The sequence below is a fragment of the Odocoileus virginianus genome, chromosome 28 (genome assembly GCF_023699985.2).
Source record: "Odocoileus virginianus isolate 20LAN1187 ecotype Illinois chromosome 28, Ovbor_1.2, whole genome shotgun sequence".
NCBI lineage: Eukaryota > Metazoa > Chordata > Mammalia > Artiodactyla > Cervidae > Odocoileus > Odocoileus virginianus.
The window spans coordinates 33,819,345-34,051,514 of NC_069701.1; the positions used below are offsets into that span (position 1 = coordinate 33,819,345).

The 232,170-nt window shown below is 48.6% G+C and overlaps 11 protein-coding genes, 2 long non-coding RNA genes and 1 pseudogene across 35 annotated transcripts in view; 9 read left to right on the plus strand and 5 right to left on the minus strand.

Annotated features, from left to right (window-relative positions):
- The window catches only part of LOC110153003 (pregnancy-associated glycoprotein 2-like), a 9,430-nt gene extending 7,739 nt beyond the window's left edge, over nt 1–1,691 (plus strand). Inside the window, exon 9 of the mRNA XM_020916862.2 lies at nt 1,385–1,691. Within this exon, the coding sequence (XP_020772521.2) occupies nt 1,385–1,546 (162 nt within the window). The 3' untranslated portion in view covers nt 1,547–1,691. The remainder of the gene's footprint in view (nt 1–1,384) is intronic.
- A 24,166-nt stretch (nt 1,692–25,857) lies between these two features.
- On the plus strand, nt 25,858–36,316 carry PGA5 (pepsinogen A5). The gene is made up of 9 exons (XM_020916863.2): nt 25,858–25,913; nt 26,323–26,479; nt 28,932–29,049; nt 30,129–30,247; nt 30,986–31,185; nt 33,152–33,268; nt 34,621–34,765; nt 34,859–34,957; nt 36,044–36,316. Exons 1-9 carry the CDS (start codon nt 25,858–25,860, stop codon nt 36,191–36,193), a joined length of 1,161 nt encoding a protein of 386 aa, XP_020772522.1. The 3' UTR covers nt 36,194–36,316.
- A 6,831-nt stretch (nt 36,317–43,147) lies between these two features.
- VWCE (von Willebrand factor C and EGF domains) lies at nt 43,148–73,753 on the minus strand. 6 transcript variants are annotated; one of them, XM_070457436.1, is made up of 20 exons: nt 73,629–73,753; nt 70,799–70,893; nt 70,587–70,676; nt 70,119–70,247; nt 67,715–67,831; nt 65,625–65,741; nt 64,603–64,731; nt 62,917–63,359; nt 62,741–62,834; nt 61,205–61,287; nt 59,338–59,425; nt 57,522–57,607; nt 56,118–56,235; nt 55,168–55,233; nt 53,326–53,418; nt 51,811–51,893; nt 50,339–50,588; nt 50,173–50,255; nt 49,728–49,818; nt 43,148–44,158 (listed from the first exon to the last, which is right to left on the minus strand). In XM_070457436.1, exons 1-20 carry the CDS (start codon nt 73,736–73,738, stop codon nt 43,539–43,541), a joined length of 2,985 nt encoding a protein of 994 aa, XP_070313537.1. In that variant the 5' UTR covers nt 73,739–73,753; the 3' UTR covers nt 43,148–43,538. The 6 variants fall into 6 exon arrangements, with proteins under 6 accessions (XP_070313537.1, XP_070313538.1, XP_070313536.1 ...); XM_070457437.1 differs by having other exon boundaries at nt 50,339–50,429; nt 53,326–53,422; nt 55,148–55,233; XM_070457435.1 differs by having other exon boundaries at nt 53,326–53,422; nt 55,148–55,233.
- A 393-nt stretch (nt 73,754–74,146) lies between these two features.
- On the plus strand, nt 74,147–77,930 carry LOC139031853 (uncharacterized). The gene is made up of 2 exons (XR_011484365.1): nt 74,147–74,236; nt 76,411–77,930. It is a non-coding gene; the product is annotated as an uncharacterized lncRNA (long non-coding RNA).
- Nucleotides 77,832–104,223, minus strand: DDB1 (damage specific DNA binding protein 1). Its single transcript, XM_020916896.2, has 27 exons — nt 104,014–104,223; nt 102,661–102,809; nt 101,480–101,596; nt 100,907–101,128; nt 98,743–98,857; nt 97,736–97,833; nt 96,887–97,045; nt 96,208–96,291; nt 95,524–95,640; nt 94,832–94,934; nt 92,134–92,209; nt 91,937–92,045; nt 89,167–89,345; nt 88,908–89,071; nt 88,691–88,798; nt 88,328–88,535; nt 87,488–87,583; nt 87,272–87,383; nt 86,199–86,322; nt 85,718–85,882; nt 84,915–85,009; nt 81,589–81,759; nt 81,176–81,285; nt 80,751–80,920; nt 80,468–80,570; nt 79,198–79,321; nt 77,832–78,617 (listed from the first exon to the last, which is right to left on the minus strand). Exons 1-27 carry the CDS (start codon nt 104,072–104,074, stop codon nt 78,534–78,536), a joined length of 3,423 nt encoding a protein of 1,140 aa, XP_020772555.1. The 5' UTR covers nt 104,075–104,223; the 3' UTR covers nt 77,832–78,533.
- A 99-nt stretch (nt 104,224–104,322) lies between these two features.
- TKFC (triokinase and FMN cyclase) lies at nt 104,323–116,261 on the plus strand. 4 transcript variants are annotated; one of them, XM_020916897.2, is made up of 18 exons: nt 104,323–104,646; nt 105,790–105,905; nt 107,957–108,146; nt 109,099–109,209; nt 109,284–109,465; nt 110,741–110,819; nt 111,100–111,189; nt 111,802–111,836; nt 111,913–111,997; nt 112,089–112,178; nt 112,819–112,935; nt 113,259–113,378; nt 113,552–113,689; nt 114,641–114,747; nt 114,854–114,957; nt 115,075–115,108; nt 115,215–115,304; nt 115,673–116,261. In XM_020916897.2, the coding sequence occupies exons 2-18, from the start codon at nt 105,903–105,905 to the stop codon at nt 115,832–115,834; spliced, it is 1,737 nt and encodes a 578-aa protein (XP_020772556.1). In that variant the 5' UTR covers nt 104,323–104,646; nt 105,790–105,902; the 3' UTR covers nt 115,835–116,261. The 4 variants fall into 4 exon arrangements, with proteins under 4 accessions (XP_020772556.1, XP_020772559.1, XP_020772557.1 ...); XM_020916898.2 differs by having other exon boundaries at nt 104,327–104,433; XM_070457441.1 differs by lacking the exon at nt 104,323–104,646 and adding an exon at nt 105,138–105,260.
- Nucleotides 116,262–117,699: 1,438 nt separating this feature from the next.
- On the minus strand, nt 117,700–128,746 carry CYB561A3 (cytochrome b561 family member A3). 4 transcript variants are annotated; one of them, XM_070457444.1, is made up of 8 exons: nt 128,291–128,437; nt 125,902–126,007; nt 124,962–125,045; nt 124,687–124,885; nt 121,281–121,489; nt 120,526–120,680; nt 119,641–119,797; nt 117,700–119,045 (listed from the first exon to the last, which is right to left on the minus strand). In XM_070457444.1, exons 4-8 carry the CDS (start codon nt 124,868–124,870, stop codon nt 119,022–119,024), a joined length of 729 nt encoding a protein of 242 aa, XP_070313545.1. In that variant the 5' UTR covers nt 124,871–124,885; nt 124,962–125,045; nt 125,902–126,007; nt 128,291–128,437; the 3' UTR covers nt 117,700–119,021. The 4 variants fall into 4 exon arrangements, with proteins under 4 accessions (XP_070313545.1, XP_070313544.1, XP_070313546.1 ...); XM_070457443.1 differs by lacking the exon at nt 124,962–125,045 and adding an exon at nt 127,941–128,141 and having other exon boundaries at nt 128,291–128,436; XM_070457445.1 differs by lacking the exons at nt 124,962–125,045; nt 128,291–128,437 and adding an exon at nt 128,657–128,746.
- TMEM138 (transmembrane protein 138) lies at nt 128,687–134,717 on the plus strand. Of its 6 annotated transcripts, none has more exons than XM_020916852.2 (5): nt 128,921–129,009; nt 130,800–131,053; nt 132,302–132,473; nt 133,769–133,844; nt 134,117–134,717. In XM_020916852.2, exons 2-5 carry the CDS (start codon nt 130,926–130,928, stop codon nt 134,227–134,229), a joined length of 489 nt encoding a protein of 162 aa, XP_020772511.1. In that variant the 5' UTR covers nt 128,921–129,009; nt 130,800–130,925; the 3' UTR covers nt 134,230–134,717. The 6 variants fall into 6 exon arrangements, with proteins under 6 accessions (XP_020772505.2, XP_020772511.1, XP_070313547.1 ...); XM_070457446.1 differs by having other exon boundaries at nt 128,946–129,291; XM_070457447.1 differs by having other exon boundaries at nt 128,946–129,261.
- Nucleotides 131,826–147,439, minus strand: LOC139031854 (uncharacterized). 2 transcript variants are annotated; one of them, XR_011484366.1, is made up of 3 exons: nt 146,848–147,439; nt 138,898–138,942; nt 131,826–132,719 (listed from the first exon to the last, which is right to left on the minus strand). It is a non-coding gene; the product is annotated as an uncharacterized lncRNA (long non-coding RNA). The 2 variants fall into 2 exon arrangements; XR_011484367.1 differs by lacking the exons at nt 131,826–132,719; nt 138,898–138,942 and adding an exon at nt 146,034–146,729.
- On the plus strand, nt 145,058–145,526 carry LOC110153025 (protein Mdm4 pseudogene; annotated as a pseudogene).
- On the plus strand, nt 147,410–151,783 carry TMEM216 (transmembrane protein 216). 2 transcript variants are annotated; one of them, XM_020916893.2, is made up of 5 exons: nt 147,410–147,485; nt 148,099–148,200; nt 148,755–148,847; nt 150,717–150,918; nt 151,201–151,783. In XM_020916893.2, exons 1-5 carry the CDS (start codon nt 147,473–147,475, stop codon nt 151,214–151,216), a joined length of 426 nt encoding a protein of 141 aa, XP_020772552.1. In that variant the 5' UTR covers nt 147,410–147,472; the 3' UTR covers nt 151,217–151,783. The 2 variants fall into 2 exon arrangements, with proteins under 2 accessions (XP_020772552.1, XP_020772553.1); XM_020916894.2 differs by having other exon boundaries at nt 147,411–147,499.
- Nucleotides 151,784–155,034: 3,251 nt separating this feature from the next.
- Nucleotides 155,035–177,443, minus strand: CPSF7 (cleavage and polyadenylation specific factor 7). Of its 3 annotated transcripts, none has more exons than XM_020916888.2 (10): nt 177,355–177,443; nt 176,625–176,733; nt 169,944–170,162; nt 169,011–169,114; nt 168,469–168,641; nt 165,223–165,637; nt 164,587–164,705; nt 162,434–162,602; nt 161,625–161,792; nt 155,035–156,986 (listed from the first exon to the last, which is right to left on the minus strand). In XM_020916888.2, exons 2-9 carry the CDS (start codon nt 176,676–176,678, stop codon nt 161,630–161,632), a joined length of 1,416 nt encoding a protein of 471 aa, XP_020772547.1. In that variant the 5' UTR covers nt 176,679–176,733; nt 177,355–177,443; the 3' UTR covers nt 155,035–156,986; nt 161,625–161,629. The 3 variants fall into 3 exon arrangements, with proteins under 3 accessions (XP_020772547.1, XP_020772548.1, XP_070313543.1); XM_020916889.2 differs by having other exon boundaries at nt 168,496–168,641; nt 177,355–177,437; XM_070457442.1 differs by lacking the exon at nt 177,355–177,443 and adding an exon at nt 177,282–177,339.
- A 15-nt stretch (nt 177,444–177,458) lies between these two features.
- Nucleotides 177,459–186,798, plus strand: SDHAF2 (succinate dehydrogenase complex assembly factor 2). The gene is made up of 4 exons (XM_020916891.2): nt 177,459–177,620; nt 182,401–182,624; nt 182,705–182,814; nt 186,058–186,798. Exons 1-4 carry the CDS (start codon nt 177,585–177,587, stop codon nt 186,186–186,188), a joined length of 501 nt encoding a protein of 166 aa, XP_020772550.1. The 5' UTR covers nt 177,459–177,584; the 3' UTR covers nt 186,189–186,798.
- A 22,270-nt stretch (nt 186,799–209,068) lies between these two features.
- SAXO4 (stabilizer of axonemal microtubules 4) lies at nt 209,069–217,928 on the plus strand. 3 transcript variants are annotated; one of them, XM_020916902.2, is made up of 14 exons: nt 209,098–209,181; nt 209,725–209,862; nt 210,035–210,152; nt 210,409–210,562; nt 211,898–212,026; nt 212,767–212,830; nt 213,265–213,377; nt 213,781–213,840; nt 213,957–214,043; nt 214,371–214,484; nt 214,569–214,663; nt 216,884–217,048; nt 217,547–217,638; nt 217,824–217,928. In XM_020916902.2, the coding sequence occupies exons 2-13, from the start codon at nt 209,754–209,756 to the stop codon at nt 217,623–217,625; spliced, it is 1,287 nt and encodes a 428-aa protein (XP_020772561.2). In that variant the 5' UTR covers nt 209,098–209,181; nt 209,725–209,753; the 3' UTR covers nt 217,626–217,638; nt 217,824–217,928. The 3 variants fall into 3 exon arrangements, with proteins under 3 accessions (XP_070313551.1, XP_070313552.1, XP_020772561.2); XM_070457450.1 differs by lacking the exon at nt 210,035–210,152 and having other exon boundaries at nt 209,069–209,181; XM_070457451.1 differs by lacking the exons at nt 210,035–210,152; nt 213,957–214,043 and having other exon boundaries at nt 209,069–209,181.
- Nucleotides 217,929–232,170: the final 14,242 nt, after the last annotated feature.

Below are 232,170 nucleotides of genomic sequence, written 5' to 3' on the forward strand. Positions count from 1 at the left end.
GACCGTAGCCCAGCAGGCTCCTCTGTCCATGGGGATTCTCCAGGCAAGAATACTGGAGTGGGTTGCCATGGTCTCCTCCGGGGGATCTTCGCGACCCAGAGAGCGAACCAACGTCTCCTAAGTCTCCGGCCTTGCAAGCTGATTCTTTTCCGCTGAGCCAGCAGGGAGGCCCAGAAGGCCTTAGCGCAGAATAATAACTTGTTGTGGGCACTGCTGTATTTAAATGGGTAACCAAAACCAACGTACTATGTAGCACAGAGGACTCTGCTTGGTGTTACGTGGCAGCCTGGAAGGGAGGGGAGTTTGGAGGAGAATGGATACATGTATGTGTATGGCTGAGTCCCTTTGCTGTCCATCTGAAACTATCACATAATGTTAATTAGCTATACTCCAATTCAAAATTTTAAACTTTTTATAAAAAGAATTGGTTGTGGGGAATGGGGAGAAGAATAGCCATTCTCTGCAGAGAAAACAGCAATTGGGGTCATAATGAAAGAAACTTAGAGTGTGAGGGGAACTTCAGGCCATTCTTGTACTTTTTAACCAAAATTTATTGAAGTGTTGGGCTTCCCTGGTGCCTCAGATAGTAAAGAACCTGCCTGCAATGCAGGAGACCCAGGTTCGATCCCTGGGTCAGGAAGATCCCCTGGAGAAGGGAATGGCTACCCACTCCAGTATTCTTGCCTGGAGAATCACAAGGACAGAGGAGCCTGGAGGGCTAAAGTCTGTGGAGTCGCAGAGTCAGACGCAACCAAGCAACTAACACACACACACTGAAATACAGCTGATTTACAATGTTGTGTTCATTTCTGTCATACATCAAAGTCGCTCAGTTTTATATATATCCATACTCTTCTTCATATTCTTTTCTGTCACAGTTTATCATGCATGACTGAATACAGTTTCCTGTGCTATACAGTAGGACTTTGTTGTTTAACTGTGGGCTTCCCTCGTAGTTCAATCAATAGAGTCTACCTGCAATGCAGGAGACCTGGATTTGATTCCTGGGTCAGGAAAATCCCTGCAGAAGGAAAGAGCAACCCACTCCAGTGTTCTTGCCTGGAGAATCCCATGGACAGAGGAGCCTGGCAGGCTACAATCTATGGGGTCACAAGAGTTGGACACAACTGAGCGACTAAGCACATGTATATTAGTTTGCATCTGATAATCCCAAACTCCCAATCCTCCCCTCCCCACACCCCTGTCCTGACAACCACATGTTTTGGCCCTTCTTGTTCTTGTACCCCCACTTCTGCAGTTGCTGAGAGAACCACTTGATTCTTCCCTAAGGAGGGGGAAAATGGAAAAGCTATCTGCTCTGGATATTGAGGGGGGTGATAGATAAGGGCTCAGGCTAACTGGTGTGTATTTCTGTCTCCCCCAGATTTCTCAGGAGATCTGCTTTAGCAGCTTTCTGGGGGGCACAGAGCTCTTGAACCCTTTGGAAACCTCGGAGACCTGGATCCTGGGTGATGTCTTCCTGAGGCTGTATTTCTCGGTTTATGACCGAGGAAATAACAGGATTGGCCTGGCTCCTGCAGCGTAAATTTGGGCTGCTACCGGAATCAATCAGGGCTGAACAAATACACACTCACTCACATGCAGGGCCGTTCCACCCAGGGATGCTTGTGAACTATGCTTGAGGCTCTGCAAAGCCCTATTCTCAGTAAAGAATAAAAGATTCATCTCAATGGTGCTGATATGAATGCGTGCCTCTCTTTGGGTCTGGGAGATGCATCATAACTGGGCAGGATCTAGAATCAAGTCTCAACCGCAAGTGAGAGGAGCCCAACTCCAACTGGCTTCAAGAAAAGGGGAGACTTATTGGAAGGACATTGAGGGTCTGGGACACAGGAACCAGAGATCTAAAGATCTCAGAGATTGGACCCAAGAAATGGGAAATCATCAGCTCACTCTTTCTCTCCCTGGCTGTTTCTCTTCTCTCATCATTGATTCTCTTACCTGACAGCTTTCTTCCCTCAGGCCTTTATACCTAGTGAGGGAGTCTGAAGCTGCCTGCCCCAGGGTTTTGTCTCTAGATGACTAACCAGTAAGGAAAGAAGCTCAGAAGACATCAGGGTTCCAGGGAGGGCTCTGAATGGGCCACTTCAGAGCATGTGTCCAGCCCCGGACCAACCATCCTGGCAGGCGCATGGGGTCCTATGCTTGGCTCAGTTGATCATCTGGCCCTGCCCCTACAGCAAGCATGATTGACAGATTTCTGCAGAAGCACATGGTTGAAACTGGGGAAAGGCAGCCCACAGAATTGACAGTGGGATGTTCTAGACTATCTCACAGATGGAGAAAACAACAGAGGTGTGGGTGGGAGACCACAGGAGGAAAGAGCTTCCCCTTCAGGGAGATGGGGAATGGCTGGCATAGGACAAGTGGAGGGACATTGCCTTCTGGCTTGTCCCCCCAACCCTGAAACACACCCATAAACCCTGCAGTTACCATCTGTGAGCAGATCAGCCATATGGCCACGGGCACCTGTGCCTGGCTCCTTTGAGATGATGCTGGATTATGACTGGCTTGAGGGAAGTGGAAGCAGACTGGGTGCAAAGCTGATAAATGGGGAAGAGGTGAGCATAGAACTGGCGGTTCTTTTTTTAATAGTAAATATCATGAAGTGAGCTAAATGAAGAGTCGAGTGGACAGTCTCTCCACCTCGTTTTCCAGGTGGCCTTCATGGAACCGTAAGCAATGCTTCTGTCAATGAGAAATCACCAACAAGAGTAAGAATAATAACTCCGGTTAATTACAGACGCTAAATCTCACTGACCCCCAAGGAGTCCTGGCAAGGCATAACCCCCATTGTACAGATGAAAAGAAGACTTCTCCAATATTCTGGCTTCAGCACCGGTGAGAGGCACACAGCAGGCCCTCAAGTAATGCATGTTGAGTAAATGAATGGGTGAGTTAGTAGATACTTCTCAGGGACACATTGCTTCAGCCATGTTGGAACACATGCATGGTCCCAGCATGGCTATGGATAGTATCAGCTGGAGAAGGTCAGGCTTTGCTCCCTCAGATCAGCCCAAGGCCAGGGCTGGAGCTGGAGTCTGTTAATGAGCCCCCTGGTCTTGAGGCTCTGTATTTGCAGCCTGCACCACCAACTTGAGGATGAATTCTGATCTTCAAAGCAACCATCTTCCCCCAACCTCCACTTTTATCCTTTACAAATTGTAGACCATAGATTATTAGACTTTGGTGAGAGAAAAGATAAAAAAAAAAAAAAAAAAAAAAAAAACAAGAAAAAGATAGGACATGAACACTTCTACTAAGAGTGTAAATTTGTTCAATCTTTTTGGAGATGATTTGTCCTAAATATACCTAGGGCCTTTTGTCCAAGAAATTTTGCTTCTAACATTAATGTAAAGCTATTGGGCTTCCCTTGTAGCTCAACTGGTAAAGAATCCACCTTCTGTGTGAGAGACATGGGTTCGATCCCTGGGTTGGGAAGCTCCCCTGGAGAAGAGAAAAGCCACTCCAGTATTCTGGCCTAGAGAATTCCCTGGACTGTATAGTCCATGGGATCACAAGAGTCGGAGACGACTGAGTGACTTTCACTTCTATGATCAGAAGCACCCACAAACATAAAGAAGCAAGAAAGAATTCCTCAGAGTCTCTTACAAAAAGGAAACACTGGGACCTCCCAAGGCCATTCAACATAAGAGTGTCCACAGCATAGACAGGCCATCATGCAACCAACTGCCTGGAAATAGTATTCAATGTCAAGAGAAATTCCTCCAATTTTTCTCTCAGGACACTGAGAGAAAAGAACAGAATACAAAACAGCATGATCCCAGGCTTGCAGAGCACGTGGAAGACAGTGAAGCATCCTCGCCAGGCATGCATATCCTGGAGCTTTTCTGCCTGGGCTCAAATCCCACCTCTGAGACCTACCAGTCATGACCTTAATAAGTTCATCCCTGGAAATCAGTTTCCTATCCTGTATATTTGGGGGTAGGGATTATTCTTTCCTCACTAATCATCAGGAAAACCCAAGTCAAATGACCATGAGGTACTATTTCATATCTATGAGGATGGTCATTATCAAAAATCAAAAGGTAACAAGTACTAATGAGGATGTGGAACTCTGGACACCAATGGTGGGTGTCTGAAATGGTGCAGCTGCTCCAAAACAGAATTGAAGCTTTAAAAAAAAATTTTTTTGAATCACTATTTGATCCAGCAATGCCACACCTTAGTATTTATTCCAAAAAAAAATTATAATCATGATCTCAAAGGGACATTTGTCTTGCTGTGTACACTGCAGTGTTTTCCACAATAGCCGAGATGCAGAAACAGCTTGGGTCCATCAACAGTTGGATGAATTAAAAAAAAAGTGGTAGAGACTAACAATGGATATTATTCAGCCTTTATAAAAAGAGGAAATCCCACCATTTTCAACAATCTAAACAAACCTGGAGGATGGTATGTGAAGTGAGAGAAGTCAGTCACAGAAGGATGAACACAGTATGATTCCACCCATACAAGTTTTCTGAAATAGTCAAATTCATAGCAGCAGAGAGTAAAATGGTGGTTGTCGGGGGTCAAGGAAAGGAGAAAATGAGGAGCTGCTATTCAAATGGCATGAAGTTTCAGCTATGCAAGATGAATAAGCTCTAGAGACCTGATGTACAGCCTACTGCCTGTCATTCACAATACTGTATTGTGCACTTAACTTTCTGTTAAGGCAATGATCTCATGCTACACGTCTGTTATTGTTATTCAGTCATTAAGTCGTGTCCGCCTCTGTGACCCCATGCACTGCAGCATGCCACACTTCCCTGTCCTTCAAAATCTCCCAGAGTTTACTCAGACTCATGTCCATTGATTCGGTGATGCCATCCAACCATTTCATTCTCTGTTGCCCCCTTCCTCTCCTATTACTACAATATACAAAGAAACAAAATACCTTTTTAAATTGAAAAATCTTATGTATACACACAGCTGATTCACGTTGTTCTACAGCAGAAACTAACATAACATTGTAAACTAATGACACTACAATTTAAAAAATTAAAAATGAATAGTTCTTTCTAATTGGAGGGAAGTGAGCAGAGGTTAACTGCTAAATTTGTACATTGCTTCTTTCTGGGGTGTTGAAAATATTCTAAATTTAAACCATGATGATGGCTGCATAACTCCATGAATATATGAAAAATCACTAAGCTATACACTGTAAATGGTAGAAATTATGACATTTGAAATACATCTCAATCAGATAGTTATATACATACATATATATATATACTCACATATATATATAAACAGGAAAGAATAACCCCCTAACTTCTAGAGCTATAGAGAGGATGAAATTAATTAATCTACAGAAAGCCTTTAGGACAGTGCCTAAAGTAGCATGAGCTGTTATTATATTTCACTTTACACCAGAGAAAGACCAAATGTGTGTAACAATGGTTTATATCAAGGTGGTAGCAATTCAGAAAATGTTTCCCCTTATGCTTTTCTTAGGTCTTTCAGGAATAGCATTTATGATCAGAGGAAAGTTAAGCGTTATTCTATAAAATACAGAGCCTTCCGACAAAGAGAAATGGCAATCCACTCCAGTATTCTTGCCTGGAGAATCCCATGTATGGAGGAGCTTGGTAGGCTACAGTCCACGGGGTCGCAAAGAGTCGGACACAACTGAGCGACTTCACTCACTTCACTTTCCGACAAAGAGGGCACCGTTTGCTGGAGCTGGCAGCTGGAGCAGATTGATTCCCACAGAAAAAGCCATCCTGCAACAGATGGTGAAGGGCTGACATCTAGTGGCCATAGTGGATATTGCAGGCACATTTCACACGCTCTGACCTCTCTGCTCCAGTACTTTGGCCACCTCATGCGAAGAGTTGACTCATTGGAAAAGACCCTGATGCTGGAAGGGATTGGGGACAGGAGGAAAAGGGGACGACAGAGGATGAGATGACTGGATGGCATCACCGACTCGATGGGCATGGGTTTGGGTAGACTCCGGGAGTTGGTGATGGACAGGGAGGCCTGGTGTGCTGTGATTCATGGGGTCGCAAAGAGTCAGACACGTCTGAGCGACTGATCTGAACTGAACTGAACTGAACTGACCTCTCTGCTGGGGAACCTGCCCATTGACTTCATCTATTTGGAAGGGCTATTTAGCAACATGAAGTCATTCCCATCAGCTCTCCCACTTTTAGACCTGATAATCACACTTTGACAAATGGATTCCAAGTATATGTATTTATCTATAAATGATTTATTAACTATAAATACTGTCCCAAGGATTTGATTTATACTATTAAAAAGTTAGAAACCACCCTAGATTCTAACATCAAGGAAATTATCACCAGGAAGGAATCAGCTCCTGGCTCTCTAGGTGGTGAGTGTGGACTATGCCTGAATAAAGAAATGTACAGCCTGAATCTCAGGTCACAAATACACTCACTCTCCCTTCTTCACCTCCTTCAAATCAATAGAGAAATGACCCTTCCTCTATTTAAAATGCTAACCCTCCCTGCTCCTTCCTTGCTTTCACTTTCCTCCAGCATCACCATTTCACACACTATATCATTTCTCTATCTTTAATTATCTGTCTCCTTCCCTGGAGACACAAGGGCAGTGATTTGGGTTTGTCTTGATGCTTGATGAATCTCCAGTGCTTCCACTAGAACCTAGGACCTCACAGATGCTCAATAAACATTTTGGTTATGAGTATTAGTGAAACCAAGGCTAAGTGAACACCGCGTCACAATTCATGCTGAGTCCAACTCTGTGAAAGTAAGAGGTACAAGTATTGCTGCTTCCCTGGTGCCTCAGACAGTGAAGAATCCGCATGCAATGCCAGAGACCTGGGTTCGATCCCTGGGTCGGGAAGATCCCCTGGAGGAGGGAATGGCTACCCACTTCAGTATTCTTGCCTGGAGAATCCCACGACAGAGGAGGTGGGCTACAGTCCATTCAGTCACAAGAGTCAGACACGCTGAGCCACCAAGCACATACATGCACATTGCCAACTGTATCAGTGTGTTCAGGCCAATAGCAGATGCCACAGACGGGGCGCCTCATACAACAGGCATTTACTCTCATGATTCTGGAGGCTGGCAGCCTGAGGTCAGGGTTCTGCAAGGCTGTTTCTTCTAAGGCGTCTCTCCTTGGTGTATAGGTGGCTGTCTTCTCTCTGTGTTTTCACAGGGTGTTTCCTCTGAGCAAGTCTGTGTCCTAATCTCCTCTTCTCAAGACACCAGTCAGATTAGATTAGGGCCCACCCTGGTGACCTCATTTAATCTTAATCATCTCTACTTAAACATCTCTACAGTCATTCGGAAGCACTGGGGGTAGGACTTCAACATATGGATTTTCCGGGAGTCGGCGGGGAGGGTAGGGACACACAATTCAGCCCATAACATCATAAACACAAAAGTAACCCTGAGACATGTCAAAAGAATACAGGAGCCAGCATAAAGAACACCAATGGGCCAGACGTGGGACTATTCAGCATGAAAATTATGATAATAATGGATTATCACTGACTGACTCAGAACCTATGAGTTCACACTAATCAGTAAATACAAATATAAACAAACAAGATGAAAGGAAGTCTCTTCCTTACCAAAGAACAACGATCTATTTTTTCAGCATTTATTTATTTATGGCTGCACTGGGTCTTTGTGGCTGATCAAGGGCTCTTCTCTGGTGGTGGCAAGCGGGTTACTTTTCCTTGCGGTGCACAGGCTTCTAATTGTGGCAGCTTCTCTTGTTTTGGGGCACAGGCTCTGGGAGCCCAGGCTTCAGGAGTTGTGGCTCATGGGCTCTAGAGCATGGGCTCAGCAGTGATGGCGCACTGGCCTAGTTAGTCTGCGGCATGTGAAATCTTCCCGGACCAGGGATCGAACCGTGTTCCCTGCATTGGCAAGCAGATTCTTATCCACTGTGCCACCAGGAAGTCCAATAATTTTTAAAATGTAAGGAAAACAACAGAGTTAGAAAATTACAACTCGATAACCATCATTTCAGTCACTGATTCAGGCAGAAACCCTCAATGGTTGCTTGAACTTTGGGTGAAGAGTGGATGGACCACAGGTTACTTATACAGTCGCTAAGTATCTCCCTGCCAAATACCTCCATGATCACATCTCAATAACTACAGTGGAGAAGCTTGGTGGGAGACACCACCTTCACTAAATAATCAAGGTTAATGTCACCAATAAAGGGATGAATCAACATTATGTACCTCCCGATATGATGCCCTGAGAAGGACACAGCATTGCTTCTATAATATTCCTGCTGAAAAAACAAGTAACCTGGGACTTCCCTGATGGTCCAGGGGTGAAGACTCCACTTTCCAATGCAGAGGACACAGTTTCCATCCCTGGCCAGGGAACTGAGATCTCTCCCACATGCCATGCAGTGTGGACAAAAAAATAGAAACATCATCTGAATTGAATCATAAGAAAACATCAAACAAACCCAAACTGAACAACATTCTGCAAAAATGACCTGCACTTTTCGAAACTTTTCATCAGGAACAACAAAGGCAGGCTGAAGAGCCATTCCAGACTGAAGGGGAGCGAAGTGACCAGACAACCCAAAACAATATATGACGCCGGGTGAAATCCTGCCGCAGAAAAACCACTAAAAGGGACAGCTTTAGGACAACTGATGAAAACTGAATACGTGCCACGTACTGGACAATAGGGCTTCCCTGGTGGCTCAGTGGTAAAGAATTTGCCTACAATACAGGAGATGCAGGCTCCATCCCTGGGTCGAGAAGGGTGGAAAAAGGAATGGAAACCCATTTGAGTATTCTTGCCTGGAGAATCCCATTGACAGAGGAGACTGGCGGGTTACAGTCCCTGGGGTTGCAAAGAGTTGGACAAAACTTAGTGACTAAACAACAACAATTTGATAATAGTATTGCATCAATGTTACATTTCCTGAATCTGTTCATTTTTGTGCTACGGTTCTGTAAGCAAATATCTTTGTTCTTTGGAGAATAACAATAAAGATTTAGAAGTAAAGATCACAGTGCTTGCAACTGATTCAAATTATCAGACCAAAATGATAATAAATAACAGTGTGTGTGTGTGTGTGTGTGTGTGTGTGTAGAAACAGTAAATATGGTAAAATATCAATAGTAGGTGAATCTTAGTAAAGTATATATGGGAGTTTGTGGCCCTGTAGTTGTAATTTTTCTGTAGATTTGAAAATTTTCAAAAGTAAAGTTTTTTAGGGTCTTCCCTGGTGGTCCAGTGGTTAAGACCCCGAGCTCACACTGCAGGGGAGCATAGGTTCCATTATTGGTCAGGGAATCAGGGCCCTGCATGCCACATGGCATAGTCAACAAACTAAAAAAAAATTAAAAGTAGTCTTTTAAAATTTTAAATGTTTCCTACCAATAAAAAAGGGAGGGGGAATATTTTTCAAAAGAAAAGATTTACCTTAGCAGAAATAGAAAGACAAATAACATATGATATCACTTATATGTGGAATCTAAAATACGACAGAAACAAACCCTATCTAGCAAACAGAAACAAAATCACAAACATAGAGAACAGATCTGTGGTTGCTAAGGGGGAGGGAAGTGGGGGGAGTAGACGGATTGGGAGTTTGGGATTAGCAGATTCAAGCTATTATAAAGAGGATGGATAAACAAGATCTTACTGTACAGCCTGGGGCTTCCCAGGTATCTCAGTGGTGAAGAGTCTGCCTGCCAATGCAGGAGACACAGGTTCAATCCCTGGGTCAGGAAGACCCCCTGGTTATAGTCCAGGGGTTCGCAAAGAGTCAGACACGACTGAGTGACTTGAGCATGCATGCACTGCATAGCACAGAAACTATATTCAATATCCTATGATAAACCATTATGAAAAAAGAATATATATGTGCATAACTAAATCACTTTACTGTAATTACAGCAGAAAGTAATGCAATTAGTTGCATTGTAAACCAACTAAAGGAAATCAGTCCTGAATATTCATTGGAAGTACTGATGCTGAAGATGAAGCTCCAATACTTTGGCCACCTGATGTGGAGAACTGACTCACTGGAAAAGACCCTGATGTGGGGAAAGATTGAAGGCAGGAGGAGAAGCGGATGACAGAGGATGAGATGGTTGGATGGCATCACCGACTCAGTGGACATGAGTCTGAGCAAGCTCCGGGAGTTGGTGATGGACAGGGAAACCTGGCATGCTGCAATCCATGGAGTCACAGAGAGTTGTACACGACTGAGCGACTGAACTGAAGCCAACTATTGTTCAATAAAAAATTTTTTAAAAAAGAAAAGAATTATCTTTTTTAGGAAAGGGAAGTTATGAGTGATTTCATCTCTCATACTGTTGTTCCAGAACTTCCCTGGTGGTCGAAAAAGACTTGGACGTGACTTGGTGACTAAAAACAACATTGTTCCAGAACTTTGGCCACAAACAAGGTCACATTTCTCTCCTTCCCACAACAGAAGTGAGAAGAGAAGAGCCCTCCATTTTTCTGCTGCCAACTGTGGACCTATTTCACTCTATCAGTGACCCAACAGATTAGATGTTAATGCCCCTTTTTATAGGGCAGGGAGGCTCACAGAAAGGTCACTCAAGGTCACTAACATGGAGGCAGGGGCAGAAGCAGAGTCTAACGTGTGTTCATAGGCTCCGTCTTTGCATACTGTCTTCTCCAGGCTCTGGGCCAGGCAGAGCCAGGTGCTGCGGTGAAAGCCTGCCCCAGTCCTAGGCTCAGTGTCCACTGCTGGGGGTCAGGCCCCATGAGCTTGATGCGGGGGGACGAGACAGTCACAGGACAACAGAGGGGATGGTGCTAAAACCTAAGGGAGATGGGAGCTCCCAGGGGCCCTTTTTTCCCTCCATCTCCAGATTCCTTCTCGGGGATCTGCCCTGCTCAGAGCCCAGGAGGCTGTCCACAGGCCCCTAGGGTGGACCTAGAAGCCCTAGCGGAGGTCGGAAGGTGGGGAGGGGGCCGACACTCTCCGTGCTCCTGGCCGCTGCATCCCTCTGCCTTCAGGGCCCCAGGTTCTGGTGTGCTGCCCCCTCCCTGCCCCCGCCACGGCCGCTGGCTCCTGTGCCCCTCCACATCCCTCTTTGGGGTCACCCTGCCCACCCCTCTGTACACAGCCCCTTTCCCTGAGTCTCTTTGGTGAAACCTCTGGGTGGTCACCTGTTTTCTGCAAGGACTCTGACCCCTACGCCCAGTGAGGAGAGAGGAGCGCATTCAAAGGGAACAGCATGTGCCAAAGCCCAGAGGCAGAGAAGGCTGGCCCGCTGGGAGAACTCAGACAGCCCAGGCTGACCTGCTGGAAGATTGTTTCAAGCTGTTTCAAAGCAAGCTGTTTCAGCCCAAGTCCCAGCTCTCAGCCTTGGACTGGGAACTGTGACACCTCCTTCCCTCCATCCACTGTGCCCACCCATCGCTAGGGATCCACCTGCAGCCTTCCCTGGACCATCGATGGGGTCTGCAGCCTGGGGCAGAGAGCCCAGAGGAGGCAGGCCTAAGGCTCCACTCCCCATAACACAGGCCCGCCTCCCACTGAGAATGATGCCGTGAGAGGCTGACGTTGCCTGTACACCAACCAGCAGCGTGATTTCAGAGCCTCCAGCCGGCCCTAGAACCCTCCTCTCCCTAAGCCAGCCATCCAAAGCTCATTCCACAGGGTCAGCTCAGGTGTCTACTGCTCAACCCTTAGTCCACGGGTGCCAAGTGCAGATCCCTGTGAAAACGTGATTTCCCCCTGGGGGGTTTTAACTTCCAATCCGAATATTATTAAGACAGCTTAAATGCCTCCTCATCCATGGCAACCTCCTAGAGGCACTCTGGAAGTGAGCTCCTTTTTCTAAATGACCGCTGGCATCTCTTCAGTATCCTGCTCTAGTTAACGAGCTCTGTCATTTTCTGTCTTATGCATGTGTGTGTTAGTTGCTCAGTTGTGTCTGACTCTTTGCGACCCCAGGGCCTGTAGTCCACCAGGCTCCTCTGTCCATAGGGATTCTCCAGGCAAGAATACTGGAGTGGGTTGCTATTTCCTTCTCCAGGGCATCTCCCTGACCCAGGAATCGAACCCAGGTCTCCTGCATTGCAGGCGGATTCTTTACCATCTGAGCCACCAGGGAAGCCCTTTCTGTCTAATAGGGATTTTAAATTGGGTCTCATCCCTCCCATTTGGATGTGAACCCGTTAAGAGCAAAATTCACAGCCAATTCATCTCTGTTGAGCTTACTACCTGGCACGTAGAATGAATGAACGAAGAGATGAATAATGCAAACGAAGTGTCTGGGTGCTTGAGAACGCAGCCACGGTGGGTGGTGTGAGGCAGGCAGCAGGGCATGAGAAGATGGTAAAGCCTTCCACTTAGATTGCAGCCTCATTCCTCACCTCCACCAAGGCACGAAGTTGCCTGAAGCTGCTGCTGCCGCAGACTCTTTGAGCCAGGAGGGCTGGGTGCCCCAGCTGCCTTAAGAATGGTTTTGTCCATCTGGAGCAGGAGGGTAATAAATACCCTCCAGTCACACCCCAGCTCCCTCCACTGTAACCAAACATGATAAAGATACCAGTCAGAAGCCAGGACCCAGGTCATCGAAACAAAGAACAGGACCTACATCGAATAAGATTGGATCAGAAAAGGCATAGAGGATTGGGTCCAGAGCTATGCTCACCAGGGAGAGACGTGGAGTTAGAGATAAGGAGAACAAAGGAGATGGGGGCCGCCGGAGTGGGACCCATTATCAGCAGAAGGAAACTTGACCTCAGTCCTCAAGTGGGGTTCACCCAGGCCACCATCTCCAGTAGGTTTGCTCTGAAGCGGGGGGAGGACCGGCTCAGAGCGGGGGCTGCAAGGGCAGTGGGGGCCTTCTGAGAGCCCCTTTGTCCCTGCTGTGGGATTTCAAGCCAATTCCTTGTTACGCTCCAGTTCTCAGGAATTTTCCATACCCTGGTTAATATCTCCATCCCCCGCCAGCCCCCTCCCAGGTTCCAAACATTTCCTTTTCTGCTTCCAGTTAACTCTTGCTTGGCCCAGTTTCGAATTTCTGCCTCCCCCAAGCCCTTCTCTTACATTTTACCCAAAAGCAAGTATCAGAACACTTTCCGAAAGCTGGCCAGACCGGTCGTGGGAGGTTAGGGTTGAGGTTCCTGGCTATGCCTGTGCTTCCCAGGACTCTACATGGCTACATTCCTGCCCCCAGGAACCACTGCCTACTCTGTGATTTCCAAGTGTCCTCAGGAGCTAGGACTACAGTACCCATGCCCTTCCTGTTCAAGAGATCATACAATGGGGGCTATCAGAGGCCAAGATGTTTCTCACTCCCCGTGGTCCTTGCCCCTATACTCAAGGGAAAAGTCATTCATTCATTCATTCATTCACTTAATCTGTGAAAGTGAAATTGTTCGTTGCTCAGTCTAATCCAGCTCTTTGCAACCCCATGGACTGTAGCCCACCAGGCTCCTCTGTCCATGGGATTCTCTAGGCAAGAATACTGGAGAGGGTAGCCATTCCCTTCTCCAGGGGATCTTCCTAACCACAGTTTCTTTACCATCTGAGCCATTAAGTAGGTAACTTAATCTTTATGGAATATCTATTCTGCACCAGCTGCAAGATGGCATCTCAGCTTCTTCTTACGTACTTCCCATGGAGCAGAGCTCATTACCTGTAGGTTACCTTATCCATGGTAAATAACTCAACTTGCTCAAGGCTGGACCCCAGGGAAGGGCCTTGGGAGCTCTGAAACTAGGGGTGTGTGTGTGTGTGTGTGTGTGTCTTTTCCTGGGAAGGGAGCCCTGAGTTTTCACCACATTCTAAAAGGCAGTGAATGCTTATAGGTGTGGACTCAGGAACCAGACAGCCTGGGTTTGAAACCCAGCTTTGCCTTCTGTAAACTGTGCAACCCTTCAACAACTTAGGAACATCTCGGCACCCCATAAGTAGAATAGGAGTACCTACTGGATAAGGTTGTCAAAATGAGACTTCTTCATTACATAACACATGTGCCTTTATACATGTTAGCCATTGCCACACTCATGGGTACCTGTGCCTTACTGCCACTGGCTCTCATCTGCCTCCTTGTCCTGATGACTTATCTAGGTGGAAGGGGTTTTGTACCACCTGCCCCAGGGATATGGACTGTACTGGGGAAAGCATTCTCTCTTCTACATGCCACTTTCTAGCCTTCAGAGGTCTGGAAACCAGACCCAACTTGACATTTACTTTCCTTAATGGACAGAGAGACACCAGAGCCAGAAAGAATGGACTTGCTGGTCTTCTATTTTCTTGATTGTGAAGCATAACAAACACATAAAAATATGTTTAAAGCATAAGTACACAATTTAACACATAAAATTAAATACACAAGTAACCCCACCTAGGCCAAGAAATAGAACAGGCCAGTCTCCCGAAGCCTCTCATGTGGCTCCATCCAAAAGAACTTTCACCCACATTTCTCCCAAGAATCTCTAAGGCCCGAAAGGGCAGGCACAGTCAGCATCATGATGCTCTGATCGGAGGAGTAGAACAGAGGAGTTAGGGATCTCAGCTCTGCCTCACTGCTTTGCACTCTAGGCCGACTGATGAACTTCTCTTAGCCTCAGCTCACCAGTGACAAATCTGTAAAATGGTGCCATTTAGTCCTGTATCTATCTCACCAAGAGAGATTGTGGGTACCTGACACATGTAGGTGATCGAAACCTAAACCAATTACTATTGTTAGCTTGGGTGGGGACAGTTAAAGAGTAGGTTTCTAGAAGGGTCTCATCTCTTTACCCCAAAACTCAAAAATTGCAGATGAGATAGATATATGGGCGGTAAGGATTTGAAGAACATCTATTTCAGGGGGGGTTTAAACTGTGTTCCTTTGATCCCCAAGGGTTCCATAGATCTGTCTTGTGGGACTGGGGGGTTTTCATCCCCTCTGCTGCCTGAACAGCCCAGCTGCCCTCATTTTTCTACAATGACATCACATACGTGTCATGTTTTATGCAAAGATATTTTGCGCCATCAAATTAAATTACTGATGTAAAACTCCTACAACCTCTAAGACAAACACCCTAACTTTTTTTTAATGAGCAAAAGACTTGAGCAGACATTTCCTAAAAGAAGATATACAAAGAGCCAATAAGCACATGAAAAGGTGCCCAACATTATTACTCATCAGGAAATACAAATCAAAACTATAGGAGGATACCTCCTTACAACCCCTAGAATGGCTACAATGAAAATGACCAACATAGCAAGTGTTAATGAAGATGTAGGGCAACTAGAACACTCATATGCTGCTGGATGAACACAAAATGATAGAACCACTTTGGAAAACTGTTTAGCAGTTTCTGCTGAAGCTAAAACATCTGCCTACCCTCTGCTCCAGCAGTTCCACTCCTGGGTCTATACTCAACAGAAATGCAAGCATATGTTCACCATAGGGTATGTACTAAAATGTTCACGGCAGCTCTGTTCCTAAGAACCCTACACTGAAAGCTACCCAGATGCCCACTGACCAGAGAAGAGATAAATAAACACAATGGAAAAATATGCACAGCAATGAAAATAACCTATTTGCAGCTATATACTATCCTGCTGTGAATCCCACAGACATAATTTTCAGCAAAGAAGCTAGATACAGAAGCATGCTTGCCACATGGCGCCCTTTATCTAAACTACAAAAATAAGCCAAAGTAATCTTTGCTGTTTGAAGTTAGAGCTTTGATTGCGCTTGGTTCTAGAGGCTGGGTGTGTAACTGGAAGGAAGTCTGGGAGAGCTTGGGGGGAGGGGCTACTTGTAATGTTCTGTTTCTTGAGCTGTATAGTGGTTATATGGATATATTTGCGAAAGCTTATCAAGCTATTCCCTATGACTTGAATTGTTTTGTGTACATATTATACTTTAAAAAGTGATGATGTAAACTTTTAAGAAATCACTTGAAAACATTTTTTCTTTTAAAATCAAGTTGCCCTAGCTGGTTGGAGACACAGCCCCACCCACCAGCAGGCCTGCTGCCTTGAGACCCCCTGAATCTATGGCCACCCAACGACACAGCCCTGCCCATCAGAGGGTCCAGAACCTGTCCCTGCTCACCAGTACGCTAGCACTAGTCCCAGGTGACCCCCAGGGCCCTATAGCCAGAGACCCCAGGACCCAGCTTTGCCTACCAGTGGGCCATCATTAGCCCCTAGACCCTGTGGGCCTCAGCTCCATATACCAGCAGGCTGACACCAACCCTGGAACCCCCTGACCCTATAGCCAAAAACTGCAGGACCCAGCTTCACCTACCACTGGCCTGGCCTTAACCCCAGGACCCAGCCTCACCTACCAGTGGGTGGGTGGGTACCAGCCATGGGATCTTTTCCCACCAGAAAGCCAACAATAGCTCTGAGACACCTTGGGTCCCTCAGCCAGCTGCCCCAAGATCCAGCACTACCGACCAGTGGGCTGATATCAGCTCTGGGACTCCCAGGTCCCTGCCACCAGAGACCCAGAAACCTGGCTCTGACTACTAGTAGGCTAGCACTAGTCACAGGATCCCAAGGGCCCTGCTGCTGCTCCACCTACCAGGGGCTGGCAGTCTATGCATAAGGCAAGGCCAGGCAACCAACCAGACTAGGGGCCATCCACGCATCCCAGACCACCCACAGTAATCAGCTCACCACAACAGAAGGCCCCATGCAGCCCAAACAGAGGGCACCCCTAGAGCATATGGCACAGTGGTTAAGAATCCTCCTGCCAATTCAGGAGACACAAGAGATGTGGGTTCAATCCTTGGGTGGGGAAGATTCCCTGGAGAAGGAAATGGCAACCCACTCCAGTACTCGTGCCTGGAAAATTCCATGGACAGAGGAGCTTGGGGGCCTACAGTCCATGGGGTCACAGAGTTGGACACAACTGCACAACTGAGAATGCATGCACTAGAGCACATAGCCCTGGTGACTATAGGGAAGTGCACAGGACAAAAGGCCACTTCTCCAGAGTCAGAAAATGCAACCAACCTACCAAATACATAGAAATAAAAGTAACAAATTAGGCAAAATGAAGAAACAGAGAAACATGTTCCAAAGGAAGGAACAAGATAAAGCCCCAGAAGAAGAACTAAGTGAAGAGGAGACAGGCAATCTACCCAATAAAGAGTTCAAAGTAACGATCAAAGAAAGTGAGCGAAGATTGGATGAACAGACTAAGTTAGACACTCGTAACAAAGAGTTAGAGAATATAAAGAAGAACCAAACATGAGGGAGGAGCTAAGATGGCAGAGGAATAGGACGGGGAGACCACTTTCTCCCCTACAAATTCATCAAAAGAACATTTGAACGCTGAGCAAACTCCACAAAAGAAGAACCAAACAGAGATGAAGAATACAATAACTGAGATGAAAAATTCACTATAAGGAATCAACAGTAGAGTAAATGGTGCAGAGGAACAGATCAGCGAGGTAGAAGACAGAGTAGTAGAAATCACTGAAGCTGAACAGAAAAAAGAATGAAAAGAAATGAGGACGGTTCAAGGGACAACATCAAGCACATGAATATTCCCATTATAAGGGTCCCAGAAGAAGAGAGAGAGAAAGGGGCAGAAAACATATTTGAAGATATAATAGCTGAAAATTTCCCCGCCTGGCAAAGGAAACAGTCATCCAAGTCCAGGAAGCACAGAGAGTCCCAAACAGAATCAACCCAAAGAGGACCACACCGAATCACACTGTAATTAAAATGGCAATGATGGAAGATAAAGAGTTAATATTAACAGCAGCAAAGGAAAAGCAACAACTTACACACAAGGGAACTCCCATAAGGTTATCAGCTAACATTTCAGCAGAAACTCTGCAGGCAGAAGGGAGTGGTATGGTATATTTAAATGGATGAAAGGGGAAGCCCTACCACCAAGAATACTCTACCTGGCAAGGCTTTCATTCAGATTTGATAGAGAGATCAAAAGTTTTACAGACAAGCTAAGAGAGTTCAGCATCAGCAAACCAGCTTTACGAGAAATGTTCAAAGGACTTTCTCTAAGTGAAAAAGAAAAGGTCACAACTAGAAACATGAAAATTACACAAGGAAAAATCTACTGGTAAGGGCGACTATACAGGAAAGGTAGTAAATCGATCATATCTAAAACTAGTATGAAGGTGGACTTCTCTGGTTGTCGAGTGGTTAAGAATCCACCTGCCAAGGCAGGGGGTGAGGGTTCAATCCTTGGTCCAGGAAGATCCCACTAGCCATGGAGCAACTAAGCCCATGTGCCATGACTACTAAGCCCACGTGCCTACAGCCTGTGCTCTGTGACAAGAGAAACTACTGCAGTGGGAAACCCTAACACTGCAACACAGAGTAGCTCCACTCGATGCAACTAGAGAAAGCCTGCACACAGCAACAAAGACCAGCATAGCTAAGAAAAATGGAGGAAAAAAAAGACTAGAAGGAAGATGAAAAGACAAAAGTAATAAAATAATCTGTATCGGCAATAATTAAGGGATACACAAAACAAAAAGATGCAAGATATGATGTCAAAAACTGTAGACATGTGGTGGGAAATAAAATGCAGAGTTGTTAAAATGCGTTTGAACTTAAGAAATTAGCATATATGCACCCCTACATTCACATCAGCATTATTTACAATAACCAAGATATGCAGACAACCTAAGTGTCCATCAAGAAATGAATGGATAAATATCTATATAGTGTGTGTATATATATATGTATACACATAAATATGTGTGTGTATATATATACACATACATATACATATATATACACACACAATGGAATATTACTCCATTATAAAAATGAGTAAAATCTTGCCGTTTGCAACAACAGGGGTGAAACTAGAGGGTATTATGCTTAGTGAAATAAAATGAAACAAAGAAAAATACTGTATGATTTCATTTATATGGTGAATCTAAAAAAATGAAACAAATGAACAAACATAACAAAGCAGAAATAGAGTCATAGGTACAGAGAACAAACAAGTAGTTGCCAGACAGGAGCAGGAAGGGAGAAAGAAAGATATAGGTAAGAGAGATTAAAAGGTACAAACTTCCAGTTACAAAATAGATGAGTCATAGGTGTGACACATACAGTGTGGGAACACAGTCAAATATTATATATCTTTGTATGGTGACCTATTGTAAGTAAATTTATTGTGCTGATCATTTTGAAATGTATAGAAATACCAAAGCACCGTGTTGTGTGAGAGAAACTAATATAGTGCTCTTGGTCAATTATACTTCAAAAACAAACTCATAGAAAAAGAGATCAGATTTGTGGTTATCAGAGGTAGGATTAGGGGAAGGGAAAATTGAATGAAGGCTGTCAAAAGATACAAACTTTCAGATATAAGATAAAGAAGTACTAAGGATGTAATGTACAACATCATAAGTTAACTATCATTGCTGTTACATAAAAATCTGTGAAACCTGTTAGAGGAAATCCAGGGATTCTCCTGGTGGTCCAGCGGTTAAGAATCCACCTTCCAATGCAGGGGACACAGGTTCAATCCCTGGTCAGGGAACTAAGATCCCACATGCCGAGGGGCAACTAAGCCCATCCACTGCAACTACTGAGTTCGCAGAGCCCATGCTCCACAAGAGAGAAGTCCGTGCACCGCACCTAGAGAAAGCCGGCACACCACAATGAAGACCCAGCACAGCCAAAATTTAACAGAGAGAGAGTAAATCCAAAGAGTTCTCATCACGAGAAAAAAAAATTTTTTCTATTTCTTCAATTTTTGAATCTGTGTGAATAGATGGATGTTCACTAAACTTATCGTGGTCATCATTTTATGATGTATGTGAGTCAAATCATTATGCTGTACACCTTAAACACTGCTGTAGGTCAATTATGTCTCAATAAAACTTGAATATCAAATAAATATCATTCATACTGTATTGAATGGCCTCATTTTTGGAAGTAAATACATTCATTTATAACATTAAGGTGGATAGTTCTGGGTAGTAGAGTTGAGTTATTTAAAAATGTTTATAAATCTATAAATATCGACAATGAACATGTGCGTGTGCATGCTCAGTCACTTCAGTCGTGTTCAACTCTTTATGACTCTATGGACCATAGCCTGCGAGGCTCCTCTGTCTATGGGATTCTCCAGGCAAGAATACTGGAGTGGGTTGCCGTGCCCTCCTCCAGGGCATCTTCTAGACCCAGGAATCAAACCCATGTCTCCTGCATTGCAGGCAGATTCTTTACTACTGAGCCACTGGGGAAGACCACAATGAACTTAAATTATTTGCAATAATTGGGTCCCAAAAATGTTCTTATAAATTTAATTTTTAAAACCTATGTCTGTCTCTGGAGAAACTCCACAGATTCAGGACTGAGAAGTGGAGACATGTTCTCTGTGTTGTTGGATGACCACATGCCTGGGTGAGACCCTGACTGAAAGCTCCCAGGGGACCAGCCATCCCAAGGCCTATCAGACCAGTTCAATGACACTAATCGTGCTTAACGTGCTCCATCCCAGTCTTGCCATGATTTAGTTCTTTAGATTTCCTTCCATTGCCTAATTTGATATGTTCGCAGAACATTTCCAAACACCTGTGCCCTTGGCAGGAGATGCCATGCATTAGCAAAGCAGTTCTGAAAGCCTCCAGAAGCCAAGTGCCAGGTAAGCCTAATGGCAAGGTAAACATTGTTGTCTAATCTTTCTGCCACGCCAGTCTGGCACAATGAGATTACACAGCTTACCTGCAGGCAGTCACGGATCAGTCCTGGCTGACATCAGACTTCAGGGAATGTCCACTGTACACTCTAACCAATGGACGGAAACCAGGTGGATGTATGTGGGCACAGAGCCCGGCCCAGGACAAAAGCCTCCCAAGACCAGAGCCTTCTAAGACTCGGGGGTCTACACCTGCCCACATCACTACTTAGTTATGTGAACCTGCGCTGATCACTTAACTCTTCTGAATTGTGTCAATGGGGATGATGCAGGAATAATACTTTTTCAAAAGGTCATGTATCTCAAAGCACTCAGAAAAGCATGAAGAGCCACAGAAACGCAGTCCCTGTTATATTGACAGGAATTTACAGATAAGCCTACCAATGATGTCAGCCCCCTCCTTCCCAGATCATTCATATTGCCTGAGCAGAGAACCACCTTGCAGAACCCTGAAATGGCCCCCAAACATCGAAAAGCAGGAGGCAGCCAGGTGGATCTTTGTGGAGTTTTCTAGGAGGTGTCTAACCCTGTATTAGTTTTCTATCACCGCGACAAATTAACACAAATTTAACAACTTAAAACAACTCGCATTTATGATCTCAGTGTTTCTATGAGTCAGGAATCCAGGCCTAGTTTGGCTGGGTTCTCTGTTTCAGGGCCTCTGACAACGTGTCAGCCAGGGATGTGATCTTATCTGATGCTCCAGTGGAGGTCATCTTCCAAGCTCACAGGGTTGTTGGAAGGATGCAGTTTCTTTCTTTTTCTTGTTTTAATTTGGCTGTGCTGGGTCTTGGTTGTGGCATGGGGGATCTTTAGTTGTAGCATGTGAAATCTTAGTTGCAGCATGTGGGATCTGGTTTCCTGCCCAGGGATCAAACTCAGGCCCCCTGCATCGGGAGCATGGAGTCTTAGTCACAGACTACCAGGGAAATCCCTGGATTCAGTTTCTTGTGGGTTATCAGACAAGGGGCCTCAGTTCCTTGGTGGCTGGAGGCCACCCTCCATTCCTCGCCATGTGGGCCTCCTCATGGGGCATCTTGCCTCTTCAGAGCCAGCCAAGGAGAAAAATCTATACAAAAAGCCTGCTGGCAAGACCAAAGTGACAATCTCACATAATATAATCACAAAAGTGACACCCCATCTGCTTGGCCATATGCTACTGGTTAGAAGCAAGTCCTAGGTCCTGCATACATTCAAGGGGAGGGGATTGCAAGAGGCATGAACACCAGGAGGTGAGGATAATTGGAGGCCATCATAGAATCTGCCATATATTGGGAATTGATGCCAACAAGCATGTCAGCACCAGCCTCCGTGAAGGTTTCCCCAGACTTCAGATTCTCACCAATCCAAGGGCTTCCCATGAGTGTGATCCAAAGGCATCTCCAGGTGGGAAGGAAAGGGACCTCCCCTGCCGTCTCCCGACCTGACCACGAGCTCCTCAAGTTACACCCTAGCTCCATCTTCTTCAGGGATTTACCCCTAACAACTAGGACAGCCTACCCAGCACAGAGTAGGTACAAAATAAAAACGTGTTGAATGATTGTGTACATCGATCCTGAAGGTTACTGCCTGAGGAGTCTCCCTCCTGCTTCCCAAACAGATTTCTCTTCTGCCCAAAATTCCCATGTGGGTCCCACAGACAAGCTGTTCCCCCAGACCGATGTGTAATCTTGGGCTCCAAGCACTGCATGCCAGCTCCAGGATGCTCAGAGGAGCGTCCCTCCTAAATAAACTCGGGCCATCTCACACTTACCCCCAGGGTGACACGAAGGAGCCCATCCGGACAGCCCAGCGCCCAAGAGCCTGAGAAATGTTCCCAGTCCCCACCCAGCTCCTGGGGATTTCACTGCCACCTGCCAAATTTGTCACCCCTGCCACAGACATGGAGTTGGACATATTTTACTCATGGTCCAGAGGACCAAAACAGAAGCAGAGATGACCGGTTGTTCTTTTCTTTTTTGTTTTCTTTTGTGGCATTGCATCATTTTGTGTGAAATGAACCCAGTGAATCCCATCCAAGGCCTCCATGGCCCTGGGCAGTGCCTGACGCCCAGTTCTGCCTTCACCCCTACTGAGTGGCCATCTCTGGCTTAGCACTTCACCTGCTGTAAAGTCAGGTGTGTTTGGTCTATTGTCACCGAGTGAAACCCACCTTTTCAGGTGTTGAATCTAGACTATTTTCATCACCCCACATAATTCCACCATGGCCCCTTGTAGTCAATCTTCTACGCTGACCCCAGCCCCTAGAAACCATGGACCCATTTTCTGTTCCCATTATTTAGCCTTTTCCAGAATGTCATGTAAATAGAATCCTTTGCATCTGGACTCTTTCACTCTGCATAACGCTCATGAGATTCAGTTCTTCTATTTCTATCACTAATGGTCACTAATAGTTGGCTGTACACTCTTCACTTATCCAAGGATCTGCTAAAGAAAATTGAGTTATTTCCAGTTCAGGGCTATTATGAAAATAGCTGTTATAAACATTTGGGTGGTCTTTGTGGGGACATATTTTTTTTCATTTCTTTTCAGTAAATACCCAGGAGGGTGGTTTCTGGGCTATATGGTAGGTACATGTTGACTTGATAAGAAACTGCTAAACTGTTCTCAAAAGTTGCCATAACATCTCAGGTTCCCCGCCTGCAACAGAGGAACATTCTGCTTGCTCAGCACCCTGATCAGAACTTTTAATTTCAGCCACTGTATATGTCTGGCTGGTGAGGACTCTGTACTTAATCTTCACAACAATCCCATGGAATTGGTGGTACTATTATCCCCCTTTTACAGATGAAAAAACTGAGTCTCAGAAACTGGTTCAGTAGCCCCAGGTCTGGAAGTTATTCAGAGGTAGGGTGGGGATTCAAACCCATATCTTGAAGCCAGGGCTCCTCCTGAGATTCTTCCACAGCCTCCAGTAAACCCCAGTCAGTGGGTACACAAGGGAAAAGCGTGGGGAGAGACAGGGGCCCAGATTTCAAGCCCCTGCTCAGTCACTTCTTACCTGTGTCACCTCAGGCAAGTGGCACAGCCTCTCTGGACCTCAGTTTCTTCATCTGTAAAATGGGAATAATAATATCACTTACCACAGCAAGCTAAGAGTAGTGAATCTAAACTCTCTCATCTCCCTTCACTGTCAAGGAAGAGAAACACGTGAATGAAGCCCTTCTTGAGTCAGTTACTGCAATGACTGGCAAACGGCACAAACCGCTAACTGTGAAATCATGATCCTGCTCTGAGTACACTCCCAAACTGCTCTTAACTAAGCCGAGCTTACATGGGATTAATTAAAGCACTGTGTTGAACACTTGATGCACCATATAATTCACAGAGGGAGATGAAAGATGAATAAAACACACGTAATGTTCTTCATGGTTCATTGCCCACATCTCAACCCTGAGGGTTCCCTGACTCACCCTGCTCCACCCAACCTCAGTTGCCTCCGTTTCTAAGTTGAAAAGTATGCAGATCCTCCTTTTATTTTTTTAAAGTATTGTAAACAGTTTCATATATGCATAACCTACACATAAAGTGTAAAGAACCGTGATGAGCATCCATGTACCCCCTCCCCAGCGTGAGACACCAAGTACCTCTGAAGACCCTGGCCAGCCCCCAGAACATGCCCTTCCCCCCACCCGCCCCAGGGGGAGTCTTGAGCCAGGGTTTCCATCTGCTGTTCCCAGGACCTAGGCAGGCATCTTCAGGACCATCAGCTCCTCCTAGAAGCACTGAGACGTGCCCAAAGGTGACAGCATAGCTCAAAGAAGAAATGCTCAAAGGGGAGGAAAAGAGAGCTGAGAGGAAGCAGGCACTAAAAGATGAGAAAATGCAAAATACAGGTCAAGGACCATGATTGGGGCACAGAGGTGTCTTAATGGGTACGTTTTTAATGCAAACGTGCTTTGTAGTGAGGCTCACACCAGAACTTGATCCACACTGCCCACCCCTCCATGCTCATCCAGAGGCTGTAGGGAAATTGGAGTTTTATAGAATCTGTGTCTCCCACTGTTGGAAGAACCAGGCATGGCCCAGGGAATCTGATATCAGAACAAGACCTGCAGACAGGTCTTGCTACCTATTTGTGACCTCCCTCCTGTGTATTCCCCACCTCCCATCCCCTCACCAAAATTCCTACATCAAGTTTCTCACTCCACTAGATCCACTGAATAAACCCCACAAATTGAGCTAGAAAGCATCTTAATTAAGAAGAGAGCTTTTCACTCCATGCTTCCACTGCAGGGGCATGGGTTTGATCCCTGGTGAGTGAATGAAGATCCAGCATGTCATGAACCAAGAAGAGAAAGAGAGGAAGAAAGAGAACTTTTCTCAGTTATTCACACCCTAGCATGAATTTGCCTGGATTGCTTTGGCCCACTGCAGCTGATTCAGTCAAGTTGTAAGCACGGAGCACTTGGGAGTCAGACCCAGATGGGGTCTCAAAGGCTCTGAGTAACCAAGAAGGTGGGAGAGGAGCAGTAGGAAGAAAAGGGAGTCCGAAAATGAGCGGCAGAGATTCCAAAGACAAACCCAGACTGTTTCAAGTTTGCTTCCTCCAGGGTCGGAAGCATTCTTCCACCCACCCCATCCCCTTGCTCTGTACTACATGCACCACTTTCCCAAGATGGGGCCCAAGAGCCACAAGCAGCAAGAGCCAGATAAGGCCCATATGCTAGCTAGACACCCAGCAACTGCATATAATGATCTTTTCATGGGGAAATGTGTCCTGAGTCCCACACCACCCACCTAAGGATGTGCTTGAGGACAGCAGCTCTGGGGACACGGCCCATCACTGCAAGGACAGCCGCTCTGTCCCACCGTCTGTCCCTCCAGGACCATTCGGGTACCTGGAGCTCCTCTGACATCTGTCCAACATTCAGTGCACTTTGGATCAATTTTGTCGAAATATTCCGCTTATCAAGTTTAGATGCCTTCTATTATTTAAGAAATAAGCCGCCACTTGGCCACTTGCTCTCTGTGGAGTCATTCCAACCCGAGGTCTGGGTAACAAATGGAAAGGTACTCAACTGGAAATTCCCCTGAACATGGCATAGGGCAGGGACAATCTTATCAGGAAACTTTCTGCTTGGGGTGCGAGTAAAGGGTGACGTTGGTGGCTGATAAGGCCATACCTGAGGACTTGGGCTGTATATAAGGACTGGCTCCTGCCTGCTACTGTACATTTTCCCGTCTTCCCTTCTCCAGAGACTTGGGAGCTAGGAAGAACCATGAAGTGGCTGCTCCTGCTTACTTTGGTGGCGCTCTCTGAGTGCAGCACCTTCAAGTGAGTCTGGGGGATGCTCTACACCAAGAGCTGTTTTCCTGGGGTTATTTCCTTTTGCTGTCCTTCCCTCTTCCTTCCCACAACTCCTCTCTCTGCATCTGTCCGGAGCCTCTTTTCTCTGCTCATTGGGGGACACAGCACAGCAGACATAGTTAATAGCACAGATCCTCCAGGCCAGGCTGGGTAGGGTTCTCAGCACCAGCACTGGGCCGGATGACTTCCAGCAATCACTTCTCCTGTCTGCATTACTCTGCCCAAAGACGGGAGCAACTCCCCTCTCGACTTCCTTCTTGCACTCTCAGGCAAGCTTCCTTTTCCTTCCGGGTCTTCCACAGCACCCCATGAGCAGGTCCTTTGTCTAATCACCCTTCTTCCTCCAAACCAACTGTGTACAAATGCTTCGCCACAGGATCCCACTCGTCAAAAAGAAGTCCTTGAGACGGAACCTGTTGGAGAATGGCAAGCTGAAGGAATTCATGCAGACGCACAAATACAACCTGGGCAGCAAGTACTTCCGGGAGGCCGCCACCTTGGTGTCTGACCAGCCCCTTCAGAACTACATGGATGTGAGTATGTGGGCAGGCAGCGGGCCAGCTCCAAGGACTCAGCCTAGAGGAGAGAGGGGGGATCCCAGGGTCTGGGAAGACGGGCCAGCGCTCTAAACCCCTAGGCAAGTGTAACCCAAGGATCTGCTCCCTGGATCTCAGAGACACAGGGAGAGTAGAAAAAAAGAGTCAGAGGTGTTGCTCTCAATTCACTTATTCATTCATTCATCAGTGCTTATCTAGATGGAGCACCTCCTATGTTTCAGGCATAGTGCTGGGCCCAGAGAAGCAGCAGTGAACGAACCTCAGGGTCCCACAATTTAGTAGGAGAGACAGATGATAATCAGGGAGCCTCACCAAGCATGACAAGCACAACCAGGCCAGGGCCACCCAGTGAAAGTGACACGCTGACTGCATGACAGGTGACAGGCAGGGACATCTCCTTGGGGCACTGAAGAGAGGGGGGTTCCGAGAGGACAGGAGTGTCCCTGAGAGTGGGAAGACGTGCACCAGGCCCTGTGACAGCAGGCATCAGAGTGCATTTGAGGAACGGAAGCCAGAGTCCTTTTTCAAAGCTAGGTCCGTGTCCATGGGGGTTGGTGGGTGGAGCCAGACCAGAGTGGGTGGGGGGATAAGGATTGGCATCTTAATTGCCACCAGATCACCTTAACTCAGGGGTGGGGGGGTGGGATTGACAAGATCAGATTGGAGTTTCAGGAAGATCATTCTGATTCTTCCATTTCGGACCCAGTGGGCTTGCCCTTCGGTGGATACTCTACATCCCCTGGGTGAAAGCCAAGGTCGTGAAGCAATCTTGCCTCTCATTAAGAGCTTGGCCTCTGACATTTGCCAGGCCTGGAGCAAGTCTAGGCTCTCATGCTTCCAAGTCATGGGACATTGGACAATTCTGAGTGAGACTCAGCTTCCTAGTCTGTAAGACAGAACTATTACTATCCACCACCAGAGGATTCTTTCAAGTAACTCAAGAAGTAATGTAGTGGGGGAGGGTTGATTTGAGGGAAGTTTCTTCATTTTGGGTTTTGTCGGGTTTTCTTGAGCGCTTAGAACAGGGCCTGGCCTTTGGTTAGAGCTTGGTAAAGCCTTGGTAAATTTAGCCCATTTGTTCGCTTTACAAATATTTATAAAACACCTACTCTCTATCAGAGACTATGCCAGGAGCTAGGGAAACAACGGTGACTAAGCAAAGATCCTAGAGCTTATATTCTAGATGGAAAGACAAATAGGAGACAAATAAATAGGAATGTAAGATAATTCTAGGTAATCACAAGTGCCACAGAGAAAAAAGTCAATTAGAGTAAGGAGAAAAAGAATGGGGCAGGGGCAAATTTAGACAAAGTAGTCAGGGAGGGCCTCTTGATGGAGGTGATATTTGACTAGAGCACTGAAGACTGGATGAGAAGGAGTCAGCCAAGGAAAGATCTAGAATAAACATTTTCCTAGCAGAGGGAATACCAAGTGCAAAGGCCCTGGGATGGGAAGAACTGGTCATCAAAGAACCATGGCAGCGTGGCTGGAGCAGAGCTAGCCAGGGAAAAATTGCTGCCACTAAAGAATAAAATTCCTGAAGACACTCTTTCTTTTTTTATTTATTTGGCTGCACCTGGTCTTAGTGGCAGCATGCAAACTCCTAGTTGTGGCATGAAGGCATCTAATTCCCTGACCAGGGATGGAACCCATACCCTCTGCATTGGGAGCACGCAGTCTTAGCCACTAGACTGCCAGGAAAGTCCCATGGATACCCTTTCTTAAACCCACTGCAGTCATCTAGACTTAGGAATAAGATATCTCAAGGGGTCTTCACCTCTAGGTGACTTGTTTATCTCCCCATCAACAATTTAAAGAAAAAATTCTTACGCATTTACTCTGCTGGGGCTTCCCAGGTGGCGCTAGTGGTAAAAAAATCTGCCTGCCAATGCAGGAAACACAAGAGAAGGGTTCGATCCCTGGGTTGGGAAGATTCCCTGGAGTAGGAAATGGCAAGCCACTCCAGTATTCTTGCCTGGGAAATCCCATGGACAGAGGAGCCTGGTGGGCTACAGTCCATCAGGCTGCAGGTGGTTAGACACGATGGAGCAACCAAGAACAGATTTACTCTGCTGGGTAAGTTTCCACCCTATCCAAGAGTGTGCATTCTCTAGCATAGCAAGACTAAGACATTCAAGGCAACAGGGGACAGAAGGCTGTTTGGTGGGTGTTCATGAGGCTTAGAAGAGAATAGGCAGAGGTTGACAGGAGAGCAGTCGGGGAAGACTTCAAGGAGGAAGGGAGATCTGGCTGGGATTTGAAGGATGGATGGATGCCCTGGATCAAGAGACAAAGGCAAGGAGGCCAGTGAAGGGGGAGGCAGGATGTGGCCGAGAGGACCCAGAGACAGTCCCTGGGGAGGCCAGGCTGGGGAGTCCCCAGTCGGTGAGCTGTGTGTCCTGCGCACCACCCCCCCACCCCCCGGCAGACGGAGTACTTCGGCACCATCGGCATCGGCACCCCCGCTCAGGACTTCACTGTCATCTTTGACACCGGCTCCTCCAACCTGTGGGTGCCCTCCATCTACTGCTCCAGCGAGGCCTGCAGTGAGTGTGCCCCGCCCTCTCCAGGCCCCCAGCACTGAGTCACCTGGGAACCCTGAATGCTCAGGGGCCTCACATAGGTCTGATTTCAATTCTGCTGAAGCCACTCAGTGATCTACTCCAAAGGCATTCACTGAGCACCTATTATGTGCCAGGCACTGGGCTTAGGTGACCTGGGGGTGAAGGGGTGAATCACATATGGTCCCAGCCCTCAGGAAGTTCAGTCCAGTGGCAGAGAGAGTGTGCAGGTACACATCACCACGGGCATCACCACTGGAGCCGTGGGCCTGCTCCAGTCAGCATGAGCCTGGCAGGACCTTCCATGAGCAATATTATTGTTCCGTCGCTCAGTCATGTCTGACCCCTTGCGACCCCATGAACTGCAGCACGCCAGGCTTCCCTGTCCTTCACCATCTCCCAGAGTTTGCTCAAACTCATGTCCATCATGTCGATGATGCCATCCAATCATCTCATCCTCTCTTTGCCCCCTTCTCCTCCTGCCTTCAATCTTTCCCAGCATCAGAGTCTTTTCCAGTGAGTCAGCTCTTCACACCAGGTAGTCAAAGTATTAGAGCTTCAGCTTCAGCGTCAGTCTCTCTAACGAATATTCCAGGTTGATTTCCTTTAGGATTGACTGGTTTGGTCTCCTTGCAGTCCAAGGGACTCTCAAGAGTATTCTCCAACACCACAGTTCAAAAACATCAAATCTTCAGTACTCAGCCTGCTAATGGTCCAACTTTCACATTTCTACATGACTACTGGAAAAACCATAGCTTTGACTATAGGGACCTTTGTCAGCAAAGGGATGTCTCTGCTTTTTAATATGCTGTCTAGGTTTGTCATGGCTTTCCTTCCAAGGAGCGAGTGTCTTTTCATTTCATAGCTGCAGTCTCCATCCACAGTGAGATGATCCCAATTGGTCCAACCAGACAGGAATGGAACCTGGGAACACTAGGGTGCCAAAGTCTAAAGAAAAAAGTTACCTTTCTCTTCCAAAACCACACTCAAAACCAAGGCACCCCCCAACCCATGACTCTGGCTCAACTTTTGGAGTTTGATAATGTCTCTTCTTGCCCTCATAGCCAACCACAACCGCTTCAACCCTCAAGATTCCTCCACCTATGAGGCCACCAGCGAGACACTGTCCATCACCTATGGCACCGGCAGCATGACAGGCATCCTTGGATACGACACCGTCCAGGTGAGCACACTCTGGCTGGCCGCCTCATCCTGCACAGCTTCCAACTTCAGGGACCTTGGAGGCCACAACACAGACCTCTCCCCACCCCCTCCTCACCCTCTGAGGCAGAGCCAGCTCATTCAATATGGGTCTTGGTATCACAAAAGCAACCTAACGGGGGCATGCAGAAAGTGGCTGAGATACCACAGATATTTTGGAGGGCCTGGAGGTGGAGTGGGGAGCAGAAATAGTTAAGGGAGAGGAATGCCAGAAGCCAGAAGCTAACGTCAGCACCACCCAAGTTGAATGCAATGAAGGGGTAGGAAGAAGGTAGGAAAAGGCTCAGTTCTCTTTTAGCACCTCCTCTTCTTCCTCTTCCCGAAGCCCACATCCCCCCTGAGTCACAAAAGCTCCACCACAGCCTTCCCAGGGCGCAGCAGGGGCCCAGGGTTCTGATTTGCCTGGCGTCCGCTTTGCATCTGATCTTCAGAAACACACACACATGGTGACCATCTGTTCTGCAGCACATTCTCACACCAAGTCACAGACGGTGCCCATCTGGGGATCAGCCTCAGTTGTTCTTTCCAGCAGACTAACAAGAAATTCCAGGGCTAATCCCTCTCCCCTCCTTCCAGCCTGATGCCCTGGAAGCCAAGTCCTACATGAAATGAACCAGGGGAGGCTCTGAGCCGAGGGTGGGCACCCTGCGGTGCTCAGTCAGCACAAGCTAATGAGAAATGTCTTGGTTCCCCCGCGCAGGTCGGAGGCATCACCGACACCAACCAGATCTTTGGACTGAGTGAGACAGAACCCGGCTCCTTCCTGTACTATGCTCCCTTCGACGGCATCCTGGGTCTCGCCTACCCTAGCATCTCCTCCTCCGGGGCCACCCCTGTCTTTGACAACATATGGGACCAGGGTCTGGTTTCCCAAGACCTCTTCTCCGTCTACCTCAGCAGGTAAGTGAAGAAAGAAGGTCATGGTCACCGGGTCTAGCAGGAGAATGTCGAAGGCTGGATGGGCTGGAATCTTGGCAAGCAGGGGGATTGACAGAGTCAGTATATTAGACTTGAGAGGTGTATCTTTGGAGAGAACAGTGCCAAATTCCTCTCTGACGAACAATCTTCATCATCTTATTTTACTAGTGAGATTCTCTGTCGCCTTGCCTTATGCAAGTCAAATATCATTAGCCATTTGCTCTCCAGAAGACCACCATTTAAAGTGAATCTACTTAAGGACTTCTCTCGTGGTCCAGTGGTTAGGATTCTGCACTCCCAGGGTAGGGGCCCGGGGTTCAATCCTTGGTCAGGGAGCTAGATCCCGCCAGCTGCAGCTAAGACTCGATGCAGCAAAGTTAAAAAAAAAAAAATTTTTTTAAGTGAATCTACTTAAAATTGGAGCCAAAAGTTCATAGCAATAAATGAAAAGAAAATTTGATTGGGATTTAGACCTTGAGCAGAGAAACTTTTAAATGATGAAAGCAAGTTTCTCTTATTAGTTAACAAAATTTAGCTTCCAGGTGTGGCTATGAGTTAATTCTAAGAATAAAGAATAACCAAGCCTTGGTTTTGGCTGAGTAGAGGTTTGTGCCAGAATATATGATGTTGTGTCATCAACTTTCTCAAGACATTCAACCTTCCTCTGACACTCACATCCTTTTCTTTTGAAGCGATTTGTCATCATTGATGTTTTTTTTTTTTTTTTAGATATTGACTGTTCTATAATCTCACTGGTACTGTCAGATGTTTACAAGGAAGGTGGAGTGGGGTTGGGTTAGGGGAGTGGAATCATCTCTCTGTGACTGGTCTGTCTGTGACCAGTTGCTTGCTGAATAATTTCTTAGTGTCATCTACATTTGCTTTCCTGTCTAAACTGAAACTGCAGAGATTTAGACAATGAAAATTCCAGTAATCAGGACTCCAGCAATGTATAATAGGAGGGTCATTTTAGCCTTTTTTTCTCTTGGCCACTTAATATTCACGTTTCAGCTCTCTTAAACATAATCTGTTTTTATAGGCAGTTAGGTAATTCACATAAGGCCAACTAGATTGAACTTTAGCAATCCCAGCACTATGGACATTTTTGGACCAGATGATTCCTTGCTGTTGGGGGCTGCTCTGGGATGTTTGGCAGCCTCCCTGGCCTCCATCTACTAGAGGCCAGTGGCTCCCCTGACCCCGACCTTGTCATGGCAATGAAAAACGCCTGCAGACATTGACAAACCATGAACTACATTATCAAGGCTTTAAGAGCAGACGCTGTCATTCATTTATTTCTCTTGAGGTCCCCACAGCAAAGGGAGTATGTGGTGGAAACCACACATACTTTGGAACCAAAAAGACCCAGGTTCTGTGACTCCCTGGCTGTGTGACCTTGGGCACATTGCACCACCTCTCTGAGCCTCAGTTACTTCAATGTAGAACAGAAATAATAGTGGTGACGGCATGGGTCTTGGTGTCAGGATTATAAGAAACCCTGTGGACCACACACACTGCTCAGCTCCTGACCCTGGCAAGATCCCAATCAAGAGTAGCTCTTAGTTTATGGTTGCTGGGGAAAGGCTGGGAGAAAGGGATAGTTAGGGAGTTTGGGATGGATATGTACACAGTGCTATATTAAAAATGGGTAACCAACAAGGACCTCCTGTAGAGCACATGGAACTCTGATCAGTGTTTTGTGGCAGCCTGGATGGGAGGGGAGTTTGGGGAAGAATGGATACATGCATATGTATAGCTGAGTCCCTTCCATTACATCTGGATACATCTGATACATTTGAAAGTATCACAACATTGCTAATCAGTTATACTCCAATACAAAATAAAAAGTTTTTTTTTTTAAGTAGCTCTTAGAAGGCACACACTTCATATGTTCAGTTGGAATTGTGAATGTATGAATGAATTCCCGATTTCCCTCCACTCTCCGTAGCAACGAAGAGAGCGGCAGCGTGGTGATATTTGGTGACATCGATTCTTCTTACTACTCGGGAAGTCTGAACTGGGTGCCTGTTTCTGTTGAGGGCTATTGGCAGATCACTGTGGACAGGTGAGGTCATCGTGGATGGGCTATATCCTGGCATGGGCCCCAGACCCCATTTCTTTACACACTCATAATTAACTAAGAATTCCAGGATCCTCCTGGAACAGCCAGCACAGGGAAATGTGCTCCAGAATAAGAAGGTAAAAGTTGGCCGAATCAGAGAGACCCGGAGAAGGGCACATCCCTAGAGGATAAGCAGTGTCTGGGACTCCCCACACCCACCAACCCAGAGACTCAGCAAGGATGAGACAGCCAATTCCCTTCTGAGCAAAGAGACAGGACAGTCTACTAGAATCTCTGGGGAGGGTAGGGGGTCCCCTGTCCATACATCTTGGCTCTTAGGGTGCTTGTCACTTTTGGTCTAAGGTCAGGGCAAGATGGTGGAGAAGTTGTTTCAAAACATTTCATCCCATGGGCTTTCCTGGTGGCTCAGACAGCAAAGAATCTACCTTCAGTGCGGGAGACACAGGTTCAGTCCTAGCATCAGGAAGATCCCCTGAGGAAGGGAATAGCAACCCACTCCAGTATTCTTGCCTAGAGAATCCCATGGACAGAGGAGTCTGGCAGGTTACAGTCCATGGGGTCGCAGAGAGTCAGACAGACTGAGCAACTAACACACACACACATTTCCTCCCACTTTCCCCTTCAAAGACTGTCTGCCCGCAGGCAGCCTAACCCCCAACTGTTCTGCCCTCAGTTGGCCTGCTTGGGTGACCCATAGCCCAGGTTTGCCCTAGAGTGAGCAGATTCCTGGGATGCCAGCCTTTCAGTAGTTAAACCAAGACAGTCCCAGGGAAGCTGGGGCACACTGATCTCTCTATGTCTGCCCCAGCCATGCCAAAACCCCATCAGTTCCTTGAACCCCTGCCCCTGCTCCCCTTAGGTGAATGGGGCAGTCAGGGCTGGACTTACCTGGCCATCTCTCCATCATCATTCCCCACCTCTGTCACCTCTTCCTCTAGCTCTTCCTCTCCCTAGCAACCTTTGGGTGTCCACTTCCCTGAGAAGCCTTCCCTGGCTCGGTCCTCACCAGCACTCTCACCCTGGCTTGGGTTCTGTTCCCCTACTCATCCTGCTCCTCCTGCTCCTTTATTTTTCCAGCTAGAGTAGGAGCTCCCTGCAGCCAGAAACTGTGCACCCATCTTGTCTGGCTTTGCACGTCCTGTGCCTAATGCAGAACAGGCACTCAGTAATTCCTGGTAGAATACATGAATTCAGAGAATGAGTGTGTGAACAAGAGAAGCTGAAATTTTATGCATTAGCCAATGGATGGGGAAGGAACCAGAGTCACCTGGTTCCTCCTTGAGAGATGTACCCCCTAGGGACTCAGGGGACCCTGACTTGCCTCTTATCCTCAGCATCACCATGAATGGAGAGTCCATCGCTTGCAGCGACGGCTGCCAGGCCATTGTTGACACCGGTACCTCTCTGTTGGCCGGCCCAACCACTGCCATTTCCAATATTCAGAGCTACATTGGAGCCAGCGAGGATTCCTCTGGTGAAGTAAGTCCAGCCCTGATTGCCCTGTTCTAGACCCAAGCGATGACTCTGCCATGCACAAGCAATGAAAGCCCTGCTAATCCTCGCTCCTTCCAGGTGGTGATCAGCTGCTCTTCCATCGACAGCCTGCCCGACATTGTCTTCACCATCAATGGTGTCCAGTACCCTGTGCCCCCCAGTGCCTACATCCTGCAGGTAAGGGGGCTCTAGGCCTTCCACTAGACGTGCCCACCCAGAATGTGGTCACAGACTGCCCCTCGGCACAAGGGCAAGGGCACTTCCACAAGCTGGAGCTGCCATCTGCTCTGGACAGCCTCTGGAGAAAAGGGATACATCACAGATAAATGTGCGAATGAGAATTGAGAGGCAGCGCCCCCAGGGAGAAAAAGCATGGAAAAGGTTGGTGGTGTGAAAGGAGGATTTCTAGTTGGGCCCCAGAGTCCAAGCTCTGGGTCTCAAGGATTAGCCCCAGGATCCTGAGCAAGTTACTAGCCCCTGGATCCTTCCTTCCTCTAAAACCGAGAGCTTTCCCCATAACCAGGATGCAGTTATAATCACGGGAGACTGCCCACATCAAAGCTACAAAGTATTGGGCAAATGGAAACCACACCGCCCATAGGGTCAGGGCTTATGATGCTCCTACGGTCTCTACCAACTAGTAAATCTTTAATCAGATGCACTCAGGAAAACCCTGCCTTTTGTACAGTGCTGGATGGGAAACTAGTTTTGCCCAGTGGGTAGATGTCATTCAGCAAGAACTAACTAGGCCCCTCCCCCAGCAATGCTGATTAATTAGGAGGGAGCGGAGCCTAAGCCATGGTGGGGGATAGGGTGCAGAGGGCTTGAAGTTCCAGAGGGGATTGTAATATGCAGCCAAAGTCACAAAGTCAGTGACTTAGTGAATGAAAAGGACTAGCAGCTGATCCAGTTTGCCACTGGTGGGGATCAGAATAATGAGAAAAGGCTGTGTCACCAGTGCTTCCAGAATCCTTCCCGGCAGCTGAGTTCTCCCTAAACCCCTTAGCTCCGATGCTGACGTCAGGGTGTGTACATCTGCCAGAAACACTGGATAATGTCTGGTAATCCCTAGAAACCCAGAGAGCAGTGAGTCGATTACAGAGGCAGACCCCAGGCCAGGAAGAGCCAAGTCCCCAGGCACGAGCCAGGAAGCTCCTCCTTGCACGTGGCTGGCAGCGCACCATGGTCCTGGATACTCAGGCCCCAGCGCCTGTCCCCAAAGGGTCTGCGTCCCAGCTCGGGTTTTATTCTCCTTTCCTCCAGAGCGACGGGGTCTGCTCCAGCGGGTTCGAGGGCATGGATGTCTCCACCTCCTCCGGGGACCTCTGGATCCTGGGTGATGTCTTCATCCGCCAGTACTACACCGTCTTCGATAGGGCCAACAACCAGATCGGCCTGGCTCCCGTGGCCTGAGCCCACGTGGTTCCAGCTACTTCCAGGAAGATCCCTCCCTGATTCTGCCCCTGGTCTTCGATGTAGATAATTCTGGTTGTTCCCCCTCAGGGATCCTGGAGGTGGAATCTTGGCCTGTCACATCAATAATGTAGAATAAATCATAACCTCCTGGAAAATGCCGTGTGTGGTTGCTTCTGTTTGTCAGAATTCCACTTTACATCACTGGGGTAGGAACACCGGGGCAGGGGGACAGAACTGACCACTTTCCTTTGGACAGCACCAAACACAGTGGCAGCACATGCTTTGTAACAGAGCGAGGAAGATGAACGGGCCTCTGCTGGACCAGCCAGGGACCAGACATGCCAGGGTTGTTGCAGTCTCACAGAATCGCACGTGCGTGCTCAGTCGCTTCAGTCACATCCAACTCTTTGCGACTCTATGGACTGTAGCCCACCAGGCTCCTCTGTCCATGGGGATTCTCCAGGCAAGAATACTGGAGTGGGTTGCCATGCGCTCCTCCAGGGGATCTTCCTGACCCAGGGATTGAAGTTATAGAATAGAGCACCTGAATTCTCACATATAGATAGATAGATAGATAGATAGATGATTGATTGATTGATTGATTGATTTGGTTGTGCTGGGTCTTAGTTTCAGCACTCAGGATCTTTAGCTGTGGATTGCAATTGAACTCTCAGTTGCAGCATGTGAAGTTAGTTGCAGCATGTGGGATCTAGTTCCCCAACCAGGGATGGAAGCCAGGCACCACAACTTCTGGTGCACCACAACTATTTAGCCTGTGCTCTAGAGCTCGGGAGCTGCAACTAAGAAGCTCAAGTGCCACAACTACTGAAGCCCGTGCACCCTAGAGCTCATGCTCCACAAGAGAAGCCACCTCAACGAGAAGCCCACACACCACAACTAGAGAGCAGCCCCTGCTTACCACAACTAGAGAAAAGCCTGTGCAGCAATGAAGACCCAGCACAGCCAACAATAAACAAATAAAATTATTTTTTCAAAGTGTCAAAATAAGTATGGGATGGGCTAGGTTCTAGGCCCTTCTTCTAGGCTCACGGGGAACAGACCCCAATCAAAGACTCTGAGAACTCCTACCGCAAAGTGATCTGTTTCACTTGGACTCACACCAGCTTGATCCCAGTTCCTCTCTTGCTGGTGAATCTAGCTCAGTCTCTCCTTGCACGCTCGAAAAATTCCCACGGCGCCTGCTTCTGCTATGCTGAAGGCTGTCTGCTGGAAACACCAGCCTGGGGGCTGGAGCCGGCCTCCCAGCTGAGGGGGGCTGACTTTGGGCTGCTCAGAACAAAATGGCTTTGGGCGCTCTTGTCATATCATTCCCCAATTTGTAATTTATCACATCAATGCAAGATATTGGAATCAACGAAGGGGTGGGGTGAACTCTCCCAGTCAATGCCCCAGTTCTCCCCAGTGTCACTTATACCCTTTCTAGCCTATTTTCCAGAGCTGCAAAATCTTTTCTCTTTTTTCTTTAAATTTTATGCAAGTCTTTCATGAAACCTAATCTGTTCCTTTTTTTTCCCCCTTTCACAGTGTCGGGTCTTAGTTACAGCACCAGGATCTTCGATCTTTGTTGCAGGGTCTTTCAGCTGAGGTATGTGGGATCTAGTTCCCTGACCAGGGATCAAACCCAGACTCCCTGCCTTGGAAGGGTAGAGTCTTAGCCACTGGACCACCAGGGATGTCCCAATCTTTTTAAAACATGAATTTGATCACATTCCTCCCTTGCTTCAACCCTTTCATCAATGCTCTGCAATTGCATTTGGAATAAGACAATAAATCTCTGGTGTGGTCGCTAAGCCCTGCAGGCTCTGGTACCCATGGACTTTCCCTGTCTCTCTTTGATCCCTCATACCCTTAGCTCCCACCGCCCTGGCCTTTGCCCACCGCCTACACAAGTTCTCCCCACTTCAGACCTTTATGCATATACACTGTGCCCTCCTAGCATCCTGCAGTTATCAGGCTTACACATCACTTCCCGGCAAAGCCCTCCCTGGTCACCCTCTCACGGGGTGGCCCTCCTTTACTTCATGGCACTGGGCACAGCTGGTGATGATGTCTTGGTAGGAGCACTTGTTTCAAATCCACCAAGGCAGAGACTGTGATCAAATATTTAACTGTTGAAGCACCAGCAGCAAGAGCAGGGCCGGGCACACAGGACGTGCTCAATAAATATTTGTTGACTGAGTGATGAATTTGAGATAATGTTTTAGAAGGAAATCACTCGGATAAGATGAGCGTGTGGATCCGATTTGAGAGAGGCTATGGTTGAGACCACAGATGGGTCCACTCCCACTCCCACTGACAGTCTGTCCTAATCATATTTGGTCCTGGGACAAACAGGTGTATTCTCAGGTTTCTGGGGGTGAATTTCACCGGGTTCTGGCTCTTCAGGACACGGTGTTTGTGTTTCTGCTATTTCCTGAGCTCCTCCCATGCCCCAGGCAGTATTCTAGGCTCCAGGGATACAGCCAGGTCTCCCCAGACTCTTCCTGTTCTCCTGTTCCTGGCCCCAACCTCCCTGCTTCTTCCGCCGTGTTATCCCTACTCAGCCCAGCAGCTGCAGTTCAGCCACTCCCTCCCAGCCCCTCTCCCGCTCCCTCACCTTGGGACTCCTGGATCCAGACAGAGTCTAAAAAGGCTCCCCATTAGATCATCCATACTAGAAAACCCTGAGCTAACTTGTCTGATCTGACACTTCCCTCCACGAGATAAGATGGATTCACATTCTGTTTCTATGGTCTCAGGCCCATTTGCCATCCATCTTTCCCCACTTCCTGAGGGCCTTGGGGGTCTAAGCTCAGCTCAATCCATCCTTTCCACTCATACTTGTCCAGGAGTGTTTTGATGGTTTTTTTTTTTTTTTTTTTTTTGGCCGCACCATGCATCTTGTGGGATCTTAGTTCCCAACATGGGTTCGATCAAACCCAGGCCCATGGCAGTGAGAGTGCCAAGTCCTAACCACTGGACCTCCAGAGAATTCCCCAGGAGTGTTATTTTCATCTCATAGGTCTCTGCTCTGATCTGGGGAACCTGGGCCCTCCCGGATACCTGTACACACTGGTGGGAGCATCATTGTTACAACCCCTAAGGACTGCCATTTGACACTATCCATCAAAATCAGACAGGCATATACCTTTTGGCCCAACAAGTTCACTTCTGGGAATTCATCTTAAAGATAGACTTGCACACGTGCAAAATGATGTAAGGCCAGGGTTATTCTCTGTAGCATCTTTTGTAAGAGCAAGATTTGAACGGACCCAAAGTCCACCCCCAGGAGATGGTTAAATGGCTTCTGCTGTGAGCTGTTGTGCAGCTGTCAAAAGCAAAGGAATGAAGGTGCGAGCTAGGGATGGGAAGGAGAGATCTCAAGAAGAGATTGTTAGGTGAGAAAGACACACACATGCTAAACAGCTGGTGATAACGGAGCCTAGACTATTCTATCTTTGGATTATAAAGAGAATTAGATTTGCTTGCACATATTTAAACAGAGAAATGGTGCCTAAGAACCAGAAACCACAAAAGGGGTGGCAAGGGAGGGGTGTCAAGGTGGATGTGGTGAGGGGATATGCCTCACTATTCTCCAGGCAAGAATATTGAATTGGGTTGCTATGCCCTCATCCAAGGGATCTTCCCGATCCAGGGATCCAACCCAGGTCTCCCACATTGCAGGCAGATTCCTTACCATCTGAGCAACCAAGGAAGCCCCGCATACAATTTTACAGATCTTTATTTCTAATGATGTGGTTTACTACACATTGAAAATAAGTTAATGAAAGGTACTTTTAGACCTCACAGAGTTTGTCCCAATTTGAAACCTACCGTGGCTTGTCCTCAAGCGTGTTTATCTAATAAACTCCAAAAGCAAGTCTCGTGAACCACGTTTGATCATTTGACCCTTCTGGAATTCCCTGGATCCAGTAAAACTGACTCGGGGGAACAGGCTCCAGCCCACCCTCCCTGTCCTCTACTGCTTCTCAGAACCAGACAGGTCGACTCCTAGGAGGGAGTGCAGGATGAACTCACCCAAGAACAAGCACTCCCCACCCCCGCTTGCTGGACTGCAGGCTGCTGAGAGCTCAAACAGTTCATCTGTTGGCGAAAAGCACTCTGTGCCAGGGACTTCTCTGGTGGTCAAATGGTTAGGACTCTGCACTTTGACTGTCATGGACCAGTTTAATCTTTGCTCAGGAGGCTAAGATCCCACAAGCCAAGTGGTGTGACAAAAAAAAAAAAAAAAAAAAAGCACCAATCCGCACTCAGTGCCTATCTGGGAACTTGAAGGTGGTTTTGCTGATGCCAGCTAGCCCTGGGCAAGGGGCATCATACTGGGCTAGTTGCTGGCAGAGCATGCTCTTACCACGTCCCCCCAGGGCCTCCCCACGTGTCTCAATTGGCACTGCCTGCCCACAAGGGGTGGGGAGAGCACAAGCCTCCCCACCCCAGGGGTCCTGAGAAGGGACTGCGGTGACCACAGCGTGGGCAGTAAGAGCCCTGGCCCAGCTGGGGGATGGGGGTGGAGTGCTCTGCCGAAAGCTCCTGCACTCCCTCCTTCCCTTCCCCCAGCAAGGCCGACAGGAGGCAGGCGTGGTCCTTGGGTGGGGAGAGCTGGGCTCAATGGGGAGCAGAGAGCCCACGAGCAAGAGAGGGACAAGAGTGACATCCTCAGGACTTTGGGGGACAATTCTGAAGCGTGTGCTACACAACCTCCCAGCGGGTCCACAGGACAGGATGCCACTGGTCTACAGAAGTGACCCACTCTTTAACAAAAGCTGACTGGCTGTCTCCCCCCTCTTTAACAAAAGCTGACTGGCTGTCTCCCCTTCTCTCTCCCTCCTCCTCATCCCCACCATGCTCCCTGCGATCACCTCCAGGGCGGTGACTTTCACCCAATCTCTCTCTCTGGTTCTGCTCTCACAGAGCTCAAACTAAGACAAGGGGGTCACAGCACCCTCGCACAAACTGCAGCCATCAACTGCCTCTGTGCAACTCCAATGGAAGAAGCCAGCGAAATGCCACACAAAGGAAACAAGCCCAGACTGGGAGTCAGAAGCCTGGGCCCTCCTCCCAGCTCAGCCTTCCTCATCTGTGCAACCTTAGGACATTCTCCTGACCTCTCTGGGCCTCTGTGGTCTCAGCTGTAAGTAGGGGATCGGGGAGTCTCAAATAAGTATGTTTTTATACTTAGAACAACTTGGAGGAAGTGTTCACAGCTGTCCTCCCACTCCCCCACCCCTCAGCCTTTTTTTTTTTTTTTTAATGTTCAAAATGAATACCATTTATTATACTTGAGAGTGCTCTGGACAGGGAAGACTAGTACTAAAACTTGAGTCGCATCCTTTGTTGAATACAGGGATAATGATGAGAAAATCAGCACTGACTTTGAGCCTCTACCATGTTGACAGCTGGCTTGTTTGAGGAGGGGCAGCCGGTGTTCTACACTCTCATCCTGAAATTAGATCCCAGGTAGCACTGTGAAGCTCCGCAGGCTGCACAGGGTCACCACCACAAAGCACAGAGACATATGGAGTCTGTGTCACATCCAACCATCTCAACTCCAGGAGGAAGGACTGTCATAATCCCATTATACAGATGAGAGAACTAAGACCTCAGGTCCCATGGCTAGTCAGAGTGTAGGGCTCAAACCTGGGTTTCATGGTACCCCAGAGCTCATTCTACCACACATTTTGGGTCTCACTGCACTTGATGGTCTCTAAGTCCTTTGCATCTCTAAAGTCTTTGGTCTTCAGGCTCCTAATTCCAAATTCACTATTCCTGCCACCCTGCTTGGATCAGGACCCCTCCTTACACTAACATGAGGGCTTCCCTGGCGGCTCAGACGGTAAAGAATCCACCTGCAATATAGGAGACACAGGTTCAATTCCTGGGTAGAGAAGACCCCCTGGAGAAGGAAATTACTACCTTCTCCAGTATTCTTGCCTGGGAAATCCCATAGACAGAGGAGCCTGGTAGGCTACAGTCCATGGGGGTCACAAAAGAGTTGGACACGACTAAACAACTCCACCGACATCTGGACTGGATGCCCCCAGATGGCCTTTGAAGTCAATAACCACTGGGGATCCTCCTCCCGGGATATATGGTGAACACCAGGGCAGAGAAGACCCAAGGGGAGGACGGCCTGGGCCAGTACAAGTGGGGTCCGTGCAATGGGGGCTGCAGGTGATTATGCAGCCTTCTTGAGTTTCAGGGGTAGCAAGTTGGTGACATGGTGACACCATAGTTCTCTGCCTTCCACCCCCATCTCACTTCTCCCCATCAATGACAGCACCGTCCTCTTTCTAACTGTCATGGAAACTGGGCTGCACCACCCAGATGCCCCCTTCAGGATGGACACATTTACTCCCCAAGTCGGAAAGAAGGTTGTGGGTGGCAGCTCTGGGCCACCAGCCCTCACAGGGAAATGCCCTGGCTAACGCCCCTTTCTGGAAGTGGCCCAGATAGAATTACTGGTCAACATGGAAGCACGAAGCCCTGTCCCCTTGCTCCAACTCAGGATGACTCTGAGGGCCATCTCAGCCTCAGAGCTCCACAGAGGGTTGGCTGAGACCTTGGCACTGCCCAGCCCCACCCCTTCGGCCTCCTGCTTCTCTCCCTCGCGCCCAGAGATGTTAAAGCTGAGCACAGGCCCTAAGACTCCACCTGCCTCCTACTCCATCTCAGAGGTTCCCTCCCAGGGAAGCCATCCTGCAAAGCCCTCTCCATCTGACTTTCCCCCTCCTCACTTTAGAAGTGCCCCAGAATCAAAGGCCACCAGGTGCTCACCTAAAACCCCTCCCAATCCAGCCCCAGGCCCACGCAGGCTTTCCTTCCAAGCTGGGGGTTGAGGTGGGCGCGAGTTCATCCCCCGTGGGCTTGGCAGTGATGAGGCAGTGACTTCTCACTTTCCAAAGGCGAGATGTGAATGAGCAGGGCAGCCTGTGGGAGACCAGACAGATTTTAATCAGGAAACCCCAGGTGAGGACACGTGGCGCCTGGTAGCACAGTCCCAGTGGAATCCCAGGCCCTTCGGACTCTCCTCCTCCTGCAGAGCAAGGACTCAGCTGCCCAGCCCTTCTCAAAAGATAGGCGGGCCGTGGCCCAGGCAGGAGGCTGACCATGGAGAGCACATTGCTGGATTCTCACAACACATCCCAAATGCTTCCTGGGAACAAGGCTACATCAGGCCCTGAGCATTTTCCAGCGCCACCAGGAGTCCTGCGGGATCAGCAGCCTCGTTGGTCCCCAGAGCGGCCCTGCAAGCTCCCAGGGCCGCCGGCAGAGTCTTCTCTGTCCCAAGTGTCCCAGGCATGACCCTGAAGCGGAGGCCTGCTTACACCGTGGACTCCTCCTCCTGTGAGGTCCCCAGGGTGGGCTGCCGGGGGCCGGGGCTGGCCGTGGCCGCGAGGGCTGCAGAGAGTCTGGAGGTGCCTGGAGAGGACCTGCGAGGCCTGAGGACAGTGACGGGGGTCTCTGAGGCGCCAGGGCCCGTCGTGGAAAGGGCTGAGGCTCCACGCGGGACGGCGGCAGGCAGAGAAGGCCGTCTGGACACTGAGTGGGCCCCGGAGGCGGAGGACGGGAGCGCTGGAGTCAAAGGAGAAGATCCGGGAGCCCTGGGAGAGGCTGGAGGTAGAGAGGAGGCTCCTGGGGGGATCGGAGGCCCCGATGAGGGCTGAGGAGGCTGGGAGGCCCCGGACACCCCTGGCCTCGAAGACGGTGAGGGTGAGGCCTGGGCTCCTGAGGGGCTCACGGGAAAAGTCTGGGTGTTAGACAGGTTCGTTCTCAGGAGCAGCTGGAGGAGCTGGAGCGCTGGCCTCTGAGGGGGCACCGCTGGGGGCCCTGGGCAGGAGCTGCAGTTGACGGGGGCCTCGGGGTCTCCACGGGGGCTCCGGGCTGCTTTGCTGAGCTCCACGTCTCCACGAGGGGAGAGTGCCCGGCTCTCCTCCAGGGACTCTAGAGAAAGAGGCGGGGGCGAGAAGATGCACAGTGGTTCTCCCTGAGGCAGGTCCGGCATGAGCTGCCCCGGGATGATGCCCCGGATGTGTCCTCTGAGGGTCCTCACACAGCTGGGGGCCCAGGGGGAGGGGGACTTGCCAGCTCCTGCCTCCAGGAAGGGAAGGCCCAAGAGGAACCATGAACAGACAGAGGCAGTGCACCAAAGGCACTGGCTGTGTGACCTTGTGTAAGGCTCTTAACTCTCTGAGCCTCCATTTCCTCATCTGTAAAATGGGCTTCATAATAACAGTGATGACCACAGAAGCCATGCAGTGAGGACTGAATGAAATGGAGCCCGAGAAGGCTCACCTAAACCCGGTTGTAATCTATGGGCTTCAGGTGACAAATGTGTGTCAGAGTGGGTTCATCAGTTGTAGCAAGGGCACCATCTGGTGGGGGATGTTGACCATGGTCTGGGGGAAGGGCGCGCTGTGCCTGGGGGATGGCAGGACGTAGGTACATGGGAAGCTCTCTGTAACCTTCTGCCTGATTTTGCTCTGAATCTAAAACTGCTCTTTAAAAAAAAAAAAAAAAAAGTCTACTGAAAAATAATCATTTTTAAGTAGCAACCTGGAGTCCAGAGCATCATAATGACTTAATCCATGGCAGAAGGAAAAAAAAACTACTGGAAAAAGGCATGATCAAGGGAGGAGACAGAGGCTGGCAAACACATAAAAAATTGGGATGATTAAATTTTAAAAATCATCAAGACAAAACTTTTAAAAATTGTGAATCACCATGTTATACACCTGAAATTTATATAATATTGTACATCAACTATGAATTGAAGTGTTGGTTGGTCACTCAGTCATGTCCAACTCTTTGCAACCTCATGGACTATAGCCACCAGGCTCCTCTGTCCATGGGATTCTCCAGGCAAGAATATGGTAGTGGGTAACCATTCCCTTGAGTATGTTACTTGTATGGTGTGTGTATTATATCTCAAGTAAGCTGTGTATTTCTTTTAAATTATCCAAAGGAAACAATTCACCTTGTATTTCAGTAAAAAGCAGAAATACATCTTAAAAATGCATCTCATCTGGAAGAGGTGACTGCAGCTGACGCAGGTGAAGGAGAAGGAGGCGGGTGAGCTCTGCATCTCGCCTCTTGGGGCCTGATTCCCCATCAGGGGGCAGCAGAGCAGAATGGGACCGAGCAGGGAGTGAGGAATCAGAGACCTGGCCCTGAGTCTGAGGACACCATCACCTACAGCATGGCCTTAAAGACAAAAACTTGGGAATTCCTGGCAATCCAGTGATTAGGACTTGGCAACTTTGCTGCTGGGGGCCCAGGTTTGATCCCTGGTTAGGGAACTATGATCCTACAAGCTGGGTAAAGAAAGAAAGTAAAGGAAGTGAAGTCACTCAGTCGTGTCCGGCTCTTTGCAACCCCATGAACTGTAGCCTGCCAGGCTCCTCCATCCATGGGATTTTCCAAGCAAGAATACTGGAGTGGGTTGCCATTTCCTTCTCCAGGGGATCTTTCCAACCCAGGGATGGAACCCAGGTCTCCAGCACTGCAGGCAGACTCCTAACTGTCTGAGTTACCAGGGAAGTCCTGGTGACATGGTTAAAAAAAATAAATAAATAATAAATAATTTTTTTAAAAAAAGACAGAAACTTAACTTCTCTGAGTCTCCACCTCCCTATCTACAAAATGGAGATAATAAGAGCACCCACGCATGAACTTTGCTGACAAAGGTCCGTATAGTCAAAGCTATGGTTTTGGATGGATGTCAGAGCTGGATCATAAACAAGGCTGAGCACCAAACAACTGAACTGTCGTGCTGGAGAAAACTCTTGAGAGTCCCTTGGACAGCAAGGCAATCAAACTGGTCAATCCTAAAGAAAATCAACCCTGAATATTCATTGGAAGGACTGATGCTGAATACTCCAATACTTTGGCCACCTGAAGCAAAGAGCAAACTCACAGGAAAAGACTCTGATGCTGGGAAAGATAGAAGGGAGGAGGAGGACAAGGGGATGACAGAGAATGAGATGGTTGGATGGCATCATTGACTCGATGGACATGAGTTTGAGCAAACTCTGGGAGATAGTGAAGGACAGGGAAGCCTGGTGTGCAAAGAGTCAGATACGAGAGTGACTGAACAACAAAATGCATGAACATTCTTGGGGCATTTAAATGAAACAATAAACATAAAATGCTCCATACACTGCCTGGCACTTTAGCTAATGATTAGTCTCTAGAAATTGGGGGAATAATAGCCATCAGCTTGCAGAGGGGTTTGTGCTGGTTAAAGTCGAATCTACAATCACGCAACAGTTCCCAACTTAATGACTGTACGGGATCAGAATGTTTCCAATCCCACCAGTCCTGACAGCAGCTGTTCATCCACAGATCTGAAGAGCTGCTCTAAATACAGAATGTCCTCTTCAAAAGGTCAAAGGAGTTAAAGAGTTCTTTTATACAGAGGAAATTCAGGCCACAAATCCGTGGAAAAATTCACTGTCCTCCTTGAAGTTTAAAAAAGTGCAAAACAGCCACATGTAAGGTACTCTACGGACATGCTAAACTGGAAAAATTAAATTCAAAACACACAGTGGAGAGTTGGTGGGTAAATAGGGAACCAGTTACATCCATCTCTGTAAGCTTCCTCTTTCTCCAGGACCCCATCTGGTAACATGCTGTCATGCCGTGGGAATCACCAAACCACTCCTGACACCCTGTGACACGCTTACTCCACCTATTAACCACGGGGTCTGAAGACAACTCATATTTGGGAAAAAATAGTGTCTGATCAAAGATGTTTCACAGTAGGTCCATTATGGATAGAAAAAGAAGAAGAAGAAGAAGACCACCTAAATGTCAGCCAAAACCGCAAGGGGTAAGCAAACCACAACATTTGGGAACTTTTTAAACGGCCAACTGCGGGCTACATGAATTCTTTGAAACTGTGGGGGGGCTCCTAGTGGTAAAGAACTCGTCTGTCAGTGCAGGAGACATAAGAGATGTGAGTTCAATCCCTGGATCAGGACAGTCCTCTGAAGGAAGGCATGGCAACCCACTTCAGTATTCTTGCCTGGAGAATCCCGTGGACAGAGGAGCCTGGCAGGCTACAGTTCATAGCATCAAAAAGAAGCAACTTAGCATGCACACAGGCATGTGTTACAGTAGGATGTCCATATCTCATTTATACCTCTGCAAAAAGATCTACATGGATGAACACTCGTGACATAGAGATCATAATAATGTCCAGGAGTTAATGCAGCAGAGTAGCTAAAAGCACTGACTCTGGGCTCAAATCCCAGCTCTACTGCCAATCAGCCGTGTGACCCTGAGCACCTCACTTCATCTCTCTGTGCCTCAGTTTCCTCATCTGGAAAATAGGGATGCTAAGAGTGCCCATGGGCCTTCCCAGGTGGCTAGTGGTAAAGACCCCATCTACCAATGTCGGAGATGAGACACGGATTCGATCTTTGGGTTGGGAAGAAGCCCTGGAGGAGGGCATGGCAACCCACCCAGTATTCTTACCTGGAGAATCCCATGGACAGAGGAGCCTGGCAGGCTACAATCCATAGGGTTGCAAAGAGTCAGACACAACTGAAGTGACTTAGCACACACAAGAGAACCTATCACAAAGACTTGCTGTGAACAGGGGATGGAATAACACATATGAAAACAGACAGATGGCCAGCAGGTACCTGAAAAGATGATCAACATAACTAATCATTGGGGAAATGCAAATCAAAACCACAATGAGATGCCACCTCACACCTGTTAGAATGGCTACTGTCACAAAGACAAGAGATAAGAAGCATTGGTGAGGATGTAGAGAAAAGGGAACCCTCATGCACTGCTGGTGGGAATGTAAACTGGTACAGAAACTGGTATAGCCATTGCGTTAAACAGTATGGAGGTTTCTCAAAAAACTAACACTAGAACTACCATATGATCCAGCAATTCCACACCTGGGTATGCGTGTGTGCTCAGTCGCTCAGTCGTGTCTGACTCTTTGCAACCCTGTGGACTGCAGCCCGCCAGGCTGCTCTGTCCATGGGGATTTTCCAGGCAAGAATACTAGAATGGGTTGCCATGCCCTCCTCCAGGGGATCTTCCCAACCGGGATCGAAGCCAGATCTCCTGCATTGCAAGTGCATTCTTTACCTGCTAAGCTACCAGTGAAGCCTATGCCCAGATATATATCCAAAGAAAATTAAAACACTAATTCAAAAAGATATATGCACCTCCAGATTCATTGCAGTATTATTTCAATAGCCAAGACATGGGAACAACCTCAGTATTCATCAATAGATAAAGATAAAGATGGATCAGTATGTGGTGTGTGCATATATATATCAGTTCAGTTCAGTCGCTCAGTTGTGTCCAACTCTGCAGCCCCATGGACTGCAACACACCAGGCTTCCCTGTCCTTAACCATCTCCAGAGTTTGCTGAAACTCATGTCCATCAAGTCAGTGATGCCATCCAACCATCTCATTCTCTGTCATCCCCTTCTCCTCCTGCCTTCAGTCTTTCCCAGCATCAGGGTCTATACATATATATACACACTTGTATATATTTATATATATATACTTGTATTAATATATATATAAAGTGGAATATTACTCAACAACAGAAAAGAATGAAATCTTACTATCTGCAACAATGTGGATGGATCTAGAAAGTATTATGCTAAATGAATATATCAGAGAAAGATAAATATCATATAATTTCCCTTATATATGGAATCATTTTTAAAAAGCTGAGCTCATCGATACAGAGAACAGACCTGTGGTTGACATAGATGGGAGGTGAGGGATGGGCACAAGGGTTGAAGGCAATCAGAAGGTGAAATTTTCAGTTATGAAGTAAGTCAGTCATGGTGATGTAATGTACAACATAACTACAGTTAATAATACTGTATTGAAATATTATATTTGCTAAGAGTTGCTAAAGAGATTAGATCTTAGAAGTTCTCATCACAAGAAAAAAATTGTAACTATGTGTAGGGAAATATTCACTAGACTTCCTCTGGTGATCTTTCCACAATACACAAAATATCAAATCATTATATCATACACCTGCAACAAATATCACGTGTTGTGTCAATTATACATCAATTAAAAAATAATGATATATGATGTTCCCTGATAAATAAAGGGTACTCAATACATATTAGCAATTATTCTTTTGCAAAACTGATTCAGTTCCTAAATTCTAATTTTTAGAGAAAGGATTTAGAAAACAGAGGAACAAAAAAAAAGCACAAAGAAACAAAATAGAAAGTAGGGGAAGAGACTCAGAAAGGAGGAAATGAAGAAAAAGGAACAGTAAACAGACCGTCTGACGGCATGGCGCAGTGCAGAATAAAAAGCCCAGGCACGGGTCAGCAGGCCCAGGCGTGGGCCCAGGCACGCCATGTGCCAGCTCTGTGACCTCAGGTGGGCCACATTCCGTCTCTGAGCCTGAGTTTGCCACATCCAGCCTGATACAAGTTCTGTGTTTCAGAGAAGAGCAGAGTGGGAAAAAGATGGTGGTGAGACTCCAGGTCACAGAACCCCACTTACCTGGACAGGAGGCACAGCAGTCCCTGCGGGGCATGGTGCGGTCCCAGCAGGCCTGCTGGCAGGACACCTTCTCGCAGGTAACCTCTCCCAGCTGGGGAAACAGAAGGAGACAGGTGAGAAGAGCATCTCACCTGCCCAGAGCAGCACCCTCGAGGAACTCTTACTCCGGCAGCTGGACCCACGGAAAGGTCTTGGGCAGAAGCTGCAGGGCCTGGTCCTCACCTGAACAACTGGTGAAGCCAGACCCAGCGGGGCTGCCTTAAGGAAACTATACAGGCAAAGGATACCATCAAACCCAAAGGTATCCCCACAGGTAATTAAAGCTGCAAAACGGCGGGCGGAAGATGGGTGTACACTGGCTAAGAGGCTCCAGGTTTGGCAAAGGGACTAAAGGCTAGAAGCAGCCCCCAGCTGGGCAGCTCCGGGGTCTCCAGGGCCAGCTCACCTGGCATACGCACTGGGTACAGGGCTCATCGTCCAAGGTGAACACCTGGCCGTTCCCCACCTTCCTCCCCTCGTAGTTGCAGTCTGCAGCGGGCAGAGGAGACAGGAGCTGTGAGAGCCAAGGCCCACCCGGGAGTCCTGGAGGGGGGGCGGCTGGTCCCACTCACCTTGGCACACGGGACAGCACTCGCCATCAGGGTGGAAAGGGTAGGAGCAGGCGATGGGGCAGTCCACGGGCGAGCAGGCCACGGAGCCCAGCTGCAGGACACAGAAAACTCGCAAGGCCCTTCGTTCTGGGGGCTGGAGGGACACTCGGGAATGACAGACCACACGGCCGTTGCATGCCCATTGGAGCCACCAAGGCCAGGCGGGGGGTCCATGGTGAGGGGACAGACCGAGTACAAGCCTGTCCTCCTGCTGGAAAGCAAGCCCCCCGGGGCTGAGGGCCCGGCCTTGCCCTGAGAGTTCATCTGTCAACAGGTACCTGTTGAACAAGCCATGAACCGGCCAGGGAACCTGTGCACCCAGAACTTAGGAAGGACTTCCCTGGTGGCTCAGGGGATAAGAATCTGCCTGCCAAGGCAGGGTGCACGGGCTCGATCCCTAATTCTGGAAGAATCCACACACCTTGGAGCAACTGAGCTCGTGTACCGCAACTACTGAAGCCTGTGTGCCTAGAGCCCATGCCCTGCAACAAGAGACGCCACGGCAATGAGAAGTCCATGCGCTGCAACAAGAGTAGCCCCTGCTCACCGCAACTAGAGAAAGCCCACGGGCAGCAGCAAAGACCCAGCGCAACCAAAGATAAATTATCAATTTTTTTTTTAAATTTAGGAGAAAGGACCCAGAAGTCAAAGCTCCCCAAAGTAAATGGCTATGAATGAACAGGGTCACCCAGAGGCCAGGGATGTTCACCCCAAGTGTCTCAATCTTTTTCAGCAGACCACCATCAACAAAGAAGCCCCATCAGCATGAAACATATCCAACATGACAAGCAATAAGGGCTTATTTTTTCCATTTTCCAAATACCAAATGATACTCCTGTCATTTAGACTAAGATATGGCCTAGGTGATATGGCTTAGGGTAAACGTGTGCTTTCTGAAAGAGATTCAGCTTGCTAGGATAGATTCCTGGCACCTCACTTGACTACTTATGGAGTCTTGAGCAAATGACTGTCTCTCTGTGCCTGGTCTTCTTACTCAGCAGCTGGGGACGGTGGTGGTGCCCACCTCATAGGATTCCCCGGGGATTAACTGAGATTGTGTTGAGCTCAGGGCCTGAAACATGGCAGAGGCTCAGAAACGTGAGTATGTTAAAGATTCCGGGCAGAGTCCTGGGTTTGCATTCCACACCTTCACTCTCAGGGAGAACCTTGGGCCACATTTTATACCTGAAGGCCTCCCCAGACCCTCCCTGGTCACCCAGAAGCAGAGGATGTTTGCTGGGCAGGGGTAAAAGTATTTCTCTGGCCTTAGGTGAAGATTCACCCCAGGCAGGGCTGGAGGGAGCCGCCTTTCGCCATGACCCAGAAGCAACCATTCTCTTGGAGGTCTCTGGATGTTTGCCTCCAGAGTTCCAAAGCTGGAGGAAGTTCCTGGGGAGTTTCTACAGACAGGGACCGGGTCAGTATGGTCGTACCAGGCAGATGCAGCTCAGACACGGGTCCAGCACGGAGGGGAAGGTCTGGTTGTTGTAGAAGATTCTGCCTGTGTAGGTGCAGCCTGCCAGAGAGAGCACGTGGTGAGGGCTGGCCGGGGGTGGGAGGAGGGGGGTGCAGGGGGAGGAGGTGTGGTGGCCGGCCTTCGCCAGGGCCGAAGCCCAAGGCCTAGCTTCGGGGTAGCAAAGGTCAGGCCAACAGGCTCTGTAGGCACTTGCCCAGGGGAGGGGGGAAGGGACAGAACACACGCCTGGATCAGGTGCTGACTTTTCTCACTGAATTCAGCAAAGGGATCACAGTGTCTTCACTTCAGGGTTCTCACCTGGGGAAGGGGGCCGTTCCTCCTACCCCTCACCAGGCAGGATCAGGATGAAGGACTCGGAGACTCAACCAACCTGGGTGCCACAGCCATCCTCTCTGCTCCTCTGTACTCAGCCAAACCCCAAACCCCACCCTCCAGGAGGGTCCCCCACAGCTTCCCTCTCTGTATTTATCCCATGTTAGTCACTCAGTCGTGTCCGACTCTTTGAGACCCTGTGGGCTATAGCCCACCAGGCTCCTCTGTCCATGGGATTCTCCAGGCAAGAATATTGGAGTGGGTTGCCATGCCCTTCCCCAGGGGATCTTCCCAACCGAGGAATTGAGCCTGGGTCTCCTGCATTGCAGACAGATTCTTTACCATCTGAACCACCAGGGAAGCCCATTTATCCCACACGAGTAAGTATAAAAAAGCAGGTGGTGGGACAGTGGAGAAACATTTTATAAGAAAAATTATATAGGAAATCCCCTGGCAGTTCAATGGCTAGGATGCCGTGCTTTCTCTATCAAGGGTACAGGTTCAATCCCTGGTTGAAGAACTAAGATTTCACAGTTAAAAAAAAAGAAAGGAAGAGAAAAAAAATATGTAATATATATCTATGATATGCTATATATCTATGACATGATAGATATATAGATGTATATTATAGATACATTATAGAGAGAGAGATATATAGATATTGATGTTATATCATGAAAAAAGACTGGAAAGACAAAACCATAAAGTTAAAAGTGGTAATGGCTGCCTTTTAACTTTTTCCTTTGCTGTCTGTATATTCTAAATGTTCTATAGCAAAATATTACTTGTGAAATAATGGAAAAGGTGAAAATTACTATTAAAATATAAAAGATCTCTTTAATTTCCTCTCCCTGTTCTAGAATTGTCTCATAGGGATGTTCGTTTATCATCCCACCTAGGCTGCGAGCTGTGCACATTTTCATATCTGCTTCCAGCACCCAGATGGAGCTTCCTTTGGGCAAACTGTTTTCCGTCCCTGAGCCCCAGTTTCCTCATCTCTAAAATGGGGTTGTCCCATGGATTTGTTGCAAGGACGAGCAGAGATGAAGCAGGGGTGGTGCTCTGCACGGAGAAGCCTGGTGCAGGGTGAGCCTGGATGCGGGGGCCGGGGTTCTTTGCCACCCCCACCCCCCACCCCCCCCCCCAGGCAGAACATTACCTGCCGAACAGTCTGGGCAGCACTGTCCGGGGATTCGAATAGGGTGAGGGCAGGAGTCCACACAGTCTGTCCTCTTACAGCTCACTGAGCCATCTGCCTGGAGGAAGGAATAACTTCACCAAGACCCCACTTGCCACGCCAGTCCCCACCTCCCCACCCCACTCCACCCTGCCAGCCCTCCAAAAGAAAGGGCAGTGCTGCGAATTGGCCAGGACCTGGCTTAAGGGGCATCATAATGCAGCTGGGAGGTGTCAGGGTTCCCCCAAAGAGAACCAGCTACTTGGGAGAGGGGGCTTGAGCCTTCCAGAAAGCCTTCCCATACCCCAGAGGGGAAAGGTCAGAGCTGGGGTTCTGGTCTCCTCAGCTTCCAGTCCCTTCCCCCAGTAGCCAAGGCTGTGCCACGACCCCATCCAAATTCTTCTCTCAGCGTTTCCCTGAAACCCTGGCTTACCCCAAACCTACAATAAAACCCTATTTTTATAGAAAGCTATTCCACCGGAAATGTCTTTCAGAAGATGAAAGCGCCATACAGTTTCTTTTCTTTCAAAAGAAGCTGAACTTTTGTGTGATTTTCTTGTAATTTGAGTGCCCTAGATCAGTCCTGAAGGAGAAAAAAGGCAGCGGAGGTACCTTTCCTGCCCGCTCTAATTCCAACTAAATGTTTCCAAGTTTTGTAAGAGTCTAACACCTTTTAACAAATGCTGCATCAAGAGGACGTGAAGGCCAAGGTTATCATGAACTGGTAGGCATGCAAGTCATCCAGGGATTAAAATGCAGATGCTGAGTCCAAGGCCTGGGCAGATGGAACCAATGTTCTACCAGGCCCCCCGGCAATGCCAATGACAGAGTCAGTGCATGCGTGCATGCTGAGTAGCTTCAGTCGTGTCCAACTCTTTGTAACCCTATAGACTGTAGCCCACCAGGCTCCTCTGTCCATGGGATTCTCCAGGCAAGAATACTGGAGTGGGTTGCCATTCCCTTCTCCAGGGGATCTTCCCAACCTAGGGACAGAACCAGCGTCTTTTATGTCTCCTGCATTGGCAGGCAGGTTCTTTACCACAAGCACCACCTGGGAAGCCCACAGCCAGTGCAGGGACCCCATTTTAAAAAATGAAGTTCAAAGGGACTAAAAATTCTTTCAAAGGAGACAGGAAAGCTGGGGACTTCCCTGGAGGTCCAGTGGTTAAGACTTCTCACTTCCACTGCAGGGGGCATGGGTTCAATCCCTGGTCAGGAACTAAGATCCCAGATGCCCATTGGTGCAGACAAAAAAAAAATTTTTTTAATATTTTTTAAAGTAGAAAGGAAAGCCAACTTGTACTCAAACAGGAGCTAAAATGATTGCCCTGGTAAACAGCTGTGTTTGCATTTCTGTTGATCTGACTCTCAAACTCACACACCCTCACCTTATCCAATTCTGAAGAGGTGAGGTCACAGGATTGATGTTAATGAAGGAGGCATCACAGTTGCACAGAAAAGGCCTGAGCTACTGGGCCTCAGGTTGCCTGGCTCCCTTTGTTACCCCTGTCCAGGAAAAACCTGGTCCCGGGAATCCTAGTTCTGACTCCTGAGACCAGTGGCTCCCCTCACACGCACCATGGGTCACATTCCACTCTTACGACAGACTGCCAAGCTCTGCCGTCCTGAAAATCTACGGAGGACAAAATAACCTGGATCCCAGATCTTGTACAAAAACAGGAGCTGACACCATGGAAGGGAGACTGGGACGGGGCCTGACGTGGCCCCCTTCTGCAGAGGCAGCAGTGCTGGCAGGGACTGGGAGGCAGGGAAAGCAGCTGAAGGCGCGCAGGTTGTCATTCACCTGGCAGATGCATAACTCACAGGGATCACCGGGAGACCAGATCTGTCCAACCGGAAACTCAACCCCGTTGTCATCGAGAGAGCAGCCTGGCGGGAGACAGCGAGGGAGAGAGCACGAGTGGGCAGAAGTGCCGAGGAGCGGCCTTGATGCCGGAGGGACCCACAGCACCGCCCGGGGAGGACAGACAGATGCCTCTGCTCACTCGCGCTGCGTCCACGCAGCCCTGCCCCAGCAGCTGCCACCTGGCTCCCCGTGTTAGTCAATTGCTTCCCTCCCAGCGTGCACCTGGTATACACGGGCACACACACACACAAATGTACACGTCCATACACATCCATGAACACCCCCATTCACACACAGAGACACGCTCATACGGGTGCAGCAGACACACAACAAAAACACACAGACGGAAAAATGGTACAGACGAACCTATTTCCAGGGCAGGAATAGGGAGTGGACATGTGGACAGGGTGCAAGGGGAGGGTGGGACAAGCTGGGAGAGTAGCGTTGACATATATATGTATGTCTACACCACCATGTGTAAAACAGATAACTAGGGGGAAGCTTCTGCACAGCACAGGGCGCTCACCTCGGCTCTGTGATGTCCTAGAGGGGTGGAGTGGGCAGTGGGGTGGGAGGGAGGTCCAAGAGGGAAGGGGTACATGTATGCAAAGAGCTGATTGACTTCATCATACAGCAGAAACTAACATGACATTGTAAAGCAATTATACTCAATAAAACACGCAGATACCCCTCACAGACACCATGGACACAAACTCACACACAATATATGCTATTCATATACAGACTTAAAACACACAAGCATACACACACAGACACACACACACACATGCTTCCAGCATACACATACACACACAAGAGTCTCAGTGGGTGAAGCTCAGCCTCACCCTTCTCCGCCTCCCGGCCTGGAGCTGGGTGCGGCCTGGGATGCAGGCTGTGTGGCCCTCACCTGTCATGGGCATGGGTTCCCTGCAGGCATAGCAGCACTGCCCGGGGCCCAGCCACCACTCCTCGCGGGGGCAGTCCAGTTCCGGACATGGCGTGAAGGAACATTCCACCTCCCCATTCTGGAAGAGAACCAAAAGGCACAAACCAGGGAGGCCCAAGAGAAAATGAGCAGGCTGCCATCTCCTCCCCTGAAAGTGACAGATCTCCAGGGAGCAAGAGGGGAAGAAAGGGTGAGTCTTTCCCTGGGGGTTGGGGGTCAGGCCGGGAGAGGGTCCCTGGAACATGTTGACTGTGTGACTGCAGGGTCCCAGGCTGCCATAGCTGCAGCCTCCAGCATCTCTTCCCCTAGCTTCCTCCAACAGCTTTCTGCTCCCACTCCAACCTACTCTCCCTGCAGCCACAGAACCTTCTCGCGCACCAATCTGATTGCATCCCTCCATCACTTAAAACCCTCCGCCTGGCTGGCAAAGCCCTCCTGACTGAGTCTGAAGCAGAGGCTGTCACTGACACACACAGACCCCATCAGTCCCCTAGGCACTGCCCTTGGCCGATGGGGACAGCGTCGTCCAGGTTCCTTCCCCCCATACTCGCTGGGAAGCAAGGGACTATATACAACCACCTGATGCCGGGGGTGTAAGAGCCCAGCTCCCTGGCCTCTGGACACACCCACTTCCTTGGTGTCCTCCCACTCCAGAGCTCCCCATGGGATCAGCCCGAGACCCCATCTCCACATGGCCCCTTCCCCCGCCTGACCTGCTTCCCTGGCCAGTTCCTCCTGAGAGCATCACCCCCAGAAAACCACTTATACAAGAGGCCCGCCCCAGGCCCTGCTTCTTGGAACCCAGCCCAAACAGGATCCCTGCCTCAGCTGCATCTCCAGTCCCTCTCGCCATCTGGCCTCCAGCCAGAATGGACACCACCAGGCCTCAGGCTATGCCATACTCTCTCCCGCCTCCTGCCTTCTGCTCACACAGTGCCCTCTGCCAGGCACACCTGTCTCAGCTCCTCACCTGGTTAGTCTTTGTCATCCTTCAGGTCTCAGCTTAGCACCTCACCCTCCAAGAAGGCTTCCCTGAAGCCCACAGTCTGGTTAAGGGCCCCAGTCTCCTGTCCACTGCTGCCTGGCTGTGGGCCTCCTGATGGAGGGATCCGAGGCTGCCCTGTCCTCGGCTGTGTCCCCAGGACTCAGCATTGTCCCAGGTGCACAGTAGGTGCTCTTTAATAACAACGCTGAAGGACAACCTTCAAGGAGGCTGCAGGAAGGCCGTGGGGGATGCTAAGGTCCCTTTAGTCTCTTTCCTGCCTCAGTTTCCCTTTTGCTGTCCAGTGTCTCCTCTTCTCCCAGTCAGGGGCTCCTGGAAAAGTCCTGTGCCCCTGCCCGTCACCCACCAACTCAGCCCCCTACCTGGCAGACACAGGTGGTACACTCATCACCACCCCCACTGAACACAGCCCCGTCTGCATACCACCGGCCGTGGAAATAGCATCTCACTGTGGAGGAAAAAGGAAGAGGCAGCTCAAGGTCTTTGGGCAGCTAAAGAAACAGGTAAGGGGGTCTCTGGGAAGAAAATGCACCCCCACAATACTCCACGGCTTGCCCAAACCCAAGAGCCCAACCACTGCTACCCTCTGAACCCTCAACTATTAATAAAATTAGATTGATGCCTAAAAACTGACGGAGAATGAATCACATACAAAATAAAGTCCTTAACCAAGAAGGCAGGGAAGCCCTGAATAACTGAAGAGTAAATAGGACTTCCCTGGCAGTCCAGTGGTTAAGACTTCATCTTCCAATGCAGGGGATGTGGGTTCAATCCCTGGTTGGGGAGCTAAGATTTCACATGCCTCATGCCAAGAAACCAAAACCATAAAACAGATACAATACTGTAACAAATGCAATAAAGACTTTAAAAATGATACACATTTTTTAAAAAATTTAAAAGAGTAAGAGAAAAGAAGAAAAAAGAGGGCCCCAGACACCTGCAGCCAGGTCTGGGAATGCCACCACTCCCTGGACGGGGTTGGGGAGGATTCGGTAAGAACCTCTTATCTGAACATCCCTCACCCCTGCTGGTAAAAAAAAAAAAACCTTAAAAATCTGCCCAGGCTCCACCTGGGCTCAGTCAGAGAGCACTGGATTCAAATTCTAGCTTCTCAACTCGCTAGGGGCAAGATACTTAGGCTCTCCTTAGCCTCAGTTTTCTCATCTGTAGAATGGGGTTAACAGTTCCTACCTCAAAGGGAGCATATTGCCTATTCAAAAAATGTTTTAACTAAAAATAACATAATATTCAAAACTTCAAAGGAAAAGCAGTATTTAATAAGAACACTAGCTCTGAAATCAGGTAAACTTGAGAGCAAGCTCTGCTCCTTTACTAACTGGCACACCCCTTTGGGCAGTGATGACCGCTCTGAGCCTCAGTTTCCTAATCCATAAAATGGAGCTATGACTAGTACTCCCTTGGGGCTGCACCACAGGGATTAATGAGATCAAGGGCTGGCGAGCACCCCACACAGCAGCGGCCCAGAGCCAGCAGTGACAGCCACGAAGTATCTCAGGAAAGAGAAGCACATTTTAACAAAGAACCGACTCATGGGTGGGGCACGGGAGACCCCCTCCTAGTGCTGGGACGGAGCCATGCCAAGGGTGGACCCAAACCCCTTCCTGTCAGTGCTGAACGCACCACCCTTGTCTGGGGGCAGGCCAGGCTCTGAGCCCAAGCTAGCATCCAAGCTGCTGTGTACACAGTAGGTGCTCAATTAAAACCGGCATCTTGGCACTTCCCTGGTGGTCCAATAGACCATACTTTCCCTGATTAAGACTTTGCCTTCCAATGCATGGGGCATGGGTTCAATCCCTGATCCCCTGGTTGGGAAATTAGGATCTTTCATGCCAGGTGGTGCAGCCAAAAAAAAACTCATCACCCTAAAACGCTTCATGTAATCTGAGTTGCTAAAGCAGAAATCAATGTCCTTGCTCTCTCCTGCGCTCAGTTCAGTCACTCAGTCGTGTCCGACTCTTTGCAACCCTATGGACTGCAGCACAACCAGGCTGTTATCCATCACCAACTCCCGGAAGCTTACTCAAACTCATGTTGATAGAGTCAGTGATGCCATCCAACCATCTCATCCTGTGTTCACTCCCCCTCAAAAAAACATACTCAAAGTACAGCCCTCCACCCCCACCTACACTGCTGTCCTCGTCCTGCAGAATCCCTTACCTGGGACACAAGTACAGCAGTCCGACTTCGGGGAGGCCTGGCAGGGGTCGGGGGGACACTCGGGGGAGATGCAGGACACGTTTCCAGCCTGGGGAGGTGAGAGATGGCGTGGGTCGGGGAGGATGGACCGCCAGGCCCGTCAGAACCAGCTCGGTCCCGATTTCACACCATCCACAGGACTCCTCTCCTACACGAAAGTCTCCTAAAGGAGGCCATCCGAGACCTTTAAGTGCAACCATGGACACACAAGGGACGCAAGCAGGGACCCAGTAGCAGGGTTTATTATGGTCTTGGTTTCCAATATCCCCCTTACCAAGACGAGGGGCAGAACAGAGAGCAGAGCATGCTGCCTTACTTACAAAAATGGACAAGCCTAGACCCCCATGGTACTGGTCCCCATGGCATCCCACCATGGCATTGCCCCCCATTGATTACCCCCATGGTATCCCCCCATGGCATCCTTCCCATGGTATTCTCCCCATGGCACTTCCCCTGTTATGCCACCCCCTCCCATGGCATTCCCTCCCATGGAACTGTCCCCCATGGCATCCCCTCATGGCACTTCCCCACTATGGCACTGCCCCCCATTGATTACCCCCGTGGTATCCCTCCCATGGCATTCCTCCAGTGGCACTGTCCCCCATAGTACTGTCCCCCATGGCACTTTCCCCTTCCATGGCACTTCCCCCTTCCATGGCACTTCCCCCTTCCATGGCACTTCCCCCTATGCCATTCCCTCCTATAGCATTCAGAAGCTCTCGGAAGGATGCTAGGCAGCGAGGAAGAGGTTACTCCACCTTCCTGTGCATCTGAGTTTTGAACCAAGTTACTGATAATGGCCAGAGAATTAAATTCAAAACTCAATTTTCAAAAACTGAAGCTAAGACCAAAAAAAGGTACCCAGTTTTGGAGTCAGCCAGGCCTGAGGCCCAGGGTCTGCTCCTCCTACTGTGGGCAGAGCATATCACCTCTCTGAGCCTCAGTCTCCCTACCTGTGAGAAGAGCCAGGGTTGTTGAGGATCGCGTAAGATGCGATCAGGCACAAAAGAGCTTGCCGCACAGGCGTGTGGCACATGGGAAGGGCTCAGTAAGGGAGGTGGTAGCTATGTGCCACCCCTCCCCCATTCTATATTGCGGCTCCATCATCCCTGCCAGGCTGGGGCCACTTTTAAACATGATCAGAGGCAGTGAGGACTGGTGGGCTGAGCCTGGGTTTGGACGCAGACAGACCTTGACTCAAATTCCAGTTCTGTCACCTCCCAGCCTCAGTCTTTGCATCTGTAGAATGGGGACAGTAAAGCCAACCCTGAAGAGCTGCCAGGAGCCTCAGGTGAGGAACTAGATGGAAAGTACCAAGCCCCCAGACTTGTGTGCACTGGGTGCTCATGAGCCAATCTTCAGGACAGCACCTGATTGCATCTGGCACATAGTAGGAGCTTAATAACTATTCTTGGAGGAGTGCACTTGCCTCTAGCAAAACACTAACAAGCTGAGTCCTGTAATGGGCCTTCTCCCTCCCCGTGTGGACACCTTTATTGTGCTGGCAAATATTTTGCCTGGAGAGAAAAACAGCTTCCCTGGTAGGAAGTTTCCGAAGGAGTACCCTCCCCTCCCCTTCCCAGACAGATGGACCCTGTTTGCCTGTTGGCTCTTTTCTGCTCAGCAGAAGCCTCCCTGACCCCACAGACTACCGCCTTCCCGTCCCTCATGCTTTTAAATGTGACAAGTTCCAACCCAAATCCACAGCCTGAGAGCACTCCCTCTGTTCAACGAGCTCACCTTTAACATCCCATCTTTCCCTCTTCCTCTAAAACCCCCAAAGGTTAAGAAAACACCCAGGAGGCTTCAGGAAGCTTGGGATGCTCACCAGACAGACACAGACGGTGCAGTTCTGGTTGGGAGGTGAAAAAACGTCCCCTTCAGCCCGGACGACGCCACTGTGAAAACAACCTTTGAAAGACAAATAGGAGTGGAGGCATCAAACCTCTTCAAAGGAGAGGAAGCTGGAGGTCTCGCTCCTTTTCCAGGCATAACGTACCTGGAACCTTCTCTTACTGGCTTGGATGCCTCAGCAGTGGCCAGATCTAGGTACTCAGAATTGTGGGGTCCTAAGACCCCTGGAAAACCACAGGAGACACCTACTTACGGTGCCCTGAGAGGGTACTATTCAAGTCTGATAAGCCCAGAACTGTATTGAAAGTGTGGCCCTTTATTCCCATAAAGCAAGAAAGGCAGCCATACAGCCCCAGGTTCCAAACCTGGCCTGTCACCTGAGTGGCCTTGGACTTGGATGTGTCACTTAACCTCTCTGGGACTCGACTGTCTTTTTTGTTAAATGGAAACACCACCACATGCCCTGCAGGGAACCTGGAAGGAGCCACAACTTCAGATGTAATGTAGACAGCAATTGACATTCAGGGCTTAGAACACAGTAGAGACACAGTAAAAGATAACAATCATCATTAATAAAATCATTGAGTTGCATTTTCATTGTCACCCTTAGAAAGCCTTTTTCACTGCTGCTCAAAGTGCAGCAGCATCAGTATCTTATCACCAGGAGCTTCATAGAAATGTAATAGCTCAGGCCCCTCTCTCTACATCTTCTGAATGAGAATCTGCATTTTAACAAGATCCCCAGCGATTCATGTGCATGCGTGTGTGCTCAGTTGCTCAGTCGTGTCTGACTCTTTGCAACCCCGTGGACTGTAGCCCGCCAGGCTCCTCTGTGCATGGAATTCTCCAGTCAAGAATACTGGAGTGGGTAGCCATTCCCCTCTCCAGGGGCTCTTCCTGACCCAGGGATAGAACCCAGGTCTCCCCCATCGCAGGGAGATTCTTTTACCACTCAAGCCACCTGGGAAGCCCGCAATTCCTGTGTAGGGTGAGTTTTAAAGCACTCTGCTGAAGGACTTGTTAAGATTTGAGGTCTTTATCCTAACAGCAATGAAAGCAAACTTAAAAAATGTCAGCAGATAGTGGGAGGGAATCAGGAAAGTGATACAATTTATGAACAATTACTCTTCCTGCAGTTAGGAGGGGGATTGGGGCAGGGGAGGGGACTGCAGACTGGGTCTGGAGAAACCTGCTGAATGAATGAATAAAGCTCAAAAGAGGATGCCCTTAAGATTGAAACGTTCCCCTTGGGAGCAGAGATACCAGTGGTTCTCAAAGTGTGGTCCCTGGCCCAACAGCGTCAGCTTCACCCAGAAACTTGTGAGACATGCAAATTCCCAGGACTTATCCTACACCTGCTAAATCAGAAGCTCTGGGGGCTAGGCCCAGGGATCAGCCTTCAGGTGATATATGAAAGTTAGATAACTGTCTTTCAGCTGCAGAAAGGCAGGTAAAGGGAAGAGGCAGGACCCTGCAGGAAACTCATAGCCTTCCCTGGACTAGCGCCCACCTGTACATGATGGGCAGCACCCTCCATCTCTGGAGGGAATCGGGTGGGAGCAAGCAGCTTCACACGTCACCTTTTCACAGGTCACCTCCCCATCCTAGAAGCAGAAATGGAAGTTCCAGCCACCACGAGGCCCCAGACACCAGACCAGGGAAACCCCACGGACCCCTCACACCCACCTCACACCAGCACTGGGAACAGCTAGGCTCTGTCCAGCGGCTCCCTGACTCATACGTGGCCCCCAGGTGCCAACAGGCAGAAGGTCCTGGTGCCAGCCGTGTGGTCTCAGGGCCCCTGGGCAAGGGAGGGGTCACCACCGTCTTCTCATGGAGTTGTGCGGGAGGTCTGAGGGTTCCCAGCAGAGAGGGATGCGGCACGGGGGTGGCCACCGGGGTGGACAGCAGCGGCGTCGGGGCAGAAGGGGAGGATGTGGGCAGTGCAGGCGTGGGAGGTGGTGGTCGTGTGCTCCTGACTCCAGTCGGGGGCCCCGGAGCCCCGGAAGGAGGGCTGTGCCCGGGGGAGAGGGCGGGCCGGCCTGCCTCTGGAAGCAGCAGCAGCATCTTAGGAGGGTGCTGCAGAGGCTGCAGGATGGCAGATGGGGCCAGCACGGCCTTGGGGAAAGCTGAAACGGAAACACAGAAGCATCTGGAAGGAGGCAGCAGGGGCAGGAGGCAAGATTCGCGGGGCGAGGACTCGGGTCCACCATCACAAGGCACTGAACGTCTCCAGGTCAGTTTCTTCATCAGCAGGATGGGTCTAACACCACCAGTTCAACCTCAGACTAATGGGGCTGCAGTGACGATCAGGAGAGAAGACTGATGAAAAACTACCAAAGCAGCCGACTGAAGTCACGAGTTGGTGATACTAGCCGTCAGAAGCTTCAGCCACTGCCAAATCAGTCTTCTCCTTTCCCCTCCTCGCTGGCCACAGAGGAGACTCGGGTTTTCCTGAGCCAGGAAGACCTTCTCTAAGCCCTCAGGGATCCATCCCAGGAATGACCCTTCGCTACTTCTGTGTCCCGACAAGTCAGCAGTGTGTCCACTGCTCCCTGACCCAGATGGGACTTCCCACGAGGAGATGCTGAGGCTCAGAAGGAAGAGCTCAGGGTCCTCTCCCGTCCCACCCCAGACAGGCCAGCTTACAAGCTGTTGCCTCCCCCAGCACACACTCACACACACACACACACACACACACACACACATTCACATACAGGCTTAGGAAAGCACACATTTTCCCTGCAGATGGACACTAACTGCCCAACAGTCTGAAAGAGAGACGGATCAACACGAGAGAGAAGGCAAATGTGGGGCGAAGGTACGCGGAGAAAGGGAGAGTCACGGATCAGAGTGCGCCCAGGAGAAAACAGGCTAGGCAGGGAAGGGGAACCTGGGTGGCCAAGCTCAGACCAACACAGGCAGTCACACCATGGAAAACTGGCCCCGGGACTAGAAAGAACGCCTCAGATATTGACACGATATTACACAGACGCTGACAGGCACACTGTTAAACCATGGCAGAGAACTGACCCCACACTGTCTCAAGTGTCCCGCGGAGCCCAGGTTACTGGGACTCCTACATCAAAGGCTTCTCTATCATGGGTTGTTTTTTGGTGGGGTTTTTTTCCCCCCTTTACTATTTGGGGGGAAACAGTAGGGCTGGGGAAACAGTGAAAGGAAAATAAAAGAAAGTTGGGTAAAGGGGAAAGAGACAAGAGAGGATGAAAGTTCGGCGGAGGAAATAACAAAGAAGATGCATTGAAAAAAACTTCCTGCGGAAGGAAGGGGCACCCTGCCTCCCCACGCTCCCGGAGAGAGCGGGGAGGCTGGGGGCGGGGCCCAGAGCCGGGGGCGGGGCCAGGTGCTCACCTTCGCAGGACACTCGGTCAGCACGGAGCCTGAAGCCAGGTCGGCAGGTGCACAGGAAGCTGCCCACGGTGTTGTGGCAGGAATGGTGACAGACTCTCCTCTCCAGGGGCCTCCGACACTCGTTTACATCTGCGGGAGAGCCTCGCTACCAACGGCTGTTGGGGCTACCAAGTCATCCTTCCTCCATCTCTTAGCCCAAAAGACCGGGAAGTCTCCCTGCCATGTTCTTACGGGGTCCTTCCCTGCCCCAGGGCGATGACGTGACTCAGATGTCTGGGAATGGGGCTGAAGTCTAGTGCTAGTCCCCTTGGAAGGTCAGTACATCCAGTAGGCATTTAATGGATGCACCAGTGACTCTCACTCCAGCACCGTGCAGCAGTGATTAAGTGCTGGCTGGTGGGGATGGGCCCCCACTGGGAATCTCGGCTCCAAACCCTCCACCATCCCAGTGTTGGGCATCGGGTGCTGTGGGCCCTTCTGAAAAAGAGTCTCAAAAAAATCACTGCACTGCTCAGGGCAGGCTTCAGGACAAACACCCAACTCTGCTAGAACAAGGTCTTTTTTCAGGCCCATGGGACCCCACCTTCAACCCATGAGCCAAGCTCAAGCCAAACATGCCAATCCCTTTCTGGAAATTTCTGCTAATGGGCTGAGAAAACAGGGGTCTCCTTCTAAACCAGAGGAACCAAGACATAACGTGCTTTATTTACCAAGGGGAGCAAAGGCAGCCAAGAAAATGGGTGAGCAGAGAGGAATCCTTGGGGTGTATCTGGGAGAGGGTGGAAGAGAAACATAACAGGATGAAAGTGGCATGTGGCCAGGAAAAGTCCAAGACAGGGTCTTCCATTAGGAGTCACGCCAACCCCAGGGAAAGGCAGGCTCTGAGCAAAGGCTCAGGCGCTTGCAGGCTCCAGGGAACTAAGGAGGTCCAGACTGTTGACCTTTCCCTGTCCCTGGGCTCACCCTGTCCGTCTTCCTGATTGGCAACCTAAGTATGAAGACAACAGGGTCCCTGGCCTTACCTACACAGGAGTGCCTGTTGCCATGGAGATGGAAGCCAGTTCTACAGGAGCACCTGTAGCTGCCAATGCTGTTTTTACATCTCTGCTGGCAGGGGCTCCCAAGGCATTCATCAGTGTCTGGAAGGGAATAGGACATGGCTAGAGTTCACTTCCCTGTGGGGTTTTGGAAACATACAGTCCTCTCTACCTACCTCTCTCATCGCCATCTTCTACCAGACTCTTAACCCCTCTCCTTCTCAAAACCCACATCCAGCCTATCAACTCCTAAGTTCTTCATGGACCAGCCCACTTCTCTCCACCATCACTGCCATATCCTAGCCCAGGACACCTTTGTCTCTGGTCTAGAGGATAACAACAGCATTGTGTGTCTCTCTGCCTCTCCCTGTGCTCCTCCCAAGCTACCCTCTACACAGCCTCCAGGAAGTTCTGACTGAAGGGTACCTCTGATCAGGCCACTTTCTGTTTAAAATCTCTCCAAGGCTCCCACAGGTATGAATGATCCACCATAGCTCATGAGCCCAAGGCTGCCTTCCAAGCTCCCTCTTTCCCCCTCACCTTGACTTTGGCCTAAATTCTGGCTGTCTTCCAAATGTACCATGCTCTTGTGGCCCTCCTCCTTTACACATGTTCTCCTATCTGCTTAGAATGTTTTCTCATCTTGTCTGGCTGGAAAACTCCTATTCATACCTCAAAACCCAGCATCTATACCACCTCCTCTGTCAAAGCCTCCCCAAGCCATTGCTTGAAATTGGGAAAAAACTTGAAAATAATCTGTGTGTTCATCAATAAGAGAAGAGTTAGTAAACTATGAGATATTTGCCCTGCAGAGTACTAGGCAGCAATTGACAAGAATAAAACAAATCTGTTGACCCTGATGTGGGAATATCTTCAAGATGGACTGTTAAGGGGTGAAAAGCAGGTGGAGCAATGACTGGGTTCAGATCTCAGCTCTAACATGATCTTGAGCAAATTAATTTCTTTAAACCTCACTACTCCTACCAGGAAAATGGAAATGAACAGTACCAACTTCATAGGACAATTCTGAAGATGAAATGAGAAAATGTGTGTGAAGTACTTAACGTGATGCCTGGAACACAGGAGCTGAATAACTATTAACACCCCCCCCCCCACTCCCTGCATCTGTTATCCTTCTATCTCTATAAGGGCACATGTGTGTCTGTTCACGTACTGGGGAGAGGCAGGCAGGTCACTCATCAGATTGATGACCAAGTGCTATTCAACTGCATTCTCTCCAAATTCATGTATGGAAGCCCTAACCCTCAATGTGATGGTATTAGGAGGTGGGGTCTCTGGGAGGTAGATGAGGTCTTGAGGGTGGAGCCCTCATGATGGGATTAGTGCCCTCAGCAGAAGAGCCATGAGGACCTCATTGAAAAACCGCGCTGTTCTTCCCCTTCCATCAGGCGGGGCACTGCAGGGCAGGATGCTTTCTTCCTGGCTGTGTCTCCAGAGCCTGGGCCAGCACAGGGGCAGGTGGTGACTATCACAGCACGGCCTCCCACACGACACACCCCCAGGGTGTCACAGCCCCTTCCCCTCAGCCCTCCCCCATCTCAGGGGCCTCGTCCCTCTGGTCAGTCTGCTCCGCCTGCCCCTGGCCCTTCCCTCTGCCTCTCCCTCCCCTTCCCCCAACCCTGCAACGATGGCAGCAGCAGTTTCTACCGAGTCGTGGTCCAGAGCAAAGGCCTTAGTGCCAGACACGCAACCTGATTCCCCCTCCTCCTACTGACAGAATGGCCTTGGGCAAGCCTCATCCATAAAGTGAGGATGAGAACACCATCTCCTGGGACTTCCCTGGCAGTCCAGTGGTTAAGACTCTGCCTTCCAATGCAGGGGGCATGGGTTAAATCCCTGTTCAGGGAACTAAAGTCCCACATGCCAAGAGGTACAGGCAAAAAAAAAAGAGAGAGAGAGTGAGCAGCATCTTGCTTAGAGGACCGTGGTGAAGGTGATGTGCAGTCATGCCTGGAGAGCACAGGCTGGGCCTGGCAGGGCCTTGAGGTCCACGTCAGAGCCTAAAAGCGGTGGCGACAGCACACAGCATCACTACCCCTCCCAGAGCCGCTCACCTTGGCAGCTGTGGCGGTCCGCAGACAGCTGCATGCCCGGCCCACACTCGCACACGAACCCGCCTTCCGTGTTCACGCAGTGGCCCTCACAAGAGGAGCTTAAACATTCATCGATGTCTGGGGAGAGAGGAAACACTTGCATAGCTCACTCTGAATGTGTTTTGGATGTGGGGAGGGCGTGCATCCCACGAGGACCCTAGCCCACATGGGGCGTGCCTCACTGCCATCCCAGGGAGAAAGAAGGCACTAGGTAAATCTTCTGGTTTTAGGGACCCCCAGTCCAAGAAAGAAGAGGTCACGAGGCCAGGCCTCTTTGACCCACACAGAACAGATGACGGGAGAGGCTGGTTGAAATAGAACCATTTCCAATGGTCCCACCTGCAAGGCAACCCCAAGAAGGCCAGGGGAGTGAGCAGGAAGGTTGATTAAATTCCCTTTAGTTCTTGTGGAGCACCGCTGGCATGCAGCGGACCTGGAAGGGCTCTGTCGAGGACACAAATGTGACTAAGACACAGTGCTGGCTCTCCAGACAGTCGCAGCCTGAGAACACAGGAGTCATGAGGCACATCCACGAGAGGCCAGTGTGGGGCAGGGTCTTGCATGTGCCCCAGCAGGGACCGCCCCCCACGGCAGGTGTGTGATGGAGGAGACATGGGCTGAGAGGACCAGGGGGCAGCCAGGAGGGGGCTGTCTAGTGGAGCTTCCAGGAAGAACAGGGGACACAGTGGAGGAGTGGGGGGTCAGTCTGGTGGGAGGTGGGGTTGGAGAGGTGGTGGGCTAAGGCTCAGCTGTGGGGCACAAAGGAGCCCGCCAGGCTTCTCTCCGGGGGGCCAGTAGTGCTTTAGAGAGGTTCAAGCCTGGGGGGTAGGGGAGGGTGCTGCGAGACAGAAGCCCCACCCCATGCTTCAAAGCATCCCTTCCTATCTCAGAACCATGAGGACCTAGGAGGTCAGCTCCTCCCACTCCAGTCTACTCTGCCCACCTGAGCCTCCCTTCCACCCCTGGCCCCCATGCCTGCTGGCGTCCCCCATCCTCCTTCCTTGCTCTTTCCACAGCGGGCACCTTTGGGACGATGCCCACTTCTTCTAAGACATCCACCCTGACTCACCCTATCCCACCCCTGTGACTCCCCTGCCCTGCACTTGCTTTGACATTGGTCTCTGGCTTTTCCTTAGTCCAGTTTGCCTCTGCAAGGAGAAATGTGTCTGGAAAGTACTTCAACCTTCTGAAAAAGGCCGAGAAGGGGGTGGGGGAGGAGCAAGCACAAAAACTCCTTCATGGGACCTTTGACTCAATCAATAGTCTTCCTTCTGGAAATAATCAGAAAGGCCGACTGGAAGCCACTTTACTGCAGCATTATTCATAGCAGCCAAACATTGCAGACAAGCTAAGGATGGATAGCACAGAAGTAGGTACTTAGATTACAGTAGCCACATCTGCAGCCATTAAAAGTGATGTTGTAAGGTCTACTAATATTTCCTGCTCACAGCACAAAGTTAAAAAACAACGAACAAAAGTGATAGATAAGGTATGATCCCAATTTTCTAAAACAGACAGAGAGGCATGCCTGACATACAGTCCCACACACACACACTCACAAATACACATACAAATACACATACAGACCAAGGGAACAAGGGCAGGGAAAAAAAATAACTTCATTTTAGTAACAAATATCTCTGGGTAGGAACTTCTGGGACATGTTTATTTTCACCTTTCTACTCTTCTTTTACTTTCCAAATGTTCCAAAGTAAGTTATTTTTTATTTTTATATTCAGGGGAAGAAATGTTTATTTTCACAAAATGTTAAAAAGGCACAAGGGTGGGGGGCGGGGATGGCTTTCAAGCTCTCTGGAAAGACAAGTAAGAAGCTGGTCACAGTAGCATCTATGGGGAAGGTAACAGACTTGGCCTGTAGGAAATTTTTAAAATCAGGAACAAATAATACTTTTACAAAATAACTATTGAGTTTCCCTTGCCTCATCGTTCAAATGTCACATTCTCGATGGAGCCTTTTGCGGTCCAGCAAAAGGCTGGACCCAGTTCCCTGTGCCCCTGTGGGCCCTGGCACTGTGCACTCCTCCGATGATGGTCCCATTAGGTGGGACTGTCACTGTCCTTCCTCATCTCCCTGCACCATATCCTGAAGCAACATACGAGCAGAGACGGCCCGCATAACCCCAATCCCAGGTCAGTTCCTGGTCCGTAGGATGTGTTCAATAGGTATTTGTGGAATAGCCAAAGGGGCAGATTCCTTGTGTTCACCTGCCCACCTGCCCACTTGCAGACTTCAGAGCCGCCCCGAGCTCGGCTTCACTCCAGCATATCCTGGGAGACTGGCCTCGGAGGCCGGGGAGGAGACCCCCTTCCCGCCTGCCCTCCCTGCTGCTCTCAGGCCTCTCACCGGTACACCTGATGCCGACCGCTGTCTCGGTCATGGAGAAGCCCACGGGGCACACTCGGGCCACCTCCTGACAGCCACCGTGGTTACAGGTGAGGTCACAGCCGTATTCCCCACAGGCTCCGTGGGCTTCTGAAACAATCACCGCACCTGTGAGCATGCGCCACGCAGCAGTCCCAGCCACCCCCTCCCCGCTGCCCCCCCGGCTCCTCCTAAATTCTGTGGGGAAGGGGGCCCTGGAGGCAAACAGGACTGAGTTTAAATGCAGCTCTGCCACTTACTGGCCACGTAACCCAGGGCGAGCCACTAGCTTCTGCGCCTCGGTTTTCTCATCTATAAAATGGGAATGAGAATGCCTACCTCATAGGGCTGTTTGAAAATGATGCGCTAGGGCGCGACTGCCCAGGGCCTGGCACAGTCTCAGTGTAAACAGAGCTCTTCCCATCAGCCAGGGCCCGCGCCCCCAGTTACCTGGGCAGGTGGGCCCTTGCTCTCCGTCCTGGCAGGAGCAGACATTGGGAGCGATGCAGATGCCACTCCCACAGCCAAAGGAGCAGAGGGCTGAGAGGAGAAACACAGGTGAGGGAGTCGGGGCTGGAGCCCCCCAGTCTGCCCCTCAGGCCAGCCCAGGGAACACGCACCCTGCTGAGGAGGATATTTGGGGCACACGGACAGTCACTTACGAAGGGTGCAGTGCCCACTGCCCATGGAGGGCGCCCAGCCAGGGCAGCAGCCACTCCCGAACCCCGAGAGGCAGACGTGGGGGCCCAGCCGGCGTCTGCAAGAGAGGAGAGAGTACCTTCCGAGTTATGTCCTGAGGGTCGGGGGAGGATTCATCTCCTGGGCCCTGAAAGCCTCCCAGCCAGTCAGTAAGTCAGTCAACCAACACTTCTGGAAACCCCCACCTCCACCCGCAACGGACAATGAGATGTTTCCAAAGAAAAATGACCTGATGGTCAGTCCCTCCTGGAGGCAGGACAAAGACAAAGTTGTAAGAGAACAGACACTAGCTACCTGTAGATGCCTGTCACATAGACAATGAGCAAGGAGGGCCCTCAGAGCTGAGAAGGGAAGACTGCAATGGATGAAGAACCCCAGGAACGGCTGCCTCAGGGCCTTTGCACTTGCAGTTTCCCCCATCAGGAAAGTTCTCCCCCAAACACACACACAGCACCCCCTTTCCTGTAAAAGGTCTCTCTGCTCAAGTCACCTTCTCAGAGAGGCCCTACTTGTGCAACCTTACCTCACTTTATTCTGCTTCATAACACTTCCTGGGACATTGAATTATTGGGTTGGACTAAAAGTTTGTTCTGGTTTTTCCATAACATCTTAAACTTTTTTGCCAACCCAATACTCACTAGTTTGTTGACGTACTCATTCCCTGGCTCCCCTACCATACCCTGAGGACAGGGGCTTCATCTTTTTGCTCAACTCCGCACCAAGGGCAGCATCTGGCACATAGTAGGTGCTTAATCAATGGCAGTTGAGGGCAACGCTGAGAAGGGATAACAACAGAAGAGTGGGGAGATGGTGAAATGTCAGTCCCCAGGTGACATCTCTGGGAAGAGGGAGAGGGTGCTGGTGAGCTGCCCAAGGGAGTGAAGGGGGACCCAGTACCCAAGGCTGGGTGAGGCGAGGCAGTCCAGCCATGAACAAGCCATTTCCTCTACCTTCAAGGGGCAGACAAGGAACCGTGAGTAACAACAAGTGCCACAATGTTACAGGCTGGGGAGGGAGCACAGGAGTGGTTTCCTCCCTTGAGGCTGGAGAGAGAATGGGGGCAGCCGGTGAGAGTGGAGGAATGTTCCAGGCAGGAGCGGCATGTGCACGGGCCTGGAAGGGGTCAGAGAGGATGACAAGAACTGGTTCTGGGCTGGGCAGAGGATGGTGAAGTCCAGCATAGTTTGAACTAGGAATCCTAGTCCAACAGAATAGGGACAAGAATTCTCCCCCAACAGTGTTCTACCCAAGACTGCAGACTGGTGGGAATATCCTGCCAGTCAGGCAGTCTCTGGGCTTTCCTGGTGGCTTGAGGGTAAAGAATCCGCCTGCCAGTGCAGGAGACGTGGGCTCGATCCCTGGGTCAGGAAGATGCCCTGGAGAAGGACATGGCACCCCACTCCAGTATTCTTGCCTGGAAAATCCCATGGACAGAGGAGCCTGGAGGGTTCCTCTGGGGCCTTTGGGACCCCAAAGAGTTGGACACGCCTTAGGGACTAAACAACAGCAATAGGCAGTCTACAGAGCATCCACGATGTGCAGCAGGCACGGGGGACATGGATGGAAAGACAGAGTCAGTCTGCTCTTCTGGAGAATAATCTGTGTCAAAAGTGACAAGTATTCTGGAAAGGGAAACTCAGGGCACAGGGCGAAACAGAAACGTCTGCAGAAAACTGTCCCTGGAGCCTCCAAAAGCTTTTTCCCTCTCTGAAGTCATCGCACAAGAAGGGGCCCTGGAAGGGGGTAGGGGGGTGCGGCAGGGATGTCTCACCCGCTGCCCTCGCGGGAGCGATTATGGCAGCAGCCTGAGAAGGAGGCTCTTCAGATGGGGCTCTCAAAGGGACAGGGGTGCACCAAAGCGGCAGAGGGAAGGATGCCCGGGAGGCCACTGGAGCCTCATCCTCAGGTGGGCAGGGGCCGAGCGCCCCAAGGGGCCGAGGGCGGGCGGTGACGGGGAGACAGGTGGCAGGCAGCACGGCTCTGACACGCCAGCGGAGCGGGCGGATCTGAGCAGGAACTGGCGGAGGCTGCCGAGCACACGTGCGAGTTGCGAGCCTGGCGGGGCCGCCCCCCCTGCGCGCCCCCCGCCCCCGAGGCCGTGGCCGCGGGCCAGGCCGCCCGCTGACACCGTGTTCCCTCGCTTTGAGCATCACGCACACACGCGCTCCGCCCGCGGCGACCCGGCCCTCCCAGGAGGAGACACGAGGGGAGGGAGACATCAATCGGGAAAGAGCAAAGGGACAAACACCCCACCCCCGCCCGCCCGCGTGCACACACTGGCAGAAACCGAAACATAACCTAGAGAGACCCCGGCGGTTCCAAGGTCCACGGCGGGCACAGAGCCTGGACAGAGGCAAAGCCCCCAGCCGCGGAGCAGCCAGCCCGCGCGGGGCAGGCCAGGCACTGCCTAGGCAGAGCCACGGGCACGTTTGGGAGCGAAAAGCCCGCCAGTCCGAAGACCAGCTGGCATGTCCCCGGGCCCCTGGCCGGGGACCCGCGCTTCACGGTACTCAGAGGTGCTCACCTAGCGTCGGGATCTCCGGTTCCCCCGCCAGATCCCAGTCAGGACAGCCCCGGCCAGGGGCGCAGGACGGCCACCCGCCCGGACCACAAGCTGTTGTCCCTTTGTCCCGACCTCCCGGGCTCGCCCGCGCCGACAGTGCCACGGGGAGGGGACGGGGCGGGGGTGGGGGGGTGCCCGGACCCGCGGCTCCGGGACGCCCCTCCGTGCCTCCCGGCTCCGCGCCGGTAGCGCTCCGGCGGAGGCGCAGGGGAGGGGTGCGGGGCGCTTACCTCTCGGCCCCGAAGTGCCCCAGCGTCTTCCTCCCGGTATAGCCGCGGGCCGGGATGCCCGGCAGCAGGAGCGCGACGCAGGCGGCCCGGAGGAGCAGTCCGGCCCACATGACCGGCGGCGGCGGGTCCCCCCGGCTCGGCTGGGCTCCGGCGCCGCGCGCGGGGGAGGGGGCTGCGGGCCCTCGCCCCTCCTCCTGGCGCCGCGGGGAGCGAACCAGCGAGCCCCGAGCTGGCACGCGGAGCCGAGCAGGGGGGCTGGGGACGCCGAGAGGAGGCGCCGGGGCCCGCGAGGGGACCCGGCGGACGGCTGGGGGGTACTCTTGCACCTCGAAACACACAAAAGGCAGCGGCACCCGCCGGCCCGCCGGTGGCCTCCTGGGGAGGCGTGGAGCCCGGGGCGGGGGCAAAGATCAGGGACCCCTGGGGGCGGGGTTTCGTCCTCGGCCCACACCCCCTGCCCGGGTTTGGGAGTCGGCTTCCTGCGAAGGGCTGTGGGCGTCAGACGGAGGCCGGGGGAGGAAAGAGACTCCGGGAACAAGACTGGAGGCTCCGCGCCCTGGGAACTGCTGGTCGCGATGGAGCCCGAGATACCTGTGTTGTACGAGAAGGTGGGACGCTGGGTCCTTTCGCTGCTGGGCACTTTTAGGCTAGCCCCCAGCCTACCAGCAGGTCTGCACCCTAACCCTCCCTGGGTGCGCCGGTCAGTGGGTTCCCCTGCTCCCTGGTTGGGGGCGCTAGCGACTCTTGAACCCACAGACTCCTCTTGTCCCCTTCAGCAGCTGCCCCAGGCCAGTCAGAGATGGTAAGGCAGGGAGGTGGTGAGCAGGTGGTGGACGTAAATCAGAATTATCCAGCTGGGAGAAAGCTGAAAGGCTGACTAAATTCTACCTTCTGCTTTGGGCAGGAACCTCCCCTCACCACCCAGACCCAATCAGTCCAGCTTTTACTTACACACTTGCAGGGATGAAGGTCTCAGTACCTATCAGAAGGCAGCCCAATCCGATTTTGAGTAATTCCATTTGTTGGCAAGTGTTTTTCCTTCCCAGCTAAATAACCCCCGTGCCTTTGGTTCTGCCTGTGCAGTAGCCCTTCCACTGGCGACCTCAGCCTGTCACTAAGGTCCTTAACATTGGTGGCCACAAATGAACACGGTGCCAACAGTGGTCTGGATTCTTGCCTCCTCCCTTCCAGATGCCATACTTCTATTAACACAGCCTGATATTACTTGGCCTTTTTGACAAGCCAATGATGCTGTCAGTTCCTTACATAAGATTTACAGTAAAGGGAAGCCTCCGGTGCTCTTTGTTGTCATGTCTTTTTGTTGTTATTGAACACAAACTGCTAAGCTGATCTCCTTACCTGAACCTGTGTGGCTGAGTTTTTGCAGATGTTCAATTTAGGGTGGTTACCTCACCTTGCTGGAGAAGGAAATGGCAACCCAGTCCAGTATTCCTGCCTGGGATATTCTGTGAACAGAGGAACCAGGATACAGTCCATGGAGTCACAGAAGAGTTGGACATGACTTAAGTGACTAAATAAGCTCGTCGTGTTAGTTTGACCCATCTGAGCAACACGTTTTCAGCTAATAGGTTGCCAAAGTACTCTATTGGAAGATGAATGCCACTTCCATATTTATGTCCTTTCTGAGTCCTGAGGACCCTCAGAATCTTAGGGCATCTTTCCTTTATGTTAAACATCCAAAGATGCACTTCCTCCTGTCATTCAGACTGCATTCCTCATCACCACTCACAGAGTGCTTCGATGCCCACTGTCAGTGGCCACATAGTCAGAAATCTAGCCCTGAAATCATTCTTTAAAAAATATTTATTTGGCTGCGCTGTGTCTTAGTTGTGGCGTGTGGGATCTAGTTCCCTGACCAGGGATGGAACCCGGGCTCCCTACTTTGGGGGTATGGAGTCTTAGCCACCGGACCACCAGGGGAATCCCATAGCCCTGAATTATTAAATAGGGATAAACAGAAAACTCTTCCCTCATTCGAGCCTGCAAAATCTATCACACCACCGTCCTTATCATTCCTATCTAGACCACCATCAGTGTCAAATAGGTGCTCTGTCTTCCTGGATCTAGAAGCTACCCACAAATTCTCAACACATTTGCACAGGACAGTTTTTATACACCTGTCACCCTTCATGCCATCTTCTCCCATGCTCCAGTACACCTCAGCTACCTCCTTTCTGAACTTGACCACTTTACGGAGTCCAGCCCCTCCATCTCACCCTGTAAGTCTGGCAGACTTGGGTCAGTGGGCAGCCACAGTGACTGAGATGTAACTTTGTGTGTAAAGAAAATCCTTACGTACCCTCAACAGGAGAAGCCCAGGATATTTAAATCTGTAAATTCCTACCGGTGAATTTTGTAAGAAACAACTTTCTAAATCGCCCCTGACATTTCTTTCATTTCCTGTTTCTTTGACCTTATGGCATTCACCTTGCTCGTCATACCAAGTTCACTTCTTCAGTTTGGTTTTCACTATTTTCTGTTTGTTTTGTGTTTTGGTTTGTGTGACCTCAAGGGTTCTCAAACTTTGGACCTGGAGAGCTGCTCACTTAAAATCATCCATCCTCAAGGACAAGTTCAGGCCCATCCGGTTCCTCAGTATTTCTTCCCCAGTTCTGTGGCTTGTGGCTGCTCAGTAACAAAAGGGACCCTCCACCGAGGGTGGAGGATTCAAGTTGTTGTTGGCTGTAGAAAGGAGGCCTCTGGCTTGTGACCCTTCCAAATGGTCATGTGATGAGTCAGTGTTTCTATTATTCTCCCAAAGGTCCGTTCGTGCAGAGGCCGGGAGTGAGGCGAGCTCATCAGCGCCTACATGGAGAGGAGCCATTCCAGCTGGCTGCAGCAAAGCTCCAAAGGCAACCTTTCACCCCGGGAGAGGTGATTAATGGTTTTAAGAGGGGATGTGGGAGTGTGGCAGCAGGATGTCAGTTTCCAAAGGACTGCTGAAATTCAATCCGGAGTGAATATACCCCAGATCATAGGAAACAAAAAGCTGCACGCACTCCGGTTTCCAAAGTCAAGACTGAAGCTACCGCTAAGTAATAACCTTCTCCTGAACGTGGCAGGTCTCCGCAGCTACAGGTCCAACCACTGAGAAGCACCAGAATAATAACCCCGCCACATTCTGTTTTTCTCCCATCTAGGATTAAATTCTTTAAATAATCACAATCTGGAGGCCTTTGCATGCCTGCCTTATTAAAGCTGGTCTCTGGCATGGGGGCAGGACTTTTCAATTCAAACCATGACTTGAAAAATTCAAATCACAGTGTTGAGTTTCAAGTTCAAACTGTGGGTTTTGAGAGATGATTATTTTTTCCCTTAAGACCCTTATCCTCCACCCTCAGAAACCCCAGGAGAGTAAGGGTAAAAGAACGGTAATGAAACTCAAGGAATGCCTTCAGGGAAGGAAACTTACTCCTGAAGACCCCCAAAGCAGAGATGCTTCCTTGCTCTTTTCCTTTTAAGCTAGAATCTCCCAAAACCACAGTTTGAACTTGAAACCACAATTTTCCTGACATCGTATCAAAGGCTGGTCTTAAAGGAGCCAGCCAATATGCCTGGGATCAACCCCGCTCCACTGTTGGGACAGAGCAGCCTTTATTCCCACTGGATCACTGGTGGAAACTGGGCCCGGACACTCTGACCCACTGGGCTGAAAGAAGACCGGCTGTTTGCTGAACAGAAGGGTGAACCCCAAATGTGCCCTACTCCTGTATTTTCAAACCTAAGACACCCATGGTTTACTCAATGAAACCAGAGGAAATAAAATCTGAATCTGAAGGGCATGTGGCAACAGGAAGCTGGGAGGAGTGTGAGGAGCAGTGCCTAGGGGGCTAGTTGGCTGAATGCTGCACGTACAGCTGGCTGTAAAATGACGTCAGGAGAGGCAGCCCAAGCAGCATTACTAACACAGGCCACTGGGAATAGAAGGATGACTGGAGTCAAAGGCAACCCAAGACAGCTGAATTTCAAAAACCTGACTCCCTTCATCCCTGGGATCCCACCACATGACAAAGGAGGGGTACAGAGGACACTTCTCTACCTGAAAGGAGTGTTCCAGCAGCCAGGACGAGGGGCCGCTGCAGTGGCTGTGAAGGAGAGAACGGCGCCTGCAGTACCCTGGGCACAGAGCGCCTGGGATGCTGGAGAGCCAGACGGGGAAAGAAGAGCAGAAACAAACGCATCTTTCTTCTTAGACTCTACTTTATTTGGTAAAACTCAAGAAACTAACCACCAGTTCACGTCCCCCCACCTCCTTCCCGCTGAAGAAGGCAGTTCCCCAGAGACAAAAAGGCTGTGGCTTGGAAATCATCCACCATCTGCAGGTCTTACTACCCTCAGGCAACCCATGGCCTGGTGGTCAGCCCTCCAGACACAAAGCTCTCAGAGGCAACAGAAGAAAGCGAAGGAAGCTCTCACCTCAAAGACAACGAACACTTCCCACCCCACCTCCCCCCTACCCACAACCCTCCCCGACCCCAAACCTAAATAAAAAGATAGTGAGGACGATGCATGAGTGTGGGACACACACACACACACACACACACGCACACACACACACACACAGAGCTTCCTTTCAGCCAAAGAGCTGCAAAACTGCTCCCTGGAGGACAACTGGCTGCACCAATCCAGGCTTGGTGGCCCAAGGTGATGGCTGGAATCATGTGAGACTGGTAAAAATCCAGGGAGAAAATATTTCACCTTCAGCCCTTGCCCAGGTCTCCAGTGAACTGGTTTTCGTTCTACGAAATCCCCATTTCCACTCAGGTAGGCTGTGGTTTCTGGGGCTTAGGGACAGGTTTCCCATGGCTGAGAGACAGTGGCAGGGAGGAGGAGAGCAGGAGGGCAAAGCCTTCAGAGAGGGTCTGGGAAGGGATCCCTGCTTGGCTAATGGATCCGAGTTAACTCCTCCACCACCTTGATCAGGTCATCCGCAGTGGCCTCTCGCTTCATCCCGCTGCCATCATCATACTGCAACGAGGAGAGGGGAGGAAGGGAGGCTGTGAGGGCTGAAAGCAGGCTCTCCCTCCCTGGGGAAGGGGACCACAACAACGGTACCCTGCACCACACTGCCGTGGCAGGAGCAAGGACTTATCAGAAGACCGTGCTTCTCCGTGGGGGTCCAGGTGAGCAGGGTCGGCTGGCAGCAAAGCTGCCCAGAGGCTGCCACCCAGTATATACATCCACCTCCACCTGGCTGTTCCCCAGAGGCACCACCTCCAGTGGGCAACACACCAAACTCCAGCACCATGGAAACTCCTCTTCCCTGCAGAATCCTGGCCCTGCCCCCTTTCCTAAGGATTTGCCAGGGATCCCAGACATGCCCAAAGGTGTCCTTGTTGCTAAAGTTATAGTGCTTGGTGCCTGGTGGGGGAACCCCCGAGCCTTAGCCTTATCTCCTTGCCCTCGGACACTACCTTCCCATGTGGGTAGAAGAAAACTTAAAAAGGGCTCTTGGCACATGGAGGGGAGGCCTCCTGGCGTGCCTGGCCCTGCAATGGATTTGAGTCAGTGGCCCCGGGGCTGCACCCTGCACAACGGCACAGCTCACCTGTAGGTTTGCCACAACTTCCTGCATCTTAGGCCGGCTGATATCCAGGAAACTCTCAATCAAGTCGCCATCGATGAAACCAGTGGCTGGTTCTGTCTTTCGTTCAGTATGAAAGGATCTCCAGGTGGACAGGTGAGTTAAGGAATGTGCCGATCATTTGGAAATAATAAATACCCTCTCCGAAGTCATCCCCACCTCTGTGCACAAGACCACAGTCTGAAGCAATCATCAGGAGGAGAACAGAAAACTAAAAATCACAGCTGTTTGGACAGTTTTGCAACTTTGTAATTTCAAAGACCTATAAACCATTACCTAATCCAATTATCCTCTCAACTGGAATAATCATCAAAATAAAATTTTAAAAATTACAGGGATTTTCTGCAGCCCAGTGGTTAGGAGTCTGGGCTTTCAATGCCTGATCAAGGAACTAAGATCCTGCAAGCCACACGGCAAGATCAGAACAATTAAAAAATTAAAAATAAAAATTTAAAAAACAGAATACAGATGACTCTTAGTTCAGAGCATGGACATGTATAGATGTTTTTTTTTTTAACAAGTGCTCCATGTGAACTGGATGCTTGCCTAGGAAGAACTGCTCTTTAAGCCTAGCCTTCACAGATTAATAAACTGAGGCTCAGTGAAACAAGAGATGTGCCTAAAGTCCTGCGGGTTAGCAAAACATCCAACATGTCAGCCTACCTCCTCCTTCCTTGGCGAGAGCTGGTTCATCCTGCCTTACAACAGACTCTCAGCAGAATCCCCTCCAGAGTCTCGAAAGCTCCTCGTCCCTCTCCCATAAGAAACAAACTTCCAGCAGTACTTGGATCCTCAGTGTCCAGGGGGCTGATCCTTGGGCATCTGGAATGTACAGCTTCTCTGCTCTTCCCCTCCTTTTCCATTTAGCCTCTCTAGCAAGGGTCCTCAAACACTGCTGCCCCCAACAAGATCTCTGAAAGGATGTTCTAAGTTGTGATCTACATTTATGTCTGACATGCAATGCCAGAAAGGTCAGAAGCAAACACGCTGCATGAATACTAACATACATTTTCAAGATGAACCAATAAAACTGGGCGATAAGTGCATGGGGGTTCATTATACTGATACGATTCTCTCCACTATTGTGTGCTTGAAATTTTCCATGAGAAGTTTTTATGTAGCCTGTTTCCCACCAGAGCCTAGTCAAGACATTTTCTAGAGGGACAAATTTCCAGTGCTCTCTGCCTGGGCCAGGCCATGTTTTTGAGCAAGGGGACAACTCTGAGAAGGATATAAGGAGTGCTCAATCTTGCCCACACTTTTGATGACTTTATTGAGTCGATTCTGCATGTCCAACAAGAGGTTGTACCAGCTCTCTGACAGTGAGGTCACCAGGCCTAAGGAAGCAAAGGGAGCCGAAAGCTACAGGGTGCTCCAAAGTCCACAGCGAGCACTGCCTGCCAAGGGGAGCCCAGGCAGGAGGACAGACGAGCCAGCCACAGACTCTTGAAACCCTGTTCTCCCTGTCCCTAGGAAGGAGGGCTGTGTGGGAGCACGCCCCACGGGGTCACCCTTACCAATCATGCCGTTGACCGTGCCAAAGAGCACCGAGCCCTGTGTGGGGGTGGAGGTCTCGCCCAGGTTCTGCATAACCAGAGAGCCGTGACAAAAGACGTTGACAAACTCGCCCAAGTGGAAGAGCCCAACCTCCTGGAGGTGTTGCCGCTCCTCGTCCGTGGTGGCAGCGCTGTAAGGGGTGCGAGACACTCACGACCCAGACCTCCTGTCCCCCCAGATGGGGCCCCAAGGACCACGTGCAGTGATGGACAGACTCCCTGGTGGGCCCACCTACTCCACAGCGGAGGAGAGGGCCGGAAGAGGCTCATCTCTGCAGCCTGATTCTCTCACGAATGCCCTCTACCCCTGTGAAGAGGCACACCCGAGCCTGTGAGGGCCCTGTGTCCTCACCTACCACAGGCCGCGCCCACAGCTGGCCACTCACCTATCCTTCTGACACACGAACAAGTTAAAGGCATTTTCAGCCCCCAGGAAATTGTCATCATCCAAGATTTCCACAGCACTCATCCAGTTGGGGTTAAAGTCTCGAGCAATCTTAAAAAAGACAAAAATACAAGAGGGGAAATACAATCAGCAGTTTGCATGCAAGCCAGTGCTGGGACTTGGCCAAGTGCCTGCCCTACCCTGTGTTTAACAACCGCCCCTCTAGAGAGAGCCTCCCCTTTGTCTGGCGAACACGGTCCTGAAACGGGGCCTACTCAGAGTTCAAGTTGGGGCTCTCTAAAATGACTGAACAGATGCACAATGTGTGCTCCAGGGATGACGTTTCTGCCCACACTGGGCTTCATCACCCCTCACCACCAGCTTAAGCAAGCCGACTGCCCACACCCCAGCTACCTCTTCGAAGTTGCCCTCCATGGGCTTGTAGGCCAGCAGGAGCACAGAGCGCATCAGGTCGCCCACCAGGATGAAGTCGCCCTTGGTCTTCAGGTAGAGCGCCATGATGTTGTTGTAGTGATTGCACTCGGTGCGGAGCTCCTTCTCCGTCGTCCACTCATAGAGCCGCACCTGGCGGGGGGGGGGGGGGGGGGAGTGCATTTCTCTCAGCCCCGGGCCTGCACCAACCTCAGTCCTCCATCTGCTACACCACTTACCCAAATGCAGTGTGGGGTGTGAAATGGTTTGCTGTAGAACTTGGGTGAGCATTTGTAATTATTATACATTCATGAAAGATGAAAACAGAGTGAGTACGTGAAACTTAATACTACAAAGTCTTCCTTTATATTAAAAAAAATAATAAGTCAGGATAAAGAAAAATACTAAGTAAACAGTAATGCAAGTAACACTATAGAAATGACAAGAGATGGTTTTATGACTGAAGTCTGGTTAACTGTCTACAGAAATATCTCTAGAAAGAGAAGATCCATTTCCAGTTTCCTGATCAGAAAGAAACAAGATCACCTCCCAACAAACTGCCCTTTCTGAACCCTTCTCAAAATACATACATCCCTGGCACCTTCTGATGTACATCCAGTGAGCAAAGAAAATAGAATAGAAAAGTCCAACAGAAACTTACTCTAAAGAACTAGAGTCTGTGGCCACCACTCTACCCAAAGGGGAAAAAAATACCCTTGTTTTCTTCACTGCAGTGTTTCTTCAGTTATGACCATATTTCCAAAATAACAAAGATGCTTTACAATCAACAGACAGATGAACAGATGCTCGGCACAGCCCAGTCCCAGCAGATCCTGCAGGGTCCAGGCAGCCCCACCCTCACCTCTGCACAGACAGACACTCCTGGGAAGAATATATTAAGCCATGATTTCTCAAGATGTGTCCAAAGAACCTTAGCTCCACAGGTGTACACTCCAAGGCTCACTTGTAATAATCACAATGGCTACCACACCTCCTGTTCTGGGTCAAGTGAGCCCAGAACACCACAGATTGGGATAAGCCCAGTTGGGCTGGGCTTCCAGACTTCCAAGAGTGGGGTAAAGAAGCGGCAAATGCAAGTAAACATTCTGAGTCCCGTGAGCCCTTCCAGCAAATTATGAAACCTAAGGGTGGTAGGAGACTGTGGGAACCCCTAACTTAGTAGCAAGTCAGACAGAAGTTTGAATAACACTACTTGGGCCGGGGGTTTAAATAAAGACAGTCTTGTGGGACCAAGCCCTTGAACCTGTGACATCTGACTCCAACTCTGGGTAGTTAAAAGTCAGAATTCAAGTAAATTATAGCACCCCCAGTTGGAAAACTGATTGTCATAGGGATAAAAACTCCTCATACATGCTGGCAGAAGTGTTGTGAGTAAAGATAGTTTTCCTTTACTCTCCAAACCTGCTCCACTCAGTCTTCCTCCATCAGTACAGAGCAACACTATCTGTCACTCAGGCCGAACTCTTGACCCTTATTCCCTTCTCAGGACTCATCTCCAATCCCTCATTAGAGTCCCTCGATACTAACATCTGTGGAATCTGACTATTCTTCACCTCCTCTATTAGCACACTGCTCCCAGCACCATCCATTGCTCTCTGGATCATCACCAGAGCCTCTGAGCTGATATCACTGCTTCTACCCCTGGTCTTCTCTACCACCTTCTCCAAGATGTGCAGTGAGCTTTTCAAAATATAACTACAGGGACTTCTCTGATGGTCCAGTGGTTAAGAATCCACTTTCCATATGGCAGAAACCAACACAACATTGTAGAGCAATTATCCTTCAATTAAAAATAAATAAATTTAAAAAGGAAAAGAATCCGCCCCCCAATGCTGGGGACATGAGCTCAATCCCTGGTGGGAAACTAAGATCCCACATGCCGTAGGGCAACTAAACCCCCCTATACCACAACTAGAAAGCCTGCACCTACAACAAAAGTCCTGTGTGCCACAACTAAGACTGGACACAGCCTAATAAGTAAACCAATACCTTTTATATATATATATATATATATAAGATATATATATATATAATTTATATATATATATAAAATTTATATAAGTTTATATATATATATATATAAAAAAAACTATAGTCATGTCATGCATTTGCTTGAACCCTCTAGAGGTTCCCATCCCCTCAGAGTAAAACCCAAAGTCCTTACAAACCTAAAGCACACAGCCTATCTGGTTCCACACGTGCTAGCTCCCAGCTGCCTCTCCAACTTATTTCCCAGCACCCAGCACTGCCTTCCCACCCTGGGCACCGGCCGGCCGTGGACTCCTGGCACTTGTCTTCTCCCAGATCAAGGCATGGCTGGCTTCCTCCTTTCCCTCAGAAATATGCCCAAAAGCCACCGTGTGAACCTTCCTGACCACATGACAAAACAGCGCCATCTCCATGCTCGCGCTGGTACTTTGTCAGCTTCTTATCCCATTTTTATTTTTCACAAGGTACTTCTCATCATACATACACGTATATATTCTATTTGCTCACAGGCCCCAGGAGGCTAGCTCTTTGTCCATTTCATCTACTGCTACATCCCAACTACCAAAACAGTGCCTGGTATACTTCAAATGCTCAGTGAGCACTTCCCGAATGAATATCAAGTTAAAGTATTTAAGGGGACTTCCCTGCTGCTCTAGTGGTTAAGGCTCTGTGCTTCCACTGCAGGCGAGATACCTGGTCTAGGAATTAAGATCCCACATGCCGCAAAGCACAGCCTAAAAATAAAGCTGCTTTTTCTTTGGAAAAAAAAAAGAAGTATTTAAGCAATGCTTCTCTACTCTTGATCTTCTCAGAATCTTTCATATGCTACAATGCACCGAGAAGCTTCTAAGTGGAAGATACAGGATACAGCAGGTCCCAAATCGGTGTGACTGTGTAACTTTTTTTCTTTTTGGCAAGGGAGGAGGTGGGATCACACCAGAAGAAAAGTGGAGAATATCACAGGCCTAGTATTTCAGGGATTTACTCATGATGAATGCAGTTTGGCTCATTCTGTCCCACACAGATGAAATATTCTCTTGCCATGACACATTCTGAGTGCAGGGACCACAGTTCTTACCCTCTTCTCAATTCCCACAACACTCAGAACAATACATACAGGGCTTCACAGAACCAAATCTGGTGTCTGGTCCAACCCCAGCTCTCCATATTCCCAGCTCCATCCTCCATCCTCGCTACACTGTTACCCTTAAAATTGCAACACACAGGCAGTTCAGAAAATACAAGGGGAACGCGCTCTGTGGACAGAGGTGAGGCCGGAGGCCAGAGGGAGCACTCACCGTGCTGTTGATGCTGGCTAACAGCTTCCCGTTAAACTCCACCATGGAGTACACGGCCCCCTTCACCTCCTTCTCAGCCACAGTCTGTAGTTTTCCTGGGGGAAAAAAGATACCCTTCAGTCTCCTTCATGAGCCCACACTTTAACAAGTCAGAAGAATCCTGTGCTTCCCCCCCCCGGGCTGTAATTCCTGCCCCCCCAAACCCCTCATTTCAAAGCAGAGAATATAGAATCCATATATACCGGGGCTAACCACCTCTAGAAGTGTGGGCCCCCACATAACATGCAGCGATCCCAGAGAGCGCTCAGGTTCTGCCTCCCACCTGGGACTCCGATCTTCCCCTCAAGATGGAGACCAGACTCCACCTCAGCCATCTAACCTGAGATTTTGGGGCTGACAGCTAGTCTTCAGAGCCATCATGGGTAGGGGAGATGAGAAAAGATAGAGAAACGAACACCAAGTGCTGATGCTGGGAAGAGGGCCTAAAAGGCTGAGCAGCCGAGTGGAAAACACCACGGAGTCCTACCAGAACTCCTAACTCTCACTCTGGTCGCCTCTCCCTTTCTCTTCCTTTCAAAGAGTAAAAAAGGAAGAAAAAAAGGGTAGATTTTATTTGTGCCGCTGCTCACATACTCCAAAACTCATTCAGACCATCAAGAGCTTAGAGAGAAATATCTTGAATCTCGTGTCACTGCAATTAATCCAAGTTCTTCTGCATAACTAAGGCTGAAAGCTAAAACTGTCTGTCTGCTTCCTTTCCCAGTTTTCAAAGTTCTCAAAAGCCAGCGATGGTGTCCACTTACCATCTGAGTACTGAAAGACCACAATACGGCCCTGCTTGGGCTCTGCCTCTTCCGGGTACACCATGGCCGTGCCCACGATGAAGTACGTGTTGGGGTCTTTGCCCAACTTGCAGGAGACCAGGCTGAGGGCATACTCATTCTGCAGAAACTGGTGGGCATGAAGCACTAGAGGAAGAATAGTAGAGAGGTGACTGACTGACGACCCCCACGCATGTGTGCTTCTGCGCTTCTGTGAGGTCCACAACTCAGCCTGGAGCACAGTACGGAAGGCGTCTGCCTCCTGCTAGTCCTATCTCCTGGCCAGCCTACTCTGAGGTGAGGAGGCCCAGTACTCCGAACTCACAGCCTACTCTGAGGCCCCAGCCCTTTCTCCTCCTAGGATAGTCCGCCAGTGTCTATCAAACCTGGAATACAGCAGAGCCAGAAGAGCCCGGCTTAAGGAGGACGCAGGTACAGCGTGATAGAAAGAGCTCATTTGCACCTTCAAAGGTGTGCTGGTCAATGATAAGGAGGTTATGCACCTCCACCTCTTCTCCAAAGGAGGTCTCGTGAGGGGCTGTGCTGCTGGAGAACAACTTGCTGGAGCTGACGCTGCTGGACAGGGCCTGGGAACAGAGAGAACACACATCACCCCTCTCAAAAGAACGGGTGCTGGGACAGCAGTGTGACCATCAGACAGGATCAGAGAACAGAGCAAGAGTTTGAACACGAAAAACCTGAGGCTGGCCGCCTGCACAGAGCCCAAGTGCAAAAGGCTTCAGAGAGGACACAGGGACTGAGGCTAAGGATCCAAACTCCATATGGAATTGACACAGCAGTCCAAAACACTGCCAGAATCTAAGGGCATTTAACAGCACTAAAACAGTGATGCTAAGTCAATCAAGAAAGCTAACAAGAAACCCAGGCGACCTAATAAAGTGACAGGCTTCTACCTCTCTCAATGGGAAGAGCAGGAAACCACTGCAAATAAAAAGAATACATAAAGACCTACTCTGGATTAAGGGAAGAAGTCAGACCATGGATGTCTGCAAGCAAGAAAGGCAGAAAATACATGGAATAAAACAACTGGCTAATATCTCCACTGGGTCTGTGATGTGCGGCTCTAGACGGTCCATTATCATTTTGCAGATGAGAAAACTGAAGCTGCCCAAGTTCACACAGCAAGCAATGAACCCTGGAGCCAGTTCTGTCAGACTCCAAGTCCCATGGTCTTACGTAAGGTATGACACTGTTCCCCATACCTGACACAAAGTACCCAAAATGATGCTAAGAGAAAAGGAATTATTCATCAGGCAAGGGTTACCAAGTAGCAAAATCACTGAGGCCACACTTATTCAAAGTTCTTCTCAAGTCTCTAAGGAGGTGGCCAATCCAGCTCACTGCTTATTTTTTTAAAGTTTTACTGGAGCCCAGCTACGCCCATCTGCTGTCTACAGACGCCTTTGTAATGGCTGAGGAGATCACGTGAGCTACAAAGCCAAAGCATCTACTGTCTGACCCCTTCTGAGCAGCCTGCCGCTGCTCACACTACTCTTCTTCGGCCCGTGCCCTCACCTGGGTGCTGGCACTGGGCCTCAGAGCAGTTGTGCCCCCACTCGTGTCCTGAACTTCGATGCGGCTGGAGAGGACCCCGAAGCACTGGGACACCTCCTGATAGCAGATCTTCCTGCAAAACAAGTATGGAACAACAGGTCCCTCAGGAAAAGGCTGAAGCGCTACTCGCCAACCCCCAGGGCCCCTCCCCCGAAGCTCCTCTACCCTGCCCCTCACCTGGGCGATTCATAGAGGGGGACCGTCCGAATGTGCAACTTCTGGATCTCGTCGATCGTGCCAATTGTGAGGGTGCTGTTGTTGGCCAGTGCCAGGCTGGAAAGAAGGTTCTGGGTTTAGATTGAACACACCCAAGGAAGGAAAGGATTCTATGAGGGAGCTCCATGAGCGGAAGAAAAACGAGGCAGAGTTACACTAGTTTACTCCAGGGCAGTGGTTCTCAACTACCACTCTCTGTTAAAATACACCTGGAGACCAGTCCCACCCCTCAAGTTCTATTTAATTGGTCTGGTTGGGCCTAGGCTGAGATTTTAACAGCTATCTGTTTAACACTGAAGTACAGCATTTGGATATAGAACAGTGATTCTCGAACTATCAAGCCACGCTGGCATCAAAACAACCTGGGAGGCTTGTGAGGCTAAGACGGCTGGGCGAGGCGTGAGAATGTACATTTCTAACAGAGAGTTCCCGAGCAGTGCCATGGCTGCAGTGAGGGAGCCACTTTGAGAATACCTGCTTCAAGGGAACACATAATGAATGATCTCTGCATCAGGGACTCTGAAACTTGACCAAGCACTTGAATTGCCTAAGAGGTTTTTCTAAAATACAGATTCAGACCTAGAGCCCAACCCTAGATCTACCAAAGCAAACTCTAAGAAAGATTCAAAAACAATTCAGTACACTTCAAAGGCTTCCCAGGTATTTCTACTGCAGGTCTGCAAATCTCTGTTCTACACGTCTCGGCCAGTCACTGGCTTTGTCACTGGAGAAAGGCTGGAGGGGAAGGGTCATGATGCCCTCTGTCCTGGCTCTCACTGAAGAAAGAAAAAAGAGGCTCACCTGTCAGGATAGCCATCTGAATTGAGGGGACACATGTAGTTCACTTCCTTGAGGTTGACATTGGAGAAGACCAATTTGTGGTTGCTGCTATAGATGACAGTGGGGCGGTCAGAGCAAGCAAAGACGTTGGTGGTTGAAAGAGAACGGAAAGTTCTCAATACTGTGGGCTGGGTGCCCAGAGTCACCTTCTTACGGTCGCTCAATAGGCCTACAGAAAGAAGAGCATCAGGAGAAAAACAGAAACAAAACAGGACAAAGAGTTGGACTGTGAAGGTTCGAAAGCTGCACCCTGAAGCTAAGAACCCTGCCAACTTCAATACCCCAGATTCTCCAAAGCACCCCTCACCTGACGTGCAGTCTCACCTGTCTCAATGTTGAGTCCAAAATAGAAGAGCGCTCCGTCTCCCAAGGCACAAAGGAGGTAGTGGCTGCTCTCAAAGGTGGTCATCAGGATGGAACGGGGAATGATCTCTGTGGAAAAGAGGTACTTTGAGCTCTTGTTCCAAATCCTGATTCTGATCCTAACTCAGGCTCTTAAAAGAAACACATACACCCCACCCCCAAAAAAAGAGAAACATACCTCCACCCAGCATCTCTTTGTGCAGTAGCTCAAAAGAGGGCAGCTTTGCAATTCGGGCTGAGATGTCTGTCCAGAGGCCAATGGCACAAAGAGGGGACATTCCATTGCTGTCCCCTAGAGGGGTGATGTCTAAGCAGGCCACTTCGTGTTCCATCTCTGTGTGGCTGAACAAAGAAGAATATGGCAGAGAAAGGACTCCAGGGATCAGGAAAGTCCCAGAGAAGAGGGGCGGGCAGCAAGAGCAGAGGCAGAAACACACCTGATCTGCCGGAGCTCCTGCGGGTGGATCTGCAGGTAGTAGAGGGCCCTCCCCACGGCGACCACCACCTGGCTGCTGTTGCAGGAGGCCACGCTGATGTTCTTGCCCTGAGGCTCCTTCCACTCACTCACCAGCGCCTTGGGCTCCTGGGAGACCAGCCTCACAGACGCCGAAGTGATCTAGAGAAAAGAAGAGCAACATCCCCAAGCCCCTGCAGGGGTCTACACAGAGGGAGAAGGCAGTAAATGCCGCCCTCACGGAACCCTAAGAATAAGCTATGGAAGTCCTCCTCTGCCATGTAGATAGATTTTTCCAAGTTCCGCAATGACTGATTACATGAAGATGTCATTTTTAACTGAATCCTTGAAGACTGACTTCAAGCAGCTTACAGCTCATATGCCTACAGCCCAAAAAAGAGAAGGCATGTCCTGTTTCACTCTGATTAAGGCTTGGGTATCACAAATGGCACCCTATGGAAAGCTATCAATGGAGGAAGACCCTGCAATGACCAGTCTAGTTGTTTTTCTCAACCCCAAAATCAGATCTCTAAAATGTCTTAAAAAAAAAAGTCCAATTTCTGGGAATTCCCTGGTGGTCCAGTGGTTAGGAGTCCGCATTTTCATTGCCGAGGGTGCAGGTTCAATCCCTGGTCAAGGAACTAAGATCCTGAGAGCTGTGTAGCACAGCCAAAAGAATTTAAAATATTCAAGTTCTTTACTATGCATGAACCATTAAAATCATATAAAATTCTTTAGTAAAGTCTACAAAACTGTATTAAAACGCATTTTTATATTTATTCCATTACTGAAGTAAAACAAAAAGCAGGTTGATAATAGTATTATGTATCAATATATTTTATTTATCAAAATTGAGTTTCTACTTAAAGAAAGACCTTTAGAACTATAAACACTATGGGAGATGCAGAAAAACACCACAAGCTATTACTGATACTAATGAACTACAATGCGATTACATAAGACTTCCTAGAGTTATTAGTCTTTCCATTTGGTAAAGAAGCCCATCATTAGTAATAACTGAGCTGGCATAAAATAGGAAATCAGTTTGTGAAGAGTCTGGTCCAATACAAACTACAAAACCAGTGAAGCAGCACAATTCTGAAAATTAAAAAAAGAGGAAGGCCCTTGAATAACAAGATATGTGAGCTGGGGCCAGAATTCAGGTCCCAGTTAGAAAACACTGACAAAGCATTGAGTCAGTATCTGGGCACTTCCCACACTTGTTCAACAAAGTGACAGACCTTCCCTCTGGTTTTTAACTAAACCCACCACTGCCTGTTGGCTAAAAGGAAGACCAAGAGAATAAAACTATGGAGACAGTTCAGTAACCCTTAGGCCCTCAAGTGCTATAGCCACGATAGGCAAATACTGACTCTGCTCAGTGTGGAGAACGGCTCCTGAGGTGAGGAAGGTGTGCAAAAAACCAAGAGCATCATGGCCACTCCAAACTTAAGCCTGCCAGGTCCTGAGAGGCGCAAAGAAATCAGGCTCTCGTGGCGAACAAGTACCAAAGGGCTATATGATCCCCATTATCACAGAAAAAGTTAAAATAAGTATCTGAACAGAGTTAGAGCTCTAGTTATAAGCAGTACACTAGAAGTGCTATCAAAAGTCATATATGGATGGTAGCGTATGACTAATCTTTTTCTTCTTTGTGCTTTTCAGTATTTTCCAAATAAGTATATATTACTATTACAATGAGTGGAAAAATGTGTCTCAGATGACAGGATATAATTAGTACAATTATAGTAAAACAATATCGCCCTGCTCCCCCAAATACACACACACACACACACACAATAATCCCATCCATAACAGAAAATGTAAATAAATACAATATACAGCCATCCCTCAGTACCCGAAGGGGACTGGTTCCAGAATTTCCAGTCAATACCATGCGCAGATGTTCAAGTCCCTCATATAAGATAGAACAGTATTTGCTTATAACCTACTCACATCCTTTAGTGCACTTTACGTCATCTCTAGATTGTCTGTAATACCTAATACAATGTAGCGTTTAGTTGCTCAGTCGTGCCCGACTCTGCGACCCCATGGACTGCAGCCCACCAGGCTCCTCTGTCCGAGAGATTTTCCAGGCAAGGATACTGGAGTGGGTTGCCATTTCCTTCTCCAGGGGATCTTCCCAATCTAGGGATTGAATCTGGCTAGTGCAGGCAGATTCTTTACCGACTGAGCCACAAAGGAAGTTACAATACAATATAATATACAATGTAAATACTATGTAAATAACTGTGAATACAATGTAAATGATATGTAAATAGTGGCTGAGGCAAACCAAATTCAAGTTTTGCTTTCTGAACTTTCTGATGGTTTTCCCCCCCAATTTTTTATTTTTTTGGCTACACTGAGTGGCTTTCAGGATCTTAGTCCGCTGACCAGGGATTGAAGTGCAAGTATTGCGTCCTAACCACTGAATCTCCAGGGAATTCCCACCCCAAATACTTCTCATTGTGGTTGGTCGAGTACATGTATGCAAAACCCACAGATACAAAGGACCAACTATACATACATTTGCAAAAGAAAATTAAAACTAAAAGGACTAACTCCAAAGTTAAAAAAAAAAGAGGTTCCTCTCAGTAATGGGTGATTAGGTAATTTCAATTTTTTTCCCAAGCCTTTTTACATTACTTTTAGAGCCATAAAAATTGACTTTTAAAATCCAGTGGTGCTCTGTACTGCATTCCAGGTCAAACTGATGCATAAATGGGGCCTGCCCTTTCCTCAGTTACTACCTGGATAAGTTGTTGATGAGCCACGTTGCCACAGAAGAAAGTCTGCTGATCGTCCACAAAACCCATCAGTTCGGTTTCTTCCACTTCCTCTCCATTTAACATGAGAACTCTGCAGCAGAAGGGAAGGCTGGGGTTAGCCGGACCAGCTGCCCCACCTTGCAACCTTTACATGGACGCTTGGAGCTGACTCGTCTTACCTTGTCTGGCCCACAAAAGAGAGCACCAACGTGTCATCAGTCTCCCGGTTGGGATCAGACCTCAGTGGCCACAGGCCTGGAACACAGATCAAAGATTAAGAGGCACAGCACGGACCAACACTCGGCTCCACACGGTCTAAGGAAGGAGCAGCCTAACTCCAAAAAAAGAGCAAGAAACTTGGGAGTCCAGTCCTAAGATGAAATACCCACTCTGTTCCTCCCTGGCTTCAAGACTTTGAAGAAGTTTGGTATTTTTTAAACTGTTTGAGCTTGATATTTCAAAGCTTTTCATTTGATTTTGGATGGGATAATTCATTTCCATGACTCAAAGTCAAAATTTATTTTTTAAATATTTAACATAGAAGTCTCACCCCTATACCTCTCCTTCCAACCTAGCCCCCAAGTAAGTAAACAATAATAATTTATCCCTTCAATTCTTTTCAATAGATAAATGCTGTATTGCAAGCCAATACAGTAGCCTCTCACAAACTGTCTACACATTGTTTTTTTCATCTAATATATGTCTGAGTCCTTATCAGAACAAAACAGTTCCTTGTTTTTGACCTTTGCACAGTATTTAATTTTATGGATGTACTAGTTTATTAGCAAGTTCCCAACGATGGATGGTTTTTCAGTATACTGCCATAATATACAATACCACAATGAATAATCTTGTATTTATGTCATCTGATGTACATGAAAGTCTATGGGTCAGATGCCCAGAACCGGGATTGCAGGGTAAATCAGCTATAATTTCAGTAGACACTGCCAATGAGCATGCCCATTCCTCATAGCCTCACCAACACAGACACTGTCACACTTGGATTTTGGCAACTGGTGAAGAATGCTATGACTATTTTGATTTGCACTTATTATAAGTTAGGCTTATTATCTGTCCATTCATGTACTCTGTCAATTTGGGGGCAGGAAATTTGGTTGTCTATCAGTTTTTATCAATTAGACAGACCAGACCTTTGTATATAAGATGAACTACAAATGTTTTCATCTTATTTACCATTTCTTCTAACTTAGCTTATAGTGTTTCGTTTCTGCCAAGCAGAGTATTTTATTTTTATATGGTTGAATTTATCAGTCTCCTTTTAGCTTCTGTACTTTTGACTCAAGAGTTTGAAAGACTTTCCCCACTCCAAAATTAGAAAGGAAATCACCAACTTTTTCTTTAAGCTTTTGCATGGCTTCAATTTTTTACATTAAATCTTTGATAGATTCTAGCAAGGTACACATTGTACAGTATGGACCCAAACTTATCTTTTCTCAAATGACTCTAGTTATCCCAACACTGTTTATTCAAAAGAATCATCCTTACCTGAGTTGAGATACCACCACTATCCTACATTAAAGCCCCATACACAACTGTGTCTATTTCTGGACATTTGAGTTTGCTCATGGGATTCCTGCCTATTTGGGCACCAAAACCACACTTTCAATTTCTAAGGTTTAACAGTATCTTTTATTATCTGGTAGGACTAGACCCACCTCATTGTTCTTTTTTAAGTTTTTCCTACCTTTCCTTGCATCTTCTGCTTCCCATTTGGACTTCAACTTGTCCGGGTCAAAGAAAAAAAAAAAAAAACCTACTGGTATTTTTTATTGAAATATATTTTAATATAAAGATCAAAGAGAGAGAAAGCTTTATAATATTAATTTATAAGACCTTAGCATGTCTTTTTTATTTGATAAATCTATCCTTTCAATCCTTTAGGAGTATTTTAAAGTTTTCCTTAAATAAATTTTGCACAATTCTTAAAAACATTTTTGCACAATTCTTGCTAAACTTATTCTGTGGTATTTTATCTTTTTATTGCTATTTTTCCTCTTTTCCTCTTTTTTCCTCTTTTCCTCTTTTTTCCTCTTTTCCTCTACTACACCTTCTAACTGACTGTGTTTTTACATGAAAGCTATTGATTTCAGTTATTTTATATCTACCTTAATGAGTTCTTATTGTCTATAGCTATTCAATTCATTCTCTTGGGTTTTGTAGTTTTATGATCTCTTCCTAATTCATAAACCTGTTTTTTTTTTAAGCTGTTCTCATCTTCTTACTTTTTTATATTCTAAATTACTTTTTTAAGTTGTGTTATATATACTACTTTGAATTAATTTTTGCCTTATGAGCCAATCTGATCATCTACTTCTTATAATAGGTCATTTTAGCCTATTCACATATACTGATAGCAGATATCTGATGTATCAGTCACTCATACAGATGTTTGACATTGAGTTATATCATATTATTTTAGGTTATGTCTCCTGTTTGTATATTAAAAAAGTCTTTCGCTATGTAGTCCTTCTCTGATCTTTTTGATCATTACAGTTCTCCTGGAATTTAGGAAGACTTGTACTTTTGTTCTAGAAGTTACCTTGGCTACATACCTCATTCTCTGACATTCTCAGTCTCCTCTTTCTTTAGGGATTCTATCAGTTCCCTTATGTAAACAACATTCAATTTTCCACTAAATTGCCCATTTCTCTACTCCATTATCCAGTTTTGGTCAATATCTTAAGTTTACTTTGGAACCTTTAAATACATTTAACCTTCCATCACTTATTTGGCATTAAAATTTTTTTTTCTCTTCATTTGATTTGCATTCCTCTACCTCCCAAGCGTCCTCATGACATGTAATGAGGCCAAAGTCACTCAAATAAGATTTGCATCCTATGTCCACCGAAAGACTACCTTTGATGCCTGGCAAGTCAATGCTGGCATGCTCGTGGATTCCAATTCCGTTCCGGATGATTCGCAAGGAACCTTCCTTGAATGCCCCAGAGCAAGTGACCAGCTGCAAGTAGAGAAAAGGTTTCTAAATAACCCCCTCCAGAGATGGGGGCAACTGGACTGATGCTCAGAAAGTAAACAAGGTGTACCTAAATCCAAGCACCTTCTGCTGGGGAGCAAGGTTTGAGGATGCAGAATTAGCAGAGGGTGACTGCCAAAGTCTCTAAAATTTATCAAGCAGATAGGGCGCTCTAGTCCAAGAAGCAAAAGGGTCCTACCACTACTCCCAGCAAACTTGTTTCCTTCCTGGGAAGGAAGTGCACAGGATCTGGGGCCAGACACACTTGCCCTTTAGTAGTTATGTGACACTGGACAAGTTGTTTAATCCTTCATGGCCTTAAGTTTCCTCACTTCTGAAATAGGCAAGAATCCCTATCTAAAAGGGTGCTGGGGTGATCAGAGATAATGTATGTAAAGTGCCTGGCAGACCAAGATAGGCACTCAATAAATGGCAGTAATCCTTGCATCTTTGGAATTAGTGAGTGAGGCTCTCAAAACTTATCTGCAGTGCACATTCCCCATTCAAGGTAAGCAGACACAGGACACAGGTTGAGTGGGCATACCAACTATCCCTTTCCAGGATGACCCCTTACCTGTCCCTGCCCCTGCCTCTCCAGGTCCACAACACACATGTCCACAATGGGTCCTAAATTGGTAAAGGTTTCCATGGCCACTACATAGGAGCCTTGTTCATTGCTGTCAACATTGAGCTAAAAAGGAAAGAACAATTTTAGTCTTAGAACGCTCCAGATGCTCCCTAGAGAGATAGTTATCATCCAAAAGAAACTCAACCCTACTAGGTCTGCCCTTCCTGTGTCTACTGGATGCTTCCAGATGGGAAATGCTGACTAAGGGACATGGGTATCCTACAGGTGATCCACTAACCAGTCAGGGATTTCTAACCTGGCATCCCATGGATGGATTTCAGAGGAACAGTTTGGAAATTAATGTAAAATGTTTGCATGCATTTTTCTGCAGAGAAGGCTCAAATTCTTATATTCTAGAGGGATAAAGTATATTAGACTATAATCTATTTGAGGGCAGAAGCTGGATCTTGCTCATCATTGTATCCACAGAACCTAACACACTGCTGAATGAACATTTAGGGCAAAGAGCTAATCAAGGTAGGATGCTACATCAACCAAGTAAAAAGGTGTTAGCAGGGATATGAATGAACTGAAGAAACTCTGAGTGGCACCAAACACAGGGGAAAAACTTGAAGAAGAAGCAGTGAAGACTGCAAAAGAGAAGCCAGAAAGAAGAAAATGTCTTCTCACCTTCACAAGCTGGGAATCACCAAGGCGAGAACCGACAAACACAACACCATTGTCAAGGTACGTCAAGCACTCGGCAATAGAGGTCTAAAAGAAAATCAGTAGCATGAAAGTCATCAGAATGTACTTCACAAGGGATCCAGACACCATCCTATCCATCTCTCAGACCTGTGCCTAGGAAAACAACAACTGCAGCCATGGTTCCCAAAAGAAGCCTTCACTTCAAATCCCCAGGTAACACTCAACAAACGTTCCTAAATCCCTGAAGTTTGTGACTCTTCCTTATCGCATCCCTATAGTCAGCTCTAAATATATATTCCTGCTCTAAATGACCATTTTAATCCCAACAGCTCCAAATAGCTAGAGACCTCTAAAATTCACTGAGTTGTTCTTAATAGTACTATTTTTTTTAAAGTACTATTTTAGAATGTCCTCCCATAAATCAGTATCAGTCCTAGATTAACCTTTAATTCTATAGTGTATCTTTCTGTTTCTCTTTCTTTTGATACTTGAGGTAGCACCCCACTGAGATTCTCTAGAATCTACTCATCCCAAAACTAACTCCCACAGCAGGACTGAGCATTTGTTGTCAACTCATGTAATTCCCAGTTGCAGTTTCAGACCACACATCTGGGGTCACCAGGCACCTAGTAGAATGTAAAAGAGCAGGGACAAGGCCTACCTCCCCAAGGAGCTCCACACGGAGATCCTTGAGGGTGACGGTGCCATCCATCTGCTCCTCCTTCTCCAAAAGCAGCATGAAGAGCCGTCCTTCCATGTCTCCCAGCAGATAGCGAGAGCCATTGGGGTCCACTCGGTTGTGACACACAATGGTGCTTTGCTGCCAAGAGGGAGACAGTCAGCGGACAGAAAGCGCCTTCCACACCGCGCAGTGGACCCGGGCGACCGCGCCCTTCACCAAACCCAGTCACGCCAGGAGCAAGGAACCCACTCAGCTCACACGGTGGCCAAAAACAGGGGCGCCTTATTTCTGGGGACAATGTTCCAAGGAGCTCAATATACTTTAACTGTTTACTCACATGTCATTCTACTGGAAAACAAATATCTAAGAGCAAACAGCTGTAAGTATTCCCTGGACTATGCTACCATAGACTTTGTTATTTAGCCTCAAAAGATAAAACTAAACATACAAGGCTTCATTTTTATGACTCAGTATCTTAAAGTGAATTTTTTTATGACTAATGTTTTAAGTCTGTATGTATTTTTCACTTTATTATTTTACATGTTTTGAACTCTGACGACATTAGTATTCAATAAAATTACCCAAATTTCTCCTTTCTTCAGATTGCAGAAGTGAATAGAAAAGATAATTTGAACTTTATTCTCTCTCCCTTAGTTAGCAAGCAAGCTCTTTGTTAACAAAACCAAGCCAATCTCTCTTTGTATTCCCAGTGACCAACAGTCTCATATACATAGTGAATAATGTGACAGTTGTGAATCCCCTGAGGGGGATTGGGGGTAAGGAGGGAGAGACAAACAGAAGGAAAGAAAGGAAAAGAATGCTGCTTACCTTAATGATGGGAGGGGCAATAGCCAGGTATTTGTCACCGTTGTGATATGTGATCGACTCCTGTCCAATGATGATGGCGCCTCCAAAGGGCTCAGGGACTGCAGAAGAGAGGGCAGCATTAGAATGCTCAGCATCTGGAACCTGCCAAACCCTGAGGCAACTCAGGCACTGAGCCAGTTATCTCTGAGGCGAACTGGAGGATAATCATTATTTTAGACATCAAAGTCCAGGGAACACGATAACCTTTTTCTGAGATTCCTGTCTTAGAAATTGTAAGCTGCTCACTCTGTACTCCTGATAAATATTTTCATTGCCACTCTTTTGAAGTTCACATGGTCTGAAGGATGGGAAGTCTTCCCAGTGTTCTTCCATACGCATTCTGCCCCTTTCTCTTCTAAATGTCTGATCCAAAAGTTTTTACTTTTTCCCCTTGTTCCTTAGCTTAACTTCCCCCATTATCAGGGTTACCATATAGAAGAACCAATTTGCACTTAAGAGTTTTAAAACTTCTCTACTGGGTAAAACACATAACAATGTTGAGGAAGGATATAGGATAAACAGCAGAGACCTGGACTTCAGCCCAGGCTTTGCCAGTGAGGTACAGGCACAGGCAAGTCCCTCAGCCCTGTTTCCTCATCTGGGAAATAAAGGAACCAGGTAAGATAAGCATTATTGCCTCTTTTGGTTTTTAAAAATGTTTGCCAACAATAAAATGAGACTATTTTCCATGGGCCACTCGGCAAATCAATCTCATTGTTTTAGTTAAACCCACCACCGCAAAGAAAGGAAAACTACACTTTGCGGGGGAAGAGTGAAAAACAAGACGATCTTGAAGATGGAAATGCAAAAAGCAAAGAGAAGCACATTTACAGAAAGGAGACATAAGGGAGGGGTGAACAATGCATGTGCTCAACAGCACTGGAGCACGGAGATAAAGGGGCAGAGAAGGTGGGGAAGGAACAACAGAGAACTGGGGCAGGGCCTATTTCCTACATCCCCCAACAAACCTGCAATCACCATGGAAGCTTCAGCTTCTACGTTTTCCTGTTTCCAAGGGCCCTTATTGAACTCCTTCTCTCGGAGAGACACCTCATAGGTTTTTACGTGCCGCCCCTGAGGGTCCTAAGTGGGGAAAGGTAGAATATTTAGTCCCTAGGAAGGGTGAACCCTGGGCTGGAGAAGGGTCCTGAAACGGACAGCAATGGACACTCCTGTCACACCAGCCTCCCCATCCTTATCCATGAGCATGCTGACAGCCACCATTTGGGCTTGTGATAGTCTGGGGAGACTGCAACTGAGGCCAACTGTTTCTAACAATGAAACCAACAAAGAGATTTAAAAAGTAGAAAAATGAACATATCACACTGTACTAACCACTACAGAAATATAATGTACATATATATACATTTGTGTGTGTGTGTATATATCTCCTCTATTCCTTACTTTCAAGGAACTTACAAAATAGCTAAAGAGGAAAGTCAAACACATTGAGAAGTGAAATACATTTAACACATTTTAAAAAGTTGTTTGATACACTCTCAGACGCATTCTGATGGGGTGACAGTAGAAAACAGAGCATGCAACTCCTCTAACGTTAGTCGAAACTTCCAACCCTGCCATCATCAACACCATCTTCCCCTCCTTTTTCTGAACCATGACTCACTTCAGACCTGGAACTATCAAAGTCACCTTTAAGAGACTAAAGGAGCCGGCCTGAGGCCAGTGGAGAGTGGCCTCATCAAAGGCCAGAGCAGGCTCTGAGAAGTTATGGAAGGAATCCGACTGTGTTTCAAGGCAGGGACCACATCTCAATCACTGTTATAGCTCCTGACGCACGGTGCATGACTACCTTTCACGTGGTATTTTCCTTTCTCTTTTATCTTTTTAATTTTGGCCACGCCGCGGGCCTTGAAGGATCTCAGTCCCCAGACCAGGCACTGAACCCAGGCCACGACAGTCAAAGTGCTAAATCCTAACCACTGGACCACCAGGAACTCCCTCATGTGATAGTTTTCAAACTAACTTTTGAGCACAAAACATGAGAAAAAAATAATTTATAGCTGATGAGAATTTTGCCATCAATGATTAGGAGTAAGACTCAACTTCACCATGTGTTCAAGATGGGGTTTGGATTTGGGCCTCCATTTCCCACATATGGAAATGAAGCTCATTCACAACTGGCAGCCCTGGGCCTGGCCAGAGTCAGTCCTGAATAACCAACATCAATGTCTTAATGACCTGATATTTACAAAACTGAAGAAGAGAAATCCTAAGTTTTTATTTCAGCTCTGATATTTAATGTATTATAAACAAGATTAAACAAAATCTCCAAAGCTGATTTCAACCTATTCAAATGAACTTTATACCAACCAGAATCAAAACCAGCACTCAGGTGACACTAAGAAATACACAAAAATACATCAGTATTTCCAATACTTAACACAGCTATCAAAGTGTTTACATGCCCACACACAGTACTTAAACTTGGACTAAGCTTCCTTCCAACATTTATTCAAGCACATGCTACTGAAATAACCTCATGCTGTATGGCCCTTTGTTAAAAGGCTGAGATTTTACCAAGATACAAGCATGTTAGTCTGGTGCTCTGCCACCCTGCCCCCACCCCCAACCCCTCAAGAGATCTGGCCCAGAGAACAGCTGCCCAGGATCAGCTCAACAAAAGTTTTAGGCACAGACTAAAATAGAAGTCAAGAGCCAGCAGTCACCAGAAAGTTGCGTGCTGATCAAAATGTACTTCTTCTTGGAAGACACATAAAGCATCCCCAAGACATTTTCTCACTGCGTGTAAAGGCAATTTCCAGATCATTTCTCTACAGCTAAATTTTAATAATCCCCTAGCATGCCAGTAAGTGACAAAGTATAAACTGGGTCACCCTACAAAATCTTCAAGGCGCACAACCAGAGTGTAATCTCAGGATTAAAGCCTGCTACAAGCTCCTGACTGCTTCCTGCCTCCACAATAAGTACTACTGTTCTCAAGGTGCAACCAAAACCACACACATACTAATTACATCATTCAAAACATTTCAGGACAAATACATTAAACACTTCTGCCCATCCTACCATGAAATCTAGACATTCTGATGAGCAAAAATGAACTCCCCACGGTGCCAAACCACACTGCTTCTCCCTCTCCTCCTGCTCCAGTACCTGGTAGACAAAGCAGATGGTAGGTGCTTGGCAACCATATAAGAACTTGACGTCAATAACATGCAACTCCTCCAGGCGGATGTTAAAGGCCTTGAGCTCTTTATTGTCCCGGTCTAGTGGAATAACCTTGAACAAGCCATCATAGAGTCGCAGGCCAATCATTCGGCACTCGGGGTCAATGATGCCAATAATGCCTGTCTCTGACGGGCGGCCAATTCGGTCCTGAGAAATAAAACTGGGGTTAGGGAGGAACCTCAACACCCAGGGTAACAGAGAACACTGGGCACCACCTTCCCAGGATGACTTCAGCAGGAGTGGCAGTAAAACGAGTGCCATCTTTTTGACAGGCCAAGTAGCCCAAATGTCAGGGTGGGCTTTTTTGCAATACACTGAATCTCAATGAAGTATTATTACCTACCTTATCCCTTGGATTCTGAGTAAACTACAGAAGTCCTTAGTGTTTTCTCCTTGTTTCTCTAACCACAGAGAGCTGCCCCGGCACTTCAATTTCCTTCACCAAATCAAGACAACCCTACCTGGAAAACTCTCATCAGCCTGCAGCAACCACCTCACCTGCACATTGCCATGAGCTCGAGTTATGATGTCAATGCTCTCGCCACTCTGCTTATACTCCAAGATGCAGGCATTGTACTTAGCTGTCAGGATAAACAGTAGGTCCTTGCTCTCCCCCTGGAAACCAACATCATACCATCAAAACAGATTTCTTTTGAAAACAGGAATATCTATCTAGGCTTTCATCATTCCTTAAGCATATGAAATTCTTCAAGAATTTTCTTTTCTCCCTGTGAAAAAAATCCATGGTGAGCATATACATTAATAAACAACATGAGTTACACACACCCTAAGGGTCAGAACTGAAGCTGGTAAACATTTAGTCCACTTTCATGATTCTCTATCTCTGCTCTACAAACAATGTATTCATCTAGTTCCAAGTCAGCTAATCTCAGTTATTCCATTCAAATTCTGAAAGATGAATGTAACGCCTCCTCTAATCCCTCCCAAATACTTGGAAAAAAGAAAAAAACTGTGAACAGAAGCTCAAATGCATCGACCAAGTCTTTCTTACTTATTAATAGACCCCAACAAAGTGAGTTTTTGTTTAAAGGGTTATAATTTAAATTCTGAACCCACTGCTTTCTTATCAGATTCAATAAAGACATAATGAAGCAACATGGTGGCTATTTTGATGAAAGCAGTTAGATTATAACAATGATAATAATTCGATGGTAAGTGATAACAGTGAATGTTCATTATGTGCTGGTGCTGCTCATCTTCACAATAACCCAGAAGATTGGATACTGTTATCCCCAGTTTGCAGATGCAGAAATAAGTCTTTGAAAGGTTAGGTGACACCCAAAATTAGATTTAGTAAGGAATAAAGTGTACTGCCCTAACTCCAGAGCCTACTCTCTGAATCAATATGATGGCCCACAGGATGGTGACCCACATTTCAAACTGCTTTAATGTTCTCTTCTAAAAAAGTCAACTTGATAAAATAAATTTTTTCCCCAGCGAATTTCTCCTTCTATCTCTTGGAAACTTATTAAGTAAGAATATAAACTGAACTCTGCCATTCAAAAAGAGAAAAGTTTCTCTCCTAGGCCTTATTTCTCTCCCAGGCCTTATTCTCTCCTAGGCCATCCTAAATGAGCAACGACATAAAACAACATAAACTCAACTACAACCAACAGTTCTCCCTTTGTTGCTGGGCCCAACCAACCCAGAACACTTACCTTGGGCCTGAAAAGCTCCATGACAGCAATCTTCCCATACATGCCCACCTCTTTGACAGGCCGAAGCCCCTCAGCAGTGACCACATAGATCTCTAATCTTGTATTTTTGGCAATCAACAGGTTCAAGTCTTCCGCTGAAGTAAAGTGTCCTGCAAGAACAGACCCTCTAATTTTTGAAGCCAAAGCACTAAGTAATCCTATCACTTCTACCTAAAACCTCTTGAATCCTCATTTATTTCACATATTTCTCTGGCTCCCTCCATTCTCTCCCTTCTCAACAAATCCTCAAAGAGTTTCACTCCATACGTTCAAGAAAGCTACTTTCCTCATCAGACTAAGAAAACTAGCCTGGGCCTAAGAGCAGCATGTCCTTCACCTGACAATGCCTTGTGAAAACCCTTCAGATGGCTCTGTGCCCTCGGATTTCACTTTTCCCTTTGCAGTGGCCGACTCATCCTCTAATTAAGAAGAGATGCTGAAGAAAGTGTTCCTCTCTAGTCAGTTCCTTAGCTGGATTTTCACAAAACCTTTACCAAACAGACCAGATCAAACAAAGAGAATTCTCAGAGCTTCACCTTAAAATATTGCTTTGTTTGCCCCGCCTGCCCTCCCAGCAGTCTACCAAAACCCCATCCACACTCCTTCACCGCCTCCAACTCTCCAAACAATAGTTTTCTTTTGGAATCGTGACTAGAATTTACATAAAAATACAAGTTTGAGAGCTTCCTATTCTGTTGAAAATTTGGCTCAAGATGATTATTCGAGGGTTCTGGACATCTGTGTCCTTAACAATTCTTGCACAAACAAACAACGCAAGCCCAGCACTGGGCTGGGCCATTCTAAACCCTCTTCCCCAGCAGCTCCTTCTTGTAAACAACAGCCTCAGGCAAACCGGACTCCTCTCTTTCGCCTGAGTGCGGACATTCTTCACATCCCTCCACCTCCCAGGATCTCCCACTTGAAAATTCGTGCCCCCAAATCGCCATCACCACCGCCCTTTCGCGAGGCCGATCTCGCGGCTCAAGCAACACCGCACAACCAACTCAGAGCCCACTCTCTGTCCCACCGGGCCCGCCCCTGTCCTCGAGGCCAAGTGACCTCCGAGAACGAAAGTGGACCCTCAAAAGCAGTTTTGACTCCCCTAAAGGCGCTTACTCCCCTAAAAGGCGTGTGTTTAGACAGCTTCTTTGAAGTCGGGGACTGTGGGAGGTCCTTACGCAGCCAGCGCCTTTCATACCCCGGGCCCGGTCCTGGCCGCGGGCTTGGTGGCCACCCGGGGGCCGCGAGCTTCCCTAGGCCTCAGTTGCCCCCAGCTCCCTCCCTCGCAGGGGTCTCCTGCCCTGGCAGCCTCACCGGTCACGCAGCCGTTCACGGCGGTGGGCTTCTGTGCCGTTACCACGTAGTTGTACGACATGTCGAGGCCTGGGGCAGCCCAGTGGGACTGAAGCGCAACGACAGAGGGATGGACACGAGCGAAAAGACTTGGATCCCCCACCCGCGCGCGGCGAACTCCACTGCCGCTGTCTCCGCCCCAGAGACACGTTGCAGGCCAGAGCGGCCGGGGCGCGGGGCATCACGGGACGGCCTCACCTGGCCTCTTGGAGGACTCAAGGAGACAGAGGCGGCCAACCAAGGGAGGCCCCGCCCCCCGGAGGCCCCGCCCATTTCCTACCGCTGGAGCTTGGAGTACCCGGATGAGAGCCCCGTCGCGAGTCTTTCGGTCCCGGTGGCAGTTACTGAAAAGGTTTACCCTGGCGAGAGCGGTTCGCAGAGGTTCGCCTACTCCTCCTTCTTCCCCGGAGCTGACCCGCCGACCTCATCCGTAGTCCGCTTCCCTCGCCCTTCCCCAGACCCCGTCCACACCCCCTTCTTAGCTCCAGGAGCCCTCGGGGCTATTCCCTATTTTGGAACCGGAAGATACTGCAGAGGCCCAGAGAGGGGGAGGAAGGGGACATCAATTTGTGCACCTCCCAGACTAGAACCGAGGTTCGTACCTCCCTCTCCCTAGCCTTCCCAGTATCTCTACACCCAGCCGTGCCTGATCCTAGAATGACCGATCACTCTATCTCACCTGACGGGCGTCTGGGGGAGGCGCTTAGACTGTCCCTTCTCTCCTTTGAACTTGTTTGTGTTTGAAACTGTGTTTCAAGGCCCCAGCAGGCCCCTTCTCCAGCTGAGTTAGTGCCCCCGTGGTTTGTGCAAACTCAGACCTCAAACACGAAACCACAATTTCCCTGGTGAGAACCTTAATGACCCAGGAAAGCAGTCAGTTAACCCTGCAGCTTGCAAGCCACTCCACATCAGACAGGCTCTGCAAGGAGTAGAAGGAGAACCACGTGGCTTGGAGCACCTGCCGCAAGGCTGCAGAGGAAGCTGCCCCCATTTTACAAATGAGGAAGCTGAGGCTCAGGCAAATTGGTTTACCCAGAATCCCCTAGGAAATCAGAGGCAGAGCTAGGTGCTGAGACTGGTGGGGAGTCTTTCCATTGCAGAAAGGTGCCTTGAGCCCAAGACACCTTTGAACCTGGCTGAACCGAAAGGTCTTTGTGATCTACATATGTGATTTCCCACATCCAGGACTTTCAATCTTGACTTTGGAGGTACTGAATTTATCAGTAGAAAGAACACAGGATTTGTAGAGCAACTAAACATAGGTTTGAATCCTGGCTGTTGTTGGAATGGCCTTGGGCACATCACAGAGTTTGCTGGGTCAGTTTCCCAGAAGGAAAATAGAGTCACAGACTCAGCCATCTCCTTCCTGGTGAGGTGCCAACACTGACAAGAGCAAGTCTGTGAAGATCTTTAGGAACGTGTTCACTGCATGTGTGCCCGTGTAATAGATGAAGTTATTCTGTGGGTAACTTTGCCCCCTGGTGATAAGGTGGGCACCACTCCTGAGCATAAGGCAGACGTGTGCCCAGCATGGATCTATCAGTGTTCTGGCAGCCAGGTGCAGAATGTGAACAATGGTCAGCCCCAAACTCTTCTCCATCCCCAGCTCACATTCTAGAGTTTGGACTTAGATCAAAGTCTGGGGAAGCTCACTAATTACCAGGACGCTGGAAGCATGACTGTGCCAGTAGGCTGCAAGTGTCTTCAGCAGCTCATGTTGTCACCCACCTCTTGCAGATTCTGCTTGCCATCTTCGCTGTGCTCAGACCTGATTGCTTCCACGGGATTGCCCATCTGCCAGAAGCTCAGTGAGACGGTGTGAGGCAAACTTCCTTCAGAGCCTCCCCATCATGGTGAGTCCCGTGAGGGCCAGGGCAGGGGAAGGGCACTATGGCTATGGCCTTGGGGCAGTAGGTGTGCCGGCCCTGGGCATGTTGCAGTTCCTCGCTCCCTGACCAAGAGATGCTGCTGCCTACTGAGCTTAAGAGAGAGAGTCATCCTCTGTCTCAGGGCCTGACTTCCCTTCATTTCCCAGCTAGGCCCAGCCCAGTCTGTGGCTGCAGCCTCTGAGTCCCTCCAAGGCCCACATGGCCCTGATCTGGGTCATGCATTTAGAACATTAACAGCTACCTACTCTGTAATAGACACTACCAGACACAGGAGTCCGAAAGAAGGACCTGTTGTGTCTTTCTGAGTCTTGGGCATGTGTGGGCTTGTGGGATCTACAGTGCAGGAGGCTCACCATGACCCTCGGCATGCTCCAGGCTCATTCTAGAAATGGTCTGAAGCAAAACAGCCCTGGGCAGATGTTGTGAAATCTCTTAGTCGTGTCCAACTCTGTGACCCCATGAACTGCAGCACACCAGGCTTCCCTGCTTTTCACTGTGTCACAGATTGTGCTCAAACTCATGCCTGGGCAGACCTGGGTTCAAGTTTCAGCCTACCACTAACCAGCTGTGTGACATTTTACCGAAACATGACCTCTCCGAGCCTCTTTCTTCGTCTACAGATTAGTCGATGGGGTATTGACCAGACCAGGATCTAGGGGCCTCTCACATTTGCCTGTGGGAGGCAACTTTCCTTTCTTCCATCCCCTCAGGCCACTGGGAGCCACGGATGGCACTGGCCCCTGACCTCTCCTCTGGCTCTTGTTTGGGAATGGTTGCAAATCCCAGGGAGGGCCGACTGTCAGGGATGGCAAGGGGACCCATTCTCAGAGGGTGGTGGAGTTGGAGGCTGAGCTTGGAATTGAGACCCACTCTCAACTTCATTGCATGTTCCAGGCTCTGGGAGCCACAAGCCCATGCCTTCACTCGGGCAGAACGTCTGCCACTCTCAGCCTCCCTTCAGCCCCTGGGGAAAGCAGCATGATAAAGCCCAAATGGAACTAGCTTTGGAGCCAGGCTGACCTGGACACTTGCTGGCTTTGTGACCTTGGGCAAAGTCATATAACTCTGCCTGTTTCCTCACTGGGCTAATTTTACTCCATAGGGTTGTTGGAAGGTTGAATGAGATGTGCTTGAACGTGCTTAGAATCAGGTCTGGATCTAGAATGAGGTCTGGCTCACTGCCCTGGCCCACCCCCGACCCAGAAAAGGCCAGAGTTTGCATGAAAGAACCAAGTTCCGGCCTACTTGGGGAAGGCTCAGCTGCAGGCTGCCTCAGGCCACCAGGGGGCGCTGGAAGCCCAGCCCTCTCTGATCCTAATTGGGCATCAGTTTCTCTGTTTGGGACAAAGGCAGGAGCCACATGCAACCCTTTCAGCCAGCTCCGGCTTTTCAGAGCTGGCGGTAGAAGGGACTGCTGCTGCTGCTGCTGCTGCTAAGTCGCTTCAGTCGTGTCCAACTCTGTGTGACCCCATGGACTGCAGCCCACCAGGCTCCTCCGTCCATGGGATTTTCCAGACGAGAGTACTGGAGTGGGGTGCCATTGCCTTCTCCGTAGAAGGGGCTAGCTCCCTTTTACTCAGTTTTTACTGTATAGTGGGCATATCCTGTAGTTCATTAAATCCCTGTTTCGCTGAGGAAGCAGATGGGTGTGGGACCTGTCTGGCCCCCTCCCCTGGGACAGGAGCCCCAACCTGGGGCTTCTTCTCCTTTGACAAAAGGCTGTTGGGTCCTAATTTTTTTTGTACTGAGGACTCCAGTTCCCCCATTTTCTTTGTATCAAAGCCATTCTTCAGGATAAATTTAAGGCACAGGTTAGGCACTGAATAAAAAGTCACAAATTACAAAGTCATAGAAGCATCCACCAGATAAAGTGATGCCTAATTCGAGGAACCGCTTTTTCCTGGAGTTCCTGGGCAGGTGTGGGCTAGGGGTCTTAGTCACAGCGGTGTGGCTGGGCAGGACTGGGGTGTCCCTGTCAGCTACACCCATGACCACCTCCTGCTTCTCTCCCACAGACCTCCAAGAAGCTAGTGAACTCAGTGGCAGGCTGTGCCGACGACGCCCTTGCCGGCCTGGTGGCCTGCAACCCCAGCCTGCAGCTCCTGCAGGGCCACCGCGTGGCCCTCCGTTCGGACCTGGACAGCCTCAAGGGCCGGGTGGCTCTGCTGTCGGGTGGGGGCTCTGGCCATGAGCCCGCCCATGCCGGTGAGCGCCCTGGGTAGAGGTGGGGGTGGGCTCTGGGGAGAGTGCACGGGGGCTCCTGGGAGATCTTTGGTGCTGTTAGGAGGTTCAGGACGGAGCCAGGCCGAGAGTCAGAAGCCTGGTGTCTGCTCTGGCTCTCTGCTCCCTTGAGCTGTGATCTGAAGCCAGGCCTGGCCTCTCTGTGCCTCAGTCTCTACGTCTGTAAAAGCACAAGTTTGGACCAAATGATCTCTCAGGCCTTTCCAGCTGAGTGTCAGTGATTTCACAAATCCTCCCTGCCTCCCAGGCCCAGCTGACCTGCCGTCTCCTCCTCCATGAAGCCTTCCTGACTTTTCCAGCCTAGAGCAGTATTCCTCTTCTGAATTCCCAGCCTGTATTTTCACATTCAAAGTGGACAGTCCTGAAATTTTTCCTATTTAGTGCCAGGCATGTGAACTTTCCCTGAGAGCTCGTGGATGGGGGTGGGGGTTGAGGAGGAGTAGGGACCAGGCTTTTGTATCCTCTGTATCTTTTCTGTCTCTCTGGCGAATTCATCCATCCATTCAGCAAACATTCCTGAGCACCTGTGCCTGGCACTGTCTGACCACTAGGGGCACAAAACTGACCCAGACAGACAAGGTACCTGCCCTCATGGAGCTTCTGTTCTCCTTTGGGGAGACAGAAACCAGGTAAACACACAAACGAAAGGGATCATTTCAGAGCATGTAAGTCAGGTAGGGAGGACAGGAGAGCAGGATAAAGGAGCAGCGAATAGCTGGGGATGGAATGAATGACTATTCAGTTGGGAGGTTGGGGAAGACCTCTCCAAGGAGATGAAAGATCTGTGGAATGTGACCCAGGTGCTCTTCCGCACCAGGCACACAGTAGGGCTCACCAGGGCATGAAGCCCTGAGCCTCAGGGCCTGCAGGCACAGGTCCCCACCCAGCATCTTCTCCCCTCCTCTCTCCATCACAGGTTTCATTGGGAAGGGGATGCTGACTGGGGTCATCGCGGGAGCTGTGTTCACCTCCCCAGCAGTGGGCAGCATCCTGGCGGCCATCAGGGCTGTGGCCCAGGCGGGCACAGGTAAGCCTGGCCTGCAGGAGGGGCTGCTGTGGGGAGGGCAGGCACTGACGGGGCCCTGCTGGCTGCTCCCACAGTGGGGACCCTCCTCATCGTGAAGAACTACACTGGGGACCGGCTCAACTTCGGCCTGGCCCGGGAGCAGGCCCGGGCGGAGGGCATTCCTGTGGAGATGGTGGTTGTCGGGGACGACAGTGCCTTCACCGTCCTGAAGAAGGCGGGCCGACGCGGGCTCTGTGGCACAGTGCTCATACACAAGGTGAGGGTCCCCTGCTGGGACCCCAGCCCTTGCTTTCCAGGCTGCACCCAGTGCCGGACTTTTCTAGCCATCTGTCCCAACCCCCAGGAAGCCACTGCTTCCCCAGCGCTCCCTGATCCAGGAGGGCATCCCCATCCCCGTAACTAGCTCAGCCCAGGTACAGGCTTTCATCCTCCCAGCCCCTTCCCTGCCCTCCCCCTACCCGACCACCCATCACCCCATCCTGTGGTCTTACTCCCCAGGGCCTCCAAAGACACCTCCTCTTCCAAGCCCCGCCCTTCCTGTCTTAGCCTTGTTTTGGTCTTGCCTGCTTGCACCCAGGTGGCTGCCGCTGCCTTCTCACCTGACTCCTCTGCCTGCTTCCTTCCCGCTCCTCCCGCAGTCTCTTCCCCATACCACCCCAGAGGTGTCTTTTAACAATGTGTCTCTGACCAGGCTGTTCAGCTACAGAAAGCTCCCCACCACGGTTCCTAGGGTCAGCACAGGCTTCGTGGTCAGGCGCCCACCACGCTCTTGCCCCCCCACCTGGCTTTCAGGTTCCTCCCCCACTGTCCCGTGGCCTCCTCATGCTCCATGAACAACTGCGCCCGGTACTGCTGGGCTGTGGCTCACCTCTGGGGCTTTACTGATGCTGAATCTTTGACCTTGAAAATCCTTCTGTCCAGCCCCACTTTGGCCTGGCTAACTCCTATTCTGTGGAGGCCCACGCCTGCTGTCTCTCCTTCCAGGAGGTTTGCCCTCTCACCACGCCAAGCAGGCTCGGACCCCCTGCCCTCAGTGTTCCCGTAACTCCTACCGTGAACTCCATCATCAGAGGCGTCACCTCACATGAAACCTTCAGTCTGTGCTGTTTCTCCAACCCCTCCCCAGACCGAGTTCCTCCAAAGCAGGGACTATGATTTAGACACCTTTTCCCCTTTTCAGCACATACTAGATGCTTGGCAAGAAGTGGGTGGGTGGCCAAAGTGAGCCACAATACATACACCATGGAGAGAGAACTCTAGGCCAAGAGTTGAGAAGCTAGCCACCAACTGGCTGTGTGACATTGGACAAGCCACCTCCCCTCTCTGGGTCCATTTCTCCATTTGTAAAGTTCCTCTGGCTCTGGGATTCTTAAAGAGCCAGGGCAGTTGCCCTAAATATGGCAGGCCAGGTTGATGCAGCAGGACGAAGAGATTCCCTGTTCCCAGCTAGAAGCTCAGCCCCAGCCTGTCTTCTGCCCGCAAGTGGTACAGTGACCCCTTCCCCGTTGGGGGCCTGTGTATCTGGGCGCAGGTGGCGGGTGCTCTGGCCGAGGCAGGTGTGGGACTGGAGGAGATCACAGATCGGGTGAGCATGGTCACCAAGGCCATGGGTGAGTGCCGGCTCAGGGCTCGGGAAGGGCAGGGGAGGTCGAGGCCCACCTTGGACCAGGAGCAGGTTCCCCGAAGCAGCACAGGAGGCCTCCCAGAGGCTGCGGGAGGGGTTCCCGGGAACGGCGGCTTTGGGTGCCCAAGCAGGGGTTCTCTTCCATCACTGAGATGAAGAGTCTGGCAGCCTGTATCAGTGAAGAGACTTCTGAGCCTGCTGCTGCCCAGCTGACGCCTGACGCCAAGAGCAGAACAGTCATCCCCTTCATACCTCATTTCTCGTAGGAACCCTGGGAGTGAGCTTGTCCTCCTGCAGCGTCCCTGGTTCCAAACCCACTTTTGAGCTCTCAGCTGATGAGATGGAGCTGGGCCTGGGTAAGCTTGTGACTCCTTGGGCCCCCTGGGTTTTTCCAGTATTTTCTACCCTGGGAGCCATCTACTGGGTCTGCTCACATGGAGCCGTCGCCTCAGGGCTCTGAGGTTTTTTAATTGGGCCCATGAGGCCGTTCTGGCCCAACCTGCCTGATTTCTACCAGCCATTGCCCTCCGCACCCAGGGCTCCATGTCCCGTGCACCTCCTTGCCTGTGTTTCCACCATTCTCCAGTACCCAGGACCCTGCCAAGATGCAGCACTTCTTTCAAGGGCAGGTCTGGGGCCACCCCAGCTACAGAACTTCCCTTCTTCCTCCCCTGTGCTTTCAGAGTGATGGGCAGAGGCCTCATATGGCCTCTCTGTGACTGCCTCTAGTTAGGCTACTTCACTAGTTGGAAGTTAAGTAAAGCTCTGGCTCTCTCCATCACCAAGCCTTAGCTCCCAGAGAGCAGAGACTGTATGTGTTTCACTAGACGATCTGTGTCCCCCAGCCCCACGCTCCCCAGATACACGTGCCTAGCCTAGTGCTCACCACTTAGAAAATCCTTGAGCAGAACATGCTGAGCGAATCCCCAGGCTCCAAGCGGGTCAGCAGTGCTTGTGTCTGTCCACAGGGATCCACGGGGAGGCTGGCGTGCGCCGGATAAAGGTAGGCGGCCTCCCTGGCGCAGGTGGGCCCGAGACTAGGGCCCCCGACACAGCTCACGCCCGGCTCCCCATGACAGATGGCGACCGCCGACGAGATTGTGGCGCTCATGCTGGACCACATGACGAGCTCCTCCAACGTGTCCCATGTGCCTGTGCAGTCCGGTGAGGGGCTGTCACGCTGTCTCCCCACCTTGCCTCCCCCTCTGGGAATGGAGCCCAGAGAGTCTCACCTGAGTGTCGTGTCCACCCACAGGCTCCTCAGTAGTGTTGATGGTCAACAACCTGGGTGGCCTGTCATTCCTGGAACTGGGCGTCATAGCCGACGCCGCCGTCCGCTCTCTGGGTGAGCCCCACGCTGGAATTGGACCTCCTGACCCCCGAGCTTCCTCCTGCCCACCCTTTGAGGCTGGATGTAAGAAAAGCACCCGAGACAGAGCCTTGTGATGATGGTCCGGAGCATGGACTGTGCAGTCAGTCGAGCCCAACTTAAATGGCCTTCTGCCACCTGCTTTCCAGGAGCCGTGAGCCTGTTGCCTTGTCTGTAAAAAGAAGGTGGTAATAGTAGCTGCCTTAAAGGGTTGTCATAAGGTTGTTGTTGTTTAGTCGCTCAGTGGTGTCCAACTTTTTTGCAACCCCATGGCCGCCGCTGTCCATGGGATTTCCCAGGCAAGAATACTGGAGTGGGTAGCCACATGAGATTTAACACACTTAGCACAGGACCTGGTAAGAAGAACCCAGTAACTGAGACCTGTTGTTACTCATCTGCCCCCACAGAAGGGACACCTCCAGGGAATGTGGTCATTCAAGGTATCTTTAAAGGATGCCCTGAAGAAATGTGACCAGCTCCCTACTGACCTCAGGGCTCCAGCTCCCAAAGTCCTGGTTTTTCTCTTATTCTGTTTCTTTCTCTGATGCGCTTTGGGGGAAACTGCCCAGAAGCACTTCCCTTCTTCCTCACACTCTTTCATGGTCTGGTACTGCAGAGGGCCGCGGGGTGAAGATTGCCCGTGCCCTCGTGGGCACCTTCATGTCAGCCCTGGAGATGCCTGGCATTTCTCTCACCCTCCTGCTGGTGGATGAGCCCCTCCTGAAACTGATAGGTGAGACCTGGAAGCTGGGGTCAGCCAAACCAGGGCTCCCTGGAGCTGGAAGGAGCCAACTCCATCAGGGCTGACCATGACAATTAGGACCCTGTGGAGGGGCCCTTTCTGGCTTCCCCAGCCTTTCCCAACTCTCACTTGACTGTGGAGCCGTTGGAATTAGGCTCCTCCCCCGGGGGGCCCTCATTTCCCATGTCACAGGTAGCACTCAGTACCCACTTACTGGGGTGGAGGGAACCAGGCCACCAGGTGGGGAGTCCAGGCCCTACTTGATCCCTGGCCAGCCAACCCGTCCCTAAGAAGAGTCATCCCGCTGTCCCTAGATGCTGAAACCACGGCTTCAGCCTGGCCTAACGTGGCCAAGGTCTGGGTGACTGGGCGGAAGCGGAGCCGGACCGCCCCCACGGAACCCCTGGCAGCCCCTGACTCCACTACTGCAGCAGGTAGGGGCCATGCTCTTGGGGAAGGTGGCCCAGGCCTTTGGCCTGAGGCCTAGAGGCTGCAGTGTGTGCAGAGGGGTGTGCAGGGGCCCTGGACCCACACCTCCACTCTGGTCACGTTCAGTTGTGAGAAGAGCCAGCCAGGGGGCCTCCCTCCTGCTGTCCTCCCTTTGCAGGTGCAGCCTCGAAGCAGATGGTACTTGTGCTGGAGCGGGTGTGCACCACCCTCCTGGGCCTGGAGGAATATCTGAACGCCCTGGACCGTGCTGCCGGTGACGGGGACTGTGGCACCACTCACAGCTGTGCAGCCAGAGGTTGGTGCCAGGACCCACCTGGGGCAGGAGACGGGGTGGCATGGCACACTCATGTGGAGATGGCGGCATTTCATGAATCAGAATGATTTCAAAAGCATTTGGAATACTCCCATGGGGCTGGCAACTGTTATTTTGCCAAACGAAGTCATCACAAACATAGCATGCTTTTCACCTGTTTTCATAAAGAGATACTTCTAGCACTGCAAATGTAGGAAGGTTATTATCACAGAATAAAATCTTTCAGTGAATAATAACTTTGAAAGTCGTTCAGTCCTGTCCAACTCTTTGCAACCCCATGGACTATATAGTCCATGGAATTCTCCAGTCCAGAATACTGCAGTGGGTAGCCTTTCCCTTTTCCAGGGGATCTTCCAGATCCAGGGATTGAACCGAGGTCTCCCACATTGCAGGTGGATTCTTTACCAGCTGAGCCAGCCACAAGGGAAGCCCAAATAGTAACTTCAGATTATCCTAAAGGGAAACTCAATCCTTACTCTTTCTCAGCTTACCCAGACAAGGGAAAAGTTCTGAATTATCCAGCGATTATCTCGTTCAATCAAGAAAAATATATTTAGTGGTGACCACAGTCAGGTGCTGCCCTCAACTCTATAGATACAATAGCTAGAAAAACATTAAAATCACTGCCCTTGTAGCTTATGTTCTGGTAGGAGAGAAAGACCATTAACAAGGGAAATCAGTAAAAGACAAAAAAGAGGGAAGCAAGGAAGCATCTTCACCTGCTCAGTGACCACCAAGGTCCCCATCGACCTGTCCCCGCTCCTCTCCAGAGGCAGCAGGACAGAGAGGGGGCCAGGGAGTCTCTTCATGTGGGTTCTCTCAGCCTCTCCCAGTGCCCATTCCTCTCGCCTGGCAGCGAGGTCTGGGTACTTGATTGGGGTCCAGGCAGACGGGACAGAGGGTCTCTGAATTCTTTGCCATCTCTGCCTGCAGCAATTCAGGGGTGGCTAAAGGAGGGCCCACCCCCAGGCAGCCCTGCCCAGCTACTCTCCAAACTGTCCTTCCTGCTACTGGAGAAGATGGGAGGCTCCTCAGGGGCGGTGAGTGCCAGCAGCCCCCCGGGGGTGGGGGGCTGACACAGAGGGGTCCTGGGTTGGCCAAGGCCTCAGGCCAGCCCTCTGTGCTCAGCATCCTGGTCCTCCCCAGCTCTATGGCCTGTTCCTGACTGCAGCAGCCCAGCCACTCAAGGCCAAGACTGACCTCCCAGCCTGGTCTGCTGCCATGGATGCTGGTCTGGAGGCCATGCAGAAGTGAGCCAGGGCCCAGGGCCCCAGACCAGGAGTGGGCTGGGGGGTGGTGGTTGATGTCACCCACTCCCAGAGTGGTGATCCCCTGTGGTGAGCCTCACTAGTTCTCTTCCCTGCCAGGTATGGAAAGGCTGCCCCAGGGGACAGGACTATGGTGTGTATCTGGCCCAGGCCTTCCCCCTTGTGAGTGTAGAAGCCCTGAAGACCAGTCTCAGTGGCAGGGCCTGTCCTCAGCCCCTCTCCCCCTTCACCCTGTCCAGCTGGATTCTCTGTGGGCAGCAGGACAGGAGCTCCAAGCCTGGAAGAGCCCAGGGGCCAATCTGCTCCAGATTCTGACCAAGGCTGTCAAGGTGAGTGAGGCTGGGCCCAGCCACCCAGGGAGACAGACTCAGAACCACCAGGCTCCCATCTCCGTGCGACCTTGAACAAGTTCATATCCTTTCTATACCTCACTTTCCTCCTCTGACAATGGAGAATACCTCAGAGGGTGGCTGGGGAGTAGAGAGATACATAGGGCCCCAGCACTAGGTCTGGGACACAGCAGGCCTCAGCAAATGCTGACCCCTTATCCCTACCACTGGTGGGTGGGCAGTGACCTCTCCACCCTAGTGACTGTGCAGAGGGTCCTGGCAAAGCTGGGACCCCAGGGTCCATGGCAGGAAGGAAGCCTGAGGGCTCTTCCTTGAACCTGCTCCCACACCCCCACCCCCGACCCCAGAGTGCAGAAGCTGCAGCCGAGGCCACCAAGAGCATGGAAGCTGGAGCTGGAAGAGCCAGTTACATCAGCTCCGCGCGCCTGGATCAGCCAGACCCTGGGGCAGTGGCAGCCGCGGCCATTCTGCGTGCCATCCTGGAGGTCTTGCAGAGTCAGGGTGCATGAAGGCCTCCCTGGCCCTCAGGGCCTCTCTCACTGCTCTCCCCAGCAGCCACTGTCACTTACCTCTGCCTTCTGCCGTCCCCCCATCGTCGTCCCCCCCCCCCCCCCCCCCCCCGCCTCTTGCTCTTGAGACCTGTCCTCTGCATTCAACAGGAACTCCTCAACCAGCCTACAGACCCTCCACTGTAGAAATTGCAGGCCCAGAGTGGGTGTCGAATGTGTTTTCCCTCTTCAGGGAGGGGGCAGTCCTAGGGTCACTGGGCTCTGCCTCCAGTCAGTTCTGAGCTTTAGTGATAAGGCTTTTCCCTGGGTGGCAACACAGGCTTTAACTGGTGATGCTAATTTGGTTTTGAGACTCCCCATGAAAGGTCTTCTGCACATGAACTGAGCCTGTGTGGAAAACCAGCCAATAAACCACACTGAAGCAAAAGAGCTGTGCTTCCTCTGAAGGACCTTCATCCAAGCGTGTGAACAGGTGGGCCCACTGATGCCCTGAGGCTCAGCGCTCAGCCCCCATCTCCTCCCATCTGAGGCCCGGAGGCAGGTCCTGTGCAGGTGGGCCAACTCCACTGGGACCCGCAGCCTGTCCTTCCGGTGCATACACCACCCCGGAAGGCTGTGCTTTTCTCAGCACTAGACTAAAAGAACTCAGATTCTTCAGGAGTCAAATGGGCAGGTGGGTCACCAAAAGGAAAACAAAGCATCATACTCTTAAGGATCAGAATAGAAACTGCGCTTAGGCCAGCCCCACGTCTCCAGAGCCATCATTGACAGCCCCGGGGGGAGCAGGAGGGGCTATGAGGTCAGCATGGATCCTGGTGGAGACAGTACAGTGCACCCTTGGCCCCTGCTTGGCACAGGGGTGCAGTTAAAGCCATTAGCGTGACTCAGTTTAGACACTGACATGACCTTGAATCCTGGTCCTGTTTCAAACTAGCTACACATAGACTCGGGCCTATTTAGCCTCTTAGAATCTAAAACCAGGAATGGTGCCCACCTCATAGGCACATGTGCTCAGTCGCTTCATGTCCAACCTCTTGCAACACCACGGACTGTAGCCCACCAGGCTCCTCCATCCATGGGATTTTTCAGGCAACAGTACTGGAGTGGGTTGCCATGCTCTCCTCCAGGGATATCTCCCCAACCCAGGGATTGAACCTGTGTCTCCTGCACTGCAAGCAGATTCTTTCTGCTGAACCACCAGGAAGCCCCAAAGGCACACAGAGAGGATTCCAATGAACCAGTAAAGATAAAGGGCCACAGACCATCCAGATGCTCACTCACTGGGATTTACTAGCATCACATGTCTGCATCCAGCCCCTTCCAAGTCCTCTGCCCCACCACTAGGTGGTCTCAGCTACTCACACTGGGACCACTTATCTTGCCCAAACTTGATTGCAGGCTTCCTCAACCCCTTGGCTTCCCCTTCTCTGCCCAGGGTCCTCCATCCATCAGCCACACCATGGGTTGCTGATCGTAGGCACAGTTAATCAGTGGGCACAGATGCACACACCCAGCAGCTGGGACGGAAACTCTGGCCTCAGACATCTGGCCTGTGTATCCCAACTCTGCCATTGTCTGGTTGGGTGACCTCAGGCAAATCACTTAAGCCTTTTTGAGTCTTGTGTTCCAGAAAATGAGAGAGGAAACAGCTCCTTCCTGGTAAGATAACCAAATCCTCAAAGGCCATTTACTTTTAAGGACAAGTTCAGGAACCAAGAGTCACATGCAATTCCAGGAAAACAGTCATGTGGACCTTTGGTGCCTTTGGGTTTGTTCCTCCCCAGGTCTGGGGGTCAGAAATAGCCCACGGCTTCTGCAAATGGCCCAAGCTCACTTCTCCAGAGTGTCATTTCAGCACAGAAGGCTTTGATTCTTAAAAACACATTTAATGAAACTCAAGCCTCATAAGTCAAATGCCTACCCGTGTGGAAAAGAGGGGGAGCTGGTCTCGTGACCAAGCTGCCTGGCGGTCATCCCAGTGTCTTTGGAGGGTCTCAGCTGCTTCAGAGGTTCAGTCGCAGCCCTCTGGCCAGCATCTGGCCACGTGGGGTGGGGTGGACAGTCAGCCTTGCCACTTGCCAGAAATCAGGACACCAGGTGTCCTGCTGCTTGTCACCTAAGCACAGCAGCATGGAGCCTGGGACCTGGCAGGGCCTGTGTGCAGGGGGCAGTGCCAACACTTAGGAGCAAGCCCTGCCACCCCAGTCTCTCGCTGGGAGAAAAGCAACCCCTCACACTGGCGTCACCCCAGAGACTTGATGCTAGGCAAGCAGCCACGGCGGGTGGGAGGGGCAAGTGAGGCAACTTGGGTGCTCAGCAAGGGATGCCCCTTGAGGTGCCATGGCTCCCAGGGCTCTGCTGGGCACAGTGCACCGCAACGCTGGCACGTTCCCTGGTAAGCGCGCGAGGTTGATCCCGCCTGGGGACAGGCAGGCGAGCCTGGGTCCACTGAGGGAAAGGGAAGGTCTACTCCTCCTCCGAGGGACAGCTGGACAGGCTCTTCTCAGAAGAGCAGTTACGTAGGGCTGTGCAGCAGTGACAGGCGTGTCAGTCACAGGGACGAGCCAGTATCCAGGCCCAGGCGTAGCAGCAGCTAGCAGGGCACGTAGACACGAGGACACAGAAGGCAGCGACGGGAAACGAGTAGCAAGCAGCCGGCCCTCAGCTTCTCTTCTGCAGAAGCGGCTCTGCCAGTCCCCGCCCTCCTTCCAGCATCACCTCTGGCGTTCCCACCCAGCCTCGTGTCCTGGTGGGCTGGATGGGAGGTTACAAGAGCAAATGCAGCCTGGCCCAGGGCGGCAGCCTAAACTTCAAGGGAAAGCCAAGGGAAGCCCTGGCTCCCCCACTCTTCACAATATGGATGGCACTCAATTCCCAGCTTATCTGAGTCCTCAGGATTCCCTACCACATCCTTAGGCATGTGGGGGGAAGCGAACCTGACTTCATACGAGCAGTGGCGGTGTGAGCAGCCAGGGCAAGGAGGCCGGGGGTCAACGGAGGACCTGAGCAGTCAATGCCAAGAAGGGGCAGAGAAGCCAAAGCCACCGAGGAAAGCACATGGGCAGCAGGCTGTGGGAAAGCAGGCCCACCCAGAGGCAAGGGGAGACGGGCCTGCAACCAGCGAGAGCAGAGCTTCAGGAAGGAGTCCAGACTGCACACCAACTGCTCCTGGGAGCCCCTTCCTGCGTCACTCCCCACCGTGCAACAGGGCCTGGAAAGACAAACAGGTGTCAAAATGGCCCCCGACCTGCAGGAGTCCTACCAGGCCTGAGCTGCTCAGACAGACCCCAACCTGCAGGATAAGCCCCAGGTCCACCCACCACACCGTTCAGGGAAGCCCCAGAGTCCCTCAACCGACACACCCCATCCCTGCATGGCCGAGAACAGGCAAAATGTGCTTCAAGTCCTCAACCTGTCACCACACACCCACGAGGAACACTCCCATCCCGCTAGATAAGCCGTGAAGCTGGAAAAGCAAAAGTCAGCACACCTCCTCATGCTCAAGCCCGCCCTTGGGAAAGGTAAGGCCACACTTCCTCCTGTGAGACCACAGCCACCTGGGGAGGGGAGGAACCCCCTGCTCCCCCAGCGGACAGGCCCCCAGGAGCAGCTGCACTTGCCACAACAGGAAGTGCTGGGTTCATTCTGGTGCTCCCCATCAGCCAGCCGAACCCCACTTTCAAGCTACTTGGTTTCCCACCACGTTACTGGGTTGGTCTTCCTGGCAAAGCCCAAGCCTTTACTGGGTGACCCCTCCCTAGACCTGGCCCCAGCCCAACCTGAAACAGGAGACCAAGACCTCATACCTCTCTCTCGGCCTGCATCCCTGGTTCTGGGCGTTTCCAAGATGATGCCAGTAGGATATAGAGCACCAGCAGCCCGAAGACCACCACCAGCATCCCAGCGCAGTTGGCAAAGACAGCCTCACTGGGCAAGTTGGAGTATGATTTGGTGCCATTTTTCCTGAGGAGGACAAAAACAACATGGGCCCTTGAGCAACTTTTCTACCTGTTTTTGCCCAATGCCACTAACAGAGGATGAGAAAGACTTCCCAGGGCCTGCTGCAACCTGGAATATTAACATACCTTCTAAGTCTCTGCCATGACTAGTGTCTGCAGAATGCTGTCTACCCTTGAGGAAGCTGAAGCTCCCAGACATGAAATGAACTTGTCCTGAGTTACCCAACTAGGAAATGGCACAGCCAAGATCTATACCCAGGTGTGACCTCCAATCTTGTTTGCGCTTCACTGCACCCCCACTGCCTCCCCAAAGGGAGAACAGTGGTGGTTAGACGTATGAGCTCTAGTCCTCTAACTCAAAGCTCTGCCACTTGCTGGCTGTGTGCCCTTGGGTGCACTGCTAAACCTCTCTGTGCCTCTGTTCCCTAATTTATACGTGGCAATGACAACATTACCAATGCTGTAGGGCACTTGGAGGATTAAATTTGAGACGTTTAGAATAGTTTCTGCCACAGAGTAGGTTCTAAATCACTTTGATGCTGGGTAAGTATTTTGTGATTACTTTACCAATCTCAGCCTAAAGAAAGATGAGTCCATTACCGTCCAGATCAGGAATGAGCTCGACCCCAAAGGCTTCCCTCCCTCAGTCGGGTCCTATGACCCATCTTTTGAAGACCCTGTTCCTGCCCCCCACCTTACAGTTGGGGGTCCCACGCACCCCCCCACACTCACAAACTGAAGAAAAGCTTCTCGTTAATGCCAGAAATGACAGACGCAATGGCCAGAGAGAGAATGGAGGCTCCAAAGAAGACGTGGATCGGTTTCAGGAGGCTGCGCAGCCACATGGATGCCCAGGGCAGCAGGAAGACCGAGAAGCCCAGGAACCACTGTGGACACAGGAAACACCCAACTACTGCGTGTGACCAAAGGCACGCTGGGTCATACCACCCATCAGCAGCCCCTACCCGTCAATGAACCCTGGCCCATCTCTCCCAGCTCAACCCTCCTACCAGGCACTGCTGCATCCTCCCTGTGGTCTGTCACCTACATGAGATGCCTGGCTACCCCCCACCCTCCCGCAAACCCAGCCATCCTTGTTTGTCTCTGCTCCCTGCCTATCCTGGCTCACAAAACTCCCAACTCGTACAGGGCTAAAATCAGGATGTGGGTACTACTTCTAAAATTGCTTCTGGTTCACAGAAAAGGGTAGTGGAAAAGGTGACTTAGAGTCAGCCTGGTGCGTACTGCGATCAAGCTAGTCAGAGCACTCCAGGACCACAGTGGGTGGTGTGAGGGGTGAGAGCAGAACAGGGTGAATGGGAGAACCACCAACCTCCCAGAGCCCCTCAAACTGCCGATTCTATAGCATGTGTCCTGCCACACCGTCTCCAGGCACTGAGCAGAAGGAAGATTTGGTGCTGATGCCAGGGAAGCCCCAGCAGGAGTGGGCAGCCAATGGGTATCCAAGGAGGACAGAGAGTACCCACCTGGCAGGCGAAGAGGAAGACGGTGGTGATGCCCAGCCAGCTGTGCAGGGAGTAGAGATTGCGGATCTTTGCATGGTTGTGAAATTCAAAGACCGCGTGCAGCCCCAGCACCGTCAGGAGGAAGGCCAGCAGGTGCATGGCCGCATGGCCGGACTTCCAGGGCAGCCTGGGCCCTACCCATGACTGGGGCAGGCGGTAGACCAGCGATGCTGTCAGAGAGAGCAGTCCCAGGGCTCAGCCTCTTCCCCTTATGCTCACGCAAGCATCAGGGGAGTCACCCTGCCGTGATCCCAAACAGCTTCCTAACAGGGAGGAGGAAGCGCTAGGACATCAGTATCAACTCCCCAGCATCTTCCATCCTGGCATCACTTCATGAAGGGGGAGAAGAGATCATGATAAAGGGGAGGAATGGGGTGAGGGATAAACTAGGAGTTTGGGATTAGCAGATACAAACTACTACATATAAAATAGATAAACAGTAAGATCCTACTGTGTAACACAAGGAACTATATTCACTATTTGTAATAAACTATAATGGAAAAGAATATCTGAATATATATATGTGTGTGTGTGTATATACATATATATATATATATATATAAAACTGAATCACTGTATCTGAGAAACATAACATTGTAAATCAACTATACTTCAATTTTTTGGACTTTCCAGGCGGCTCAGTGGAAAAGAATCCTCCCACCAATATAGGAGATGTGGGTTTGATCCTTGGGTCAGGAAGATCCCCTGAAAAAGAAAATGGCAACCCGCTCCAGTATTCTTTGCCTGGGAAATCTCATGGACAGAAGATAATGGCGGGCTACAGTCCATAAGTTAGTGACTAAACAACAATACTACTTCAATTTAGGAAATTCCCTGGTGGTCTGGACAGGGATGCCTGGCATGCTGCAGTCCATGGGGTTGCAAAGAGTTGGACACAACTGAGCGGCTGAACTGAATTGGTGGTCTAGTGGTTAGGACTCCACACGTCCACTGCAGGGGGTTATGCGTTTGATCCCTAGTCAGGGAACTGAGATCACACGTGCCACAGAGCACGGCCAAAAACAACAACAACAAAAACCTAAATTTCTTTTAAAAAGGGAGGGAGGGAGGAACAGCTTTCATGGACTTGACATTCTGTCATTAAAATAATATATGCCGTGTGTATGCATTTATATATATAGGCTGAAAAGCAGTGTCACATTCATTATTTCATCTAACTTTAAGAACTCTCACAACTGAAGTGGGCTGTCAAGGACACAAGTTTTTAGGTTAGATAACCGAGGTCCAAATCCCGGATCTGCCTCTCAGCTACCTGGCATCGTCTTTCTAAATCTCAAGTTTCCCCATCTGTAAAATGGAGACAACAATAGAGCCCAGCTCACAAGCTGCCTGTAAGAACAAAACAGGATGATATCCTGAAGTACACAGGGTAAGCTGCTATTATCAGTGTCACTGGAATTCCCATTTTAGAAGTACAGTAAGACTAACCTGGGCCCCAGACACATGGGCAAGCAAGGATGGTCCGGCAGGAGTAAGCAAATCCCTCGTGTCGGGACCTACCTGACTGTGCCAGGAGGGGCTTCACCCTCATGCTTCCTAGAGCACGGCTGGCAGACTACCATTCCCAGGCCAGATCCAGGCCGCTGCCTGTTTTTGTGAATAAAGGGGTTTTTCTTCTTGTGACTGACTGAACATCATTTATTGAAAAGAACATTTTGTCCCACAGCTCTACAGAGCCACCTTTCCTCACCTGTCTATTCACTTATCATGACTACACTGTTTTTATAATAACTCGAGTATAGTTGATTTACAATGTTGTGTTAGTTCCAAGTGTGCAGCAAAGTGAATCAGTCATACATATATCCACTCCTTTTTAGATCCTTTTCCCTCACAGGCCATTAGAGAATATTGAGAGAATATTGAGAATATAATCCCTGTGTTATACAGGAGGTCCCTCAGTCTTGATTACAGTAGCTTTATAATAAACCTGTCTAGATGGGAGAGCAAGCCCTCCAACTGTGCTCTTTTTCAAAACCTTCTTGATTAATCTTGGCCCTTTGCATTTCAAGGTAATTTAATTGTCAGTTTTCACAAAAATAAGCACCGAGGCTTTGGGATTGAAATTAACCTACAAAATAATTTCAGGGGAACTTACATCTTTACAATGTTTAGTTTTCCAGACCACTTACACCATAGTATATCCCTCCATTTATTTAAGGCTCCTTTAATTTTTCTCAATACAGTTTTATACATTTTTCTCTGTAGAATTTATATAACTTTTGTTAATTTATGCCGAGGTAACTAATGCTTACCAAAAGTGAAAGTGAAGTCGCTTAGTCGTGTCTTGACTCTTTGCAACCCCAATTAAATCATATATATTAAATAATACTTTATATGACACTAATTTTTAAATTTTTACTGATTTTTTCCAGTACTGCATAAGTACTGGACTGCATAAGCTTACAGTGTGGAACATCATGATTTGCTGCAGACACATCATGAAATGATGACCATAGTAGTTTAGTGAACCTCCATCTTGTCATACAGATTCAGAATTAAATAGAAAAAAATTTTTTCTTGTGATGACAACTTTGTGGATTTACTATCTGAACAACTTTCATATTTAACACACAGCAGTGTTAAAAATTATATTGATCATGTTGTACATTATATCCCTAATACTTATTTATCTCAAAACTGGAAGTTTGTGCCTTTTGTGACGACCTTCATTCACTTCCCCCTCTCCTCAACTCCTCACCTCTGGTAACCACAAATCTGATCTCTTTTTCTATGAGTTTGTTTGTTTTTGAAGTATAATTGACCTATAGCACTATGTTACTTCCTGTTACAGAACACAGTGATTCGATATTTCTGTACATTTCAAAATGATCACTGTGACAGTTCTGGTTATGATCTGTCACCAAGCAAAGATATATAATCATTAACTCTACTTTCCACACTGTACCTGTGACTCATTTATTCTGCAACTGGAACGCTGTACCTCTTGCTCTCCCTCACCTATTTCTCTCCTCCTCCCACCACTATAAATAGTTTTATTGGAACATGGCCACACACGTTTCTGTGATGTCTCTGGTCACTCACAGTACAACATCAGCTGAGTAGTTGCAACACAGATCACAGGGCATGCAAAGTCTAAAATATTTCCTATCTGGCCTTTAACAGGAAGTGTGCAAACCCCTGCCTAAGAACATCCGTGGAGTTGCCCTTCTCAGATGTCTCAGTTCTCGAGACGACTTCTTCCAAATGTCAGCTGGGCCCAGAGACAACCCACGGCATCCCATCCCTCCCTCACAGCCCTGAACCTTCAGTAACAAAGGCCAGGATGAGAGGAGCACTGCCCCACGCAGGCCTGGGCCACACGTGTCTGCTGCCAACCCATACTCACCAGCACTGTAGAGCACCACCATGCCTGTAACCATGAGCACCGGGTGCCAGTTGAACATGAGTATGCTGCCATCCCAGGCGAAGCCGCCATGCCAGTACCGCATCCAGTAGATGGTGAAGAGGATGCACATCGAGCCCAGGGAGCACAGTGCCAGCACAGACAGGTAAAACCATCCCACTGCCATTCTGATCAGGCAGCCCTAGAGGAAGGGGAAATCACACAGCCCTGCTGGCTCGGGTGCGCCCCACACCCCGGCTAGAGGAGGTAACACTGACCTTGCTCTTGGCCGGAAGGGTGGTTCCCCTGCATCAGCCTGGGCTCTGTCCCATGAAGCCTTGACGGCAGGCTGGACCCCATCTCTGGTTATGAACAGTCAGTGAGAGTGAGGCGCCGCCCCAGCACCTGAGCAGTGCAGCCAGCTCAGCCCCAGGGCTGGCCCTGGAGAGAGGCCTCCCCTGAGGTGGCCGGATGCTAAGTCCAGAGCCCTAGGATGGGTCTCCCCTCACAGGACCACAGGTAAAGAATTATACTTCCATTCCTCGCAAAAAGAAAGGCCAGAAATCAAAATCCAGCCTAGATAACACAAATGCCCAGGCCTTCCATTCTAACATAAGGAGGCAAAATTCAGTCTCCACGCTATTATAAGGCCACCTGGGAGAAAAGTGTTATAGGATCCCACTTCCGCAGCAGAGTTCTTCCCCAGACAGTGACCTCTACCCATGTGGAGGTAAGATGGGGGTCTTCGCTCCAGTCCCCATACTCCACATCTTGAATTGGGCAAAAGCCTGCAGCTGGTCCCCAGACCTGAAACTTCTGCTTTCTCTTCTCTAGGGAAAGTCCAGAGGAGAAAAGAGGAAGCAAGAACTCATGATCTAGAAAGCAAAGAGTTTATTTTGAGGTTTCCACGTATACCTGATAACTCAGAAACCAACTCTGGTTTCAGGCATGGTGAACACCTAGCCCCCTAAGCAGCTGCTCTTAAAAGCCAGGCAAGTGGGCATGAGGGTTGGCAGGCAGTCTGCAAAGCCACAGGATGCCCCTGCTTTCAGCATGAACACAGCTCTCAAGGCAGGCACACTGTCCCCAAGGAGTCAGGGCAAGAAGGTGACACATGGCTTCCAGAACTTCAGGTTCCTCAACTGGAACCAGCTAACACGAGAAGAGGCCCCTAAAATCGCCAAGAACTCCCAAGGAGGTAAAACATTTGACCCTCACCTTTATACCCAGTGACAAGCTGACAGAGTAGTGGCCTGGACTCCAATTCTTAGGCTCTGAGGCTCCTTGAGCAAATCACTTAACATTTGAAGGACTGTCTTCTCATCTGAAAGAAAACCATGGCAACAGGATGTAACTTACTGAAAGGCAGCTATGAACAGACATCACACCAGAACCTTAAGACACATGACCGATCCCATGTTCTCCTCTTGACAATCCTGTGAGGGGTTATTTCCATTTCAAACTCCGTGTTTTTAACTTGATCATAGGTTGCCAGAGGATCAAGTGAGAAAATATATAAGGACATTGTAAATTATTAACATTTTCTTAGTAGTATTACAGCATTTCATCCTAACTACTAATGAAACCCTGAAGCCCATGGCCCCCATGGCTGCCCAAGCCTCTCAGTGGTCCCGATTCCATGTCATGCCAGCTCTCTCGATGCCAGATGTCCACCTAACCAGAAACAGGTGCGAAGCTCTCAAAAGGGATCAAAGGTGGCAGCAGTCTCTGAGAAAGCAAGATTTGAGTTCTGGGGGGAAAATATATATATAAGCTTCCAGGGGGTTAGAGGGAGAAAATCATGCCACTTGCTTCCTGGAAGCTTTTGGACTCAGCTGCTGAACTCAGCGATTTGCTACCCAGCCTCAGAGGTGTCCCCTTAGTTCCTGTAAGAGCAGTGGAAGTTTCAGGTCACCAGATGTTCAATCACCCACTTCTCAGGGAAGTGTCAGCACAAAGGAGCTCCCAATTAGCAGGCTCCATCCATTGGCTAGTATCTACTTTTAAATTTGTTTCCCTTTGTAAGAGGAAAAAAGAAAATATCCAAAAGGGACCATATCCACCCCCCTAGAAGAGATCTGGATTACTGCTCTGGGACAGATTTGGAATAGACAAAGGAGACACTTTCCTGACAGACTGGCTGGAATGTTTTACTGCTCAAAGTACACAGACGCGCCCTCCCTCTGCTTGAAATGGAGAGCAAAAGGAGTTTAGAAAAAGAACACAGTGAAAATTGTCATCCAAATACTAAAAATATCCTCTCATTTATTCCAAGAGAGTAGTATGTGCTAAGATTTCAGGATGTGTGCAGGCTCCTAGTCTGCCCGCACTTGTAGAGCCACATTCGAAAACAAAAGTCCTCAAAGTCCTATAAAGTGTGAGAACAGTAAATATCTTAAGACTTTGCAGGTCATATGGTTTGTCACAACTGTGCTATCCACTCTTGACATACTGCAAAAGTAGTCTTAAACAATACTTTCACAAATGTACAGGCTGTGTTCAAAAAACTATGGACACTGAAATTTCAGTTTTTATATCATTTCCACATCACAAAATATCCTTTTCTTTTCAATCGCTGAAAAATGTAAAACCCATTCAGGTCAGCCAGATTTGGCCTGTGGGTCATGTTTGTTGACCCTGATCTAAGGAGTTGTACTCTCCAACCTAATACACTCTCAATCCCTAAGCAAAAAAGATTCTCCCAGGCTGCACGAAAACAGATCAAGCCCTGGGGCAGAAAACGGGTATATCCTACTCAGCCCTAGTCTGAGGAAAACCTACGATTCCAAACTTTTTCACAAGCACTTAGAAGAGCAAATAGATCAAGGCATAGGAAGGCTGTTGGCTGCTCCCACTTTTCAGATGAATAGTGGGGGGCTTTAGGAATCTTGAGACCCAGAGTTAGAGCTCAAATCCTAAACTTTTATCTTACAGATTAAAAATACCGGGGCCCAAACTATGAAAGTGACTCGGCCACGGTGAGTGGCACAGCTATTAAGACTCCAGGTTGACTCCCCCTCGGCTCCAAGGACTCACTTCCAAACGGAGCTTCCTTAAAGTCAGGGACTCAGGAGTGAGAGGCCTTAAATACCTGGCAGGAGATAGATAAGCAAGGTCCTCCTGAGCGCCAGAGTGATTACAGGGACGCCCTTCGCACCGTGCTATGGTCTGACCGAAGTATCCAGAGAAGGGTACTAGGAACCCAGGGACTGATCCTTGACTGGCCCGCCGCCAGGGCCACCTTGGTCCCAGCTAACCTTGGCATCACCGACTCAATGGAGTTTGAGTAAACTCCGGGAACTGGTGATGAACAGGGAGGCCTGGCGTGCTGCGGTTCATGGGGTCGCAGAGTCGGACACGACTGAGCGACTGAACTGAACCTTGGGTGAAAAGTTAGGCGAGGGGCTCCGCCTGCTGACTGCGACTTCCGAAGAGCTTTCGTACTTTACAACCACCACCTGTGGAAGGAAGGGCATGGAGAATAGTGTCCATTTCCTAGGAGAGAAAACTTCAGAGAGAGAGGGGTCGTGACAGCGCGAAACGAGGTAGTAACAGAGCTAGCACTCGAACCCAGATCCCGGAACTCCCAGCCCGGGCTGTTTCTCACCCCCGAACCACAGTGGGACGCAAGGGGACTGGGGTCTGCGAGACCCGTCTCTTGCCAACCCGCGCCGGAGTCGCTGCTCTCGAGGCTCCTGAAAGATGCAGCGAGACACCCTCAGCAACACTCTCGACCACCAGGCACCGCTGCGCTAGAGCCGAAAAGCTGGGGGGCGCATTGTCCTCTTATAGGCGCGCATACTTCCGGTCGCGCGCGTGGCCGCCTGGGAAATGAAGTCCCGGATCTGGGAGTCCCCAGCTCTAGGGCGCCAAGGCGCTGACCCCCAACTCCAGTTATTCCGCGGACGTTTCTTCCCCAACCCCGAGGTACTGGGCACCAGGAACGCCGTCACGGGTCGGCCCTGTCCCTCACCCTTAGCCCCACGATTCCGCTGAAGCGGAAATGTTCAGGCCGAGGCGAAGCCTCTGGCCAGGTGCTGGCCGTCCGCAAGGCGGCGCGCGGGGTGAACGGGAGGCCTTGGCCGGATCTAGGAGCCCTGGAACAGGCCGCGGCGACACTGGGAAAGCCTGGAGAGAGGCGAGCCCAGGAAAGCGGGGGCTCAAACATGGCGGCCGAGTCGGCCTTAGAGCGGGGAGAGAAAGCCGAGGACAACCGTGTAGCACGGCGCAAGATGAGCCCACGTCCGCCATCTACTTCCGGAATTTAAAACCGGCTTCCGGAAGCCAGGGTGATATCCCCATGACAACCGACGTTGGGCCTCCGAGGTGAGAGTCCGTGTTGAGGAGTGTGTAAAGAGGCCAGAAGTCGGAATTTGGTTGTTAATTGCTTTGGTTTTGGTCTTTCGCTAAGGCAGTCCCATTTAAAAGTGGGTTGGGTGCTCGCTGCGGCAGCACATATACTAAAAAAAAAAAAAAAGTGGGTTGGGACGGGTGGGGAAAATTGCTCTGCTCTACCGAGAGAACGCGGCAGATTAGCGGTGAGAAGACCTTGCGAGATCACCGCTACGCTAACCCGAGGTGATGGTCATCTTTCCGTTAATGATGGCGGTGAGCGGTTCTTTTTAACGGAGCCTCACAACAGCCTTCTGTGGCGGCGTGTGAACTAGCGGTTAAGAGCATGGGCTTTCGTATCACACCTAGTTGTGAATCCTGGAGGAACGGCTTGAACTCTGATACTGTCCTTGCCTGTAGAACGGGGATAATTCTTTCCCACCTTGCAGAGTAGTTTCGAGGACTAAAGGAATTTATCTGGGTTGACAAGTTTATCATGGTGCGGGTACATAGGTGATACTATCAATGTTATTTGATGAATAAGGAAACTCGGCTCAGAGAAAACCACATTGTACATCCTTAGTGGGACTTCATTAGGTGGAGATGGACGAGGTTCTGCAACTTCTCAGAGCCTCTGTGTAAAGTGGGGTTATAAACATAATAACAGCTAGTTCTTAAAATGGATATGGGATTAAATAAGGAAGTAAATATGCAGAGTTTGTAAACTAACATTTTACATATGTTGATTTAATCATTCTGTAACACTTCAAAACATTTTGAAATTTGCTTATGGATTTGATCCAGCTGGAGAGGGTCATAGGACAACCCCAGAGCAGCTTCTTTGTCTTGAAATAAATGAAAATATAGGCCTAGCCCCCCTTACCTGGTGCATTGTGTCGCTACCGTAATCTTTAACCTTAGAAGAACACTATTTTCTCTCAGCTTTTTCTGCCTACACCATTAACCACTTATGTGCCAATGTTTTTCCTGCCCGTGTGCATGCTCAGTTGTGTCTGACTCTTTGTGACCCCATGGACTGTAGCCACAAGGCTCCTCTGTCCATGGGATTTCCCAGGCAAGAATACTGGAGTGGGTTGCCATTTCCTGCTCCAGGGGAGCTTCCCAACCCAGGGATCAAACCCACGTCTCCTTCATTGGCAGGTGGATTCTTTACCACTGAACCACCTGAGAAGCCCTTTCCTGCCTAGTTGCATGTAAAGCTGTCAGTTTTGTGAGAGACAGCTTTGTGCAGTAGTTAAGTGCTCAGACTCCAGACCCAGACTGCCTGGATCTGATTGCTAGCCCTGCCAATTACTAGCATGATGTTGGACAAATTATTTTCCTCCCTGGGCTTCAACTGTCCCCTCTGTAAAATGGAGAGAGTTATAGTGTGTCTTCCACCTCAAGGGTAATGGAGAGATTTAAATGTTAGTGCTTAGAATTGTAAGTGATATACAAAGATTTGCTTCTGCAATTAGAATTATTATCACTACATGACCAGACAGTCACTTTGTGTATTTTCCCTAGATTCCTTTGGACTCAAAACTGGTTAGAAAGAGCTCTACATTTAGAGGGTTCCAGGCATGGAGACAGGTTTGAGGGTGAGGGTCCCTGGAAGGAATGACTAGTTGGCATTAGTTGTTGTCGGTTCTGTCATCGATGTATCACAAGCACCTAGAATGGTACCTGGCATATAGTAGGTCCTAAGTAAATATTTGTACTGTTGAATTTCTAACCTCTCTTTCTCTCTTTTCTTTCTTTTTTTTGGGGGGGGGCTTTAACAGATCCTTGTCTTAGAGCAAGGGAAGCAGCTGCAATTCTGAAGAACTCAGTGCCTGGGGGTGGACCAGTAGTTGTTTTCTGAGGAACTGTGGAATGTGCCCTTGGGGGCACGAGAGAGCAGAAGGAAGATGCTCCAGACCAGTAACTACAGCCTGGTGCTCTCCCTGCAGTTCCTGCTGCTGTCCTATGACCTCTTTGTCAATTCCTTCTCTGAGCTACTCCGAATGGCTCCAGTCATACAGCTGGTGCTCTTCATGTGAGTGGGACTGGGCAGCTCAACCCAATCATTTCAGAAGCCCCAAAAAGCATGATTTAGTGTTTTAAAGTTATTAATAGAGAAATATCAGGGAGAATAAAGTTGCAGTTTGTCTTGGGTACTCCATGGTCCATAGATATGTCACAGGATATACCATTTTGATACTTCTGCTTTGATATACTTCTAACAAGGGTTTGGAACACAGGAACAGTGCACATAGAAAATGAGGGTCAGATTGTTGACACTGTCATTATCTCCATCTGTGAGTAGAAAGTGTCTTACAGTGCCATGAAACAGGGTTGCAAAATGTCAGGTAAAGGGGTTATCAGGGACTTCCTGGCAGTCCAGGGGTTAGGACTCAGCGCTTTCACTGCCCTGGCCCTGAGTAAAAATAAGCTTTTTTTTTTTTTGGCTGTTCTGGGTTTTCGTTGCAGCATGGGCTCTCTAGTTGCCCTGTGGCATGTGGGATCTTAGTTCCCTGACCAGGATTAAACCTGCATCCCCTGCATTGGAAGGCAGATTCATAACCACTGAACCACCAGGAAATTTCCAGAATAACCATGTTGATAACATATATGCATCCCAGAGAATGGAACCTATTGTCATGTTTCATCCACAGTGATTTTTAGTCTCCATGAGGCAAGTTCTAAACAGAAAACCACAGTTTTAGACCCTGTCTTCATTCAGCAAATGTTCATCAGCCTACCAGACAGTGCTATAGTTGCAGTGGTGGACCTGACAAGTTCTGTTTGATGGGATTTCCATTCTAGTGGAGAGAGACAAAAAATATTTTAATAACTTCAAATAGTAATAAATGTTATACAGTGGATATAAAGTATGTGGAATGGGGAAAAGGCTACTTAAGGTAGTGGGGTGAGAGAAGTTTCTGAAGAGGGGACATTTGAACCAACACTTGAATGGCACTAGGCACTAGGTTATTTGACAGACAGGGCTGGCATTTTCTGGATACAAGGAGGAAACTAGCTGCTTCTCACAGGTGCTGGGGAGGCTTGTTGAGTTGGGAGTGTCAGCAGGAAAACCTTGTCCATAGACTGCAATTCAACTGATTGGACCAACAGGTAGCGGGTAGTTTTAATTTCATGTCATTTGGGGTCCAAAACCCACACTACCTCTGGGGGGGTTTCAGAGGTAAGGACAGACCTCATAGTGTCCCTTAGGATTCAGGGCTGACTCTTGGGTGCTCCCCAGGCCTCCATTTGGCCATCCTTTTGTTTTCCATGTTTGCAGCATCCAGGATATCGCAATCCTCTTCAACATCATCATCATTTTCCTCATGTTCTTCAACACCTTCGTCTTCCAGGCTGGCCTGGTCAACCTCCTCTTCCATAAGTTCAAAGGGACCATCATCCTGACAGCTGTGTACTTCGCCCTGAGCATCTCTCTTCATGTCTGGGTCATGGTAAGAGGGAGGCTCTGAGTCCTTAAAGGACTTGGAATGTCTTATCTGTGGGAATCCAGCATCTCTGGATGTTTATCTCACAGAATCCTTGATAAGAAACAGGTGAAATGAATGTGGTCCAGCCTGTAGCTCGACACATGAGAATTTCATAAGGCACTTTTTCTCAACCTTATGTGTTGAAGAACAGCCGTATCCAGGAGTCCAGGGGCATTTGTGGAACGTTTGATTCATTTTACCCCCAAAGACCTGCAGGTTAAAACAGGAAATTGAATCTGTTCCATCATTAGCTGTTTGGGCAGGTGCATGTTGATACAGGCTATCCTTAGGCATCAGTGTCCCATGGGAAATAGCCAGGCAGGAGTGCCACGAGCCCTCTGCTGTGTCCCCATCACTTACATCAGGAGAACGTGCCTCCGAGATGCCTCCCTCTGGTTCTGACATAGGCCTTGAAACAGATCCAGTTTTCATGGTTTCAGATTTCTTTTTTGTTTTCATGTTTTGGTTTGGTTTTTTGCCGCACCGAGTGACTTATGGGCTCTTAGTTCCCCGACCAGGGATCAAACCCATGCTCCCTGCATTGGAAGTGTGGAGTCCTGACCACTGAGCCACCAGGGAACTCCTTCAAATTTCTTCTGCTCCACAAATTTTGTCTATGTGGGTATCTCATGTGTTTCTTTGTACTCATTTAATGGAACACATTAAAACCTCAGGGTTCTCTAGTCATTTCTTTACTAAAGGCACGTTCTCAGACTAAACCTCCCATTAGGTTGCCCCTGTGATTCCACAGAGAGAACAAGAACTCGCAGGGAAGAAGCAGCACAGTGCCAAAGCCTCAAGGTGCTTCCCAGAGAGGGTTGTCTCTGCTCAGGTTCCTAGAGCCAAAATAGTCCTGGCTTTGTACTGTGAAACTGCTAATCTGATTAAACCCTGAGTGCACCAAGCCTTTATCTGCCAGGAACCAAGCCTCAGATTTCCAAGGCAAAATAGTGACCATGCCGAACTCCTGAGATAATGTCTATCATTTCTCATTGGCCAAGGCAATGGGATGAAAGGAAATAAATGGCTTAGTTCAAACTTACTCCCTCAGGGTTAAAAGAATTACTTCCTCTGCAGCAAAAAACAAGGGGACTTGTTGAAGCTTGTTTGAGAAACACTCCTTTGGCTTGTGGAAAGAAAGAAGGGGGTGAGATGAGCCTGATACTAAATCAAGCAGCATCTCTGCAGCTCACCAGGCTGAAGATGTCAGGGCGTCATCTGGCCATTCACCTTTCTCTGTCTATTCATGTCTCCTTTAGAACTTACGCTGGAAAAACTCCAACCGCTTTGTCTGGACAGATGGACTTCAAACATTGTTTGTATTCCAGAGGCTAGGTAAGAACCAGAACAACCTCAAGCCTCACTTTGGTCCCACCTGTAGCTCTGGCAGTGAGGGCCTTGATCCTAGCTTCCCAGCCCATCACAACTGGCGTGAGAGGAGTGGAACAGCCATGCCAAGACCAGGAGAGACCACTGCCCTATGCCCTTTCTGGGAGCCACTGGGAAATCATGGGACTGGGCCCCTTGGCCTCGTCTGGTCATGTTCTTCCCCTGAAACAAATACTCAGGTGCATCCCTGACTCTCCTTTCCTATTTATTCTCCACAGCGGCAGTGTTGTACTGTTACTTCTACAAACGGACAGCTGTGAGGCTGGGCGATCCTCGCTTCTACCAGGACTCTTTATGGCTGCGCAAGGAGTTCATGCAAGTTCGAAGGTGACGGTTTTCTGTCACATCGATGAACACCTTTCCTTTCTGACAGAAGTCACACTGGGGGCTCTGCAGAGGGGCAGTCGGCCTATGTGCTAGGAAGTAGCTTGACATTCCGAGGACAGGCCCCGGCCAGTCAGTGTGCAGCAGGTGAAGAGGAGGAGCCTCCCTCTAGCAAATTAAAGTGTCCCCAGTACAAACTCCTGAACATCATTCCTTCCCAGCCTCCTGCTTCAGTCCTGCCCTCTTTCCTTCCCTCTCTCTGCCCCTCTTCCTCACCAAGGGCTCTGTGGCTTTTTCCCAAGGGAACTTTCCACTGATGCTAGTACAGGAGGAGCTCCCAGCCCTGGCTCTGTTTGCACTGCACACTAATGATTGAAGGATGCAAGGAGTGACTTTTCTGGGCTCCTGACTGAGCACACCTCAGACATTTAGATTTTATACCCAAGGTACTTTTTTTTACATTGTATAAATAGGAAATAAATTCTTTTCCATAAATGATGGAGTCTCTGCCTTGCTCAGTCCCTCTGTGGTTAAGAGGAATGCCAAGTCCTAGGCTAGCCTAACCTTAGCGTCTACTTGGTCCAGTGGGCAAATTGAGCCACAGAGCAGATATGGGTATTCCTTGAATCCCATTGTGAGTACAAGATAGTTTTGCAGAAAATCAAGATGTGATCTGATGCCCCACCCCCACCTCTGGAGTTTCAGACTTCCATGTTTTTCCCCCTGTCAGAACCCAGAATTGTCCACAGGAGAGTGAAATGTTCCCTAGCCTCTTTTGGCAAAAGAAATTTTAAATATTCATGTGCCCGTAGTATCAGTTTTCTATTGCCGGAATAGTCGCCTGTAACAGACCCACCACCACACTTCAGTGGCATGGCTCTTGAGTGTTGGGGCTCAGCTCATCTGGCTGGGTTTGGGTAGTTTTTGCTGGGCTTACACATGTGTCTGTGGTCAGCTGAGGGTCAGCCAGGCAGCTGTCTTGATCTTGAGATCATTGACTTCTGGCTAACCTAGGCTGACCTGTGCTAGAATGACTCTGCTTCACATGACTTATTGTCCAGCAGGCTTGCCTGGGTCGGTTGACTAGACAGTGGGCAGAGAAGCAGGAAATCAAGCTGTGGGGAGCAACCCCAGTTCAAGCCTCTACTGTCTCTTCAACTCCCATTGGTCAAAGCAAATCATGTGACTGAGCCCAGTATCAGAGTGGGAAAGCACTAGGAGGTTTCTTGGCAAAAGACAAGGGTGCGGTCAGTCTGCCCCACCAGAGAGCTGCCCCATGAAACTCATTATTCAGAAGTACTTTAAAAAAAAGAAAAAAAAAAAAGTACTTTGGCCCAGGAGTTGGCAAACTTTTCCTGTTAACGGTCAGATAGTAAATATTTTAGATCTTGAGGGACATGTGTCCTCTGTTGCAATTACTCAATTTTGACATCAAAGCACAAAAGCAGCCAGAGATGAAACTCAGATGAATGACCCACGTCACAAATATATTGATTTTGTTTCAACCACATAAAAATGTAAGTCTAATCTTAACTTGAGGGCCATACAAAATGGGCTAGATGTGCCCTCAGGCCATGGTATGCTGACCCCTAGTTTAGAAGCCTACAGTGAAGTCCTAGGGAAAGAGAGGCTGTAGTTAATCAGCTGTGCTGTCAAGATTTATCAGATATTTTAAAAGCACGTTACAGAGTTCTAAGAAAATACCTAAGATCTCATCCCCTATAATTGGGAGAAGTGATCTAACAAAACCACCATCTATGTGTACTGTACCTTCGTCTGTACAAAAAATAACAATAGCCCAATTTTGAATCTTTTCATACAAGCTCTTACAGGAATATTATAATCCCCTTTGCTCATCACAATCCCTAAAAGATAGATTTTTTTGTGTCCCCAAATGAATCAGGGCTGGATTGTTCTCTGCAGTCTTTCCAGCTAGTGAGTACAATCAAATGTTTGTTTTCCTCACTCCCAGTATAAATGGCACTTTGTAGTCCCAGGAGTCTCTTGGGAGGGGTGTGTGTGTGGGTGTGTGTGTGTGTGTGTGTGTGTGTGTGTTACTTCCTTCCTTCCTCCCTTCCTTCCCACCTCTCTCCCTCCCTCCCTCTTCCTTTGTTTCTTTCTTTATCTTGATAGTTAATGCATTCATGTGATACGAAATTGAAGTTATATTTGTGCAATTAGTCTTCCCACTTCTGTTATCTCAGTCAGAGTTCCTTCTCCCTCCCCTCTTGACAATCTACATTTAGTTGCATAATTTCTTACAGACAGTGTAACATTTCAGAAACATTTTTACAGAAGAAAAAATGGGTAATCCTACCCCAGAAATAAATAATATCATATTTTTGATGGTATGTATTTATATTTTATATACAGTTGTGATTATGGGGAATATGCCATAACATAGTTTGCTTTTCTTTTTTCACTTAGCAGTAGGAATATATTTTTAAGATGTGATGTAAACTGAATGCTTGGGGCGGTTAGTTTTCAAAGATCAAAGAAAGAAAATAAACACTTTTAAAAGTGCTGACTTTTAATTGCATAGAGTTGCTTTTAGCTGACCAATGCTCTTATTAGAGAACTAGAAAGACCAGACAAAATATGAAAGTCGTCTAAAAAGGTCTTAGAGAATTGCTGAAGGAAAGATGATGAAAGGGCCTAAAATTCTGAAGTAGAACCAGGGACGTGAGCTGACAGTTTGCAGCAGACTTTCCCTTGGGAGTGTTTGCTGACTCGGTTTGAGCAAGAGGCTGAGGATCCAAGCATTGCCCAGGCAGAGGGGACCAGAGAAGCCAGTGGAGCTTAGCGCTCTCATAACACTGGGAGAACAAAACTGGGGACTGAAAGAGCCTCAAGGACGTAATACATTTCTTTAAGACACTTACCAAACTCTGAAGCTGTATAGGACCAGAAGCTATAAAAAGCTAAACCTCAAACTTCTGAAAAGCAGAATCGAATTTTTGTCAGACTAATGGTGCTGATGATTAGAATTCAGGACCCATGACAGGGCAGGGACTGGTGAACACACGGGTCTTTCAGTTCAAAGCTCAGTAGGGCTCCTTACTAGAAACAAGGTGAAACAGGCAGACTGAGGCTTATTAAAATCCCAGTGCAACCTCAAACCATGTGGTCTCTGAGTGGATTAAGGTGATCAACCCCCATTCTCTTGGTGTAACAGAGAAAAGACTGGAAAAAAAAATCTAGAGGTGCTATAATTTTTTTTATATACAATTTCTGACTCCAGTAAGAATCACTAGCAAGTCAAGAGATAAGACCATATTATTTAAAACCAGAGCAAAGTAGAAAATAGAAACAGGTGAGCCAAATATTGTTGAGAAGGTTGAAAAGGAGTTTAAACTGATATGTTCAAGAAATAGAGGGAAATGTGGAAGATAGGAAAAACAGCTACTTAAAGACTACTGGAGAATGAAGGGAGACAGAAAGTTTGATGGGGAGTTCACACTGAGGAGGAAATTGTGCAGAGAAAGTTTCCTATTTTTGCTGTTATAACTTGGCAGCTGACAAAGCAGTAGGTACATTATGCTGGTGGACAATCACAGTACAAGTACTGAGCCAGGGCAACTGAAGCCACTGGAGGAAAAGATGGGCGTCTCAGAAAGGAAGAGGCAGCAACCACCAAGTTCTGTCTGCCCACATCTCTGCCCAAGCTCTGGACCACAAATTTGGTGTTCAGATTAAAGTAACTCAGCTAAAGACAGAAAATCTAAACTGAGATTGGAGCTGCTGCCCCTTAAGTGTGATTTGCACTGTGTATCCACCCAAAATGGGCTTCCCAGGTGACTCAGTGGTAAAGAATCTGCCTGCCAATGCAGGAGACCCAGGTTCAATCCCTGGGTCAGGAAGATCCCCTGGAGAAGGAAATGGCAATCCACTCCAGTATTCTTGCCTGGGAAATCCCACAGATAGAGCAGCCTGGAGGGCTGCAGTCCACGGGGTCAAAAAAGAGCTAGAAAGGACTTAAGAACTAAACAACAACAACAATCCACCCAAGCTAACTGCCTGATAAAAGAACCGTCACTCTTTGGAGACAAATAATGCAAACCAGAGTCTCCACAATTTAACGTTCAAAACTGACACCAATACTGAGGTGACCCAGATACTGGAGTTAACAGACAAGGATAATAAAGAAGCAGTGAAATTATGTTCTCAGTGAATAAAAAGATAGGCAACCTCAGCAAAGAAACAAATGACTTTTGAAAAATAGAAACTCTGGAAATAAAAATTACAACAACTGAAACATTTTTAATCAAATGGATAGATTTAACAGCAAAAGAGATTACAGAACTGATCAATGAACTAGAAAGTAAACCAATAGAAACTCCCCACGCTGCAGAACAGAGACAAAAAGAGTTTTTTTTAAAGTCTCCCAGGCCAGTTAGATAACCTCAAACAGTCTGACAAATGTATGATTAGAATCCTAGGAGGCAAAGAGAAGGAAGAAAGCAGAAAAAAAAAAAAAAAAAGCCCAAATTTCCCCAAATGTGATAAAAGAAATGTACAGATTTTAGATACTCCACAAAGCCACCTTGATTAACACAGAAAGGCCACATCTAGGAACATCATAGTCAAAAGCTAAAGATGAGGAGCAAATCTTGAAAGCAGCAAGAGAAAAACAAACCACGTACAGAAGAACAACAATTAGCAACTGCCTACTCACCAGAAATCAGAGGCCAGCAGAGAGTGTAACACCATCTCTAAAGTGCTGCAAGAAAAAGAGGTCAACTCAGAAATCTAAATTTACCAAAAATATACTTCAGATATAAAACTGAGAGAATTTGTTGCCAGCAATCCTGCACTATAAAGAAATGCTAAAAGAGTTATTTGACTTGAAGGGGAATGATAACAGATGGAAACTCAGATCCTCTGAAAGGGATGGAGTACATCAGAAATAGTATCTGAGTAAATATAAAGACTATTTTAAAACATTTTTCTTATAAAGTTATTTAATATAAAATGCAATGTTTTCCATGTACACAGAGTAATGACCAGTGCAAGCCACATGCTGAACCATAAAACAATAATCAGTACATTTAAAAGGAGAAAGAGCATGTTTTTTGACAATAATGGAATTGAGTTAGAAATCAGTAACAATAAGATAACTAGGTGGTCCAGTCTAAGTCCAATCAGAAGACAGAAACCACCTAGTAATTTAAACATGGCAGGTTTAACATAATCCTTAAATTATAAGAGGGGAACTATAAAAATGTAATGTTGTATAGTCAGTCGTGTCTGACTCTGCGATGCCCGCCCCTCCCCTGCCCCATGGACTGTAGCCCTCCAGGCTTCTCTGGCCATGGGATTTCCCAGGCAAGAATACTGAAGTGGGTTGCCATCTCCTCCTGAGGGGATCTTCCCAATCCAGGGATCGAACCTGCCTCTCCTGTGTCTCCTGCACTGGTGGGCAGATTTTTTACCCCTGACCCACCTGGAAAGCCCTATAAAAATGTACAGAGAATTCTAAAAGGGTACCTGAGGGCTGAGGACAAACTTTGTAGGGTCCCCCACCCCCAAATCTGGGGTTTAGGCCTCACGGCAGCCCACTGAGTAGTGAACAAGTCCGCTGGTTGGCCAAGACAGAGCTAGCTCACACTTGCCAGGCAGGAAACAACCCCCTGGGGCACAGCTGAGCCAAGGCTGTTGGGCAGGTGCACCCAAAGAGTAGGAATGCCCCAGGTGCACAAGGCCTGCAGTGCATGCTGTCCATGCCGGGCATGGAGGGCCACGGGAATCAACCCTCTGGGGAGAAGAGCCAAGGCTGGTGAGCAGACATGTGGAGTTGGGCCCCACTGGGGATGCACACTGTCCATCCCTGAGGGCTTGGGAAGGGTGATCCAGGGCAGAGATAAACAAGGCTGAGGGGGCAAGTGCACAGAGTTAGGGAACTGCCGTGCGTGCCAAGGCCTGGAGCATGCGGTATCCTCGACAGGAGGGCCACCGCAAAGTGGTCACCAGGCATGGACCAGGTTCGCGAGGTTGCCGAGGGAGTGCCCGCTCTTGGTACGTGGTTGGAGAGGACCATCTGATATCCTAGCTGTCCTCACACACATCCACTTGCACCGCTGAGACCACAGCGCAGGAGCAGGAAAAACAAACCAGAGCTTATGGGAGCTAGGAAGACAAGCCCTTTGCTTCCTTCAATATCCCTCCAGCGCCCTCTACAGACAGGGCTTACCACTGTGCTCACTGAAAGGGAGAAACGCCGAGTCCAGCCTGGAATCACAGGACAGGTTCTGAAGGTGAATGCAGAGCTCATGTTGGTCTTTTCAGCTACTCAGCTTTCACGCACCATTCTACACTTATTTGAACTTCCATGTTGCATTCCTACTGACAACATGTATCTATTCTTAAAAGCAACATTCTTGGGACTTCCCTCCTGGTGCAGTGAACCCAATGCAGGAGGCCTGGGTTTGATTCCTGGTCAGGGAACTAGGGTTAGGATTAGGGTTACCCCACAACTAAGATTTTGCAGCCTCATCTAACCTGCGTGTCACAGCCAAGACCCGATGCAGTCAAGTAGATAAATGTATTTCTTTAAAGTGACGTTCTCACTCTTCCCCTAAAATGAGAAGACATACAGTCCCAACAGTCACTGTATCCATAGCTGACTATATTAATTACTCCACAAATTTGCAATGGTCTCACTAAATATCCTATTATATAAAGATTAAATTATGAACCTGACTTCCAATAGTCAATAGAAAGGTAAAAAGGAGAAAGTGGTGAGTATATACAGATAAACACACACACGTGTGTCAAGTCACTCAGTCGTGTGCGACTCTTTGTGACCCCTCGAACTGTAGCTCACCAGGCTCCTCTGTCCATGGGATTCTCCAGGCAAGAGTACTGGAGTGGGTTGCCATGACCTCCTCCAGGAATCTTCCTAACCCAGGGATTGAACCTGTGTCTCCTGCAGCTCCTGCATTGCAGGTGGATTGTTTACCACTGATCCACCAGGGAAGCCCCCAAAACACAGACATGCAAGGAGCAAAGAAACACAAAAAACTACCAGAGCTCTCATTTTTGTAATTGGTCACTTTTGTAACTGGTCACAAAGTTGTAGTTGATAACCATGGCTTCCTTCTTCAATTCCTATGTTGATAATTCCCTTTCCCTCAGCTCAAGCTTCTGCTGCTGCTCTGGGTTCTCTACCTGTTGTTGTTCAGTCACTAAGTTGTGTCCGACTCTTGTGACCCATGAATTATAGCCCACCAGGCTCCTCTGTCCATGGGATTTCTCAGGCAAGAATACTGGAGTGGGTTATCATTTCCTTCTCCAGGGGATCTTCCTGGTCCGGGGGTTGAACCCGCATTTCCTGCATAGCAGGTGGATTCTTTACCACTGAGCCATCAGGGAAGCCCTCTTTACTGTTAGAGTAACCCAAACCCTCATTCCTAAAGGATATGAGTTCTGCTTTTGGAGGCGGGGGCATGGGTGTACTAATAGGTGCCCCAGAGCATCCTCTGGGTTCCAGGTATAGTCTTTCTTGTCTCCCTCGTGTAGCTGCAACCCAATTTTCCCTTGAGACTCAGGATCAATCATTCTAGTCAGTAGGTTGGATGCCCCCCCCTTCTTTTTGTTCTTTGACTTAGTGGCATAAGGAGCCCAGATTAACCAGGTGGCAATCTCATTCTCCAGTTCAGTAATACATTGTTCTGTCTCCTTGTGGAACATGACTCACTTGAGAACTAAGATCTCCAAATCAGCAGGCTCAAATTTTTCAGTGTAAAAGGCAAAAAACTCTGGGGGTGGTTTATTAGGTGTAATAGTGAGAGAAGTCATTCCCACTTCTACCCATTGAATCCTGGACCCATGTGTACTGGCTGGGGGAACAACAGTACCATATAATGGTCTCTGATTCAAAGACATACTTAATTCCGTGAATTAGAACCCGCATCCTTTCAGGATGTTTTCTCCCTACTGATGCTGTAACTGAGTCTACCGTGAACCATTCTACTTTTCAATTACACCACCTTCTTCCAGGCAACGAAGTATGTGTGGTTAAGACCAGTTATTTCCAGAGGCATAAGCCCATTGCCACACTTCCTTTGCTGTGAAATGAGTTTCTCGATCAGATGCAATGTTGTGTAGAATGCCACGAGGGGCACATCATGTCTCTGTTGGGAGGACCTGAAGGATCTTCACTTTTATGAAATGAGCCAAGGCTGGTGAGCGGGTGTGCAGAAGAACTGAGGCACTCCTGCAGGGGCAGGAGCAGAGTCTGGAGGGTGTGGGGTCCACACGGGAAGAGCCCTAGGAAACAACCCTCTGGGGTGCAGGAAGCCAAGGCCGGTAGGCAGGGGGACACAGGGGATCAGGATGCTGCTGCAGGTGTGAGGCAGAGGCAAGGTGAAGATCACCAGGCCTGGGCTGGGGCTAAGAGACCAGTGAGCTCCCCGTCCCCTGCCGGCACACAGCTATGGCAGAACACCTCTGGATGTCCCCACACATATGCACCTCTGACTGTGCAACAGGAGCAAGAAAAACCAAAACATCGCAGGCTGGAACCAGGAAGCAAAGCCCCTTTCTTCCTGCAGTGTCCATCCAGTGCCCTCTACTGACGCAGCCTAACATGGTGCTCACTGAAAGGGACATGCTTTCAGTCTAGTCCATGACTGCAGAACAGGTATTGAAGTGTTTGTCTGAAGCTGAGGACCAATATGTTGATAACAGCCACACTGGGAAACCACTAAATATTTACAAGTTAAACATTATACTTGTAAATCAACATGGATCATAGAAGAAACCAGGCTTCCCTGGTGGCTCAGACGGTAGAGAATCTGCCTGCAATGCGGGAGACCTGGGTACGATCCCTAGGTTGGGAAGATCCCCTGGAGGAGGTCATGGCAACCCACTTCAGTATTCTGGCCTGGAAAATCCCCATGGACAGAGGAGCCTGGCGGGCTACAGTCCATGGGGTTGCAAAGAGTTGGACATGACCGAGCAACTAAGTATATATAGCACAGCACAAAGAAAAAACCATAAGAGAAATTAGAGAGTACTTTAAATGACATCGTAATGAAAATACAACATTTAAAATCCATATCATGGGGACTTCCTTAGTGGTCCAGTGGTTAAGAATCCACCTTGCAATGCAGGGGATATGTGTTTGATTCCCGGTCGGGGAGCTAAGATACTACATGCCACAGAACAACTAAGCCTGCCTGCCACAACTAGAGAGTCCATGTGCCATAACGAAAGCTTCCCCATGATGCAACAGAGATCCCGTGTGCCACAACAAAGACTTGACATAGCCAAGTAAATAAATATTTTTAAAAATGCATCTGATGCAGCTTCTGTCAGAAAAGAAGATCTAAAACCAAATGTCTAATTTTTCACCTTAAATCAGAAAAAGCAAATTAAGCCCAAAGTAGGAAGAAAGAAGGCTATATTAAACATAAGACCAGAAAAAAAAGAACATGGGTAAATAATAGATTAAAAAATATATGAAACTAAAAGTTAATTCTTTGAAAAGTTAGTTGATTAAGCTTCAGCTAGATTGTGGAGCTTATCCCAGGAAAGTAAGGTTGGTTTGATATTTAAAAATCAATGGGTGAAATTCACCAAGTCAGCAGAATAAAGAGGGGAAAGTATTTCATCATTAATTAGTTGTATCTGTGACAAAATTCATAACATTCACTTGTGATTAAAAAAATATCTGCAAACTAAGAGCAGCTCGTTGTTGTTGTTTAGTCGCTAAGTCATGTCCGACTCTTTTGTGACTCCATGGACTGTAGCCCACCAGGCTCCTCTGTCCATGGGATTTCCCAGGCAAGAATACTGGAGTGGGTTGCCATTTCCTTCTCCAGGGGGCCTTCCTGACTCAGGGATCAAACTCAAGTCTTTTGCATCTCCTGCACTGGCAGGTGGATTCTTTACCACTGAGCCACTAGGGAAGCCCTAAGAATTGCTAGCATGTACCAAAAATCTGGACTTCCAGAAGGAAGCAGGTGTTCAGCATAACCCACATAGTTTGCACAAACAATTGGGGCACAGTGAGACATTTTGGATTGATGGAAACCTTTCTGAAATACAAGTTCACAAACACCAGCCAAAGGCTAACCTCGCAAGTAGGACTTGTAAGGATAGCAATCTCAGGCCTGTTATGTCAGCTCCTTTCTGCACAATATCACAACCAAACTGGTTTCTTTCCAGAAAGGCAAGGTTGGTTATACCTTTAAACATCAATGTGACTCATAACATTAGCAGAATAAAGGGAGGAAAACAGACTGCCTCAACAGATGCAGAGACAGCATTCAGTAAAATGTATCACAAGCATTTCAGCAAATTAGAAGAAGGGACTTTCTTAAACTGATAGAGAGTATCTACAGAAAAATTTGTCATTAGCATATTAATTGTGAAATATAATACTTTCCCCCAATGTTTGGTAAGAATATCCATTATCACCACTTCTATTTAACATTATACTGGAGGTCTTAGCCAGTACAATAAGGTGACTTGAAAAACTGACAGTACAGGGATTGAAAGGGAAGAAGTAGCACCATCTTTATTTTCTGATGATATGATACTGTGTACATTAAAATCCAAAAGGATCTTTGTATTCCATTGCTCAAGATGTTTGTCTAGGTGCAAGCACTCCATCAAAAGGTTCCAGGCCCAAACCATACTGAAACATTACTTCCCACCTACTTGGAGAGTGATGATAATAACTTTAAAAACTGAAAATAAAAGGTGTTGATAAGGATGCAGAGAAATCGGGATCCTCGTACAGTGCTGGTGGAATGTAAAATGCTTACAGACACAGTGGAAAACAGTTTGATGGCTCCTTGAAAATGTAAACATGTGACTATGCACTATTTCAAAATGCTGCTAAGGCCCTAGGGCCAGTGACTGACGCCACCTCACCCGCGGGCTCAGCAGAAAGCGACTCCCGGAGTGGCCATTAAGACTTACCAGCAGACTTCACGACACTTCATGGTCAAAATGACACCATTTTCCACCTCGGCCCAGTGTTCAACATCTGACAGTGCTTTTGGGATCTCTCCAGAACAAACCAATCAGGTATGACCAAAACCGCCACTTGTGAAGATTTTGCAAGCAGCAGGTGCACAAGGTGAAATGTTCACTGGTAAAGAGGTCATGCATTATCTAGGCCAGTATACATTGGTGAGTTACGATCAGCAGGAGCAGCAATATGTTGTACAGTGGTGGAGATCTTTCGGGAGAACTCCTGGGCCGTCGGACTTTCTCTGTGAAAGATCCAAGCCATCTCTCTATGATGTGCTAAGGAAGAATCTTGTCACATTAGCTACTGCTGCTACAGCATGAGTAACTTGCCCAAGATGAGATGCCACTAACAAGAGAGCAGATTATCTGTGACTGTCCAGTCCTTGCTGTTTCTTTTGTGCCACACACTGACGTTTCCTTAACCCCTACTTGTAACAGAATTTGCCCCAATTAATTTTTAACACATTTAAAAAAATCTGAACATTAAATCTTTAAAACATTTTTTTAAAGTCAAACATGGAATGACCATAAAATTCAGTAATTCCCTCCTAGATGTATATTTAAAGAAACTGAAAACAGATACTTCCACAGATACTTCTATGGCAATGGTCACTGCAGCATTTTTCTAGCCCGAAGGTGAAAACTCATGTCTACTTGTCAACAGATGGATAAACAAAATGTGGCACGCGCGCGCGCACACACACACACACACACACACAGAGGAATATTATTCAGCCATAAAAGGGAATGAAGTTCTGATATAAGCTATAACATGAATGAACCTTAAAAACATGCTAAATGGAATTATGCCAGATACAAAAGGACAAGTATTGTATGATTCCATTTACTTAAAATATAAAGACTAGGCAAATTCATAGAAATAAAAAGTAGATCAAAGGTTAGCAGGGCCTAAGGGGGACAGGGAGAAAGGGGAGTTACTGTTTAATGGTTACAGAGTTTCCCATTTCCATGATGAAAAAAGCTTTGAAAACGGTGGAGATGGTTACCCAACATTGTGAATATAATTAATGCCATTGAATTGCACACTTGAAAAAAAAGAAGTCACTCTACTCAAATTACCTGGTTTGAGTGTGCCCTGTTTTCTGTCCTACCCTGACAGTGGCTGACAGTCAAGTCAACCTGAGTCCAATCAAAACTCTTCTTTCTGCTTCCCTGTGGGCGGTAACACATGCTAACTGCTCCAAACCATAATCAGGTTTCAAAGCCCAGTTCACCAGTCATCTCTTGAAAACTCTCAGTTCCCATCTAGAGTACTTTGTCTTCCCAACTCCCATGCACATCAGGGGTCACGTGGTGATCATGTTTCATCTTCCTCATCTTATTTACGCTCCTTGAAAGGATCCTCTGCCTTGCCTGCTCAGTCGTTCAGTGGAGTCTTTTTGCGATCCCAGGGTTGTCTAGCCCACCAGGCTCCTCTGTCCATGAGATTTCCCAGGCAAGAATACTGGAGTGGGTTGTCAAAAGAGCCTCTAGTTCTGATTAATTCTGGTGTCTTCTAAGTACCTGTTTGATAAATCGGACGCACTAAATCCCCTATTACCCTCCCCCAAAAGACTGCTTGCTAACAAAAGACCCCAACCCCCAACCCGCATTTGCAGAGCAGTTTCTTGCATTGTCATACCGTCGCCTAGGATTCCCTCATGCTCAGACGGTAAAGAGCCTGCCCTCAATGCCGGAGGCGTGAGTTTGATCCCTTGGTCCTGAAGATCCCCTGGAGAAGGAAATGGCAACCCACTCCAGTAGTCTTGCCTGGAAAATCCCAGGGACTGAGGAGCTTGGCGGCTATATGTAGTCGATTGGATCACAAAGAGTCGGACACGACTGAGCGACTATTACTTTCACTTTTCTTTTTTTCGTGCATTGTCAGACCGTTAGTAAAGAGAATCGTGGGGTTAGGGCCTATTTGCCAATCCTGTGGTCACATTACCACTATTGGCTGCTTCTGCCGATTCATTGTAAACTCTGGGTGGGGAAGCCCAACAGCTGCTCCCAGCCCTGGGGGCCTGCGGACTCCAGCTCTGTGGGTGGCCACTGTGCTGTCAAAAGTCGCCAGTCAGAACCCCAGCAAAGGCCATTTGCGCGCACGCGCGGACGCAACAGGACGGCCTTCGCACCAGGCAACCATAGAGTGTGACGGGCGGGCAGAGAGGCCAGAATCTCGGGCCGCTCCGTCCCCCGCTTCCGGCAACGCCTCGCTGCTCCAGGAGTAGAGGTAGCCGCGTACGCAGTTTCCATGGGGACTGGAGATGGCGCCGCGAGGTGAGATTACGGAGGTGTGTGAGTCGCTGGTCCTGATCGCTTCTATACTTCACTCCTTTCTCTCCTATTGCTCGACTTTTATAAACCCTCTATTGTCGGGTATTATGGACATCACTCCTCACTTGTCCAAAGCAAGGTCTAGCAGCCTCAACCTCCCTGAGTTCCTGAAGGTCTCGGGGTGCGGGTCTCAGATTCCCCCAAATTCTTGGCCGGGCCTGTTCTAGGCCAGCTCAGTTACAAATTTGCAGCGTGACTTCAAACAAGCCAGTGCTGGCCTCTGCACCCCAATTTCCCTTCCCAAATAGTAACGAGGTTAGATCTTAAAGGGGCTTTGCCTTTCGCGCCCGAAGCCTAGAGTCAAGTTTAGCGGACACTACACACACACAGCAACCCTACACACACGGACACCCTACACACACACACACACACACACTCTCTCTCTCTCTCTCTCTGTCTCTTTCTCTCTCCTCATCAGCAATCAGAAGTGCCCCAAGTGGCCCTTTCCATTAGCTGCGACCTCGTGTTTCCTTCAAGTTAGACACAAACCCGTTGAAATAACTGAGGTTGAGCTGCCCTCCAGCCCATCTCTTTTTCTCTGTGTTCACATTTTCAGGTAAACGGTTGTCCTCCACCCCGCTGGAAATTCTGTTCTTTCTGAATGGGTGGTATTATGCTACCTATTTCCTGCTGGAACTCTTCATATTTCTGTATAAAGGTAAGGCCTGGGGTTTGACTACCCTTGCCCACATCCCTTCCCCACTTCAGCACAGAGCCAACTCCCACCAAAAACCTTCCTATTTTTCATTCTTTTCTGCCCCCTAGGGATTCTTTTCACTGTGAGGTAGAAGTCTCTTCATCAGCTGATTTCCTGAGAATGATTTAGTAGGAAGCTCCTGGGCAAGAATTTCTTGAGTTTGGGAAATGTGGGATTCTCCCTTCCAACTCTCCCCCATCACCTCTTGCTGAACTCCACTTTCAGCCCGTTGATGACCCTTGGAAGCTATTCAGCGGCCTGTGTACCTGTGTACAGCTGATAATGGTGGAGGGTGGAGTCCTCATAGGCTCCCCGAGTTAGGAATAAAACCCCATAACAACATGCCCGCCTCTAACAGAAACGCAGCCACAACGAGTTAACACATCCTGCATCAGGTTAACAGATCCTGCCCACATCTCACTAAGTGGTTCATGGAAAGCTGATAAGACTCACGTGTGTGGGAGTTCTCCTGCGTACTGTTCTGTGTTTGCAAACTCTGACTTTTGTGTTGGCAGGTCTCCTGCTCCCATATCCAACAGCCAATCTAGTCCTGGATGTGGTGATGCTCTTCCTGTATCTTGGAATTGAAGTAATTCGACTGTTTTTTGGTGAGTGTTTGTCCAAAGAATATTTCCATTCTTTCTGAGATGAGCTGGTATCTGTAACCTGATTAACAAGGAAAAGTACATAACCTAGGCTGACCATTCAAGAGATTGGATCTGGTGGTATATCCCATTACCCCCTCTCTGAAGTTTCAAGCTGCTTCATATTTTGGGTCAAGATGTATCTGTCTGTTGCCCTGCAGGGCCAGAAGTGGGCAGTGACATGATATTAGATAATTCCTTCCCAGTTGTCTAACTGTTACAAGAGTGCCTTGTTCCTCTCACTGGTTTGCTTGGGAGAATAGATTCATCTGTAACTCCATGTCTGGAGCAGAAGATGCCTGCACAGGTCAGCATTAAGATCCCCTTCATTTTTCCGAACAAGGATTTCTCTAGGACAAGTTTTGTATTCCCGGAAATACAGAGCAAGCCCTTATTAGTTAGAATATGTCATCCCTGAAAATGTTCTTTAAACACACTGAAGAAAAAAAAAAAATACTTTCAGCACATATCACAAGGGATAAAGAAAGCTCACATAAAATGCTAAGAAAAAAAGCTAGTTTTAAAAATTAGCAAGGGAGGGAATTCCCTGGCTGTCCAGTGGTTAAGATTTCAAGCTTCCAACTCAGGGGGTTGGGTTTTGATCCGTGGTTGGGGAACTGAGATTCTGCATGCTGCACGGCAAAAAAAAAAAAGAAAAAAAAAATTAGCAAGGGACCCTAATGGGCAGTTCACATAAGAATAATTACAAAGGACCAGTAACCATGATAAAATGCCCAAACTCACTAACAAAAAGCAAACTGGAAAAACAAGGTAACATTTTCACCCATCGGATTAAAAAGATTTCCAAATGCCCAGTATTCAAATAATTGCAAGAAACAGTTCTGTATGGTCTCACACTCATGTGAGTATTTATATTCCCTCACCCCTGGAAATATAAATTAGTATAACTTCTTTTGCTAATGGTTTTACCAGGTAAAATTCATATTCTTAGACATTAACAATCTCCCTTCTAAAACTGGTTGAAAAAAACACACTTCTACAGATACACAAATATATCCATATGAGGATGTTATTGCCACATATTTTTAGACATCAAAACATTAGAAACAACCTGTCAATACAGGATTAGTTAAATTATGATATTGGTTCAATGAATTGTTCATAGCCATTAAAAAAGGTAGTTATGTGTGGAAAGAGTTATGATAGAGTAAAAGGTAGTTACATGTGGAAAGACGTCTAACTATGTTAAATGGTTAAATAAGTTGCCAAACAGTATGCAGAGTATGATTCTACTTTTATGATAATGAAAATAACAACACCTGACTATACACATAAAAAAAGTCTGAAAGAGTATACCTCATCCTGTAATAATGGCTTTCTCTAGAGGGTGAATCATGGGGTCTTTTAATTTCTATATTTTCTAAAATGATTTTCTATATTTTTTCCTTTTTTTTTTGGCCATTCCGTGGGGCATGTAGGCCCTTAGATCCCCAACCAGGGATTGGACCCATGCTCCCTGCAGTGGAAGCACAGAGTCAACCACTGGACTGCCAGGGAAGTCCATATTTTCTGTATTAACTGACAAGCATTCAATGATTATATATTATTTTTATAATTAAAAAGATTTTTCCTCAAATAAAGATCCCATTGTTTCTTGACTGGGAGCAGGACCTTTCTGCGAATGACTCTAATCCCATAGCCACTCCAAAGCCTCCTGTTTTTAACACAGTGGGATCCTGTTAATAAAGTTGCACATCCCCATTCAGGACCATTTGCCTCTGCTTGCCACTCCATCCCATCCCACCCGCCTTTTCCTCTGAGGCCAAGGAAAGCAGGCCACTTGGAGGTGACTCCATGGCCTGTGTCTGACAGGTACAAAGGGAAACCTCTGCCAGCGAAAGATGCCACTTGGTATTAGCGTGGCCTTGACCTTCCCGTCCACCATGATGGCCTCCTATTACCTGCTGCTGCAGACCTATGTGCTCCGCCTGGAAGCCATCATGAATGGCATCTTGCTCTTCTTCTGTGGCTCAGAGCTCCTGCTTGAGGTGCTGACCCTGACTGCTTTCTCCAGGTACTGCTGCTAAGGGGCCATTTCCCGTCACTTGAGGGTTGGGTTCCCAGCCCAGGGAGGGATTCACTGTTCTTCTAAAGCTTGAAGGGTCTGGACTCTAGACGATGTTTAAGGGTGAGAAAAGTGTCTTTTTCCACTGAAAGGTGTCTTTCCTGAAGTTACACACTTAGGGAAGATATTCTTGCTTTCTGGGGCCAAGAAACTTGGATTATAGAACAGTTCAGGCCAGCTGCTCTTGTTCACTGGCCTTTTAACATTTTCTTTCTTTCTTTCTGCCATCAGTATGGACAGGATGTGAAGTACAAAAACTTCAGCCAGCAGCCTTCACAGGCTGAGACCATACATACCTCTGATACTTCAGCCACACCAGTGAGAAATGGCAGGCCAAGTTGTCCTGAGAAAGGTGGCAGCTTTTCCTCGGTACAGAGACCTGGGGAACAAACCCAGCATAAAGCCACTGGGTACCGTCTTCTCAACCAGGACCATCAGCCCAGGAGACTCCTACACTCCAGAATAGGGAGGGGCAAGGCTGGTGCCTTCCTGGCCCTTCTCGGAACCAGCTCCCTTCTGACCTCAGGTTTTCCTCTTTGATCATCGTGGCAAGAACATCTTGTGTGGACCTTTCAGGCTCCCTGGGCTTCCAGAAGGACCTGAGCCACAGGCTCCCTGTGTGTGCTGTGCCCCACATGTCCTGCAGGAGCATGGGGTGCCTCAGGAGGGTGTGCTCCCAGAGTGATGCAAAAGCCACTCATCTCATTTCTCAAAAACTGAGCTCCAGAGCTTTTTAAGTAGCTCATAGTGTTATTTTTCTACTCTTATCATGAAACAAACATTATTTTATAATAAATATGTATTTTCTATTGTGGGGGATTGTAGCCTTTTCCTTATGGCACCTGTCCCTAGAATTTCATTCACTTCGAGAGAAGGTAGAGACTATCCCCAGGGTTTGTTCTTGGCTGAGCTTAGTGACCCATGCAGACACAGAGGCAGCAATGAAGGTGTCCTCCTGAATTTCTCCCCCTGCAGCCCCAGTCTCAATGAATCCCTAAAGGCTTTGCCAGCTTTTGTGTCTTCTTCAGACCTGTCATCCTGACCGCTCATATTCTTCACCTCTGCCCCAAAGCCAGCATATTTTTAAAATTTATTTGTTTTTGGTTGTGCTGGGTCTTCATTTCTGCACTCAGGCTTTCTCTGGTTTTGGTGAGAAGGGCTACTCTCCATTGGGTTGCACGGGTTTCTCACTGCAGTGGCTTCTCTTGTTGCAGAGCACAGGCTCTAGACACACAGGCTTCAGTAGCTCAGCACGCAGGGTCAGTAGCTGTACAGCCAGCATCTTGTCTCTCACTGTACTTACAGATAATCGTCATCTTTCCAGGATGAGGCGTGGTTAATTGGAAGAAACATATTCTAAACTTACTGATGCTTTTTGGTCATTTAAGTTTTCAAGTGAACATAAAAACAACATATACTTTTATTTTTTAAGCTGGAGAAATGTTGCCCTAAATGAGTGTGTCGTCTCTTCTCCAAGTAACCATCTTTAAAACCGTTTCTCATCTTACATGACAGCAGCCATTTTTTTAGCTCCAATAAGCCATAACAGAAGCCACTTTAGGAAACCTTGAGCCATGTGGCCCCTCTGCTATCAGGTGAATCCTAGACTATCTGCTCTTACTCAGAGTAAAAAGTAATTGGCCTTTAAGAATGTCATGCTGGTTTTTAACTTCTTCTTTCCTGTGATCAGGCTCATTCTCATCCTACAAAAGTCTCCACTGTCCAAGCTTTCTCTTGTTTCCTGACCCTGTGTCCTTGCCTAAGAGCTGCCTTTGGGATCTATCCAAAGACTGTAGTAGATAGGTCTAATTCAGCATGAAACAGTAACAAAAACTCCAATAGGAACTTCCCTGACATTTCAATAACATATCCCATGAATACAGTTTTCTGTTGTTTCTCACACTGCCTTTTTGCCGGCTAGCCTTGCTTTGAAGAAATCACTGGTATCAAACTGGAGAACTCATTCTTCTTGACCTCCCTATTTCATTTACAGCTTCACTGTTTGTGGTTAAAGAATCTGCCTGCAATGCAGGAGACCTGAATTCAATTCCTGGGTCAGGAAGATCCCCCTGAGAAGGAAATGGCAACCCACTCCAGTATTCTTGCCTAGAGAACTCCATGGACAGAGGAGCCTGGCAGGCTACAGTCTATGGGGTTGCCAAGAGTAGGACACAACCTAGTGACTAAACCACCACCACCCTCCCAGCAATGCAGAAAAATGAATGGGAGGTTCAGTTCTAAGAGGCAGCTTATAATTCACAGGAGCATTAGAGAGCAATCTAATCTCACCCCTGACTTGGCAGGTTTAGAGATGAGGAAGTAACAGAGCCAAGCATCAACTGGTTACTAACTTGTTGGAAACTTTTGCCTTACTTGTCTCAGTCTGGATCAACCCCAGTCCTCAATGGGTACCACATGCGGATGGGAATGAATGATTGAAAATGGGCACAGAATTAAAACAAAGTCCTCACATTTTCTCCTTGGGTACCTCAAAGCATTGTGTTTCCCATGCATAGCTCCATAAATGTGCCTCTTAGTTTATTTTTGGCCCACCACCCTGCACGCAGGCTCTTGGTTCCCTGACCTCAGACCAAACTTGTGCCCCCTGCAGTGGAAGCTGGGAGCCTTAACCCCTGGACTGCCAAGGAAGTCCCATAAACGTTCTATTCTTGCTGCTTGTCAGAGCCAGCTGTGTGGACAGTCATCAGAGAACATCATACAATAGAAACAGGCAGTGGAGGATGGAATCAGCACAGCTAGTCTTTCAGGGTTTAATGTGTCAGGCAGTACTCACCGTAGTGTCAAGGGAAGCCACCATACGCCATACACACCTGAAGAACTAACATTCTGGGACAATGGAAAAGGACAGAGGAGCAGGCACTGGTCACGAGAGCTGACAGAGGTTGCTCAGATATTCATGCTCATGCCTAGAACTGCCAGGTGACTGCAGTGGCAGAGGTGACCCAGTCTTTCCCTTTCTATACTCCCATGGTAGCCCCTAGGAGAAACTGCAGAATGTATTTGCTTCTCTGGTCTAACAGTCCTCACACTCTAGTCCCCACACACATAAGCAATCTGGAACATAAAAAGTAGACTTTCTAGACTTTAGAGTTGATGCAGCACAGGAAGGCACTTTAGCAAGCAATGCACATATCTAAGCCCACACAACTGAGATGCAGGTGACCGTGGAACTCAACTTGAGAACACTGGTTTAAGTTCTGAGGGGCACCGCGATAATTTTTTTTCCTTTAAGTTTGGTAACATCGTAGACCCTCCAGAGATTTCTCTTCTACTACAGGTTGTTTTTATACTGCTTTTGCCTTTACTGGTCTCAGCAACACGTTGTATGTCATCTGGTCATTTGTTCGTCTTTTTATTGTGTTAACTCTTCTTATTCACCAGGCTTTTTAAAGTCAGCTTTCTGGAATCCCAAGGATCACCCCACAACACAGCTTTCTAACCTGTACTTCCTTTTATTTAGACAGCAATTCAGTCTACATAAAACATTCCAATTTGTTATTGCTGACGCTTAAAACATCCCAGTGTGGAAGGCAGGACAGCTATCACTTTCATCCTGCAGATAAAAGCCTGAGGTCATGCTGCCTGTCCATGGTCATAGATTTAGACAGTGGAAGGAAGCACTAGCCAGCCTATCTGCTAATTCCTAGCACAGGATTCTTCCCTTTATGAACTTGATGACATCAGAACTCAACTGTACAAGGTAGGACATTTATTCTGGGAATGTATCTTAGGAATCTTGAAGGATAAAGGATGACCTAGAATTAGGCTATTTAGATGGCTAAGGAAAAAAAGCTAAATCTCAAGGGGCACCTCCAAAGTATTACATGAGGTCTCCTAGGTGTATCACACACACTGCACACCCATCGTCCAGTTCCAGCTGAGAACTCTGGGATTCACTCCCCTCCCTCTACATCAGCCCGCACCCATGTCCCAGACACCTCAACAAATCTATGCAATGCGGAATCCGTGAAACAGCGCACACCCCATTTATTATTTAAAAATATTTTGTTACAAAAGGAAAAAAATACAATGCAGTATAAAAGATTGACAGTGTCATCAAGTTTATTACACAATTTTCAACCTATCAGAAAGACAAACAAATCACCAACAACAGGGGGACGGGGCCGTGGCCTTTTTGAGGGCTGGGTTTCTTTCCTTTTGCTATCAGGAAATAAAACTAAAAATTGTGTCATTGAGTAAAAACAAAACAAAAAATAGGGAGAAAAAAAATTCTCCGGGTAAACGGCTTTTCTGGTATTCTATATATATTTTCATTTGCCGTAAACTGTCACCTTACTTGGTTTTCTCTACATTAAAAAGACACCCGGAGCTGCTCTTGAGGATAAGCACATCACTTAACACTTGGCTGGCTGGGCGGGGTGCCATATTCTGAAGTGGAGGCGGGGATGGGGTTGGGGGACAGGGGATAAAAAGCTACAACCGGTAGCCTCTGTCCCAAGGGAATGTGCCTCTCCAACCCTGGGGGGACTCCCTTAGTGACTGATTGAGGGCTGTGTCAGAAACGTGCAGGGAACAGAGGAAGGGTTCGGTCCAACTCAGTCTCTCCCCTCTGAGCCAGAAGGGTCTGTGACCCTACATCTCACATGCCACGTCTCCTGTTAGATGTCACATGCCCTTACAGATGCAAGAAGTAGCATCCGCCGCCCCATGGGTATTGCAGGACCCTGTTGCTGCCGCTTCCGTCAGCAGCAACCACATCACAATTTGGATGTTATGGGAAAAGCAATTCCTTTGCCTGTGTAGAAAATGGCCCCCAGAGCGGTGGTCCTTAGAATTCTGAGCTGAGCTCATTCAGGTCAGGCTCCACTTCCTTGCTCCTTATCAGAGGCAGCAAGTACCTCCAGGCAGAGCGAGGGGAGCTATTAAGTCAAAAGGTGAAAAAATACCAAATTTTTGTGACTTTACTTACTAGTGCCAGGTTATCCCACAATAAGTAAAAGTATGTACCTGGAGGATGCAAGCCCATGCTCACATCGAACCTGAAAAAAGAAAAGCCTATGGAAGTAGGCCATATCCTGCCCAACTTGCCTCCTTCCCCATTCCTAGTACTTCACGAGGGTTCTTCACTGCTGAGGTCCGACATCCCCAACTCCCAATGGCAGTACCTTCCTCTAAAACAAGGAAGCCGCCTTCTTGGGGGAAGGGCTCCACATGTGAAATGGAAAAGCCCCAGGGAAAGGGAACATCTAGTGGATGGAGCTGGTTATTGCAACAGGCAACCAAGCAAGAAGCAGACGAGGGTGGTAATGGGCTCCGCCAGACCCCCCAGCAGACAGCAACCTCATGGGCCTTCTCTGCTTAGGAGGGGCAAGTCCACTGAGGAGGCTGGGCGGCAGGGAGTTAGAAGGGTCTGAGCCCTCGGGAGGTTAGGGAAACAAACCGTCAATATGTAAGAGGAAAAGCAAGAACAGGAGCTTTCCAGGAAGTAGTTTCTGTTCCCATGGTCCCTCCTCAAAGGGCTGGGAAGGTAAAGGAGTTAAACAAAGTGGTATATTAGCAAGGGGTTTGGACCCTCTTGGCCCCATCAAACCTAGTGCTGAGGGCAGGACCCTGGGCATATTTGGCACACCCAGTCACTCTCCTAGATCCCACAGGGAGGATCCATTTTCTTTGGGAAGGATTCTTCCCATCAACCTCACCACTGAACTGCTCCTGGAGAATCAGAAACTCAATACGTTTCCTTGGACAAAGCACCATTCTCTATGGAGACCAGGGACCTGGACATGGTTTCTTCCTGTCTTCCACCCTCCCAACCACATGAAGTCTTTAGGTTCTTTACCCTGGCAAAAAGGAGTGGGACTGGGAGGGCTGCCAGGCAATCTTCAATCCTGTAGGGTAGAGGGTATTCCCTGGGTGTCTGGAGGGGTTAGGGGCTTGGAGGAAGGGGAAGGGGTGGAGCGGCCTCCGTCCTTTAGTCCTGATCAAGGTGAGGAGATGCAAGTCCATTAAAAAAACATTAGCTTCCAACCAGACTCCTGTAATGAGAACATCGGAAGGGAAGAAAGAAAGCACAAGTTAGAGGTTACTTTCTGATTAACAAGGGCTTATAAAAAATTATAGTGGCATTTTCTAAAGTTAAAACGTATGAAGTAGGGGATGCAGACAGAAAATGCACACGTGGGAAAGTAAAAAACAGGAGAACTGTCTGGGAATGTCTGGCACTGTGAGTAGTGAGGGAATGGCTGGAGGAGAAGAGAGGAAAAAGGAGTACGTCTTACTTTAAGGTTAGAGGGAAGAACACTGACAACGAAATGAGGAATCAAAGCAGTCTGACTGGAAAGGGGACTTTACCTGGAAAAGTATGGAAACTACTACATTTCAAGAAAAGTTGCTGTAAGGAAGCATGGTGACTTTAAATACTATTTCAGAAAATCTATTCTGAGCATGTCATAGCTTACCTTAGGGAAAGGGGAAAAATCTGGAAATGGGAGGTACAGTAGTAAGAAAACAGGCATGTACATAACCAAATCCATTAATCCCCAAATACCTAAGAGGCCCTAGCAGGGAGTATGCACTTATACACGAAAAACTAAACTTTTCTCCTTTTAAAGAAGCATACACATAGCTATACACATAGAGCCAGGGATGTTCTAAGTTGTACTAAAACTCAAGAGATTTTAAGTCTTCCCTCAGGTGACGGCTGTAGGGGAGGGACCAAGAAGCACTCCAACACCAATCAGGAGTGATCTGGCCAGAAGAGAAAGCAGAGCAGGAAATCAAAGAAAACAATCAGTAGTCACCATCCAAGAACACTAAAAGCACAGTTAAGATCTGCTCAACAGTAAAGCACTGTTACATCACTTGCACATCTTGACCAAACTTTAGGTCCCCAGTACACAGCCCTTGTTCCAATGCTGTGATACCAATCTGCAGGGGGTGGCCTGGCAAACTTACCATATAAGATAGAACTGATGGTGAAAAGGAAAAGGGGGAATGAAATTTGGGCTGAAGATTTAAACTAGTGCCCAAGCTGGTACATGGCCTATACATAAAGGCTCAACCTTAATGTGTGCACTTAGGTAACATGGAGGAGCTAGCCAAAGAAAAAATACACTTGTAAGCTGCCTGATCCTTCTACACTCTGCACTGGCACTATTTCAGCCTGGGGTCCTCAGAGCCTGTCACAGCCTCTGGTTTCTCTAAACGTCTGTGTGTGTACGTGTCTCTCTCAATTTCTATATGAGGAATGAAAGCTCTCAGGGTCTTCTCAGTTTATATCCATGTGTTTCCCAATCTTTGTATTAGACCAAAACTGAACAGAATGCTCAGCTTTCACTGGATCAGGAGGATTGCAATGAAGTGAGAATAAATATATATCACGCAGGATAATGTCTTAAAACAACTACAAAAAGTCAGCGCCACAGACTACCTAAGAATATCCTCACACTCCAAAGCATACACATATATACCACAAAAGAGATGTGATTTGGGAACTGCTCCTACAAAACAAGACTCAAAGGAAAACTAGTGCATCAGAAGTAAACTACAATTGACCCTTGAAAAATACAGGTTTGAACTGCACTGGTCCACATATATGCAGAATTTTTTGAATAAATTCATACTACAATACTATATAATCTGAGGTTGGTTGAAATCTATGGATGCGAAACCACAGAAATGGGAGGGCTGATTGTAAAGTTATACTCAAATTTTCAACTACACAGAGGTTGGCTCCCCTAACCCCTACATTGCTCAAGGGTCAACTGAATAGCACCCACTTCTTAGAGGTTATGGCTCCATTTTGGTGGTAAAGTTTGAATAGATTGAGGCCAAAGTGGGTCAATCAGACTTTAAGCCTCAGAGGTTGGGGCCATCCTGAGGAAGCATAGACAAAAAAAGAGGCTGCTGTTTTTTGCTGCCTCTAGAACATACCCTTTGCTCTCAGGAACACCTGTCCATACAATATAAATACTATTTTTTTAATAACTAAAAGGTATTGTACACAGAGCTTGGAAGTTCTTGTGGTAAATGAGACTAATTATCCAGATGGAATAACCAACGTATCTAAAGGATGACTAGGAAAACTGGGGAACTAGAAAACCTGTCTCAAGAGTTAATTTTCCTCATCTGTCATAGGCCTGCACCAGCCAAATCACTGTTTTCTGGGAACTACTGGGTTACAGGATTTTTCAGAGATATCCAAATTGAACCATCCCATAATGGAAGAAAACTCCCATTTTATAGGTGGATAAAACGAAGCAAGATGATAGCTTTTAAAGTCTAAGGTTCAAAAAAACAAAAAATAAAAATAAAGTCTAAGGTTCAGATGTTCAACCCCCAAAATTCTAGTCATCAGTGGACCTCACAAGTTCTCTATCAAGGGCTGTCAGACAAGCAAAGCCGCCAAGAACAGTGACGTGAAGTTACACATTCCGACTATGAAGCTGAGTGTGGCCCCATGCTTTGCACAAACCAAGTAACACCTCCCTGGTCACTCTTCCAGCTAGCTGCAAAGGACACACATGGTGGGCTGCAGGATTGGGGGAGGGTGGTGACTGACACTGAACCTGTAAGCAACACTAGCAACTGTGGTAGCTCCAACAAGACAAGAAGTGCTGCTACTGCTACAGGAGGGAAGAACTCAATCAAAAGACCCACTCAACCCACCCTCCTGCCCACTCTGAGACTGAATTAGGCCAAAGCTATCTGTGGGCTCCACCGCTCTTGAAGCCTGCTTTTCTGGAAGATATATGGGCACTTCTCAAAACTCAACCTATTGCAAAATCTAGAAAGAAGTTATCTAGAACCCACAGCCTAACTGCTGATTTTCTGAGGAGTATCTTAGATTCCCATTAATATCAAGTACTTCAAGATTGTGGAATAAACGAGGACAGAGAAGGGAGGCAGGTAAAAAATGTTAGTTAATTTCATTTCCCCATATATCTGCTCTCTACAGAAAAAGACAAAAAGAATTCCCAACTACAACTTTGCTTAAGTTTAAAAAAAAAAATTTTATTTATTTGGCTGTTGTTGGGTCTCAGTAGGAGCATGCAGGATCCAGGTCCCTGACCAGAGATGAAACCTGGGACCCCTGCACTGGGAGCACAGAGTCTCAGTCACTGGATGACTAGAGAAGTCCCTCTGCTTAGGTTAATGGCAGACAATGTCAAACAACTAACTAGAGGGCAGTAGCTGAATATAACAAGACTCTTTTCTCATTAGTTTGGTGGGTTATCATTAGGCAACAGTTTGCAGTCCAGCCACTGCTTGTGAATGACAGGCGCTCACAGAAGGGGGACGGGCGTTCTTTTCCCTTCTTCACCCAGTCCGCCATGTATCCACCCCAAAGACATGAAGCAGAACTATGCCAACTCTTCACCCTCCTCAGCTACCATGACTTGAGACCAACCAAACTGGCCAAAACCAAGAACATTTTCCTAATGTACTTGATGTGAAACCACAAAATTGAGAAGAGACCCCAAAGTCACCTGGGTCATGCAACAGCCTTAGGAACCACAAACAGACCATCACCACCAGAGTCTAGACCACTTTTAAAGATCTCCAAAGAAACAGAGGTAACAACTGCTCCTGCTTATGTACCAGAAACAATCTTTGTTGAAGCTTGGTTTCACGTGGGATTGCCAAGCTGGTGGGATGTAACTTAGAGCGTGTCTGAGAATGAAAATAATGAGCTAAGGTCCCTCGATCCAGCGAAGCCTACCTCAACTTTTCAATTACTTGAGTTAACATATTTAGTTCCCTGCCCCCAACCCTCCTGGCTTTTGCTTTGGTTTAAAAAAAAAAAAAATGCTGTCAGTGAGTTTTTCCAAAACACATTCTGCCATTGAATTATTCTCCACATGGTCTCTAAAGCTTTAAAGATAATTTTTTTTCCAGATCCGCTTTCTCCTCTCTAACTAAAGTATCCTGATTTTCAAAATCTTTTAAAATAGATATTAATTCTAAAAAATTATTAATGTTGCACCTTGAAAACTTACAAGTAGGCAATGGTCTTACTTTTCTTTTTTCTGTCTTGGTCAATTTCCCTGATTTTTTCATTTGAAAGTTTGGTGGGGTTAAAATACAACAGTGAGGGACTTCCCTGGCGGTCCAGTGGTTAACACTTTGCACTGCCAATGCAGGGTGCACAGGTTCAAATTCTGGTCAGGGAACTAAGATCCCACACCTGGCATGGCGAAAAATAAAATATAACAATAACAGTAACAAAAGCTATCATTTATTGAGAACTTACTATGTGACAGATACTATGACAGCTAAATGCTCTATATGGAATTAGCTCATTGAATACTCAGCAATCCAATGAGGCAGTTGTTTTTATTATTTTCACTTACAAATGAGGAAACTGAGGAACAGAAAATAATATGGCTGGAGGAGATGGGATTTGTAACCTGCAGACACTGTGTTCTTAGCCATTATACCATGTCAAGTGAAAGCAGTCAAAAAAAAGCAAAAATAGCTTAATCTCAGGTCCATTTCAAGGTGAGACATCTCACAAACAAGCAGAAAATCTGCCCTCCTGAGTTTCTGGTTATGTAAATGGGAAGTCCTCCCATCCCCTTTACCTGTTTTAAAAGGAGGGAGAAACCTTTACGATCAATATTTTTTCTTTCATAAGAAATCACCAACAAGCCAGCAACGGGGCTTTGTCCCACCTTTCTCAGTGATGCCGGTCCCGTTCCCTATCCCGGTGTCTCTCGTGCTCTCGGTTCCTTTCTTGGAAGTAATCATCATGCCGATCTTCATTATGAAGCAGGTCCCGGTGCCTCCTGCTGCTTTCCCGGGACCGGCTTGGTGACCTCTCTCGGGACCGATGTCTTTTCCTATTAGAAAGATTGTTTTCAGCCTCACTCAGAAGACCTACCCCATTTTTTTTCAAGAATATGGTGTTTTGGTGTCTCCTATTATTTGTTAAACCACTCTTCTATTACGCTATCATGGGCCCACTATCTGAGGATGTTAGCTCTTTAAGGACTAGTCTTTTAAAGAAAATAAGAACAAATTTGTTGAGACTTACTAATGTATCAGGCACAGTGCTAAGAGCTTCACATGCTTTATTTCACCTAATCTTTACAACAGATCTTTAAGATAAGTACTATCACTGTCCTCTTTCTAAAAATAAGAAAAATAAGACTTCAAAAGTTGAGTAACTTTCACATTCAAGGTCACACAGATAGTTAGGAGCAGAATTCAAATCCAAGAATGTATGGCTCCAAAGGCCATGTTCTTAACTACATTGGTCTTTCTTTCTAAATAAGTCCATTGCCTCACCCAACACAGATTTCAGACATTACATTTATTAATGTAAACATTTGATCAATTTCTTCCCCTTAAAGGCAGGAGGGCTAGGTCTGCTCTTTTAGCAAGGTCCTTGCCAGATACCCTGTGTGCCTTTCCTCCCCCGGCCAACCCCTGGGAAAATGCTGCTCAGGGCTAGCCGCCACTGGAGCAATTATCAACTCACCTGGACGAGCTCCCGCTGGCACCCACACTGTAAGACTTGGCTTCAATGCCATGAAGACAGTCCTTAAGAGAGGAGATGAGGACACGGCAACGCTCATCATTGGCGACCCGGGACTGTTTGATAACAGCAATGGCTGTGAGCAGCGTCTCAATCGCGTCACTGTAATCCCCTGACAGGGGATGGATGGGAAAGGCCAAGGATGAGCAGAGGCAGTAAACTAACTGATGGAAAGGAGAACTCAGGAGAACACAAACCAAGAGTAACTAGCTGTCCCACAGAACCACAGTATAGTGGATGAGGCAAAGTGGCAAGTATAAAACTGTATGGAACTGATATTCCAATGGTCTGGAATCAGACAGATGCTCTCAGATACTGCTAATGGATGTATAAACTGGTATGTCATTGTCTGCAGGCTATTTGACAACACCCATTATAATAAACAATGTGCACTTTTTGACCTAGCAATTCTAAAAATTTTCAACTTCTGCTCACAAGCATATAATTTAAACAATGTTCATTTTAGCATCATTTGTTGTATTAAAGAATCAGAAACAACTTAAAAGTTCCTTCAATAGGGTTTGACTATATAAATTAAGGAACATTGGTTCTACAGAATATTACATAGTTGTTAAAAAGCACAAGGTAATAAATCTGGATGTAAACAAAGCAATCCATGTAAAGCACTTAAGCACAGTGCCAGGCACACAGTAAGGGCTCAATAAATGTTAGGTATTAGCTATATAATAGATGATCAGAGTACTGTTAAAAAGCTGTGAAACAGTATTCCATTTTTGTAAAAACAATCAAAATTATATATATATATGATGCATTAAAAAAAAAAATCTGAAGGACAGAAACTACATTGTGCATGGTAGTCTTACTGACAGTTCTTATAGAAAAGTCTTTCATTTATTAACACTTCATAGTTCTGTCTGAATTATTTGTAATCTATAACCAAATATGTATATACACAAAAATAACATATAGTTAAAACACATTATGTTGTGTGCATACACACACACACACACACACACACACATTTTAAATTATGCTGCCATGAAGAACTAGCTCCTTCACCCATCTAAGCAATACTCAGACTCATGGATAGTGGTTGGGGTGGGTACCTGCACACTTCCTAACTAAAGCTTTCTTGCATTGCCAAGAGCCTTAAGGACAAGATAATGCAAGGAAAGCATGAAACCAGGCAGGGGTCCAGTGAACAGGACCAGCAGCTTCCTCCTGCAGAATAGTAAAGAACAAAACAGACTGTGGAGGAACTGCAATTCTGTGGAGGCCAAGGAATGCTGGGATTTTGGCTTGACCAGGGGAGGGAATTTTTGCCTGTTCTGTAGGCAGTAAATAAATATCTGTGGTTTGAATGACTGAAATGAGAACAAAACAAAGGGAGGAGACAGAGGTTCACTTACTGATCATCTCAATGTGAAGGAATCGGTGGAGAACAATGACTGTTTTTCTTTACACTGTGTATCTGACTTACTACAATGAGCATACATAACTTTTTAACTTAAAGAGATTTACTCAGATGTCAATGAAAATTTCCAGTGGAAAAAAGAATATATACTTGCTTTCTGTCTTTACTCTGCATTCAGATTTCATAGTAAAGATATGCTCTTCTCTTAGGAACCAAAGATTCTGTTTCCTCAGTTCTCAAAAGCATGGCTGCTGGTTCTGCCCACTTAATACTGACAGCAGGGCAAAAGTTAGCTGTAAGGGTGTATCGTGCCTTAAGATGACACCCAACAGATTTGTCTCTTTCTAGGACAGGCTACATGGATGCCATCAGCTCTGTCTCGATCCTCAAATATAACCAGATTCCATATCAACCATCATTATCAGTTCTAAAAACCCAAGGTGTACATAGACACTAGACCCAGTGATCAACCACTGAGATCAAGATTTCCAGGAGGCAGGAAACACCACAATGAGATAGTATTATTTATTTATATTCTACGCACTAAGTTGGTTTTCATGGGGCAGGCTAAATAGTATCAGTGGAGCTCCCCAAAAGCCCAAAACCAGGTTACTTTTGATTTTCAAAATGTACCAGTGCTCCAATTTTATCCTGAACTTCTTACCATGGAAATGACAAAACTAAAAGTAAGCAGAAGGCAGCAAAGCTAAGGATGAGTTACCTGCACTGGCTCCAGATACAGCTTTGGAAATGGCACTGCTGGAAATTGCTCTGTTCCGCTTCATGATGTCTTCAAATTCTGCTTCACTCACTGTAGAGGGCGGAGGGCCCGAATCTCGGCTGCACATAGAAATACAGAGATAATATCACTCCTGACTACCCACACCCAGTTGTTATCTTACCATCCTCTAGAGTACTATGCTATTTAATTACACTCTCCTGTATGCTGTCTTAAATGATTCTCAGCCTGTTCACATGTTTTATATGTTAATGTTCTCTTCAAAGACAGGATTTATGTGGCATACTTTTACAATTTTGGCATGACCCCATAGTGCTAGACACTCATAGCACTCATAACAGTGACTCAGAGCACTCAATTTAATCAACCACCCGAAAAAGGGATACAAAAGACACAGTTTGGGTGAGAGGTTAAGATGCAAACAAAATACCAAATAAAAACATTCTCTAACAGGTAGTCAACTATTTCCCAGGACTCAATACTATGACAACAGAATTTCCACAAGGGAAAAACAATAGTTCAGTGCTCACTTACTTCCTTGGGGAGAACAAAATAAACTTAACACAGTCTACCCTGCTATGCCTGGCTCAGATTTGAAAGGAACAAGATAGTCCTTACCTGCCATGGTGGTTATAGGGTGCTGAGGCCTTCATGTAAGTATCTGGTGGAGGCCCCACTGTGGCATTTGGTGGGGGGAAGAAGGCTGGATTGAGGTGAAGGGCAGGTGGGATGGCCCCGGGGGGTGGTACAGCCAGATGAGGAGGTAATCGAGGAGGAGGGGGCATGAGATGTTGGTAGTGGATGCCAGGAGGAGGAGGAGGGACCCCAAAGCTTGAGGAGAGAGGTGGTGGGGGTGGAATGGGGGGTGGGGGCAGGCCCATCAGGGGAAGGGCTGAAGGAGGGCGATTAAAGTAGGGCAGCACACTGGGGGGCTTATCCACACGGGCAGATGAGGGCACAAGGTTCTCAGAGGGTGTGGCCCGTCCATCAGCAGAATCACTAGAATCTCGGGAGTGGGCCCGGGGAGGTATTCCTACGAAGAAAAAGGAATTACTGTTACTGCCCAAGCCTTAAACATAACCATGGGACAAGTTCATCCGTCAGCAAGAGTCATCTGACACCACACTAAGGAAGGTGACAGGTGGCTGAGGAAGAAGTTAAAATCATCTACTGCCTCAGAAAGGTCCGAGGCAGCCTAGTTCAGACATAAACCCAGGAAGCAGTACCACCCTAAATTCTGTGTGCTAAAGAATTCTCTTTATCTAGAACTCCCAGTGCTTCACATTTAAATTATCCTTAAATTTTTTATTTTTAAATGCAGAACACTTCTTAATAACCCACGAGAAAAATGACAGTGTTGAAATATGTTCATTACTGTTTAGCTGGATTCAAGCAGATTAAAAATCTCATTTTCTCTGGTAGGATTTCAGGGACTCTTTCCTTGGCTTATAGCAGTTAACCTTTTCTATCCTGCTATATATTTGAAATTTTCTCTTTGCCTTGGCACTTTTGCCAGTGAATTTGGAGGAAAGGAGGGACAGGCAGGGCATGGACAACACTTCTTCCATCCAAGTACCAAAACTGGTAACTGGGATGAGGAAGACATAGGACAAAAAGTGGAAGACTGGAAGTTAAATGACAGAAAGTGGGAGATAAGCCAAGAAAAGATCAGCTCATAGAATGAGCAGATGGCACACAGCTGACATCAGGGACTCCGTGCAAAAGCTTGGTACAAAATATGTCTGAAATCTGGGAGACTCCTACTATATTTCAGCAGTCCCAACCCTCAACCCCACAGGGCAGCCTTCTAGGAACATGATCATGGTTCAGTGGTATGTTATTGTGCAAAATGGACTCAAAACATGTCTGCATACTGTTGGAAACGTGGCTCTGATACTGTCGAGTCACTTGGGTTAAACCTGTTCCCTTTTTCCAATTTAATAGTCTACTCTAAGCCTAGTTGATGTGAAATCCAAAAGAAGAATGTGATCACATGGCCTTGGGAGTCTTGTATGTAAAAAGATGCCATCAGGAGACAAGTGTGGAGAGGAGAAAAGAAGAGTGCTCCTTAAACAAAAACTTGTTAGTAAACCCTAACTCCTGATGAAAGCGTTAAGTGGAATTAATCCCTCTGGCAACCACCTTGGTTTCTCTAATGTAGTTTATCACCAGTACCTACCACAACATTCTCGTGCTTTTCATGTCTCACACACATGGCAACTTGCTTCTTCCCTGAGTTCTCTCAAACTGAAGAAAGAATACTAGCAAGTGTAATCCCCTGAAAGTTAGCTACCTTCCCAGCTACTGTTCCCACATCAGCAAGGGTTCTTTTTTTTTTTTTGTAGCTATGGCTACAAATCCCAAAAGTAGCAACCATTTTTAAGCAGACTGTCAACCAGCTGTACTGAGTGAATTAACAGAGTCCAACTATATCAATATGACAGAGCAGAAAAACACAACTCAATCACCACCATCATTCCAGCAAAGAAAGGTAAAACCCAGGAGTAAACAGCCCACTGGTTTACACCGAGGACAATTAGGTATTCAACACAAATGTAAAATTATACATCTTACGGAAGTCAGAAGAGGGCTGAATCAATGACTCTGAAACAGAATGGACTCTGAAAATTCACATTATCAAGGAAGAAAAGTAGTGTCTTCTAACACAGAGCAATAGAAGCTCACAACACTTCCATCTAGGCTCTCAATCTACTTATAAGAACATAGTTGTTCCTATGCAAGAGTTAAGTGACCATATTTCCACCTACAATCAATCTATCCAAGGTCCCAGTAGACTATTCAACACAAGGCACTATTTTGAGAGAAGGACTTAAGCAGTTACAGAAAGTAGGTAACAAAACTTTGCCATCGCCCCCACTGTAGTAAAAGGCAAGTAATGACAGTTGCCTGTTTCAGGCAGGGTAGCTGCACCTTGTGAGGTCATGACAATCCAAAGCTGGTTCCCAGGTTTCACAGGTTCAGACACAGATTTTAACAGTGGCCCAGGGGTGACTGGACCCTAGGAGATTGATTCACACTGTTCAAATTCACAAGAGACTGATTCTTAAACCAAAATGCCAATTTTTAAATTTACAATGAGAAATACAACTGCCAAGCAGACAGGAATACTCATGTCGGCTGGTCAGTGCATTCTCTTCCCAGCAGAAGACCTTAGTTGGAAAACCAAATTAGTATCAGATGATGGCTCGGTGAGAATGGGGTCAGAATAAAGGGAGTAAGGTGAACTTAAGGCATACCATCATCAGGCTAATGCGGCATGATGCAACATCCTTTACTAACAGGAAACACTTGCCAAGTGAACTAAAATAGCAGGTAATCAAAAGGGTACCCAACCCCCCTGGTCAATGCTGGAGAAAATTTTTACTCTCCAGCATTTCTTTTGGTTGATTCCTTAAAGAGTACCCTTCCAATGTATGTTTATAACAAGATTACAGCCATCTTTATGTACCATATTTATATTTTACCGTGGTTGCTTAGTATTTGATAGAAAGACATGTCTTACAAGTAAGTCCATTTGCTATATACTGATTTTTTAAACAGAAACACATAATTCAGACGTGACAAGAACTTTATACACTGTGTCCAGTTCAAATGGAGAAGTAGGCCCTCAACAGTGAAGTGATTTGCCCAAGGTCACATAATGAGTTAGCAGCAGAAATGTATAATCTGAACTACCTGACTCCTGGCACATAAGTCTCATTTTTAGCTCACCTACTGCCATGCTGCCACCCACAATCACTACCACCCTCCCTCAAACTCCTCCACAATGTAGGCCAAGCCTACAGCACAGAAAACAAACCCACAAAATAGCCCCCCCCCCGCATACAGATGGTCTCCACGTACCCCCTCTTGGGACTCGGACGCACTCACGTTTCCGAGCCTGTGCCTCAAACTGTGACAGGTTCTGCCGGGTGGCCGGCCTCACGTCCACTTTTTCTCCATTAAGAACTTTTCCGGGCAGAAGTTCCAACAATTTGTGGACAGAGTTTTCAGAGGCTACCACCACCTCAGCATACCTTGAGGAAGAAAAATTAAAAATGTGTGAGATCTACTAGACAATCAAGCAAGAAAACACAGAAATTCTCTTCCACTTTTGGTAAAGCAAAGGATACCCTGCTTATATTACATATACAAAACTATCAACAACAAAAAATGTCAGTCTAAAATTTTCCTATTTCAAATTAGAAACCAGCTTTCTTTGCCCTTCAACGGATGGATGTTCTCCTACCTCGCAGTGAGGTCCCCATTCTGAGGTAGTTTTTCTAAACCAAGGCAGTAAACTGGGCCAGGGTGGGAGGGATTAAATTACAGGGCCAAAATAACAGTACAGATCTGTTATCCCAATGGTTACAAACTGAAAGGGGCTTCTCAAATCCAGACCTCACCCTTTGGACTGGCCATTTGCTCGATTCTCTGCAAATTTCAACTCCACCACATCATAGACTCCTATAGAGCGAATAACCTGGATCAGCTGCTGGTCTGTGGTCCACTGGGGCCGGCAAGATGGAAAAGGAAGAAATGTCAAGAGCTATACCCCTCCCCCAGAATGTCCCAAACCCTTCCCCCAAACCTAGGAGTCTATAGTCATAACCATGACCCCCCACAGGAAACCCAGAAGGTCATCAGGATGTCAATGAGAGCAGGTTTTAATATTGTCCTCACCCAGACAGAACTGCAAACCACCCACCTCTGCCCCAATCCCCATATCTGAGACTAAGAAAATTAAAACCTATTCTAACTCTGACTGCCATGTGGATCATCAGTTCAAACACTGATTACTAGCAGCTTTTAGTTGGAGATCTGGCAGGCCAGAGTTGATCACTGTCAACAACTTTCCCCTCAGTATGTACAATTCTTAACTTGGAAAAAACCACCTCCCATCACCAGCCCCAAAACATGTCACACAGTAACTTTTGCAGAACAACAATCACCACCTACCCCGAGTGTACTACAGCTATCAAGGTCTTTGCTCCCTCTCACCCATCATTATCACAGGACCATCTAATGACCACCAAGAGTTCAAGGTGTTCACTCTGAAATCTCATCCCACAGATGACCCTGGTAGACATAAAGCCCCAGGGTCAGGGGCAGTAACAAGATGGCAGAAAAAGCAACTACCCACTTAATCATTGCTTTCTTCGGCACCAGTACGTCCTCAGGATAGTTCTCTTTCAGAGATCAATCCAACCTGATCCCAGGAAAAAGAAATCCAACCCCATCAGAGCACAAAACAGTGCAACAGTGGTTTCTGAAAATGCCATCACCTCCCAGTGCTCTCCCTCCAACCCACCCAAGCCTTTTTGGTTACCCAGGCTCACCCAGGAGAAACTGCCCACATAGACAGCAGCTCGCCTATTGCGCAGGCCACTGTAGGTGTACAGAATTGCAGGGGTCTTGTTATTGGGCTTGGGAGATGGCTCCTGGCGAACAGGAGGAGGTGGCTCAGTGCTGCTGCTTCTGTCATCTGAGGGCTGTGAAGTGGCTGTCAACACGTCATCATACAGGTCAATCTGATCTGTGTTGTTGAACTCTGGGTCCTAAGAGACGAGGCGTTGGCAAAGGTAGGTTTGAAAACCTTTCATTTTGTTCATTCTATTTCACTCTAATAATTTACTTACAATCCACAGTCAAATACTTTGTAAAACATACAAAAACTTCCCGTCATACTCAAAAAACTTCCCCATATAAAGCAATTTTGAAAATTATGTTTATGTAGGTGTTTCTCTTAAGACCCTATTAGGAGTCTGTAGTGTTTCTAGCTTTAATTAACTGTGAGACTCAAAATGTACATGATGATTAAACAAACACACTAAGAATGCACAGGGCTTCCCTGGTAGTTCAGTCAGTAAAGAATCCGCCAGCAATATATCGGAGAGCGGGGTTCGATCCCTGGGCTGGGAAGACCCCCTGGAGGAGGGCATGGCAACCCATTCCAGTATTTTTGCATAAAGAATCCCCAAGGACAGAAGTGCCCGGTGGACTGCAGTCCATCGGGTTGTAGAGAGTCAGACACGACTGAGAGACTGAGCGCAGCACAGCAAGAAAGCACAGAGATACATCTGCCATTGCCATCAAGGAAGCCAGCTTCTCAAGACCACACTCACACTGATGAAATTTTCAACATCTTACACTATTTCCAAAATCAAGAATTACACAAAACTTACCAATCTATTTAATAATGTTCTAAACTCACAGTATATAATCCCATCTTTCTATTAACTATCAAAAAATAAATAAAAAGGAAGTGAATAGCTGGGGGATTTTCCTTTATACATTCTATTGCATGACGTGCAGATCCAACACATTACCATGACATTTATATAAGAAACATCTCTGAACAATACCAGAGATGTCTAATGATATACAAAAGCAGTCAAAGTTCTCTAAAACATAAAGCTCAGGAAATAGAACAAGCACAAATATCATAAGCTGTATTATACTAACCATTTAGAATATGAACGTGCATTCTGAAAGACAGGTGAGATATACTTTTTGTCTGTGTTATATATTACTGTTATAGACTGTATTAGACTGTATGTGCTCCCCCACCCCCCCGCCAACATACACACCTCCTTAAAGGGCCTCCCAGGTGGCAAAGTGGTAAAGAATCTACCTGCCAATGCAGGAGACAGAGACAGGTTCAATCCCTGGGTCGGGAAGATCCCCTAGAGGATGACATGACAACCCACTCCAGTATTCTTGCCTAGAGTCCCATCAACAGAGGAGTCCATAGGGTCACAAAGAGTCAGAGCACACACACCCATACTGAAACACTTTTTCCCAATGTGATGGTATTAGGAGGTGGGGCCTTTGAGAGGTAATTAAAATGAGATGAGGTCTTGAGGGTGGAGCCTATGAAATGTACTAGTGCCCTGCTCTCCGTCATGTGAGGATACAAGCTGGCAGAAGCTGCAACTGGAAGAGGCCGCTCACCAGAACACAAACCTGATCTCAGTCTTCTAGCCTCTAGAATTATGAGAAATAAATTTGTTGTTTATAAGTCACCCCATTTTTAGTATTTTGTTATAGCAGACCAAGCTAACACATATCAAAACTCCTAAAATCATAAGAACTACTATCAAGGGAACTTAATGTTTCAGGGTTTTCAATGTTATTATCTTAGAGAGGATCTTTTTATTTTAAGGATCAAACAAGTTTTTTTCTTCCCCAGGTAACACTAAAACATCCAAACAGTGCTAAAGATGAAACTGCCAAAAAACAGATACAAGGAGACATTTGGAGTGTTTTAGGGACACTACAGCTCATTCATGTTATTGCTGTCTTTTACAAATGGGAATAAAGAAAGATCTACACAAAGGGAATAAAAAAAGAGCCTGATTTGGCAACTTGCTTAGTTCCCTGAAGGAGAATCATTTCCCCTAATGCACCTCAGGTGCAGAAGCTCCAGTAACTTTCTCCCTTCAACCCCATCACAAGAATTCCTGATTCTGGAGTGCAACTAGAGGACTCACTACAAAATACATTCTTAGACCTACATATGATCAGAAACTTTTGGAAACAATCTTTTAGTTTCTCAGTTTATCTGAAGTAAAAGGGAAGACCATGCACAGCAAGATAATGTGAGTAACTTCAAATGTTACAAATACTCCAGAAGCCCAAAGAAGAGTTTGAACCTTGTGAAAATCTCAGAAAGAGAAAAGAGAGTAAACTTTTTAGACAACTTAAAAAGCATGAAAAAGAATCCAGGAGGTAAATAAGCCCAAGAACACTAGGTAGTCAAATCTATAAATAAGGATCTTGCATAAAAAAGTTTGCGTATGATGGGGAGCTGCTAACACTGGAGAGTACAGGGTGGATAATAAACTTAAAAGGTGAAGAAAGTCACAGCTACTAACTCAGTATTTTGTGTGTAAAATATTTGACAGTCTAAGTCTCAAACAATCCTAACTCTAGACAAATCATTTATTTATTTATGCACTACATATGATTTGCTCTTACGGTTCAAGGTAGAAAGAAGACTTAGAAACCACTTGATCCTCTTCAATGCTCTTATCCTAAAACAACACTACTTCAAACCAGGGTACCTTTTTTTTAAATTAATCAAGGATTGTGAAACGGAACTTAAATAAGGAAACTCACGATCTTGAATGGTCAGTGGAACCAAACTGGCATTCATTCCATGAAGCATCTGTGATTCAGAGATGCATGTCCAAATGTTGTAATACAAAGACTATTGCTGATAACTAAGTAGTGAACATGCAGACATGGGCAGCTCAGAGATCAAAGGTATCACCAGGAAATCACCCATACTGTAAGCCTCAGTGAACAATCTACTCTTTCAGAGTTCCTTAGAGAATATGACAGTCTCAATCCCAGAAGACTCTGGTGTATGGATTATTTTACCACCTTAAGAAATGCAAAAGGATTCAAGGAATGCAAAATTGTCACAAGATTCAAATGGTCTCTCTGGGCCATAGAGCCTCAGTTCAAAGAATTTTGTAGGAACTGATCTGATGCATAAGGCAGACCTATTGAGGATTCTGTTGAAGATTTTGTTGAAGAAATAATATATCAAGTTGTATTTGCATCTAAATCTGCTAGCAACATCAAGGGGCTAAGACAGGAAAACAGGTAAGGACCTGAGGTTTTTCTTACCAAATGAGTTCATGATTTATGCAGTTAAAGCAAAATCTAATTCTACAATTAAATGAAAAATATAGTATTTTACAGGCATTGATGTCAAAGATTTCATTTCAAGGAGATTAAAAAAGATGTATTTAATACTGAATTAATACCAGGGAGAAGTTTGTATTTTATAGAAGAGGAACAGCTGTGATTGTCTCAGGAAGCTTCTTGGTTTACAAAAGAGAACTTACATGATTTTGAATTTAAATAAGAACTTCCCCACCTGAATGCTCAATGTTCCTACTTGCCAGCCCTTTCCTGATATCTAAAGCGTCAGTCACTCAGTCGTGTCGGACTCTTTTGGACCCCATGAACTCTAGCCTGCCAGGCTCCTCTGTGCATGGAATTCTCCAGGCAAGAATACTGGAGTGGGTTTCCATTCCCTTCACCAGGGGATCTCCTGACCCAGGGATCGAACCCAGGCCTCCTGTACCGCAGGCAGATTCTTTACTGTCTGAGCCACCAGGGAAGACGCAATAATAAAGCTTTTTCTGAAAGCAACCTATGTGACACAAGTTTCTTGTAACTGTAACCAAAGCTCAGTGCTCCTGGCTTTGTGGTTACTCTTCCCACAGTTCTCACCTCACTCTCCTTCCCTATCACTGGACACTGCTGTCGATCACCAGGCATGGAACCTCTTTTGAGCACACAACTCCATTTTCCCCCTTTTATCTCACCAGTTCTAATACAATGCCTAGCAAACAGAAGTAGCTCAGTAACTATTTGCTGATGAAAGTAAGGAGGAAACTGAGCATACCATACTGTGCAAAGTGCCTGTCTCAGTGCAAGAAACAGAAAAGAGACAAAACACTCAGCAGGGATGGCAGCTTTCACTCACTTTTCGAGTTGTTCTCCTCAGCCCAAGAGCGCCCCTATTTAGAACTCCAAGGTTTCCTCCCTAACAGGAGTGAAGTAGCTCTGCAAAAAAAGGCTTTTGCAGCACATATAGTAATAGATCTGGAGTCAGCACCACAGGGTTCCATCTAGGAACAGAGCTTATTTCCCCTGGGGAGCAGAGTACACATGACAAGGTTCTTGTGCAGGGGTGAACTGGGGTGAATTAGTAACATTCCTATAACATTCTAAAACATAATCTGTACTGGCAGCCTTCAATCTAAGCTTACTTCTTAAAGTTCCAGTCAAACAGAGCTTTTACCACTTCTCCAGCAGCTTCCAAATTCTACTAAAACCTGCTTTGCTAAAAATTAACTCATTTGTGGGGGAAAAAAGCATCCTTTCCTGACCTTCCCCAGGACATAAGACATTTAAAATCTATACTTTCTTCAACTTAACCAAGTACCAAATTGTCATTGTGGTACAAATATCTACTTGATTTCACACAAAAAAGTCCTGTTTAACTGAGGAGACCAGAGACCAAATTGTTGAGACCAACAACTCAGTGGATGAGACCTATGTCTTGTCTATGACCAACAAGCTATACTGCTTAAGAAACTATGAAAAAAAAAAAGAAACTATGAAATCTCACATGTGGCTAGACATGTGGTCAAGGACCCTCCCTGTTCTACGCATTCCCCAAGTGAATCAGCAGCAGCATTGTCATCAACCCACAGATAATGAAATTAAGGGAAACGAGGTTTTTAAAATTAATAATAGAAAAGAATTATGGAAGCCTTTTTTTCTTGCTATCTTATATTTAAAAGAATAACATAAAAAGTAGTAAAAGTCTTGATTCAAAGTAATATGAAAAATTCAGGAAAGCAAATGGTTTGTAACTACATATACTAAGTCTTTCTTTTTATCCATAAATAATTGACTTATTTGAAATTTTAAGAAAGATTTTCATGTATTTAATCAGCAGCCACATGTAGACGACTGCAGTTTGCCTGAGAAGACATGGGAAAATGATCAACTTTTGCCAAGTGAAAGGAACAGCACATATAGCGTATATAAACCTTGTCTGCAGCTTCATATCAAAGTCAGGGTCCATACTGTACAGCACATGGAACTCTGCTCAATGTTTTATGGCAGCCTGAATATGAGTGAAGTTTGGTGGAGAATAGATCCATGTGTGGCTGAGTCCCTTCCCTATCACAACATTGTTAACAGGCTATACCCCAGTACAAAATAAAAAGTTAAAAAAAAAAGTCAGGGTCCAATCAGAGCACTTTCCTTTTCTGCTGCTGCTAAGTTGCTGCTGTCGTGTCCGACTCTGTGTGACCCCATAGACGGCAGCCCGCCAGGCTCCTCTGTCCCTGGGATTCTCCAGGCAAGAATACTGGAGTGGGTTGCCATTTCCTTCTCCAATGCATGAAAGTGAAAAGTGAAAGTGAAGTCGCTCAGTCCTGTCTGACTCTTAGTGATCCCATGGACTGCAGCCTACCAAGCGCCTCCATCCATGGGATTTTCTAGGCAAGAGTACTGGAGTCAGTTGCCACTGCCTTCTTCGCTTTTCTTCTCTAGCCTGGTTTTGTTTTTAAATCCTCTTTATACGTCCTTACATATAGCCATTGAAAGATGAAAATGGGAAAACCAATTTACTCAAGTAGAATAGTGCTGAAAATAATCCAGGCAGGATATTAAGTTTTAAATACAGACTTTGGAACATTCTTGAGATCTGATCACAAGAGCTCAGAATTGACCTGTATGTGAGATGATTGTTTCAAGGGAGATCACTGTATAATTTTCTTGACATATCATAAAGAGATCAACAAACTGAACTCAAGAGTATGTGAGTGGGTCTCTATCTGCTTCTGAACTGGTTTGTCCAATACCTTTACCTCCTCCCACCAAATACATCATCAATAAAGTTTATTACTAAAAAACTAACATTGAAAAACCTATGGACGTCTCAAAACTAGAGTCAAGCTACTCCTGAAAGAAGGCAGGCTGAAAACAACTGGAAAACAACTGACATTAAATGTTAAAGTTATCTTTCATACTTGCACTGCCTTATGAAGGGAAGGGGTACTACATTTCTTCAGCTGCAATTTGAGAGACTCTCAAAGGAACACTTATCAACACTGTCTTCATGAATGCTACAGAACACCTAATTCTGATTTTTAAATGTGGCTAGTCTTCCAGGAGACTGACGTCCAACTTTGGCTTCCTGGAGGAGCAAGTTCCACAGGTTGATATACCACTCTATTAAACCTAATTTTTTATTGCTCTTAAATCAAATCTTTTAAAAGTAAGCCTGGAGGCTTTAGCTGACATAAAGCGGAATAGGCATAAGTCTTGGAAGTCTGTGCTAGAGGGAAGATTTTAGATCTGACAGACGTGTTCAGGCCGAGCAAATCTTCAACCACTGAAAGAGCTTCGGACCCCTGCAAGTTTGCTGCAAGTGATTCCTTAGCTGATACAGGAAAATCCCACTGCTCCCGAGGACTCCTCACCTGATTGAATTCCTCGTCAGCATATATATCAATCAAGTCAACTCCTTCTGACATGGCTTCGGAAGAAAGATCTCGCGCCCGGAGAATGGACAAGGCAAGAAAGATGCCACTGCGGTATCCAGAAAGAAGCAAGAGTTACAAGGCAAAAGGGTCCCGGGCTGGAAGGAGGGCACTGGTTGCCAACCTCCCGTCTCCAGAGACGCAGCATCCCGGCAGTCCGAGCTCGGCCCCACCCGCTCCGCCCCGCCCCCGGCCTCGCACCGCCCCTCGCTCTCCCAGGCCACCGGGGCTCGCGGGGCTCGCTGCCCATCACCCTCGGGCCCGACCGGAGCTGCGCCGCAGCTGCCCGTGGCGCGACGACAAAGTCCAGGCCTCTGCTCCTACGGGCCCTCGGATGGCGCTGCGAAGAACGACAGCGGCGAAGCCCGCAGGCCCAGTCCGCCGCACCTGCCGAGGCCCCAAGCTGCCCAGGCTATAAGTCCCTGCGGCTCCCGGAGCTCCAGCCACCTCCGCTCCCCACCCAGGCCTAGTCCTCGCCCCCGGCTAGGCCCGCCCCGCTCCCTCCCCACAGACCCGGCCCGACGCCTTCGGCTCCCTCCCTCAAAGGCCCGCGCCTCCCGCCGCCCGCCAATTCCGGTTGCCCCAAACTCAACCGACCCCCTCCCCGCCTCAGCGCCGTCCCCAAACCCTCTTCCGGCCCAGCCGGCCCCCGGCCGCGCGCCCCCGTTACCGGGAATATGGCGGCGGCGGCGGCGAGTCTAGACTAGGCCCGAAGCGCGCGAACCGCTCTCGGCCCCAGGTCCCGCCCCCCCCGCCGCCTGCGTCACACGCACAGTCACTTCCGCCAAACGCGAGGACGCATCTTCCTGCTCAAGTCTTCGGCGCTGCTGTCTGCGGCACTGGTGTTCGAAAGTGTCCGGAAGTGGCCGGGCCCTAGGCCTTTGATGCGGGTTGGGAAAAATGGCGGTGGTCGCTGTCTTCCCGGCTCTTGCGCGGGTGAGGAGAATGGGGCTTTTAGACTCCTGGGCAGGCCACAGTGGGAACTGTGTCTTGTCTTCCTCTGAAGTTGTGGAGACCGAGAGAAGCATCTACCTTACATAGCCCAGGCAAGGGCAGACCCAAGGAGAAGTTGATCTTGCAACGTAGGAGATTCAGGTTACATCCACCCTGGCCTGAGCCGGCTGTGTGCTTGTCTCGTAATATCGTTGACCCATCAGTCTTCTTGAGAAACCCAATTCAGATGTCACCTATTTGCCAGGTGGAACTGACCGGACAGCTTCTGGGAGCCTTTTGTCTCTGTTCTTAAGCCTCTCTGTTCTTTTTAAGTCTACTCTAGTGTCTGTCGTGGTTTCACATGGTTTCATAAGATCTTTTTTCGCTTTGAATATAGTCTGTTAACACTGTAAAATTTTCTCTTAGTACTGCTCTTTGCCAATTTCATGATTTTGTGATGTGTTTTTGTCTCAAGATGGTTTCCGATTCCCTTTTGATTTCTCCTTTGACCCAGTTCAAGAGTGAGGGTGTTGTTCAATTTTCACTTATTTGTGAATTTTCCAGTTTTGCTTCTGCTCTTGATTTCTAGTTTTATTCTGTTGTGATCAGAAAAGATGCCTTGTATGATTTCGATCTTTTTTGTTAAAACTCATTTTGTGACCTAACATGCTCTCTGTTCTGTAGAATGTTCTTAAGAGTGCTTGAAAATGTGTAATCGTCTGCTGTTGGGTGGAATGTTCTGTATATGTATGTTTGACCCATTTGGATTACAGTGCTCTTCCTGTCCTCTACTTCCTTATTGATCTTCTGTTTGGATGGTCTATGCATATTGAAAGTGGCTTTTGAAATCCCCAACTATTGTGTTGCAGTTTCTCTGTTCAGATCTGTCAATATTTGCTTCATATGTTTGGGTGTTCAGATGTTGGTTGTATGTATAATTGTTGTACCCTTTTGGTGAGTTGACCCTTTCATCATTATTTCATTGTCTTTTAAAATCTCTTTTGATAGTTTTGACTTAAAGTTTATTTTGTCTAATGAAAGTAGGGCCATCTGTGCTCTCTTTTGGTTTCTATTTGCAGTGGAATGTGTTTCACACTTTCACTTTCAGCCTACAGCTAAAATGAGTTTCTTGTGAGGCATATAGTTGGATTTTGTGGGTTTTTAAAAATCCCTTCAGTCTCTCTGTGTCTTTTGATTGGGGAATTTAATCTGTTTACATGTGAAATATTACTGATAGAGAAGGACTTAGAGTTGCCATTCTGTTCATTGTTTTCAGTCTTGTAGCTTTGTGTCCTTTTCCTCTCTTGCTGTCATCTTTGGTGTTTTATTGACTTTTTTCTATAGACATGCTTTGATTCCTTTCTCATTTTCTGTTGTGCATAAATGTTTGCTTTGGGTTACCATAGGGCTTGCATTAAGCATTTTATAATGTATTTTAAGCTGATAATAGCTTCAGTCTCATCCAAAAACTCCTTTTACTCCTCCCACCTTATGTTACTGATATTACAATGACATATTTTATTCTGTATCCACTAGTGTACTTTATAGTTTTTTTTTAAATGGCTTTGTCTTTTAACTTTTAAGTCAGAATTAAACATGATTTACCTACCATCATTGCAGTGTTATAGTAGCCTGCGTTTGTCGTAATATACCTTTACCAGTGAGCTTTGTGCTTTCATTTGCTTTTGTGTTATTTTCTACTGTCCTTTGGCTCCTTTTTGTTTGTTCAGTCGCTCAGTGTCCATCTCTTTGTGACCCCATGGACGGCAGCACGCCAGGCTTCCCTGTCCATCACCAACTCCCGGAGCTTGCTCAAACTCATGTCCATCGACGCGGTGATGCCGTCCAACCATCTCATCTTCTGTTGTCCCCTTCTCCTCCTGCCTTCAATCCTTCCCAGCATCAGGGTCTTTTCTCGTAAGTCAGTTATTCACATCAGGTGAGCTTCACCATCAGTCCTTCCATGAATATTCAGGATTGATTTCCTTTAGGATTGACTGATTGGACTTCCTTGCAGTCCAAGGGACTCTCAAGAGTCTTCTCCAACACCACAGTTCAAAAGCATCAACTCTTCGGTGCTCAGCTTTCCTTATGGTCCAACTCTCACATCCATACATGACTACTGGAAAAACCATAGCCTTGATCATACAGACCTTTGTTGGCGAAGTAACGTCTCTGCTTTTTAATATGCTGTCTAGGTTTGTCATAGCTTTTCTTCCAAGGAGCAAGCGTCTTAATTTCATGGCTGCACTCACCATCTGCAGTGATTTTGGAGCCCCAAAAAATAAAGTCTCACTGTTTCCTTTGTTTCCCTATCTGTTTGCCATGAAGTGATGGGACTGGATGCCATGATCTTAGTTTTTTGAATGTTGAACTTTAAACCAGCTTTTTCACTCTCCTCTTTCACTTTTATCAAGAGGCTCTTTAGTTCCTCTTCACTTTCTGTCATTAGGGTGGTATCATCTGCTTCTTCAATTTGGATGTCCATTTCTTTCCCCAAATTTGGAAAGTTTTGAGCCATTTTTCCTTCAAATAATCTTCCCGCCCCTTTCTCTTTTCTCCTTCTGGGACTCCCATAGTATTTATATTGGTCAGGTTGGTGATGTCTCACAAGCTTATCTCACTCATTTGTTTTTCTTTTTTTTTTTTAATTTTTTTTCACTCATTTGTTTTTCATTTTCTTCCTCTGAGTGGATAGTCTCAAGTAAACTGAGTACACTGATTTTTTTCTGTTTGATCAAGTATGCTGTTTAACCTCTGTGGTGAGTTTTTCAAAATTGTTATTCTTTAGTTCCAGTTAAAAAAACTTTTTCTATCAGTATTTGGTTATGCGTTGTTTTCTTCAGCTCACTGAACATCTTGATGACAACTTTTTTTGAATTATTTATCAGGTAATTTCATATATGTCTGTTTCCAGGGTTGGTTGCTGGAAGTTTATTTTGTGTATTTGGTTAGGCTTTGTTTTGCTCTTTCTCATGCACCTTGGAACTTTGTGCTTAGATCCACGCATTTGAAAAAATAACCACCTCCCATTTTTTTTTTTGTACATGAAAAGATCTTTTCCCATCAGTCCTGCCAGAGAATCTGGGGGCCTCTCAAACCTTTTTTATGGAAATGTCTTCTCTAGACTTATGGACGACATAAATTCCCAACCAGAGGGATTTGCTGTCGTCTTTTTTCAAGTGCGCATAATCTCTTGCTCCCTCTTGTGTCTGTTTATGGTACTGCAGGTTCTCTGGAGCTGCGCAAGCCTCCAGCTCTTCTTCTCAGCCCATTCCAGGCTTCTAGAGTATCCCAGGTCCCATGAGTGCTGCAGGTTGGCCAAGACGGAAATTAGTCTCTTGTACAGCTCCTTGGAAAGCAGGAGTTTGGGATGCATGCTCCTTTTTCTTTCTGTTGGCCTCTGTCTGCTGCACCATGGGTCCTCAGAGCAGCAGCAAGCCACCCAGCTTTTTTTGTTTTCAGAGACCCCCAGATATCTGGAGTATACTGGGTCCTGTTAGTGCCCTGACACAAGAAAAAAAGAAAACTTTCAGGCAGCTACTCAAAAAGCTGAAACATTGGACACACATTCAAACTCTTCCTCCCCAGAGAAAAGCCAAGAATTGGGGGTTTTCTTATAGTTTTGTGCTGAGCCACAGGTAGGAACAATGGCAAGTAAGGGTGTGCTAGTCCAAATCCTCACCTAGTTCTCAGCAGCCCCCAACCTGGCATTTTTTCTGTCACGTTTCGATTCAAACAGGACGGAAACTAGTCAATCAGGCCTCCCTGTGAAAGGTCACATGTTGGACGTATGTTTCAGTCTTTTCATTCCCTCCCCAGGGAGAAGCTGGTGGCTGAGAATTTTCTCCAGTTGCACTGGGCTGAGCCAGGGGCAGGGACTATGGTGAATGAGGCCCATGAATTTTCTAGCTGTGATGCAGCTGTTTTTGTGCTCACCTGGGGTTTAGGAGCCTCTTAGTTGGTTTCTGGATTTCTCATAAAGGAAACTGGTCCATGTGTGGTGTTGAGAGTTGGGGTCTCCACAGGAGAAGGAAAGTGTGGGGCTTCCTGTTAACACCGTCTTGCTGACGTTACCACCTTCTCATTGCATCTTGATAGTTTTTGCCCTTCTCTAGGTTGGGAAACCTTGGGGAGTTCGGGGCCCTGCCATCACTGTGTGCTCAGATTTTAGCACAGGCACGTGACTAGAATGCAAACCATATTGTGAGACTTCTAAAGGAGTGCACGGAAAGAAGAAAATATTTCTATTGGAGACTTTCTGGAAAGGCAGTGGTTAAGAACATGTTTGCCGTCAGAGTTGGGTTCCAACCCTCAGGAATTATTCTTAATATTTGGGTGATCTTGGTGAATCATTTAACCTCTCTGAGTCTCAGCTTCCTAAGCTGTAAAGTGGGGACAGTATCAACATAATTTCTTTTTTTTTTTTAGATTAAGGTGTAGTTGATTTACAGTATTTTATAAGTTTCAGATGTATAATATGGTAGTTCACAATTTTTAAAGATTAAACTCCGTCTATAGTTATTATAAAGTCAACGCAACTTCTTAAGGTCTAAAGGAGATCAGATGCATTTTGCACCCAGTTTATGTGCTGAGTGAATGACAAGGATGGTCATCCTTGTTAAAAAGGTACTTATGGGAGGCAGTTCCTTGGTAGTCTAGTGGTTAAGACTTGGGCTTTCAGCCTGACGGACCTGAGTTCAATCTCTAGTTGGGGATCTTAAGATCCTGCGTGCCTTGGCCAAAAAGAGAATAAAAGATGTTTGTGGCTTTTTTGTTTCAGATGCTTGCTCTGTCAAGGCGCCACCTAGTGTCTCCTTCGCTCAGCATGACATCATGCAGACGCTGCTACAGAGGTGACAGCCCGACAGATTCCCAGAAGGATATGATTGAAATCCCTTTGCCTCCATGGCAGGAGCGAACTGATGAATCTATAGAAACCAAACGAGCCCGGCTGCTCTACGAGAGCAGGAAGAGGGGAATGCTGGAAAACTGCATCCTGCTTAGGTAGGGGAAGAGGAGAATGGGGGTTGCTTCTCTCTGGCTAAAGACAGCCTTTTCAACTTCTGTCTCTTTCTTGACGGTAGCCTCTTCGCTAAGGAACATCTGCAGCACATGACAGAGAAACAGCTGAACCTCTACGATCGCCTGATTAATGAACCCAGTAATGACTGGGATATTTACTACTGGGCTACAGGTACTGAGCATGATAAGCGGCATAAGGTGAAAAACAGGATGATGTGGGCTGATTTGAGTCTGGAAAGGTATCATGGGCAATTTGTTTTTCTTTAGTAGGCACTCAACCCAGCCTCTCTTCAGATTTTTCCGATATGTACAAAATTTGTCTTATAAGTTAAGGTCCTTTGTTTGCAAGCAATAGAAACCGATTCCGTCTAACTTAAGCAAAAAGGGAATTTAGTGAAATTGTATGAGAAACTCCTAGCATCAAAGGGAAAGTTGAAGAAAAACCAGGGCAGGAATGAAGTGGAACGAGATGGCTCTGGCTGCCTAGCATGAAGTCCTTGGGAGTCTCTCTCTGGCACCTGCTTTGTGAGGAATGAATTCTCACTGTGTATAGTTAGGGTTAGCTTTGGCTGTGAGTAAAAGAACCCCAAAACAACAGTGGCTTAAGACAGAAGTACATTTTTCTTTCTCCTAACAGAAGTTCAGAGTTTGGCCCTCCAGAGCGCACAGAGGGGTTTCAGAGTCATTAAGGCCAGATTCCTCTTGACTTGTTCCTTCACCCTCCCCCGTGTTGGCTACCTCATGACCTCAAGATGGCTGCCGAGGCTCTGTCTGTCATGTCTATCTTTCAGCCGGGGAAAAAGAGTAAGAGAGCACACACCATTTTTTAATGGACCCTTCTCAAGAAATTATACACCATAATTACACTTAGTTTCCACAGGGCTTGAACACAGGGGAGTGGGAAATATTTGGGGCCAACCTGGAAGTCTTTTAATGTATCTTTGTCTTTATATTGAAGTTGAGCTTCTTTTGTTGTTGTTGTTGAGCTTCTTATAGATAGCTTATATTGTCATTCTTTTTAATCTGATCTTATGTCTTTTTATTGGTGTGTTTTGGCCATTTGCATATAAGTACCAATGTGATTGAATTAAAACCTACCATCTTTTTTTGTTGTTGTTTTCTATTTCTGCTGTCTGTTTTTTGTCCTCTTCCCCCTCTATTTCTGTGGATTTTTTGAGTATTTAAAATTTCATTTTATCTCCACCATTGGTTTCTTAAATCTCTTTATAATATTTTTGGTGATTGCCCTAGGATTTACAGTATATATGCATACATGTGTGCTCAGTCATGTCTGACTCTTTGAGACCCGGTGGACTGTGACCCACCAGACTCCTCTGTCCATGAGATTTCCCAGGCAAGAATACTGGAGTAGGTTGTCATTTCCTTCTCCAGGCGTCTTTCTGACCCAGGGATTGAACCCATGTCTTCTGCATTGGCAGGTGGATTCTTTACCACTGAGCCACCAGGGACACACGTGGTACCATGTGAACTTTCCTGCATTTCTGTGCCTCAAAAGGGCTCTCTGTGCCCTTGCCCTCCCCCAGCAGTAGAAACCTGCTGATTTCCAGGTGGTGCTTATTAGTCTGGGGACAGGAGATCGGGAGGCAGTTCTCTGTTGTCCTGGTCCAGCTTCCGGCCCTGTGACCATGAGTCATGGTGGAGGGCCTTTTTCAGTGATCCTGCTGGTCCCACAGGGGTAGAGGATTTTTTTCTTTTATTCTTTCACTAGCCCAGGCGGGTCCTCACATGTGCCTTGTAGGAGACAGGGCTCACTGACCTATTCCCAGACCTTTGAAGCTTTTGTTGTGTAGAGAAGAAGGACTAGGCTGGGGTTTATGCTTTTGGGGGTGGGGCAGTGTTTTCCCCTACTCCTGGCCTGCATTACTGAGGGAGGCTTTCTGCAGCCTCCTGCTCTGGACGCTGTCTTCATCGTGAGCATCTCAGTGAGGGGTTGTTGAGGAGAACCTGCCCATTGGGGCAGATTCCGCTTGTGTCTGTGGCTCCCGGGGATTTTACACTCGTGCTCACCTGCACTTGGCGTTCAGCAGGTGATGAACAGTTTTAGCTCAATTCTTGCCTGTTTGTGTGGTGCCCAGTGCCCCTTCTGCCTGTGCCTTCTCAAGTGAGCGTGTGTGTTCATGTCCGTTTTCTCCTTTGCAGGGCCTTTCTTTCCTTAGGTTTTATTTTCTTTGGGTGCCTGTGACCTCAGCTCTCTAATGACTTCAAAAAAGTTATGATGTTTCTAGTTCATCTGACTTTTTCTTGTTGGGATGAGTGGGGTGTTCTGTCCAGTTTTCAACATTCTAGGGGGAAACTGAAATCGCCTGGATCTTACTCTGATTGTCACACAAAACAACAGACGCCAGGCCCACCAGACGCCAGCTGTGTGCCGAATGAGGGAAAATCAGACATTGCTTTGAGGAATGCCCTCTCCTAACGTTGTATTTAGTGTTGCTAGGAGGGTAATTCCAAAGCTTAGTACCCAAGCTTTCCCAATAGGAGGCTTTGTTTGGGAGGCTTTGCTTAAGTGAGAGACTCGGGGGTGGAAAGAAGGTTGGAGGTGTGCAGCATCTGCCAGACTCTCTCCTGCCACCCTGAGGCTGGCATCCTCTCCTCTCTGCTCTCTCGGGGCCTTTGTTGCCTCTCCATCCAAATCTGGTTCTCCAGGTTCATGTCAGTTTTATGGCCTCTGTTATAGCCTTCCAGTGAATTCTTTTATGTTTTAAGTTTCCCGGAGTTATTAGTTGCTATCACTTAACATCGAAGGACTTTTGCCTCAGGAAATTAATAGACTAGAAGGAAAAACACAGTATTCCAAAAACAACTGGAGTACCGAATGCGAAGCAAAACAGAACAGCCAAGGCTGGACAGGCCAGGGGTCAGCTGTGCTTGTCCAAATAATAAATGCTGGGCCAGATAATAAATGCTGTCGGCTTGCAGCCATATGGTCTCGTGGCAACTGCTCAGCCCTGCCATCGCCGCACAAAAGCAGCCACGGACAATATGTAAACAAGTGAGAGCAGCTGCTCCAATAACACTCTTTACAGATACCGGCTGCCGTAGGTTGCCAGCCTGTGGTGCAGGCTGCGTGTGTGTCCAGAGAAATTTTGCCCTGTGTACCCACTGTGGTTTTAGGCCAGGCCAGAATTTCAAGCTTTAAGGTCCTTATACTATCAGGATTTTCTTGTGGTCCAGTGACTAAGTCTCCGTGCTCCCCATGCGGGGGGGCATGGATTCGATCCCTGGTCAGGGAACTGGATCCTACCCTCCGAAACAAAGATCGAAGATCTGTGTGCTGCAACTAAGACCCCCTGCGGCCAAATAAATAAATAAATATTTAAATTAAAAAAGAAAAAAATCCTTATATATCTGACAGTTGACTGACCAACGTAATTCTTTTTGCCCATCCTTACAGAAGCAAAACCAGCCCCAGAAATATTTGAAAACGAGGTCATGGCCCTGCTGAGAGACTTCGCTAAGAACAAAAACAAAGAGCAGCGACTGCGGGCCCCGGATCTTGAATACCTCTTCGAAAACCCACATTGAGCTACGTGCCGCCGCCTGCCTGGCTTTGGGGGCTACACGGATGCTCATCGCCTGCGATGGGTACTGGCCTTGATGTGCTGCTTCTCCTTAGATGCTCAGCCCACCCGGACCTCTGGTCCTGCCTGCAGTGATGGACCCACCTCTCTCCAAGGACATGTGTATGTTCAGTATGCCTCATGCTAAGACCCTTCAGCTCCCGTCTAAGCCTCAGAAGCAGTTTGTCCATGTTACTGTCACTCGGGCCTGACTCTCTCTCTGGCTCCATAGGAGGAAGCATTGTGCCAGCTCACTGCTTCAGCCAGAAGTGTGCTCGGTGTGAAGAGGCAGCCAGCTGCCTGTGCTGTGTGGAAAGCTCCCTGGGTGAGCCAGGGCTTTGTCCCTGTGAAATTCCCCCTTCCAGCCTGGGTTGGTTCTTTCTGCCAGGGGAAGCTGATCCAAGCCCCCTGAGTAGAACCCTTCAAAGACCCAGCAGGCAGAATGAGGGCAGCGGGTAGGAACAGTGTGGGCGTGCTGCTTAAGAGTCAGCATCTTCAGCAGATTTTCTCTAGGATGCTCATTTTATAAACAGAACAATAATTGTATATATTAAAGAATATTTTAAAAAGGAAAATCACAACTCAGCCCTCACCCAATTATTTTAATTTTGTGTGTTTTCATGCAGGCATATGTTTAGAGTTTTACAAGGTCACAATCTCCATGAATCAATTATAGCAAACGTTTTCTGTATTTCTGCAGTCTCCACAATTGGTTTAGTTGATAAACTGATAATGTGTAAGAAATAATATGTTAGGATGAATTAGCAGAATGTGTTTAGCTCCAGAACCAAAAGACTTTTGGTTGCTAGGAGGGTGGTTTTGTCTTGCTGGAGGAACTTTGCCCTCGGAGCTGTCATCCAGACAGAACAGATGTCACCCAGATTGGGCCAGGACACAGGTGTGAATTGGAGAAAACAGGCCAGACTTGCTAGGCAGGCGGTTGGTGAATACCAGAGACACACAGGCAGGATGTACCTGTTCCCACGTCGTGGAGTTGTGGGATTCCCACGGAACCTCTGTGTGGTCCTGCCCGCCCTTCAGGGTCCTTGGCTGAGGAGAGGAGAGGAAAGAACCAGTCTTTCATTACTTTCGGGATCTCAGTAGAGCTTCCCAGCTCTCTTGTAGACAAAAGCTGTCATGCCTATTTTGCAGATGAGAAAGTGGGCTCTGAAAGAGTGGTCTGTCCCAGATCAAGTCGCTATTTAGTCACGAAGCCAAAACTTTGCTTAGTTCAGTCTGTCTTCAAACCTCATGAACTTTCTGCCAGAACATGCTGCCTTACTGGTAGAAACTATAGAAATCTTCGCTTTAAGAAGTTACAGCCAAGAGACTTCAGGTCTGAGCTGTGACCTGTGTGTCATGCAGGGGACAGGAAGCTGCCAGGTGCTTCCCAAAAGAAGAGCTCAGTCACCCAAGGTGGCTCTTCTAAGGGAAGAAGCAGGGCTGGCAGTAGGTACAAGTCAGATCCTGGCTCCACTGCCCACTTGCTGGGTAAGTGAATGGGGCTGAGCCTCAGTTTCCTCGTATGTATAACAGGGATGATGACTTTCCCTGTCTTAACTATTTCTGAAGATCAGACATGAAGAGATAAAGCTCATGTCTCAAGACTTTCATCGTCCTCATTACACAGTAAGCTCTTGGTCGATGTTAGGTGTCAGCTTTTGGTTATGGCTTCAGTCTGAGAACTTGTATCTTAACGCAAAAGGCCTGGCGTGTCAGCAAGGTCACCAGAGCTTCATGCAGGGCCGAGCCCTCTGCCGGTAGGAAAGCCAGGCCTGTTAAAGAACCACAGAGTGTCTTAACCAGCCAGTGAAGACTGGAGAGAAAACAGACCCTGTGTCGAGGCCTCTGAAGGAAAAATTTGTAGCATGATCATCTAAGCAAGGAATGGGAGTGAGAAATGGAGGGCAGAAGCCAGTTTTGATGGCCCAGGGAGCTCACTGCAGACTCTGGCCAATCTCTCTGGCCTTGTTTGATGTACCGTGAGGAGAATGTTAATGTAGAGAGATGTCTGGACTGTCAGAAGCACACATGACAGTTGGGCTGTGACCCAACTATCCTAGACTCCTGGACAGCATATCTCCGCAGCCAAGTATGCAGTTTGGGCTTTTTTTCCCCTGGGGGTTTGATCTCTCCTCGCCTGATTTTTGTCTTATTTAATATAAGGGGTTCAGCTGCCACTTTCACCTGGGGACGGCATGCTTCTAAAGAGGTTGTTTTCCTCCCAGGCTGCTGGTCTGTGTCATCTCTGGAAGTGAAGGATCTTACTAACTTCAGCTGCTCGGTGTCAGACCCAGGGGTGCTATGTAAACAGTTTTTCCCTTTATTAGGCATTGAGTGAAACTAGGCCGGCCACAGGACATTTTTTTAAAATTAATAAACATACAGCGAGGGCCAGCAGCCCCCCAAGGATCTGTGAGGAACCAGAATCTGGACTCATTCCTCTCCGTTTGACACCTCACTGCTCGCTGACCTCATTCAGAGCGTGTGCACACGGGCATCTGGCCCTGCCCCTCCCCACCTGTAGAGATCTCGTGAGACCTGTCACACAGGCTCCCACATCAGACGTCAAGTGGGGGCAGTAAAAGCTGTCTTCTCCCCAGCATTTATTCTCTTAATCATTTTAAGTCTTCAGAATCCATAAGCCAAATCTCCTTTGCCCAACTCTGGACCTTAGATGGGGCGTATCTGTCGGGGTCACTACAGAGCCACCTCTGACCAGCACAAGCCACCGTCGGGAGGTCACGTGCCCCGTCTCCTCAGCTCCAGCCAGGGCGGCAACTGGTACAAACCTCACTCACACTTTTAAACAGCCCCAGGGAAAGATTCCGCTGGGCAAGTTGAGAGTTTACTTTTATCTTTCCGTCCATCTGCTACACAGGGAGGTTCGTGATGGGGAAGCTCACACGGCCGTAAACAGCAAGCAGGGCTGAGACTTGTCTGGTAACTTGTTGTTAGCACAGGCGGTCGTGTCAGGGTGGAGGACTTGCCGTCCTGCAGCTGTCGGGCCACGAGTGTGCATCAGCTCCCAGCTCAGCCACCGTGTTTGGTCTCCCAGTGAACCCTCTGGAGGTGAGGACCGGCATTAGGATCTCCCCCACCCCCGTCAGGCGTGGGGGCATCAGTGGGACAGTGACCTGAGGCAAGGAGTGCTCCTCTGCCTTTAAAAAACAAATCTCGGGGGGGCCGGGGAATGTCAGGCACCAGACATTTCAGGGAGGACGGTAGAAAAGTTGAAGCTATCGAAGATAAATATTATCAGGCATCCAAAGAGGAGATCAGTCCTCCTTGTAGCCTGAGAAGTAAAGTCTTCAGCTGGGTCCCAGGTCCCGCCCGAATCCAAATATCCCTGCCAAGGATGAGACTGTTCTCTAAGAGGACAACATAAACACACTTTCCGTAACTACACATCACAGCATGTAGCATTAAAAAGCAAATTATGACGTTACAATGACCATAGTTCCCCAGTAGGTTTCAGTTACTTTCTGTGTTGTGGAACATTCACATTTGGTGATGCCCGGGGACATGGGTTGGAGAAATAGAGCAGAGCAGTTTAGGGAGACAGACCCAAGGTAGAATCCTGGCTCTCCCGTTGGTCAGCTGGGTGACCTTGGGCATGCTGTTTAACCTTTTCCACGCTCTGTGTCTCATCTGTAAAAGGTAAGGTCAAAGAGCCACCTCATGTGTGGGCACAAAGACAAAAGTCACACATGGGATGTGCTCGGCGCGGTGCCTGGCACCTGAGTGACGTCGTCATGGCCAGTGGTGTTGGCTGATGGTGTGCCCAGCACTCCTCAGATGACATCACTCAGGCCTCAAACCAGGGATCCGAGGTGGGCACAACTATCATTTCCTCTGTCCAGGTGAGGAAAGTGAGGCCTGGTAAGATTAAGCTGCTTGCCCCAAATCAGAGGCCAGAAGTTGGGGCAGCTGGATTGGAAGCTGGACAGTGGGCCTCCAGTGCCTGTGCTCCGAAGCCATCTGCTACCTCCATTACCAAGTAAGCGGGGCCTTGAGAAGCGCTTGCACAATTGGGCTTGCCTGAGCTCTTGCACCCTACTGCCACCACCTGGAAGTCTCCCCAGGTGAGCTTTCCAGAGAGTGAGAGATGTGTGTCCAAGTCATACCTGTCCCCTCAGCCGAAGCCAGCTGATAGGCAGATGGCCCCAACCCTATCTCAGCCAAGCCCAGTCCAGATTGCAAACTCAGAGACCCTTTAGGTAAATAAACGCTTATTACTTTAAGCCACCAAGTTTCGGGGTGATTTGTGATGCAGCATTATTATCGTAACTGTTGGTAACTGACACAGATGGTAATCAGGCTTCCCAGATAGACGTGCTTATAGAGAAGAATCACTGACCGGCCAGTGTGAGTGAGCAGCCTGTCTCCTGGGCAGGTGACCGCCTCACTTTAGCACTTTTAAAAAGGTGGCTGCTTAGCATATCAGACTCTCATAAGCATAGTGTCCATCTCATACTAGCACACGTAATTCCTCCTCAACCATCTGAACAGGCAGCACGTACTCAGTGCTCGCACACTGGCCTAACACAGCACCTGCGTTGACTCACTCAGTTCCTGTAACAGCCCCATGAAGTAGGTTGTACGGTTGTCTTCATTTTGCCAATGAAGATACAGGCCCAGAGGAACTGAGTTACTCGCCTGTGGTGACGTTGGCTCAGCACTTGAGCAGAAGCAAACAAAGAAACTGAGGTAGGACCCTTGAAAAGCAAGAGTTGTATGTTCTGCACTAGCAAAACGTGGGTAAAGCTACTGCCTGCTCTGACTGGGAAGGAAGCCCATGTGTCTACCAGGCTGACAGCCCACAAGAGGCTGGAAAGCAGAAAACCAGCCACCCCTGCTGGTTACTATTGGCTGCAATTGGTGAGGATTTATAAGGAAGAGATGAGCTCAGCAAAGAATTACCTGGTGTCTGAAATTCACCAGGTATGAAAGGAAATAGAACCCAGAAATCTTGGGCCTTCCAGGGTTAAAAAGCTATGCTCTAAATTGACAAAGATAAGATGTAGGCAAAGCTTCGGGCAACAAAGGCCCAGTAAGACTTTTCCTTGGATGAAGTGTCTCAGGAAGGATCAGATTAAAGGTCAGCCTCCTACTTGTGTCTGTGTGTTGGTCACTCAGTCGTGTCCGACTCTTTGTGACCCCATGGACTGTAGCCCGCCAGGCTCTCTTGTCCATGGGATTCTCCAGGCAAGGATAATGGAGTGGGTTGCTATTCCCTTACTCCAGGGGATCTTCCTGACCCAGGGATCAAAGCCTGGGTCTCCCGCAGTGGAAGCAGATTCTTTACTGTCTGAGCCACCAGGGAAGTCTCCTACTTAATTGTTCCAAATAGCTTCAAGATAGATGTTGAGGAGAAAGGGAGAGGCATGGAGGGGAACCAGCAAAACAAGTTGGGCTCGAGAATTAGGTCTAGGAAAAGCCGGGGTGAATGTGGCTCCTGGCACATGAAACCTTTTCCTTTCCTTCTTTGCAGAAGTCAGCTTCTCCCAAGAAATGACTACACTCCTCTCCACTTCCTTGTCTCCCATCCTTTCCTTGTCTTCACCTCTCTAGCTTCCCACCTCATTGTTTGATGAAAGCATCTCTCACCAAGGTCACAAGGACCTCCAAGTTGCTAAATCCAGTGATCATTATTCAAAGCTTTACTGTCCCTTCTGACCAATGATAGAAACCTCCCTTGCTTTTATGGTTCAGCATTTCCTTGCGTTTCCTTCTGCCTGCCCAGTCATACCTCTACCTATTTGGAGGCACATTGGCACCCCACCCCCACCCCCCTGCAGAATTTGAAGTTCCCCCTGATGCTGTCCTAAGAGTCATCCTTTTTTCTCTCGGTACTCCCTCTTGTGATCTCACCCACACCCGGGTATCCATTACCACCTTGTTGTTACCACTGAGCCACCGGGGAAACTCCCCAGTACTGCCTGAATGTGGACAATTCTCAAATCTGTGTTTCAAACCACAGTTTCCTTTGAGCTCCAGCCTGCATGTCTGACTGCCAGCTTGGCTCCTCCAGTGTATCTCAAAGGTCCTGCAAACTCAGCACGTCCAAAAGGGAACGAGGCTATCCCCCCTACCTCACCGACCCCCCAAAACCTCCCTAGCCTTCCTCTGTAGTCTCTCTGTGAAGGGCATCAGCCTCTATCCAGTTGTTTAAGCTAGGAACTGTGCTGAACCCCTCCCTCTCCATCCATTACATCTCAAGCCTGGTGGACTTACCTGCAAAATAGCTCTTGAAACCATCCACTTTCTTTCTGTCTCCAGCATCATCACCATGGTCAAAGTCATTTGCATCCTTCAGCTGGACAACGGCTATGGCCATCTGAACCCCCTTCAGATCTGTTCTCTACCTGCAGCCCTGAAATCAGTGTATTCCAACTCATGGTACCAGCCATGGCTTCCCCTTTCTGAAAACCCTTCAATTGCTCTTAAATAAAAATGAAAATCCTGGGACTTTCCTGGTGGCACAGTGGTAAAGAATCCACCTGCCAGTGCAGGAGATGTGAGCTTGCTCCCTGATCTAGGAGGATCCCTCATGCCTTGGAGCAAATACACTGGTACACTGCGAGTATTAAGATGGTGCTCTAAAGCCCGGGAGCTGCAACTACTGAAGCCCATGTACCCTAGAGCCCATGTTCTGCAACAAGAGAAGCTCCCGCAATGAGAAGCCTGCACACCCCTGCTCTCTGCAATTAGAGAAAAGCCCATGTAGCAACGAAGACCCAGCACAGCCAAAAATGATAAAGTTGAAAAAAAAAAAAAAACCTTAAAAATAAATAAATAGATAAAATACAAGGTATTCAAACCTTCTGGGGGAAAAAAAATTTCTGGGACTTCCCTGGTAGTCCAGTGGTTAGGAATCCACGTGCCAGTGCAGGGGACATGGGTTCAATCCCTGGTCTGGGAAGATCCCATGTACCTCAGGGCAACTAAGCCCATGTGCCATAACTACTGAGCTCATAGGCTGCAGCTACTGAAGCCCAGCTACCCTAGAGCCCATGATCTGCGAATAAGAGAAGCCACTGCAATGAGAAGCCCACACACTGCAACTCGAGATTTGCCCCCACTTGCCACAACTAGAGGAAGCCCATGCACAGCAAAGATCTAATGCAGCCAAAAATAAAATATTTTTTAAGAAAATATTTAACATGACCTGTAATGGTCCTGTATGGGATGCCCAGGTCTTAAACCTTGTCTTGGCACAGCTCTCAGTTTCTTTGCTCCTGCCCTTCCAAGGCTTCTTCAGCCTCTCACCCTCTCCATGACCATTCCCACCACAGGGCCTTTGCAATGTGGTTCCTTCTGCCCAGAATTCTCTTTCCTCCCTTTCTCTCTTCACTCCTATCCTCTTTCAGATCTCTGCTCAGGTGCACTTCCTCAGAGAAGCCCTCCCTGACCTATCCATTTTAAATCCATCATTCTTTGATTAATGACTATCTCCCCACTGGACAAAGGTCTGTACAGTTAAAGCTATGGTTTTCCTAATAGTCTTGTATAGATGTGAGAGTTGGACCACAAAGAAGGCTGAGCACCAAAGAATTGATGCTTTCGAACTGTGGTGCTGGAGAAGACTCTTGACAGTCCCTTGGATTGCAAGGAGATCAAACCAGTCAATCCTAAAGGAAATCAACCCTGAATATTCATTGGAAGGACTGATAGTGAAGCTGAAACTCCAATACTTTGGCTACCTGATGCGAAGAGCCAACTCACTGGAAAAGAGCCTGATGTTGGGAAAGATTAAAGGCAAGAGGAGAAGGGGCTGACAGAGGATGAGATGGTTGGATGGCATCACCGACTCAATGGACATGAGTTTGAGCAAGCTCCGGGAGTTGGGATAGACAAGGAATTTTACACGCTGCAGTCCATGGGGTTACAAAGAGTTGGACATGACTGAGCAACTGAACAACAACCCTGCTGGACTTCAAGTTCCATGAGGACAAGGACTAGATCTTTTTTTGTTCACCTGAGATCTGTAGTACCTGGCACATCACTTGGCATGTAGAAGGTATTCCTAATTAAGAAATGAGTAAAAACTGATGTGTCGATCTGAGTGCAGAGCTCAAAGCAAACTTTCCCCACAGTGAGAGCTGTGGGTGTGCAGGGGTCAGTCAGAGGTTTCATGAGCTTCCTGATGTCCTGAGATTTTGCCCGCTGTCTAGATCCAGTGGTTCAGTGCGCTTGAAGGATTGGTCCCCTTCTGTCCAGGTGGCTGGATGCCCTCTAACTGGGGAGAAGGGTTTTAATGAATTAGATCTGTCTCTCTTACTGTGGAAAGTAGAGAGAGTTCTTGGTTCTCTGCCCAGGCCTCTGGAGGACCTGGGATGCTAAAAGAAACAAACTCCCAAAGCCTGGCAAGCTTCAGGAAATAGATGCACCAGAGGGCCCTGGAGTCCAGGCCTCTGGGGTCCACCCTCCCCTGCTGAGGGTGGGCCTCAGATTTCCCCTAAGGAAGAAGAAGTACCTGGGAATTGTGTCTGTGTGGGTGCTCCATATTCACTGGCTCTCTTCTTTCTTTTCTTTCCTTCTCTTTTTTTCACCATGCCGCTTGGCACACAGGATCTCAGTTCCCTGAACCTGTGCCCCCTGCAGTGGAAGCACAGAGTTTTAACCACTGGACCAACAGTGAAGTCTCTCATTCTCTGCTTTCCTACTCCTCGTTCAGTGTGATGGACCTTCTTAGAATCTCTCCCCACCACTCACCCCCACCAAGCATGTATAGTCCTGGCCGTGGCTGTATCCTTCAGGCTTCTCCTGGGTAGCAGTGCCTTACCAGATGCAGGCGGTGGAGTGGCGCTTAGTGTGGTCTCCCAAGCCAGGCTTTCCCTGGGTCATCTCACAACAAGCCTCCCTTCAGAGGAGATGGCATCATCCCACTTCTACCTGAGGAAACAAACTCAAAGAGGCTTGCCCACAGCCACAGAGCTGGGAAGCAGCAAAACAGGATTTAAGTTGAGGTCTCCCCAGAACTTGGGTACCTCCCAGCACCCCTTTGTCCCAGACTTACCTTGTTCATTCATTGTCATCGTGAGCTCTGCCATCTATGCCGATGTACCATCTATACTAATATCTACTTACTTATCTCTCTTGAGTTCCTTTTTATTTAAACAAATTAATTTTAAAAGGAAACGACATTATCACTGTAAATGGAAAAAAGTCGCATCAATACTGTCACTTGCCAAAATTAAAAAGGTAACTATTAAAAAAAAGAGAGGTTACTAAATTTTTCTAACAATTGTTTTTTTAAAAAATTTCAAACATACAGCAATCTCCAAAGTGTTTTAGAGCACGTCCCTGGTGGTCCAGTGGCAAAGACTCTATGCTTCTACTTTAGGGTTCATGGGTTCAATCCCTAGTCAGGGAACTAGATCCCACGTGCTGCAACTAAAAAGATCTTACATGCCACAACTTAAGACCTGGCACAGCCAAATAAATATTTTTAAAAATCCACCCAGTTTTTGATACATTTCAAAGAAAATTATAGACATCAGAACATTTCCCTTAAATACTTCAAAATGCACATTATTAACTAGACTTTGATACTTTATATTTTTTTCTTTTGCTGTAAAATGTACATACAATGAAATGCACAAATCTTAATTGTATGTTTGCTGAGTTTTGACAAATGCCTACAAACAACCTCCCATCAAGATGCAGAAATTATCATCACCCCAGAAATTTCCCTCATGCTCCATCCCAGTCATTCCCCACAACACACCTCCCTACAGCCCAGGCAACCATATCTCTGATTTTTTCCTCTGCCATGGATTAGTTCTGCCTGCTGTAGAATTTCATATAGATGGCATCACACAGTATAGACTCTTTTACATGTGCCTGCTTTCATTCAAGGGAGAAGGCAATGGCACCCCACTCCAGTACGCTTGCCTGGAAAATTCCATGGACGGAGGAGCCTGGTAGGCTGCATTCCATGGGGTCGCGAAGAGTCGGACACAACTGAGCGACTTCACTTTCACTTTTCACTTTCTTGCATTGGAGAAGGAAATGGCAACCCACTCCCATGTTCTTGCCTGGAGAATCCCAGAGATGGGGGAGCTTGGTGGGCTGCCGTCTATGGGGTCGCACAGATTCGGACACAACTGAAGCGACTTAGCAGCAGCAGCAGCAGCAGCTTTCATTCAGCACAGTGTTTTTGAGGTTCATCCTTATCATCACATACATCAGTATTTGTCCCTGTTTATTATTGACCATTTGTATTCCATTATCTGACTGAACCACAGTCTGTTTGCAGGTCAGGAAGATCCCTGGAGTAGGAAATGGCAACCTACTGCAGTATTCTTGCCTGGAGAATCCCGCGGACAGAGGAACCTGGTGGGCTACAGTCCGTGGGGTTGCAGAGTCGGTCGTGACTGAGCATGCACGCACACAAACACCCAAGCTGTTTCCAGTTTGGGGCTATTATGAATGAAGATATCATATACAAGTCCTTCTCTGAACACATGTTCTTATTTCTCTTGGTGAACATCTGGAAATAGAATTGTCAGGCCATAGGAAGGTGTATAACTAGTTTCAAAGTGACTGCCAGGACTTTTTCCAAAGTAGATGTACTATTTTATACTCCCACCAAAAACGTGTGAGACATGCAGCTGTCCCAGAGGCTTGCCAGCATTTTGTGTTGTCTGTGCCTTAAATTCCAGCCATCCTGGTAGGTAAGTCCTGTTGCCTCACTGTGGTTTTAATTTACATTTTTTTGACAGTGAATGATGTTGAATTTTTTTTTTTCACGTGCTTATTGGCCATATTTGTCTATCTTCTTTGTGGACTATCTGTTCAATGGTTTAGCTCATTTTTAAATTTCAATTTTATTTTATTATTGAATTATAGGGGTTCTTTGTATGTGCTGCATATCAGTTCTTTGCCAGATATTTGTTTGAAAATCTTTTTACCCAAGTCTGTGGCTCTTCTGTTTGTTTTCTTAAGAGAAACTTTTGAAGAGTTGAAGTTTTAAACTTTGATGGAGCCCAATTTATCAGCTTTTTCTTTTATGGTTATTGCTTTCTGTGGCTCGTTCAAGAAGTCTTTGTTTGTCACTAAGTCACGAACATATCTTTATATCTCAAATGAATTTTTAGAGGTGGTTGAGGTAAAGTTTCAGGTTCTTTTTTTTCCAGTTGTTCCAACATCATTTATTAAAAAGACTTGCCATTGGATCGCTTTGGCATCTCTGTAAAAAAATCACATCTGTGACTGTAAAAACAAAAAGCAGCAACAATCTTATTAAATTTTAATTTTTTAAATAAACTGTTTAAGTGAAAATTAAGTGCAAATAAAGTAGTCTTAGTGAGTTACAAAACTTCATATGTAAAAATAAGATCCTAAGAAAAATGGAACTGGTTAGGACTCATCTGCCATCCAAGGATACTTAGTTTAATACCATTCAGATCTAGAATGAAGGTGAGGGACTTCCCTGGTGGCCCAGTGATTAAGAATCCACACTGCCATTGCAGGAGGCACAGGTTCGATCCCTGGTCAGGGGAACTTAGGTCCTGCATGCCATGTGGTATGACCAAAATAAATAAATAAAATGGAGGTGGAATTCTCCATTAAGTCAGTTTTCTTTTTAAGCTGTGATATTATCCAGTACTGAGAATGCCAACAGCCATATGTGTGTAGGTGGAGAGACTGAAAGAATTCAGCTGGCTTCTCCAACACCCTTTTCTATTGGCTTGTCCCATTAAAAAAAAATAGTTTTCAATGTTCAAGAGTAACGTTTGCCATGGGATCCCCCCACCTACACTGTGCCCTGGCCACGTGGCAGGAGAAGCGAGCTGACATGTGGTTGGCGTCCTGGTCAGTGTCGGGAAGACAGACCACACTTCTTCTAGCTTTGTCCTGAGACTGATAATAGATGTGCTTACCATGAGAAGCAAATTTCTAATTTAGCTCATTTATTTCTCATTAAGAAAGATAGAGGCACTCTGGCCATCCCACTTTAACTGGGAATTGATGCAGAAGAGTCATGCCACTGGCCAGTCAGCTGGTGAGTGGGAAGGTGGGTTCCCACCTGGCAGCCTGGTTCCAGCTGCCCTCCTCACCTGCTGCAGTGTTGCCTGTTCCTAGTGAATATGAAAGTGTTAGTTGCTCAGTCGTGTCCGACTCTTTGCGACCCCATGGACTGTAGCCCGCCAGGCTCCTCTGTCCGTGGGGATTCTCCAGGCGAGAATCCTAGAGTGGGTTGCCATGCCCTCCTCAGATCCCACATGCCGCTGTCCCAAAGGCTGCAGCTAAGACCTGGCACAGTCCAATAAATAAATACTTTACAAAAACTGTGTGTCTACACCCCCAGGAAGACCTCAGGGAGGCTGCCTGCTTCCAGAACCTTCTGCTCTTTGGGGCTCACTGCCTGTATCCTCCTACTCACGGCCTCTGGAGGCCTCTGCCAGGGGCCCAGCGGCCCAGAGCTCTCATCTCTTCCTGTCCCGGCCGCTGCATTCCGCTGCCCCCGCGCACCGAGCCCCGCCCTGAGTTATCTGCCTCTCTTTCCAGCTGTGGTCACACACGAGATCCCACTTAATAAAATGGACTTCATCTATGAAAACAAGCCCTCTGATTCATCTTGAGAGTGATTTCCTCGAGGCATTTCCTCCAAGAACCATCAGAGAGCTATAATCAGGGAACAGACTTACTCAGATCTGTGCACGGAGCCAGGGGAAAGGCTTTCCAGGCAGAGCGAGCGCGAGAATGCAGGGCATGTTTGCAGAGTCTTGACGTGAGGCTGGAGCAGGGGGCACGTGGTGGGAAGGGTTAGAGATGACACTTGGAAGGGAGGATGGATGATTTTCTATGTCATGATCAAACTCGTGTGCTTACTTCTGAAATAAAATGAGACAATAATGTTTAAAAATTATAATGCTTGGGAATTCCCTGGTGGTCCAGTAGTTAGGACTCCATGCTTTCACTGCCGTGGCCCCAGGTTCAATCTCTGGTTAGGGTACTAAGATTTTGTAAGCTGCGTGGCGCAGCTGAAAAAATTATAAGTTAAGGTGGATTAGCTTGCAGGCTTTGCAGTCAGCCAGGCCTGGGGTAAGGACATGAGTGTGTGTGTGTGTGTGTGTGTGTGTGTGTAGAACTTGCCACCTGCTAGGCAGTGTTCTAAGCAAGTGTATTACATGGATTCAACTGGGATTTGAACCCAACCAGGTCAGCCTCCAATACTCTTGCTCATTCTGCTACCCTCCATGGTCCCCGGGGAGCATCGAGAGATTGTTTATATGTAACCCTCCCCTCCTATGAGTTCTATGGAGGAAGGGACCCTGTATCACACTCCATTCTTTCCCCTGTTTTAACACAACACCTGGCATGTCACTGGTGCTCATTAATGCTCATCCAGTGACTAATGGACTGATTAGATAAATGAAGGTGGAGGCTCTTGGTGGAGCTCTCTCTACTGGATGCAAGACCATTCAAGAGTGTGGCCGATGGAGCCCGTTCATGAGACCCGACAAGTTAATGGAGAATGTTTGAATGTTTTACGAGGTTCCCTTAAATATTGATTTATTTAATTTGGCTGCTCCGGGTCTTAGTTGTGGCATGCAGAATCCAGTTCCCCGACCAGGGATCAAACCGGGGCCCAGTGGTAAAGAATCTGCATGCCAGTGCAAGAGTCATAGGAGTCATGGGTTCAGTTCCTGGATTGGGAAGATCCCCGGAGCAGGAAGTGGCAAACTGCTCTAGTATTGCCTGGAACATTCCATGGACAGAGGAGCCTGGTGGGCTGCAGTCCACGGAGCCAAAAAGAGTCAGACATGACTGAGCGACTGCACAGTCGCTCAGAGACAGTCCTAGGCATGCTACAGCTGTGATTTTCTGATTTTCCTAATAGAAACGTACTTGCCAGGTTAGGCTAGACAACAATAAGCAATAAAAGCCCTACATCTCAGTGGCTTCATAAAGTAAGGTTTACCCCTCACTTGTATCAAGTTCAGTGTGAACTGGGCATCTCTTCAGCACAGCTCCTTCGTGCGGTGACCCAGCCAGCCAGGCCCTGTCATCTCACTGTGTGGTCTCCACAGCTGCCCCTGAAGAAGTCGAGAGTGAGGAGGACTCCCATCCTCTCAACCCAGAAGTGACACGTGTCACTCTTCACAGCCTGTGGGCTGGAGATTATCACATGGCCCTGCTGTCTGCAAAGAGCCTGGAAAGGATTGTCCTCCCAGGGAGCTGGGAGGAAAACCAGATGCAGCTGAGCCCTAGAAGTCTATCCCAGTCTGTCCTTCTGATCTCCAAATACTGCATTTGATTCACTCTTCTTCCTACACGAACCCCCTTTCTAAGAGACAAAACCTAATCTCTGCCTGTAGCCCAGGTTCTCTTGGATGCCCTGAGGTCTCTTTATGGGCCTAGATGTGGCCCCTCTTGATCCAGAGATACACAAATTTAAGAGACAATTTACCTGCTCCCCTGCATGCTCAGAATACAAACACAGAGCAGTGGCAGGATAACCCCAGGGGACAGGAGACTTCCCTGGTGGCACAGTGGCTAAAATTCTGCACTTCCAGTGCGGAGGGCCAGGGTTGGATCCCTGGTCAGGGAACTAGATCCTGTATGCCACAACTGAATATCCCTCATGCCACAAGGAAATAAAGTATTTTTAAAAAGATGTGGGAGGGAGATGGGAGGGAGGTTCAGGAAGGAGGGGGCATGGGTATACCTATGGCTGATTCTTGTTGATGTATGAAGAAAGCCACAAAATTCTGTAAAGCAGTTATCCTTCAATTAAAAACATAACAAATAAAGAAATAAAATGATTTTAAAAATGATGCTGTTGGGAAGAGGAGGATGGGAGGCGCCAGCAGCCATGGTTTAGAAGCCTACTGGGCAGATACCATGCGAGTCCCTCTTCTGGGGCAGAGGAGACCCCGTGACTGCTCTCCTACAAGGAGCCCCTTTCACCAGCTCTCTGGGGCACTTGGCTGTGTCACTGGAGCCTCTTTCTTTCACATTATCCTCCCTGATCTCATCTGAAGCAGGGGTTTTGGGCTCTACCCTCTGAGAATTGCAGGAATTTCTCAATCTACTTCCTGCCCATAAAATTTAAATAAAATCTTAAATTTTATTTATGTTTCTCCTTTTCTAGCTTTATTGAGGTGTAATTGACATAGACCATGGTTAAGTTTAAAGTGTACAACATTGTGATTTAATATGCATATATTGCAAAATGATTACCACCGTAAGGTGAGTTAATATATCTGTCATCTTACATCATTACCTTTTGTGCGTATATGGTGAAAACTTTTAAGATCTACTTTCTTGTTCAGTTGCTAAGTCGTGTCCGACTCTGTGACCCCAAGGATTGCAGCACGCCAGGTTTCCCTGTCCTTCGCTATCTCCTGAATTTGCTCAAACTCACATCCATTGAGTTGGTGATGCCGTCCAACCATCTCATCCTCTGTTGCCCCCTTCTCCTCTTGCCCTCAATCTTGCCCAGCATCAGGGTCTTTTCCAATGAGTTGGCTCTTCACATCAAGTGGCCAAGGTATTAGAACTTCAGCTTCAGCATCAGTCCTTCCAATGAATATTTAGAGTTGATTTCCTTTAGGATTGGTTGGTTTGATCTTCTTGCAGTCCAAGGGACTCTCAAGAGTCTTCTCCAGCACTATTCGAAAGCATCAATTAGTACTTTTAAGTGCACAATATAGCGCTGTTAACTGTAGTCATCACAGTATACGTTATATCCCCAGAAGTTATTCATCTTATGATTAGAATTTTATACCCTTGGACCACCTTCACTCATTCCCCTCTTCCCCACCTCCATCTCTGGCAATCACCAATTTACTTTCTGTTTCTATGAGTTTGTTTTTCTTAGACTGCATATGTAACTGAGATCACGCAGTATGCCTTTCTCTGTCTGAGAAATTATTTCGCTTAGCATAATGTCCTCAGGCTTCCTTGGTGGGAAAAAATCCACTTGCCAATGCAAGAGACATGGGTTCGATCTTTGGGTCAGGAAGATCCCCCGAAGAAGGAAATGGCAATCCATTCCAGTGTTCTTGCCTGGGAAATCCAATGGACAGAGGATCCTGGCAGTCCATGGGGTCACAAAGAGTCTAACGCAACTTAGGGACTAAACAACCATGCCCTCAAGGTCCATCCATGTTGTTGCAAATGGCAGGACTTCCTTCTTTTTTATGGTTGAATAATATTACACTTTAGATACACAGTTAGGAACTCTTACACATCCTATTGATTCTGTTTCTCTGAAAAACAGCAAGACACCGAGGACCGGGGGCGAGACGAAGCCCCCTGGATGCACAGAGGGCCTCTGGATTTGCTGCAGCAGCAAACAGCATCCCAGCCCTCAGGGGCTGGAAGCGGCATGGTTTCTCTATCACGTCCCTGTCTGCTGAGCCAAGAGCCACTCTCAGGGACAGCCTGCCTCCAGACAGTGACTCAGTGATCCAGGCTGCTTTCATCTTGTGGCTCTTCCATCCTGACATTCCTCTCTCCAAGCACAGAGAGTAGAAAACCCACCACCACTGCTGACTGCCTCAGACTGGGAACGGCACGCCTCAATTCCTTGTGTAGCACATTGGCCAGAACTGGCCACACAGTCCTAACTGCAAGAGAGGCTGGGAAAAATAAAAGGCTCATAAGCACTCATTGAGCGCCTTCTCTACACCCGGCTTCGCACTAAGCACTTAAACATTGTCTTTTCGGAATCCTCAGGTATGAATTCTACCACGACCTCATCAGACAGCTAAAGAAACAGGCTTGGAGGAGCTGAGTCCCAGAGCACAGGTCCCAGAAAATCAGGTGTGTGGAGAGTCAAAACCAGCTCTCTGTGCATCCAGAGGGCTTCCTCTCGCCCCCAGTCCTCGGTGTCTTGCTGATCACTGGCAAGAATCTCTCTGTCCCGCTGGAAAACTGGCGCTGGGTTCTTATTTTCTGCTCCATCTCATTTCATCTTCCTCAGGAGTCATGAATTTTTAAACCCTGTGCAAGATCAACCAGTTCCCCCAGAGGAGACAGCAAAAGAACAGAACAGGCAGAAACAGAACAGCCATCAAATACGCTCGGCAGAGTTCTTCCAGGAAGCATCTACCGACAGGGGTGCAAATGAACTACAGGAAGTTATGCTAGCTTGGTGGGAGGTGTGGGGGGGAGAGCGCTCAGACCAGCAAGAGAATCATTTCCTTTTAGGAAAAACAGAGAGGGAGAGGGGTTGGTCTTAGGTCACTAGACTCGGGATATTTCAGTTCCTGTGGCGACAGCTAAGTGAGCAAGACCTCCAGGGCATGTTTCAAAGGTGGAGGTTTTAGGACCCTAGTCCTGGGTGCCTCTTCTGTCTCACTGAAGCAGTGGCCTTCCTAGAGGTCCAAGTCACAGTGCAGAGACTAGAAATGGGCAAAATCGATAGTGAAACCTGAAGTCATCCTGGCCTGGCTACTGGCCTGATCCCTGGACCCAGTGTCTATACCCGTAATACTCCCAGCCCCCATCACCCACCAGCTCCACCATGCGGGTCACACTGAGCCCCTTTTCTTACAGTCCTCACTTCATTCTCATAACAGCCCAGGGAGCAGGCGGCATCCTCCTGTCACAGGGAAGAAAGTTAGTCCTTGATGGAGCTGGGATATAAACACAGGTTGGTGAGGCCCCAAACCCAGGGCTCCTATCCTAAGACCAGGCTGTTCAGACCTAGGAGCCTCCGGATCCCCTTCCCTCGATTCAGTTACCTGGCCATCCTGAACCCTTAAGAGGGGGACCCCACCACCCAGGGCTGATCTGAGAGATGGTTGTGTGAATCCAGGCCACCTTGTTACCCCCATGCTGCGGACAAGAGGGGGCCCATGGGCTTGGTATTGCCCCAGCCAGCCCTTCCTGCCATGACCTTTTTTACATCATGTCCCAGTTTCAAGTTGCTCCATCTCAGAGGGTCTCTCCGAACAGATGAGATCCAGGTGATCACATGGTAGGGGGACACTGGCCTGGATGAGGGTTGTCAGGTAGGCTCAGAAGAATCTGGGTTCAGAAACAGCGCTCCTGCGGGCAGAATGAGGGGTTTGCTGAGCTCTGTTCCTCAAACCCTGTGGCCTCTGCAGACAAACCTCAGGATCTCAGCTGAGAGGTACTGCCAGTATGGGTCCCATCAGTCCCAGAGAGTGAGGCTGAGTATGGGCTGGGTGAGGCAGGCTCCCCTCCACACTCCCCTGTAACAAGGCAGAGAGGAAGGACCTGGAAAAAGTGTCGACTGGGGTCCTGCTGTCTCACAGATGAGGGGGATGGGGGAGACACTGAGCCAGTTATCATTTTAATATATTTGAAGAAAGAGTTCCAAGGCCTTGAGGCCAAACAAACAACACATCTCAAACTAAATACAAACACGCCAAACCCCTGTTCTGGCCCAGCGCCCTCTTTCTCGGGCAGCCAGATCAGAGAGGGTGATTAATTAAGGAAAGTCATACAGCACCATTTATGCCAGAGGCAGACCGCAAACCCAAGTTCTAGAAGAGGCTCAGAAAGGAGGAGAGATGTGACCTCGGCTCACCCAAGACATTGGCATCCCAGCCTCTTCCTCTTTTACCTAAAGGAACTCAGCTCAGGCCTTTTCTGGGGGCAGCACCAGATCATTCTCCTCCCCCAGTAACCCCCTTTCCTCGGGGCCCACCTGAAGTCAGGAAACATTACCTTTGTGCCTACCCCAGTCTCCAGCACATGGATTTTATAAGTTATGAGTATGGACTTTAGAAGTTCTAGCAATTTCAATTCTGGGTTGCATCCCTTAAAACTGAAAGCAAGGTCTCAACAAGCCACATGTACACCCATGTTATAGTAGTATTATAACCAAAAGATAACCAAAAGATGCACACAGCCCAAGTGTCCATCTACAGATGAGTGGGTGAACAGCGTGTGATATATACATATAATGGAGTATTATTCGACTTTAAGAAAGAAGGAAATTCTGATACCTGCTACAATGGGGATGAACTTTAAAGACATCATGCTAAGTGAAAGAAACCAGACACAAAAGAACAAATATTGTATGATTCATGGGGTTGCAAAGAGTCGGACGCGACTTAGCAGCTGATCAACAGAGAGCAGTCAAATGCAGAGACAGAAAGTCGCATGGAGGTTGCCAGGGGCTGGGGGGGGGGGGGGGGGGGGGAGAACGGGGAAGTTAGAAAAACTGTGGCCCTGAGGTGAGAGGTTCAAAAGTCAAATAGCAGTTGGATTAGTGCTGGGAGCAGCAGCAGTGGGGCAGCCCCTCGGCTCCTGCAGCTTGTGGGCTCCCGGCTCGTGCAGGGCCCACCCCTCCCAGCCCCCGCTCCCGAGCACTCCTTGCCCAGGCCGGCCCCTAGGTTCTGGAGAACCTGGGGGTGACCTGTGTCTGGACGATCTAGTAGCTTCTCTGCTCACGCCCCTCCAGGAACCGCCCCTCCCAGCATTATGAGGGCTGCACCGTTCGATCACCTGCAGTTCTGCATGATGGCCGCTGGGTGTCGCCACACAGCAAAAAAAACCACATACAGCCGCCTCCCAGAATTCCTCCCCAGGGTTTTCGTGGGCTTGACGCTGGTGTCCCCAGCGGTTCAAGAGCTCCCCACACAGCGCTATGGGATAATAGCCTTTCACTATCCCTTTTGCCTCGCATCCATTGCGAAAGGGAAAACCTAGTCCCAGCCTCCCTCCAGGCTGTCTCCCCCAGCTGAGCCCCTCCCTTGCACCCTGTGCTCCAGACACGGGGACCAGGCAATCCCGCCTTTGCCTGGCCAGGACTTCCACGTGGAGTGCCCTCCCTCCTCTCCGCCTGGTGCAGACCTACTGCTTACTAGACACTGTCCAAAGGGTATTTCAGATTCACCAGGAACCCTGCAACATTGATGCCGAGTTCCTTCCATACAGGTGCAGAAAGGGGCTCCGAGAGGTGAAAACTGGGGTCGCACAGCTAACGAGTGGCAGAAGCCCTTTTAAAAATATTTACTTATTTAGCTGTGCCAGGTCTTAGTTGCGGCACGTGGGATCTTTAGTCGCGGCATGTGGGATCTAGTTCCCTGACAAGGGCTTGAACCCAGGCCCCCTGCAGTGGGAGCGCAGATTTTTAGCCACTGGACCACCAGGTCCCTGACCTGGGTTTTGAGCTCAGTCCTCTCAGGGTCCTGCTGTGAGCTTTTGTTGGCTACATCACGCCAGCCGTGACTGAGACTGTTGTAGACTTGGGCTCCCAGAGGGCAGTGCCATGGGGAGATCCCAGTCTTTTGCCAAGATCTTTCCCCAACTCTTAGATGGCACCTACCAACTCAGTGCCAGTTACAGCCCCACAGGGAGGTACCCTTATCACCCCCACTTTCCAGAAGGGGAAACCGAGGCGCAAGTAACATGGTAGTGGTTTGGTTGCTAAGTCGTGTCAGACTTTTGCAACCCCATGGACTGCAGCCCGCCAGGCTCCTCGGTCCATAGGATTTCCTAGGCAAGAATACTGGAGTGGGTTGCCATTCCCTTCTCCAGGGGATCTTTCCGACCCAGGGATTGGACCTGAGCCTCCTGCATTGCAGGTGGATTCTTTACCACTGAGCCACAAGGCAAGCCTTCGCACCAAGTCTTCTGGTTATTAATTGTCAGAGCCAGGGCCCTACCATCTGGCTTCAGAGTCTGAGCCGTTGCTTTAACCCTTTCTCTGACAGCCTTGGAGGAGAGCCTCCCCTCTCTATCCTGAGGGAGTCCCCACCTGTTCCTCCCTGTCTTGTTTCTCGTGCGGCGCTCAGGGGAGCCTCTGTCGTTAGACAGGGAGCTCCTGGCTGGAGGGCCAGGCTGTGGACATTCACTTCTGTCTCTGCAGCTCCTCCTTTTTCTTCTTCTTTTTTGTCCGTACCATGCCCATGCTCCCTGCTGGCCCATCAGGGAAGACCCTGTCCCTGCAGCTTCTGGTCCCCGAACAGACTTGTGCCTCTGGAGGGCGGGTGCTTGCTACACCTCCGCTGGCTCCTGATCACCTCTGGGTCCAGGGCCTCCCTGTGAGGTTCGGGTAGAGACACAGTCCCTTCCCTGCTGGGTCAATCACTCTGGGTGAATGCAGCAAGGGCATCTCCTGGGCAAGGGCAGCCGCCCTTCCCGCGGCCTCGCTTCATTCACATCCCACTGTCCCCTAAGAGTGGGGGTGCCCTGGAACCAGCTCATACAGCTCCTGAGAGCTGAAGGGGGAAACTTCTAGGAAGTGTGCCAGCTGATTGTTGAATGCAGCCATTGTTAAAAACTCAATGACATAAACTTATAATCTACTAAATTATATTAAAAAATGAAGCAGATAAATACTTCAAAGTCATCACCTTCTCATCACATGCCTACATTTTTCTGTCGTTCATGTTCTTGTGGTTACTTCCACCTGTTGCATCTGGATGCTGGAAATACTATACAGTTTTTAGTGGTGGGCTACTGACTCCGTCTACCCAGTCCTCTTCTCAGTAACTGCACTGGTAATTTGAGAACAACCCGTGATGAGAGTGTTTAGATCATGAAAGTGTTAGCTGCTCACTTGTGTCCAACTCTTTGCAACCCCGTGGACTATAGTCTGCCAGGCTTCTCTGTCCATGGGCTCTTTCCAGGCAAGAATACAGGAGTAGGTTGCCATTTCCTTCTCCACAGAAATTGACAAATGCTACAAATCAGGACACTTCTCCCCAACCCCACCTGCTTAGTCCCCCCCTTCCCAGAAATCTAACTGTTAAACATTCACAAGCCGTACGTCAATATGAGGTGAACGGGCCCTCGCAGAAGGAGCGTGGACTTTAAAATTTTTTTGAATTATTTTTTGTTATTTATTTATGGCAGTACTGGGTCTTCATTGCTGCATGCAGGCTTTCTCTAGCTGGAACCAGCGGAGCCTACTCTTGATTGCAGTGCATAGGCTTCTCGTCGCGGTGGCTTCTCACTTAAGCTTCTGTAGTTGCAGTGTTGTTCTGTGGTATGTGGGATCTTCCTGGGCCAGGGATCAAACCTGTGTCCCCTGCATTAGCAGGCAGATTCTTATCCACTGCACCACTAGGGAAGTCCTTGGCTTACACCCTTTAAATTCAGGTGCCTCTGCCCAGGGCTCACCTTTTCCATCACAAAATAAAGCTGAGAAGAGCTTTTAAAAACTGAGTCTCAACTACCTGCTAGGTACTGAATCCACACTCTCATCAAATCTCCCAACAGCCCTAGAAGCGGGTCCAGTGACACCCTCAGTGAAGATGAGGAAATGGGGGTGTTAAGAGGATAAATAACTCATCGAAGGCGACAGACCAGGTTTGAACCACACTCTTCACTGCTGTGGTTTATTGGCTCTGTAATAATAGTACCCATTTCGAGGGTGGTTTGGGGGATTATACAAGGTAATGTGTGTAAAAGAGCTTGGTACAGATTTGGCTCTAACAGAACATAGTAAACATTAATTTACCCAGAGGCTTAAGAGTGGGATCTGGACTCACCCACGTTTGAAACTCAACTCTGCTATTTTCTGATTGTGAGATCTCTGGCCAGTCAAGTCACTTTGCTTGCCTAAGCCTCATTTTCCCTGCGTGAAAAGAAGGATAATAATAGCTACCTGGAAGAGCTACTCAGAAGACTGGAGATAAAAGATGTAAAGTGTCTGGTGAGAAGTGGGTACTCAATAAATGCAAGTGATTGTTCGGGATTATCTTTTATGTTGTGTCACTCGGACGGCAATTCTGCCCAGCTCTGGCGAGGGACCCACAATAGGGACTGGAGCCTCAGAGGCAGGTCCTTGCCTGCGCAGCTCCTGGCCTCCTCTCTTGGCCAGGTCAGCCCTTCAGTGGGCCCTGGCTTTAGAAGGGCTTGAGAGGCCAGGGGACGCTGTTGCTAGGCACCCGTTGCTAGGCAATGCACTGTTTCTCTTGGCCCGGCCGCCTCCCTGAGGGCTCAGGCGTCTCTGGAGCAGCTCCTGCCTCCTGCAGCCTCTTGCCCGACCTCAGAACCCCTGCAGAGGGCAGGTGAGGGTGGGGCCAACTGTGGTTGGGCGCCGAGAGAGCTTGAGAGAGCCAAGCCAACTTCCAGTGGGAGGTGGGCAAGGGTGGGGGAGTCCAGGGGACACACTTGGAGCCTGGGGCTAAGAATGAGCTCTGAGCTGGGGTGGCCAAGAATTCCCAGGGAGGGCAGTAGTCTGGCTATTCAGTCCCCAGAAGAGGGCGTGTGGGGGTTCACATGGGGCTGGGGAGTCAGAGCCCCAGGCTCTGAGTCCCTGGCTCTGCCACCTATTGTGAGCTAAGCCTTCATCACTCGGAACCTCAGTTTCCCAGCTGTAAAATGGGGGAGGGGTTGATGATAAGGTGTGGGTAAAGTGAGATGAGACACAGGGTGCTGCGTGTTGACGATCACTAGTCCTTTCTTCAGTCCGGGATGTCGGTGGAAGGGCACAGACCTGGGAGGAGGGCCGTGTGAAGGCTTCCATCACCTCCTCATGGTCCCTGCAACCTGGGCCTAGGGCAGGCTCTGGGGCTGCCAGACCTACAGGGCTCCGTGTGCTTCCTTCTTAGGCCCCCAGGGGGCCCTGCCCCACAGCACCATGATGGGAAAACTCCCCCTGGGGGTTGTCTCCCCTTACGTGAAGATGAGTTCGGGGGGCTGCACAGACCCTCTGAAATTCTACGCCACCAGCTACTGCACAGCCTACGGTGAGGGCACCTTTGTGTAGGAGCCACCCCCAGGACATGGGAGAGGATGGGGACAGCCTTTTAGACCTTGGGGGGTGGGGGCGGAGTATGCTGGCCCTGCCTGGGAAGCCCCAGTCACTGTTCTCCCACCCTTCTGACCCTCAGTCCTGTCTGCCTGCTTCCCGCCTGGCAGGTCGGGAGGATTTCAAGCCCCGCGTGGGCAGTCACGAAGGCACAGGCTACAAATCAAATTACCGGCCTGTGGTTTCCTACCAACCGCATCTCGATGCCCTGGATAACCCGGCCATGGGGTACAGTCTGTCCAACCCCTCCTCACCCGCTGCCTTCCCAGGCCTTAGCCCTCAGGGTCATCGGACCTCATCAGACCAACTCCAGCCTCTGTGCCTTGGGTCTGGGGTCCTGGGGGACTCGGGGACTGGTCCTCAGCCTGGGACCCAAAGGCAAGAAGACTCCTGAGGCAGCTGTGGGAGGTTGGAGGGAGGAGGACGCCCCGCAGGGGACAAAGACAGGTGGCGCTGGTGTTAATAGCTCCTGCCCCACCCTCAGGGAACAAGTCTGCAACAATTTCCAGACAGTGACCAGTCAGAGTTACCGCCCCCTGGAGGTGCCTGATGGCACATACCCACTGCCCAGGAACTTGTACCAGACCAGCTCCGGCTACTCTCGGGAGAAAGCCAGTGCGGTCACCCCCATCAAGGAGGTCAGTGCTGGGCCAGGGCCAGAAGAGACTGGGAGCCCTAGTCTGGGGTGAAGGAAGGGCTGGAGAGTGGACCAGGTGTGGATACCTCCAGAGGGTGGGGCTGCACTGCCAAGAGTTGGTCAAGGCTGAGATGACTGGGCATGTAGGAGCCACAGTGTGGGCTGGGGTCCACTCACCTGCCTCACTTTGACCTCACCCTACACCCCCATTTCCATCTCCACTCCTGTCACCATCATCACTGTCTCCCCACTAGTGCTATTCCCTCCCCACCTCAACCTCAACAGCGTCCCCACGATCCCCCATCCCCTCCACATCTCCATCCCCAGTGCTGCTGTCATGCTGACTTTTTGCACAGGCATCCCCATCTTCTTCACTTCTGTAATTGTATGACCGTCTTCCTTATTATAAAACCTTCCCTGGGGTTTCAGACCATAAAGAATCTGTTTGCTAATGCAGGGGACCCGGGTTCAATCCCTGGGTCAGGAAGATACCCTGTAGAAGGGAATGGCAACCCACACCAGTATTCTTGTCTGGAAAATCTCATGAACAGAGGAGCCTGGTGGGCTGTATAGTCCATGGGGTCGCAAAGAGTTGGACATGAATTAACAACTAACACTTCCTTATTTTCATCACCACCACGAGAGTGGATGCTGTCATTCATTCATGCAATCAATATACTCTAAACACCTTTTTAAAACTATTTTTATTTATTAATTTTTTGGCCATGCTACATGGCATGTGTGGTCTTAGTTCCCCAACCAGGGATTGAACCCATGCCCCCTGCATTGGGAGCATGGAGTTGTAACCGCTGGACCATGAGGGAAGTCCCACCTCTTCTGTTTTTGAAGGTGATATGTGCTGGAGGAAAAAATGTAACAGGGAAGGGACAAGGAGTGAAGAAGTGCAAGAGTTGCCCCTGCAAGTCAGGAGGGTCAGAAAAGAGCTTGCTATGGTGACATTAGACAAAAACTTGAGGGAGGTCAATGTTCCTCCAGATGCAGCTAAGTGAGGAAGGAGCAGGCAGTCCAGACAGCAAGTGCAAAGGCCCTGAGGCAGGAGCATCTGACAGCAGGAGGGACAGCAGGGAGGCAGGAGACTGGAGCAGAGTGAGGAGCCGGGTCCTTGTGGGCTGTCTGTCAGTATGTGGGATCCTACCTGGGGTATGATGGGGATACCGCAGGGCTCTGAGCAGAGGAAGGACCTGGCCCAGCTTCACTGCAGAAGGACCCTCGGGCTGCTATGCAGATCCTCTGCAGGGGTCAAGGACAGAATCAGAGTCTGGAAGTGACTGCCATCCCCTCAACGGGACGATAATTGACTACTCCCTCCTCCCAGGTGAGGAAGGTCCATTTTGACACCAAGGACTATGGGCCCCAGGCCATCACGGGGCTGGAGCCCAAGGATGTGCCCCTGCTCCACCAGCAGCAGAACAAGGGCTCACTGGAGTGGGAGAATGCCCGACATGTGAGTGCGTGGCCCTAATGAGGGTCCTGTGCGGGGCAGAGTGGCCAGAACCCACCTCTTCCTTCCTCCCTGGGACAGGCTCTGAGCTGGCTCACCCATGTAGCCGGCTCAATGTCGGCTCAGGGCCCACACAAAGACAGGGGTGAGCCAAGGATTTGATATTTGGTGTTTCCAAGACAGCATCAAAGTGGTCCCCATGAGCACCCTTATGTGTATCTTTGGATTTAATCCCCAAGCTCCCATCTCTCCTGACCCCCTCCAGGGGCCCAGTGCTCTGTGAGCACCCACTTCCTCCCTTGGCGGCTTCTCTCATCGCGGAGCACAGGCTCTAGGCACGCAGGCTTCAGTAGCTGCAGCACATGGGCTCAGGGGTTGAGGTGCTCGGGCTCAGTTGCTCTGTGGCATACGGGATCCTTCCGGACCAGGGGTCAAACCAGTGTCCCCCTACATTGCAAAGCGGATTCTTAACCACTGGACCACTAGGGAAGCCCGGATGTGACTTAGTTTCAATTGTCACAGAGAAGCTGTGCTCTCATGGTGGAATTTCGGGTGCTGTGACGCTAGCTGAAAGAGAGATTTGTGAGGGGGCAGGGAGTGGGGGGAAGCGTTGCCGGCCCTCGGGTCTCAGAGAACCACGCGGGTCTACTCAGAGCCCAGAGAACTGAAGAGCCAGCGCCACCCCCACCGCCTGCAGGCCCCCTGTCTACCTCGCCTGCCCACTGCTACGTTCTCTGTTCCAGGGCCCCCGCTTCATGACTTCCGAGTATAATTCCAAGTATCTCAAGGAGCCGTCACATCAACCAGGTAGGCAGACGCGAGTCGGAGCTCTAGCTACCGTCCCACCACACATCCCTACCCCCAACCCTTGGGGAGGGGATCCCTGGGGACCCCAGAGCTGGCACAACACTACAAAGGCATCAGCAGGAAACAGAAGGACACACAGGCAGCTTGGGGAAACCACCTTCCCCAGCCTGACCTCGGTGCTTCAGGCCTGCTGATCTCCAAAGGACAACTCACTTGCCTAGGATGGCTGCTTGAGGCCTGCCCTTCCTTCTACTCTCCTCGTCTGCTGTCTGTCCTGGACTCTGGAGCCCCCACCAGTACCCATGATCCTGGTGGCTCAGGCCTCCAGATCCTTGGAACTGGCTCCCTCCCCACCTCTGGGACCCTGAGCCCCTGGCAGCTATGTGGGTGGGGCCAGCTGATCCCAGGCCAGCAAGGGGGGCTGTCTTTTGCAGATCTCTTGCAGAAGAATTCAATTGGTGCCAAGGAGGAGACTGGCTTCACTGAAGAGTCCAACAAGAACCCCATTGTCTTCCAGCCGCCCTCCCAGGCCCTTCCTGGGGACCCAGTAAGTCAGGCTGGGACCCACTAGACTCTCAAGGTGATTGAAGCCCTCCAGTCTGGGGCAATTCTAGCTTTAAATATGTATATGCTGCAGATGCTTTTGTCTAAACACAAAATGAAAAAACTTGGGCAAAAATCACCACTTTGGTCCAACTCCTCCATCTGACAGATGAGACGACTGAGGTTCAAAGAAGAAAGGCAGTGTAGACAAGGTCACTTGGAGTTCAGACAAGAACCCTGGCCTGCTGGTTCCCATTCAGCACCATGCTTCTCCTTCCTTTCTTCCAAACTCTCCCCTTTCCTCTGAAAGTCCCGTGAAACCCATTGGCGCTGAGCTGTCCTCTGCACTCAGGACAGAGGAGCTGCTGCCTCTGCTGGCCTGATGCTCCTCTGTGGCCTCTTTTCAGGTCCTCCTCCCCGGCCGGAGTGTCACCAAGTCGGACTTTCTCCCCATTTCCCACCCTCATGTAAGCTGAGCCGGGGTTGGAGCGGGGGGGATATCTGTGCTGCAGCCTGGGGTCCCCTGGTGGGGGCGGTGGGGGCCATGCCTGAAGCTGTGCCAGGGGCTGCCTCGCTGCCTTAGGGGGATGAGTTCCTGCCGGTGCTGGCCAGAGGCTCCGAGCGGGAGACAGCCTTCAGCCGAGTGAGCGAGAGGACCCTGAATCCCAGAGTGAGTAGCCTCAGGGGGCTCCCTCAGAGCAGGGAGCACCCAGAAGGGAGGGGACAGGGAGGTTTCTTGGACCCGGTGACATTAGATCCAGGCAGGATGGGAAAAATCAGGACCTTTGGAGATGTGGAGGAAGGACCCCTGGGTGGAGAGGCAAAGGCCTAGGGGCTGGAAAGTGAGGAGCTTGTTCAGAGCAGTGACTTGGGTGTTGAAGGAGGAGGGACGCCGTCCTGGGGCTGGGGCTGCTGGGGCTCTGTGCCTACCCTCCATCCATCCTGCTGCCTTGCCCTGGCCGCCCAGCCACCCTTCCTGTGGCTCTGTTCCTTTCAGGTGCCCCCTCCCTGCCCAGAACCCAGCAGCATGAACCATTGGCAATTCCAGTCTCCCCAGAGGATGCAACAGACAAATGTTGCCCTGCTTGGCCGGGAGACCGTGGGCAACAAGGTGAGGTCAGGGGTACCAGCCCCAGCCCCAAATCCCCACTCCCCTCCTGACCTGACAAATCCCCTCTCTACCCTTCTGGTTCAGGAGCCCTCAGGGTTCAGCCTTAACAACCCCAGCTATGTTCGGAGCCCCTATGACCCTGACATGGATAATCGCTACCTGACCACCTACAACCAAGGGTGAGCCCCCTTCCCTAATTATATCTGGTTTTTCGAAGCTGGTACCCACTTTACAGACAGGGAGACTGAGACTGGACAAGTACTGAGTTTACTTAGTTTAATTAGTGAGGATCCAACACTTGAGGAATGTGGTTCCCCTAGAAGCAGATCCTGAGCCGAGGAGTTGGGTGTAAGCCCTTTCCTGAGGGTGTCAGGGAGGGAGTAAGTGGGATGGGGAAGGGCTGGTGGCCAACAGTAGTGTGTTATTAAACCAGATATCCCATGGGAAGACGCTAGAAACCAGTGCAAACACACAATTCAAAATGATCCCAGCCAAAAAGCAAGAGTGCTGGGATATTCATACCCCACCTTCACCAATCCTTGGTTAACAGCTGTCCCCAGGGGTGATATTAAATCCCAGGTACCTACTTGCCCAGGCAAAGTGGGCTTCAATAACCCAAGGGCAGCCTTGCCAAAGATGCTGTGCAGGCCATGGGTGGGCAGGGCAGGAATAAAGGGATACTACGGGGTCTGCATGGAGCAATAGAGCATCTGCTAAGACAACACATCCAGTCCATGGCAGGTGGGCTCCACATATCCTCAGAAGGTAAGCTCTGTGTTGTGTGAGCCCTGGGCAAGATGTAAGTGTCCTGGGCATCAAGGAGGGCTTCCAGGAGGAAGCGGCCTTAGAGCCATGGTGGGGGCTGCCCAGGCCAGCACTGGGTGGGGAGGGCATAACACAAGTGGGAGGAAGGAGATGTAACTCTTAGGAAAATCCTGCCCTCACGGCATCTGTCATCTGTGTATCAGCATGTGTCATCTGTGTCTACACTGCTCTCCCCCAGCTCCTTCATCTCCCAGGGAGCTCTCCCCGCCCACCCTAGATCTTTGGAGCTAAACACCCCTCTTTTGGATGGAAATCCTGAGGCTCAGAGGGCAGAAGCAGTGCCTGAGCCCAATAGCAAAATCTTGGTGTGTGCGGCTGCTGCAGTTCCCACGGGGGGCAAGGAGGTGGGGCAGAGCCTTCCTCGGGACACTGGGGGACAGCTGTGTCCCTGCCCCTCCGCAGGCGCCTACAGACCCCTCAGGCCACCCACCTTCTCCTTCTCCACCCACCTGTCCAATTTCCTGAGCTCCTGCCAGCATCAGGCATGCTGCTCCTTCCTCCTGCACCAAGAACCCCGGGGGTTGTGATCACTGATTTTCTCATTTATCTCTCTGTACCCCTTCTTTGTAAACTCAAGGGCTGGGCCCACATATTATTCATCTTGGCACCTTCGGAACCCAGCCCAGGCTAGCTCAGTGAAAACTGGCAAAATGGAAGAAATGTCGAATGCCGAGAGGGGAATGGATGAGATGGAGTTCCCAGCTCCCATCCTCTCCCAACCCGAGACATTCAGGCCAGGGAGGCATCTCCTTTATATATACATATGTATATATATGTATGTGTTTATTTATTTGACTGCGCTGGGTCTTACTTGTTGCAGCATGTGGGATCGAACCCAGGTCCCTTGCTTTGAGAGTGTGGAGTCTTAGCCACTGGACCACCAGGGAAGTCTCAGGGAGGCATCTCTTTTATATAGTGGTGGAGAATCTGCCTGCCACTGTCAGAGATGCAAGATATGTGGTTTCGATCCCTGGGTTCAGAAGATCCCCTGGAGAAGGAAATGGCAACCCACCCCAGTATTCTTGCCTGGGAAATCCCAAGAACAGAGGAGCCTGGTGGGCTACAGTCCATGGGGTCACAAAGTGTTGGACACAACTAAGCAACTGATGCACGCACACACACACGTATACACATGCACACATTATATATAATATATATATATATATTTGGCTGCTCTGGGTCTTACTAGCTGTGGCATGTGGGATTGAACCCGGGTCCCCTGCATTGGGAGCGTGGAGTCTTAGCCACTGGACGACTAAGGAAGACGCAGGGAGGCATCTCTCAAAAGTCCTTTCCACTCCCGAGTGTGTCTCAGTATCCGGGGCGGCACAGAGGAGGGGCACGCAGCTCAGGGCAGAGCCAGGGCAGGCTTCCGGGCTAAGAGGGGAGTGAGGGGACAGGGCCTTCAGGAGAGCCTGGCGGAGGGAATGGCGTGGGCAAAGCCAACGAGGTGGGAGGACCTCCAGCAGTGCGCGCTCCTCTGGAGCCGAGATTCCTGCTGGAGCAGACTGCCGAGGCGGCCCAGCTGGACGGAGGCCAGTGTATGGCAACCTGCCCTTCTTCCCGTGTCGTAGATACTTCGAGAACATCCCCAAGGGTCTGGATCGCGAGGGCTGGACTCGAGGTGGCCTGCAGCCCCAGAAGCCGGGAGGCTATGCCCTCAACAACCCGGTCACCCGCCTGGAGGCCACCCCCAACCCCACGGAGAGCCTGAGGCGCCTGCACCCTCACGTGGGCAGGTAGCGCACCCCCGCAGTGTCCTTCGCTGTGTCCAGCCGCCTGTCCCCGGCCTGGCCTCCCTCCTGCGTCTGTCTGTCCATCTGCAAGGCCCCTTTCCCCTCGCTGGTTTATCCGTTGCCTCTCCTGCCCTCCTCACCCCAGCGACCCCTCCTCTGGACGGCTGCTGCCCTGCCCTCTCCTGGTTCCCGGGGCGCCCATCCGGCTCCAACATGCTCCCTGCCTGGCTGATTGGGGTGGGGTGGGGTGAGGAGTTGGGGGGGACAGAGCTGAATGACTGTGGTTCTGCCTCCTCCCTCTGACTCCTTTTTTGCTCAATTCAATTCCTCAGAAATCACATTTACACCAACAATGGCCTGGAGTTGGCAGGCAAAGACTGGTTGTGGTTTGGCCGTCTGGGCTGAGCCCTGGCCCCATTGAGAGAGGCAGGCAGAGGGGGAAAAGGCCCGGGCTCCCTGCCCCCGACCCCTCCCTCACCTGCACCCCCTTCTTCCCTGCAGAACCCTGATCTCTGCGGACCCCTTCTACCGAACCGCGCCTCCCAGCGGCCACGGGAGCCGCTTCACTGCGCCCAACTGAGCCTGAGGCCTGGGTAAGGGGCAGGGGTCCCCTACCACGCCCCCCTACCCCAGGCCAGGGTAGTCACTGTGGGCAGCCCCCCAGCCTAAGTCCTGGGTCAGGCCAGCCCTGCCCGGGGACCCCAGCCCCAGAATAGGGGGTGGGAGGTCAGGGGCATGACCACCTGGAGCCCCTCAGGCCTCGTCTCTGTTCACACAGGTTTGCCGACTCCCAGGGACAGGAGCCGGCTACTGTCCCTATTCCCACATCCCCCCGGGGGCTCCCCGGCTACTTTCTTAATGAAATAAAAGCAGTGGAAGCCGAGCAGTGTGTCTGCAGTGTCGGAGGGGGCTGGGAAAGGAGGGGTGAGGCTGGGGAGGGGGTGCACTCCTGGAGTCAAATGTGGAGTCAGGGAGGCCTGGCTGGACTCACCGTCATCCGGGCAAAGCGCTTCGCTCTTCAGACTAAGTCTCCTCTCCTGGGAATGGGTCACCTCGGGCCTGTGCTAAGCGCTCTGTCCAGTGTGGGAGGGAGAAAGCCCCCGGGGTGGGGAGCAGGCAGGCCAGAGCGGGAGGTGGGTCTATAGCATGGGGAAGGGGGTCAGAGTAGGTCTGCTGGGGCCCTGCTGGGGCCCACATCGGAGAGTTTAAAGGAGACGGGTGGGGACTTCCCTGGAGGTCCAGTGGTGAAAGACTCCTCAATTCCCCTGCAGGGGTCACGGGTTCAATTCCTGGTTGGGGAACTAAGATCCCACATCCCACAAGTTGCACGGCGTGGCCAAAATAAATAAATAAAGGAGAGAGGAGGACAGCCAGGCAGGAAAAATCACAGAGATCTCTTTCCAGAGACAGACGGAGGAGGGTCCACAGTGGATGTCTCCCTGGACACTGGACCCTGGACCCTGGGGGAGGGGTGGAGGGCTGGTTTCAAGGCTGGTGCCTCAGTACCTCTGTGAGAATGAGAACAAGCCTCCCTCTAGGCAGACGCCCCACGTGAACACAAGACCTGAAGAGCAAAAGTCTTCTTGGAGGAAAAAAAGCCTCCCTTCCTTCAGGTGTGGCAGCCTGAGACCCCCTCAACCTGCAAGGCAGAAACTGGGCTGCCTCTCAGCACCTTCAGTCACCTCCGCCAGGTGCTTTTGTGCAGTGCTCAGCCGTCTGACCATACGCCATGGTCCTGCTCGCACCAGCCTCTTATTTTATAAATAAGGAGCCTGGACCCGGAGAGGAGGGGACGACTTCAAGATTGCTCGAAGTTGGACAGGACAGAAAGGCAGCAGCCGCCTCTCTGGGGATGTCCTGGATGTCCCGCGCACCTTGCGGCTCGGTCCGGCAGGCGGAGGGGCAGACAGTGGTCCAAGAGCTGGGCCCCCACCCTCCACCGCCACCCCTGCCCCTGCGTGGGGGTCTGTGAAACAGCTCTGCTGACCCCAGGGCCTGTGTGTGCTCAGGAGTCTTGAGCAGCAGGCCTGGAGGCTGTCCACGGCCGGAGTGGGGCTCCATGTGGGAAGTGGGTGGCTCCAGCTGGCTCCAGCATGGGAGGAGGAGGGGAGTGAGGGACACAGAGTATCTCGACTACAAACGCGCAGAACTCAGGACCCATTGACAGTCCCACACACTGTGGAAGGGGCCTGCTGGTCCGTGGTCCCCAACATCAGGGGTAAGTCAGCAGGCAGATGGAAACACACACGCACGCGCTCCTCACCCAGTTTCACCTCTCCATGTCCTTCCCCAGCAGGTCCTGTTACAGCTCATGTTTCCTCTGCACCCTGCCTCTACTAGCTCAACAGGAGATAAGATGTCAGGACACCAGAGCTGGGCGATGCTGTCTCTCCATCACCTCCCACTTCACTGTCCTACACCCAGTTTCCAAGCCTGGGGCCATCCCCACGATGTTTCCTGAGCCCGGGCTGTGGACTCCATCCCTGAGCTCCCCTTAGCCCCTGCCTTCTCCCCCCAGCTCTCAGGCATCCCGTTCTGGCCTCCCTGTCTGGGTCCTGGGCTCCAGCCCAAGGGGTAGTGTGAGGATAGGGTGACCCAGAAGGTGGGGTGGCAGGACAGAAGTCCAGCAGAGGTCCAAGGTCAAACCTAGGTGACTCTAATGCTTCTGCCTGGTGCAGAACACAGGTTTTCTCATATTTCCATGAGGAAGCAGACCCAGAGAGGTAGAGCAACCGGCCCAGGTCCTCCAGTCTTAAGGACTGTGGGTGGAGGCCTGCTGGAGAGGGGCGGAGTGGGAACCCAGAGCAGAAGTCGCCTGGTGGAAGAGTGAGTTGACTCCAAGTCATACCTGGCTTCCTGCCCTTTGCCCTCCTCCCTGAGTCTCAAAGGGAAGGAACTCTGAAGTCATGGCAGCGCCGTGGGCCTTGAACCAGGGAAGACTGTGGGCAAGGACTCCAGGGAGGGGTCAGCCCAGTGTTCGGTCAGGGGGCAGGAGCAAGGAGGCTGAGAGGTGGGCATCCCCGTGGGGAAGGTGGGGGAATGGGCCTTGATGGCTACGCTGCAGGGCCTTTCTCTGCCTCTCTGCTCCATTATGAGGCTCCAAAAGGGTACAGACCGTGTCTGTCTTGTTCACACGGAAAGCCAGGGGCAGTGTCTGCACCCTTGCAGATACTTGGTAAATATTAAATAATGGAATGAATGAATGAATAAATAAATTCTGCCTACCAGTGGGGGCACCAGATGTGGGTTCTGAGTGTCACCTGCCCCGACACCAGGAGGTCAGTAGCGCAGACTTCCTGCATCTCTGCGGCCCAGTGGCTGAGACTACGTGGGCCCCGCCTCCTTGCCCAGATGCCATGGCTGTGGCCCCTGGGACCACTGTGCTTTGCCCTCCAGGTCACCTCTTCCCCCTCTGCATGTGCCCCGTTGTTCTCTTCTCTGGCTTGGCCTCTGACCAGCCCCAACCATGCTGCCTCTCAGTGGCCTGAGGGCCCCTCATTCCAGCCTTGACCCCTGGCATGTTCCAGGACCACAGTAGGATCAGTGCCAAGCAGTCCTCTGTGCCTTGTCAGGGTAGGAGGGGTGGACATGTTCTCGCCCCGTGGCTATTTGTGTTACGGAAACCACATGGGAGAGACTGGCCTTTGCCATATCAGTCTCCTCTGGGCTGCCAGGTGAATGTAGGAACTAACGATGTAGTTTTGTTTTCAGAGTCCTGGCCCCTCACCCCCTGAGTTCGAGTTTCTCGCCTGCCCCCAGCAGCATCAGCCCAGCACCCTATCCTCCCCTGGGCCAGGGCTGTCCACAGAGGGTAGCTGTCCAGGCTTGAGCTGTGGAGTCAGACTCCCTGGGTCCAAATTCCAGCTCCCTGCACCCTGAGGCTGCCTCCTGCCTCCAACTGATCATTTGAGCTACAGCTAATATAACAGAGCTAACCCTGTAGGTTAAATGAGATGACGTGTGTAAAGAGTTTAGCACGCAATGAATAGCCACATTGATGCTGGAGCAGAGGAAACCCGAGTCCCAGACAGGAGTGGGGGTTTGAAATTGCCACAGGGTCTGGCCTTTGTCCCCTCCTGCTTGGCCCTGGACGGGCCCCCCCTCTGGTCCCCTCTCTGCCAGCAGGCCTCCGCTTGTCTGGGAGAGTTTGGGTAGGTGATTCAACTGGACAGCCTTACCCGGAGGCCCCTCAAGGGGGCACTGTCTCTGAGGACAATTCTCCCAGGCCAATTTCCCCAGGCCTAGAAGGGACTCTGCTCACCTGTAACCAGGCCAGTCTCTCCGTTCAGCAGGTGATCCCTGGGTTGGGAAGATCCCCTGGAGAAGGGAAAGGCTACCCACTCCAGTATTCTGTACACTGTACAGTCCATGGAAGGGTCACAAAGTGTTGGACACGACTGAACGACTTTCACAGTGAATCTGCTACCACAAGCTTCCTGCCCACCCCCCCAGTGAAATTTTAGAAACTGTTCTGAGGTGTCATCAACAATGAGGATGATTGTTCTTTGTTAAGCCCCCACAGCCTGCTGGGAGCTGGGAATATTCTGTGGGCCTTCATCTTTTGAGCAAGAATGCAGAGGGGCCTCCCTCTGGGGGAGGTCTGGGGATGCAGGTGGGTGCCGTGCTGATGGCATTGGTGTGGGGGAGTGGAGGCCCAGACGGCAGGATGCAGATAGGTGCTGGGTGCTATGCAATCATCAGGCAGACGTGTGTGAGGCTGTGCCCGTTACAGCACCATGGTAGCTGACGTGGACAGGCACCATCTGGCCCGGGTCACGTGGAGACCTGCCGATCCACCAGCTCATGAGCTTGACAGCTGGCCAGCTGGGAAAAGGCATTGGTTGGTGGGAACTGGAGATATGGGGGGGTGGCAGGAAGCCCTGCATGGGACAGTGGTCTGCTACACACAGAGAGATGGGAACCTGAAAGGCAGGTTCCGACCCCCAACTTCCTCTCTGACTGTCTGGAGAGGTCCCCAGTCCCATGGAAATGTTTCCTGAGCAGCAAATATTTTTGGAGGGATCAGACTCAGGAAACCCCCCTCCCCCCGAGGTCTCTCTTCGAGGTCAGAGGAGGGCCTGCTGGGTTCTCCTGCTCCAGGCATCCTGGCACTCCTTGCTTCTCAAGATGCTGCTAAGGACAAGGTTTGCCAAGAAAGTCCTTTGAGTCATAAAACTTCACTGCTGCAAAGACCTTTTTGAAAACAATTTCAACCTGAGCCAGAGGGGCGCAGCCAGCTCCCAGAGGCTCACGGCTTAGTCTATGCTAGGAATACTTGCCTTTCCCATCACATCACTGCACTGGGGGTCTTGGATTGCAGCTGGTGAAAAACATGGGGCTTTATGCTTTCCTGGTGGCTGAGATGGTGAAGCATCTGCCTACAATGTGGGAGATCTGGGTTCTATCACTGGGTTGGGAAGATCCCCTGGAGAAGGGAAAGGCTACCCACTCCAGTATTCTGGCCTGGAGAATTCTATGGACTGTATATTCTACAGGGTTGCAAAGAGTCGGACACGATTGAGAGACTTTCACTTTCACCATTTGCTGAAGTGGTGTGTGAGAGTGTGTGTGTGTGTGTGTGCGCGCGCACGCACTTCAGAGGTTCTCAGGTAAAGAGGCCAAGAAGGCATCTAAGACAGGCATTCCAAGAGAGAGATTGGACAAGATCCTGAAAAAGCTGTGCTCGGAAAAGACTTTAGGAGGCTCTGGGCCCAAAGAGGTGTGGCCTCTATGGCCGGACAGCTTTGCTGCAGATCTTCTTTCTCCTGGTGGGCCCGGGCACCAGGTGTGGGAGGCCGGTAATGAAGAACCTGGGCAGACTTATTCCTGAGCCTATATGAGGATGAGCAGGCATCTGGCAGCGTAGGGCCTCCTATTTATGACAGTGAAGGCCTTGTGGATCCGGAACAGGGGGCCCTTCACTGTGATCACGTGACTCCCTTTGGGCTCCGACCATGCAGGGTAGCAGTCAGAGCTCTTTGCGAGTATCAGAAACCAACTTAGGGGACCTCCCTGGTGGTCTAGTGGCTAAGAATCCACCACCCAATGCAGTGGATGCAGGTATGATCCCTGGTCGGGGAATTAAGATCTCACAAGCCTCTAGACAACTAAGGCCCTGTGTCGCAATGAAGATCCTGCATGCTGCAACTAAGATCCAATGCATCCAAATGAACAAATAAATATTCTTTTTAATAAAATAAAGAAAGAAAGAAAAAAGAAACCAACTTCAGCTTATTTAAGCTAAAAGAAATTTATTAAAAGGCTTTTGGAGCTCACAAAATCTTCAGGTGGACCTGAGAATAAAGGTTAGAGGCTGCCCGGCCAAGAACCATGATCAAAATTGCCCCATGGATCTGGGCCCACTGACAGCATGTGCCTCCCTCCGTGTGGGGCCCTGCACGCTGTTCCTCCTGCTGCCGCTCCCCCACACATCCTCAGAAGGGACTCCACACAGTCCCTTCTGCTCTGCATCTCTCATATCCGATTCAAAATCTGGAATGGGTACTTCTGCTGGGTGGCTACAGCCAAGTTACCAGGGAGGCTGGGAGTTCCCAGAGTTTTCAGCTTCCATAGTAGGATGTGTGGGTTCTGTTTGGTAAAGCAGTTGGGGTTCTCCCACTCAGGAGACTGCTGGGAGGCCCAAAGAATTCAAATGTCCTTCACATGTGGGTTACCGTCAAGAAGGAAACAAGGCAACTTTCGTGGTGGTCCAGAGGTTAAGACTTCACCTTCCAGTGTCAGGGACCTGAGTTCAATCCCACATGCTTGGGAGCCAAAAAATGGAAACATAAAGCAGAAGCAATGTTGTAACAAATTCAAGAAAGACTTAAGAAAAAAGGAAGAAGGAAATAAGCATTTGCTCTATGCCTCCCATGAGCTGGGAGCTTCATATACCTGGCAGGGATGCAGCTAGTCTTTAAGGATTCTCTGTGGGACGTGGGGAAAGATGCCCTTCCCCACTGCCCTAACAGCATACCAATCTACGACTTTCCTGGTGCAACCGGAGCCCCTTGGACGTGGTTCCCACCTGTAGGTGCCATCCGCACAGCAGATGTAGATTTCACAGGCACATACTCAGGAGCTTGGAAACGTACCTCGGTCTCTCTGTAACTGAACTTAGACACCCATCTCTTTGCTTCCAGTCCAACTCGATCTCCTTTGAATTAACACTGTCAACTGGAAAAAAAAAAAAATCACGACGTGAGAGTTGTGAGTGAAGTTTTACTTGGGACAAAATGAGGACTATAGTCTGAGAGGCAACATTTCAGATAGCTCTGAGAAATTGTTCCAAAAATGTAGAGAGGAAGGTCAGTGTATACGCGATTTTAATGAAGGCGGAGGACATGAAATTAAGCACATATTTTTCTTGGGCTGTAGCCTGCCAGGCTCCTCTGTCCGTGGAATTCTCAGGCAAGAATACTGGAGTGGGTTGCCATGCCCTTCTCCAGCAGATCTTTCCAACCCAGGGATAGAACCCAGGTCTCCCACGTTGCAGGCGGATTCTTTACCATCTGGGTCACCGGGGAAGCCGCCCCCTCTTTTTTTTTTTTTTACAGAGGTGGCTGCTAATCTCATGAAGTTTACTGCTAGTCACGAGGAGCAGACATCACCATGAAGGATTTTAGTGCTTTTCTAGGTACAAGGAGATGCAAGAAGTGGACTCAAAAAACCTTTTTCTTGAAAATATTTAACTGTCTGAGGACGTGTTCTGCCAGTTTTTGCAGGAGCACAGAGTGCCTCATTCTTGATCTTCACCCTGAACTCCTTCCAGGGGGTGTTTAAGGTCAGCAGCTGCACCAGCTCATCGTGTAATCCTCGTCGAGGGAGATGCTGCTATTGCCGCTGCTGTTTAATTGCTAATTCGCATCTGACTCTTTGCAACCCCATGGACTGTAGCCCGACATGCTCCTCTGTCCATGGAATTTCCCAGGCAAGAATACTGGAGTGGGTTGCCATTTCCTTTTCCAGGGGATCTTCCTGACCCAGAGATGGAACCCAAGTCTCCTGCTTGGCAGGTGAATTCTTTACCACTGGGTCAGCTGGGAAGCCAGTAGATGGCAAGTGCCAGTGTGGAGCTGGCAACACTGTCCATCTGAGAAGCCAGTCTGGTCAGAATCTGCTCCTGTTCTTTCATCTCCTTCCCCCGGAGGGTGTATACTTGCCTGGAGTCTGCTGCCAGGGGAGAGGCATCTGTCCGTGTTGACTCCCCCGAGATGTGAAGTGGGCTTTGGTCATCCACACCTGTCCTGCCTGCATCGGCCTGGAAACAAGAGTGACACTGTTATAGCCATGCTTTCTGGGAAACAAACTCACTCAGAAGGACAATGCAGATAGTGGAGTGCAGTTTACACCAGTGGGCCCAAGACAGAGTCTCCTCTTAGCCAAGGACCCCGACCAGCATTTGTGAAAATCTTTTATACCCCATGTGTACGTGTCCAAACCCACCACCCCAATTCCCTTGAGACTTGCATAAACAAAGGTAGGGTAAATACAACTACAATAACCCCATCATTCATGTGTTATGTGTTCAAACAGTCAATAATCAATAAGCCCGCGGTTACATTCCAAATAGTTAATAATCAATAAGCTTGTGGTCACGTTCCAACCAGTTAATAATCGATAAGCCTGTGATTACATCCTGATAGATACGGAAAATGTTTATGACCTCTCCGGAGACAGGGGTGATTACGGTATGTTTCCTCTTAGGCAATGAGTAACCTGGATGTGATCTTCAAGATTCCCCTGTCTGGAGGGGCTCTTATCCTTCCAGTGTCATTCCCACAGGCCCTAAGCAGAGAGTTCAGAGTTTACTGGAGAGGCAGCCGAGCAGGATCAGCACAGATAGGCCTGAGATAGAGTCCTGGCCCTATGAATTCCTTCTTCAACACTCTGGCCTATGGTTGCCAGGGTCGCACAACCAGTCCTTTAGCTGCCTTACCTGGACCACACACTCAGCACCTCCAGGTCCATCAACCTGCTCTCTGACACACCAAGTCCTCCTTGGGGGTGCATAAACTTCAGGATGCTCCCCCTCAGGACACAGGGGTCCAGATCACTTCCATTTCTACCTAGGCTTCTCCATACAGGCAGGGTGGGAGGAGCTGTTATATCCTCAGGACACACCTGGTAAGAGAAGTACTGGTCCCCTATGCCCTGGTATTCCCCAAACACACTTGGGACCTTTATATGTGTATATAATTTATTTATTTGTTTTTGGCTGTGCTGAGTCTTTGTTGCTGCATGGGCTTTTCTCTAGTTGCTGCAAGCAGGGGCTTCTCACTGCGGCAGCTTCTCTTATTGTGGAGCAAGAGCTCCAGAACGCAGGCTCTGAAGTTGTGGCACGTGGGCTTAGTTTATCCATGGCACGTGGGATCTTCCTGGACCGGGGATCGAACCAGAATCCCCTGTATTGGCAGGCGGATTCTTTACCTCTGGGATCTTTTCGTGGCACCCTCAGGCTCAGCCCGGGCCAGCATCCTGTTTAGGAGTGCGGCTCTGCACAACACCCCCTCCCCCCACCTTCTCTCCCACCTACCTGTTGAGCCTTCATCCCCTGTTGGGTGGGATCTTGACTTCTGTGATGACACACGCTTCCTCGCTCCAGGGCTTACAGAATCAGCTCCCGGCTCTCCAAGTTCAAAGCCTAGCTTTTTGACTTAACAAAAAATATTTCTCTCTTAGAAACTGCTCTGCGTTTCAAAGCCTCTTTTGCAACTTAAAGCCAAGGATTTGACTCTTTGTTCTGAGGTTCCTTTGGAGAGAGGAATTTGAGAAGCCAATTTAGCATCTGAATGGAGGGGAAGGGATATAAGGAAATTGCCTCCAGAGGAGCATCAGTTGCTATCTTAAGATAATACCCAGCTCCTGCGTTATCTCGCTGACACACGATCCTTCCAGGAGAGGAGGATTCCAGGTCTGGGACTAGGGCGAGGTGAGTGAGGCCCTTCTTTGGGCAGAAGATTTAAAGAAGTGCCGCCGAACCAAGGAATGCAGATAAATATTAGTTTAATGCCGTAATTCAAAAAAATCAAAATTAATGCATAAAACCTCATGAGGAACACAGTAGGGAAATTTAAACAAAGGATTCGTATCACTGACTTTTCCTTTTGATTCATGATCCAGTATGGATCACAGCACTGGCTATGACCCTGCTTTTATTGCCTTAAACTATTATTTCTCATGTTTACTGAGTTTTTTGGTGCCCCCTTAAATTTTATGCCTGGTGCAAGTAACCTAGCTATCCCTAGCTGCCCTCCTCCCCCTTCTTCCCTACCCCCAATTCCTCCATGGTTTGGGACTTTCTCCAGATGTGAGAACTGAGGTTCTGAGAGGGTGAGTAGTTCAAGTCAGGACAGATGACCCCAGGGATCCTGTGGGTCACTTCCCACAGTGGGAGGGACACTTCCCATCCATTCATTCAGCACATGTTCATTCAGTAGGTACAATGCAGCAGGCACAGGGCTGAGTATCATGGAACATCCATGAACAAGGTCTCCACCTTCATGGATCTTATATCTTGAGTACAGAGGAAAGTGAGAGTGAAAGTCACTCAGTCGCTTGCGACTCTTTGCGACTCCATGGACTGTAGCCTGCCAGGCTCCTCTGTCCATGGAATTCTTCAGGCAAGAATACTGGAGTGGGTTGCCATTCCCTTCTCTAGGGGATCTTCCCAACCCAGGGATTGAACCCAAGTCTCCTGCACTGAGGCAGATTCTTTACCTTCTGAGCCACCAGGGAAGAAACAGACTTTAACTAATGCACAGTTAATTATTTATTTAATTATAATTGGAATAAGTACTTTGAAGGAGAAATGTGGGAAGTGAAGAATCTGTAACATCGGGGCTTGACTCCTGTGTTCTGAAGGATCTAGAAAGATTCTTTGAGAGTGGGAGGTTTCAGCTGAAATTTTAAGGGTAAGCAGTGCGAGGCAAGGAGAATGGGAAGAAGATGAACCAGCATGTGCAAAGCTCCTGGGGTAGAAAGAAGCTGGTGCATTTGAGAAACTGAGAGGAAGTGTGTTACACCAGGTGACTTCTGTAACAAAGAGCCTATACCTCTAAAAGGCTAAACATATTAAAAATTCATTCCTCATTTGTTTCACAGTCTAACGTGAGTCAGAGAGTGCATCTCCAAGTGGTGACTCGGGGATCCAATTCCTTTCCACCATTGACACTGCAGAAAATAAGAGAGGAGGATTGTGTAGGGAGGTGGCATGTATCACTTCTGCCAACATCCATTGGCTCAGGGATCATCCCAGGGCCCTGCCCCATCAGCCTGAGAACTCAGGAAGAAGTGGGGAGAAACAGAAGTTGGTGACCCTCATCAGCCCCCACCACAGGGAGGGGGGACCGGGACAGGCTGGTCCTTGGTGGTCAAGGTTGGGACCTGAGGTTATAGTCTTGGAGCAGAAGATTGGACCTACACTTGGCCACAGATCTAGGAAGGTACTAACATATGGGCAGCAGTCAGCTGTGACCACTGTGGCCTATTTCGGAAGGAAGTGCTCAGAAGTCATTTTGGAATGTGGAACCTACTAGAACCATTACTTTGGTCAAATTTCCATCCACAGTGTGGAGGCCAGGCCCCAGTCAGTTAGTCAGCCTCACTCTCTTGGCCATGTTGCTCCCTGGGAGAGATGAAGAGGGTTTGTGGAGGTGGGAGTGGCTACTGAATGGAAAATGACACTCTCAGCTTTCAACAGACCAGGCGGGTCACTCTCAGAGCTTTGGTTTCAGGCGAAAATGATCCTCTAAGGTATGTCTAGGCTCCAGTTTCCAGGGACCCTGGGGAGCAGATGCTCAGAGACCGAGGCTGGGCTAGCCTTGTGAGTCTTGTGTGTCTAGAGAAAGGTTTTGGGTCAGTGAGGGGCCAGAGACTACCTGGAATTTGCTAATAGGCAAACCCTGAGCCCAGATCACAGCCCTACGGGCCTCTTTGCTTGGGCCTCTCCAGCTTGTTTTGGGGTTCCTAGACTTCTAGGAAGAGAAGGGGATGACAGGGGATGAGATGTTTGGATGGCATCACTGACTTGATGGTGATGCAGGAGTTGGTGATGGACAGGGAAGCCTCGCGTGCTGCCGCTCATAGGGTCACAAAGAGTCAGACACGACTGAGCAACTGAACTGCACTGAGACTAGCACTATGGGTTCTAGGACACCCCCAGTTGGGCAAACACTGAACCCCAGTGTCTGGAATCAAGATCTCCAAATAGGGCAATCCTGGAAGTTTTTCTGCTGTTGGCAGGGTGGGAGCAAGCATCTGGGCGTCCTGGTGGTACTTCTGATTTTCCACAGCCAAGAGGGGCAACAAGATACAGTGGGAGGAGGCCTGGCTCGCAGTAAGATGGATTGGGTTGGAATCCTGCCTTTGCCCTTGACCAGCCGTGTGACCTTGATCAAGCTACGTAACTTCTCTGAATCTGTGTTCCTCATCTGTAGGACAGGGGGATCTAGTACCTGCCTGGCCAAGGTGTGAAGAAAGGTAAATCAGAAAACCCGGAGGTGCTCAGTAAATGGTAACCATCATCATTTCTGTGGCCAAGAACCGGGATGGGAGGGGTGTGAGCAGCACAAACTCCTCCCCCGTCTCCTCCCTCAACCCCACACAGGCCACACACATCTTTCTTGAAGCTGCAGCCAAAGGGATCCTGTGAATATGTGTGTCAAATCATGTCACTCCTCTGCTCAAAGTCCCCCAGGGAGCTCTCACCTGAGGTCAAAGCCAAAGCCTTCACAGGAGGCCACAAGCCCTCCATGGTCTGTCCTGTACCTTCCTCTCTGTCCTCATCTGTTGCTGAGCCACCCCTACCTTCCTCTGCGGGCATTCTGTGGCTCCAGAATGCCCAGGCACACCCCTGCCCTGGGGACTTGGCACTGCTATCCCCTCTGCCTGGAACCTATTTTCCTCAGACATCTGTCTGCTTCGTTTGTTCCTCCTTCTTCCTGTCTTTGCTCAAATGCCATCCTGCTGACGAGGCCTCCCTGGTCACTCTGTTTTTACTTTTTATTTCTGTTTTTCACTTTGATATTTATCTATTTGTGTGTTTATGTACGGCTGCATTGGGTCTTCATTGCAACCTGTGGAGTCTTTCATTGCAGGTTCGAAGGCTCTTCTTTGGAGAGTCCGGGCTTCTAGAGAGAATCTGCATCTGGGATTAGTTGCTCCGACGTATGTGAAATCTTAATTTCCTGACCAGGGATCAAACCCACATCCCCTGCACTGGAAGGTGAATTCTTAACCATTGGACCACCAGGGAAGTCCCTGGCCACTGTGTTTTAACTGGGGTCCTCAGTCCTCTGTTCTTATTTTAGCTCCTATATAACTTGGCCATTGCCTGACATATTTAAATGCAGTTTGTTGATTATCTCCACTCATAGGAATGCAAGTTCCAAAAAGGCGGGGTTTGTTTTTTGCTTTTTTTTTGTCTCTGAGGTTCACATGCATAGCCATCCCCAGTGTCTGGGCATATGGGCAGGGGCTTCATTGTTGTTGAATGAATACCTGAATGATGGTGAGGACTCAAGTTCTGGCTGGTACAGGTAAAGGGAGTGGGCCATGGTACAAAGGACATTGTCACTTTTCTTTTTGGCCAAATGAGGGAGTTGGACTAGGCCCTCAGGCGATGGAGAATTGTAGGTTTAGTTCCTGCCTCCATGGACTTTCCTGGGGTGAGGGTCCCTGGCTTTGTAACAGAACCTGTGATCTCCTGATGTACCAAGCACCCTCCCGGGGCTGGCATATCATGGTTAGCTCTAATAGGCTCAAAGCCTTGCTTTCTAAGAACAGATGATGCCAACATTCCTTGATCTTATTCAAGTCCCAGAAGCCACAGAGGTCCTGGCTCCAAAGATGGGGAGTGGGAGGTGAGGGGGAGGTGGGGGGTTGGGACAGGGGGTTGGGTGGGGGTGGGAACCAGAGGGGTCGAGGCAGGGTCAGTGGGGCAGGAGGCTGGGGTGCTCATGGGGGCACAAGAGGGGCGACAAAGGAGACTTCTACGTGTGCTGTTGTTTTCCTTTTATTTAAAAGAAACTAGATACAAAGCAAGTGTGACACAATGTGAGCAACAGTTAGCACTGGATTCTGGGCACAGGGGTGTTTATCACAGAAAGCTCTGTACGTTTTCTGTATTTCAAAAATTTCTTAAAAAAAAAAAAAAGAATACGGATTTGGAGGCAGGCAGGACAGTTCTAGCTCCTGACTAGGAATGGAGAGGCTGTTTCAGCGGGCCTGAGGGGCCTTTGGACATTTTTCCAGCCCGTGTGGGCAGAGGGGCTGGCCGGGGTCTGGGTGAATTCCTGGAGCTGTCAGAGCCCCTCCTGGCTCCCAGGTTTCACTTTCCTGCCTTTCCAGGGAGTGGGGAAAGGCTGAGAGGCCCCGTGCTGGGGGTGAAGCTAATTCATTAGTGACGCCTCGACAAGGACTGGGCGCCCGCAGCGCCAGCGTGATTCATCAACACGATTGCCCCGCTGCCAGCCTGCGTGGGCCCGGAACGACAGTACATTTTACCTTTCCCCACTGAGAAGGGCCTGGTAGGAGGCGAAGGTACAGCATCTACCAAGAGCGAGAGAGAGACAAAGGAGAGGGCTGGTCCCCTGTACCCTTGAGCCCAGGAAGCTCTGCCAAGGCTGGGGCTGGGGTGGCAGGGGCTCGGGGGTCCCGCCGTGCTGGCAGAGCCCAAGAGGGCTGCCGGGTGCTGCAGCGCCAGCCCCGAGCATGTGGTGAGGGGGGCTGGCTGGGCTCCCTCCTCCACAGCACATGTTCCCTTGGGGAAACTGTTGGCGGGGGTGGGGGTGGCAGTAGGAGGTGGGATGGGATGGGGAGGCGCTCTTTCTTGTCCCAGCTGCCTGGCTGGGTTTTCCTGGTCTCTGAGGTGTCAGCTCTTCCTGGAAGTTCTCCCAAATGAGTAGAAGAGAGAGAGTTGGTTAGGGGCTTAGGGGAGATCCAGAAGGAGCTTGAAATCCCGCTGCCTGGGGCTCAGAATCCTCCTCCATCCCAGATCTGGTGTCTGCGCCCCACTTATCCTCTGCCTGGTTCCTCTCCCTCAGCTCGCATCTTGCTAGTCTTCATTCCAGGGCAGTGATCCGAGGCTAGCTCCTGGCTCAGAGCAATACCTGCCCTGTGTTCCC

What these genes read in the sequence shown, in the direction of transcription:
- PGA5 (XM_020916863.2), top strand. Translation starts at nt 25,858, where the DNA reads ATGAAGTGGCTGCTCCTGCTTACTTTGGTGGCGCTCTCTGAGTGCAGC. An exon ending in CCCTTCAGAACTACATGGAT is followed by an intron (nt 26,480 to 28,931) that starts GTGAGTATGTGG and finishes ACCCCCCGGCAG; the next exon opens with ACGGAGTACTTCGGCACCAT. An exon ending in GCGAGGATTCCTCTGGTGAA is followed by an intron (nt 34,766 to 34,858) that starts GTAAGTCCAGCC and finishes CGCTCCTTCCAG; the next exon opens with GTGGTGATCAGCTGCTCTTC.
- VWCE (XM_070457435.1), bottom strand. Translation starts at nt 73,738, where the DNA reads ATGTGGGCCGGACTGCTCCTCCGGGCCGCCTGCGTCGCGCTCCTGCTG. An exon ending in TGACCGAGTGTCCTGCGAAG is followed by an intron (nt 63,360 to 64,602) that starts GTGAGCACCTGG and finishes TTTCCGTTTCAG; the next exon opens with CTTTCCCCAAGGCCGTGCTG. An exon ending in GCACCGTCTGTGTCTGTCTG is followed by an intron (nt 59,426 to 61,204) that starts GTGAGCATCCCA and finishes TCACCTCCCCAG; the next exon opens with GCTGGAAACGTGTCCTGCAT.
- DDB1 (XM_020916896.2), bottom strand. Translation starts at nt 104,074, where the DNA reads ATGTCGTACAACTACGTGGTAACGGCACAGAAGCCCACCGCCGTGAAC. An exon ending in GAGCTCATGGCAATGTGCAG is followed by an intron (nt 101,129 to 101,479) that starts GTGAGGTGGTTG and finishes TTTATTTCTCAG; the next exon opens with GACCGAATTGGCCGCCCGTC. An exon ending in CAGGAGCTCCGGCAGATCAG is followed by an intron (nt 89,072 to 89,166) that starts GTGTGTTTCTGC and finishes TTCTTTGTTCAG; the next exon opens with CCACACAGAGATGGAACACG.
- TKFC (XM_020916897.2), top strand. An exon ending in TGTGGCCCAGGCGGGCACAG is followed by an intron (nt 109,210 to 109,283) that starts GTAAGCCTGGCC and finishes CTGCTCCCACAG; the next exon opens with TGGGGACCCTCCTCATCGTG. An exon ending in GCACAGTGCTCATACACAAG is followed by an intron (nt 109,466 to 110,740) that starts GTGAGGGTCCCC and finishes ATCTGGGCGCAG; the next exon opens with GTGGCGGGTGCTCTGGCCGA.
- CYB561A3 (XM_070457445.1), bottom strand. Translation starts at nt 124,870, where the DNA reads ATGGCAGTGGGATGGTTTTACCTGTCTGTGCTGGCACTGTGCTCCCTG. An exon ending in GGTGGTGCTCTACAGTGCTG is followed by an intron (nt 121,490 to 124,686) that starts GTGAGTATGGGT and finishes TCTCTCTGACAG; the next exon opens with CATCGCTGGTCTACCGCCTG. An exon ending in GAGAAGCTTTTCTTCAGTTT is followed by an intron (nt 119,798 to 120,525) that starts GTGAGTGTGGGG and finishes TGTCCTCCTCAG; the next exon opens with GAAAAATGGCACCAAATCAT.
- TMEM138 (XM_020916846.2), top strand. Translation starts at nt 128,687, where the DNA reads ATGTTCAGGCCGAGGCGAAGCCTCTGGCCAGGTGCTGGCCGTCCGCAA. An exon ending in ACCGACGTTGGGCCTCCGAG is followed by an intron (nt 129,010 to 132,301) that starts GTGAGAGTCCGT and finishes CCATGTTTGCAG; the next exon opens with CATCCAGGATATCGCAATCC. An exon ending in GTTTGTATTCCAGAGGCTAG is followed by an intron (nt 133,845 to 134,116) that starts GTAAGAACCAGA and finishes TATTCTCCACAG; the next exon opens with CGGCAGTGTTGTACTGTTAC.
- TMEM216 (XM_020916893.2), top strand. An exon ending in CTTCATATTTCTGTATAAAG is followed by an intron (nt 148,201 to 148,754) that starts GTAAGGCCTGGG and finishes TTGTGTTGGCAG; the next exon opens with GTCTCCTGCTCCCATATCCA. An exon ending in AGTAATTCGACTGTTTTTTG is followed by an intron (nt 148,848 to 150,716) that starts GTGAGTGTTTGT and finishes TGTGTCTGACAG; the next exon opens with GTACAAAGGGAAACCTCTGC.
- CPSF7 (XM_020916888.2), bottom strand. Translation starts at nt 176,678, where the DNA reads ATGTCAGAAGGAGTTGACTTGATTGATATATATGCTGACGAGGAATTC. An exon ending in CTGACGAGGAATTCAATCAG is followed by an intron (nt 170,163 to 176,624) that starts GTGAGGAGTCCT and finishes CTCGTCTCTTAG; the next exon opens with GACCCAGAGTTCAACAACAC. An exon ending in GCCAGCGGGAGCTCGTCCAG is followed by an intron (nt 161,793 to 162,433) that starts GTGAGTTGATAA and finishes TCTTTCTAATAG; the next exon opens with GAAAAGACATCGGTCCCGAG.
- SDHAF2 (XM_020916891.2), top strand. Translation starts at nt 177,585, where the DNA reads ATGGCGGTGGTCGCTGTCTTCCCGGCTCTTGCGCGG. An exon ending in TCTTCCCGGCTCTTGCGCGG is followed by an intron (nt 177,621 to 182,400) that starts GTGAGGAGAATG and finishes TTTTTGTTTCAG; the next exon opens with ATGCTTGCTCTGTCAAGGCG. An exon ending in GAAAACTGCATCCTGCTTAG is followed by an intron (nt 182,625 to 182,704) that starts GTAGGGGAAGAG and finishes TCTTGACGGTAG; the next exon opens with CCTCTTCGCTAAGGAACATC.
- SAXO4 (XM_070457450.1), top strand. Translation starts at nt 209,072, where the DNA reads ATGCACTGTTTCTCTTGGCCCGGCCGCCTCCCTGAGGGCTCAGGCGTC. An exon ending in CGGTCACCCCCATCAAGGAG is followed by an intron (nt 210,563 to 211,897) that starts GTCAGTGCTGGG and finishes CCCTCCTCCCAG; the next exon opens with GTGAGGAAGGTCCATTTTGA. An exon ending in GGAGCCGTCACATCAACCAG is followed by an intron (nt 212,831 to 213,264) that starts GTAGGCAGACGC and finishes TGTCTTTTGCAG; the next exon opens with ATCTCTTGCAGAAGAATTCA.